General features: G+C 41.8%; 2 protein-coding genes and 3 long non-coding RNA genes across 23 annotated transcripts; 2 read left to right on the top strand and 3 right to left on the bottom strand.

The window, feature by feature from the left end:
• Positions 1–32,495: 32,495 nt before the first annotated feature.
• Positions 32,496–37,711, top strand: LOC137466397 (uncharacterized). Its single transcript, XR_010995153.1, has 3 exons — positions 32,496–32,815; positions 35,348–35,434; positions 36,937–37,711. It is a non-coding gene; the product is annotated as an uncharacterized lncRNA (long non-coding RNA).
• Positions 37,712–81,952: 44,241 nt separating this feature from the next.
• On the top strand, positions 81,953–220,349 carry BBX (BBX high mobility group box domain containing). 14 transcript variants are annotated; one of them, XM_068180842.1, is made up of 17 exons: positions 81,953–81,983; positions 85,643–85,715; positions 164,790–164,960; positions 166,477–166,719; positions 173,141–173,339; positions 178,759–178,826; positions 184,759–184,839; positions 186,999–187,079; positions 192,432–192,512; positions 195,801–195,881; positions 198,019–198,934; positions 199,819–199,957; positions 203,080–203,228; positions 209,228–209,314; positions 216,380–216,577; positions 217,263–217,455; positions 220,141–220,349. In XM_068180842.1, the coding sequence occupies exons 3-17, from the start codon at positions 164,799–164,801 to the stop codon at positions 220,226–220,228; spliced, it is 2,766 nt and encodes a 921-aa protein (XP_068036943.1). In that variant the 5' UTR covers positions 81,953–81,983; positions 85,643–85,715; positions 164,790–164,798; the 3' UTR covers positions 220,229–220,349. The 14 variants fall into 14 exon arrangements, with proteins under 14 accessions (XP_068036943.1, XP_068036952.1, XP_068036944.1 ...); XM_068180851.1 differs by lacking the exon at positions 81,953–81,983 and adding an exon at positions 82,393–82,511; XM_068180843.1 differs by lacking the exon at positions 81,953–81,983 and adding an exon at positions 83,042–83,059.
• A 14,835-nt stretch (positions 220,350–235,184) lies between these two features.
• On the bottom strand, positions 235,185–236,169 carry LOC137468804 (uncharacterized). Its single transcript, XR_010996187.1, has 2 exons — positions 235,410–236,169; positions 235,185–235,373 (listed from the first exon to the last, which is right to left on the bottom strand). It is a non-coding gene; the product is annotated as an uncharacterized lncRNA (long non-coding RNA).
• Positions 236,170–254,726: 18,557 nt separating this feature from the next.
• Positions 254,727–274,839, bottom strand: CD47 (CD47 molecule). Of its 6 annotated transcripts, none has more exons than XR_010996185.1 (12): positions 274,719–274,839; positions 271,602–271,952; positions 270,226–270,264; positions 267,951–268,040; positions 266,449–266,550; positions 265,992–266,084; positions 265,374–265,469; positions 263,775–263,867; positions 262,016–262,047; positions 259,700–259,831; positions 259,054–259,081; positions 254,727–257,106 (listed from the first exon to the last, which is right to left on the bottom strand). XR_010996185.1 is itself a non-coding variant. In XM_068180834.1 (12 exons), the coding sequence occupies exons 1-11, from the start codon at positions 274,762–274,764 to the stop codon at positions 259,056–259,058; spliced, it is 993 nt and encodes a 330-aa protein (XP_068036935.1). In that variant the 5' UTR covers positions 274,765–274,839; the 3' UTR covers positions 254,727–257,106; positions 259,054–259,055. The 6 variants fall into 6 exon arrangements, 5 of the variants coding, with proteins under 5 accessions (XP_068036935.1, XP_068036938.1, XP_068036940.1 ...); XM_068180834.1 differs by having other exon boundaries at positions 259,700–259,724; XM_068180837.1 differs by lacking the exon at positions 259,700–259,831.
• A 4,596-nt stretch (positions 274,840–279,435) lies between these two features.
• LOC137468802 (uncharacterized) lies at positions 279,436–286,315 on the bottom strand. The gene is made up of 3 exons (XR_010996186.1): positions 284,329–286,315; positions 280,968–281,130; positions 279,436–279,568 (listed from the first exon to the last, which is right to left on the bottom strand). It is a non-coding gene; the product is annotated as an uncharacterized lncRNA (long non-coding RNA).
• Between the last annotated feature and the right edge of the window lie 2,043 nt (positions 286,316–288,358).

The raw sequence follows: 288,358 nt of genomic DNA, 5'->3' as shown, positions 1-288,358 counted from the left end.
TATTTTCCAAAAGACTGTGAAGATTAACTTTATATCTGGGAAAAATCATTCTTTTTTAGGTTAACCTAATGGCTTTTGGAGGGTCATGTTGTTCCAATCAAGCTCCATGGCACACCAAGATCAGGTCCTAACAACTTTCAGTAAGCCAGAGGGGAATGGGGAGCTCTGGTGGGCTAATTTAGTGGTTTTAAGTGGCAAGTTAGAGGCAGGAAGAGTGGTGCATGGTGCTGGGTATGTTTGCCAGGGGGCCATGTCTTTGTGAGATTTCCCCTGCAAAATTTACAAAGACCTGTCTGCAACAGGAGCGTGGCTGCAGCTTTCAGTCAGTGCAGCCTACAGTCATGTCTCTCCACAGACAGAATGACACTGGGACAATCACTCTCACAGTATTAGGTTTCTGATCAGGATGTTGTCTGGTGGTTCCTGCATACAATTGTTTGCCAGGACTCCTGGCCCCCAGGCTTGTCCTTCACTCACTAGCCTGGCATACCCCTGTCTCACCTCTCTGCTTTCTTTCTACAAGGAAAAGTTCTCAAAAAGTGGTGGTAGTTGTTCTTTGTAAGATAGTTGAGATCCATAGGCAAAGACCCTTCCCAGGGGCAAGGATTTTGTTGTTCAATACCTTAAAGATATTGTGCAGGGTACTTTTTTTTTGGTGAAGCCATCAAAACTTACACTGTAAGCACTAAACTATTCCTTGTAATACCTTAGTCAGATAGTGTAAAACTGGGTCTGTGTTTAATTTGTTTGGAGTAGGACCTTTCAGCAGAAGGAATCTGCTGGGAGTCTTTGCAAATCTGTGCAAGGACAATGCAAAGATAGTAGCTGGCAAATTAGGCTGGTAAATTAGGAAGCAGCTATATTTTCTTCACATAGTTGCCAACTAAAGTATGTCTTGTCTGTCCCAGATGCAACAGGATTTGTCTTTGCAATTGTATTCCAACAGCAGAATTGTGGCACAAATATTTTTTGGATTGGAGAGCTGGCAACAAACAAAGGTATTGAGATGGCGATATGTATCTTCACACAAAGAACTAGGGAACATGTCAGGAGAGAGGAAGAAGGCATCATCAGGGATACTCTCAGAGTTTCCCATGCTGGGGCAGTAGAGATGCTATTGGCCAGCCTAAGCCAAGCCATGGCTGGGCTGGAAGGCCTCCAGAGTTCAGGAACAGACCCTGGATCTCCCAGAAGGATCCTGGACTCCCCCAAAATAACTAAACTTCAGCATGAACACTGCTTCAAGGTGCTGGGAAAACTGAGGCAGAAATACAACTTTGTGCTTTATTGCTCTTATAATTTCTATGTTTTATTACTTGCACTGCTAAATAAAGAACAGCTGTGATTTTAAAAACTTAATCCTTTCCTAATAAGAATAAACCAAAAGTTATCTAGAATAATTTGAAAACAAGTTTAAAATGTGCTAATGTCTTTTTATGTCCCAAGTCCCAGGTACTGAATTTGACACACTTTCCAGCTGCCTTAAATGAAGCACTTGCAAACAGAAGAATTTCTTGAAAAAATTAACTTCGTATTCTTGCTGTTTAACTCCTTGGAAAGAACACTTCATTATAGCGCTGGTCCTTTGCTGTGAGAACACTGATTGTGCTTGCACAAGATCTTTAACTGGTTTTATTTGCAATGTTAAATCACTGAAGAGAAAGTTAAATACAGAAAGAAAAATTTCTGTCCACAGCTTTCTAAGGCATGTCTGCAATAGACAACCTCTGCTTTTTTTCATCTGCCTGTAAATTTCTGAAGGTGGAATATTACTCTTGGGCCTCTGAAAAACTATGTCTCACAGATGCAAAAAAATTGTCTCTAGAAAATTCACCATCATGTACACATTAACTCGTCACCTTGGATAGTAAACTTCACAAACATATTTTCATCTTTTTCATGCTAAGTTTCCTGAATAAAATAAGAGTACATCACATTCCTATGATTTGTAGCTTGTATATTTTGTAAACAGCTTCACCACAAAAAATCTGACAACACTAAGGTAACAGGATGTTCTTTTCAAAGTCCCTAGGCTTACAGTCTTTGCTATTATTTACACATACCAGCTCTGAAATACTGCAATTAGTAGGATGAATTTTGGAGGAATGCATCCAGAGGAACAATCAAGGCTGATTGTCTTGAAAGATGCAAAAGCTATTAGTGATCCCGTGAAGTATTAGGAATGTTGATCCTGCTTCACTAAACAGCTTGGCATTTCCAGCTCTTGCCTTTTACTGACAAAACTATCAGAAATGGCACATTTGTCCCATTTAATTGAAAAATAGCTATCTGCCTACTCAGAACTTCCTTTCATTTAGGTTTGGTGTAAGATATGCAAAGCATATTTATGCCTGGCATACTGGATTGTTAAATTCAATTTTCCAATGTCTGCCACTCGCTTGAGGGAAAATAACACACAGGTTTTTTCATGTACCCTGGGGACCATTAAGGAAAAACAACAGCCCCAGAAATCACTTGTGTTGCTCTGTTTTCAGGGCATTGAGGTTAAGAAGTATCTGTGTCCTGAAAAAACCAATTACAAACACATTTTGAGACAGTCAGCTCCTGTAAATTCTTCAAAAGACACTTGCATGAATTTCCAAAGGTAAATTTATGCAGATATTTTACATGCCTATCCTGTTTTCACCTCAGGTGTGAGTCATGGCCACACTGTTCAGCTTTTCATCTAAGCTGCATCAGATCAGTACATGCAAATACAGACATCTGCAAAGGATTAAAATTGTAAGGCTCTGACTCCCTATAACCAGCATGGCCCCAAACCCCCACCTCAAGCTGGCACAAGACACTTGAAGGAACAGTTTTATTTCTATCACTCACCACTCTACCACATCAGTGGGACTGGTTGCAAATGCAGGAGGGAAAGAAAAGAGGACCAGAGCACCATGGAAATAACCACATCTGTGATCCAAGTGCCAAGCTGATTCATCAGCTCAAACAGATGCTCAATTTGGGGTTATATTTTACAGCATTTTGAAGGCAACTGACTTGTTTGTGACATAGATCTATGGCACTGATCCATAGATCACAGGCACTGCTCATCATCATCCCTTCAGAAGGGCTTTTGCACTTCTCCAGGTGGAGAAGAGCTTTCTGTCTCCAAGTACAGCATCTTCCCTAAACAATCAGGCAGAGGAGTCAGCATCCGTTGTTGTGTTTGAGAGATGGTGATTCACTGCAGGTGGAAGGCAGGAGATGTTGCCAGTTCAGCGCTGCAGGCTTGTGGCAGGACAGGGGGAGAAAGAGAAAACTGGGATGAGAAAGGGAAAAATAAAACAAATTCCCTGTATGTGGAGATGAATTCTCCCCCTCTGTCCAAATCTACAATTACAGTGTAAACCCATCTGAGACTCATTGCCACCCATTCTACCACACCAGCAGCATGAGGCAGGACACAAAGACCTCAGAGCAGTTTCAGCAGTGTCTGTGAGGAGGCAGCTTCAACTGTTCCTGTGTTCTGAGGGGCCTTGGGGACACACAACTGCCCTTGCCTTTGGCCCTCACCTTCTTATCTCTCCCCTCCTGGCCCATGCCTTGGTGGCCTTGGTGGCACTTAGCAGCTACAAAATAGTACTGGAGGTTGATGGAAGTTGGTCACTGTGACAGACCCCTTTAAAATGAGGATATTTAAAAGAAAACATTCTGTTTCTTTTTGGAAACCTTTTTCCAGCTGCCAGGACATTTTTTTCAATGTACTTGACAGTGTTTGAGGATGAGAAATTTATGAAATTTATGCTTTCTACTGGTATAGATGACAGCAAATCTCTATAGAGGGAAACAGCACACTATTTAGGCTCACTAGTGGGGCAAACTCATCAAGCACTAAGTTTTTGGGGACATTTTTCCTCTGAGCTCTTCTGCTTTAATGAATGCCATGATATCACCTCAGACATGCCCTGTCTCCTTTCCTCCCATTTTACCTCATATCTTGCTGTGCACCCTCACTGCTGCATGCAAAGTCATTCATGTACATGGGTCCAAAGAGATCCGTAGGAGCTGTGCACCCGGCCCATGAGACACTCAGGTGGCCTGAAAATCCAACCCAGCTGTGCAACAGCTCTATGGAGGATGTGTCTTCAAGGTCAGGCCCATCACCTGCGGCCCCAAACACAGCCATGTCACTGGTTCCTATGGGCAGGGCACCACTGTGCACACACAGGCAGTATGATTCTGGGGCATAAGGTTGTGAGGCCTCTCAAATGCAGCCTGAACCACATCCTTAGCTTTTCCACCGCACCATTTTTTCCCATATTGCACAGTACCTACTTCAGGAGGAGCAATCAAGGTGTGAAAATGTAGCTAAGTGGAGTGCAGATCTCATGATCTCCATCATCAGATGCTGAGATACAATTTTTTTTAAATCATGCTTTTAAGGTTCTTTAGAACTCGCAGGAATCTTTTTCTGGTTATTATGTTAATGCAATATTATGTGAAATAGGCTGTTGTTTCACAGCGATGTTAAATAGGATCCTGCCTGTACCCCAGAGAATCCTGAGTGGAGACAGAAAAAAAGCAGCACAAAGGGAAATGTGACTTTCCAACCTATCAGTTAGGATATTCAGATAAGAAAGGAGAGGACTGCCTGCTTGGTTTTGCTCCCTACACTATGTCTGTAGTTTACACAAGTATTGAATAAATGAAAAAGCTGCTTCTGGAGCCTGGATCACACAATTTGTCAAGAGGGTTGGACCCACACATGTCCTTCCAACACTGTCTTCACACTGCCACTTGAAAGGAAGTGAGTAAATCCTATCCCTGCTGCCTTTGACTTGATGTCTCCAAACTCACATACTGACCTTTTACTTTACTTTAACTGTCTGATCTTTCAAGGAAGAGGTTCAAAGGCAGGATCTGCTCTACCAAGCTTGGTTAACACTGCAGTCACACCACCCAATCAAGGCAGAAACCAAACTGGGTTGCTCCAGGCAACAGTGATAAAAGGGAATATAGTATAAAAGAAGTGATGATGGTCAGGAGTGCTGCCTAGGATGGGATAAAATCTACCTAAGGATACATTAAAATATAGCCAAAAAGAATATAAGTTTCTCCTTTCCCTTCTTGAATGCTCCCTTCCCTTCTTGAAACTTGAGAACAGAAGTAATGAAGTGAGGAAAGGGATCCTTAAACAGAAAAGGTTTGAGGTTTTTTAGCAAACAGCATAGTGACATACAGAACTAGCTGGGAGTGGGAAGGAGCTATCTGACTGCTGTCATTATTATGTACTTGAGGTCATATCTGTTGCTTCAAAAATGGCCCACACAGGAACACTACCACTGGGTTCCAAAGTCTAGAGAGCTCTACCTGTCAAACTGAAATCTCCAGCTCACACAGCTCATTGCACACCACCACCATCTTCTTTCTGTGAAATACAAAACTGATTACAAATGGTGATTTTCACATGAAAAGCAATTAAGACTTTCTTTCTTCACCTTATTTATTGCTAACTACTGAGCTAGCCTAATTCTACAATAATGTAACCCTGATGATTGTCTACATCATTAAAAATATCTGCTTGGTCCCTTCTGATTGTGAACAGTGGCATCTTAAAGAAGAATGAAAGATCTTGATTAATTTTTCCCCTTGTGCTGTCAGGTGCTGTTTATAAGTCTATCTTCTATATTCCTGCATGCTGTCTTCAAATTCAGAAATGAAGAACAGCACGTGCTTCCCTTATTTCAGCACTCCGATCTGCTTGCCAGGCCTAATGGTACACAAGGGATGGGCGCTGGATCTCCTCCCCTCAAGACATTCAGCCTCCCATTTACTGAAGGAAAGCTCACCCTTTTGCAGGGAAGAAGGGGGAAAGTGTCTTTTAACTACATGGGAGGAAAACATAGCCTCAGCAGCCCACAGTAACATTCTGTAATTGTATCAGCCACCTGACACCGACTTCTCACACTACTACAGGAAAGTTGTTGCAGGATATAAAGAAAATTGCTTGCCTATACCAATGGCTATTGCTGTACCAAGATAACCCACTGGGCCTCTGCAAACCTTGATGCCATCACAAAAGTCTCGTATGTGTGCAGAACTGACTTAATGGCTTCAGCTGGTTTAATGAAAAGGAAGGCTTTTAGCTAATAAAGGGAGGGGGGAAGGACTTTGAAGGCATTGAAGAGGAGGAAAGTAGAGGGGGTTGTTCTTTACTGGTCCTATCTCCAGTGAGAGAAATATGTTCTTTACCAAAAATAGTCAGTAAAGGATTTCTTCCAGAAATTATGGGAACACACAAGTTCCTACTTGATATTTTACACCTAGAAATGTAAGTATTTGCATGAACATAGATGTGTCATATGATCTATCCCAATAAAGGAAAAGTATTGTTCAGCTTAATGAAAAGACATAAAAGCATAAAAGACAACATAAAAGAATAAACCACTGCTCACTTACAGTTCCCTGCCCTGGAGAGGCCATGGTTGCAGCCTCTTTCCCTGCTGTCCATTGCATATTTTAGAAGGGGCAATTTGCAACCTAGAAACGATGTTCTGAGTGAAAAGACAAGACACTGAAAAACTGAGGCTGGAGTTCTGTTTCTGTGAGGCTTATGAAAGGGAGTCTTTCTGCTTTGGAGAATCTTGCCCATTTTTCAGACGAAAAGTTGAAGAGATTTTGCACCAGGCTATGAAACAGTAAAAGGTTTCCTACTGAAAAGCAAGGAAGAATATAAGGGACTTTGTATGAACCGTACAAATGAAAATGTTGCAGAATTAGCAATCCCACTACCAAACCAAGGCCACAGAAACAACACCGGTCACAGCTATTTACCTATGCCACAGGACCTGCCCCTAAATCCATGCTGGCTGGTCTGAGCCCTGTAGGTGTCATGTGATCGTATTAAAGATGACCTGTCCCATAATCTTACCAGGCACCAGGGTCAGGCTAACAGGCCTGTAGTTTCCCAGATGCTCCTTCTGGCCCTTCTTGTGGATGCGCCACCTTCCAGTCATCCAGTGAACTTCCACTCACTGGGACCTCCCCAGTGAGCCAGGACTGATGGTAAATTATGGAGAACAGCTTTGCAAGCTCATCTGCCAGCTCCCTCTTCACCCTAGGATGGATTGCACCTGGTCCATAGATCTGAGAGCATCCAAGAGGCTCAGTAGGTCTCTGACTGCCTCCTCCTGGAGAACAGGAGGACTATTCTGCTCCCTGACACCATCTACCAGCCCAGGATGACAGCTGTCCTAAGAATAACCTGTCTTTTTGTTGAAAACTGAGGGAAAGAAGGTATTAAGTATCTCTGCCTTTTCCTCATTTCTAGTAATTATATTTCCCCACATGTCCAGTAAAGAATAGAGTTTTTATTTACCCCTTCTTTTGCCTTTAATGTATTTATAAAGACGTTTTTTATTCTCCTTTACAGAAGCTGCTCGGTTAAGTTCTAATTAAGCTTTCACCTTTCTAAATTCTTTCTTCATGACCTAATGACATCCTTAAACTCTTCCTGAATTGCCTGCCCCATTTTCCAAAGGTGATACACCCTCTTTTTACCCTTAGTTCCTACAGCCTGGTCATCTTCCCCACCAGCTCATCCTTCAGCACACAGGGACAGTCTATTCCTGCACCTTCAAGATTTCTGTTTCGAAGCACATCCATCCTTCCTGGACCCCTTTGTTTTTAAAGGCTGCTTCCCAAGGAACTCTCTGAATAAGTCTCTTGAATAGGCCAAAGTCTGCTCTCCGGAAGTCCAGTGTGGAATTTTATTGATGCCCCTCCTGATTTCACCAAATATTGAGAACTCTATATTTTCATGATCACTGTGCCCCAGAGGGCCTCCAACCACCACATCTCCCACCAGCCCCTCTCTGTTTGCAAACAGCAGGTCTAGCATAGTCCCTCCCCTGGCAGGCTCGCTCACCAGCTGTCACACAAAGTTGTCCTCTACACACTCTAAAAACCTCCTGGACTGCTTCTTCTCTGCTGTGTTGTGTTCCCAGGAGATGTCTGGCAGGTTAAAGTCACCTACAAGAACAAGGCTGGTGATCCTGAAACATTCTCTAGCTGCCTATAGAATAAGTTGTCCACCTCTTCTTCCTGGCTGGGTGGTGTGTAACACACTCCCAATAGGATGTCAGCCTTGTTGGCCTTCCCCCTGATTCTTACCCATAGGCACCAACTTTATTGTCATTCATCTCAATTTCTATAGTGTTGAGAGCTTCCCTAACACAAAGAGCCACCCCTCCACCTCTTCTCCCTCTCCTGTCTTTTCTAAAGAGCTTGTACCCATCCAGTGCAGCGCTCCAGCCATGTGAGTCATCCCACTACTTTTCCATGACAGTGATGGTGTCATGGCTTTCCTTCTGTACAATACCTTCCAGCTCCTCTTGTTAGTTACCCATGCTGCGTGCATCAGTGTACATGAACATCAGCTGGGCTGCTGGCTTCACCCCTGATTTATCACCCTTGGGCTCATCTCTGGAAGGCCTGGTTTCATCCCTTTCCCCCTTCAAACCTAGTTTAAAGCCCTCTCAACCAGCCCTGCCACCTCAGGGGTGAGAATCCTTTTGCCCTTGGTAGAGAGATGAAGCCCATCAGACTCTAGCAGGTCTGGTGCTGTAAAAATTGCCCCATGTTCAAAAAAACCAAAATTGTGCTGGTGGCACCAGTCCTTAAGGCACTTATTGGTTACATGGGTTTTCCTGTTCCATTCATCATTCATCCCTGCTACTGAAGAAAGTTAACAGAATACTACCTGTTTAGGGGACAGGGAAGTTGAAAAATAAACTGTTTTTTCATATGACAAGTTTTACATACAGCCCATCAATCTTCTAAAAAAGCTTTTTGATTTTGGACTGAAGTTTTACTTGTCACTTATTTCAGTCTGTCTTTGCTAAAAGTGGTTTGATGTGATCAGTCTCTCATGTTTCTGGATGGGCTGACTCAGCTTCCTCAGAAGAAATAAGCAATTTAAAGAAGGAGGGAAAGAAGACCACCCTCTCTGTCATCGTCATGCATCTGAAGATCCAGAACAGACTCTGTCATTACCTGCTGATGTCAGTTTCTGATGCTGCAGTGCATTTTTCCAATAGGCTGATTATAAACTCTGTAGCGAGGTTTCCTTTCTTAGAACCAGAAGTCATACCCCATTTCTCAGAACTAGAAGTCATATCCTCTTACCAGAAGATGATCTGACTCTCAGGCTTTACTCTCACTTTTACTTTTTGACCACCATCAAAAACAGGATGCAAGATGAAAAGGATTATCATTTAAATCAAGAGACCATTTGTTGCAGTGAAGCAGGAAAAATAAATCAAGAACAGATAATGCCTATGCCTAAACAGCATTGTTTTCCATGCAGAGTTTTTATTTATTCAGCAATGCTTGCAATTACCAAAGAGAAATTTGCAATTCACTTTATAACCCTGCCAGTAATTTCCAGTCCTATGCAGCAATTGCTTTCCACTCCCCTGGCTTCCAATGCACGCTGACTGCTGAGCCTGTGGGGAGGCTGAGCTGGTGTGTTCTGCTCTCTGCTTTCTTCCCAGGTTTGGTGATCTTACTTTTGAGATGAAAGCATCTGATGCATCTGAGAAGCAGCCTTTGCTCATCCATTCATCTTTGGCAGCTGCGGTATCATTTGGCCCCTGGGTCCCTGTTTCCAATTTATCCTAGTTTCCAGTGGAAACTAGTCTCATTCTTAGTGCTTCTTGTCAGATGATTTGGTAATGCCTCTGCTTTTTGCATATTCTGTGCCTGAGTTATTTTTATTTTTTGCTCTTTTTTGATAGATATTACCTTTTGGCTTTTCTTCAATGTTTGCCACAGTTAATGGTATGTTCAATAGCTAGAGTCTCATTTTTTTCCCATTAGATCTCCCCTTACATAGGGTCCCTCTGATCTTACTGCACTCTCCAGTGGAATAACCTCTTTACTGTTATTTGGGGACCATACTGATAAAAAGATACCATTATCAGATGTGTCATTGTACATCTCTTTTCATTTCCTGACACCTGCATTTCTGTTGTTGCCATTTTCCTTCCTTGTGCATGTAAAAACCCCATAGGATTTTTTTCAAATGTAAATTTTATGGCTCTCCAGTCCTCCCATGCCTCTCCCAGTGAAGCCAATCGCAAGGGATAGGTAACTGCTCCCCTGCTCCATGTACACACTTGTCCTTTCCTTCCTTGGATTGTCTTTGCAGTAGTTTCTTTTGCATCAAAGCCAAAGCTATCAGACACCCAAAATTATCCATAGATCATGAGGATCCCAAGAGTGATAAGCTGCTTATTCAGGCAGCATGGTATGCAATGCATCTAGTATTAGGGAATCAGTTTCAGGGAAACACAAGATCAGCTTGCTCAAAGGTAATTCAGCACAATTTTGTCTCACCCTCTTCATGCTTGTACACTCATTTTCTGAAAGCTCAGACCATGGACTCTAAACCAGACTTGAACTGTAAACTCTTTTTAATGCTTAAAATGTTCACCTTTCAGTGCCTATACAGATCTGTTGTAAAATGGCCAAAGTGTCTGTAAAACATCTGCAGTTGTATAAAATAAGCATAAAGCCAGAGTGCTTCAGAATAATGTTTTTTCAGCCTTACAGTAAAGCTGCAGTGAAATCTGTCAACAACAACAAATGTCCATTTTATTTGTTTTCACACTGAATTCATTCTTTGTAAACTGCTAAAGTTCTTAACAATGTTTCACTGGAGTTTAAAGCTTTCCCCTCTCCTCTCCTCCCCATGTCCTTTAAAAAATACCTGCACTTTTAAAATCAGATGGCAAATGTAGGGAGAAGCAGGGAGAGCATTTTCCCGCTTTGCTGCCGTCCCCCTTTCAGCTCCCACTGAGGCAGGCAGCCCTCCCTCATATTTCTCTAAGGTTACTTTCTCCCACATTTGCTCTATTCCAGGCAACAGATGTCTGCATATCTTCTCTTTCATTTTTTTTTTCAATGTAGTCGTTCCATACAATATCACCCTTATTTTATAGGAAGGGGGAAATTAACACAGGGTAATTAGATGAGCTGCACAGAGTTGTGTGATTTAGGTGGCAAAGCACTGTCACCCTAAATTTGGGACTGCTGCCACACCAGCACCTCACATATCCCACATACCATCCTGACCATGGGTGAATCATCTCATTGCTGTTCAACACCTTCAGCCCATGAGGCAACAGCTTCCCATTGCCTTTCTGGATCACTCCATTCTTCCTGACTTTGACATTTATTTATTTTTCAACAGCTCCAACTCTTCCCCCACACCCCCCAAATTGTTCCAGGCACCCACTGTGACCCTGAGGAGCCAAACCTCTTTCTGCCTGCTGGGGGGAATTGTGGGTTTATTTCATTTTGGGTCAGGACTCCCAGAAGGCAAGAGGGGTGACAGGTTCAGCCTCCAGCCTGGAATGCTGCACCCCATGGCCATTCCTCCTTCTTGTTCCCAAGGGGGTCTCAGGAAGCCGCTTGCCTGGAAAGAGCTGGTTTGATGTCAGGTGAATAGTGGGTAAATTCTGTGTTGCTTTGGGAGGGAAGTGGTGAATTCCCTGTGAATCAATGGCCTGTCCCAGGCCACTGAGGGGATGTTTGTAGCAATGGGGCAAACATGACCAAGGGATGCCCATTTAGCAAGACAAGGCTGTCCAAAGCACTAAGGTTTTCTGCAACAGAGGCAAAGTCTGCAGGGATGAGCTGATTTAATAGAGCAGCCCAAACCATCTGAGTAGGATGAAACACCTTTAAAATTCGTGTAATTAGTTAACAACTTGATGATGGCTAGAAATATGTGCAGAAAAGAGACAGGAAACTTAAATCTCTTAGAGATCTAATTATTTTTTTCTAGAAGTGTGGCACAAAATTTTCCTGTCAAGGTCATGCAGAAATACAAGGCTTGAAAGAGGGTGAGCAATCTGGTGAGCAATCTGGAGAAAATAAAGTTTGGCTTCTGGAGAACTTCATAAGGAAAAACATGTCAACCAGGCACACAACTTAAAAAAAAAAAATTCAAATTCAGCTAGAAAATCAAAGCTGTCTCACAGTTTGTCCCCTGATAGATTTCAATAAAATCCCTGGCACAACTGGGGCTTGATATTGTGTCTTGCAACAGCAACAGTGCTGGTCCCAGTGTGAGCTTGCTGTGCCACCTAAGGTGGCAGGCAGAATTTGGGCAAACACAGTCTAAGCCACCTGTATTAGCAAAGGCAAAGATGAATGAAGCAGAGAATTAAGTTCTGGACATCTGTTATTAAATGTATAAATATGTTTCCATGTATAATAAGAATTAAATGAAGATGTCAGCTGATTTTTAGTTTACTTTTCCTGAATTTGATTATTTTTTTTAAAGGAGAGAAGCATAACTGTCCCCTTTGTAAGGTGTTTGCAAAGTTACACAACTTCCTCCTAATAATAAGTCATAATACCGCTGCCACTTATTCCCAACAAGCCATTAAATCTGGAAAACTTTTCTTTTAAATATGGTATATTTCTGCTATAGAAACCTCAGCTTGCTAAGGACATCACATTAGACTTTGTAGCGGGCTAGATGCATCACCTCTAGAGGGAAGCAGCACCCCGTACCCATTTCTGCTACGCTCGTTGTCAGCTAATCCCATCCTCAGAGGTTTGTGCCCGGCTGCCCCGGTTGGGGACACCCAGCCCCGGCTCTGTCGCTGCTGCTGGTGGCGGTGCTTTTCGGGCGAGGCGCTGGGCAGTTTTCCTCAGCCGGGGAGGATCGGCGGGGCCAGTAGAGCCTCCCCCTGCCGCTGCCGGACCCCGGCCATGGAGTGAGGAGAGGGGAGCCCGAGCCTGCCGGGGACGGGAGGGCGGGACGGCCGGTGGAACAGCGGCCGGTAGGATGCGGATGTTCCCGCCATAATCTGTACCTACTTCTCGGCGTGCAACTCGCCTCTCAGCCTCCTGGCTCTCTCTGTTACCGTGCTGTCATTCATTCAGGCTTTCTGGAGATGTGCTTGACAAAGCAAGGAGCTGTTGGAAGTGTTTGTCATTCCGGGTGGCTTGAGCTGTTGCGCCCCCACGCCGTGTGGGAAAGCCCTTCTGCACGTGCGTGATTTTAAAACTGTAGATAATCCCATTCCCTTCCGAGGGCAGAAAAATCAACCCTTAACTGAAGTATCCATCCTCAGGTTGTTTGCTTGTAGAATTAGCTGGGCAGCAGAGATCACATTAATAAGTCTTCCCATGTTCCTTATGGAGCATATTTTTTAATACAGTTACTGCAATACGCCCTCCAAAAGAGCATAGCCCATCTCTCTAATAGTGAGACTTTTTTCCTCATTGTGTAAATTGCTGGAATGTTGCCTTTGCTTTTTCTTAGGTACCTATTTGTGGTTCAGTTTGAAATGCCTCTAACATCTTTTCCCAGCCGGACTTTTCAGCAGCAAATTCTCCTTAATTTTTCTTTTTTTTTTCTTTTTTTTTTTTTCTTTTTTTTTTCTTTTTTTTTCTTTTTTTTTTTTAATCATTGAAATACTCCTTAAGTGGAGGAAATCTGGGAAGGGAAACAGAATGAAAAATTTTGGTTTGCCTGAGGCAAGGCAGAATCTTACTCTTTTAGGGGTTTGTAAACTGGAATTTACACAAACATCCCATTTTCTCATACATCTTCCTTTAGGAAGTTAATATGCACAGAATTTTAGGAAAAGGTTAAGGAAATAAGAGCAAGAGGGAGGACATTACCCTGGCCCTGTCCAGGCTTCAGTATTGATGGAGAGAATAATCCCCCATTAATTAGATGTTTACAATTTGTTTAGTTTAAGCACACAGAAATTATCATATACATCACTTGTTATTGTACTTACTCCCTGACTGGATAACCAAAAAAGGCAATTCAGCTGTGCTGAATGGCATGTGTTACTAGTAGCACAGAAAAAGAAAAAACTTCACTGGAAGACCCCAAACCATTATATGCCTATGCTCCTTAAAGGTAATCTGTTATTATTGGTAGACATGTTGTGTTAGCAGTGATAAAAGGATATAAAAAAAGCAAGGTTGGTAGGTATGCTTATATGCTCTATAACTCATAAAACACGTCAGCTTTTGGAGTTCACAGGTACTTTGACCCCACACAAAGAATCTATAAGCATATCCTTGCTTGTACTATGGGGGCTGTCACATATGGGCCACATGCTTTTTGAGGGAGCTTGCTTTCCATGCCATAAATGCTGCAAAGTCACAGCTGCTGGCAGTGCAATTTGTGTGGAGTACAACTGCAGTGGAAAGCGGGAGCTCTCCAGTTGCTGCAGCTTACTAGGGGCATTTCTGCAGCTGGGTTTAGCCAGCTGCATGCTTTGCCCACCTTGGCCTGGACATGCACATCTCCTAATCCTGACAACCCAGCTCTTCCCCTTCAGCCAATGTTGCTCCTAGCAAGGCCTGAAGGCAATTCACAATCCAACGCCTGCATTCAGCTTGGCTTCCTCGGTGAAACACTGAGAGCAGAAATTATGCCCTCCTGTTATGACACTTTTATAAATTCTGTTAAATTTTTACAGCCACAACTTTGTCATCCCTTTGGATTTAGATTTATGTTACTGAGAAGTTTGCCTTTTGCACACCAATGCACAAACCTATTTTTGGTAGATTCATTAAAATGACTGAGGAGAGAAAAAGGAGGGAAAACTCTTAGATAGCATCCAATACTCAAAGAGAACAACTTTATATTTTTGTTTGAAGAACTACTATAATTCTATCTTTATGGTCCCTGTTCAATGGTCTTCGAAGTCAGCAGTGTTCTTTGAATCAAACTCTGTGGCTTGATAGGCTCTTAAAAAGCAATTCCACACATTACAGTAGTCTGGGATAGTGACTCCTCTTTTCCAGCCTAACTTGCTGAATGCACCTCCTCTTTGCATTAATAAAGATGTATGGGAAGACAGGAAAGCAATCTCCCTGTTTCATGATAGGAGTTATAACATTTGCAGGTTGCACATGCTTCTCTAGGAAGCCTGCCACTGATTTTCCTAGATGTGGGAAAAAATTGGAGGCCATAAATTAATTCTATTTCTGTTTAAACACTCTGTGGAAAGCAAAATAGAGTTTCCTGTGAAAACACAGTGCTTCCAAAGCCTTCTGAGCCTGCCAGTGACTATGGTACAGTGTCACACAGCCAGCCTCCCTCGCTTTTGCCTGTGAGAATTTACATAGGTGAAGGCAATGCTGCTCCTTAGGGACCCGTTTCTCATACAGACTGATAAGGACAACTCCACAGGGGTGACATTTATAGCTCTGTGTTCCAGCAGCGGGGGAGAAGGTTGTGGTCATGCTGTTGCGTGATTTCTGCTGCTGGCCAGTCAGCAAGTGTTCCCTGAACAAAATTGTTCAGACCTGTCTCATTAAAATGCTTTCCTCTAAAATGGACAGGGGCTGTTGCCAGGATGTTTTTGTAGCCTCATTATAGCCTGGAATCCCCCATAGATTGCAGACACTTTCAGACCAGGAAACAAGAGCTTAAATAACACCTCATTTTCAGTCAAAGTTGCAGACCAGAAGCAATTTTATTCACATTTCGCAAGCTTAAATTCATGGGCTGCCCTTTACCTGTCAAAAGTGAGATTTTGAGCTACTGCTTGTCCTTGCTCAAAACACATATTAGAGGAAGACCCAGCAACTGCAGCCAGACAGAGACATTTGTCCAACTATCCTGAGAGGTTATGCAAACTAATATGCTGAACATCATTTACAGGTGTAATTACTAAATTTCACTTTCTTTAATCACTGTCCTGATCCTCTAAGTGCAGATAATAATTTTGCTTCTGCCCTGGAACTAAGGTAAGGTAATACCTCAACAGTACATTGTCAAAATAAAAATGATTTCATAAGTCAAATACATGCAGTGCAGTGCTCCAAACTAGCACTTCTCTCCTTTGCTCACCAGCTTGCTTCTAGGTGTTACAAGACACGGGCATACCCCAGAAAGTCACAGATTTCTTGTAGGAACTCAGAAGTCTGCATTTTTTTTTTCAATCACCATCTTTTTCAAATGTAGATGCTGTAGTATTTTGACACACCAGATAGGATTAGTAGCAAAGGGCAGAGCAGACCCCTGCAGTTATGGCAAAAACCCCTGTAATGCCCTCCCCAGAGTGTCAGATTATAATTTCATAGTAACTAGCAGCAGAGAGCAAACAAAGTTAGGTATCTTCCAGTTCCTGGTCTAGGCACAGCTACATCACAGGTATCTATTTGTCCTCATCCCAGCATTGCTCTTCAGCTTAAACAGCTCTTTCCCTTTTTTCTTCTCTACAGCAATCAAGCTCTTCTCCATCACTTTGCTAAAGTGGCCAAATCCTCCCATCCCTCTTCATACTTGCAGGACAAAGCATTGCTCTTCTCTGAGGCAGTGGCTGCAAACAATATTTTGCAGCCATCTTTCCTAAGATTTGGGGTTTCAGACCCATAAAGACTTACCAAAGGTACACCAGCAGCTGACTCCATGATAACGCTTCCTGACCAGAGAGGGTTAATCATCAACAGTATCCAGATGGTTTGTGACTGGGCCTGGTGATGATACATATACTCAGGGAATTTCCAGGTTTTGTTCATTATTCATTCAGCTTTGACTTCCCTGGGTGAAAAGGGAAGATCTCACAAAACACAGCAATTGTTTGCACTGTGAGCTTTTCACACACAGCTTTGCATGAACCGAACTGGAGATTTTGAGATGACTATTTCATGGCAAAGTTGTGGTATTGCATCATGAGACTGGATATGTACAGTTTTCTTTTTCTGTTGTATACAAGCACAGGGACAGGGACCTCTTTTAAAGCCTTTTTATCTGTCTCCAAAGCCATTTACTGCTGCAGTGGGAGAGGTCTTAACTACCCTTCCAGTCTGCTGTTTTACTTGTATCCCTGCTTTAATAATGACAGTAATGCAAACTGTCACTCTCCTTTTATTCTGAAGGCAGCTGACTTTTTACAACCTGACATGGGGATGGTGTCTTAGAATATAACTACAGTCATTCAAATCAGTGATAAGAAATGTAGGAGGGCATCCTTTTAGCACCAGGAATACAGGCATTTACTTTTGGCACTTCATTATAATGAGATGCACCTTGTCAGTGTGTTGTGTGAGCATCTGCATCATCCTTAAGGTGTTGATCCCACTTCATCTGACTTCAGGTCCCACTGCAGCTAAATGCCAGGGGCATGCTTTAGTTAGATGATGTGGTAGCAGTTTCAAAGTCAAATTGCGCATATTGTTCACAATCTCTGTGCCTCATATATTATGAAGAAATTTATGTAATAGGTTGGGCTTTGTTCTCCTCCTCATAGAGCAGAAACTTGCAGAACCTTACAACAGGTTGCTTACCATGAATGTGCTCAGCAACTAGAGCATTGCAGCACTCCTGGCAGCCATGTATATTTAGCACAGGCCAGTAGCCACCTGTGCTTTCTTCTCCTTTGCCCTCACTACACTCACACTCCCTGCCTTCCACTGTGGGCTGATGGCTGCTTTAAACTCCCAGAAACTTCTGCCCCTCCAGACAGCCCCTGCTTTCACCCCTGGATTGCTGGGCACAGGGTCATGCTCTCTAGTGGTCCCAGTGCAGTACGTCCCTCCCAGCACTCACCAACATCCCGGCTGCAAACTGCATCCCTGGCTCTCCAACTGTGCCTGCAGGAATGCTTAGCTTGTAGAGGGCAGCAGCAAAGCCTCCTGAGAGCTGTAGCACAGCCTGCGTTCTTCCCAATGATAGTACCCTGTTGCATGTCCATTCTGTGGAAAGCCCCTTAACCAGTGAAGGCTCTTACCCATCATTTAGTCTAGCCTGCAATACTCTGCTGGAAAGGCAGACCCATTTCTCCACTGTGCCATTCCCTCCTTTTGCCAATGACTCATCTGTGATGTGACTCCTTTGAGATGCAAGCTAATACCATCAATTAAAAAGAGAAAAAAAAGAAATTTAAAAGAAAACAAAACAGTCAGTCCTTCCAGCTTCTCAGCTACCTCCTTTGTATTTCGAACTGCCGGCTTTTTGAGGCATCTCATTTTGTGTACTGAACTGCATCAAGCACTGGTATCTCTTTCACAATGATCTATAGACAAATTAATTTGGATCAGTATGGTATTCTGTGGATGACTACAAATTAAATTTCAAATAAATGTGTGGCAGTAAGGATGGAGTTGTGTTTACACAGTCTAGAGATGCGGATTTATTTCTTTACTGCATCCTCAGTATCTGAGGGTGTGCTGCTGAGCAATGCAACTTTCTGGTTCCTAAGGTAAAGATACATTTTCACAGATATGATGTTTAAATATTGTGGTAATTTAACATTCTGGGCGTTAGGAAAATGTGCCCCTTGGATTTAATTCCATATTGACATCAAGCCACAGACCTAAGTAAGAAAGAGATTTGAAGTAAGAAAAATAAGATAGAGCATATCAAAAGTTGAGGCCAATTCACATAAACCTTACAGGACTTAGAGGGAGAAAGCAAAAATACCAGTCCCATATTTCCTAGAATTTTCTGATGAATCTATAAAGATTTTTAAGCCATAAAGGACTCACTGTCAAACTTCTGACACTTTGAAGATTTCTTTTCATGAAATGGCAAACTTTTTGTACAGTCTGCTTATAGTATCACAGTGAGGACACATTCAAGTAAAGGGAAATAGAAAAGTTGGTACTTCAACTTCGGAGACTTTCTAAAGTTTCTAGGGCTTCAAAGCAGACAATCAAGTAGTTCCTTCTGCTGAAGTAACCTTGGCCACCTGGAATTTATCCCATAACTGTGTGACATTGCTCTGAATTACTCTGATTATCCAGTAAATGTGAATTCAACCCTGGGGAAATAGAGCTGTGCAAAAATGTAATTATAGGCTTATAAAAATCCTACTTTTCTAATATTGCATTGCTTTCTCAAGAGAAATATATTACCCTGGGGATTGAAATGGGTGTGTATTTGCTTCATCCATCGTTACAATACATGTAATCAAATGCCACTTCTACCTACAAGTACAAGATGTGAGACTGAGGTCTTCTTATTGCAACAACTCCAGTGAAATTAGAGTACTTATGTCAAAAAATCTGCATGCCTTTAGATGAGTATCAGAGCCATTAAAACAATTTTATTTTAGCATTATTTCCACTCTTTACTTTACCCACAGTTCATCTTTTCATAGAGATATGCTGGCTGCAGTGGACCTACACCAGTGTAGGGCCAGAATATGTGTGTTTAAAACTGTCAAAAAGCCCTTGTGAGGAGTATGCAATCAGGAATATGCTTTCATGGGGTAAGGACTGTTCTTCACTATTCCAATAAAGCAATGCAAATCAAAATCCTTCAATCACCCTGAAAAACCTTAACAAAGTTCAGCCATCATCCCTCCTGCTTGTAGGCAAACCTTGAGACTGAAGTGGCACTCTTGTTTCATTATTCACTTGCCCTATCCTTCAGCAGTGGAGATAGATCAGCAACTTTGTCCTGTGGGAATTGCTATGTTGATTCCTTCTAAAACATGCTTAGAAAATGGACCAGAATTTTTCAACAAAGATGTTTTCCTTTGGAAAATGCTGATATATTAGCAGTGATGACCTGTGATCAAGAGATAAAAATCACTCCTGTCTCCACCACCTTTTTCCACCCCAACAGCCCAAGTGTATGTAGCTTGCAGGTTAAGGTGTTTGAGAATTGGAGCACTCAAGTGGACATCTCTGCTCTGTGACAGCAGCCAAATGGTTCTTGGCAGTTTCAGTATGAGTGAGTCTCAGTTTCTGCTGTTCTGTGCACCAAAACATTGAAGTCTACTTCATTCAGTCATGGAGTGGGAAATGTTTGAACTCATCTCCCTTGGGTGTGCTTTGCAAGCTGTTGGCAGCTTGAGGGTCAGCCCCCGTGAGGAGCAGCAAGGTCTGATTATCGTACCACTGCAGGGCTCGAGGGCGGCTCCTCTGAACTGACTAAGGGCACTTCTGTGAAAACATATTAATGAAGGCTGGTAAAAGCTGAGAAAGAGGGAAGAACAAGGCAGAGGAGTCTCAGGCACTGCATGACAGAGCTGGTAACACCCCCAAAAGTGACTGTGGCCTATGGATAATCCATGCCAGAGCAGGTATTGTAGCCCATGAAGCACCCTGTTGGAGGATAAAAAAAAGCATAATAAGGAAGGAGTAGGAGAAGAAAAGAGTGAGAAACAATGAATGGCAGAAAGAAACTATTGGGCCCAGACCCCAAGCTCCTGTATTGCCTCATGAAAGGGAGTGAGTGCAACCTGCAGCAATAGCAAGGAGAATGAAGACAAGAAATGAAAGAGGTGTCTGGAGTGAAGCTGAGACTGGGAAAACAAAGGAAAAGCCTTTCCCCTAAGTATTGAAATGTCTGGCTGCTTTGTTTCATGGCACCTGGATAAGTAATTAAATGTTCATGTTAATTTGCAATAAATTAATTTCCCAAGTCCTGCTTCTTTTGCCTGTAACAGTAACTGCAGGCAACAATGAGTGATCTACCCGTCTTTGCCTCAACCCACACATTTTATCACTCTCATTCTTCCTTGTTCTCTCCCCTTCCCACTGGGGAGGGTGAGCAAGTGGCTGCTGATTTGTTTGGATGAGGTCAAACCACCACATCTCCCAAATATTTGTGGCATGAGAGAAACATTTCTTGTCCTCTTTGACGGATGGAGTAATTGGTGGGGATTATGAAAGATGTGAAGAGGCTGCTTGAAACAGCTTTAAAGTCTCAAAATCAAGTTTTTACGGGTTTGTAGGTGAACTATCTGCTAGGAATGACATTCTAACCTGGGTGAGTAGGGAATAGATGAATTTCCTATGATCATATGACCTGTGGTGCCTTAATGCTCCGACTACCACAGATCTTATCACTGAAAAACGGCAAATGAAAGTGATCTACCTTCAGGTTTACAAACACACGCAAATTGATAATTTTGTTTTTATAATGCATAATCTCCTTCAAAAATTAGTTTATTTCATTATGCCTCACATAAGAAGAATTCAAGGGTTATTAAGTAGCAATGGAGCAAAGTTATTTCTAATCTCTTGGGAATATTGCTGCATATCATATCTCACCACCCTATCAGCAGCAATTCAGACGCACCACGTGGGCAAATGCTTCCTGGAGTGCCAGCAGGAGTTATCCAGACTGGGAGGATTCAGGCAGAAGTCCAAGAATGGTACTGAGGGAAGGGAACCACAAGTTTGTTTGTTTGTCTGTTTGTGTCATTCCTAAAGGTAGCAAATTGGCCATCCAAGAGAAGACAATTGTTAGTTATTTTTCTTCCCATGTTGTCTAGCCAGAACATTACATACTTTTACTCCAAGTTAGTGTGGATGAGAAAATTCAGTTCCTACAAAACTCATACCACATGTGGCCTCCCACCAAAGTCTGTTGCTCTTTGTAGCCTGGACCACATAATTGGAATGAGGTCACCCCAGACCTAATGTGCTGCGGTCCTGATGTACAAGTGTAACTGTCTGGTCCTAAAAAGCACTACTAGTGATCTTTAAAGAAAAAAAACTGGTTGTCTTTTTCTAAATAAGCAGCGCAAAGAAAATTAGTACAAAATGAGAATTACTTTCTATGTATTTTTCTACAGTCAGCAAGAAATTCTCAAAAATACTCACTGAGAAAGTAGGAGGATAAGAAGTGTTCAGTAATTTATCTTGTCTACAGTGCTTTTTATCACAATACTTCACTCCTATTCTTATTCACAGAGAGCATCAGCTAGGCATTGGTAACTCATGCTGCTCCTCAGAATCCTGCATACATGGGTTTGTAGCTGGGGAAGAATAGCTCTGTCACAGATGAACCTCTCTGTCAGCTTATTATTTAGAACATTTCTCCATACTGTGCATGGTCTTAGGCCACAAAAAGATCTTTTTGCTTAGGTTTTTCATCCTACAGAAATAATTATTAAAATGTTCCTACCTCATTTAACAGCAATTACTGCTGGTATAATTCCATGGCAAAATATTATAATGTAAATTTTGCTTGATTGCATGAGGACGCAGGGATTTGCAAGTGTTATTGAAAGTGTTGCTGTGGGAATCCACATTGAGCTGTGTTGGGGAAGATGAAATAGGAAAACCTTATAAATATGATTGCCTGGCAAAAGATTTGGAAAATACAGACATTGTGATGAGAACTAGATTTGAAATAACAAACCTTGACTACTGAATAACTAGAAAACAATAGTATAGCCAGGTTGAAAGCAATCCCCCCTTCTGATTAAACAATGCCCTTTACCTGCAGATAGGTCCAAAGGTCAAATGGAATGCTCTGTCTCACCCCCAATGTATGGTTCATCTCACACCTGTAACCCTCCCCTGAAGTATCAGGTATCTGTGACCCCATTGGCCCAAGTCCTGTTCCAGCCCACCTTGAAGCCCCCTGATAAGGTGTGCCCGAGGGACCGGACGCTCTCTTGGATCTTCCCCTGGGACCCTCACCTGGAACCCTCTCTCCCTCACTCTCCCTCTCCCTCTCTCCCTGGGCCTGCCACGACTTGCGCCTGGCAACTCCAAGCAGGGCCTTTCACTCCTTTTAATAAACCACATCTTCTAAGACCTGACTTCAGAGATCTCTCATCCATCCAAACTGTCCTGGAGTCCCGTGCTCCCTACAGAGCTGTGAAAGTAAGACCCTACACTTTGTCTGTAATAAAGTAAAAGGGCTCCTGAGACCTTCCACCTTATCCTCCATCCATGCCCTGCCTTGTGAAACCTGGGTAAAACACACCATGTAACTCAATCAGTCAAAAATAGAATTTGTGCTGGAAAGCAAGACTGCTGGGGTTAGCACCAGCATTTGTGTCAAAAAGATCCCATGTGTAAAGCAGAGAAGGAAGTACTAGAGTCCCTCAACTGCCATGCTAAGCTCCTGTTGCTATAAATTATTTACAGACTAACAAAACCCAGCAACAGCTCTGAAAAAACAATGTATCTTTGGTGCTATTACAGCTCACAACTCAACATTTTCTTTTCCCATCCACATGGATTCCCTGTGTCCTGTCCTGGGACTGCAGGAGCCCAAGCCATACGGGATGTGAACAAGCGCACTTTGGCCAGGTCTGTGGCCCCGCGGTGCCGTGTGTGACTGCTGTGAATGTGACTGGTGACAGGCACAAGGAATATCCAAGTTCCATGGCCCAGCAGAGGTACCAGGCTGCCACCATGTGCCCCTGTCTTGTGCTGGAATGCTGCTGGCCAAGCTCCACGTGTTCCAAACAAAGTGGTACCCTGGCTTTGCCTTTGGCTTCAAACACACTGTCAAGGAGGAGAATCCTCTTCATACTTTTTTTTCAAAGGAGATTTTGCTGCAAAAAGAATGAGAGATGAAGGCAGCAGGGAGAGGAGAGAGTGTTGTATCACTATTTTCATTCATGAAATAAAGGAATTGCTGTTTTGCCTTTTTTCTCCCAGAGGAACATTTTTCCATTGCCCAGGTGAACTTTGAAGAAAAGGGACAAAGCAGCAGCAAGAAAAGGTAGGAGCTCCAGACACACTGCAAGGTATGGTAAACCCTGTTTATGTCAAGGGAGGCTTCTTGCCATGTCACTGAGATCTATAATGCCCAGACACTAGGTCATCCTGGCCTCTCTTAAGAAAAAGCATATGTTCAAAGAAAGCAGATTGTCTTGGCTGTCAGTTCCTGAATTAGTCCCTATTAAGTATTTCCTATCTGAATTTGGCTGTCCCAGCCAAACCCTGCTTGGATGACTGACATTTTTATAAGAGACTAGCAAATAGCAGATGACAAATTACTTACATCTCCTGTAGACTTATGAAGCTTTGGATTTATAAACATTTTCATTACTATGCCACAGCTATTTAAATGTTTCCAAACTAAGAGAAACAGAAGATCCCAAGCAGAAAAGACTTAAGTATTAGCTCATTATTTCAGAAACTGGACTTTTTTTATGGAACCAGCTCCAACACTTGACCTGTCTTTTACGCTTTGTTCCATCCTGTCACTCTTTTGCTTTCATTGCCCACTTCTCATTGTTTATCTTCTTCCTTGCCCACATGCTTTCACCTTTGTGATTTTTAATCAAAGCACGCAGAGATTTTTTTATCTTGTGATGATTTCTCAGATATTCAGAAACCTTAAGGATACTGTTTTTTAACACTTTGAATATAAAAGCAACCAATGCATTCACTTTCCATGGAAGAGTTTGCATTCCCTCCTCCCCATGCTTTACTGATAACCATGTGCTCATACAGGAAAAAAAAATTAAATCAATATATTTACTCAGACACTGAGCTGCAACCAGCAGGAAGTATTGCTCAGTATCCCTAGTCCAAAAAATACCTTCCCACTGCCACTTCTTCTTGAACACTGTTAGAGTTACCAAAGCCACCACTTCCACCCTTTCACACAGCTCAGTATTTCCCCTTGCCATCTCCATGGCATGTCCATCCTGAAGTGCCCTTCACTGGTCAGTTTTAAGTTTTGGACAAATGAGTAGGCTTGGTGTGGTGGCACAAAAGGTGCTGGCTGAGGTTGACTCTCCTGAATGTAAAGCTTTAAGTGTGGTGCTGCAGCAGCAGTCATGGCCTACTTCCACTCAAACCTCCCATAACCTTCCTTTTTTAAGTTCCTTGTTCACTTAAATTACAGTTGTAAGCCTCTCTTTACCTTGTCCCTCTGCTAATCTAATTCACTGTATCCTCTTCGAAATGAGGTGGTTGGGTTCATCACTGAAATTCATGAGTGAACTTTTAATCTCATTTGGTTGTCAAAATGGGAGGGCAGAGGTGCCAGCATGGAAATTCTCAAGTCCTGGTAAAACATTATTGCAGCTCATTTCTCAGTTGTAGGGTATTTTATGAGGTGTCCCTAAGGAATAGCAGCCTCTTCTGCCCCAGGCCTGTGTCCTCACTAAGCAGAGAGACTGTCCTCCCAGTACAGACTGAGTCTTTGTATGGGCTTTATTGTACCCCCTATTGGTTATAGTCACTAATACCTGAGTAACATCTCAGATTAACATCTGGCAGGAACATCTTTAGCCACATGACTTCTTGGGGAGTACATTTTAACCCAAAGCAAACACGTTTCCCCCTTCAGACAGCCTCAAGACTGTTTGAACGCCCTGTGGGATGAAGAAGGGGTTGAAATAATTGGACACAGGTTTATTCTGGGTGTGCAGTTCTGTAGTGCTTTCTCTCACACTGTGCTGGCTGCTGCTGGGAATCACCTTCTCACTCAGATATGTGAGACAGAGCCTGAAGGGGGTTGCTGCAGAAAGGTAAAGTGTTCATTGTACTACAAGTGGAAGAAATCAGGAGGGGCCTTGCTTCTGGAGCCTGATCTGCTCAATGCTGTATTTTAGAGTTGCCCTGTTCAGCTGCCAACAAGAACCATGACGCTGAGGAATCTACATTCTGGCAACTCAGTGACTGCCACATTAGCAGCACTTTCTGCTCAGAGTTCCCCATCACCTCCAGAATTAAAAAACTGAGATCACTACCATCTAAAACAAGCTTTCAGGAAGTCTTTTCTGAAGAGAGGAATGCCTGTCTTTTGGAACTGTTCCATATATACGCACTAGAAGCAGGCACTGTGTCACTGAAGTGCATGCATGTTTGTGCACATACACACTGTAAAGAGATTTTTGTTTTGAAGCTGCAGTAAGACACATTTGCCAGCACATAAATTAAAGGCAAGGAACTATATTAGGCAGGAGAGCCAGAACACAGACCTGCAGGGAAACATCACTCTCTCATCTGAGTAACAAAGAGAGTCTGCTGATTCCTGAAAGCAGCTTTCTTGCTCCTTTAACACAAAATTTTCTGTCTTTAAAGGCAATCCACAAGGATTTGATGGGAAAAAATATGAGGGAAGCATTCCTCCTGCAGCAATGCGGCTGGACCCTAATAACCTTAACCAACCTTAGGTGTCTCCATGCTCCAGCTCTGTATCTGCTCTTAACTCTTTCTGCAAGAGCTACTTAACCTAATTACACAGGAGAAGACACCTCAAGACTGGCGTGAGAGGAAGTGGGGGAGGGTGGACAACGAACGGCTTTGCCATGTGTCCTCAGGCATGATTTGTACAGGACGAAAAACATTCTCTCCTGCTTTAAAAAAGGATAATCTCCACCTATGCGAGCACAGGAGAGCCAAGCCGGGAAAGCCGCGTCCCGCCGAGCAGCTGGGCTGCGCTTCCCGGCAGGCTGCGCTCCCACATGGCCCGGCGCTCTGGCCCTGCCACGTCCTACTCTGGGGACAAACCCTGTGCCACGTGCAGGTCTGCCTCTGCGAGCGCTACACCGGCCCCTGCTCTTCCTGCGGGTGAAGGAAGTCTGAAGGCAAACCTTGAGAAAGAGTAGAGGATCGCTGTGAATTTCCTACATGGAGCTCTTGGCAGTAGGACCGCTGAGCTGGAGGCAGTGTGACAGCGGCGGAAAACAGTAAATGATTAAGGGAAGAGTGAGCAGTTTTGCCTTTAATTCTTGCAACCGAAAAATGGGAGAGCATCTGTGAAATGAGCCAGGCAAAGCTTTTTCTTGATTTGCCTATGGGATATGGTGAGAGCTGGAGATAGGATGAAATAAAGAATTTCAGTAGTGCTTCAGGAAACTTTTACTACATAAGAAAAGAAAAAATATACATAAAAAGAGGCAAATCCCTTCTGAAGCCGTATGTATTCCTGTAAGTTTCAGTCATTGTAAAGAAAGTTCTTCAAATGGCAAATTAAGCAAAAGGAATAATTCTCCACAATAGACCTTTTTACACCTTTTTCTGGAATGCTTATTTTAATCATTCAGGGGAAAAGATAATAAATAGAGGAGCAGTAAGAGTCAGTATGATAATAGCAATATTCCAGACATTTCTGAAAGCACATCATCAGTAAATGGTACAAAAATGATCACTGAGGTTTAAGGCAGGTTGTCCGGCTGTTTTCTGACCAGACATGTACATGTAATTTCCATTCCTGCCTTTTGTAGGACGATAGTGGTGAACTACTTGGGCCGTTGCTGCCTGCAGTTTTGAGCATTACAGGAAGGCAGAAGAATGCTTATTCTGTTGGAAGATGAATGGAGTGTAAGGAGAACTGCAAATAGTTTTTCATGGTGACACACAGAGCAAATCATCAGCAGAAATCCTGCCACTTTGCCAGGTAGAGAGGAGCTGTGCAGTGCTGCTCTCCCACCCTTTTGTTGTGCCACCTCAGGTCCTTAGCAGGCAGAGAAGGCAGGCTTGCACTTTCTCTGCACCAGGCCTGGTGTCACAGGCTCCAGAAAGCCATGGGGACAGAGTAAGGACATGACAACTCTCCAGATTTGCACACATTCTCATTGTAGCTGAACCAAATCTCCCAAGTATTCCTTTGTGAAATGGACATTTTTCAGTAGGTTGTTTTCAGAGCATCTCTGGTTTTCAGCTGAAGTGCTGGATGCCATCTCTCATGCATCATCCTCCTGCCCCAGGCAGTCCTGCCTGGAGAGTCCCACATGTGATAAACCCCTTCCTGCTGAAACCTGGAAGACACTGCAGCATGCTGCACTGACAACAAACTTCGGCATCACTAAGCCTTCACTAAACTGTGACACTTTTGCATTTCAACAAGAGTTGTACCTAGATGTAACCCCAAACAGAGGTGTGAATTCCAGGCCCAGTACGGTACAAATTACAACAACAGCATGTCTGATTGCTATATAGCAGAGTGGAAAGGACAGCAGGAGTAAAGTTGATAATAATATGAATCCTGACCACATCACAGAGTGGTGAACAAGGACACCTGACTGCATTCCTAAAAAATTACAAAGCAATGCCTATAGGAAGCTTTATAGTAATTCCCCTGGGATAGCGCCTCTTCCACAACACCTGTCTTTCAGATCTGGCTCATCCCCACCTCTGGATGATGTGTGTAAACCACCAAAATATGCAGAATTGGATATTTGAAAAAAGCAGTAAGCAACAGTTTGTGCAGGGGTGACTTTCATTCTGACTTCACTCTTCTCAATTTATTTGATCTGCAAAACCTCACAGGCAGGAAAGCAGGTCTGGGAAAACCCCCAGGTCTTGGCACAGCACTTTAGTCACTGCTGTCAGCAGCCCCAAGGAGTCAAGGACATCTCTGCGGGATGGGAGGTCAAGACTCTGAAAATACATATAACTATAAGAAAGAATCAAATAAATGGGAAAATCTATCTCCTCTATAGTTTGGCAGTTTAAATGGTACAGAATCACTCCAGCCACAAAAGGAAAATAGCACCAATCACGTCAGATTTGCTACTGGTAAGTGTATGTCACCATCTGCAATCCTCCTCTCTCAGAGAGACAGCAACTGGGGAGATCCATTCTCACATCCAAATTTCAAACTCTGACTTCTTGCAGGTGTGGCAGTGTCCCACACGTAACCCCCTCAGTCCCACCGGCGCTTTTCCTCTGAGGGTTTTACTGGAATTCCGCCGAGTACGGGCTGTTGCCTAGGCCTGCCCGCTTCCGAGCGGGATGCGAGCAGCCTCGGCGGGCTCAGGGCCCGGAGCCGCACCACGTTCCCCACAGCTGGAGTTCGGCCAGCAGCGCGCAGGGCAGGCCCGGCGCCGCGCCCGCTCTGCCCTCTGGCGGCCGCCGCGGCATCTGCAGCGCTGGGCTGCCGCTGCGCGTTCACGGCAGCGCCGTCACCGGGAGCGCGCGCGGGACAAACTTCGGACCCGGGAGTGAATGTAGAGCTGCCTGAGTAACTAGGGTTTGTTGGGTTTTTTTCATAGCAAAGAAAAAAATAATAATCAGGAAAAGATTTTTTTTTCTGTGCCTTCAAAACAAATTGAGATAACAAATTTATTTTAAAAAAATCTGGCAAAAAAAACCACAATTTCACTTTTTAAAAGCCTCTTTTAGTTTTTGGTTGGTTTGGGTTTTTTTCGCTTTTTATTTTTGTGGTTGAGTTTGGGGTTTTTCTACGTGGTGCAACTTGAAAGTGAAATTTGAGCTTTTTCTAGTTTGGTTGCGGAAATATTGTCCCATCTTGCCTGGAAATGGCCCAAATGATTCTGTTACACACAATTTAAAAAGTTCACATTTGTCCAAAAACTTTTCACAGAATCACAGAATTTTTAGTGTTGGAAGGGATTTCTGCAAATAATCCAGTCCGCTCCCCTCCCCCTAGAGCAGGTTACAGAGGAACTTGTCTAGGTGAGTTTTGAATGTCTCCAGAGAGGGAGACTCAATGACCTCCCTGAGCAGCCAGTTCCGGTGTTCTGCCACTCTCAACACAACAAAGTTCTTTCTCATGCTGAGGCGAAACTTCTTGTGTTTTACTTTATGGCCACTGCTCCTTGTCCTGTCACTGGGCACCACTCAAACGAGTCTGGCACCATCCTCCTGACACCCACTTTTGAGATATTTACAAGTGTTACTGAGATCCCCTCTCAGCCTTCTCTTCTCTGGATTGAAGACGCCCAGCTCCTGCTGTCTGTCTTCTTAAGAGATACTCCCAAATCATCTTTGTGGCCTCTGCTGGACTCTTTCCAGGAGCTCCTTGTCACTCTTGTCCTGAGGAGTTCAGAACTGAGCACAGCACTCCAGCTGTGGCCACACTAGGGCTGAGTGGAGGGGGAGGATCACCTCCCTCGACCTGCTGGCTTTCACCAACTTTCAGAAAGCAGCAAATGAACAAAGTGCTGGTTGGGTAGGCAGAGTTTCACAGGGAGGTTTCTTAAGATTGTTCTATAGTGTCCCTAGAGGACATCTCTGCCTGGCCATCATAATGCCTCTGACTGCATTCAGAATTATATTCGGGGTGAAATTACCAACCATGGGAGACTAGAGATTAATTATGTCAAAAAATGGTGATAAAAAAAATATTTTAAAAATAAAAAAGAGAGGTATAAGACCTAAGGATAAGGGAAGTATACTTGAAATTTCTCAAGAAACTTCACTGCTTCAGGAACACGACACAGGAAAGAGAGAGAAGCTCTGTGGGGCAAAGTGCACATGTCCTTCCTAAAGGAAAAGAGCTTTTTCCATGATCTAGAGAAACACATAGAACATGGAAATGATCTATGTGTTTATGCTGTTAAAATATCCTGAGCTCTACACTCAACAGTGGCCACATGCCAGGCTGATCAACAAGTTGTTGATGTAAATACATATGATTCCATCTGACTTAATGAGTTGACTCTTAATTTGATGGAGCAGACCAAATTTGTTGCACTGAAACCCACATGCATAGCAGACTGATTAGATACAGCTGAAATTTCAATAATGTGTCTAATGGACCTCAGTGTAGGTTTCTGTGAGAGTTTCCAGGGAGCTTCAAGCAATTTAATTAATTACACTTTCTTTATGTTATTAGCTAACATTTTCTGCTTCTAAAAACTGCAAGGTAAAATGTTTGAGATGCTATCTCAATTTTGGAATCAAGCTAGAAGAATAAGGATTTTTGTGGCACTGTTACAAAATACTGGAAAAGGGAAGTGCAGTAACTCCTTTTTCTACAAATATAAAGTAAGGTCATTTTTCACTGAAAAGCATCAATTTATTCTAAATAAATAAATGTAAGTAACAACAATAGATACCCGGCACCAACCAAAGCCTCTCTGTCACTCCCCTCTGCAACTGGACAGGGAAGAGCAAATATAACACAGAGTTTGTGGCTTGAGATAAGGACAGAGAGAGATCACTCATCAAATCAATCTGGGCAAAACAAACTCAGCTTGGGGATATTAATTGAATTTGTTACTAACAAAATCAGAGTAGGGTAATGAGAAGTGAAATAAATCTTAAAAACACTTTCCCTCCTTCCCAGCTCTAGCTCCTGCCCCCAGCAGCACAGGGAGACAGGGAATGGGGGTTATGGTCAGTCATCACATGTTTCTGCTGATGTTCAGGGAGAGGAGTCCTTCCCCTCCTCCAGGGGGTCCCTCTCACAGGCAACAGCTCTCCATGAACTGCTGCCAAGTGGGTCACTCTTCCATCGGGTGCAATCCTTCAGGCACAGCCTGCTCCAGCTAGGGCACAGGTACTACTAGGAAACCTGCTCTGGTGTGGGTTCCTCTCTTCCGAAGCCTGCAGGTCCCTGCCAGGACCCTGCTCCAGCCTGGGTCTCCCATGGGCCCACAGCCCTCTCTCAGGCATCCACCTGCTCTGGCCTGGGTCTCCTTCCTGGGCTGCAGGTGGGTCTCTGCATCCCCGTGGATCCCCACGGGCTGCAGGGCACAGCTGCCTCACCTTGGGCTGCACATGGGGCTCCAGGGGAATCCCAGCTCCAGTGCCTGGAGCACCTCCTGCCCCTCCTTCTGCACTGACTTCGGGGTCTGTTGTTCCTCTCACATATCCTCACTCTGGTCTTCCCTGGTCACAATTTCTTCTGTGCAATAACTTTTTCTTTGTCCTCTCAAATCTGTTCTCACAGAGGCGTTACCACAATTTCTAATTGGCCCAGGGGGCCAGTGGCACCTCTGTCTCAGAGCCATCAGGGATTGGCTCTGTTGTACAGGGAGGAAGCTTCTGGCAGCTTCTCACAGGAGCCACCCTTGTAACCCCCCCTGCTACCAAAACCTGTCCATGCAAACTCACTAGAAACATAAATACAGAAATGGCTGGAGTGCTTTGGACCAAAACTATTGCTTACTTGTGGAATTGTCCTCTGTCATTTCTGAACCACTTGAAATTCTGGCAGGTCTGTTCCAGGCCAAATGACCATAGAAACTTTTAATAAATAAACAAACACCCCTGCCTTTTGTGAGATTCAGGGGTGCAGGAGTATAGCATTGACTTTCTTACAGCCAATGGCCTGTTGGATCATGCTTGGCTGTGAAAAGGAAACTGAGCAGTGAGTGTGTCTATTATGTACAGTTTCCTTTGAATCCTGAGCTTGAATAAAGGAATTATTATTTTTCTTCCGAAGGAGGAATAAAAACCTGGTAAGAGGCAAGTGGAGGTGCTTCCTGGATAATCAAGTCCTCCTTTTGTCCTTTCCAGAAGCATTTTATTTGCAAATGCCCATTCTGCGCAAGCTGTAAAAGGTCTAGCCTTCTAACAATGCCATGCCTCATTGAGGCTGACCTGGAGCAAACCTCTATTTACCAAACATAAAGATGCTAATTATTTTGTGTAGAGGCCTTAACATGATTACAGAGAGCATGGACACTGGTTGTTGTTATAGCAATCTGAATTAAATTATGCTCATGCCAGCATAATTAGGATTCCCCCCACCAGTTTATTGGGCTGTTGTTTTAATGTGGCATGGTAAAAACAATGACAATTTCACTTTTGCACCAACTAAAGCATGCAGGCAGAGAGATTGAAAAAATCAATGAGGTATCTTGATCAAACCCTGACAAGGGAGGTCGTCAGGGTTTTATGCAAAGCCCAGAGATGGCTTTCCTGCCCCTCTGAGCATTTCAATAAAATCTTAATTAAAAAAAAAAAAAAAATTGAACTGGAGTTATAAAAACTAAACTTGGGCCATGCCTTCCCTGATAAATTCCTTGTTTTCGGCCCTGCCTTTTTAAAAGGGGAACAATTGTAGCATTCAAGCCCTGCAGCACAGGTACACGGGCCGCCCAGGCTCCAACGAGGTGGGGGCAGCTGAGGTGGTTGGTGGCTGTGGGTGGCATGGCCTTTTGGGTAGCCAGGAGGAGAGATGAATGCAGCAGTAGGCCACGCTGTTGCCCTTGGCCAGCTCTGGTCCCCACCATGGCCAGAGGGCCTCAGGACCTTCACCTAAGGCAGGACATCCGTGGAAGCCAAACAAGGCCCCGAGCCCCTGCCCACACCCCTCAGCAGCGTGCGTTCTGCAGCTGCCAGCAGGACAGGTCTCATCTGCTGCTGTCACCGTCTCCGTGGCCACAGCTCCCTCTGCCTCCATCCTGGGAAACTGTGCTGCTCTGGCTGCAGCTGTTTCACACAGTTTTGGGAACAGCTGAAGGTGAAAGAACATCTCCTGCCTCTTTTCTGCTGTCCTGGAGGACACTTTGTTGAAACATCCTGAGGGCCAGGCCATTGATGCCAATGCAGTCAGGAAGGAGAAAATGTTATTTTCTCACAGGAGCTACAACTCCAGCATGAGTAACTTGAATATGCAGTTTGGCTCCTAAAAAAGATGTTAGTCCATCACAGTGTGAGTCTTGTGGTGGCACTGGAGATGTGAGTGATACATTTAAAGTCTGTGTGGTCATTTCTACAGCAGAAAATCACTGTGTCAGACACTTGGTGAGAGGCTCCACTTACAGAAACATAAATGCATCAAAGTCTAGGCAAACGTATTGTAGCGTATGGGATGACACACACATATTTTTTATTACACAAGTTCTTAAGGAATTTATGAATTTTTGAAACCAGGGATTGTAGTTCATTCAAATTTGCTTTCATTTCTAGCACTTTGCATAATTTGATTTACTGAATATATTCAGAAAAACTTCTGAAGTCAGAAACCAGCAATAAGGTCAAGCTAATATACAGACAAGAATAACACATCTACTAGATACTTTCCAGGAATCCACCTGGAAAGTTTCTGAATATATGACCCTGTTAGACAGGGCTTATGTTTGCTAGGATCACAGTGAGCCACAAATGTGAGAGAGGCCATGAGAGAACCAGGGGACTTCCCATGCAGCAGAGCTCAATGATCTAAATGGTCTGACACTGTCTCTGAAATGGTGAAAGACTGTGATAACAGCAGAGCATCAAATACCAGCTTCCTTGGTTTTCACTACTTTCCATCCCCACCTCGTGAACAGTAAAATGAATAAGGAAATATTACCTCAAAGGCCGGTACTTTGGAGCATACATTTACATCATACAATTGCCATACAAGCAGCAGCATTAATTGCCATAAGAATCAAGTATTGTGGGAGAAAAAATCTGCTATCAATAAGTAATTCCTTTTGGGGGGATTTGGTAGGCTCAATCAAGTGTTATCAAAACTGCCCACCTGATGGCTCATGTTGGATTTTGCTCCTACTTCAGAGCACTGCTGGGACAATGCCAGTGGGGAAATGCTCAAGGGCTTTATTCAAATCCTGCATGGCTTCAATGTTCAGTGGAAAGCAAGAACTGGGGAAGACTTTTCTTAGAAATGGGATCATCAACGAATACATTCATGTTGTCAGGAAACATCCTCATCTGTCCAGCTCTGTTATTTTCTCCAAGGTGACCTTGATGCTACAGATTGCATTCATTGCAGTCTGGAGTGTCAAACCAGCTCACAGGAGGCTGCCCCAATGTGTGGGAAGCCCACACACACTACCAGAGTCTCAGCAGCACTATCAAAAATTACTTTTTGTAAACCCTTCCAGGGATAACACTAACTCTGGTGTCTCCCACCACCCTATGTGAATAGCTTTGCTCTCCTAGCAATCCAAGGAAAGTTTCTCTACAACCCAAGCAGGCCTAAGATCCAGACAGCCAGGGCTTTGCCTCCTCTGGATGATGAGTTCTCTCCAGCTCCAGGAAACAGGATATTTTGGCCCCTGGCTCCTGTACTTGAAGGAGCCAGTCCAGAGGTGCTTCTCAGCCTCTCCCCTAGGAGCAGGGAGGAAGAAGGATGATGGAGGTGGAGGAATACACATTGTGGGACTGGCTTTACACTGGCAGCAAAGCTACAATTGCCCCCTTCTAAGGCAACAACCTCAGGTTGTGGCCAATGTCAGCCCTGTACTCCAGCAGCGGGACCCAGTCATGAAAGCTGATGATGCCCCCTAATCATCATAGCACCTGGAGGAGAGACAATAGCTATTTGTGCAAATAAATTGCGGTAGATTTTTTTTACTGTGTGGCACCTGAAACAGAAGTTTCAGAAGTGCCACACAGTAAAATAGAAACAGAAGTGCCTTCCTTCCCTGCCTCCCAGCAGCACTAGTTCTTCCATACAACTGTATTCAAGGCAAAACACCTGGGACATGGATTCACCTGCAATGGGTGTCTCATCACAGCAAGGCAGGGGAGATCTTGCTGTCAGCAGTTACAGTGACTGCATTTTATCTAGATTCAGTCTATGGATATTAATATAGATCTTTGTTACATGAGACTGAGTACTGTTCCTATGAAAGCACTGCCTTTTGGAACAAGTTTCAGTGAGTTTATTATAGGAGCACTCATCAAATGGAGGGGTAGAGGGTGCTGGGTGGGGACAAGCTATTTTAGAAATTGAAAATGAACTCATATTTAGCATAAAGCAGCCTTCTAGGCACCTTCAGACTTAAAAACAAAAAGAAATAGAAGTAAAGACTCAGGTTTTGATAAAAAACAAATGCATATCTTTATGTGATGTATGTTAGTTCCCTGTGCCTCTTAAGGACAACTCAGCATAAACCCACCATGTGAACTTAGGAAACAGCTTTTATAAACTAAGCTGACACTTTAGGTCCTGGACTAAATGTAAGTAGTTCACTGAAATTATGTGACACAGAAATATTGAGGGGGCACACATAATAATCTGGCTTTATTTTTACATCAGCAGGGCACTCCATCTGAAGCAAAGAAACAAAACCAGTTCATGATATCTGCGAAGGTGTCAGGATACTAGTGCAATCTGAACGCCATTAGTGTAAGTATCGCTGGTTATTTTGCCCTGACTTGACTTTTACTGTTCATTCTTGAAAGAGAGAAGAATTATTTACCTCTAACTATTGTGCCGGCATGCAGAGGCCAGGGAGGCAGCGAGACCGGGAACTGAAATGGGAGACGTTCTCAGCTGTGAATTTCTCTCCCCACTAGATGGGCTCTATCCCTATCCATGAGTCAGGGAAAGGAAGATTTCTTCCTCACATGTAACGCTAGCTACACAGCGATCCCACGCCGGCAGACAGGCTCTGCAGGCTGACAAACCTTCTGCCCTTCCCCAGCATCGCTGAGAGCGCCGTTTTGGAAATCTCATTCTCTGTATCTAGGCAGAGAGGAATGGCTCCGGAGCCCTACTGTACCTTCTATTTCACATCCAGCTCTCTACTGGAGAACCAGTGCCAAATCTGATGGTGTTTTTCCAGCAAAATGTATTTGGAAACTCGGATCCTGAATTTAAAGGCAACTCCCCTGTTTTTACTGCACACAGATATTTACCTACACGTTGATATTTCTCTAGCCATTACACATGTTTACACCCAGTGTTAAGCAGGTCTGACTGACACTGGCAACAGAAAGTAGTTTTATATCTATGTGCACACACTCTTTGATACCTAACACCCTCCATGAATTGAAGAGAAAAAACTACCTCCTCTCAAAAAATGTCCAGCTACATTTTTCTCAGAAGATAAAAATAATGTCTGTAAGTTCCTCTTTGTGTTCCAATCAGGCCATGAAAAAAAAAAATCCCATTGCAAACATATTTACTTAGAGTTACAGAGCAGGAAGGACTGGCATATTTCAGTATGTATAATCTGTTCAGAAGTGAGGACCTTTGATATAAAAAATGGGAACAAACTAGCATGGCAGCAAAATCAACATTAATTTAAGCTCAAGGAATTCAGATCCAGGTAAATAAGAACATCCCCACCCCAAATCCAGGTACTAGATGCTAAGAAAGGAATCAGATGCACAGTAAGGGAAAAAGACTTCTGTTACAAATTTTCTGACATGACCATCTCATTGCATTACATCTACACCACTTTCAAATATATGTCAAAATCATATAGCCTAAGGAACCCATGTCCTTATGGTGAAGGCATAAAATATACATACACATTATTAAAGTTGCATTAGCTTTGTTCATTCTGCAACACAAAGCATTGGAGGCGTTGTTGCCTTGATGAGCAAAACACTGGGTTTGGTAGTTAGGAGCATAAATACTAATCCCTCCTCTGATATACACCTAGCTTGAAACTTCAGCTATGTCACTTGTGCTGTAATTTTCTTCCTTGTGACGTATGGAGGAAAGAGTGTTGTGTTTATCTTGCAGGGCTATCTTGGAATGGTTAGAAGTTGAACTCTGCTTTAAATGGGTAGGGTACTGCTACTTAATATCTCAGTATTTTTAAAAGTGACTTCTTTTTCAAGAACTCAAAGGTCTCTTTAGTGATTCATCTGGTTTTCCCTTGGTCACCCTTGCGACAGGCTGCAAAGATGTTCCCAGAGGAAAGAAGGAGGGGACACTGAATGGCAGAGTGCCATGTTGCCTTTCAGAGGGACACCACAGCTGCCCATGTAGAACAGCCTGGTGATGCAGCCAGCTCAGCACATATCTCCCACAGTGGGCCCTGCCATGTGCTCTGGAGGAAAGAGTAGACATTCCCCCACATTTCAACCTGTCAGGAAGTCAACATGGTACTACAGAACAACCTCTGCATTCCTGACTGCCTCTGTCACTCATGCCGAGGAAGAGGACTTTTGAGCCCTGTAATGACCAGAATATAAATGGTACGAACAAATATGATTCATTCTCCTCTCTGTACTATCCAGATTTCTACATTATCACAGACCAAGCCTGCCTCTGAAACTTCCCAGAATTCCTAACCAAAAGTACCAAAATCCTCATGCGAAGACTGCACTGTCCATGTAATGTGCTCACATCTCCCCTTGGTGCTCTGGAAAGACGTCTGCCCCTCTTGTTGGGGTGGTTAATATGCCATTGTCTTGCCTTCCTAAACCATCCTGTCAGACCCAGCACCACTGTACTCATGACTCCCAAGGAAGAAGTACAGACGTCTCCAGACACCACACGTCCAGAGTGTTTTACCCTGACCATTGTTGCAGAATCTCTGTATTTCAAGATACTGATGATGTGAACATCTCAGGTCCATTCAAGACAGGGAGCCATAGAGTGGATGTGTCCAACCATGGCTAGTCTGTGGAACACCTTGCAATTCTTGAGTCTTAGGAATAAATTGTTGCACTAATCTGATAGACAAGAAAAATACAGCATATAATGTGTAAGCAATCTGCTGCTGACCAGAGCACAGGGAGCCTGAACAACAGGTAAAACCTTATCAGAGCTGATATAGGGCTACAGCCTTTCTTCCTTTCCAACATACATGAGAGAGATCTCATTTTTTTCAGTAATTAGAAGGGAGGCCTTAAAATATAAAGCATTCAGTGTAATACAGCTGCAGTACTGATATCAGATATGCATAACCCAGAGCAAGGAGAAAGAAAGCAAGAGCACATTGCACATGAATTATAACCAATCTCTGTGAAATCATATGACCAGTCCAGTTGGTGGATTAATAATTTTTGCAGCTGTTCCAACCAAACTGGCTCTCCTTAGGAAAAGCATGAAAGGAAAGCTTCCCTCCCCACCACCCCAAGAAAGAGAGACCCTCTGCAACAGAGTCCTTAGTATCAAATAATGCATTGAACTAGAACTGCAATATTGAATTTTTTGATGTCTCTCACACAGCAAGCAATCATTTGAGCCACCAAAGTTTGGTCACTTAGAAAGTCCAGTGTAAGGTAATACAGATGTATTCATCAGGATGAATGAGTGACACAACTGATTTCCACTTTCCCATCATGCTAGGCTGTTGAAATTTGATAGAATCATACATTAAGAATGGAGCTGCATATAAGACCTTTGAGGAAGAATAAATTTCTTTTTTGATTTTTCTTTCTAAAATAACCAGAAGATTTAAATCTGGTCTCAAACACAGATATACCTTTAACATAAGATTTTGAAATTCATTCTGGTCCTCTGATTATAGAAAAAGAGCAACTTCAAACTTTAGTATTTCTGTCATGAAAAGGTCATCACTCTAATGTTTTATCATTCTATTTCATTTTCCATCCATGGGACATGTAGGACATGAAACTTCTGACTTGGAGAAAGTAGGGTCAGTTGAGGTCACTTGTTCAGTTTTTTAAGCTTTAGGCAAGACACCTCTCAAAGGGGAGCAAGTGCATTGTAGACATTGATGCTGATTGTCTCTGTGAGCTAACAGGTCAGCTGCAGTCCATCAATAAAGCCTTGAGGTCTGTACAAAGAGGATCCAGATTTTGGATGAATCTGAGCGCACAGATACAGGAGCTTCTACAGTAAATAAGTGTTTGGCAGGTATGTTCAGGTTTCATATTGTGTTTCTTCTTAGTAACACTACTTAATGTGCTAGGATACAGAGCCTGAAATTTATTTAGCTGTCTAATGAAGGGTAAAATCATTGGAAGAAAACGTCTTGAAACACCATGGAATATGTTTTAGGTGTCACATTTCCACAGAAATTATAACTTGCCAAATATCAGATTACAGATACTTCTTTCTCTCTGAAAAGCGCACCATGACCTTTTCCAGTCTTTCTTAAAAAGAAGAGTTTCCACGTTCAGAAGCAAGAATCTCAGGGAGTTTGTGAGAAAGGTTGCAATTGCTGATAACTTTCTAGGACAGGTGCTCAGAGCAACGGTGGGCAGTTATGGGTCTGCACTTGGGCCTGAGTGCTTAAGTCTTTATTGTAGTTAAGTCTCTTCCTAAGCAAACTTGTGGTGTGCCAATCAGAGGACAAGTCAGAGCTCATGAAATGTCTCTGCAGTGCTGAGGAATAGCATAGCGACTTTGAAGGCAGTTTAGTCAATGGTCATTAAATTCTGCATGCAAAAGGACATACAGATAATCTATATAAATCTTTAAAGCCCTCACAGGACTAAATTTAAAATTATCAACCATGAGACTAATGCTTTGATCTCAAAGAAGAGAACACACTGCTTCTGAGCAGGAGCTGTAGGTAAGCCTAAGCCATCTTTTTCCAACCAGTCACAATGAAGTGGGTTATTAATAGAAGTTTTCTTTCCCCTTCCTCAAGTGTCCACATAGCAAAACTCTGTTTCCAGGACAGAGAAACTGAAATGCCAGAGGAATACAGGCATCTAACATCATCCATGTTCTACATGTCCTTGGACAGAATAAAAAAAAACAAAACAGAGATGTGTCTAAACACCTTTAAGGAACCAGTACTTCATTCAAAAGTTTGAGACGCTTTGAAATATAACTGAGGTGAACTTCCTCAGCACACTTGACAGAAAGTTGTTGTTTCTCTCCTACCTACCACATTAATTCTGAGCAGGAGCTAGATTGGCATAGGTTGGAAAAACAACAGGTGTTGAAGAAAAAGCTGGGAGGATGAACATCCTCTTCAGCAGAAACTATGAAACACTTTCCTAATCTTGGTGGACATTCTTTGTAGGTTTCCAAAAATATGCCCCCTGAAAAGATCAATATATTATTTGCTCTTGCAACAGCTCCTCCAAAAGTGTAACATAATGCCTGGCTTTCTTCCAAATTCTCTCTATGTGTCTGTCCTTTGACTGGGTGCTTCTCTGATCAGAGCATTCTTGGCACAATTCTAACATGTACTTGTGATTAATTAGTTGTAGTCAAAGAGAGACCTGTAGGCATAGACAGATTGCTTTCATCGTGGGGGAAAACATTGCCTTTCTCATGTCCCATATCTGCAAAGGAAACAAGAGCCCCAAACACCACCCATTGTCATCAGTCTGTTGGAAAATTTACATTCTGGGCACAATGATGGGAAAAACAACATGTCCTACCCAAGAGTTCCAAGTAACTTCCATGCCCATGAATACACGTGATTCAATGTCAAGAAGACCATGTCTCAGCTACTAGAGATAAGTACTGGTGAGTTCACCGCTGCCCATAGACAGCACTAACCTAGAGGTCCCATGGGGTAACCAAGAGCCCTAAAACAGCAATTTCTGCCTCCTAAGCAATCAAAACACTCTCTTCACTAAGAACCTCTCAACATGAAAAGCAGAAGCCAAACTCTAGAGGAAAGGAACAGAAGGAAAGAGTCTGAGGTGATGAGCCTAGAGGAGATTCCTTTGTTTGTCCATTTCCACACCTACATTAGCACAGCCTGCATCACACCAGAAACTTAGTCTGGGTATGAAACTGACCAAATACTGCTTCTCTTGGAAGGTTTCTGGTGCAATGGTACACTCGGACCAAATCACAGAATCACAGAATTACAGAAGAGCCCAAGTTGGAAAGGATCTTGAAAAGTCATCTGGTCCAGTCTTTTGAGGGAAAGGGAGCACAAACAGGATTATCTAGCACTCTAAGCTATCACATCATGAAAAACTCCAATGATGGGGGCTCTACCACATTCTTGAAGAGACACACACACAGAACACAGAATGGCAAGGTTGGAAGAGACCTACAAGATCATCAAGTGCAACCGATGCCCTAACACCTCAACTAAACCATGGCACTGAGTGCCACATCCAGTCTTTTTTTAAACACATCCAGGGATGGTGACTCCATCACCTCCCCAGGCAGGCCATTCCAGAACTTTATCACTCTTTCCATGAAAAACTTTTTCCTAATCTCCAACCTATATCTCCCTTGATGTAGCTTGAGACTGTGTCCTTTGGTTCTGTCAGTTGCTGCCTGGAGAAAGAGACCACTCCCCACCTGACTACAATCAGCTTTCAGGAAGTTGCAGAGAGTGATAAGGTCACCCCTGAGTCTCCTTTTCTCCAGGCTAAACAACCCCAGCTCCCTCAGTCATTCCTCACAGGGCTTGTGTTCCAAGCTCCTCACCAGCCTTGTTGACCTCCTCTGGACGCGCTCAAGCGTCTCAACGTCCTTCCCAAACTGAGGGGTCAGAACTGGACACAGCACACAAGGTGTGGCCTCACCAGTGCCAAGTACAGGGCAAGAATGACCTCCCTGCTCCTGCTGGCCCCACTATTCCTGATATAGGCCAGGATGCCGTTGGCCTTCGTGGCCACCAGGGCACACTGCTGGCTCATGTTCAGTCAGCTGTCAACCAGTACCCCCAGGTCCCTTTCTGTTTGTGCACTGTCCAACCACACCGTCTCCAGCCTATAACATTGCAAGGGGTTATTGTGGTCAAAATGCAGGACTCGGCACTTGGACTTGCTAAACTTCATCTTATTGGACTCTGCCCATCCATCCAACCCTTCCAGGTCTCTCTGCAGAGTCCTCCAACCTGCAGATTGCAACCTTCCAACAGATTAACACATGTTCCCAGCTTAGTGTCATCTACAGATTTACTAATGAAAGATTCAATACCCTCATCCATGTTGTCAATAAAAATATTGAACAGAACTGGCCCCAGCACAGACCCCTGAGGAACACCACTAGTGACTGGCCACCAGCTGGATGCAGCACCATTCACCACCACTCTCTGGGCCCAGCCATCCAGCCAGTTCCTAACCCGGCAAAGAGTGCTCCTGTCCAAGCCATGGGCTGCCAGCTTTTCCAGGTGTATGCTGTGGGAGACAGTGTCAAAGGCCTTGCTGAAGTCCAAATAGACAACATCCACAGCCTTTCCTGTACCCACCAGGTGGGTCACTTGGTCATAAAAGGAGACCACGTTGGTCAAACACAACCTACTCCTCCTAAATCCATGCTGACTGGGTCTGATACCCTGGCCATCCTGTAAGTGCTGCATGATGACACTCAGTATAAACTGTTCCATAACCTTACCAGGTACTGAGGTCAGGCTGACTGGTCTGTAATTACCAGGATACTCATTCCCACCTTTTTTGTGAATGGACATCAGATTGACCAGCTTCCAGTCATCTGGAACCTCACCAGTGAGCCAGGACTGTTGGTAAATGATGGAGAGCGGCTTCACAAGCTCATCTGCCAGCTCCCTCATCACCCTGGGATAGATCCCATCTGGTCCCATAGATTTATGAATATCCAAGTGGCTCAGCAATTCTCTGACTGTCTCCTCCTGGATAAGAGGAGGACCATTCTGCTCTCTGATACCATCGACGAACCCAAGAGGACAGTTGTCCTGAAGGATAATCGTCTTCCCACTAAAAACTGAGGCAAAGAAGGCCTTAAGCACCTCTGCCTTCTCCTCATCTGCAGTTACTAAGTTCTATTCTGCATCTAACGAAGAACAAAGGTTGGTCTTACCCTTCCTTTTTACCATTAATGTATTTGTAAAATCATTTATTATTATCCTTTACAAAAGTCACCATAAGTTCAAACTGAGCTTTGGCCTCCCTATTTTTTTTCCTATATGCTCTAGCAGCCCCCTTAAATACTTCCTGAGAGACCTGACCCTCCTTCCAAAGATGATACATCTTCTTTTTATTCCTAAGTTCCTCCAAATCCTCCTTGCCCATCCAAGCTGGACATTTGCCTCGACGACTTGTATTTTGGCACACAGGGACAGTCTTTTCCTGTGGCCTCAAGATCTCTGTTTTGAAGCACACCCACCTTTCCTGAACTCCTTTGTTTTTAAGGGCTGCTTCCCAAGGAATTCTCTGAATAAGTCTCCTAAATAGGCCAAAGTTTGCCCTCCAAAAGTCCAATGTAAAAGTCTTATTGATGTTCCTCCTGATTTCACCAAATATTGAGAATTCTATAATTTCATTATCACTGTGCCCCAAGCAGTCTCCAACCACCACTTTTCCCACCAGCCCATCTCCATTTGCAAACAACAGATCCAACATAATCCCTCCCCGGTAGGCTCACCCACCAGCGGTGACAAAAAGTTGTCCTTCGCACACTAAAAATTTCATGGACTACTGTCGTGGTTTGACATGGAAGTGATTTTTTCAGGAAGTTGGGTCAAACCAATCAGTGGTCAAGTTTGGATATTGGCACCTGAAGTGACCACTGAAGATAGGGATACGCCTCTGAGAACACAGCGGGTTAAAAGCAAGAACTCCCAAGAGCTCGCTCTTTTTGGTTCCAGTCAAGGTGCTGTGCAGACCTCCCCTGCCCAGCCATGGGGCTGGGTGGGGGAGGGGGAGCCATGAGGCCTGGTCAAGGTGAGCCGAAGGGTAGAAGGACTGGAACCGAGCCAGCTCCTGTGGACGGAAGGGTGGAGAGAAGCGGAGATGTCTTTGTCATTCCCCCCCCCAAGAGGGAAGAGATAGAGAGTCTGGACAGCACCTGTAACTTTACCGGCGCGGAGAAGGAGGGGGGGGGGAAGGTGCCCAGCCTTGGCCTTGGGAATCGGCTGCTGGGCAGAGATATCAGCCGTCCAGGGAGTCTGAGCTTTTAACCCTTTCCTGAGAAATGAAGGCTTTGTAAAATATTACTCCTCCTTGATTTGAAGTAGAAGAGAGACAGTCTGGGATCCGAGATGATGGAAGAAGAAATTCTCGAGTTGGAAGGAGATGATGGAGTGGCTTGTGGCTGGACTTCTCTTGTTAGCCATAGACTGAACCAAATTCTCCTAACAGAAGCTGCACTTAGGGTGGTGTGTTGGTGTGCCAGAAGACCTGTTTCAGTGATTACCAGCAGAGGAGTAGAGAGAACAGAGGAGAGTTGGAGAAGGTGTGGAGAAGCCCTCTATCTTCAAGGAAGAAGAAGAGGAGAAGAGGACCTCTGTTCTTGGACCCTCAGGCCCAGGGAAAAATGGGGGGGCTGTAGTCCCAAAATGAGAAACTGAACTGTTGTCTCTTTTGGTCCATGGCAAAGCATCCTTAAAGGAGCCCTATGAGCAGTCTGTCCATGCACGGTGGTGAGAGCACTGTGACATGGAAAGGAGAGTGTCACACTGGCAGATTTTCTCCGGGCGGTTGCCATGTGTGACATGGAAACACAAGGGTAGCAATTGTGTTTCCTGAGGGGGTCTGTGGCACAGGAGAGACTCCTGTCTCCCTTGAAGGACTGAGTATTTGTATATATGAAGGGTAGCAACTTGATCAAGATCCTGGGTGGTGTCTCACTGTTGAGTTTGTTTAGAAATTAGGTGGGAGGAGGAGGGGTGTTTTGGAAAGTCTTCATCCAGGATTTAGTGTTCATAGTTTTTATAGTAGTAGTAGTTTAATAAAATTCTTTTCTTTGTTATTAAGTTTGGGCCTGCTGTGCTCTGTTCCTGATCACATCTCACAGCAATTATTTAGAAAAGTATATTTTCATGGGGACGCTGGCATCGTGCCAGTGTCAAACCATGACAACTGCCTTTTTTCAGCTGTATTAAGTTCCCAGCAAATGTCCAGCAGGATAAAATCGCCTACAAGAACAAAGGCTGATGATTCTGAAACATTCTCTAGCTGCCTATATAATGAGTTGTTCACCTTTTATTCCTGGTTGGGTGGACGATAACAGATTCCCAGTAGGATGTCAGCCTTGTTGGCCTTCCCCTTAATTCGTACCCATAGGCACCAACTTCATTGTCATTAGTTTCAATACCTATGGCTTCCAAAGCCTCCCTAATATAAAGGGCCACCCCTCCATCTCTTCTCCCTCTCCTGTCTCTCCTGAATAGCTTGTAGCATCCAGTGCAGTGCTCCAGCCATGTGAGTCATTCCACTATGCTTCTGTGATGGCAACTACAACACAGCTCTGCTGTTGCACCATGGCCTCCAGCTCCTGTTGTTTGTTACCCACACTGCATGCATTAGTGTAAATGTACCTCAGCTGGGCTGCTGATTTCACCCCCTATCTCAGGCTTACCACCCTCAGGCCTGCTTCTAGACAGCACAACTGCATCCCCTTCCCCCTTCAAACCTATTTTAAAGCCCTTTCAGTGAGTTCCACCAGTTCATGAGCTAAAAACTTTCTGCCCTTAACAGAGAGATGGAGCCCATCCAGTTTCAGCAGGCCAGGTGCCATAAGAGTTGCCCCATTATTGAAGAATCCAAAATTCTGCCAATGACACCAACCCTTGAGCCACTTTTGATAATGTGAGCTCTCCTATTCCTTTCACCATTTTTCTCAGCCACCAAAGGGACTGAGAAAAAGCTAGCTTTGCCCCTGTCCTATCAACTACTTGACCCATTTCCCTGAAGTCCTTTTTAATTGCCCTGACACTCCTCTTTTCAATCTCATCACCGCCAGCCTGGAGTATCAGCAGTGGGTAATACTCAGAGGGCTGAATTAGCCCAGGGAGTCTCTCAGTGATATCCCATACCCAGGGAGGCAGCAGACCTCTCTGTGGGATGGGTCCAATCGACATGTTCCCTTCAGAAGGGAGTCACCTGCTACGATTGCCATTCTTAGATATTTATGATCCTTAGAAGCTGCCTGGCTCTGGGGCAGATCAACACAAAAAAGAGCCATCCTCCTGCCCATTGCAGCAAAGATTCTGACAAGACAGTAGGTGTAAGTAGCTACTCATGGGAAAATAATAACAACTGATCTATGACCAGAACAGGCCTGCATGACTTGGAGATGCAGGACAGTGAAGCATGTTAATATGACGCATTCAGAAATGTGCCTTTTCTGCCCTTTGTGGGTGCTGAGTGTAACAGAGGCTATTTTCAACCCCTCAAAAATCCGGTTTCTTCCAGAAGAAACAGTATTAACATGCTGAAAGGGTGATGACTAATGCTGGAGAAATTAATTTTGTTGCAACATTTGTTTTATGAAAAGCCTTAAATGAACCTATTTATTTTATTTCCAGAAAGCATTGCTCCTTACTGATGATTGACTTTTACTGATGGCATCCTTAGAAACCCACAAATGGTTGGTTTGGGGGTTGTCAATGTGGCTATTTGCAGGTGATGAAGAAAGGAAGTAAATAAAAATATGATTTGACATTTCATTAGTAATGCTAGAGATGGCTGTGCACAGAACAGAGACAATGAATATTGCATCTGCTGGAGTGCAAGCAATAAAGGCAAATGCATAGCCTGCTCTGACCTCTAGCCTTCATTACCCAGAACAATATGCCATTCCCTGTATCCAAAATCATACTATGCTTGTGATAGCAGCAACCAGTGGCTGGATTTACATCTATCCAGCCAGAGCTAAATTGCTATGATACAGCTACCTCCTTCCTTACTCTCTTGAACATAACCTGTCTTCTAGCTAGACTGATGCCTTTCCAGTTGGGAATAAGCCACTGTTTTAAAGAAAAAGAACTGTGTGGGTGGAATGAAATGCTTGCAGGATACAGTGCTCTGCCATTTAGATTTTTTTTCCCAAATAAAGAGAGGGTGCAAAAAAGTGCCAGCATCCAAAGCATAAACCCAAGTGTGCAGCTGCATCTTTGAGCTTCTTTCTTGACCATTTAGCTAACTATATTTAAAAAATTTTGAAATTTCCAGACTAACTATAAGAAATCTGTGGTGATGAGTCCAAATATTTTAATGATAACAAAGATTAACAGTAAAGTGAAATTCCTCAATAATGATTGTGGCAATTCATGCAATTTACAGTGCTGTAAAGAAGATGAGACTTTGACCCTGTATGGATACATAATCAATCAGTGAGCTACCCTATGAACAAAAAGCCATTTCCTTGTACTTGATACTTGAGTAGATTATAAGAAAATGACATGTTTTGTATAAAATAGAGTGCAAAGGCTTGTGCCTGGAAGGAAAGGCTAGATGCACAACCCATTATTAAGAAGAACCTTATTTTTCTGCTGGTCATCTAGTTCTTAACTTCTTAAAAATAAGAGCACCTATTAAACATTGTTAGTTTTCTTTAAAGTGGAGGTGATAAAAATTCTTTCCTACCTCCATTCTTGTCTGAGGCATCCACATATGGCTCTAACAGGACCAGTGGGCAATCTCAGTGAGAAGTGCACTGGGAAAAGCTGGCATGTGGAGTTCACCAATAGCCCACTTTCCTCATTTCTCCTGGCAGAGAGAGCTGAGCTTAACCAAGTAACACAATCTCCCTGTCCCACAAACCATCACACCTGGGTATATCCTCATGGAAAGTATAAAGCTGTTAATGAAATGGCTGAGGCTTTGTAATAGATCTGGGCTTATATTGACTAAGGAAATAAGCTTTATGTTGTGCCAATCTAGAGAGAGAGAGATACATAGTGAATATTCTTACACACTTACCTATGTATACATAAGAATATATATAAAGATATAAAATACATAAACATGATATATCCTTCTTTACCAGTGGGCTACAGAATATTTATTTTGGGTCCAGCAACTCCCATCTCTTTGGAGAGCTGACCAGTCTCTGAGAACATCTGCTTTCCGGCTTAACTCTCTCTCTTCTCTTTTGGCCACTTGCCACCAAAGAACAAATTACTTACACTGTTTTATGCCTGGATTAATTAAGGCCTCATTCCAGTGTGGATGGAAGTCAGTTCTCTCATTGACTTGGTTGTTCACATGCACACAAACACCTTTACAGGACACAATTCAGTGGCATTTGGGAAATTTGTTTTAAGGCATGACCTGATGGTGAAGATGAGAAAACTAAACAGTCCTTCACTGGAAGCTAGTGAGGAGTAACTATGCTGGTGGTAGCACTGCCTAGGTGCTGCATCAAGGGCACAGCCCTTCCTAGAGGCTCAGGCAATGCTCAAAGCATTCAGCACAGGTTTTACTACCTGGTCATGAATTCACATCCAAAGTTATTCTATTGGTATTTCACTTTCAGCTTAACCTTGCTCTCAGCTTGACCTTGCTCTCCAATTTGAAGAATTATTTCAGACAGTGAGGAACAGCAGTGATCACTAAGGCTGCACTTAGGGTATTTGGTAGTACAACATTTATGGCACTCATCAGATGGGTGAGAGACACAAGTAAATTCACTCAGGTAGAAAGCAGAGTTGAACCACTGTCCCTGTAGGTAGCTACAAGCTGTGACCACAGAGCTCTAAGATGTACCAGCAATAGTCTCATCTCCCTTGCAGACTATCTGCTGCATGATAAACGGTGAGACATGTACAGTTGATATAAACGCTGGGTTTGACAGTAAATAAAACTTACCTATGGAAAAATAGTGCTTTGCTGTACTCCAGTGTCATTTGGCTGTTTATGAAAATACTGGCCCAAACCAAAAGAAGTCCTTATCAGGTTTCAGTATAAAACAGAAACAGAAAGATAAATAAAGAAAATGAAACCTTTCTGAAATGATTTACCATTACTAAAGCATTAAGCAGGCAAAGGTCAGGTGGGGTGTCTGAAAAGAAAGGAAAAAGTGCGACAATCACCTGGAAAAGTGAACTGAACAGTCCATCTTACTCAGATCTGTGAAGAAATCAGTGTGAGAAGGATGGTTTCTGATCCTTTCTGAATCACGCCTTCACTCTACAAAGCAGTAATAGAAGCAGTATCTAGTCTTACATAGCACTTAAAATCTGCAGCAGTTGAAGTACAGGACTGATGCTTTGAATGACCTACTCAAATATGGAGTCAGGAGTGTGCAATTTTTCTCTAAAGAGGGAAAGAGAAAGTAGCAACTATGTTCCTATTTTGTCCAGGTAAAATCAAAATTTTCTGTGGCACTCAATAAGCTGAGAAGCACAGGTTTAGGCTGCAATGAGAATCAAAACATGGTCAAGATGGCAAGCACAGAGTCTGGGGACTGCACATAAGCATGTGTTCAAAACCAAAAATGCACCTTTGCTGCTGCATTCACCCAGGCTAATGTCCTTTGAAGTGCTTCTTTGAACTGTAGTCACTGGATTGGGGCCCAGAGAGAAACAAATTCCTGGCTCCAGTGAGCTTTGCAACCTGCTCACAGGTGTATAAATCTTAAGGCACCTCATCTAATTACAGTTTCAAGCAAAATATCAGAGGAAGTAGTTCCAAAAAAATGTTACCGTCACTCCTGCCACATAGATATGTATGCTCTCATCTCTGTCCGCAGGGTCAACACTTCCACCTAGAGGTGGTTTTCCATAAGAATGTCAAATTTATGTTGACACTTTTGTAGAGCCGTTCTGCAGAAATGAACGAGCTGGAGACTGGGGAAAGCTCATGCCTGCAGCCAATTATTCCTGTGTGGCAGGACTCCTTCCTTCTGTTTTCAAGTTGTGGCTTATGATTTCCCAGTGATTCACTCACATTTCAGTGCTAACCCAATGTACAGATCCAGTGCAAAGCTCAGAGTACTCCGGTGGGTGAAGCCAGCTGACAGTTCAGAGGAGCTAAAACCTGACCTGTTTACTCTTAAACCATTTCTTCCCTGGCTTGCTGTAGGGCTAGATACGACATAAAGCGAGTTTTCTCTCTTTTGTTGGTGATCACTCCTAAAGTCTCTTCTGAGAGAGGATGAAATCTTCCTTCCTGCTCAGTTGGAGACCTCTGCAAGACTTCAACCCTAAAACACACTTCAGAAGTGTTGCATGGAGCCCTCAACACAGAGGTTAATTTTACAGAATTTAACACATGCATATTGACTCTGAAAATCCAATATGTTCTCAACTGCAGAAATGATCAGTTAACATAACATTTTGCATTCCTTGTTTTCATGAGCATATCTTGTACCTTGATATAACTTTAAGCATATTCAGATACAGTTTCTCTAACTGTTGACAGCAGAAGAATGGTTCACATTTATTTCGTCTTTGTGACTTAATACAAAGACAAGTGGTCAGAGTATTTGTTTTAAAAATAGCAAATCATTTTCAGCTTTGAGCTTTTTAAAAACAATTGGCATTATATTATTCTGAATTGTGAAAAACTCAACAACAACACTGTTCTTGGAATACCAGGAAAGCTATGTCTGACAAAACCAGTACTGTGCAGACCAAGAGTCCAAATCTCGGTCTCACTGAAATCACTTGTACAATTTAACTTATTTTCAGAGAAGTTGAAAATTTATTACCAACCATAATTACTCAGAAACTGGAAGAAGCCCCATCTTCACAGGGGCTTTCTACAGAATGGGTTTTGCAGAATTTAACGGAATGTAAGTTTTCTGAACAGTCTAATGGGGAAACAGCCTGCTTTGACATCTCCATGTTTACACTGACATTCATTTTTATCTGAATGTATTTTATAAGAAAATTGGGGTACCTAAAATTTCTGAATTTTAGAAACTTATAAATCAACAGCTTGTTGGGTCTTTGGGTGTGGCTTGTTTTGTTTTGGGGCTTTTTTTCAGGAATGCTGTTCAGCCAGCAGCTATGTGCTGAGGTGTTTGGAGAGCTGTAGTCTGCCAAACAGTACCTACCAAGCTCCCTGCTTGTGCTGGGCACAGCACAGATGCCTTTCCCCCGCCAGGACATGGAGCCATGGCACCAGGCAGGTCACACTCCACAGAGATGCTCCCCACAGACAGCATCCTGCTGCTGACCATGGGGCACTGGCCCTGGGGCTCACAGAAGCTCCCCCTCAGTCTTCCAGTGCCATGTTTCAAAGATGGTCCTGCTTTTTCTTCTGGTTTTCTGAAAGAAGAGGCACAAAGAGCATACTAGGAGTAAAACAGGGATAACTGTTGCTTCTACCTTTCAGAAATCCCATGAAGACACACCAGGGCTGTTAATGTCTGACTGAGGTCTGAAACTTGCTGACATGCAACATCCAGAAAGCACCATACAGAAACAAATGAGATCCGTATCACAGAAATTAGGCTTTTGTGTTGCTGCCTGAGTCCACAAGGCCTGTACTCTGACAGCTGTGCAGAGATGGAACTACCACCCAGAACACAGACTTCTACAGCAGTGGAGGGGGGGAACTCTCTTACTCTAACTGGGTAACCCATCTCAGGAAGAAAAGCATAATCACATGGGGAAAAAAGTTGCTACTATGTTTGGGATTTTGAATATTCTGTCATGCACAAAGTTAATAGTTACTGCCTAGGTTCACATGGTATGTTTGAGAGTAGGGGGGGTGTGAATGAGGAAGATTAAGAGTTGTAGAAACACAGTTGTGCAATTATTCAGCTGATTTATATGAATGTCCTGGTGGTTTTACCCATGCATCTTCCTTTTTGTCTTTTTTTTTGAGAAAATATGTTGGATGCAATCCTGGTCTCTCTGAGATGAATGGGAAGGAACATTGACTCACTTTGTGTGGGCACTGTGGAAGAAAGTGGTGGGAATTTTTCAAGGATAACTTAAATAACAGGCTGGATGGACCAGCGTAGTGAAAGATGACTGAGACTGCTGTGCAAAAGTGGTTGGCACTTTTGTGATTTTTTTTTAAATAAACTAGGGCAGAAAAAATATCGTAGGTGGCTTGTTACTTCATTGGGGGTTGGGGACGGCAGGGTGAGCACAGCCATTTTGGAAAGCTGATCAAATAGGACAGTGTCATTGAGTAATGTGCTGAGCTAGGAATATGAGGAGCGATTTCATTCCCACTTCTAGAGGTAAATGAAGGTTCGTGCCCAGCGAAACAATTTACCTGTGTTGCCTTCTCCAAGTCCCTTTTTCATGGCTGTCTCTCAGGATTGCCCTGCAGGGCAAAGCAGCATTTCTGACTCTGTATTTCTCAAAGTATGGGTTAGAAAGAAAGCCCTAAATTGTTTTAGAGTCCCTCTTTCTCCACCTTTCTGGCAGCCACCCTGTTGCTGGTGCTTTCACCTCCCTGCTCAACAATGTGGTTCTATCCATGGCAGCTTGTACCGTGCACTCAGGGATCTTGACGTCGCTCCTAGCAGCGATGACTTGGAGAAGTCCTCAACAATGGGCTGGAGCAAAGCTTTTTACTCACACTTCTGGCAAATCCATCTGATGTATTAGCTGTCTGGTTCTCACACTCTCCTGTTGTAACGTACACAGTAAATAACAAACAGAAATGGCAGACACTCACTACAGCTAAATGCTATCCAGACCATAAAACTCAGACAGAAACAACAAAGAAATGTTCCACTTTGTAATTACAGCTGGAAATATTTCAGGCATTAGAAGTGTGAAGTAATATCAATAAAAAGAGAAAGTGCACTCAGGAGCCTAAAAATAAATAAATATTTATTTGAAAAGTGATAATTTCATAAATTATGTTCAGTCTCTTCAAAAGAGGCTGAATATTTACTGGTTAAGCCAGAGACCAGTGACTTGGACATGGGTAAAACTGCTGAGTAAGTGATATGCCACAGGCAATTTATACTTTGCTCTTAGTCCCAGTTTTAAGGCACAATGATGCCTGCAAGCCACTGCCAGAGAACGACTTTTTTACACCAACATTCTTCAGCCTTTTGATCTCAACAGATGATACCTCACTCTTCCATCAAATAAGGAAATTTCTGTCCAGTGTTCTTGATCCCATGCTTTCCCAACACTTGAGGAGCATGTCATACAGCCCTCAACAAGCAAATTGGCATAGCTCCACAGTCAACCACATGAATAAGGCAACACTTCTGTTTTGGTCACTTAGCATATCTGTGTCTTATTAATACAGTTTGAGGTCCCTGAGAAAGAGGGTAGAAGGAAGAAGACTGAGAGATACCAAACCTCTGAGCTGGGAACATTATTTGTTCCCTCTCCATGTTTGATAGGCTTCAGGAAAAATCATAAGCAAACAGTAGACTGGGTTAAATCTTGTGACAGGGCTGAACTCTGCCTACTGGAAATTATTAAATTTTTTTACAATACATATTGTGGCAATTTATTGGTACTCCATACTTGACCCACACATTTTTCATGGCCACAATAACAATAACTAACTTGTAATTTTTTTTTTTTTCCATTAGAGCATTGTATTGGGTGTGGGTGGCAATGTTTTGGTAGAGGGGGAGCTACAGGTATAGAAAATCAAGAGTGAAGTTGAGGCTGGGAAGAAGGGAGGGCTAGGGGGAATGTATCTTAAGGTTTGACTTTCCCCAAGTCCAGTCTGTTTTGCCTGTCATGATAAGAGGTGAGAGTTCTCCCCCTGTCCCTATCTTGACCCCTGAGCTTTTCCATTTATTTTCTCTCCCCTATCCAGGAGGGGAGTGTTAGTGCTTTGGTGGGCATATGGCCTCCAGCCAGGGTCAATCCCCTGCACACATATTAAACCAACACTATCCACCTGTGAGTGGCACCAGAAGAGTCTTGCTATCTTAACTGCAATAACACCAGAGATCTCTTTTGCTGTTTAGGTCAGCAGTCACATCACTTCAGTTCCTACCATAGAGTAGGGTATGATCAATGAATTTAGGTTCCAGCAAGTGATCTTCCTGGGAACAGTAGATTTTTATCATCACAACAGAAGAAATGTAATTCTTTTATCACAGAAGATAGGCAGGGCTGTGTCTTAGAGATTAGTGCTAGGATGAACTCTACACTTTAATATGAACTAAAATATTATGTCCATCCTGAAAATATATTAAAAAGATGTAGGAAAAGGTCAATAGTAGCTTAGAGCATTGCAGGTCTGTTGATTTCAGTGAGCTATATTAATTTGCATGAAATGTAGGTCCAGGCTGCATTCCCAGTGCATCCTTCTGAGATGGAGAACAAGAAAAAAATATAGAAAACACAAGAGGAATCACAGTAGCTCTAGTCCCTCAAAATGGGTACTAATCAAAATAACAGAGACATAAAACAGACAGTAAAATATTGATCTTATTTCTCATTGTGTATATTCTTTCCTTGGGATTTTTTTTTATTTTCTCCATTTGGGTGAGGCATGGGTGCACAGGATGTAGATCATATCTTTAAGGCTTCCTCTGATTCTGCATCTAATAATGCTTATCAGTTGCTGATTTAAAAGGAGCAAAAGTCATCAAGTAATTGATGCCTTATCTGCAAGAAACAATTCTCTTGATAGTAAGTATCTGAGCAATACAAAACCAATTATTATTTTCAGTAACTTTTAACCAAAGAAAAATGCATTCTAATTTCTAGTGATAAAACCTCAAAACTCAACTGTTTTCTTCATTTTTAATAATTTACAGCTTTTCCCCAGTAGAAAGCTATGTGCGGTGATCATAGAAAATGCATAGAAAAATGCATAGAGAATGCATAGAAAAATGCATTCTAATTTCTAGTGATAAAACCTCAAAACTCAACTGTTTTCTTCATTTTTAATAATTTACAGCTTTTCCCCAGTAGAAAGCTATGTGCGGTGATCTCAACTTTCTGAGACTCTTAATTAATTGTCCCATGTCCACTGGTGTGTGCCTAATAAGAGCTTGTGCTGGCCTCATGAACAAGGATGTTGAAAAATAAAAGAAAAAAAATCACTGTTATCCACAGCTGATAAATCTAGCCTGTTTTCTAAAGCTGTTCTTCTTCTTTCCATAAAGAGCCAGACCAAATTTTCTGGATTCCAGCTAGAGGTTTGAGTCTGAGAAAGAGGGAACCATTGTGGACACCAAATCCCATCCACTGAAATCACAGGCAATCTGTTGTCACTGGCTGCTTATCCCACGTCCTCAATATGCCTTGCTTTTCCTCAGGATTTTCTTGCTTGGAAAACCTTGAATCACAAATTCTTTAGAAGATGCCCAAAGCTTAACAGTATTCTGCTGTAGATCAGTGGTGAATCGTGGAAAAGACTGGTAAAAAATAATTTTTATTAAAAGTTACATCATTATTTTTCTGTAAGAAGCCTTGGGACAATAACATGGAGGGTTGCCCTTGCCCATCTTCCCTGAATCCTCAGTAGTGACAGCTGTAAGTCAGAAAGAGCAATTCCAATGATGTGGAGCTACCATTGTCCCTCTTTTCCTCCTTGAGAGCAACAAATGCCAGATTTTACTTGCCTTTTCCTAGAGAGGTGAATGGGATGATTTCATGATGATATGAGGAAACTTTGACAGTTTAAACAACATATATAGCAGCTAATGTTTGAAAAAGTTAAACAAATGGAGTAGTCTCACTGTCAATAAAAATAAATTATCTAGAACTGTAGCCAAATCATGAAGAAAAGAGTATTCTGGGAAAATGGGTGTCAATAAAAAAAGCCATTCTGGAATTATGAAATTCCTTGAGAGATTTTATAGAAAAGAACACGCAGTAAACAGCCATCAGTCCAAACGGAAACACAAGACTGAGTTAATTATTTTCTGGAAGAAAATCTTGACTAAATCTTGACTAAAATTGTGACTACTTCTAATTTTTGGGCAAAAACAAGTTAAATCTCTTAAGATAAATTCAAGCTTCCCTGTACTTGTATATCACATGACATCTGTGCAGATGATTTGAAGACATTTAAAAACAATCTGGTAGTTTGCATTAATATTTCCAGAATCCTGCTAAGATTATCATCTATGAAATTGTAAATTGCAAGACAGTTCCCTTATTAATAACCCATTTATTTTTTCAGACTCAGGACTAAATTCAGTGATTAACTTTATGACCATGTGACACATACCTCAACAGCTTCTTGCTGGTCTCCCTTCTGAAGGGACCTCTCTGGTGCCACCACCTTAAGAGAAGCAGGACCACTTTTGGAGAATAAATGAGAAAATAACATATGTCAAGGCAAAAATTGACCATGGGGGATTTACACAGATCAAAAACTATGCCTTCACTAACATCAGAACATTTTAAATCCATCTAGATATGAGGTGGTTTAACTTGCATTGGATCAGCTGAAGATGCACTGTGGATTCAGTGGAGATGCAAAATTTTGTCCTAAAGGATCAAATTCAAACTTTAGTTAATTCTTGTCAAACACACTAACAACGAGGTAAAAGTATGGCTGCAGGTATGAAGGAATGTATGGATATGGAGTAAATTAGGGAGACGCTTGTTTTGTAGTTTTATACTAACACTGTTCTTCAGTCTCTTTGGTACGTCCATCATACTCATTTTATAAGATCAGATGGTCCAAGCTGCAATGCCTTGCAACTTATGTGTTTTTTCTGACTAATCTGTGATCAATCTGATAATGTCTTCAGCTACCTGTTCTAACATTTCTTGCCTGTATTTGATTGCTTTTCTTGTCCCCCGATTTTCTGTTTGAATCTCCTTGTACTTAAACACACTGTGAGTCTGGTCTGACACCCACTCCGTGTATCTTCAAAGACCTACAAGGTATAGATCCCTACATCTAGACTAGTTTTTCTTTAGAGTCAGTGGATTACATACATGATTTATATCACCCATTTTAGACCTACAGTAGATGCAATGCATCACAGCCTCAATGTCCTTGTTTTGCCTTCTGTGGACTCAGAGAATGACTTGTTAAGCTGTGGATACCTGCAGCTGAGATACCTACACCACAGATATCTATATAATATTAGATAGGTCCTACCTCAGACTGATAACCTTGTCATTACAGCAGTGTGGCTTTCTAGAAACTTTTTTATTCATCCCCACCCAAATATTCTTTACTGTTAAGAGGAACATGTACCTTTTGATGGTTTGAGGTATTTTTGAAATTGCTTCTTACATGTGTTTTTCTCTTTTTTCCTTTTTCATTCTTCCTCTTAGTAATGCTGCTAGACAATAAATTGAAAAGAAAGAGCAAAAGCAAATCTCCATCTTCTACCAAGGATTTGATGATGGGTTAGTCAGACAATTGATGGCTTGGATTTTTATATTAGGTGCAAGGAATTTATGTTGGAAAGCATAAAAAATTCTAAAACACATTTGCTCTTTAATAATTCCCAGCCTCTTTAGAACAAGATGGCAGGCCTATATATGTTCTCCTGTGATTCACCATTTTGTGAATCCTGAATTTCACTTTAGGCAAATCCTAATTTAGCAAAATTTTCTGTTTATCTGTAGCTTCTTAACAAATTGCTGGGGCAGAGCTCGTATAGTCATGGACTCTATGGTTCAATACTTGTGTTTTGCAGTATCCAAACTGAATTGATGTTGGAGTCCAAAAAGTCAACAAAGAAGATGGAAGGAGAGCTCAGCAAAACCATGAGGTGAATAGCCAGTTGTTTCAAAGAGCCGACTGGAGACTCCTTCACTTGGGACTCAGACGTGCTTTTAGAAGGCAGAAGGAATACAAGAAGTAAAGCAAATCATCATCATTGCAATGTCAAGGAAATGTCCAGTGGAATAAGAAATAAGGGAGATATAGGAGGTATAGGAAGGACACTGATTCAGCCTGGAAAAAATCCTAATCAGAGAGTAGGATGGCAATCATGGTAATCACAAACTCCTGCAAGATCTGCCTTTTGCCATCTGCCATGGAGATCTAAGCAGTCCATGCACAGCACAACACAGAGCCACCACTACATAGTGTATATCTTGCTTAAGCCATCTAAATAGTATTTAGCTAGAGATAAAGGGAGCAGAAGGAAATTGGGGTTTTGCCCTTCATTCATTAGACTAACGCATTATATATCTTCTCTTGCCCAGTATAGCAAATTTAGGCTTGTGGGGAGCATACACTCAGAGATACATAAAACTTAGGAGCATGTTTAACCCAAAGGGCAATGCTGGCATGGAAACACAATATCTAGTTTTGGATTTTGTCAGCTATGAGTAAGCTGACAACAGACAGTTTGTACCTCCTGCATCAGAAAGGCTCTGGAGGAACCTTCCAGGAGGAAGATGAGGGAAGGAAAACTATCTGTTAAAGTGATACATTTATAAAAGAAATGGTATGGCCTGTTTGCCCATGATAGAAGAGAGCTGAACACAAGATTTTTATACAAAGCAAGGTGATAAATACATCAGTTGAACCCAAATGATGACTTTCGTTTATTACAATCTTTGGAATACTTTCCCATTATCAATCATTGCTTCCAGCAAATCCTTGTAAAAAAAAAATTATCACAGACACAGTAAGTGTGGGAGAAGAGGAAAAAAGACGGCACGGGTGGGGAGGATGTGCATGCACTCTGACTGAATGCTGCACTCTTAGTTCCAAACTACCTGAAGCAAAAAATATATATATCAACTCATGAAAGCAGCAGAACAGCAGCACCCATGGGATCAAGTGCTGGCCTAGCTCCAAGCAGAGCAGGGTGCAGTTCAGGTCTTGGCGTGCTGGATGACCTTCACTGAATCCCTTTATCTCCTGAGGTTCCCCATCAGCAGTGATCACCACTGTTGATGATTACAGCCCCTTTCTTCAAGGGCTTTGAGATCTACAAATTTAAATTACTGCATGAAAAAGATCTTGTCACTTTGCCACAGATTTAGTGACAGGAGATTTAAACTTTAAATCCAGTAAACTTTTTCTAGTACAATACTGAAAACTCTTATTTCTACATGAAAAAAAAACAGGATCCTAGATATGTTTTAAAAGCTGTTTAAGAAGTAAACACTCCAAATGCCTTTTTAAATATCAGCCTTGGCTATTAAAAAAAAAAGTAAATTGTAATCAAAATTAGGAGCAAAATTACACAGGAATTCTGAAGCATAAATAGATGCTCACAAAAAATGGCAAAATAGTTTACCTTAGATTTTTCTGTCTATACAAATACATTACCAATACTTTTGAGAATGTACTGACTAGCACTGGGGTTAAGACTCCCACAATCTCCTTTTAATAAAAGAAGTTTTGGTTTCAGCTGACTCTGGTCTGATTTAGCACCCAAGAGAAAGCTAATGATGGTGGTTCACCTTTCTTCATTCTTCTTTTAATGGGCTACCAAGAGCCCATACACAAAGCCAAATATTAAGATTTCTAGACTGACATTAACTGTCACACTATATAGACAAGGTATTGCAATTTCTGTCTCTGGGCATTTCCTTTGTATATTTTCTCTCTTTATCTTGTCCAAATATCCTTACCCCCAAGAGAGAGCAAGATGCAGCTACCTGCAACCGTTAGAAGGTACACAAGGAACAGCTGGGCTACTCACACTTTCCAGGGAAAGTGCACCCATTCAAACTGCGTAACTTACTAAAGGCTGAGCCAGTGGTTGGGATTAGAGCTCTGTAGGTGGCTTCCCTCTCCATTTACCTTACCTTTTGTCCCAGGTGTTTAGGGCTGAGCTTGCACTTTCTGCAACAGGCTTTGTTTTGTAGGAAATTAAGGGCTATGTTACTTGCTAAAAATAAAGCTGACCTGGCACTACTGGTGAGCATATTAATCACCTAAATTTGTTTTGGAACATACTTTGTGTTTGGGATGAGGAAAACGTGGTGTGAATTTGACTTAGTTTCACTGCATTACTGAATGACTGCATTTCTTCTTGGCAGGTTTTATTCCAACTGATTTCTTTTCTCTAACTTCTTTTGTTATAAAACTGTTTTCTTCTTGTTGAAGAAACAATAAAATTATTAAAATATGCTAACCCAGAATAAAATGTTTTGAGTGAAGTCATATGAAATATATTTTTAATATAGTTCTCTTTGAGATCTTATTTTTTTTAATGAAAAATTAATGGAGCACCAGTCAGTTGTAATGATCTCTTCCCACTCCCTACATGGGACTGCAGACCAATGCAATCAGACCTGTGGTATTTTATACTCACTTCTCTTTGAACAAATACAATTAGAGGGCAGGGTAAGACACGAGGCAATGGCCTATCAGGCCTTTTGTCTTTATGGGTGATATCTGTGCACAGCCTATACAATTTGGGCAGGACTCCAGCAGCTAGAATTGACACAGCTGGCCTCTAGAGGTAGCCTTGCTTTTCCACAGTGTAAACTATGATAAGGGCTATATTGTAAACCTATGTGGAGACTGAAACCGATTATCACAATGTATTTGGGAGTTATAACTGACGTCAGTGTAATTCCTGCTATTTGCTGCACTGAGTAGATTTAGATACAGTTGAGAACATGGCCTGGCATTATTTCCTGCCTGGGAATTTCCTATTTGTTCATCTTTTCATGCCTTCAGAGAGAGCCTAGAGCATATTAAGAGGTTTGATAGATACCAACCATAAGAGGTGTAATTTATAATAGTTTACAGATTCTAAACAAGCTTCTGCCAATAAATTCCATCAATTGATCCTAACTTCCTAAAGCAAAATTCACTGCCTAAACCAAAAAGTTTATTTTTTTTCTTGCACTCTTGGTTGACTTTTTTCAACTTCTGGCCCTTGCTTTTAAGTAACAAGAACATGTGTATGGTGGAAAATGCACCAGAAGACTTTGGTTGACATGAAAGAGCTGCATCATCTTGAGCTGCAGCCACACAGTTTCATTTGTAAAATGCACAAGTAATTATGTAGCATAATTACATGGTCTATCCAGGTAATTGCAGGTGAAATTAGGCATGGTGTCATGTGCTAATGAGGATTACAGCTACACTGAAATTTTGTGTCTATGATTGCATTGATTAGGAATTTTTAAATCTACTCTTAATAGTAAGAGTTATTCAATTGTCTGGTCTAAAGTATTCCCAGCAGGGTGGAAATCTACCATCACAGAAGTTTAGCACAAGGCCTTTTCATCACTGATATTTTTCAAGCAGAAATTAAATGTGAGCTCTTTCTTCTTCCACTGCTGGTCCAGTCACTCTGTAAAAAGTTGCCTAGCAATGATCCATTTCTCTTGTGCCAGTGGAAACCAGGAATAAACAGGAGAAATCAGGAAAATCGCTGAGGTCCTGCTGCCGCTGTCATGTGTCAATAGGCTGTGTACAGAATGGCAGATAAAGCGTGTCATGTACAAACTGGGTGTTTAGTGCTGACATACCAGAGTGATACACAGATGGTTATCCCATTGCCTCAGGGAGAAAGCAGGAGGAAGGCCTGGTAGACCTGTTCCAGTATGATTTTTCTCCTTGGGCTGATAGAGGGTTGTCGCTGTAGAGCAGGACCGTAACGAGAATGACTCCAAATCAAAGGCTAGAGAATGAACTCAAATTTATTTCAAATGCACCACTCTATTTATAGGGAACATAGTGCGGACTAGTTTCATTGGTCCTAGAGTAAAAACATCTCACACCATTGGTGTGCAGTGAATGACACACAGTGGCAGAACATATCTATCAACAATGTGAACAACAAGATAAATTAGATAATTATTTACATTCTTTCCCAACTGTCTCCCAGGCTCTCACCTGGTTAGAAAACCTTCTCTTTTCTCTCTGACTGAACGGAGAATATCCACAGAGGGTATGTTCAGCATCTCTCAGAAAGCTGTTGCCAGTGTTATTTCATTCCATTGTGCAGCCCCAAGGGCTGGTTTGAGGCTAGGCACTCTGCATAAATCCTGCAGAGGCCACTGTCCCTGAAGAACCTGCAGCATACCCTGCTTGCTGCTGGCTGGGGTCACTTGCAACAACCACCAGATCTCCGGGGCCTTCCCCCCTCCATCAGTCCCCAGGCAGGAGCTGCATCACCACCCATGCGTGACAGCAGCTCTCCTCCATGACCCGCCTGGCTTCCCTTCCCTGTCACCAAGCACTGGAAAGCAGGGGAGGAACCGCAGCAACAGCAAGTAAGGGCGGAGTGACCCTTTTTGCATCCAGTATTACCCATCCTTCCCTGTCTGTTATGTCCGTGGATATGGCAGGGCTGGGCAGTCCAGAGAGCGGGCGGATGGAGCTGTGCCCGACCATGGAAATCAGAGCGGTGTAAAAGACTCGTTTACAAGGAAGGTGAGATCAGACAGGAAGAAAGCACCAGCCTTTCTTGCAAGTTTATAATACTAACACCTGCTAACATTTTAAAAATACCCCATTAGGAAAATTATTTCACCCACACTGTCTCACAGTAGTCTTCCCTTTCAATGAAAAGGATACATTAGCGCCAAAATCTGCTGCTGCTGTTTTCCCACTGGCTACAGCAATACTGGAATGAAGCCTAAATGTGAATATAATTGAGAACTCTTTTGAATAAAATTACCTCATTCAGACATACTGGTTCTAGGAAGTCAGGCTAATGTAATCATTACAGTGGGAGTCTAGAAGTCCAGGGCTGCTTACCTCTCCTCCTGATTTGCCTACTGACTTGTTTTATGACTTTAGAAGCAACTTAACTTTTCTGTGATTCATCTCCTTCTGATGGAAGAGAGATATGATAATGTTTGTTTATTTCAATTAAGTCTTGAGTGGTTTAAAAGGGATTAATTAATCTCCATCAGGCAACTTTGAAAGGTACTAATTCATAGTGTTAATAATACCATAAAGTACCTAAAAATTAGGAAGGGGAGGACATTTTAGAAGTTGCAGAGCTTTAAGCTTAGAGGCGCTGTGAATAGGAAGGACAGACAATATTTTGGTGAGTGGGAATATAGAAACTACTGCCATCTAGTTAATTCTTTAGCAAGACATGTTAGATTTTGTGTATTTACTTTTCAGTGAACCACATGTCTTCTGATTACCCCTTGGCTACTAATTAATTCCATTGAGTAGGAGAGTGTTTACATCTGTTCTCATAAAATCCCATTCATACCTTTTATTCTTTCAAATTAATTATCCTGGCTCAAACTTGGGTATACCATCTAGAGATAATCCTTTCAAGAGTATCTTACTCTGATAATACATCCAATACACATTGCTTGGGATGACACCACTTTGAAACAACATTAGATTTGCAGTATACACCCAGCCAGAGTGGTTTTTTTTCCAGCACAAATTTGCATTTTAGGGGCTGAAAGTCTGAGCTGATAGTCTGAGTGACCTGAAGCAAACCACTAAAATTTCTCTGGAGACAAGTGAAATACCTCCATTCAGAATAGCCAAGGCTCTAGTCATGCCATAATAATTAAGACACGTGTCCATGTCAAAAAAATGTACAATCCGAGTCTGTATTTATTTGTGCATTTTTAACCAAATAATTTAGTGCTAAACTCAGACCTTACATACAACTGTGAATATGCACGTGAGGGCAGAGTTGATTCTTGTTATCATAAATGTCATCAGTCTTTCTCTGCAGCTTCCAGTGGAAAGCATAAATCTGAGGAGCCTAAGGCTCTAAGATCCATCTCTTTCCATGAGCAGGTGGGGAGCAAATGTAGAGTTTGTGAGTGCCAGTGTGTGTCACCAAGTTATCATGTAAGTTCACCAGTGTTTTCAGAGGATATTTAGGCAAGTAAGTCATTTCATTTACAGGCTATTTTCATAATTAGTGCCTTGATTCAGTTCTATTTGGAATAGAAGCAAATACACAGCTACACTAAAAATAATCACCATTATCCATGCAGCTGACCACTTTCACCCCTTGTCATCAATAAGTTGAACTGAGAGGCAGCTCACTTATCAGTTCTTATCCATGGAAAGATTGTTTGTCTCTGTCATAGTGTCGAACACCTTCTATATAATAGCTCCTTCCTCTGTTGAGCAGCTATTCCTCTCCAAATATTAGTTTATTAAAATTAGATTATATCGATCCCCAAGTATACCACTTGGTCTCATATGTATGCACCTTCCACACTTCTCCTTGGTGGATTTATTACAAATGCAGTATTGGTGGTATTTCAGTCTTCACAGCAAGTAGCTGTTCCTAAGTATTGTTCCTAGGAAACTTGTGGTAATGTTTTCAAAATCACTTAAGAGGCCAAGTTCCACTTTTAATGGTGAGCAAGGTGACCACATCTCTGGCTGAAGGAGCACATTGACAGCCAGATGGCTCTTTCAGCCCAGTATTATGGAAGTGCAAAAATCTCCCATCTTTTGGTCACACTGGGCTGCTGAAGGAAAACTCATGCTCACAGAGCCTTCTGGATATCTCCTACCTCATCTACATTCATTCAGTATCCCTATGGCAACTACAGCAGCAATTGCTCACTTGAAATAGTGATCTTAGGACAGTGTTATATCATTCCTTCATTTAACTGATTTAGCAACTGAAAATAAAAGAACACAGTCAAAGAGCATCCATGACCTAGCATGTCTGTGGAGACAACATTTAACTATTCAACAGGACCAGAAGATGTCCAAGCTGCTTAGAACAACTGCACTCAGCAAAAAGCTACAGCCTTCCTCTTGAGCAGCACAGCACTTTTCCTCGGCACTAGTTAGAATGATGGCAGGGGAAATAGCCCTTAGATAAGGAAGAAACCTCAAAAGTTACATCTAGGGAGGGAGTACCTTTTTTTAGGTCAGTGCTTCTGAGGTGTCTAATTTGTAGCATCACTCTCTTGAAAGGTTTTTGCATCTGTGAACTGAAATTCTTTATCATGGACTCTAAATGGCAACCAAAATTATACAGTGAAGGGCTCAGTCAGTATTGGGATAAATTTCTCTGCTCCATCTTATTATTGATTAGAATCCTTATCAATGTGGTGGGTCTGGTTTCATCCAGTTACTGCAGCAGCATTAGACTGTCTGTGCACCAATACCTACAGGATATTTTTTGTCTCCATCTGCAGACATTTCATGGAAAATCTGCTAAAATTTTCAGGTCTTCATGCTTTGCAGAGGTTTATGGTGCTTCATTTTGAAAATCCATAGCTCAGTGTCAGTATCAGTGTCAGCAAAGGTGAAGACAATCAGACTGTTTCAAGGTCTTTACACCACTTTAAATCCAATTAACAATGTCAAGATATTTTAGTGATGGAGAATACCTGTGCTGGGCCTTCTTTTGTTCTTTAAGAGCAAAACATGCCTACATTTTTGAGGTCACTCCCAAACTGGGTTATTCTATGATTTTGGTTTTTCTAGGTACAGTTTTCCAAATTGGTCTTACTTGCATTGGCGCATTTGAATTACACTCACCTCTACTCTGCCCAGCTTTCAAACTGAATACTACAACATGTGAACATACAGCAGGTCACCAAATTGTAAGCTCAGCTTAATGGCTAGAAAATCTTAAAATAGCAATATAGAAATTGTGGCTTTATGCAACAATGGCTTTTGTAACACTTAAGAGTAAATTTGACCATAAGTTTCTAAAATACTGACTGATGTAAGACTAAATAATTAAGTTTCTATGTTTAGCTCCTATCAAGCTTCATGGGAAGATATAACATCACACATGAGTGAGAGAGTGGTCCTGACATGAGAGACAACAGAGAAAAGCTCGGGAGTCTTTTTCTTTATGATTTTTTTTATCTGAGTGACAACAGAAAAAAGGTGAAAATTTCATTGCAAGTTATATCTGTATTTAGAAATACAAAACCAACCAAAGAACACCCTCTTCATGCACTCTTACTTTGGCCGTAACATGAGTTCTTCCATACTAAACATGATTGAGAGGAACCTCTTGTGTGTGCATGTCTGCATACATCTAATCACACAAATACTTTAAAACATTACTGAAATTAATAAACATTTGAGGAAGAAATGTGTCCCCACTGAAGCCAATGGTGTAATACCAACCTCAACATAGCCATCCTTACCTGCAATTATGTCTTGAGGCTGAAACCTCTAACTTCAGGGAACTAACTGGAAAAGCTTAATTTGCTGCCAGTGGAACCAGTCTCTTCCCTCCTAGTTTATTATAGATGGTTCCTCCCATGGAGAGCAAGAGAAATTGTAAAAGGCAGGAATAGAAATCAAATTTTACATTGGTACATGGGAAATCTGGCCGGCAAAACCATTCAGGTATACTGAGATGAAAATCTGAATATAAAACTTGGACTAAGATTATTGGAAATATAAAGTTTGAATGATTCAGAAGTGAGAAATGTTGACAATTATAACTATTTCACACATTAACTTTCATTATTTCTTTAGTTATAAGTAAACAGTAAAGTTACAATACAGAAATATATGCTTTTACAACTTTATTCTTCAAAATACATTCTTTCCAATGAATTTCCGTTTCCATATTATGTTAAACATTGTATTTCCATAGAAGCCACCAAAAAAAAAGAAAAAATAAACATATATAGAAGTGTACATACTTCTAAAATAAACATATGTTTAATTAAATTGTTATTTTGCAATGAAATCAGTTTTCTGCTTCAGAAGCTTTCCTGAAAAATATATTTGTGTGGATGAATCATTTTAAGATTCAACAGTCAGTGGAAGTTGACAGAGTCTTTTCATATGAAATATGACACAACCTTATGAACATCAAAATTATATGGCAGGACTGTTCTGTTGAGCACTACATTCACTTTCCCAGGATCAGATCAATACATTTTCTGTCAAAGAAAAAGAATCTGCTAAAACAACAGGAACTTTTTTGCAAGGAAATGTTATTTTTTTATACAGTTAACAGTATAATTCTACAGCAATAGACTTTTTAACATTGTTTCTGATTGAAGTAAACTGAGGCGGTACTAAACAGATTTCCTGCACATATTCACAGCATCAGACCCTTCTTACAAAAGCTTATGAACCTGCTTAACTTGAGGTTACACCTTACAGAGGTGTATTTATTTCAATATTAGGTCTCTGCCTGCAAAGTGTGCACATATGTTAAATCTTTTCAAAATCAACCACACAGGGACTTTGGTTCTGATCCTACAGGCAACTGCATAAAATCATCCCTGAAACTGGCTAAATCCCACTTACAACACATGAAAGGCTTGTCTTCACAAACAGCTCTCAAGATCCAGCCAAACTCTGGAAACATTCTGCCTATCCATAGCTTTTCAGGGGTGCTATAATTAAAGACTGCCTTATTCAATCCCAGTAGATCTAGCCACAGTTGCAGAATTGTTTTTAAAGATTTCTTATATGTCAGCTGCAGCTCTTTTTGCATAACGCATGTGGAAACTTCTGAACAGCTTTCAAAAAATGTCAAGACCTCTTTCTGTATTATATGATACACAAAGATAAAAGAAAGGGTTGATATTTCTTTGCTTTTTCAGAAATTAGAATTATAATTTGAAGGACCAGTCGTTATTTGCTCTCTTTAGTTTGATAAACCTTCACTCCCATTTTCTGGCAGTCAATATCCCACTGTATCAGTAAAAATAATTAGTGCCCTGTGTTGGATTAAGCATAATTGGATTATATTGATGATTGCAATGATTTTAACAGGGTGAGGAAATAAAATAGTTGCTGAATTGGATCTTGGGTTGAAGAATGTGTTTGAACTGCATAAACTAGATTATTTGAGGCAGTCATCCCTGTATGCTTAATTTAAATCCAGTAGATAGGAAATTTAAATATGGTAGGCAGGAAATTAGCATTTTATAGGTTCTCTGTTCTTCTAAATCTTCATACAGGAAAGCTAAATGGAACTGTGACACCACTCACTTCAGACACGTACATGACTCTAACAAAAGACACTCTCGTCAGATTCTGTATGTAGACAGTAAGGGGAGCTGAGCAACCACCCAAAGAAATCCAGAGTGAGTCCAGGTCCAAGGGGAGCCTGTAGGTCTCTTCACCACTCACAGTAGTAGCTGAAGGACATCTAGCCTAAACTGAATCACAACCTAATTTTACTTGTTCTAGGCCTTATAATCTATTGCTTACATATTAATCTCCCCATTCACAAACCCTTTGGTTATGAGTCTGTACACAGGTCCGGTTAGTAAGTCATAGATTCTCCTTTAAAAACTGTGCCCAAAGTTCTACATTTTTAATCTGAATTACAGCACATAACTGGATAACAATGCCTTTGTTTGTCCTTCACCTCTTTTAACAGGTACTCAGGGAAAGCCATGGAATGAGGACTGAGGGAACCTTGTGAAGCAACCTCAGAAGATGGCAACAGCTGCAGTGCCAGGCATCTCAAGGGGGAGTTGCACATGAAGCCAAGGTCTGAGTTTCCAATGCCCACGTCCACTCTGGTGGTGCTTACTTAGACATTGAGGGTCTGGGAGGGTGCCTTGCCTGTTTTCTGATGAGCTGTCATCAACTTACCACTTTCTATGAGATAAACCCAGTATGAGTATCTGCTGCTGTCCACATCTGCAGACCAGCTTGCTTCTTGCCTCAGAGTAAATTTCTCTGACAGGAAGAACCAGTTGTGGGGACTGAAGGCTGATTTATTGAACTTCTGCCAATGCCTGAATTTTCTTCAATTTCTTAGCTACCATGCAGACTTCCAGGAAGCTGGGGAAAGGTACATTCCCTTTTCTTCTCAGAGGCCATAGGGGTCCATACCCTCAGTAATGTCACAGTCATCTACAGAGCCATTCTCGTGTCTGGGGGATGCAGGCCATCCATCCTCCACTGTCTCACACTCTTCTCCTTGGGTTATTGCAAGAAAGAGAGAAGCAAAGAAACCAATCCCTGGGCTTTGCCTCCTCTGGGGACATCAGGAAAGCCATAGTTCGCCTTGGGCATCCTTGGACAAAGTTGCACCCATCAGTCTGCAGTACTGTTTCATATCATCCCACACACACATGAGGGCTGGGTCTGGTAGAGACAACTATCCACACCTTGAGGATTTAAGTAGTTTTGTGCTTGTTCCTGGAGTGCCAGCAACAGTGAGTGCTTGTGCTCAATTTCAGTTCAAGTTCTCTTCAATGATTTCTTTTTGCAGAACTGTGAGGATTCAAATTTTCATTGTCTCCAGCCAAGAGAGAATGTAAAATGGCCTCAACAAGTGCAACAAAGAAGCACTTCAGAGTCCTCTCATAACTCAACAGACACAAAGTAAATGTATTCAATAAATATTTTATTTTGACACATAGTACATATATGCACTTTAAGAAAATATTATGGCTAAAGGGATGCTTACAAATATACTGACAAAAAAAAAAAAAAAAAAAAAAAACCAGAAAAGCATAAAATTGTAATTTTCCTGAAGAGAATTATTTTTGTACATAGAAGAATTTTTTATGCTATTCATTGAGTACCATTTATGTGTTTTGTACTGCTGAGAATGTACAGCCAGCCCTGCGATAAATATTTTCAGAATCATCTAAGTGATTTGGAGATTAAGACCTACTGACTGTCAAGTAGTTATTAGGTGCTTTTGATGGTGTTACCTGTCTTGTGCAGTCCACTGGGCTCCCTATCTAAACCCTTGAGGTCACTGGAAGACTGTTTACTTCAAGGGCTCTGGGTCAGATCTGCAAAGTGCTATAAGCTCTCTGTTAAGGAGATGGGAACCTTTTCTGGAACAACAGATTGCTTTGGACTACAAGAGGTCATTTACTCAGGACAATATTAGGTATTTTTAAGTAGGTGACACTGACTGCTAAAATTCAAACAGCTGAGGGAGTGGTATTACGGTAGTGCTGCTTTCCAGTGAATTAAGAAGAAAAACCTACAAAACCAACACACCACTTTGCTTCACACCACTTCAAACTGCTGCAGTCTTCACTCACACCTTATCCATGGAAACCTCAAGTAATCTTTGGAAAACCTTCAGCATCCTAACAAGATTAGCAAGGAAAAAAATATTCCTCACCTTGCTCTCTTCTGTCTACTCAGATTTAAAAGAATGAGGGATGCCTTTTGTTATGAAACCCAGCCTTGTGGGGATTCTAAGCTGGAAAGCACGAGTGCCTGAAAATACCAGAAAACTTTGGCATAGCAAGAAAAATAGGGAGTGAGCGAAGGAGCCATTCTGTTGATTTTGGAAGGAGTTGCAAAAGTTCCCCTGACTTCAGCTGGGCACCAGCCAGGCCCAATGGACACAAAACTCCACTCAGCATCTCTTCTATCTTCCACACACAATACTGACAGGGGTCCCACAGACAAAATTTAATTGACTGTGGCACTCAGACACCACCAAAAATTGTTTCTTTGTGGTAGAGTTTACCCGTGTGTAAAAAGTCAGCACAAACAGGACTACGAGGGACTTGGATGGTACATAAACCTTGTTTTGTTCCTCTGCATAACTGAAATCCACCCTTGGAGAATAAGCTAGGAAGTCTGCTTCTTGTTGGTTAGTTTTCTGTTACAACACATGATGGACGACTGTTTTTAAAATATTTGCGAAGGCTTGTATGTATTATAATAAAGAAAGGTGTTATTTTGATAGCATTGGGGAATGAAACCTTAGATTTAGCCAGAGATAAGAAATAATCCTTTAATACTTCCATAAAATCTCTGATTGAAACAAAGACATAGCAGCATCCTATGCCTTCATCAGTCCCCAGCACTAAAACTGTTTCCTAACAGCTTTTTACAGAGCCTAATACAGAGGACAAAGATCAACAGGATGCTATTATTATATGCTGTGAAAGGCTAAATGCTGAAACAATCTGTGCTAGTATCCTTGTTTGTATTATCTCTGAATCCATGGATAGTGAGAAAATGAGGGCTTCTAAAAGAACACCTAAAGAAATTGACCTTTTGTCTTATTATGATGGTAAAATACTACATCATATATAAAGAAGTCCAAAAGTGGTCTAGGACAGTTACTATACTGAAACTTTTGAATACTGTAGGATATTATTCCCCACTTTTTTCATACATATATACAGTCCTGTTCAGCATAAAATTGATTAGCAAGTGATACACAAAATTTCTCAAAGCACACAAGTTTTGAAAAAGAAAGAAATTAGTTCAATTGTGAACACATGTATTTGGTTACTGCCACAAGGAAAGTAGGCTACCCCTACAGATCTCTTTGCAGGGATAACAATCTGAAGAAATCACACTCTGGACTTTCTTCAGTGTTATTGTAAAAGCTCTGAATAAAGCTGGAGAACAAGAGGTCAAAGCAATATTTTAAATGAGAGGTTGTATTCCAAGAAAAACAACAAGATTTTACCAGCTAGGCCTTTTCTTGGGAAAGTGATGGGCAGTAACAGGGAAGGTAGCAACCACGCAACTTTCTAGCCAAAATCTAATACTACCCTTACAGAAAGTGCATCACTTTTCATGTTAACAGGAAAATGCCTAAAAAGTTTTTGCTCCTTTTCATTAAACCATCACAATTGATTATATAAAAACTACTTTTGAGGAAGGATTCTCTATCTGATACTGGCCCTAAATCATAAAGGAATATAAATGTGAATAAACTCATTTTTCCTTGATTGAAAGTGTGGCAGAGGCTGTGTTCAGCATAAAGAGAGATTCTGAAGTAAGACAAGCAATAAAATAAATAAGCAGGAACAACAATGGACAATTTCCACCCAAGTGTGAGCATGGTAAAAAACCAATGCAGAGAAAAGATAGGGAAGTGAAGGTGGTGAAAATACATAAAATATAGTGTGCCCCATATTCCCACTCGAATGTGTCTTGGAGGAAAAGGGGCATTCCAGCCTCTCCTACCGTGATGGAACAACTCAGCAGAAAACACAACATATCAACAATCAGCAAGACTTTTTCCCTTGGGGGGCAGTGCTTAGGATCAGAAATCAAACCAAGTTAATACAGTGTCAACACTTGCAGAAGAAGAACTACAAAAAAGACCCTAGCATAGAACTACATACTTCAATAACAGAGTTTTAACATATGGTGGCCCTTGGACTCTCATTTTCCTAAAATATACTTCCTTATAGGACTACAGACAGACTTGGCCTAAACTGAGTGTTGAAGGAGAGGGCTTATTCTCTAGCCATTCTGCTAGCAAGGGCCATGCAAGCCCACAGCCTCCCAGGTACGTGCTCTATCCAGGTGCTGAACCATTTAGAGGCACTGACATTCAAAGCAGATCAGTGAGGCACCTGTGGAAGGAGGCTCTGCCACCTAGCACTGATTTGAGGCCATTGCAGCCAGTTCATTTGGATTGGCAATATTCCATTCGAGAATTCATTACTGTAAAACATCTCAAATTATTAAACTAGCAGATAGCTGAAGTTATTCTTGTCCTAGCTCCCAGTACATTTTTTCCAATCATAACTGATGTCCAATAGTTTCAGTCCACATTTTCTGTTTGTGTACACCATATCTTAAGAGTGTCTTTGTTTTCACTGCCCCATTTCAGAAACATGATAAAATACTCTGGAAATGGGTTGCCAATAAAATGTTTGAATCCTTAGGGACATACTTGGTTTTAATCATGCACTTTCCTATTTTGAAAGGCAGAAAATGAGGGAAAACTGCTCTATTTTGGTCATATTCGGCACTGTGTGCATGGGATGAATCCCACAAACATGCTGAATGAATGTATGTTTTGTGTAACTGAATTTACCCCTGGCATTAATCTGTATTCAGGCCTGCATGCTTGCCCCATTTCCATGTATTTAGCTCTTTCTGCTTGTTAACTTGTGTGTACAATGAAGTTCAGTCCAGTATTCACTCTGGAAGTATATCAACAGGCAGGTAGAACTGTGAGAACCTTTTCTGTCAGAACCCAGAATGCCCCTTGGACACTCTTGGATGTTCCGGGCCCAGGTCAGAAGCATTTGAGACCCTGGAATGCAGCCACAGACCCCTGTGGCTTTGAACCTGATCCATGGAACAATTTACCAACCTTGCAGGAAGAACAAGAAATCACAAAAGTTTAGATATTATAGTAGAAGTAGTCACAAAGTGAAAGGAAGAATTTTTCAGTGCTGTACAGGGGGGGTTTAGGCCTTGTACAGAGGGGTCTGAATTTTGTACATGGGGGTCAGAAGTTCTAAGATGGAGGGACTTGGGTGTGCCCTATCCTTTTTTCCTTCTTCTTCCTAACCTCCATGTTCTTGGTGATGTTGGCATTCACAGATTGGTTTAGAGTAGAAAGTCACGGTTCAATATAGGTGATGGGCATTGGGGAAAAAACTGTAAACATCTAATACAAAATATATGATATAAAAGAGGGCACCAGCCCCCTGGGCGTCGGAGTGTGCCCTTGCCTGACTGCTGAACAGACCGCAGCAGCTCAGGGAGAAATCTTTTAGATAACATACACTAAACTACCTTGAGGCCAGACGACTGAAGACTACTGAGTCTTTCTTTGGAGACACGGGTTGGAGGAGAGGGCTCACCCCAACCTTTATGGGCTCACCCCAACCAGGGGTGAGTTCCGACACTTTTCTGTGTTGGTGGGCATTTACTTAGGTCATTGTACCTGCTGAGAAAGTGCTTGTCAACACATATTACCGCTCCACAATCCAGTCTCACGTAATCAGGTTCTGCCTGTATGAGGTTAGAGGCCTCCACAATGAAGCATTTCCATTCCCTGAAAAACAGCTGCATGTGGAATCAAGCAAGCAGATATTTTTACCCATACAATTTTCCTCTTGCCAGACAGCTGCTTGGGTTTTATTTGCTTTTGGTTTGTTTGCACATTTGTTTGTTTGTTTGTTTTATGAGTATGTCCATAGGGAAATGTCATTTACACTTAATGTTTTTATTTACTTATTTTGATAGCAAATTCAAACAATTCAAAGATAAACGTTCTGCTTGGCACATGTTGCATAAGAAATATGAACAATTTCTAATGAAATGTATTAATTTGAAATTGTAAGGTGCAGGGGTTCCTGTCAAGTATGATGTAAAATACGAGGAGGATTTTTCCTTAAGGAAATAACACTTCCCACAGCAGTTAACACTCTGTGTGGTAAGGAAAGGAAACGGAAGAGGGTGCATGGCCACAGCTTCTGCTCCACTCATCTACACATGCCTGTTAGACCTGCGTTTGTGGATACAAAGATGCTGAGATTTAAATTACACCAATGGCGGCAGAATGGCAGAGCTCGAGGACCGCCCTGCATTGATTGACATGAATGTGATCCTTTCCAAGAACTCTGCCAGGGTTTAGTACAGAACCCTTCTTAGAATGGGTTCACACAGCATTGCTACTTTGTGTTTGAGTTTGTGGGAGCAGCCAGGGAGAGGCTTCACCTTTTGGACAATTCAGCATTTTATTTCAGGCTTATTTGTGAAATAAGTGAAAGATAAGAGAGCATTGCATACATGCACTCAGAAGCACAATGAGAAAAATATAAACAAAAATAATCATAAACTTAAAGCTACATAAGCAAGTGTCACAGAAACTAAATCCCTCAATTCTTTCCATTAACAAAAATTTGGTATGTAACACTGTCTGAATGAGAAATCTCAGACCAGGTCTTCTGTCTAGCTATTGCCATCTATAGTGCAAAATAAGAGATCCTGGCAAGTATTTACAAACTCATGATAGCAGGAGAAAATTCTGTGGTAGTGAATGAGCTCTATCACTGCTTTTCACACCATCAGGATTTTGCTCACCACCTGTAAAGTTTTGAAGCAAGAAATGTGTCGCAACACAAAGCTCCAGCTTCACAAGAAACACGAAGAAGTGACAGACCTTTGAAGCCAAAGTCACTTGTTTCTGGAGAGGTCTTTTTGGAAGGATCAAGATCATGTACAGGTTAAGCGTATATGCATGAACAGTTCCCTCAAAGTCAACAGAAGGTATATAAACCTCCCTTTACCTAGTACCTTGGTTTTAATGTAAGGAGCTACAGTACTTTTCAAAATAAGGTTTTAATATATGCAGAACAAGTGGAGTGGAAGCAACAGTCATATGGAAATTTAGGAATGAAGGGGAAAGAATTATTAATCTGAGCACTGCTGAGCATGCATGACTTGAGTTTTTCTCAGTAGGACTTCAACAGAGTCACAGATATAAGGTTTCTTTATGAACACCCAGTTCAGCACAGACCATAAATCTCACCATAGATCTCTGCATGCCTTCCACTAGGCAAATTTTCAAATTTTCAGTCTGAAAAAAAATGCAGTCATGGCTGTGCAAACCACTGATTTTTCAAATTGCTGGAAGTTACAAAAAAAAAAAACAAAAACAAAAACAAAAAAAAAAAAAAAAAAACAAAAAAAAAACAAAAAAAAAAACAGATCACTTGTTGTGACCTGGACTGATTAGTTTTCAAATTTTTTTTGTTAAAAATTAACATTGAAGGCCAGGAAAATGCTATCTTTCAGGCTGGAGCATTTTTAAGGATTTTAAAAAATCTGAAACATGAAAATGCTTAATTTCAAAAGCACTTGAAAATGTAAACTACTTCTGCATGCAGATATAGGTACTTCTACCTCCCCTTCCCTTCACAGACATAAATATAACCCCCCAAACCAGCAATTGACAAAACTCATAATTTGAAAAGAAATGGTCTAGTACTGTCAAACTGGTTTTTTGCTGATGCAGTTAAAACTTAAAATATGGATCAGCTCCACCACTTACCTTTACAAAATTATAAGGAGACACAGCATTACCACCAGTGAAGGATGTAACTTCTAGTGATACAGAGATTTCAACACAAACAAGCCCTTAAGCTAGAGCTGCAGACAATCAGAACAGGGGAAATACACACCCATCACAGGTGTTTGAGGGCTAAACCAAGTTGGGCTGGCAGACAGACAGTGTGGAATTTGCCTGTTTAAAGTATCTTCCTTGCTGCAGCACTTGGCACTTGGGAAAGCCATGAGAACCTGCTGAACTTCAGGGAAAAGCCCCACTAAGAAGGCAAGCAGGAAGGCACATCATATATTTCCAAAAAAGCTAGCTATTACTGGCTGGTCTGCCAACGATTGTCGTGCTGGAACAGGGAGGAGCAGGAGAAAGTGCCCTTCTAAAGTTTCACCTTCTTCTCTGTTTGAACCTAGTGGGACAGAAACAATGCAATGTTCTGATTTAATTTCCTCCACAAGGCCTCTCACCTGGATGCACTGAAGCGGGGCACAGCCTTGGTCCTGTAAGAATATTTGTAGTAGGTGTCACTAGTCCAAGACATGAATTTTTATTCATTTCTTTTCTTTTTTTTTTCTCTAAAAGGCCTCAAGATCCACCCAGTTTTGCTCCCCACCCTACATCTTTCTTTAAAGCTGAAAATTTTAATTCCAAAAGCAATGCTTCTAAAAGGAAACACTAGATGTGGTTCCCTGTCTTTGTGTTCCACTGGACTGGGTGTTTTTTCCTCTGACAGGAGCTGAGCCAGCACTTCTTCATGGTGTCCACTGTCTTCACTGTGTGACATAGCCACCACCTGAAGAAATAAAATTCTGATCTCTGCCTCTTTGAAGCCTCTCCATTGCAGAGATGAACACGATCCCTAATGCTACATCTGCAGTGCTCTGTATTTCCCTAGATATAACAAGAGTCAAATACCTTGTCTTTGAGTAGTACAATTACTAATGCATGCTCTTATTATTCAGGGTCAAATGGTCACTTGCTTTGTTTACTTTACCAATGGTAGCAACACTGTGTGGCCAAAAAAACGTGCTGCGGTCTCAGAATGGACATAACTCCAGGCATGGCAGTGGGGCAGTGAGACGTGCATCTGGGAAGCTCACCAAGCTGCAAGGATTCATGCTCAGACCTAGTGGGTGCTGCTCTTTCACTTGAGTCACTGCAGCCACTGGCCACTTGTCAAACACAGACTCAACAACATCCTCTTCAGCTAAGCAGTGGCACTACCAGGCTGAGAACTTTTTGCTCCTTGATTGTCCTCATTCTTCTAGACAGAAGTAAATACTTATTTGTGAGGTAGCTTTGAAGTCTCTGGTGGTACTCTGGAGGTTGAAGAAAGACACTAGAACAGAGCTGTAGTTTCTTTAAAGCACCATGAAAAGGAATAACAAGCAAAAAATAAATGTTTGAATAATAACAGAAATAGGAAAAAGAGACCTTTGGGTGGAAGAGGAAGAAAGCCACTCGATAGCACTAAAATGTAGTAAGGGGCAAACAATCTAAAATTGAAATATGAGTTCCAATTACATTTTATGCTCAAAGCAGTTAAATATTATTGCCGTTTACATGAGAATTAAAGCAGAATTGTAAAAATTGGAAGTGTAGCACTGAGGAAAAACTGCTATGCTTTGGCCCTGCTTTTAACAGGGACTTTGCCAGTAAGTGAAGGAATCCCAAGTTACTGGATGTGAATGACAGAACCACTGCTTTCGTGTGTCATTGGCTATGGAAACTGATTTGCTTGCACTAGACTAACTCAAAGGGCTACACAACATCAAGCAAGCAGGTCTGACCTGATTTACATATTTTGTATACTGCAGTATACTTGCATAATGACAAGGAAAATCTGAGTTTAGAGATTAGCAGACAATTGCTTCACTATTCTCAACATTGTATACTTCATATACACTAGTATGGTTAGTTAATATATATTAGTTTAACATATACCTAAATGTCTTCCAGGGTCAGATGGAGTTTTTTACAGAGATGATAGACTCAAATTGATGTGGATGTTCTGAAACAGGAAAAATGGTAAGTAGTTCCTCAAGGTGTAGTTATATTTTTCTGAAAAGGGGAGGCACTATGAAAGAAATCTCAGTGCAGCAGAGAAAGAAACTGATGGAATAATGCACTAGAAGTTAGAAGCTCAGATTTGATTTTTGACTTTGCTGCTTCCAAACTGTGAGACTCCTGGAAGGTCATTTCACCTGTCTGTTCACCTTCCTATTCTCATGTCCAACTTGTCAAATGAAAGTGGTAGCAGCTTAGGCCAGAGGTTGCTTGTAGGATCTAATGCTCTTAATGTCTGGTTCTGTTAAAGGGTTGCAGTTACTAATGCTCCTCTAGTAAAAAGAGGCATTAAAAAAAAACACTCGATAGGAGACAGTAGGAATTATATAACTAGATTAACTAGTATAGAAAAACAACACACAGAAGCAGAATCTCAAAATTATGAAGAAAATACCCTGATTATTTTAATGCTGTGAAAGAACAGGAGTAAGGAATAGGAACAAAGAAGTATAGTAAGAGTATAACTGTCCTCCTACAGAGAAAACAACAGAACATGTTGTCCTTTTCTTTGACTTCTACAAACTTCTGCTGAGTTCTCAAGAAACTGAAAGTGGAGCTGAGGTGGGAACAATAACTTCCTAGATGTGTGCTTCTTGAAGAATGGCTGTCCTACAGTGATCCTGTGGCTCTGTTCCTACTCTGCAGTGAATATTCTGCAGTTTTATTTCAGCTAAAATGCCTCCTCCCTTCAATGCTTGCACATAAATTGCTATTAATGTTACCATGTTATACAAGTGCATTGGGGATGAAAATAGGCCCACTAATGCATTGTCCTACTCCAGTGTTTTTTAACCTGGAGGATGCCACACTATTCCATGGACTGTGGGTGGGCATAGGCCACAGGAAAAAAGCAGCAGAGGTGGGACATGCTCCATAAGGCTGCATGTGCCTCACCCTTCCCCATGCTTCTCCCCAGGCTGTGTGCAAAGCTTAACACAGATAAAGCATATGCTCCCAGAGTTGCCTTATGGCCTTCCTTCCCTGCTCACATGACAACCGTCACTTGTAGTCAGCCATGGTAGCAGCTCAAAGGGATCAAGGGCCTGCAGGCTCAGGCTGCAGCTGGCTAGTGTAGCGAGATCGGGTCTCCAGGATGGTTTGGATGGATGAGAGATCTCTGAAGTCAGGTCTTAGAAAATGTGGTTTATTAAAAGGGGGAAAGGCCCTGCTTGGAGTTGCCAGGCGCAACTCGTGGCAGGCCCAGGGGGAGAGGGAGAGGGAGAGAGAGAGAGGGAGAGAGCGAGGGTTCCAGGTGAGGGTCCCAGGGGAAGATCCAAGAAAGCGTCAGGTCCCTCGGGCACACCTTATCAGGGGGCTTCAAGGTGGGCTGGAACAGGACTTGGGCCAATGGGGTCACAGATACCTGATACTTCAGGGGAGGGTTACAGGTGTGGGATGAACCATACATTGGGGGTGAGACAGAGCATTCCATTTGACCTTTGGACCTATCTGCAGGTAAAGGGCATTGTTTAATCAGAAGGGGGGATTGCTTTCAGCCTGGCTATACTATTGTTTTCTAGTTATTCAGTAGTCAAGGTTTGTTATTTCAAATCTAGTTCTCATCTCAATGTCTGTATTTTCCAAATCTTTTGCCAGGCAGTCATATTTATAAGGTTTTCCTATTTCATCTTCCCCAACAGCTAGTCCAAGCTTCCTTTTTATTATCTGAATAAATTTAAAATGGCCATGGAACACGCTTCTACCTCAGCCTGGAAGAGATACCAGTGGACAGGTCAGTTCCACAGGCAGGAGGTAGAGTCTGCCCTGGGCAGGAGAAGAAGATGGTAATTAAAGATCCAACTCAGTCCCCTCCTTAACACTACTGAGATCCATGGCAGGCCCCCAAAAGAGGGAGTTTAAAAAAAAAAAAAACCCAAAAAGTATAAATTGCTATTATTTATACCAATGCTACTATTTTTTTTTCTGTTATTCTTAAATAAGAACAATGTGAATGGAAATATTTTTCTCTTTTGACAGAGCACAGACACATGGCTGCTTAATGTCTTTTATGTTGTGCCATGGATTAATTAGGAGGGGACATGCAACTCTGCCGCCAGCTGAGCGCAAAGCAGGCAAACCCAGATGAACTCACACAAATTCCATGGACATGCAACTTGGAAGCCCCAAATCCCGCTGTGCACACAACAGAGCAAATGCTTTATCTGAGCTGAACTGCACCAACTTTAGTGCAGGCTGGCTGTACACAGCAGCCCATGTGAGCCTGCCACAAGGTAAGGCCAGGACATCACTCTCAAAAAATAATACCAGTTACACACAAGTGACAGAAAGGTCCCACCTGATGACACAAGTTTTTGCAGAAAAATCTAGAAATGCACCTTGTGTGGAGTTCTAAAATACTAATGAGCAAGCAATTTAAAACATTTCAGCACTTGCTGTCTTGCTGTCCCTTGAAAAATTCCTCACAGACACTTGCTAACACCTTAAAACTCTTGATAACAGTGGCTGATGAAAGCCAGAAATATCTCCAAGTGGGCATAAAAAGAGATTAATTTCCTTGAAATCATATACAGAAAAACAGAAACCCAGAAATATTTACTATCCTCTCCCTCTTCCCTTCATGACATCAGTGTTTGCAAAAGGTCCTGTATTGACAACCCAAGAAAATATAGTTCTCTCTCTATTCTCTCAGAATAAATCAAAGGCAGTGGAAAGGCAAACATTCTGTTTTCTGAACATACCAGCATACCTCAGCTTACTCATCTCTCTTAAAGGATAAAAAAATCCTTGTGCTTCTACAGACCTAATAGGTGGCCTGCCTTGCAACTGACTCACAAGCCATTTGTAACTGTATGAACCTGGCACAAAACACAATTGTTCTACTTAGGAGCACTGTATATCCATTTTGTACAGTTTTTGTACAGTTTTGTAAAAAACTACATTTCATGCAAGATGTCCTTATCTTGGCCTCTTTCCCGAAAGGGCCAGCAAAGGTATCAAGTGTAATAGAGAGATCTGTTAACAACAAAATGAAACGATCTTTAAAATGAGGTTCATGTATACTGTCAAGTGCCTACATCACTTATATTGCTCAGTAATTACCTGCTTTGACAGGATTTTAGCAATGAAGAGGTAGGAGAGGCTCCACAGTGTGGTGTTATTAAAATGGGTAAAGAATCCAGGACACAAGGCACTAATAGCACTAATACTGACATGTAAGAAACTATACCATGTAAGTTTTAACTGTCTGGATTAGGCCTCTTACTCTTAACCAGCAACTGTTTATGCATACTGAAAAGATGCTGCTTACCCACTACTGCAAAGCACTTCACAATCTGGAAATGATAGGAGGAAGCTCTGCCTAAAAATTAGACCAACCTTTTTATATGTGACTAATGAAATGTGTGTGCCTTCACTTGCCAGTGTCCCAGCCTCTGACACCTGACATGCACCTGAGTTCCAGTGGATAGATGGTCAGCTGTGCCTTCTTAGCAATGAAAATGAAATACTGAAGTAGAATGCATTAATTACAAAAATATGTTTATGCTGTTATTTTTATATTATTCAGGAACTGACAAACCCACCCCTGCTTACAACAAACAAATGTGTGGGGCATTTACAATACTTTTGTCACATCTTAAGAAAAAATGTGCAGGCTAATTTTTAAATGCTTTCTGAGAAACACGGATACAAATTAGTTTTCTAATATGAGCTTGTACTTTACTGCACTGCATTATTCAGACATAAGAAATATTATTTCACAGTTTTTTAACATAATTCTGCCACACTGATTAAAAGGGGTTGGGGAATGACAGAAGAGTAGACAAGACACGGGAAGATGCTGAAATTAACTATATTACATTGGAAAAAAGCTCAGGACTGAGAACATATGGAATAAACTCTGCAACATCCTTGGATGTGTAAAGCCATCATGAAACACAAACATTGCTCTCCTACTGGGAAAAAAAAATCAAATTTCCATTATTATTATAACTATTATTTCTTAGTTTATTATTAAATAAACTATTATTATAAACTATTAGTTAATTTATTATTTAATAAATGTCACTATTATTTTCTTATTAGAACTATTATTAATTTTTTTTAGTATGACAATTGCTGACTGGAAGTCAGCACCCCACCTAGAGACAGAGCCACACAAAAAATTAGTTCTTCCTAATTCTAAGAATCAATGCCACGTGTCTTCTGCTTAAAAACCATGAGGGCCTCATGTTGCATATATTCAAGTCCTCGTGAACATTAATACACAGGGGCAGTGCATGCAGTATGTTTCCACACTGATTGATTTCTGTAGTGGAAGGGAGCTTCCCCCAAAAAGTTAGATTACATTTCCAACACCCGTCAGCACAATCGCCATGCAGCCACGCAAAAGCTGCTGGCCTCACACTGTCGCTTTGTGCATATCAGCTCGTCAGCTACAGAAATTCTCAAATGAATTTCACATCCATGTGTTTGGTACGGTCCACGAGGTGCAGGGCAGAGGACCGGGCAGGAGACGGAGCGTGGCGCGGACCTCAGCGTTATACTCGGCTAGTTCTGCCAACAGAGCGATCTCTATGGGAAGCCGATGTGAACCCGGCCGTGAGGTCGATGCTGGCCCGGTGAGGGCCTCTCCGCCACGCCTGGGCGAGGATTCCTACGGCAGGGGGCACCGCCTGGAGCTCCGCCGCATCCCCGCGCGGCGCCACTGCCTGAATGCCCACTCGCCGGGTCAGGGGCCAGCGCCGGCCCGGCCCGGCCGCCCTCGGTCCGTGGGGGTGGCTCCCCGTGTTTACTGCCCCAGCAAGGGCTGCGCGGATGCGCTGCTGCCTCTCGCAACTTCTGCTCGCCGTGCTGTGGCCTCTGAATGAAACTCGCCCAACTCGGCCGAGTAAGTTACCGGGAGGCTGCTAGGGGTGCGCTGGGCCGGGCCGGGCCGGGCCGGGCCGGGCCGGGCCGAACCCGCACCCGGCTACCCCGCGGCGCTGCCCAGGGCAGACGTAGTTTACTCTCGCGGCGCTGCCCGGGCGGCCAGTGGACAGTGGCTGCCGGCGCCGTGGCCGGCACGGCTCCGCGCTGCCCCGGGCGGCCCCCGCTCCCTGCCCCGCTCCGGCACCGCCGCCGAGGGCTCCACGAACCCTGCGAAGGGCAGCGCGGCGATCTTTGTGTGAGTGGGTGCGGAGAGTGCGTGCGCCGGCGGCTCCCTCGCCGGCCGCGGGTGTAACAGCAGCACTGAGTGGCCGGCGGGCCCGTCGCTCAGCGCGCCAGCCAATGGCGGGGAGCCTTATATCGCAGGGAGTGTTGTGTCGCTGCCCGGGTTGCATGGCTCTGTGTGGAGCCGCGTTCCGCGGGCTCCGAGACGGAGGGTCTGTGCTGCGAGCCGCGTCCGGTCCAGCGGCGCGGTGCGCACCCCGCCGAGGTGAGTGTCCCCGCCCGCAGACCCGCACCGGGCGGGCGGAGATGGGCAGCAGCAGGGAGGGAGAGATAGGGAGAGGGGTGCCCTCGCCCCACGCTTTACGCTCCGCGCTCAGCTGTGGAGCAGCCCCCCGCGCCCCTCCTGCGGCGCTGGCGGACGGGAGGGAGGCGCGGAGCTCCCCCTGCCCGGCGCGGCGGCTGCCGCGGCTCCCAGTCACTTTTCCTCCCTCTTGCCAGCCTTGCCTTCGTTTTGAAAGTTTGGGCAGCGGAGGACGGGTTGGGTTGGTGCCGCCAGCCCTCCGCCCGGCCGGCAGGGTAGGGGTAACCGGGGGTATGTAACGGGGAGGGGGCCAAGTGGATTGCGGTACAGCGCAGGGCATTTAAAACACCAGCAAGCCGAGCCTGAGAGGAGGCGGGGGTAGGCCAGCCAGTGCCAGGCTGCGTTTGAAACCAGGCACTTCTCGCCGCCACAGAGAGAGGCAAGAGCAGCGGCGGAGAGAGGAAGGGGAAGGAGGGCGAGGAGGAGGAGGGATGGCCACCGGCCGCCGCTCGGTGCGTGCCTCCGGGGGGACTTGACAGGGAAATCGCGGCAGACAGAAACGAAACTTCATCCCGAGGGGCGGCGAGGCGCGGGGGAGAGTGCGCGGATCGGTATCGGGAGAAAGGTCTCGGGGGGGGGAATATAAAAGCGGAGAGGGGGAAGCAGCAGGTCCAAAGGCCGCAGGGGGAGCGGGAGGAAAAACCCCGGCGCCCACCCCGACAACAACAGCGGCGGCCGGGCTCGGCCGGAGAGTTGGGCTGTGCGTTTTCCGGTAGTCATCGGCGATACACCCGGGGCGGCAGCGGCCCAGGTGGGCATCTGGGGAGCGGGCGGGCGGCCCTGCTGGAGTTTCGCGTGGATGCGGGATTATGTTGTGGCAATAAGTTCAAGGTGGAGAGGAAGGGAGGGAGGGAGGAAGGCGGGCGGGGGCCGGAGGGAGGTGGCGGCAGGCCTCGGCCGCGCGAAGTCCTATTTCTGAAGGTAAGTTGTGACATTAGGTGGTCGCGATGACAGAAAACTTGGCGAGTGGCGCCTTGGGGAGGGGCCGGCTGCCTCGGGGGGGGGGGTCTCTCCTGGCCGCCGGGAGCCGGATGGGTGCTCGGCTGTTATTTGCTGCTTCGAGATCGGGTCGCTGGTAAATTACAGACAGCAGCCCTCCTCCTCCTCCCCCTCCTCCCCGCCAGGCGCTTCGCTCTTCCTCCTCTCGGGTTTATTTGCAATGTATGAAACTTACATGGCTGTGAGGACAGCCGATCCAGTGTGGGTTTGCGAGGTGGAGGAGGACGGGGAAGGAAGGGTTGGAGGCAGGGGAGAAGGAGGCAGTCGCGTTAATCCCGGGCGCCGCACGGCAGCAGGTTTGCGTTAGGAATATCGGTGGCAGCCCGCTGCCGAATGAGGAAGGTAAAACGAAGTGATGCGAGAGCCGCCGAGGCGACATGCACGGCGGCGGGGCGAGAGGCACCGGCAGGCGGCTGCCCGTCCCCTCCCTCCCTGCCTGCTGCCTCCTCCCTCCCTCCCCGCCGGGGCGGGGAAGGACCGTGCCGGGGTCTCCCCCGCTCGCCGCCAGCCGAGCCGGGGGGCCGCCGGGCTTTAATCGTGTGCGGGGCGGATTCGCCACTTTTTCCGGGGGAGGCCCGCGGTTAAAAGTTTTCTGCGGAGGTGAGTGTGTGCGGGGAGGCCGGGGCGCCGCCAGGCCGGCGGTGGTCACTCGGGCCTGGGGCGCTGAAACCATTGCCCGTCCTGCTGGTGGCACGTCCAAGTCCCGCAGCCCGGCGGGGCGGCGGAGGGGCCCGGCTCAGCCGCCGGGGCAGGGACGGGGTGCCGGTCTCCATGTGGGCTCTCCCGGCGGCGGCACCTCCTCCCCGGTGGCAGCGGCAGCAGCAGGATCATCGCCCGGGCCCGCGGGGAGGAGGAGGGGAGCAGCAGGGAGGTGTTTGCTGCCAGCCTGCCTCGCCGGAGCCCGCCGAGGAGGGCAGCTGGGAGGGCCGGGGAGCCCCCCGCGCCGCCGCCCCTTCCTTGCGCGCCCGTTCGCCCCCAAAGGTCTTGTGCAGACTTTTCCCCCGGGAGGGTGAGATTTATGCGCTCCATTATTGCTCCTCTCCTCCCCCCTCAAAGCAAGATGGACTCTCTCGTCTCTCTCTCGCTCTCTCCCTCTCTCTCGTTCTCTCCCCCTCCCTGTGTCTTGTCAGCCTTCAAGATCGACATTTTGTAACTAGGATGCAAACTTGATGGTGACCGGGGGCGGGGGGCGAGGAGGGGAGACGGGAAAACCCTGGGTCACGGCGGTCTTTCTCCATATTTAATACCTTTTCTTTCCACCCCACCCCGGAGCCCGGATTCCGGTGGCCCTACACTTGCATGGGCGGGGGTGGGTGGAGGGCGGGCGGCGGCTGCGAGCGCCGCTCCCCCCGCGGCGGCCGGGGATCACTCCCCGCGGCTGGGTGGCCGCAGCACTCCGGGCGGCTCTGCCTAGGGGCAGCGGGCATTACCTGAAACTGTGCTCCAGCCTTGCAGCCTTCGTCCGTTTCTCTGTCTGTCTCTCTCCCCGGGTGGATATCGTACTTGCGGTCTGGCGGCTTATTCTTATTGCTAATTTTTGCGTTGTTTGGCTTATCCACGCGCGGGGATTGATCGCTCACTTGTGTAAGTTCCCGGGGGTTATTGTTATGTATGCCTCCTTGCAGATGGTGGTCAACTTTCTGTCTTTTATTTTGATAATACATATGAATATTACTGTATGTGCGTGTAAATAATTATGTGATGCATCTCTGTGTGTACGTATGTCTGTGCGTACTCATAAACATGTATCCGTATGAGAGAGACAGAGGAAGAGCAACCCACCCTGCTGATAGATACTCAGGTGATTTGCTCCATTTGCCTACTCCTAATGCCCTCTAAAGACACGGTGCATCTTTTGTTTGCTCCTTACGGTTTCCTGCGACTGTCATTTTTGTTTTAATGACGACTTAGCTGGGATGGGGGTGAGGAGGAAGCAAGTTTCAAGTTTTGGGATCTCTCCTCTTGTTGGTGATGTGGTGAGTTGCAATATTGTAAAATCATGGTGTGCTGATGTGTGCCTTTTTGATACTTTTTAGGTCACTATCACATGACAAAGGCTTTGAGACAGCTTCATCTTCATCTGTCTGTAATTTCTGTTCGCCTTCCTGGGTAAGTATGTAAATTGTACACGTGAAAAAAGAACTTGGTTGTTGTTGATAGGATAGAGGTCCTTGTGCTGCCACTTTTTATGAGGAAGATGCTTGTTCTGGTTTTAGCACCTCAGAAAACATGTCTTCTCCAGGTGCTAATAGCTACTGCTAGCATACAAAGTTTGTATGTAGGGGTGCCTCCAAGTAATCTGGGGATTAAAAGGCTCTGCATATTCAGAGCTCTCTTTCCTTATTTTTAGTGGTGTTTTTTCCCTTAAACTTTTTAAAGACAATCAGCTGATTGACTTAGGGTGAAAGTTTTAGACCAACATTAGAATATGCAAAGTGCAACACATAAGTCAAAAATGTAATGAGCGTATAAAGTCCTTTTAAAATTCAGTGGTAGAAAAGTATGAAAATGTAAACTGAATAGGTAATTAGAAAACTCTGAAGGTCAAGAATTGGTGACAAGTTTAGCAGAACTGTAATGCTGCTGCAACAGGCGTTCTTTCAATTTTAACATGTAAACTGAGAGCTAATTAGAATTCCATCCATGCTCATTCTGTTTTTACTTTTGGCATTGATGAACGCCGATACCAATCAATTTGAAATATGTATCTCAGTGATTAATTTACTAGTATTCCTAAGTTTTCAGGTACACGACGATGGTTTTTTTTCATTTACATGCTGGGAAAAGTTATGATAACTTTTGAAGGGTTTGACACCTTTTAAGCTGAAGTGGAAGTGGTAGTTTAAAGAAGAGGCCCTAAATTTTTGGGTCACATTTATAAAGGATATAAAATGAGTGGCATTTGGAGTACTTCTCATACAATTGCCCGTGGTGTCACTGACCTGCGTTTGGCCCAAAATGGGAAGTGGGAGGTAGCACATCTTCTTGGCACTATTCTGCACATAATTAAAAACAAGACAGGACATGTATTTGGGGTAAGCTTAGTACTCATAAATGCAAATGATTAATAACATACTCCTGACCTTTTGCAGGTAGCGTATAGCAGACATAGGGTAAGTGATGGTCCCAAACATGCTGACTTGAATGAGGCTGTTGGGAGCAGCTGTTATGGTGTGATATTATGACCACAAAGCTAGTGTTAAAGCTGGGAGTAACTACTGTGGGCAGTTGATTTGAAGGGAGAATTCTGCTGTTCTCCAGTTCCTGCAGATTTACACCCAAATTTCAGGTTTTCAGATTTTGTACGCGGTGTGGTTGGTGTGTGCAGGTCTCAGAGTATAAACACCAAATTCAATTACTGAATTTTTTTATGACAGACTAGTTGCATAGGAGAATATTGCTTTTGGTTTTATAGCATTACTGACAAGGATCGTGTTCTATGAAGAGTAATTGTTGCAACAATCTTTTCCAAATAAAAATGCACGTGGAAATTCAAAACTGGCAGATAGGCTTCAAAATGTTGATCAGGACTGAATACAAATGTACTGATTTCTGAACTTAATTTTCTCTGTTTTCAGTTGAGTCACATGAGAGTGCTATAAGTGCTAAGGACATTTTCTTTATCTCAAGTAATAGTAAAGGATGCTGAACAAGAATAGCTCAGAGACCTTGACTCAGGTCTTGAGTCATTATCTGGTTTTAGTTCTCTAATGAAGTCTTTTGGATGTATGGAATGTTGATCTGGCAGTGAAGTGGTGATCGTAATCTTCCCGCACTTGGAGAGGAGGGGACTTTGGTTTTGTGCATCGTGCTAAATGTCTCACCTGGTGTTGAACTGGCTTGAAGAAAGAAAAGGATAGGGTACCATTTTTATTAAAAAAGCATATTGGGAGCTGTAGAGGAAAAGAAGAAATAAGTTTCCTTGTAGCTTAAGAAAAAGGCAATGAAAATAATGTGCCTAGTTAAGGTGAGAATAGAGATGTTGTTAGATTTGTCCATGACTAGAAATCTCTGTTTACTTTAGGGACCTTTTATTTTGGTAAAAGGGATGATTTCTTTTATTACACAGTTCTCACTAAAGTAACTGTTTGTGACTGGATTTTAGTCATTCAGTCTTGGCATACAGGAGTTCTGGTTTGCTTGGTGAGTGCCAGTGCAGGGCTGGTGTGTCACAAGATAGACGGTGATGAGCTGCTTTGCAAGGGGCCTTGTGGATGTTTCAAAAATTGGCCCAAGATGTCCAAAGTTTATTGCAAACTACTGACCCTCTTGGCACAGCAAGCTGATAGACCATGTCAAGCAGGCATGTAATTTAGCAGAAACATAGCTGATTTCTGTGTGGAGGTAAACTCAGAGTATATAAGAATCTTGCTCTTGACCCTTTGGAGTTTTTTGGGGTTTGCTTGCTGTAAGCTCATTGCCTGCAGAAGTTCCACTGGCTTCAGCAGGAGGTTTATTTATGAAAGGAGTGTAGGAGTGATGGTGAGAGGAATTTGTCCATGTTTATTTTTCCCTTCAAGGAAGAAAACCTTTCTCTTCTGTAGCTGTTGTGTGAATAATTAAAGATATTAAATGTCAGTTTTCCACATAAAATATCAGAGGTAATCATGCCATTATTTTATAACTAATGTTTTTCTTGTTCAAACAGAATGCTCTTAATACACTTTGTTTGTAAATTAATGGTTCTGTAATTGGCAAGCCTGTAAGCATGTGTATATCTTGAAGCAGATGACAACTCTTGTTAAATTGACTGGTATGATTGCTCGCATTCAGAGCTTAAAGTTCTTCCAGGTTGCTGCCACTTGTGGTCTGGGGGCTGAGGATGCACAGTGTCTCTGGAGCTCATGAACATGGTATTAGGCAGGGCTGTCTTCTGGCACAGAGCTGGGGAAGGAATGGTGTGAAGAGAGGAGAACTTGATTGAGCGAGCTGGGACAAGGTGCTCTTCCACCACATGTGGTGGTGGAAAAGGTGCAGGTAAGGTTGATGAGGCCTGTGGTGTGCAAGGTTCTGTTGTGATGTGAAGTTTGTAAATACACCTGCAGTGAAATTTGGATGCCTGGGAGGTAAGGCACTGCTTCTCTTTCAACTACACCATGGCTGGTGTAGTGTTCAGATCCCCCTCTCTTTCTGAAGGAGGTTCTTTGGTGGAGGAAGGTACTAAAAATTAAAATTGGAACTGAAGTGAAACTCTCATTTTAATTTTTGAGTGTGTTGTAGGCTGTCTCTCTGAGCTCTGGCAAGTGATGTAGTCAAAACCAGAAGCTGCTTTCCAAATTTTGGACCCAAGCTGGACTTCCTGTGCCCTGTCATGATGATGGCCTGCTGTGGCCAGTAGTGGAATCAGCAGCACAGCTTTAGCCTGCTGATGGCTTCCAAGGTCTTTACTTTTACAATCATAACCATATGTCCCTTGGTCACTTCTAAATGGAGAGTGACAGTACTTCCCTGTATCATTAAATCATATGGTGCCTGTATATTGGGACAGTTTTCATGAGTGATTTAAGTTTTTCAAAGCAGTATAGATACTGTTGTAGCTTACTGTAAAATTAATAATTTATGTTTTCATTATTGCTTAGGGGTCTATAAAGCTGGATTGAATTTACTATCATATGTATTTCAAAATATTCTTGAGAAGAAATAGGTTAAAGTCATCCTTCTAACTCCTATAGTATTATTTCATTTCCTTCTACCATGTTTTTCCCTTTCCTGGGGTATTATTGCCAGAAGCTTTTTTGTTCAGTTTTGTGTCAAAAGATTATTAGGACTTACTTCCTTTTTATTTTTTTGTTTTGTTTTGTTTTTAAGATCAGTAATGATACAGTGTTTCTGTGTGAGAGTAATGGGGTGAGTGTGGTCCTGGTGGACATGGGAATTTCACAAAAGATTCCTACAGCTGTCGCCCTTCTTGCTAGTTTTGGAAGGGGTAATCTCTGAACTAGCCTAAGGATTAGTCTGAATTTAAAAATGGCTTGATGGGCTGCTGTTTTGCATTGCTTGAAAAAGAAAAAAGGACATACTATTTTCTCAATAATAGTGATATTATTAAGTATTGGTGTTTGTAGGCATTGCCTTATTTATGTACTTCTGTCATGTTTGGTGAAGTACACAAGCCATACTGTAATCACACACCTCAAGATCAAGAACAATAAATTTTTTCCCAGTTTTAGGCATGTGAGATGAAAAGCTGCGAAGGAGCGTAGGCTTTCCTGCAGTCACTTAGCAGGATAGCAGTAGCAGGGAATGGAATAAAATCTGCATCTGACTCCTTAGTTTTGTGTCCTTTCCTTTGCTCTGAAGCTTTCCTAGTTAGTGCTTGTCTTGAGATGTGAGTAGACTCACTGAATTCTGTGACACTTGGACATCTTCTGCCAATACTCCACTTTCATTCATAATGCTGCTTAAAAAAAAAAAATCCCACCTTCAGAATGTTGTGAAGTTACTGACTTACAATTTGGTTATATTTATTGACAAGACAGTGTAAAGTAGGAGGAGAGCTTACTTAAGAGCTTTTGCCAGTAAACATGGTATTTAAACTGCTGTTTATTGCAGTATTTATTAGCCCAATTTATTTAATACTAACTTTGTAAAGTTAATGCAAGGAAGAAAATGATTCTTCATAGTGATATTTTTAAAATGTGATTCATGTGAAATAGTTCTTCACAATTAAATTATTTTTTTAATATTCATAATCTAATGCAAAATGACAACTGCTGTTCTTCTAAAACATGGTATTGACAGAAGCAACTACTTTGGCACTCTGACAGTACTGTGATAGGGTAACTTGCCTACTGAACTTTTATTTCTAGAGATGGTAAATATACGTAAGATTTTCAGGTTTTCTGTTTACTGGTGTTTTGTTACTTAAAATAAAAATTTGATGTAAAAATTGGAGGTGAATTTGAGGAGTAAAGCACACTTTACTTAAAGCCTGGGTGTAGACCTATTTGTAAAATTCTCACAAAGATAGCAGCATTTTATTATTTCTAACATTTATAAATTTAATTACCTAAAAAATGAATCAACAAAGAGGAAAAGCGTGGTTTTGACACTCTCCGGTGTTCATGCTTTTTCCTTTATAGCACACAAATGCATAATGTAATAGCAAGTCCTTATGAGCATGGACAATTCAGCATGTGAAAATAAACTAGCTTCAGGCATATCTGAGTAGAAAGAAACCTGGTACAACAACATTTCAATTTTTAGCAAGGGGAAGGAAAGTTAACAGGATTTTATGAGGCTACACTAAGAAAATCAGTTGCTTAGGAAGCATGGAATTTTTATTGTCAGAAATCTTCCATGTGGGTATCTCTATATAAGACATTTTATAAAATGTAGTGAATGCTGAAGGTAAGAAGCAGTATTTTATTGACCCTTAATGTCACAGAGCCTCATTCAGCAAAGATAAAAATAATTCCGTGGACTTGCACAACATGGGATCTATGTAACTTAATGCAAGTGGAAGCTCTCTTGACAAGAAGCTTATCAAGTCCTGTCTACACCTTCCCGTTCTGCGGGAAAGTGGGAAGGTGTTTTCCCTCTGGCTGTGTGGTGTTTTGTTTGGGGGTTTATGATGCTTTCTTTCTGAAAGGCGTTATGTGTATAGGAAATGGTCTGCTTTGAGACATTGTGGAATGCCCCTAACTGCCTTCCTGGCTGTGGGATCACTCTTCTCTTACACAGGTGTAGCAACAGGAAGATTTCTGCCACCCTCAGTCCTGACAGGGGCTTTGTCCTGTGCTTCTGAAGCCCCAAGGTCCCCTTGGCAGGGTTAGGCATTAAAGGCCTGCTCCTCGGTTCTCTTCATGAGAACTGAACTGGCCTGTTGCAGGATTCAAGTGAGAAAGTCTTAAGCCTGGTCCTGTGCCACTGGTGAGATGGGTAAAGGATTGGTGACTGTACGGTGCTGCTGAGTGTCAGGCAATGTTTCAGTGCTTGATAGCTTTCAACCAATACCTTTCAGTTCATTCCCCAATATGTTTTTTTCTGCTGGCTACATAAGGACTTTTAAACTTAAACCTTGTTAGAAGTTGTCTGTCTTTTTGTTTTGAATATTTTGTTTTTCATTTGTACTCATGCTTTGCAAGTCAAGAGGTACCCAGCTTGGCAGTGGGCAGAGCACATCATAGTTAGGATTACATCTCTTACAGTAGAGTAGTACATCTTCCCCCTGCAGCCTGTGTGTTCTTCTGTGAAACAATTAATTCTAAGTTTTTGTTTGTGTATGTGAGAGAATGCATTGTTTTGTGGTTGGCAAAGCAATATTTAGAAGAGACTTCAAGAGAAAATTGAACGTGAAGCTGAATAAAGAAAACATTAGGTGAGAATGGAAGGACTGAGGGAGGACTTGTTTCTTACCTCATTTCATTTTTGTGGTTGGCCGTGTTTGGGTTTGCTTTCCCGAAGTGGTGGTCTTTGAGCCACATCCTGCTTACAGTGAACTACAGTCAGCAGCATCATGCTGACTTATGGGATGATCTACAGGAACAGCAGTTTCTCTTAACCTCATGGTTGAAGAGCCTGATCCTGCAGTTACAACTGCACAGGTGAATTCCTGAACAAAAAGCCAGAACCAGACCTGCATCAGCAATGTGCACCCCTTTGCAGGTTTGCTGGCTGAAGTTCCTGGTGGCCTAAAATTCCTCAAGAAAGCTGCAGATCTCACATTATTCTTAGTTAGTGATGTGCAGGTAGTCCTCTCAGGGACTGGCACCTGTTGCGCTTACAGGCCATCCCTGACCTGATGGTGAGCTGGGGATAGAGAGGCATTGCTGAAACATGCTGAGTTCCGGTAAATGAGAAGAGGGTGGAAGAGCATGAAGTGTGAGAATACCATTTGGTAAATGATAAGTCTTCCGGCACATAAGCCATTTTGTTCAAGTATGTTTGCTTCACAAGTTGGCTGTCTGTTTAGGGAAAGAAAGCATTCTGATGTACTTGAAATCAATGGGCAGAGATGATAGATTTGGAAAGAAGTACCATTTTCACCTCCACTTCCTTGGTAAAGCTGTCCTCAGCTGTTCTTTCTCTTTCCAAAAGGTTTTTTTATATCCAAATTTCATGTGGGTAGTGTAAACTTTTTGACTAGCTCAGTTCAAATCAGTGTTCCATGCCACAAACTTGTGAGTTGCAGGGTTTAGCTCTTGTTTGAATATACGTGCAATTACTTTTCGTATTTAAGTTTCTTTTTTTGTATTCCCTCTAATTTGTTTGAGATGCTCTTTCCTACATTGTGTTAAACATCAATCATCAAGTGCTCATAATATATTTTGAAACAAGCATGCAAAATTGCAGCATGATCCTGCACTGATTACAGAACTATAGCATATGAATTAATAAGAAAATAAAAACAGCATAATTAATTTCCAGCTGCTTTTGGAGAAACAGAGGTGTTTATAAGGGGAAATTTGGTGTGTGCAAATTAAAGAATGACAAAGCTGGTATCAAATACATTTCTGCAGGCAGTTATTCACAATTTGCTTCCTCTGTTGTATTGATTAAAAATATGTTTTAGTGCTGAAAGAGTAAGCAGAAGCTCCAGTGCCATTCTTCTAAAATGGTTGGACTAAATGAAAAGCACAAGTGTCAGAAGTAGTGCAAGGGAAGGAAGTTTTTAAATTTATTTCTTTGTATGGAAGACCTTAAATAAGGGAAGTAAATGACAGATAACTAAGTGTAATGGTGGATTTTGTCCATGTCTCATTGCTATGAGATTTCGATTAATAGGAGAAAACTGCCTGTTTGTGTGTGTGTGTAAAACAATTTTTGAGAGTTAAGTATTTTCCTTGTGTCTCTTGTATGTGCTTGTGCTCATCTGTCTCACCTCAGCACGGTATACCAAAGCAGCAGAGGGTAAATAAAGTCCAATGTTAAAAGTGATCCAGGCAGAATCTCACACTGTGAGCACCCTTGCCATAGTTTAGTCCTACAGAGTCCTTTGGAGGAAGCTGTTGAACGGATCTAGATACTCAGTTGCTGGTTTTGAAATCATGTCATTTGCTGCTACTCAGTGCTGGCCTGTTGTTGAGGTGGGAGCTCCAAGACAAAGCTTTTGGGTCTGTGTGCCTGCGACATCTTCCTGGTTTTTAATCAGCAAAGGAAGATCCTGCCCTCCTGAGATATGTCTAGAGGAAATGGATTATTTGTTTATATAGTGAAGTGGACTCTCGAGGATGTCCCTGTTGAGCTTTCTGTTTAGCTGCACCATGTGCTGATGGGGCTGAAGTGAGTGAGAGGTTGCTGGAGTGCATGGAGGGAAACACCTGAGAAAACTGACCAGATACTGTGTTTTATCTAAAGTGTTCTGCTGGTTTCTCTGCCACAGCTGATCTGGTTTCTGTGTGCAGTCTTGCTTTCCTGGATGGACCCACAGCAGTTACGCTTCGCAGAAAGAAGGAAATAAAAATGAGAGGTGAGGTTGTCATCACAGACATCCCCATGAAATGGGTTACATGATGGAAGGGCACAGTTCAGATCTACAGTGGGAACAGTATGTGTTCTCTTATTCAAGGATCCTGAAGGAGGAAGAAAAAAAATCTTTTGAGTGGGGGGTGGTGTTTTGTGGAGCTGTAACAGGGTTTGCAGAGATTGAGTAGGGCTAAAAGAAAGTGGGGGCAGGCACACTGAAAGCAGGGAGGGTTTTGTGCCTCCTGTTCCTGGCCCTTGTGAGCCCCTCTGTACGTACGCTCACATGTCTGCTGCCTTGACATTCCAGTTATACCTATTGAACTGATTTAAGTCGGGATTTCGCTCAATGAACCCTTGGGTTAAATTGGTGCTTATAAACTCATTTTGCTTTGGTATTTTTGTTTTTTCGGGAGCAGTCTGTATTGGTAGACAACCATTAAAATATGTTGCCAAATTTAGCCTTTACACTAAATTAGGTACTACTTTTTTATTTCAGAGCATGCACTGTATGCCTGCACACTTTCTAAGTGATTTCATGGCCTGTCTGCATTTATCTAGATTGCAGCTGTTAAGAAAGTTTTTATTTAGGACATGAAAAAATATGCTTTTTTTTTTTGATTGTGGCCCTTAAAAATGTCCTACTTAATAAAATTACACTCATGCACAAACACACAAATAAATGCAAATAGATTTTGCACTTAAACTAAAGTAACTGATTCTGCTGAACTGAATGCAAGCTTTGAGAACTAACAAACTCAAACTTCTTTGTTTTCTCAGAAGAGAAGGAAAACAAATAATCTTACTCAATTCCCAGTTAGTTTCCCAGCTTTACAGGAAGTGCCATTAAGTGACTTAGGGAGCAAAGACGCTGCAGATGCAATGGAAGGTATTAGTTTCAGGTAATTCAGTTCTAAACCTAATACTGGTTCTTGGTACTTCAAGGAAGACTTACCTGTTTGGTGTTTGAGTTCTTTTTACAATTTTGACATCAAACATTTGCATTTTTTTAATATAAATCGATTTACATAATATTACAGTGGAATTAACATTGGTTTGTAATTTAAAGGCAAATTGCAATTTAGTATTTTTTTGTTAAAATATATCTAGCAACAATAACATCTGAAATGTCGATATGATTTCTTTGTTCAGAAGGAGTTGATTTGTAACAGTGTCTGTTTCTGTTAAGCAGAATATATTTTTTTAGATGACTATAGCATCTATTATCTAGTTGCTGTTTGTAATAGCAGATGCCTTGGGCTGTATCTTCTGCCATTAAGGAATGCAGAGTAGCTCACTAGGTAACACTGGGGCCATATTAATTTTTTTTTTAATAGGTGCTAGATGCCTCTGTAGCTTCTAAAAGATAGAGATCAACAGATCTCTGTTTACACATATATGTACTTAACATTAAAAAATGCATTATTTTAAAATTGCTGTTACAAGCTTTCCATTTGACTAGGTGGTATGTGATTGACTATGTGGTATGTGATTAATGGTTGAGGGGGTACTTTACAACATCCAGGAAGGAATCTAGCACTGCTGGTGAGAGAAAGCAAAACATGGAACTGAGTTGTTACTGGATGCTGCATGTATTGCTAATTTATTAGAGTGAAAAGAAATAAGGAAAAAGAAATTGGTATATATGCCATAGCAACTCTTTGGCTGACATGGATTCTAACCCCCACCTTACCAAAATATTAATAGCATCTGTGCAGTCAAAGAGCTTGATAACATGTATTGGCTCTGCAGCTCCATGCGTTTTTTCTGCAGCAGGGGAACTGTGTAGCAGTATTTGTGACCATTAAGGAATGCAGAGTTAGACCTCAGTAGGAGAAGAGTTGTGCTCAGAAATGCAGAGTGTGCCTGGGGCCTGGTAGTACAGTTACCCAAACTGTGTACAAATGCAGTTTTGCCCCTGCCTCCCAAAAAGGAGGAGTTACACACTTCAATAAGTGGTTTTATAGCCTTCACTCCCTGGTGCAAACATGGCTTTCACGATCCTGTCTTGTCCTGGTTTTCTCTTTTCTTTTGTATCAATGTATAGGGTATTCAAAGTCTCAGCAGTTGTTGTGGTCTAATAGAACTAAATATGGTAAGATTAGGAAGCGGAATAGAAATTAGAGGAAAATTGAAGCAAAGGTCCAAATGCTATTGCAGATGCAAATGTTTAAAATGGTCAATTTTTATAAAGAAATAATTTTAAAATTGAAATAGGAAAATAACTGAGTATTTATTACTCTTAAGCAAGCAAGCCAAAGTAAGACGAATCACTCATCCTGAAAGGGTCATCATTTTCATTTTCACATACATTTGATTCGAGATCAATAAGAAAATAGCATAGTCATATATTTAGGTAACTTTTTTGGTAGGAGCTGTTTATTGCTGAAGCATTCATGTTTTTAACTGCTCTAAAACAATTAGCTTTTTTTTAACATAAGCATTCCAGCAGAATGCTTTTTTACTTCTCACCCACTCTACTGTTCTTGTGGCACTCCACCTGGAGAACTGCATTCAGCTCTGGGATCCCTAGTATAATAAAGGCATGGACCTGTTGGAACAAGTCCAGAGGAGGGATATGCAGTTGATCAGAGGGCTGCAGCACCTTTCCTATGAGAACAGGCAGGAAGAATTGGGATTTTTTGACTTGAAGAAGACATGGCTCCAGGAAGACCTTGTAGCAGCTTTCCAGAACCTTGTGTGGCCTATGAGAGAGATGGAGAGGGACTTTTCATGAGAGCAGGTAGTGACAGGACAAGGGGGAATGGCTTCAAACTGAAAGAGAGTAGATTTAGATTACATAATAGGAAGAAATTCTTTAACTGTGATGGGATGACTGCACTGGCAGCCCCATCCCTGGAAGTGTTCAAGGCCATGTTGGATGGGGCTTGAGCAACGTGATCTAGTTGAAGGTGTCCCTGCTCATGGCTGGGGAGTTTGAATCAGATGACCTTTAAGGTCTCTTCCAACTCAGACTATTCTGTGATTCTACAATGTGGCTGATTTTATAATTACTGTATTTTCATAGAATTGAATTATTCTTGTCCTAACTTGCTTCCTCCTCCCCTCCCTTTATAGATATGTGAAATGCTGAGGCTTTCCTTCCTTTCAGAGAATAAGTATTGGAGCTAAGGTTTTATCAGGAGAATTTGTATTTTTGACAGTGTTCTGTCTGAAATGTCTCAGAGAAACCTGTTAATCCGCATGTGCTGAGCAGTGTTCTCCTGCTAGGTTACATTGAAATGGGCTACTGGTCAGGCTAAAAAATCTGGGTGTAAAATTCACTTTGGCCTGAAATCAGAGTTGATATGAGCTTGTGCAATTCCGTTGAGGCTGCTGAACAGAATTTGGTTGTGTTAGTCTGGGGGATTGTGGCAAAACCAGTGAAGAGAAGTGTGTGTTTAAAACATTGCTGAAACTATCAGTAGCACATGATCAGAAGAATGAGACACCCTCACTACTTTTTATTTTTTACTGGGGAGCAGGGGAAGAGGTGGCAGTGGGTAATGGTGGTGGTGGTGTCCCATCACTGCAATTAAAACTCACTTCTTTTCTTTTTCTTTGGAGAGTTATTCAGATGGATGAACTTAGTGAAGTAATCAACTGGCAGTACATATTTAGATGATAGGCCAGTCTTTTTTTTGGAACAATTTTAAACTGAGGAACCAGAAGCATTTCTGCGAGTGTTGAACCAAAGTAGTGTCTCTGCCAAGCAGTCTGCTTTCGTTGCAGTTCTAGCCAAGCATAGAGGGAGTGGAAAAGCAGGTGCACTGTCTTAGCCTGAGCACTTCAAGCTTGTGTAAGGTAAACTGCAGAGGAATGTCCTTTGCAAAGTATCATATATGTTGTGCACTGTCTGCAAAACAGATTCTGTTGCTTCCCCAAGTAATTCTCCCACACACCAAAAGTGATGGGGGCAGCTTACCATATGTTTGATTTTGCCCATCTCCTGTCCAAAAAAGAGCTGTGCTGTTGCCCATGAGCTGCACCCCATTAGATGTAATCACTGCCATGCTGAGTTCAGTAAGAGCTTTGTTACGGACTTCAGTGGAATTAAAGATTTTCTTACAAGTCAGAATTTATGGATCTCCAAGGTTTCTGAAAGGATCATCTGTATTTCAGCAGTATAATGACACTGTTGATTGGCATGAGTTTCCCAGTTTTACAAGTGTGATTGAAAGTATACAGTAGCCTTACAATAAAGGAAGAGTATGCCACTACAGCCTTTTCAGCTATGGAGACCAAATAAAGCAGTTTCACCATTTACAAATGTGGAGTGGTAATAGGTTCTTCCCATATCAAGTGTTGTGCAGTTTCTGAAGGAAAAACTAGTGTGTAGCAGGGCAGAAAGTTGAGAAGAGTTGTCCACATTTGTTGTTTGTATTTTTTTTTTTGTTAGCCCTCTCAGGGTAAAATGGGAGTTGCATTAATTGTAGTTATGTGATAATACTTGGGGAAAATTTTACACTGAGGCTCAGTTTTGTTGATTGTGAAGATCTAGAAAAAGATATTTCTTTTCTTCTTTCTCTGGGGAAACGGACTTCAGGTCCATCCTACCAGAGAATCAAAACAATTCACTTTCTAAACAGGTATATAACAAATCCTTTAAGAGTGTGTGCCATAGAACATAGGTAGTGTTGTCATTTATGTATTATGTATTTTGTTAAACAGCGTGTTTTTAGGGTGTAATAACATTTTATTCTTCTATTGTGTGCTTTTACAGACATCAACTAACTACATTTTACAAACATTTCAGAACCAGTGCTACCCACCCCCATTTTGCAGTTTGCAGAGTAGACTCAGGGATATTCAGGTAAGACCAAGATGACTGGTGGTAGAATGAAGTACAGAATTCCTGAACTTCCTGAAAGTTCTTATGTGACTGTTAAACTTACTACACCAACTACCTCTTTGTTACTAAAATATCTGCCCTGTGCACATTATTTTCCTCTATTGGTTGGTGAAAAAATGGTGATGAAGTATAACCTGTTGATTTCCAGCTTACTGGTTGAGTACTTATGAACTTAGACTTGAGAAATCTGTTTGCATCCAAATTCAATTCAGGGTTCTTCCTCTACATCTTAGAGCTTGTGCTGCCTGATAGGAAAGTACCCTTGCAGGTCAAAGCTTTTGGGACTGGTCTTCTGTTCTTCCAAGCCAAGGTCTCTTCTTAATGTAGTGCTGTGTGAATATTGCCCTCTGTTCTTCCTATTTCTCTGAAAATTACTTCTGCAGGGATGCATAGGCATGTTTTGTTTGCTGTACAAGATGTGTGAAGGTAATAGAAACATATTTGTGTTGGTTCTAAGAATGAGTTAAATATCCTATTGCTCACAAGGACTTCGTTAAAGTCAGGCTTTATCTCTACCTACATATTTCAATGTGTTCAGTTCAGCTCTTCAGCCAGAGCTTCTTGCTGTAAGGATTGGTACAAGTGCCCTGAAGGAAACCAGCATTGTGACAGTGTGGGGTTTTGCAGGGTACTTTGTAATTCAGGTGCCAGATTTGAACTTGTAGTTTAGTTTTAGGTCAGAAACAAGCATGTGTACTGACTGTCTTTCAAAGCAGGTAAGACTGAGAATCCATGGATCTTGGGCATTCATTTCTTAGGCTAGTACAATTCTGAACTGTTTACTTGTGTGCACATAGGGCTTTTAATAACTTCTGTTTTCTCACTTGGTACACAGTCTTGAGCATACCAGAATCTGATTTACAGAAAACTCTTAATATCTTGTTCACCTTCTGATTTCAAATCCATCTATCTGTATGCTGTACTATAGATCCCAAGGGAGTTATCTCTCATCCTTGCTCTACAGTTCTAGACAGTGCTATCAGATTTTCTAACTGCCTTTTTTTTTTTTTTTAATGCGAACAGATTTGCATCTTTTGACTGAATCTTTTCATCTGTTGGGCTTAGGACAGGAGCCTTGCAGTGTTATTCTAGTAATTCTGTCTGCAAGAAAAAGCCCCAAAACAACTGGAAAACAAATTCTAAAAAAAACCCCTAACAAAACAAAAATTGAGAAAACAGCCTATAGATTTTAAGGAGCTTGTCCTGAAGAATGCTGGTCCTGCTTGTTGTCCAAATAAATGATTTTTATTTCACAAATACAAAAGTTTTTTGTTCCATTCATTTTTAAGAATTGTGCTTCAGTTGTGGAGAGCACAAAGATCTTTATATAGTTGATTATTTTAGGGCCCAGTCCTGCAATGCCTCTGTCATAGCAGTCTCCTTGAGCTATTGCAGTTGCAGGATTGAAGCTGTATATGCAGCTAATCTTACAGGGGCCTGATCCTGCTCTGAGACCTTTTGGCACAAGTCCTTCGGCACGTGCACAGTTCTGGGTAAGCTCTTGTGGCTTGGCATCAATGAAACAATGGTGAAGATGGATCTGAATGTGTATTCCAGTTTATGAAGCAGTGAGGTTCCTCTTGGAAATCTCATAAAGCAGGCTATGTACAGAAGTTTGTGAAGTCTGTAACCTGGGCGATTTTTAGAGGTGTTTCTCAAGAAATAAGACAATTAGATTCAGAACTTTCCTTTTTTCTCCTTGAAATGTAAGGCTAAACAGTCGACAGCAAAAGCAGATCAGTAAGAATATAGATAAAATAAAAAACAGAAGGAACAAGTGGCCCAGTGGTGTTTGGTTTGTTTTGTGGGTTTTTGTTTGGTTTTAAATACTTCTTTCTCCAGTAAGTACATGAATAAAGTAATTAATTTAGGAAACTTCTTGGAAAGTTCCCTCAACAAAAGTTTGCAAAAGTCAAATAATGTTTTTGTAGAAAAATAAATATTCTGAGAAAATGTAAAACAAATCTTATCCTGACAGTTAGGCAGTAGTGTTTCAGATGGGATCCAGGCTCAAGCCATGTCGTGACTCTTCCTTGACCTGGACCAGATGTTTCTGTCTCCTTGGAGAACTCACAACTTTAAGTGAAGTTAAAGCAGGCCAGTTTTTGCTGCTGGTGTTCAGAATACTGTGCAATACTTTCAGGAAGAGTTGAAAAATCATCAGGTACTTTTCAGTCTGCTGCTGCTTGGGAATCCTGTATTGTCAGGTCAGTGAGTTACACTTACCACAGAGAGCATGTCTAGTCAGGGTATGAGAAGCGTGTTTATGCTTCCACTGGTTTCAAAGCATCCTGAAGAATAAGATGCTAGCTCTGGTACTGCAGTTAGACTGCCATGGGCATGCAGACATGCAGAAAGTTAGCTCAAGGATCTTCCTGCTGGATTAGTAACACTGCAGAATATAGGACTCGTGGAGAAATAAAACGAAAATAAAAGGATATGTCAGGATATGATTCACTTGCATCAAAATGAAATTTCTTACAAGGTCCTAGTATTTACTTCTTTTGTGTTACGGTGCTACTGAGACCTGCAGTGGGTGTTGGATCCGACCCACTCTCTTGCTAGAGCATGCTATTTCTTTTTCTGTGTAGCCAGGGATGGTAGATGGCTCTTAGATACCTGTCTGCAGTTACAGTGAGACTGACATAACATCAGGGTGCTCCAGAGCAGGGAAAAATCTGAAGCAAATAAGCTCTGGGTAAGGAGGTGTCTGTATTCCTAATACTCACAGTGAGGTAGAGAATAGTGCTGCCTGGCCTGTCCTTGCAAGGTGCTGGCTGTGTTGGGGTCATGTAGAATGCTCTGTGGTTCCGATTCCCTCATCATCCAGACTGATTACTCTTCTAGAGCTCCCTACCAGTTTGTCTGCTGGATTTCCTGTAGTGGAGATTGGGATGGGTAAGGACAGCTGTGAGAAGAGTGTTCTGGTGCCTTCCAGACAGTCAGGACACTGACATACCTCAGTCTGGGAGAGATTCTCAGTGTTGGAGCAGAGGTGTGGTCAGAGATTCTTGTGAACACCTATGAACTTTGCCTTGTAAGTTAATACTGTGGCTACTTGGACCTTAAAAATACATACAAAGAGATAAGGGGTTGTGTGTGAGGGAATATGATGGCTGTCAGAAACAACCTCACTTCTGAAGTTACCAGGGAAGCTAGTGAGATTCTAAAACTTTCTGTTTAAGATCTTACAATTTATGTTCCTTAGGTATGCTGTGCCAATTGATTCATAGCCTGACATTTTGTTATTGTTTCAGTCTTGAGCAAAAATTCATTCTGTTTATGGATTAAAAAAAAATGCTGCATTTCCTTTGGCTGTGGATCTGTAATTATTGTTCTTGAGTCCATTTATGAACTACTAAAGGCCTTTAGTAGAGATGATTTGCTTTTGACATCAGGAAGAATTGTTCCTGTTTCAAATCTGTTGACAGTTTTTTCTCTAGCAGAAGGAAGTTCCAAGGATTTAAGTTTGCTACAGTTAGCATCAGGTATGTAGCATGATAGATCTCCCAAGTTCACTGAAGCAGCTGTGGGATGGTGGGGGGGAAGAAGTGCTCCCTAACTGTTCTTGCATTTTTGTGCATCTATAACAAATCACTCAACTCCAAGAACAGACAGGAGCAGGTTTGTTGAGGTTGTTGATTAAGTTCATGGAGTCGCATCATCAGCAATCCTCTGTGCTCTTGCAGTTTTGATATTTGGAACAGCAGAGGTTTGGCTTAAATAAAAAGAGAACCTCATCCCTTCCCAGTGATTGCAGCTGCTGTTGTCTTTTGCATCTCTACAAAGTAGGTGTGACAAATTGCCTGTCAGAGGGGCAGCAGACAACATGTAGGACATGAGGATGAGGATCCATGCATTCTTCATCTTCTTGTTACTCTGGTGGAAAAGTCTTTCTATTCCAACTGTCTTATTCTTCTTTGGAGAACTTGACGCATTCATTAAGTTGGCTGTGTATGATAGAAGTGGTTGGATGAGGAGAGGAAAAACAAAACAGGAAGTCAAATTGCAGTTAAAAGGTAAATACATGGAATAGGGTCTTTTGGGAGAACTAGACCTGTTATCACCATATAAAAAGTTAAACATATACATAATTCTTTGAGACTGAGGTTATTATTTGGTTTTAAAATTGCACCTGAATGCAAGGATTTTCAGTCTAAATTTGTATTATTTCTGTGTGGAATCTATTTTGAATATATGAAATTTTCTAGTGGTGACAAGTATTTGATCATAATGTTATTTTAAACTTGGATGCATCAGCTTCCAAAACTTAGGACTCTTGACAGATATTTAAATATTTAAAACAACCTTTATAAGATTACTAAATCCAGCACTTCAACTATATAAACAATGCTAGGATTAATGAACCAGAAAATATTCAAAATGGCATACCCTCTCCCTAAATATTTCTCTCTTATTTCAACATTCATCAGAATGAATCACAAGAAAAGTAACTCCCAAATGTTTATTTGTTTTAAGTCACTAGTTTACTGATGATCTGAGCTTTCAGGGAAACCCATGAAGTCCCACAAGGTGGCAGAAGCTAACTGTTCTATACTAGACCATTATGTGATATAGAGGAAAATAAAGATAATAAACTCATTTTGCTAGTGGCATGCATTCAGATCAAAAGTCAGGCCAAAATTTCAAAACCCTCCTTTGTGTTTCTTAGACTTGTGAATAATTCTGGTAAATGAACAAGATTCTCTCCTCAAGAATCTTATTCCAGACAGAAAATTCAAGCATTCTTACTTTGTCAACAGAACAGGACTTTTATTTTCAGTAATCGGTGGTAATTTGCTTGTAATGTGCATTGTCGCTGTAAATGGAGATCAGGGGTGAATCCATTCAGGAGCTTGGTGATAATTGACATTCACAGTTTAACAAATTGGCAGTGAGCATCTCCAGCTTGCACATTCACACTGATACTGTGGGAATGCTGATCATGAGGTAGGACACAGGGCTGAGGAACTGCAGAAGCAAAGGAATTCTCTGCTGCTGCAGTGAGACTGCAGAGATATTTTACTTTGGGAACTGAAGAATCAAAACATAATTAAAAGTGTCAGAGTTGGGGGATTATTGGCAATAATTGAAATAGCTTATCCTAATTAGTGAGAATGTTAGCTAGTATATAGAACATAAGGCTGACATTTTGTTTTTCTTTTCCCAGTGCTCCAATCTTTATTTAGCCTGCTGGATTTCTTATTCCACTTTTCTTGCTTTTGTGTTCATGTACCTGCTGATGGGCCAGCACTTTACTGAAACATTCTGTGATCAGGATGTAAAGCAGAGCAGAAGAGCAAGCAATCAAGTATGTCTCCTCAAAAGCATGATTTGAGACCTGTGGTTATATCCCCATGCTTGTTTAACCTTTCACTTTGAGTTCCAAGTCTCGTTTTTAAAAAACCTCCCTGGCCTGCCATAGAAATACATGGACCTGAAGGGTTTTAGTTGGCAGAAGTAACAGTAATAAGATGAAGTGATTGTCTCTGATTCAGTGGACCACAAAGTGTTGGTTTGAGACTTGTGACTCTCTTGATTTGTGTTTAGAGATTTTATTTTAAATCAGCTAATGTCCATTTTTGGTTTTTTAAGTGAGGGGACAAATATGTATATTAACCAGGTATCTTCGGGAATGTGAACAGTACTGCTTATGTGGACAGACATTGAAATTCATTAGGACAAGGTGAAACAGCTACGTAAGATTAGGTAGCTTTCTTAATCAGTAGACAGATACTAGGAATAAAAATAATTAAACTCTCATAAGAAATTTAAAATTCCATGTCACTTGGTGTCAATTGCTTGTCATTATGGTGTAGAGAAAGTTTCTAATACTGTATTATCTGTAATAGCCATATAAGGTGAATGAAGTGAAAATCCTTTCATGCCTGATATGAAATAGTATTGATGAAAGGAACTTGCTACACAATTGATTTTAAATGTTCTTGATTTACAGACCTATTGCACTAGTGTGTTGTCCAGTAAAATACCTGCACCTCACTACTACAGGGATGATGGGACGAGATAGGGATGAGCATTCTCAGCAGCTGCCACAAAGAAGTAGCATAAACCATTGTTCTGCCAAAATATGTGAGCTTCAGGACATTTATTTTTATACCCCTATTTGCAGAAATGTTTGAAATTTAGAAAAACCCTTGGGTTTAGAGCTAACCTGAGTAATTTTAGTGGCTGCAGTCAGATGATACTTACAGTTTCAAGTGAAAATTCTGTGATTTTCAATAGTTACACCTTTCATTTGCCTCTAATTTGAAAGAAATTCTAGTTTTTACATAAACATCTTAAAATAATGATTAGAAAGTAAATAATTATCAAGGATTCAACAGTTGATGAATGTACTAGTGAAAGTTGTTCAATGCAGTTGAAAAGGTGCGCTATTTACAGAGTAATGTACTAGTAGGATCAGGACTGTCAGCTGTGGATTATTAAGTAATTATTGCTCATTGAAACAAGCCTGGCTATATCTGTTATTTCTTCTGTTTGAAATTTTCAGTCATACAAGTGAGGTAGATGCCTCACTTCCATTGCAACTCAGAAGCAGTGGGTCACTTATACTGATGTGAGATACTTAAAAAAAAACCCTTCATACCTGTATGTAAATACAATGAAAAAAATCAATTTCAAACTTTAAGATGGAAGATCATGTATTACTTGGTGTCTCTGTTCAGCAGTGTCAAGTGTAGTCCCAATATGCTGTACAAAAATGGATGTTAATGTGGCTTGCAGAGAATTTGCTGCTACTGCCTCTTCAGACCACTATGTCAGGGTAAAGTTTGAACCTTACGTTTCTTTATGCACAAAAAAGTCAGCGATCATGATAATACCAGGGTTAGAAAGAGTAGTGCAAACAATTAATTTTAATTTCACCACACAGTCAATACAGAAAAAGGCACTGGAGTGTATATTGGCATATGTGCTTTTGGGCAGAGGAGTAGCTTTCCAGAGAATGGGAGATGCTGGGGGATGCTGTTTCTCAGCAGTGGCAAATGATTATAAGAGATACCTGCTTTGTGGTGTACTTAAAATTGTTGTAATGAAATGGGAGGCTTAGTAAAGATTATTGAATAGTTTGGCAATTGATGGCAATTGCTGTGTAACTCCAAATTAATCACAGTATTACTAGAGGAAACAGGTGGGAGGTGAAGAGGACTGCACAGGGCATGTGCCCCTCCAACATAGGTATCTTCTTCCAGGAAACCCAGAGTCTTCCCTCCCTATCTGCCAAACCCTGTCTTAAATGCCTAAACTGTTTGCTGACTTTGGTTAATTCAGGGACAATTGGAGTTGACCCATCCACCAGATTACCTGCTGAAGTGCTGAATGCCCTCTCTTCTCCATGACCAGCTTGGGAATGCAGGGCATCACTGGCCTCTGGTAAATGCCCAGCTCAAGAAAGAGTCCTGCCAGACAAATGGATGAATAGATACTGCCTGTTTAGTAACTAAGCCAAGAGTTCTATACATCCCTCTCAAGTCTGATTTGAGGGATTTCGAGGTCTAGAGAGTTGGCTGTGCAGCATGCAGGGTCTTACAAAGAAAAAGTGCAGAGATTCGTTATTATCAACTTCTTGAAAACACCTTGCTAAAATTTAGCATTTAAAAATACATATTAACAGAACCTGGCATCATCTCAGATCTTAGTAGTATGTCTCTATATGGTTTTGTGGTCACCCGAGGATTCTTCCAATAAGGCAGAACAAGTATCAGAAGGAGGATAGGATAACATGGAGCTCTGTGTGTGCTAGTTCAACTTGCATTGAGTAAGGGGAGGTTAGATCATGCAGAATGGGGCTAGGCAGGTGCACTTAGAGTTCCTGGTACTTGATTTGTTGGTTTAAATCAAGTTGCTTTGTCTAAGAGCTTCCAAAACTCCTGAGTCTCTGGGGCCAGTCACTGACAATTGGTGTTGATGAGACAAGGACGTGTCCTGGACATTCCTTCTAGAGGCAAGATCTGGTTAGGCTGCAGTAACAACTATCCCTGTGCTAGGAGGTTGCAAATCCTGTCTGTGGATTTGTTTTAGAGCACTGGATGTTGAAAACAGTACTTTCTCTAGGAACATGATTATTCAATTAACTGGGTATTTATTTTGATAATAAGTTTTGTTGTTGAAAGTGAAAACTAGTTGGGGATAAGATCTGCTTATTAGAGTGCTTTGTTCTTGGGTTTTGTAGGAGTGAGGGAGGCAGGGGAGGATGAGCTTACTGCCTTTGGTGCTCAGGGTAGCATTTTTGCCCTGTTTTTCTGCCTTTCCTTAAAGAAGCTGTCATTGAAAACTGGAGTCCTTGGGAATGTGTGAGAAATACAGGAGTAAGCAGAGCACTGAGAAATAGGGTCACAGTACAGAAGTAAGTCCTCAGCACTGAGACCAAGTTACCCGTGTTTCTCTAAAGTATCTAGTGTTTACCAGCCCATTTAGTATCCAGACTGTGTTTAACATTCTCCCCAACCCTCCCTCCACTCTCTAGTAGAAAAAGTAACGTTAAAAAAAACTAACAGAACAATTAGTGTGCTGAAGATTTGCATAGGTATCTATTGACAGGGAGTTTGTGTCTTTGTGGTTTATATATTGCATTGGTTTATAAGTGAAGCTGTTAAATTCACAGGCCACATGTTCACCCAAGCAGAAGATCAAATTGTAATACTGGAATCACTTTAATATAAATGTAAATGTTGAAGAAGATGTTGAACTACACCAAATCACTTGTTACTACAGTCTCTTGCTTCTAGAGGAGCGCACTTAGCCTTGCTTAGGTATTTTCAGCACCAAAGCTAAAAGTTGCTTTTGTTCTCCTGCCTTTTTCTGGGCTGTACTAGGCAGGGTCCCAAAGAGCAGCAATGGTGGTCAGCTATTTGAGAGATGAAGGGATGCAGCTGATAACTTCTCTAGAGTTAAACAACAGCATCTGGGAGTTTTTTGGTCTCATATGGGCCATTGTACTGCTCTGTTGCAGTTCAAAATGCAGTGGTGGAAAAGTTATCAATGGGTCAGCTCTGCAGCAACTGCACTTCACAGCATGATGTTTTTGTGTAAATAGCTCTTACTGCTAACCTGTGATTAACTTTAAGAGTGCTGGACTAGTGCAGGAATACGACAGTTTGTATGACTGGCAAGCCAGTGTTGCACCCTGACAAGTATAGTGGCTGTGCACATAGAGCAAGGATGCAGTTGGGATCCATAAAGCTCCTTTGGTAAAGAATACCCTATCTTTAAACCTTTTCTTTCCGTCAGCTAAAAACAAGCCAAAAAAACCCCCGAAGTGCTTGTATATATTAATGTTGTTACTGTGTTGTATTTATATAGGCAGCTATCTAACACGGAGATTGGAATCTGTGTTCCTTGCATTCATGCTGGAGTGGCAGGAAGAGACCCACCCTCTTCTATGGTGTCCCACAGATGTATTTTATACTCGAATGCAAGGATCCTGTATGATTTTTCTTGATGAAGAGATCTGCTGCATTTCTGTGTGCAGTATCGCTTTGCATACTTCATTAACTTCTGGTGAGTGAAGCTAGAATGTAGAAAAATAAATTTTTGGGGAACTTTTTGATGAGGGGAGTTGCATTTTTTAAGTAAAATACGAATTTTGACTTTGGTAATCTGTTTTGTATTCTCTTACAGTGAAGTGTTGTATAGTTGTATAGTAAAAACTACTTCTTTTAACCCTGAGTCCCACACAAACACTGTGGAGAAAACCACGTACCAGAGGATAAAATAACACCTTTTTTTTAATTGAATGACAAGGATTTCTCATTTAGTTTTAGATAGTATGTGCACAAAATGTAGAGAAGCTTTTAGAGGAGACCATGTAATAGTCATTGATTCATATCTGGCTTTGGTGTCACGTCATTAGACAAGAGCAGACATTATCACAAGGGATGTTACAGCAGATATTTTGCTCTGGTATAAGAAACAGTAAGCAGCACTTACTGCTGGAGATGAAATGATGCTTTTTTTAAGTAGGTTTGCAATTTGCAAATGTTGCTTTTGCAGAAGCAACTTGAGTTCAATTTAGTTGCAGTTATTCAGAGGAATTAGTACTTGGTAAAACAAAAGAAGAGCTTAAGATTGGGTGATATCTCCGAAATTCATAGGGTTAGTTGAAAATTTTTCTTTTTTTGCTGGATTTTCATGTTTGCTACTTCATGTATTTATATGGTGCATTCATGCTGGCATAACCCCCCCTTCCTCATGTTTCTAGGGAGGAGTCCTCTGTCATTGCTCACAGCTGTGGTGGCCTTGGCTAGGGCCAGCCATCCTCCTGCAGCTCTGCTTCCCAGGGATGGCTGTGCCAGGCCAGCTGTTCCAAAACCATGATGTGTGCTGATGTACCCCTGCAGGCACCCTGGGGCAGGGTGGGCCCCCTCTGCCAGAGAGCAGGGGTGGCAGGGGAGGCTGTGGAGATGGGAGAGCAGCCATATAAAGCAGCATAAGGACAGCTAAAGGTCAGGCAGGGTTTGACCTTAAGTAAAACTGAATGAAAATTCTTTCCCTGCTGCTTTTGCTGGCCTGCTCACTTTTCCAGCAAGCATGTTTATGGAGGAAAATATAACCTGAATATGCCAAGAACGGGATGGCAACCCACCTGCAGGGACCTGACCTCTCCTCTATGCTTGCTCCCTCTCACTCAGTGCTACCACAGAGACTGATCTCATCTCCTGCTGTGGCTGGCACAGCTGCCAGCTGTCCACAGGTGCAGACAAATATATTTCTTTAAGTCACTTCCCTGTTTTCTGAATCTTGCCCACTTTGTTCTCCAACTTTTTCCAGGGCCTATAGAGGTCTGTTGGATTTTTGGGCCTTAAATATAAAAGGAAATCTAAAGGTCACAGATTACATCCCCAAACAAAGCCAAATTTCAGAATTCTGGCAAAAGTGACATCAGTGGGATCAAGCTCCAAAAACCTGAGCTCTAGTTCAGGTGCTCAAGCTTCAATGGCATTTGATCACTGTCTTAATATACAAATAGGTGCCCAACTTGGGCTTTCTGATGTGCAAGCTAATACTGAAACCTGAAGAAAATTGCAAATGTATCCTGAAAGCAGACCTCAAGCTGCTGTAATGCTTTTTAGCATTTCATTAAAATAAGTTAAATTTGAAAGATTTATTTTTATATAGATTAGGATTTTAATTCAGTGAAGTAGTTAGTGAATGAGATGTGAAACTGGAGGGAGCGTGGGGTTTTTTCTCCTTGCAGAAAAGATGACAAGATTTGGCCCAAATACTGGAGGATTCTGTAAAAACAATTATACATACTCAAAAGGAAAATTCAAATAAATAGTTGTGTGTAGTGACTGTTTCTAATTGGGCTTGATGTTTTATCACAATTAGTTTTCCATTTAGGAGGGAGGATAGGAACTATAAAACTTGATGCAAATTAGCAGAGTGAAATAGTTTTCTTTTCAACTGCTCTTTGAGTCTTTGCACCTTTTTTAAGTATATGTTTAGAAAATATTGCAGCAGTACATCTAGGAAGAAAACTGGGTTGTTCTGGAAATCTTGTTTCTCATATAACTAGAAAATAGAGAAGACTATAGTAATGGAAGTTCGTTTTTAAAACTTTGGATTGCATTTTAACCCCATGGAGAGCAGCTGTCATCATTCTTAAAGTAAAAACTAGACAAAACCCTCCTAATTTTAAGAAACTTTGATACTGGAAATGTGTTGAATTTTTTTTTTTTTTTTTTTTTTTTTGCTACAAGTAATATGTGAATTTATATTGTGAGAAGTAAACTTCTACATCTGTAAATTTGCGGGTAACTTGTTCTCATAATTTTAAAAAGGGGGCAAAAGTAATAGGATTTTATTCTTCCATATTGTATGTAGTATCTGAGTACCTTCCACCTATAGCAGAGAAGAATTGGGATTTAACTTCTCAGGGTAACAGTGTGGGGGAGGGATAAGAAGAGACAGCATGCTGCTTGTTGGTAGGATTTTTGGCTTGGGTATTTCAAGCATTATTTAGGTATTATGCTTGTACCTGAAGTTTTTCTGACGTTTGAGGTGTGTGGGTGTGTGCAGTAGGTAACAGGGCAGTGGCTTTCTATGATGGAAGTGTGCTGTTAATGTACTGCATAGCTCAGAAAGCACTGCTGTGTACATGTGCATATATGAAAGTATTGGATACAAGGTCTAAGAAGTGCTGAGATCCAGGAATCATAAAAATGGTGATTCTGCTATTTCTGAATACACAGATTGTCAATGTTTTCTGGAGTGTTTTATCAGTTAATGTGTCTGTTTAGTGTTGTATTAATTGTGTGGTATTGCAGTGTTATATAAGCATTGGATTGAGAGATTGCTTCTGTTTTGAGGTGAATAGTGACTTTGTCTAGATTTAGTAATTAAAATTGTATTTCTTCATGGAGTTGGAATAAAATGTGGAGCTTCAATAAAGATGCTACTTTATTAGTATTGCTGCAATACTCTCTATGTATATGTGAGCACAGTTCAGGTCTGAATTTTACTGGAGGCGGGCTTACAGTAGTAGACTGAAATTGCAGATTTGATTGGAGAATTGTTTGGATGCCTTCACTGTTAGTCACTTTCAGGTTAAGTTTTGGAGTGTTTTAAGCATACTCTCAAGATATATGTTTGTTTCATTAATTTAATTGTTTGCTGGCTCACAACACAGCTGTGAGCTGCTGTATTTTCTTGCTGTATAGCAGGGGGAAAACCTTCACCTGGGCAAGATTAATCAGTGTTACTTTTTCTATCTTCTTTGACCAGATCTTCTCCATCCTAGTCACTTACTAAGTGGTGTTAATGCTCATAAAGTACCCGAGCAACAAACCAGGAGAAGTCATCATGTCAGTTCAGGACAAGATAGATAAACTGATGGAGTGAGTAAATGAGTGATCAAACTACCTCTGTCTTGTCTTGTTTTAAATAAATACGGAGACAGTTTGGTGCCTAATCTTCACCTGCCATTAATGTAGGGAATGAGAGGTGAGAAATTGTCACATGGAAATTTATTTTGACAACGGTAGTTTAAGCAATACAAAACATCAAGTTAGTTTTATAGCAGTAACTGCATGACTGAAAGTGCTTGGACTTCTAAGTGTGTTCATATCCACACTTTTACTGCTTCCTACTTCTTCCTTATGCCTTCTTGTGAGGTAGTTTTTTATCTAGTAGCTAGTGGATGATCCCTTTTGACCATGTTCAAGCTTTAAAAAACTGTGTATCTCCCTGCAAGAAAAAAGCTGACACAATTTAAAGTAGTGTGTTTTCATCTTTTCCAAAATTACTTTAAAGACATTAAAACATTGTCCTGTAGATTATGTGAATGCCTGAAAGAATGAATGTAAGCCTACCAACAGACTCATCTTCTTAGTTCCTTCTGCAGACCTGTAGGAAGTAATGAGTGCAGAGTTAAAAGCTGCTCATGTACTGCTGTATCTGTACTGCAGTGTGAGACCTCTGGACAGGGTAATAACACTAGTCAGCAAAGACAATGACAGAAGTCTAACTGTTTGGTAGTGTTAATCACAAACTGTTTTGCTTTGAAAAGAATGGTGGCATAACATGACGTTAACAGTCCTGGCTGCGAAATCCTACTGAAATGGTAAACTTGGATTTTAAAATGTACTTGTTTTTTTCTTGACCTCAGTCAAGGAGACTTAGGAGAGACAAATGAGCAGAGAGTAATTATTTGAAGTACAAGCAGATGCTACTCTTGTTTCTCAAGGAAGTTTCTTGCATAGAAAGGGTTAAAGAAATTGAGCTTTTTGTACTGAAAACAATGCAATACTTTAGCCTGTTTTTCCAGCTTTTTCTTTGTATGGCCTGTCATCTTAAGGTTGAAGTGCCTTTAATAAAAGACTGAAGTGGGCTGGTAGAGGAGGGTCTTTCAGAATAGTTCAAAGTCATTTGCAAAATATATAATAGGTTACTTAAAAAGATGTGAGAAAGTTTTATTTTGTTACCAAGTCAAGATAGATTGAATATGTACCTTAGTTGTTAAAGATGTGCTTTAAGTGATTTGTTAGTTAACCTCATAACAATGGTCCATTTTATTTATTTCCTGCTAGAAGTATTTCTTTTAGGGAAAAAAAAAAAAAGATGCTGCTGTTTCTGCTTTCTGTTCCTGCTTTTGAGGTTGCTGAAGTAAATGGTCCTTGTTGTATCTAGTGAAATACTCTCAGGTGTACCTGAAGTAAAGAAGTAGAGGGGAGGAAGGAGGGTTTTCTATGCACTGTAGCAACACATACCTGTCCAGTACTGATGAGGACTAAGAAGTGCCCTTTCAAAACTGAGTATCAATTTGAGAAGCAGGGGGGAAACAGCGCTCATTTCTGTAGAATTTTTCTATACAGCAGGTAGGAAACAGCTTCTCTGAAATACACAGAATAACCCTGAGATTGGTGGTGGGCTTATGAGCTCATTTATCTCAGGGGTTGTGGACTCCAAGAGCTGTGAGTAATGCAGTACAATTGTTGGTTTTGATTTGAAGAGAAGCCCAGGTATTTATGTAACAATAATTGTATCAGAAAAGCTTTGGGAGCATCTTTGCTGTTTCTCTTAAGTTCTTTACTATTAAGAGCTCTTACCTGTATTTTTACCTTGTCTGCTGTTGGTCCACATACCACCACAGCACAATATTCCATGCAGGTTTTGTGGTTTCTTGGTTTAAATGCTCATTAAATCTGTTCAGCTGAGTGTGTAAATCACATTTGCAGTTTTGATATAGTTCTGGCTTTAAGATGTTTGTTTCCTTAGTAAGAAAGCAGCTGTATATCTCTCCAGTGCTAATAGTATCCCCCAAATAGAATCATTAAGTACTCGTGGGAGTAAAACTAGTATCTCAGTTTATGATTGAAAAGGGTTAAAGCTGCCAAACTACAGGGACACTAGTGCAGAAATGGCATTGATATTAAGGGGGATAGGATGTAGTGTGTTGCTGCTCAAACTCTGGCTAGCCTAGCCTGCATGCTGAGATTCAGGCTGCCTTTAGTCTCCTTGTGGCTTTTGTGATGTTGCTGCAGCACCTGAAGGTCCTGCTGCAGTGAGGCTTTGCATCTGCTCGGTGGGAGCTGACTGCTCAGTCAGAAGAGCTGTAGATGGGGATGTGTGTCTGCATCAGTGACCTTCAGCTTACAGCCTGAGGAATCAGTGTAACTGCAGTCACCACAGGCAGGCTGTGAACTGGGAAGCCTTGGGACCCAAAGGCATGGGTCCTGTCTGCCCACTCCTGGAAATAAAGGCCACAGGTTTTGGAGTGAGGCTAGGAGAGAGGTGTGATTGTGTTTCTTGCTCTGGATTTGTCTGCAGACCGAGTATAGGACATACTTTGAAACAGTGTCAAAAAGTGAACAAGCCACAGTGAATTTAAAAGGAAATTAATTGCTTTCTTAGAAGTTGCTGAGTTTCATAATCTGGAACAGAATCTTCCAAATTGGAGTTAGACATGCTACAGGTTCCTATACTGAGCAGACAAGAGAAAATACACGAAAGAAGTGGTAAAAATAAAATTGGTTGGCCACCTTGCCTTGGAGTTTTCCAAGCTCACGTTTATTTAGAATGCTGTATATCAGTGTTTTCTGTGGGATTTTTGTAACGCTGTCCTAATGACACAAACCAGCCTTGCTGCTGAGGAATGTGGGGGACAGGCAAGCAGCAGAAGCAGCCTGACTCTGGCACAGGCCAGGACGGCAGCACCAGCCTTTCCGGGGTTTCCAGCTCCTGCAGGGAGCTTCCATGGCCTGCCTTCCCTTGTGAACGGGAGCCCCGTGGAGATAGAGAAAGCCCTTATAGGGTGAGAGATGCTGTTGTCAAGGTTAAGCCCTGCTTGAGTCGGTTTGAGTTTTAGAATGAAAAGCCTCTCAGTTCTTGAAGCTGTTTTCCTAAAGAATCCCCCTTTTTTCTTTTAAACTTCATCAGAAGTTGTTATTTACGCGCTAGATGCAGCAGTTCAGTCTTTCAGAAGATGCCATGATCTGTTGCTGTTAGCACGCCGGAGGAGTTCTGCAGCTGCAGAGCAGGAGCGTTGGGTCCGTCCCGCAGGACGTGCCCTTTAAAACCGGCTCACGTGTGATAGCGGGCTCGGCGCCCACGGCAGCCCTCACCCCGGACCGGGACGAGCAGGAAGCATCCAGGGCCACTGCGAGGCTGGGGTCTGTGGCGGCAGCAGGGCGGGTGGCGTGTGAGGCCGCTTGCGCAGGGCCGGTACCTGTGCGGCGAGTGCGCTGCGTGGGGCTGCCGCGGGCCTGTGCCCCTGGGCCAGGGGGTGCTGGCGTCCGTATCAACCCCGGCGCTGGTATTTCAGTAATGCGGTGCTGGTTGGTCATACTGCCAAAGCCAAGCTATAAGCAGCGAGTCTTTGCTCCACTTTTCCTCGCTCCGTGCCTCTGCTCCGCCCCATCCGTGCTCCCCGCTCTGCTGAGATCTGCTTCCTGCTTTTCGTTTCCCTCGGAATAGCGCCGTTACTCCTCCCCCGAAAGAGTTATTTTCATCGGTCTGGAGCTAATTTCTGTGTGTGGCTGCGGGCTCTGTTTGTGACAGGCGAACGCCGGGCTGGAGGAGCGGTGTCACGGTGGTCGTGGTGTGTTGCAGAGCGCCTGGGCTGTAGGCAGGATGGCAGAGCGCTGCGCCGAAAACACTTGTGTGCCAGCTCTGTGAGTGGGAAGGCAGAGGAGGTGAGTGCTGCTCGTACCTTGCGTGGGTCCAGGCAGTTATTGGAGGAGAAACCAGGCGTCACAACCTAGCCCGGCTCAATAACAAGAGACGAGCAATTATGTTGTATTGGGGTTCCCAATATTCCGACAGAGACCTGCCCGGGCTTGCCTTGCTGCTGAGTCCAATGGCGGCAGCTGGGATGTTTCCTCCCCAGTGACACCCTTGGGTTACTCAGAGGCTGCGAGCGATATTCCTCAGTGGAGAGGCTTCAGGCGATGGTGAAGAAAGGAGGCACTTCTGCTAGAGCTTGATCCAGAGTCTTTATTTCAGCTACAGAGCTGTGGACCTGGCGGCAGCTCCAACAGAAGGAGCGGCCACATGGCTGGATTGTCCTTTTAACCCGGGGGTAAGGGGAGGGGCAGGGACAGGTAGCCACCAACCAGGTGAGGGGGAGGGGTGCCAGGGGAGAAGGGGCACTTAGGTCTACCAATAGCCACAGGGGGCAGGGGGTATCTTTCAAATCTGCCAATCACTCGACCCCCTGGACCCCCTGTCTCACAGCCAGGGCTCATGGGGGGTTGGGGCGGGGGGGAGAGGGTTACCTTTGGGAGGGAGGAGACATACCGCAACATCTCCCCCTTTGTTTTGTTTTAAAATGAAGAGGACTGGGTTTGGGGGGCAGAAGGCTCGCCGAACCATGGCTGGTAAGTAGGGTCCTCTTCCTCAGGATCGTCAGTGTTAACTGAGCCTTCTGGGTTCTCCATTGGGGCTCTGGGGGCTTCTAGGTGGTAGGCTTCAGGAGGGGAAGATGAGCTTGGAATCAACTTATAAAACATGCGCTTGATTAACCCAAAAGCTATGCTAACAACTACAATAACAATAACTAGAACAGATAGTGCAGAAAACACAGTTTTCAGTATAGATCCCAACCAGCCCGACAGTCCCCAGCCCTTGAACAGTCCACTCAGCCAGTCGTCTGTTTCTCTCTTGATGTCATTCACCATGGTTTTCATCTTGTCGATTGTGGTATGGACATTCTCTGCTTTCGATGACAAGTTGAGGCAGCAAAGTCCTTCAAACTCTTCACAGCGATGGTTGTGCAGGAGGAGCAGATAGTCTATGGCTGCCGTGTTTTGAAGGGTGGCTTTCCTGGTAACTTCCTCGTCTGATAGGAGGTCACTCAGGGCAGTAGAAGTGAGGTTTGCCTGTTTTGCAACCCAACATTCCAATCGGCCTAATTCTCCCATGCTTTTTGCTGCCGAGATCCACAGCAGAAGGACTGTAATTGCGGTGGCCTTAAACCTGGACCAGTGAACAATTTCTGAATTACAGTCTGGGTCTAATTGTCTTAGGTCTCTTTTTTGGGTAGCCAATTTATGGGTATTGTTTTTTTATTTGCCAATGCATTAGATTGGTTCGGTTTGGGGTGAACAGGCTCAGCTTGCCAAAGGTGCATGGACCTCCGAGCAGACGAGGGGGGAGACCTGCCCATGCTCTGTCTCCACATATTAAAAACACACCTTTTGGGAGTTCACGGGGCTTATAATCGTCACTTGATGTGTGCATGACTAGGACTGAGTTTTCGCACCAATTTTTGTCTGTGTAGTGTGGGTTGCTAGGGTGGGGGTAGGTGTTTAGTTCAGCTTCATAGTATGGTACCCGGGGATTAAATTTAAAGTGAATGCAAAATGTTGCATTCATGGAGCCCAAGAGATGGAATTCTTGTGGCTCCTTCTTCGGCACTGGTAACTGTCTTGCCCACCCCTGCCAGAACAGTAGAGGATTGTCAGCAGGGTAGCGACCAGGAGGAGGTGCGATTGAGTTAACTTCATTTAAAGTGTGCCACATTTCATTTGGGAACTCCGTGGATTTAAAGGGAACTCCCACCAGGCAAGTTGACAGGGGGTCAGAGGCTGTTGCTGTGGAGAGACAGATGTGATCTTGTCCAAGGGCTTTGGTCAAGGTGGTCCATACGTTTGCTTTGGGCTGAGGGACTATCCAAGAGATCGCTGGTGGGGTGATCACGAGCAAGACAAGGAGCAGACTCGGTCTCATGGTGCCTCGACACTGCACACCAACAGCGGGATCTAAAGGTGGTCCATACGTCCATACGTTTGCTTTGGGCTGAGGGACTATCCAAGAGATCGCTGGTGGGGTGATCACGAGCAAGACGAGGAGCAGACTCGGTCTCATGGTGCCTCGACACTGCACACCAACAGTGGGATCTAAACTGGTAAAAGGCAACTTAAGACAGAAAAATTATTACAAAGTGTTCCTGATAGGAAGTGTAGATGGAATTTCTTCCAGGGACCACGCGCGGCGTTTCCTTCTCCAGGCAGCGTTAGCCACCTGGGGCACTTCTGCAGAATCCCCTGAGACTTTGGGGACATAGGGCCTTACCCATTTAGATGGAACCCACTTTAAACCAGAGGGGGTGGACACGCAGGCATATCCACGTCCCCATGTCACTAATTTGTAAGGTCCCACTGTCTGCCAAGTCTCAGGGTCCTTTACTAGAACTGGAGGCTTTTCTTTCACTGACATCTGACTGTTTCCCCCAAAGTGGCGTAAAATTGGTGGATTCAGGTTGTCAAAGGAACAGTTCAGAAAATTAATGGTGAAAAGCGCTCTGGACAACCGGATGTGGGGTGGTTCGATTTTTAGCACCTGATTTTGCTGGTCCAGGACTCTTTTGATATCACGGTGAGTCCTTTCTACCACAGCTTGACCTGTAGGGGAGTAGGGGATGCCTTTTTTGTGCTCTACTCCCCATTGTTGCTGGAAACTCCCGAATTCCTTGGATTTGTAAGTGGGCCCGTTATCAGTTTTCAGCTCTTTGGGGATGCCCATGAAGGAGAAAGCCTGTAGGAGGTGCTTTATTGCATCAGAGGATGATTCTCCTGTGTGGGCAGAGGCATAGACTGCTCCAGAAAAGGCATCTACACTGACATGAACATATTTCTGCCGTCTAAAGGATGGTATGTGTGTTACATCGGTTTGCCACAGCTCACAACTGTTCAATCCCCTCGGGTTTGCTCCCGCACTTATCGTAGGGAGTGCATGTTGCTGGCAATGGGGGCAGGTGGCTACAATTGCTCTGGCCTGTTCTCGAGTGATGTGAAACTGACGAACCAGGCCAGGTGCATTTTGGTGGAAGAGCTGGTGGCTGAGTTTTGCCTGCTCAAAAACATTTGGGAGAGGGGCCATCTCTGCAGGCGCAGCAAGGGCATCTGCCCTCCTGTTGCCTTCAGCGAGAAAACCTGGCAAATTGGTGTGTGACCTGATGTGCATTACATAAAATGGTTGCTCTCAGTGGGAGACTAACTTTACAAGTTTTGAGAGCAACTCGAAAAGTGCGATGTTAGGCACTTCTCGCAGTACTGCTTGATCTGCCCTGCATACTACTCCTGCCACGTAGGCAGAGTCTGTAATCAAATTGAATGGTTCTGAGAACCTTTCAAAGGCCCTGACAACTGCAGCCAATTCAGCAACTTGAGGTGAACCTTCCACCTCAGCAATGTCTGACTCCCACTCTTGAGTTTTGGGATTCATCCAAGTCACAACAGACTTATGGGACTTTCCAGACGCGTCTGTAAAGACGGTTAGAGCCTTCTCTAAAGGTCTCCTACTTTGAACACTCCCCAGTTTTAGACTGAATTGTGCCTGCTCCTCAAAAAGTTTGTGGGCAGAGCGATGGATAGAGATTTGTCCTGAGTAGGAATCCAGGGCAAACTGCAGCACTTCATTTTCCCGAAGGAAACCTTCGAACATCAGTTTAGTAATGGGGCCTGATTTTATCTCAATTGGAATGTGAATGCACCCAAAGTCACATCCTGCCAGCTCCCTGATCCGGGTCCTAGCTTTCCGGATCAGTTCCGCTACCAGCTCCGGGGGCTGTGTCATTCTTTTGGACCTTTGGTGACTGAGGAAAATCCACTCTATGATTAAGAGAGGGTCCCTCCGGTCTTGGCCCTTTTTAGGTGTTTCTCCTGCCTTTGCTGTTTGTTTCTGCTCCCACTGGAAAATGATCCCATGGAGATGTGGCAACTTACCTAGGATGATAAATTGGAATGGCAGCTCAGGCTGACATCGGTGGGCCTTTCTTGTGGACATTATTATCTGAACCTTTTCTAGAGCTTTCTGTGCCTCTGGGGTAAGAGCCCGAGGAGACCCTGAGTCCTTTTCCCCTTCTAATAAATCGAAAATGGGGCCGAGGTCATTGTTAGTCAGACCTAGCCAGGGCCTTACCCAATTCAAAGACCCACACAATTTTTGGACATCTGCATATGTCTCGATCTTTGTTTTGATTTCTAATTTTTGAGGAACAATGGTCCTCTTTCCAATTTCCAAGCCCAAATACTTCCAAGGTGGCATCCTTTGAATTTTCTTTTCCTGGAGCTCGAACCCTGCAACAACCAATGCATTGATCGTTAGGTCAAGCGCGTGGGTGAGTAGATCATCATTGGGGGCACACACAAGGATATCATCCATGTAATGATAGATGATGGCCTTTTCTGCGGCTGCACGCACTGGGGACAGAAAGGAAGCAACATACCACTGACAGATCGTTGGCGAGACCTTTAGTCCTTGAGGAAGAACTTTCCAATGGTAACTTTTCTGTGGGTCTCCTTTGTTGGTGGAGGGGACAGTGAATGCAAAACGCGGGGCATCATCAGGGTGCAGGGGAATTTGGAAAAAACAGTCTTTTATATCAATGACAGCCAAATTCCAATTTTGGGGGAGCATCACCGGGGATGGCATACCAGATTGGAGAGAGCCCATATCTTCAATGACATTATTAATTTCTCGGAGGTCATGGAGGAGCCGCCACCTCCTTTTGTCAGCCTTTTGGATGACAAACACTGGAGAGTTCCACGGAGACTCGGTCTCCACAATGTGGCCCTTTTTCAGCTGCTCTTCCACTAGTTCATTCATCGCCTTAAGTTTTTGTTTACTGAGCGGCCACTGTCCTACCCAGACTGGTGTATCTGTCTTCCATTTAATTTTTCGGATAGGGCGCTCCTCAGTGACCGCTGCCCAAAAATCCTGTGGAGAATCTGGAATGTCAATTGTGACTCCCCACTGGGCCATCAGGTCTCTCCCCAATAAGGGTTCTGGATAGTCTAAAACAAACGGACGTATATTTGCCAATTGTCCGTTTGGCCCCTCAATTTGGACGATGCTCTTGGATTGTCTCGCCAATTGCAAGCCCCCTATACCTTGAACGTGACCAGCCACGTTTTGCAAAGCCCACTGTGACGGCCAATCCTGTGCTGGGATCACCGTGCAGTCTGCACCCGTGTCTAAGAGCATTTCAATGCGTTTAGACTCCCCACCCCCTCTGACATTACACCAGATTTTGGGTTTGTCCCTCCCGACAGCCTGGACCCGAGCGACTGTGGGTCCTTGTTTTCCAGTGCTTTCAGGTAGACTTGGCACTGGGATAGCTTGTGCTATGATTTGTCCTTTGGGGAGAAACAGGGGTGGGTGGAAACAGTGCAGCCAGAGAACGTATTGCCCAGGATCTGATGTTATCATCCCTGGAGGAATTTCGATGTCTTGTGGTGTGTGTTTGGTGTCCCCAACGATGATGTACTTACAGCGAATTTCGTGCCAGGTACCCTGCTGTTGTGGGTTCACGGAGACAAAATGCCAGTCAGTGTCTTTCAGGTGGAGCGGTTCCGTCAGCTGCAACCTGAAAGGCTCATTTACCGAAGTTGTGGTTAGAATGGGTTTGCCTAAGTCATAGCAAAGGTTGTTTGCTGTCACGTTTGGTGGTGGACCAGCAGAAGTGGTCTTTGAAGCACCTGCTTCGCTTAGAGAAATTGAGACGTCACCGCGCGCTTGGTGTTTCCCACCTCCCTCATTCCCTTGGCCTGCTCTTTTTGTGTCTGCACGCCTGGCAGGCCGGCGCTCCCCCCTCAGTTTTTTTGTTGTTGTTGACCCTCTGGGAGAGCTTGTAGTTCTCTTTCCCTGCTATTTACAAATTCATCAAACTGTCTTTTCAGGGGACACTGGTGAGCCCAGTGCCCAAGGTTCCTACAAAGCATGCATGGCTTTGTAGGGTCCACCGTCGCTGGCCTTCGCTGCTGCCCAGTGTGTCGCTGTGCTGATGGAATGGGTGCAGGGCTGGCAACAGCGACTCTCTGTGGTGGTCTTGGCAGCGGCTTTGGTCTGGTGTCCTCAGCAACACTCATCAGAGGCACTTTCCTGCTACAGACTAGAAGCATATCGTTTAGAGTAGGAGGCGGGTCTAGAGATAATCTTAAAATTGCAGTTCGACATTGTTCATTAGCATTTGCCAATGCCATTTCCTCCAAAACTTCTTCCCTCGCATTCTTTTTCCTAACTTGGACTTCAGTCGCTCTGGTCAATCTTTCTACAAATTTTGAGAAAGGCTCTGATGGTAGCTGTTTGATCTTACTATAAGGCTCTAGAGGCCCATCAAGTTGAAGAGTAAAGAAGGCCTTTTCAGCTGCTTCTTTGACTCTCTCAAGGACTTCTACAGGGATTGTTGCAGCTTGGACTGGGGCCAAAGACCATTGACCCTCACCAGAGAGATGCTCAATGGTAATTGGGAGACCATTGACATCTTTTGCCGTTTTAGGATCAGCATGCAAGGCTGGGAGAGCCTCTTTCAGCAATTGTTTCCATGTAATTTCCCATAATTTGAATTCTGTAGTGGTCATGAGACATGCAAAAAGCTGTTTTAAATCATACGGGACCACTACAGTTCTGCTTGATTCAGCATTTAAAAGACCACGGAAGTATGGGCTGTGTGAGCCGTATTGGTTATGAATTTTGCAAATTTCTTTTATTATTTGTTGGGCAAAATTTCTCCAATTAGCAGTTGTGGCTCCTCCCCTTGCCCTGCTTGCTGATATGTAACAGGAGCAAGTGAGAAAAGGGGACCCTGTATTGGGTCTGCGGTTCCCTGTTCCCTATGGTTTGAATTGCAAGCATTGGGATCACCTGTAGGGGTACAGGGACAAGCAGTGGGCGTGTTCCCACCGTGGGAACCCAGGGAGGGGGCGGGGAGACCGTGGGAACGGGGGGCGGGGACACTGTGGGAGCAGTGGGCGGGGACGCCTGGTGACATCACGTCAGTAGACGCCCCCTGGGGAGGGTATGGGGGCGGCGCTGAGGGAGTGACAGAAAGGGTGGGGGGAGGGAAGGTATCACGAGGATTAGCAGGGGTGATGGGTAAGAAAGGATTTTTGGGATGCCAAGGGGGATCATGGGAAGGAGAAGACCAGGTGGGAGATATTGCCATGTGGCATCCGCCATTTTGTGGGCTCTGTGGTGACTGGGAGCCATCTTTGAAATCACTGCTCTCTGAAAAACCAACACGTGCTTGGGGTTTCTGAGCTGGGGAGACAAGGGTTGGGGGAGAATTCCACTCGGTCTGGCCAGAACCTCGTGGACAGGGGGTCTCGGACATTTTAAAGTGCTCAGGGAGACCAGCTTCCTGGGCGTGAGCAGATTCTGTTCCCTTTAAAATACGAAGTTTTGGGGTACAGGGTTGGGAATTGAGGTGAGGGGGAATAGGGAGAGCAGAGGCACAATCGTTGCTGTTTGGCTTTTCCTTCACTTCCCTTTGTTTGGGCAAAGCAGATCGAATTTGCAAACTCCAAAACACAAATTTAGCAGTAGAAGTATTTCCAGATTTTCCAATTTTTACCAATTCGCGTCCAACAGTGTCCCAGAACTGGGTGCTGCGGACATCCTCGGGTGAGACTTGTGGGAAGTGGAGAAAAAGCCATCTTATAAACTGCTTCAATTTTCCCTTAGAAAACGACACATTTCCACCAGCTAAAATTCCTAAAATCTCATAATAAACTCCTTTTTGTGTAGTACTAAGTTTGGACCCCATCTTAGATGTTACAAGCACTACACAAACCCCACTGACCTAAAGCAAAGCCAAAATCGCAACCGAATTCCAAAAACCGCAGTCAGGAAGCGAACACCCACGTGGCTTTCAGCCCTGCACAAAGCAGCAGCTTCTGCGAGCTTTAAAGTGCCGCCGGCAGCTCCTGCTGACTCCCGCGCGCCACGTGGCTGAGCCGCGCCGCCCGCGCGCACCGAGGAAGCGAAAGCCGCGGTCCCCCCCGCCGCCCGCGCCCCCACGCCGCCCCCGGGAGCCGCCGACGCCCGCGCCGACGCCCGCGCCGACACTGCCGCGGTCGCGCTGCCGGGTGCCGCTGCCGCGCGGACCCCCCGCGCTCCCCCCCCGCCGAAACTCGCGCCGAGAGAGGCACGGGCGGAGCCCGCCGCTCCTCCCGGCCGCGTCAGCAAAGCTTCCCGCGGCTGTTAAAAACGGCAAAGCCGCGCCGTACAAAGCTGAGCCACACGTGCTGCTGTTCCCGATTCTGCGGGGCTCCGTAGCCTAAACCTGCCCTAATAAGGGCGAAAAAGACGGGATCCCTTCGCAGGGATTTCCCTTTGAGCTTCCCACCCCCCCGTGGAGTGGAAATACTCACCCAGATCGGTGCGAAGGCTCCTTGGTCTGTCGGGGTTTTCTCTTCACCTGAACAGGACCTCCCCGGGGCTGGAGAAGCTACCCTGTTCTCCTCTGAGAAGTTGGCTCACCAGAAAGGAGCTTTTCTTCTCCGAGGTGCAAAACGTTCAGGAGACTTTTTTAATCCAAGTCTGTGCTGGAGAGCTACGTCCAAAGCCCTGCCAGTGAACGCCAAGCTGCCAGAAACTCTCTCGGTGGTCTTGCGAAGCTCAGATGGGTCTCCGTCTGGTCGCAGGGCCGAGTTTTTGCCCCACGAGTGGGCGCCAAATATTGGGGTTCCCAATATTCCGACAGAGACCTGCCCGGGCTTGCCTTGCTGCTGAGTCCAATGGTGGCAGCTGGGATGTTTCCTCCCCAGTGACACCCTTGGGTTACTCAGAGGCTGCGAGCGATATTCCTCAGTGGAGAGGCTTCAGGCGATGGTGAAGAAAGGAGGCACTTCTGCTAGAGCTTGATCCAGAGTCTTTATTTCAGCTACAGAGCTGTGGACCTGGCGGCAGCTCCAACAGAAGGAGCGGCCACATGGCTGGATTGTCCTTTTAACCCGGGGGTAAGGGGAGGGGCAGGGACAGGTAGCCACCAACCAGGTGAGGGGGAGGGGTGCCAGGGGAGAAGGGGCACTTAGGTCTACCAATAGCCACAGGGGGCAGGGGGTATCTTTCAAATCTGCCAATCACTCGACCCCCTGGACCCCCTGTCTCACAAGCCAGGGCTCATGGGGGTTGGGGCGGGGGGGAGAGGGTTACCTTTGGGAGGGAGGAGACATACCGCAACAATGTTGTTACCATCTCCGATTCGATGGTTTTGCTCTTGCTAATACTGTAATGGAGTATACTCAGGAAATGATGTATTTTGCTGTAGCAAAGATCTGTAGTCAATAAAAGTTTATCGTTTGTAAAGATCTGGTTTTTTCTCATTGAAAAGTATAAATAGGTATGACACAAACACAGCCATAAAGGACAGATGATAAAGGTAAATTTTACTCTAGACAAATTTAAAAACCCACTCACGGTATTTCAGAACTTCTGGATGGATTGTGTAATGCAAGAGAAGAGACTTTACAGTGGTTTAGTAATAACTGTGAACAGTGTGATGTATTTGAGGGAGTGATGTGATGTTATAACATGGTAATAAAATTATACACATGAAAAGCAAAAAAGAAAAATTACTTTTTACAGTTGCCAAGCATCCCTCAGGTTCATTAATCAATTTTCAGCTTTTCAAACAGATGAGCACCATTCTCTGTATTCCTTCAAATAAAGTTCTGAAGTTGCTAATCTGTAACTGGTTGTAGGTTACACAAATACTTTGTTTTGCCATATTCTGCTTTTGCTGTGTTTTTATTACTGCCTGTTAACAATCAGATTAATGGAATGACTTTGTTTGCTCTGGCTGTGATGCTCTGAGTGATTTTGCAGAGGACTCTTCATGAGAAGCCACTCAAACACGCAGCTGTGGTGGGCCAACCTCCTGGTGCTGGATGTGCCACCAGAGCTACAGGGCACTGTCACAGGTCTGAGCTGCTCCCCAGGTGACGGGGGACGTTAGTAACAAATCAAAGATCTTTATCGGGATCATCTGAGGCCTAACTTGCTTGTGCTCTTGATCCAGACAAGGGTGTGTGATTTGAGTAGCTGTTTTCTGTTCTGACAAGTTTAATTTATTGATTGTTCTATAAAATGAAAGATGTGGAACCCTTTATTAGATTTTACAGTGAAGTTCTCCAGTAGCTTTGCTGAAAGCCGTTTTGGAGAAGCACATGTTTTAAAGTTTGATGCATTGTGGTAAAAAATGAGAGAGGTGCAGTAAATTAGAAATTGGGGTTGATTTCTGGTAATTTTTTTTGATGAATACTGACTTGCCATTTTGCCTTTGTGGAAGTTAGCTCTGCTTCTTACCAGCAGCCTTACACTTCAAGGGGTCTTTCAAGAAGGCTGGAGAGAGACTTTTTATAAGGGCATGTAGTGATAGAACGAGGGAGCATCACCTTAAGCTAAAGAAGGGTAGGTTTAGATTAGATATTAGGAAGAAATTCTTCACTGTGAGGATGATGAAGCACTGGAACAGGTTGCCCTGAGGTGTTGACCCATCCCTGGAGGTGTTCAAGAGCAGCTGGAATGGAACTCTTAGGAGCATGGTCTAGCTGAAGGCGTCCCTGCCTGTGGCAGAGGGGTTGGAGCCAGATGATCTTCAAGGTCCCTTCCAACCCCAGCCGTTTTGTGATTTTATGCTTCTGTGATTCTTCAAGTTTCAGGGTAAGTAGAAGTCAAGGGTGTTGTATTATTGGCTCACACTTACTGCTTGCAGTTGAACAGCTTTGTAGGTAAAGGTGTAAGGGCAAAATGAAAACAAACCACTTTTATAGCCTAATCTGTGGCCTCCACTTGAGTATTGGTGAAGGAGCATTGTATAGGAGGTAATAATAAAATTTCCAGTCATGTGTGGCCTTGCATCTTTTATATTTGTTTTTATGTGCTGGGTATACTGCACTGCATGGTTTTTCCTCTATGCAATCTCTAAATTCATTGCTGCTAAATCTACTACTTGTTATAGACTTGTGCTCATGAAATTAACCCTGTGTTATGTTATTACTCTGAGCGATAAAAGAGTAGCTAAAGACATTTTATGTGCTGTGCACATTTTATCAGCGTGTTGAACAGACAACACAAGCCCGTTTGTTTCAGTGTGTTGAATCTAAAGATAATTCTACATGCTAATGTCTTCACAAGGCATGTGTGGTAAATGTGCTTATGCTGTAGATTCCCATTTCCATTGGGGGCCCAAGTATCAAGCCTTGTTTGCCATAGTTACTACCTTTTTACTTGCCTTCTGCCAGTAAAGAAACTCTGTAGCACTGAGTACTTCAGCAGAATGTGAAGTGTCAAGTGCAACAGGTATTGGACCTTTGTGCTGTTTTATTCAGTTTTGTGCCTATTTTCAACATCTCAGTTACAATTGATAGGAGGCTGCTGTAAAAAATCCAACCTGTATCAATAAAGGGCTCCTACCAGTGGCTCTATATTTGGTTCTTATAACTGGTTTTCCTGAATCACTGACAGCTAGAGTCAAAGCATTTGCTGCTTCTGTCATACTTCAGCCACCTATTTTTCTCTTAGCTTGTAGAAATTGGTTTATGAATTTTGGAATCCACCAAAGGGGGATAAGAAGTTGTGTCTTAAAGCTGGGTACTTCCTCACTGGAGATATCACAAGGGTACTAAGAAGTGCTCTGTATTTGTAGGCATGAAGAGAAGAATGAAGGGAATGGCTCCCAGAGTATTTTTTTTTCACCTTCAACATGTGTAATGTTGACCACTATCTTCATCATAGATAGAAGATACAGACATTATTTGAATTACAGCTCCCTGACAAAGAAGTGGAATGAGACATATTTAACAGAAGTAATAGTGAATCACCGTATTTAAATGGCAGCACTATTACTTAAAGAAACAGTCCTTGCATCTTGGGGCCATGCTAATGTTTTTATTGTATCATGAACTAGACTGGAGGAGTGATCATAGCTAAAATTAATGTTGTTTATTAGCTAAACTCTTTCTGCCTAAAGATAGAACTGACCACTACTTGGTGGACCAGCTAATGCATTGTGAATCAGACTGAAGAACTGAACAGCTCTGTTCCTCCCTAAAAAGGGGTCCAGGAGCGCATAGTAGAAAAGCAGCACAGGGGACACAACTCATTTTGGTTTCAGAGCTGGCCTATGCTTGCTTCTTGTCAAGCTACAGCCTTAAGGGCAAGCTAAGTAAAGTGCAAGAGGAGGAGGATGTATCTCCAGAATTAGAGCACTACTGTCTATTTCTTCTGCTAGGGACTTACATGTATCTTTTAAACATGATTTTGCAGTCTGGATAGTTTCCAGAGTAGATAGCATCAGTTAGTTACTGATGCTGAAGATAACATGTCTTGTGATGTTGTTTTTATCATTCTCCTGTGATCCTTTCTGAAGTTGATGCTGTAAAGCTTTAATTTCATCACTTACTCTTGAGATTTTCAGTAGTGGTGAACTACCTGAAAAAGAGCAGATAGCTTCTCCTTGAGTGGCGTGTAAAATGAGTACATTTCTCTGGCCAATATTCTAATATGTCTTTGTTTTTTAAATGGCGGGGTGATATTAGTTGTTTGAGTGTGATTTGTGGAGTTCAGGAAGGTTTTGTTAATAGTTTTCAAGCTTTTGTCATGTGTCAGGTGCTGGCAAAACCAACAACAGGTATTCAGCAGGCATTCACTGGGTCAGTGTTTTGGCTAAGGAAGTCAAATGTTACATCCCAAGGTAAAGTTCCTGTTCTGAGATTTGCTAATGAGACATGCATTTTGTCTGGGGCCTTGTTACTTTCTTAGAGATGTCATGCAAGTACAGAAATCCACGGTAGTGAATTTTGACAAGGCATAAAAAGATCAATGTTTACTTTGCTTGGAAATTGCTCAGATGGTAGAGTTTAGAGTTGAAAATGTTGTCTCTGCTCCTTCCCTTCCCCTATGAAAGTAAACTGAAAACCTTAGAAAAATGTGGCATATGGTGTCTTCAGATTTTGAGTAATATTTTAGGATACCTTAAGCTGCAAAATTTTACTGTTAATTGAAAACTTTTTACAAACCAAAAATTATAACTGTGGCAAAGTAAGAAGAGGAATGATAGTTTCAGGATGAGAAAAAAAAAACTTATTTTAATATCCCTGTCAAGTTTGCACAGCTTTTATAAAACCAGAAGGACTGAAACAATGACCTAGAAATGCAAATACGACAAAAAAAATTTAAAATTGGCTACTTGGTTTGATTGTATCTTTCTTTCACAGGGAAAAGTAAGATTCTCGCTTTTTGCTGTAAGTGGAGAAGGTACTTATTAAGAGTAAACTACAAAAACAATGCTTTCTTTGGCAACCAAGTTATGGCACAATACAAGGGACCTTAAATACTCTAGAATTGTCTCATCAAGGCTGCAAAATATTGGTATTATTTTTTGTTGATAGTGCAAATTAAGTCTTTTTAAGAAGTAGCGAAATAGAGCTGAGTAGTTCCTGTACAAACCTCTGAGTCCTGTAGAACTCTTTTCTCACTTCCAGAGACCTCTGTGACTGGACCGCTGAGCAGTGAGTGGCAAGAAATAGCTCTTGGTGATTTATGGACCTAAAAGGATAAGGTGTCCCACATCTTGGAGAAATAAATATGATTTAGAGTCAGTCTTTCTGCAGGTCCTCCACATAGGGCAAATTTGACCAACCCTTAATTTGTTAAGACATGTGAAGCAAGATGGAGGTGTTGCCTGCTGGGATCAGAGCTTTAAACATCACTTAGCTACTGCTCATGCCCTCACTACTTTGAAGGAATCTTCTCTCTTTAATTCTGACATTAGGTCTTGCAAGGATAATTTTTTTTCTTTCATGTCTTTGTGTAGTTGTAGTACCACTGTTTTCCACCTACAGCTGCAGATTGAAATAGGTTGGAGCTCCTTAACCATACCAGAATGAAAATTTGCATTTTATAGCATTTTTCACTTGCTGTACCTGAATGATGTATAAGATTGATGGAAAAAGCTAGGTGACACTTTTGTGACTGAGGTGACTGAGGCAGGTGGAAGCTCAGGAAGGTTAAGTATGAATTTAAAGAAGCCTTTTGCCTTCCTTGAAAGGTTTGGAGAATCTATGGTTCCTTATTTTGGGGGTGGGGATTCAGTTATAGGATGTTAAACCGCATGGCAGGGTGTAAGAGGGCATATTATAAAATGGTGTGAAAGTTGTGTGTGATGATTAGCACCTTATGCTCACTGTATTAGATTCACCTCTGATCAACAGTGCAAACATCCCAAGAGAAAATATGCAAATAGGAACTCCTAATCTGTGAAGGAGGAGTAGCAACATGTTCTTCCAGAGTCTGGCGTTAGTGTGGCAGCAAAGTGATTTCCAGGAACAAAAAAAAGCCTAAAACAATCTTGCCTAAGACATACTTAGGTGTCTGCAATTCAGTCATTCAAAAGGTAACACAGATTAACACAAAGAAAAAAAATGAATCTGAGTTTGTTTTGAAACCAAGGAGTTGATATGAAAAATCAGTACCAGTTTTTCACTTTATTACATAGTTGAAATGGCCATTCATTTGAAGAATGAATATTTGATGTTTTCATAAAAAATTCTGTGCTTAAATTTTTGTAGTGTACCTGGCTGGAGGGGTTGTACAGAGAACATTTATGAAGCTTAGTAGGTGTCATGGTTTGACACTGGCGCAATGCCAGCGCTCCCATGAAAATACACTTTTCTAAATAATTGCTGTGAGATGTGATCAGGAACAGAGCAGAGCAGGCCCATCTTAGTAACAAAGGAAAGAACTTTATTAAACTACTACTACTAGAAAAACTACAAACACTAAATCCTGGATGAAGACTTTCTAAAACACCCCTCCTCCTCCCACCTAATTTCTAAACAAACTTAACAGTGAGACACCACCCAGGATCTTGATCAAGTTGCTACCCTTCAAATATTCAAATACTCAATTTTTCAAGGGAGACAGGAGTCTCTCCTGTGCCACAGACTCCCCAGGAAACACAATTGCCACCCTTGTGTTTCCATGTCACACATGGCAACCGCCCGGAGAAAAATCTGCCAGTGTGACACTCTCCTTTCCATGTCACAGTGCTCTCACCACCGTGCATGGACAGACTGCTCATAGGGCTCCTTTAAGGATGCTTTGCCATGGACCAAAAGAGACAACAGTTCAGTTTCTCATTTTGGGACTACAGTCCCCCCCATTTTCCCCTGGAGCTGAGGGTCCAAGAACAGAGGTATTCTTCTCCTCTTCTTCTTCTTTGAAGATAGAGGGCTTCTCCACACCTTCTCCAGCTCTCCTCTGTTCTCTCTACTCCTCTGCTGGTAATCACTGAAACAGGTCTCCTGGCACACCAACGCACCACCCTAAGTGCAACTTCTGTTAGGAGAATTTGGTTCAGTCTATGGCTAACAAGAAAAGTCCAGCCACAAGCCACTCCATCATCTCCTTCCAACTCGAGAATTTCTTCTTCCATCATCTCGGATCCCAGACTGTCTCTTTTCTACTTCAAATCAAGGAGGAGTAATGTTTTACAAAGCCTTCATTTCTCAGGAAAGGGTTAAAAGCTCAGACTCCCTGGACGGCTGATATCTCTGCCCAGCAGCCGATTCCCAAGGCCAAGGCTGGGCACCTTCCCCCCCCCTCCTTCTCCTCCGCGCAGGCAAAGTTACAGGTGCCGTCCGGACTCTCTATCTCTTCCCTCGGGGTGGGGGGGGGGGGGGAATGACAAAGACATCTCCGCTTCTCTCTACCCTTCCGTCCACAGGAGCTGGCTCGGTTCCAGTCCTTCTACCCCTCGGCTCACCTCGACCAGGCCTCATGGCTCCCCCTCCCCCACCCAGCCCCATGGCTGGGCAGGGGAGGTCTGCACAGCACCTTGACCAGAACCAAAGAGAGCGAGCTCTTGGGAGTTCTTGCTTTTAACCCGCTGTGTTCTCAGAGGCGTATCCCTATCTTCAGTGGTCACTTCAGGTGCCAATATCCAAACTTGACCACTGATTGGTTTGACCCAACTTCCTGGAAAAAAAATCACTTCCATGTCAAACCACAACAGTAGGATTTTTATAGATGTTAATATTGTTTATCAAAGCATTATTTTAACTCATACTTCAGACACCTGTTTAATCTATTATGGTTCTTTCTTTTGCATGTTACTAGGTAGCTGGTTCTTCCATGGCTGAGAGACCTTACCTAAGTACCCACGTGCTATGTCCAAGCCTACACAGTGGGTTTGTGGCAGAGGAGGGATGTGGACCAGGGAGGATGCCTTGGCTTGTCCTGTTGCTGCTGCTTCTTAGCAGTTTAATCTGTGTCACCTGAACTGGTGCTTTCCAGGGGTAGTGATGTTTCTCAAAAAAGGTTTGCCCACCCCTGAAGAGGGACAGGCAGCTGCACAAGGGTTAGAATAACACAGCCATGTTTCCTCCCAAGCATAAGGAGAGAGCTTGGTTTTGGCCTTGACATGGGCCAGAAGTGGGGAACTAGCATCTAGGGCACACTGAGGAACATCAACAAGGAACATCATGAGCAAGGCTGCAAGGACTGTGTCATGCTTCAGATACTGGACCTGCAGTGGACTCTTGTCAGTGCTCGTGTGCTTTAAGCAGTGAAAAACTTGTCTTGCCCTGGCAGCTGGACTACAGAAGCTGGTGAGGCTGCAGGAATTGTTTGTGGCCACTAGATGACTCCTTCAGCCTGCTGGTGGATAAACTCAGAGCTGAAAAGAAGTCTGAAGAGCTGGTGCAGGAAGGAGGGGCTGTTCTGGGTCTGTGCTGAGAGAGGTGCACCAGAATAAACAGGTTATGTATCTCCCAACTGATGGAAGTGTAATATGGTTTTTAGTTTGAGTTGAAGTAGTTCAGGGTAATAAAACTCTACAGATGACTAATTTGGGATGTTTGTTAATAAGTTTGCATTTTCAAAACGAGAGTCCTAACCTCCATAAGGTCAGGCTGGATTCACTGAGGCAGTAAACATGTGAAGAAGCTAATTTTACAAGTCGTACTACTTGTTGACTAGACTGCAAGTGATACTTGCGCTTGTGATTGGCTCTGGTTCTTATTTTGCAGGCTTTCATGAAAAGAAAACTCACTGAACACTCCACCCAAACCAGCAGCAACATAATGTTATCTTTGACTCTTCTTTGCATCTTGTAGATGGGCAAGACAAATCCTGTTAGGCTGGGAAAAATGTAAACAGACTTACTGAAGTCAAGGCCTAGAAAAATTCCCACAAACTCGCTATAAATTTTGTTGCATATGTAGAGGGTCCACTCACTGTGTGATGCTCAGGATTAAATAATCTTCCTGTCATTTAGAGAGAGTGCAGACAATGCTTTAGTTTCATAAACATCTATTTGCCAGTGTCTGTACTAAATGTGTAATCCCTTTATCAAGGTAATTAGGTGATGAGGTGGTTCTGCTGTTGCTCCATGTGTTTCCTCACATCTGTTTCTGTTTCTGAGATGTAATAATGAATCATTAGTTGCCATTTAATGTGACCAGTTCCTGATGCAAAGTATGTACTGGATAAAACAATAGTTCCCATGGCTGATTTTTTAAAATTCAAAACTTTTTTTAAGCCAAGAATGTCATAGCAAGTACTTGCTATGAGCCTCATCTATGGCTTGATCTGTGAAGGCATTATATGATTCTTTGAAGCTGTGAAGTCTGAGTGCTTCAGTGTTTGTGGTAAGCTAATCTTGTTTTTAAACTTAATGCACAGTAAGAGTGTCGTATTTGGAAGTTTTCTTCAGCTAAAGTTTTTTCTCTGTTAAATAGAAGAGACCTGTTGAAAAATCTAAAACTTCTTCTGAATTAGCTTCCAAAAATGCAATTCTGGATTGAGTCTTTGCAAGCCAGGACTAGAATTTTCTTGACCCAAACTGTCTCTTTAGGGTTATGTTTACCCAGTGACATATTGGGGTTTAGTTCTTTGGATGTGTTACAAAGACATGATATAAAAGGAGCTGTTGTATGAGATTTTCAGTTAGTTTCTATTTATGCATGTAGGATATGTATGTAATACATTTTTTGTATGAATATATGCAAACATCCCTTGTCTCTTGTTTTCCAAATATGCATACCTTGACACATACACACAGGCAACCTTCCCTTCCTCTCTACCTCATTTTCTACGCCAAGACCCTGTTTTTGAGATTGGGTCTAAAAACTGTGATACAGAAATTTTGATACTGATCTAAAGGGAAACTGCATAACCTGTAATATACATTAATCATTTGTAAATAAACTGTGACAGAATTGATGAGGAGAAATACTGAAAAAAGAAACTGGGTTTTGGCATTTGCTTAAATCATTTCTGTCTGTCTTGTTGCTGTGTCATTATTTTGTTACTCTAAGTGTTCTGTTTAACTTGCTTCCTGAGATTTCCATGTTTTTATCTGTTTACTTAAAAGCTGTAGTTCTAAGGAGATGCCTTGCGCGGTTTAATTGAATGGTCAAGAAGGAAGATTTAGGGACAAGGCCAGGAGCAAAACTAATGGCCACTTATTTAAGCTTACTTGGTCTGGGTGTGTTCAGTGTATTGATCTCTTATGTGCTGCAAGAGAAATTGTGCTGCACCATGTTTAGATCTAGCTAATAAAATGTAAAGAAAAAAGTAAAAAGTTACCTAATCCTATAGTTCCCATTAGATTCTTGCTTTGAGAAGGGTTTTATTGTTGGATTTATGCTTTTTCTGCTGCTGTCAGTGATGGTTGTAGATATGAATAGAAGCCAGCATGTGTAGCATGGATCAAAGTGAGGTGAATGAGCTGAATTGGAAATTTACCATGCTTGAGCTAAGCTGGCAATGGAAATGACATGAGCAGCCTAATTTTATTTAGAGCTGTGTAAAGGGAGAAGCATTTATGTGTGTGCGTGTGTGCAAGTCCTATCTCCCCCAGTCTCTGCCTTGTCTCTCCTCTTGTTCTCCTGGGCCCCTAGTGACGTGCTGGATGTACAGGTTATCAGTTCTGAGCACATCTGGTATTTCAGGAATTAGCTGGGCTGCTGCTGGAAGCACATGGAATGGTGGCATATTTTATGTTGAGCTTCCTCTCTGAAGGGGTTCAGCTGAGTCAGGCAGCAGGGAAAAGGCTGAGCAAGGCACTGATGTTTCCCTGAAGACTGCTGGTGTGCTTGCCTGCCTGCCCTGTTCACTGACTGTGATCTGGTGATGGAATAGCCAGTCCCTTTGGTATTTCTTTGTCCCAGCCCTCAGCATAGTCAATGTTCAGAATGGTTAACAGGCATACTTCCTAATGTTATGAGTTGTAGAAAGACCCCGGGAAGGGAGTACTGAGAATGATCAGGCGGAGACAGATAATGAGCATTGCACTGTGTTTATTTAGGGAAGAAAAAAAAAATAACCTAAACTCAAAACAAACTCCCTCAGAGTCTGAGAAACTTCTGAAAGAAGAGAATTTTGTTTGAAGCAAAGTCATATGGCAGTTCTAATTAAGCAACTTACTGCACTTAGGGTTAAGAAGGAAAGCTTCAGATATTTCTTACCCATTCCTGTTTTCACCTCAAATACAAGCATTTGATTATGAAGTAAGATTTAACTGGGAACTTGAAATGTTGTTGAGGACTGTTTGCAGAAAGTTTGTCTTTTTCATTCGTGCATTGAATTACATAAGTGTAAACTGAATGTGTCTTAAAACAAGAGCTCCTAAAACTTTTAATTTGTCATGCAAAACCTCAGGATATCTTCATACCCTAACACTGTATTTTGCAAAAGTTTATACCTGTATTACCATCACAGGGAACATTGCACTAACGCTCTCATGAAGTTTCTGTCACCTGGAGTCTTTCCCAGAATCAGTTTTAGAAGTCAGTTTCATTTCCTAGTGCTAATATTGACATAGTTGTGATTTGGGTGTATTTAGTGTTCATTCTGAAGAGGGTATATTCTTTGATGTGCATCCAGAAAACTGTTTTGTTGTGGATGGGATTTCTATTGTACATGGGCACCAGGGTTCCCTCTAGGATTAGATTTCCTCATCCTCCCAAAGCTGCTTTGAGGAGAATGCTTTTTGTACTGCTGAGAATTGGATTTGGCGTCAAAGCCTGTTCCAGTGCATTGTGTACCAACTGTGCAGGGTGCCCGACAGTGCACAAATGTCGTCCCTAGCCATGGGGACCAAACTTCTGCCATCTTCTTTACCCTTCCTAGCTCTCAGAACAGGAAACCTGTGGAAAAAGACTGATGAAATGCTTAAATTGCAGCAGTTAGTACTAATACCTCATTTTGGGATGATACTAGTGCTAATTTCACTGGTTTATTTGGACTCCTGTGAAGTCAGTCACAATCTCAGTCTGTCTCCTTTCCAGCCTTTTATTTCCAGGTAATGTGCAACTACACAATCTGTTTATGGCTTGTGCCAATGCCTCATGCTGGATAAGATGACACATAATTTTTTTGCATGCGAATTAAGGAGGGGATAAAGAATCTGTGTTTATTTAATAAGACTTGGTTCCCTAACAGAGTTGTGGCAGAAACTCTACATGAGGTGGTACTAGAGACATAAAAGTATTACCTCCCACTGGTTAAGCCCTTCTAGCACAGCTGAAAGTTGTAAATCAAGTCTCCAAAGAGATGGACTATCTGTGGCAGAGCTTTTACAGCCTGAGATGGGCAGATCCCATGTGAAAGTGGGATGCTGATGGTAACTAGTTGAAACTTATTCTGAATTTTGGAAGTGTTACTGGTTTTCCCTCTCAGTTGTAAAGAAGCAGCAAACCAGACTTTTAATACATGCTAGATATTTGTTCATTTATAATAGGTATCCCATCCAGGTGATTGATGGGCTATGTCTGTTTATCTTGTGGTATATTTCTGCATCAAGCACTTACTTTAATTTGGTAGAGATCTGTAGCACTTCAGTTTAGATAGATAGATAGACTACAGAGCAACATCCATAGATACGATTGCAGAAACCTCAATTTAGGTGCTATTAATTACAATTTTTTTAAAAAACCCTAACCTAAACCTAAAAATCCTAGCACTACAAAACCAACCCCTCTCCCAAAAAAATCCCCCCAAACAGCCAACAATTGAATATGCATAATGTTGTATATACAACGGTTTTACAATCATCCTTGATGTTCTGCTGTTGACTATCTCTACTGCTAGAATAGGCAAAAAAATACTGAACAGTGTTCTTTATATTGTTGTTGTGGTATTTTTTTTTCACAACTGAATATTATTGCAAATGCTTTAAAATATGTTAACAATATATTTTTATTATGTAAGAACCAACTAAATTACATTTAGGCTAAGTTGGACACTCAAAATGTGCTCTTATTTTGTTTAATAGGCATGTACATAGACAGATCAGGCATAGTAAGGAAATCCAGGTGGACACTTGAAGACTTGTCTTGATGCCACTTTTTCCTATGCACATGTAGGCACAAGGACTGAAACTGGGGTTTGGAGTAAATGAGTAGTCCCTCATTCAATTATTTAATTTCCTGATAAAATTTTATTAAGAATTGTCATTTTTATTTTAAAAAGTTTAAATAATAACAAGGTATTTGTGGCTTTTCTTCCCACCTCCACAAAAACTGTTTTAGTTGAGCATTCTGATAAGGTTTGTAACTCCATGATTACATAGCTTTGAGGAATGAAGGAAAATACCATGCTGTTCAGCAAATACAGTGTATAAATACAAGTTAATGGTTAACTACACTTAAGTCTGGAAATTATTGTATTTTAATTACAGTTAATTATGAGATGATACAAGCACATTGCTGTGCAATGTGCTTGGAACACACTGTAACTTCAAAGTGTGTTTTAGGACAAGAATTTGGGTATTACCACCTCATTATAGGACAGAAATACCGTTCTTCACCACAAAAATCACAAAAAAACCTTCATGGCTGTGCCTGGTCTTAAAGTGCAGGCTTGTATTCTTCAGTGAGCACCTCTAAAGAAAACTTAATCAATTTCCATTTGAGCAGCAGCGATAACAGCTTGCTCAGCTGTGTGGTTTGCTACCTGTGATTGGGCCCATAGAGCAAAGGTAGTTTCTCCTGTTGGAGTTTTGGAACCACTTTGAAACCCTGTTAGAGTTGCCTTTAGGCAACTTCTAGCGTGCTGTGTTTTGGCTTCTGCATATCTCTTTCCTGGCTGCACACCAAGATGTGATATTTAAGAATATCATGTGCTGTGCTCCCCTCTGACTGCATCTCTGGAGCAGCCTCTGTGAAATCAGGATTTTTGCAACCAGTTTTCCCTTACTTTCTACCCTTAATCAGAGGCTTTGTCAAGGAAAAATAAGTTTGCTTTCCAGATTTTTTTTTTTCCCAAGACAAAATCAATCTGTTCTTCATCCCACGGTCTTTATCCTTTTTAAAATATTGCTACTAATAATACTTACTATTTTTGGCTAGCACCTTTTGCTGAAAGTCAGATTCTAAAAAATCAGCTTGCATGGCAAAGGACTCCTGTGTGCAACCCACCTCATGAAAGTTTCACAAGGTCTGTAGGAGTGCTCAGCAAGTGGGAGCTCAAAGGCCACAGCTCTTAAGTTTTGATCTTCAGAATATTTACATGTAGGCCTAGCTTCCACCAAAGCTCCCTTCTGTTGACCTCAGGGCTGACTTGTGTATTTGAAATGGAGCCCAAATATTAACGCTTGTGAGTTGGTGACAACAGGAAGTGGGGAGGCAGGGTGTAAGTGCACTGCTGGGAAGGGTGGCATTCACTTTCCTTTCCCCTGCTATCAACTGCCCATCCCGGTGGTCTGACTACTGTCCAGATACTGCTCCAGAAGGATGGGCATCTTCTGGGGCTCCACTGGCATATTTCCCAGCCCATGAAGACATCATAGGTACTCCAGTCCTTCTTACACACTCACAGGTACTAAAGGACACATTTTAGGAAGCAGCATCCATTCCTAAGTAGCTTGACTCTATTTTCGAGTAAAAGCAACTTTTCTGAAACTCTTAATGAAAAAGCAGTAATTACTGAAATCATTGTCAGGGTCATGACAAGCTGCTGCATCAATCTCTCAATGCAATCATGATCATCCTGTTTGCTTCAGTGCTCTGGAGATACTCATGGTGTTGGAACTCATGCTGAGGAATAGAGGCAGGGCTGATGGATGATAATGGTTGAGTTGGTCTGTGTGTGATATTGATGGAGGGGGAAACAATGCGGTGCTTCAGCTGTCTCAGCTGGCTTCAGTCATGGCTTTGGTTTTCTGTCAGCATTCCAGTTAATAGTATTGTTTAAAAAACAGCTCTGTGGTATCGGTAAATGTCTTTTATGAGGTGGGGAGAAAGTTCTTACATACTCTTACAGACGCTTTCAGTTACCACATATTAATATAAATATTTGCCCCTCTGAGTGATTGCACAAAGCAAGTAGGCACCTAAGATATCAGCACTTCCTAAAAAAAAATGGGGATGTTTTTCACCCTTTGGAAGTTTGATTTGTTTTCAGGTGGTTTGTAACTGGCTGCTCGCTAATACGGTGCAACTAATTTTGATTACCTAAGCAATGAATTTTTTACATCATAAACAGCTACTTGTGCAGTGAACTTAAGGCTGATTTCTGCTGTATAGTACAGAAACAAATGTTTGACTTGGCACTGGGGAATAATAATCCCTACCTGATGCCTAATGCTCCTTATGTGCTGCATTACTGTGACTCTTCACAGGGTAGTTAACAGGTTTTTCAGAAAGCTGGAATAGGATGTGTGTCCTGGGTTGCCAACTAGATAGATGATGGAGTAGAACCCTTTCAACACCTCCAGTGCTATGTTCAATCTTCCATGGCCTCTCAGTTTTTACAGGAAAAGTCAATGTGACCTGCAGCACCAAACATAACAAACTTGCATAATAAGATCCAGAATTTGGGAAAGACTCTAAAGTGGTGCCTGTTGACAGGCACACTTACTTAAAGATTCCTGTGTTAGAAAGATTTTCCTCATACAGCTGTTTTTTAAGAGTTGGCATTGTCACTAAGCAGCATCCAAACAGATCTGTTTTCATAAATCTAAATGGGAAAAGGTTTTGGGAAAGCCAGGAGGCCTTATGTAGGCATATGGGCTACCTGTCTTCTTGCCAGCAAACTGCTACCTGATCCACAGGAAGATGAAGCTCCCATCCCAGCACGCTTCCTGGTTGTTGCACCCAAATGTATGTGAGGGCTTCAGAGTTGATCTTTTACCTCTTTCCATGAACCTGAAGAAGGAGGATAGGAATGTAAATGTACTGAAGGCACACTCTGATCAAAATTATCAAATAACCCAAAAGCATTACAAATCTACACATTTATTGCAAGTTTATGTAATCTGTTTGTAAAACTCAGTATCATAGTATAGTTTTAATGATGTATTCCTGAGATAAAACAACAAAACCAACTAGGATTATTTTTACCTGAAACCAGCTCTTTTAAGTCTAGTTTTGAATGCATCTTTGTGGACTTGCAATCATATCTAGTATATCTTTAATTTCTTTAATTTAAATGCAGTGCTTCACATTTTGAAACAAAATTGGACTGGAGAAGGGGTTGTGAAGAATGCAGCTTTACTTTGAGAGTCCCTATGTTCCTTCCAATTAGTTTGAAAAAGAAATCTTGCTCAGGTGGTGTTTTTCAGGGAGACTATTGACTCTGCCAGAGCTGATACATTGAAAATGTGTATGGATACAAATGCACCAGGTACATTTGGAGAAGGATTGTTTTCTTTTCTGGTCATTTACGTTGATTCTAATCTTTCTACATATGGGTTAATCCTGCTGCTCTCACTGTGGATGGCTTTAATGGAAAGCCTGATAGAGGGTATCCATAAAGTCTTCTAAAATGTTCACAACAATGGGGGTAAATGTAGACCTTCTGAAATACAAGTCTTATCTGCACTAACTAGTAGAATATTTTTTCTTCCTTTTATTTTTACACATTTCTGTGCTTTTCCAGATTCTCAAACTGCCCAGGGTGCAAGTTTTTCACATTTTTTTCGGCTTTAGGACTTCTGTTGGGAATCAGTCCAATAAAAGTTGAAGATAGTTTTGAGATTTTATTTTTGTATGCCAGTAAAGAAGAGACTGCAAAGCTGTTGACTGATACTGGAACAGCATGTTTAGGGGTAAAATAATTATTTAATGTTAAATTGAAGATGTCTGTACATAGATATTTTTTAATATCCAGTGCCCATTATTTAGATTACCTTTTATAATTTGGTTAATCACAAGGTGTGAAAATAGATGCAGTCACTCTAGTTGATTTTAGAAGCTGACAGGTGCAATGTAGAAAAAACTATTTTAATGTTGAGTGTTTTGATGTGCTATGGCTTTTGGGGTGGAAGTTTTCTGGTTTAGTGTTCTGGATGTTGTTTGCTTTTTGCTTCAATATTTTGTTCAGAGAGATTTAAACTTTTTTTTACGTTTCTTTCCTTCTTCCCCTCATGCATTGTCATTCAGTATCTACTAGTGTTCTGTAGGATTAAGAAGAATTAATAGTCATCATTTTTCATTGTACTGTTTTCCAGTCTCTTGTAAAATAGCTTTAATTTTTTAATACTGAAATCTGTCAAATGATTTAAAAACAAAACGATGGGGAAGATTTATAATTTTATTTCTTTCTTTCTGATATAAGAATGTATTCATTTCCAATTTATTTTTGGCATTAAAAGAAAATCACATCAAGATAAGGATCCCATTGAGCTGAATATAGCAGACCTCAAAAGATATATTGTACTCCCAAGCACTAACCACCTGGAATCACAGTTACTTTTGGCTAATAAATGCCATGGTTATAGAGCCACACATAGGAATGCTGCAGTGGTTTTGGACACCTGTCTGTCCATTCCACCAAAATGCATCTGCAAAACTAGAAATGTGTCTTGAAGGTAGCTGGTGTGTGGAGTAACTACAGAAGCACATTGGTGGGAGGTGGAAGAGAATGTTAAGGAATTCTTGGCAAAAATCAGGTTAAAAAAAAAAAAGACAGGTTTGGCTGTAGGCTGGTGATAGGGTTTCTGTGACAAATCTGCTGAATGCAAAAGCTGGAAGAATGAAAGGAACGTGCATTGTTTGTCCTGAACAATTCAGCTTGGGGGAGCAGAGTTAATTGGGTTCTTCGTACGGTTTTACTGTGATTGATAAAGTTAATTTTAAGCCTGATTCTGCCTTGTCTGGCAGCTCTGCTAGCCTGTTGTGCTCAGTGTGGAAGAAAGGGAAACGGGTCACATGCCAAGAAACTGGTCTTGCAGACAAAACCTGGTGGGCAGCTTTGGTGACGCAGAGCTGGAGCTGTGATCTGTTTATCTTCTTGTTGTTCTGTTGGCTGGGGCCGAGAGTAGGACTGGGAACTAACAGGACTCTGTGTTGTTAAACAGTGCGCTGACAGGGAGCCTGTCTGCTGAGTCAGCAAATGGCAGCTTTGCATCGCTGCTTCTAGGCGTGCCTACTGAGGGAAAGGATGGCAGTGCAGAATTTTATGTTGGAAGATTCCACTGAATGTATGTAGTTAAATAAATCCAGATGAGATTTTGAAACAGTTCAGAATAATAAGAGGGTATATGTGTGTCCATGCTGAAGTCAAAATGCTTCACATTATTAGTGTGACATCACACTAATTATTATTAGTTAGACATCAGTGTATTGATTTATTTATATATATATATATGTATATATATGTATATATATATACTTTGATAACATGTAGGTTGCTGTTGCAAATAAAAAAATTTAACAAGAAAATGCGTCTTGTGAACTATGAAGTAGTGTGGTGTTATATTTTAGTTAAATGGTATGCTCTGTCTCACCCCTGGAAAATGTATGGTTATTCCAAGCCTGTGATCCTCCCCTGCAGTATCCTGTGTCTGTAATCCCATTGGCCCACTCTGTTCCGCGCCCACTTTGAATCTCCCTGTTAAGTGTGCTGGGAGACATTTTGCTCGCTCTCTTTGCCAGCTCTCCTGGCTGGTGCCCGCTCAGCCCCTCTCTCCCCCTCCTCTTTCCCCCCCTCTCCCTCAGAAACCATGCTGCCTCCCGGGGGTAGGACCCCCAATAAACCCTCATCTAATTAGCACCCTCAGAAGCCATGTGGAGTCTCCTTGCCTGCCTGCTGCTACCAGCGAACTCACAGCCTTGGGGGGCCCCCCGGGGACACCCCCGGGGGGTCGCCCCCCCACCCCAAATGTGCCTCTACAAAGTAGCAGTATGAAAGATTTCACAGAAAGCTTCCACATTTCCTTCTGTTGTGGTCTCTTGTTTGTTCAGGTTATATGTTTGTATATATTTATAAAAGATAACATACATATGAAGGTTTTTACTGTATACATTTTTTTTTCATCTTGCATTCAGATGCAAGGTCAGTGCTCTCTGGAATGTGGACACCTGGTGGGTGTTACGGTGTGAGCACCAGTCTGGTGCTCCTGTGGGATGGACCTTGCAGCAGATCATGGGATAAGGATGTTTTGTTGATTGGGTATCTGCAGCTTCTGCTGGGAGTGCTGTTGTCCCATTGGTGAGGTGAAGTGAGTAGACGTCATAAATCCCCTTTCTTGGAATTTTCTCCATTCAAATCTCCTATCATTTGGATTTTCTTCATTTCATAAGGGAAAAATGTACTTGACCTGGCTTTTGCTGTAGGCCAAAGTTCACATGTATAGTCAGCTACACAGCTCAGCTGCTCAAATTACAGTAACTTAGTCCTGTTTCTAAGCTCATAAATCCATTTAACCTAAATCAAAGTAGTGAACTCTCTAAATTATTTGTCTTACAAGGCTTCAGCTTTGTGAATTCTTTGATCAGAAATCAGCCCAGTTTTTGTGACACGCTGACAGTCACATGCCAAGGATTTAAATTCCAACGTTTGGTACAGCTGTATTTCTCTGGCATCCTCTGAGCTTTGTGGTGTTGAGGAACCAGCCTAAGCTATCTGAGAGTAAACAAGTTCACCTGAAATAAGAACTGAAAACATCTGAGTTAATTTTAGTTAACTGTTCCTGTGTAAATAAGGGCTTGTTTTTGTATATGTAAGATAACTTCTGTAGCCTAAAAAGTAGGAAATTCTCTTTGCTGATGTGAATTTCTGTAATGGCCTGTGAAAAGTTATGTGACACAGGTAGTCCAGAGAAAGCAAAATGTCAAATACCAAACACTCACTGAGTGATGTAATTGCTTTCTAATCTGATACAGAGCTTGCATATAGTGCATCTTAAGACTGAGCTCTAGCAGGTTCCAGCATAAATGCTCTTCTGAGATGCATCTTGTTAGGATTTAATGTCATAAAGCAATTCATAATTCAGAAGAGTCTCTCTCTCCAAGTGTAAAATTCCCCTCTCCTGGCTCTTGTAAATATGTGTATACAGTAAAATAAGTTTGATAGAGGTACAAAATGCAGAAGTTGTCCATGTTAAAGTGTATCCCAGCTGTTCTGATTTAGTAATTTCAATGTATATATAACATAGCAGAGTAGACAGTGTGATTTCTGGCAAATTACTCACTTTATACTTTCTCCAATGAGACCATTTTAAAACACTGCATTTCAGTATGCTTTTATTGTGCAAAGCAATAAGAACTGCATTAGAACTTTTTCAGGTAGCACTTAAAAAAACAGCAAAATCAGTCTTTCTTCACTGAACACCCATTCAAAGCGATAAGAATGCATACAAGATGCTCAATTAGAGTTTACAAAATGTGAAATTACAAACCTGAATGTATTTATTTTATTTATCCTGACTTACCTATTTTATTTATCTTCGGCTTTGCTGGGGACTCTTTGTGGTGAAGAGCTGCTCCACTATGAAGTCATAGAGTGATTCAGTAGAGGTGTTCAAGCATTATGTAATGTGTCAGTTTGCTTTTCCTCTTTCTGGATCTTTCTCCTTCTATAAGATTTTATTTCCATAACCTGGTATAGGTATTGTAGGTCATTATCTGCATTGTGAAGGGTGCTTTTCCGTGAAGCAGGGAAGACACAATCTCAAATTGTCTGAGGATGAATAAGAAAACCCTTTAAATACAAAGGTGTCAGTAGTTCAGTAATGGTCTGTATTCCTACCTCTCACGTATGCTGATTTAAATTAGCTTTGAGTCTAAGCTTGGTGTAGCCATATATATTTATATATGGTTTCTCTGGTATCATAATAGAGACTTTTGGGCTTCCTTAGCAAAACAAGATAGGGAGGTGGAAATGAAAGTAACCTGGGATTTTTGTTTGGTTTGATTGCTTCTCTTCTCCAGAGAGGTGGTTTTGTGGGTCTGGGTTTTTGTATGTGATGATTACCTGTCATGGTTTGACACTGGCACAATGCCAGCACCCTCATGAAAAATACACCTTCCTAAATAATTGCTGTGAGATGTGATCAGCAACAGAGCAGAGCAGGCCCAAGCTTAATAACAAAGAAAAGAACTTTATTAATCTACTACTACTAAAAAACTACAAACACTAAATCCTGGATGAAGACTTTCCAAAACACCTCTCCTCCTCCCACCTAATTTCCAAACAAATCCAACAGTGAGACACCACCCAGGATCCTGATCAAGTTGCACCCTTCGGATATTCAAATACTCAGTCCTTCAAGGGAGACAGGAGTCTCTCCTGTGCCACAGACCCCCCCCAGGAAACACAGTTGCCACCCTTGTGTTTCCATGTCACACATGGCAACCGCCCGGAGAAAAATCTGCCAGTGTGACACTCTCCTTTCCATGTCACAGTGCTCTCACCACCGTGCATGGACAGACTGCTCATAGGGCTCCTTTAAGGATGCTTTGCCATGGACCAAAAGAGACAACAGTTCAGTTTCTCATCTCGGGACTACAGTCCCCCCCATTTTCCCCTGGGACCGAGGGTCCAAGAACAGAGGTCTTCTTCTCCTCTTCTTCTTCCTCAAAGATAGAGGGCCTCTCCACACCTTCTTCAACTCTCCTCTGTTCTCTCCACTCTTCTGTTGGTAATCACTGAAACAAGTCTCTTGGCTCACCAACGCACCCCCCTAAGTGCAGCTTCTGTCAGGAGAATTGGGTTCAGTCTATGGCTAACAAGAAAAGTCCAGCCACAAGCCACTCCATCATCTCCTTCCAACTCAAAAATTTCCTCTTCCATCATCTCAGATCCCAGACTGTCTCTCTTCTATTTCAAATCAAGGAGGAGTAATATTTTACAAAGTCTTCATTTCCCAGGAAAGGGTTAAAAGTTCAGACTCCCTGGATGGCTGAAATCTCTGCCCAGCAGCCGATTCTCAAGGCCAAGGCTGGGCGCCTTCCCCCTTCTCCTTCTCCTCCGCCAGCAAAGTTACAGGTGCCGTCCAGACTCTCTATCTCATCCCTCTGCGGGGGGACGACAAAGACATCTCCGCTTCTCTCCACCCTTCCGTCCACAGGAGCTGGCTCGGTTCCAGTCCTTCCACCCCTCAGCTCACCTCGACCAGGCCTCATGGCTCCCCCTCCCCCACCCAGCCCCATGGCTGGGCAGGGGAGATCTGCACAGCACCCTGACCGGAACCAAAAAGAGCGAGCTCTTAGGAGTTTTTGCTTTTAACCCCCTGTGTTCTCAGAGGCGTATCCACACCCTCAGTGGTCACTTTAGGTGCCAATATCCAAACTTGACCACTGATTGGTTTGACCCAACTTCCTGAAAGAATTCACTTCCATGTCAAACCACAACACTACCACACTCAGCTTGTTTATAATATTGTCTATGAGGGTACTGTCATCTTTTAATTAATGTCTAGGAAAAAGCCTAATTACTTAAAAGCACAGCCATTTTAATAAGGAGATATTTTCTCCTGCATCACATTGATTTCTAAAGATGTCTCCGAAGTTGAACACATTAAATTCAAGTCTACAATGCTCTGTAGCACAAAGACCTAACAAGATTTTAGGACTTCAGGACACAGCCTCTGGAGTTGTTCTGAGTACTTGCAGATACGAGCATACGCAGTGTGCTGTTACTTGCATAGCAGTAACTGATGGCGGCTTTTGTTACAAAAAAGGTGATCTCCAAGCTGTGCTGTCCAATACATCTGCTGTCACATCCCCCCTCTCCACAGACACTCTTGTATCAATCTCGGAGCAAACATCTAAATAATACCTGGAAGGAGTTAGTCTTTAGGGCCTTTTTTGTTTTGGGGTGGGGCATTTTTGTTTAGTTTTTGTTGGATTTTTTTTTTTTCTTATTTATTATGCATCTTCTTTTGCATAATAAAACCTGATCTTACGCAAAATAAATCCTGATGATTTTAGACTGCTTTGGAGTCAGTTCACTATTGTTGCAGGTGTGAGCCTTGCAGATGGAAAGGTGTGCCGAAGCCCTAGCTTTAAGCCCTTGGAGAGAAGGCTGGCAGTGCACTGAGAGTGGGCTTTGTGGAGCAAATGGGGACATATATGGCCCCAAGCTTGGCATTGCTCTGAAGGCAGCTGAAGCTGTTTCAAGTGAAATCTCTGCTGACTTTGCTGACATAGGAAGAGCACTGAGTTATGTAGTGAGGAAAGGAATCTGCAGCTTAAAAACCCCCAGTGCCTCGAGGTTGATGCTGTAGCTGGAAGCACTTGTCAGCCCTGCTGAACAGATGTCCCTCTTGGACATTGGAGGTTTGCCCACACTCGGCTTCCTGCAGTCCCTTGTGCAGGGAAGGAAAGGGCTCGAGATGCTGTTCAGCTGTCCTGCTGTCTCTAGCAGTGTGTTTTGCCCCGTGGTAACTGCAGGCAGAGATGTGGGTGACAAAGCCACTCACCTGCCATGGAGTAGTGGGAATGAAGGAATGCTGAGATGGCAGCTGCTGTATTGATCAGAGTGTTTTCAAAGAAAGCTGCATTCATAAGGACACAGCAGGGGTAAGGAGACTTGGCAGTTACTGTTTGGGTGCATTGTGGGCTGCTCATTCTTTATTCATCAGCACTGGGTGGTCAGTGTTGTGTCCATCTGGCTTCTGCTCCCCTCTGTTCCAGGTGATGGGTGAATGTTCTGAGCAAGGCAAAGTTTGAGGGAGGGTTGATGGGCAAATAGTTTTCCTTCTGCAACAAGTGAATTCACTGCAGGAAAGTGAAAAGGTGGAAGGTGGCTGTTACTGTTCTGCTCTGTAGTTTAAATCTCTCTCCTGTGGTTCCTAATGCAAACAGAAAAGGGAGTCTGATCAGGTTTCAAGAAAAACTGAAAGCAGATTTGCTACATTTGAGCAAACCAAATTTACAGCAAAGAGGAACTATACTGTGATCTTTGACTTCATTGTATCATTTACCATTACTTGGACATGATCAATTCCTTAATTAAAAACTGACTGTACAACAAATTGTTACTAAAAAGATAAACCTCAATGACATTGCTGTACCACTCAACAGAAAAAAATGGAAAATTCTCCTCTATTCAAAGAGATTCATTCCTTAAATGCAGAGGAAGGGATTTCATCAGCAATTATTCTCTTTACATGAATAGTTTTGTATTGATAGGTTCATTTCAGTAAACTATATTTTGACTTGTCTGTGGGCGCAGCTGCCACTTCTCCTGTAGCAGAGCAGCTGGATGTAAAACCTTGGGTTTATGACCTGACCTGTATACATAGTTAGATGTAGATATATCTTGTCTAAACCTATATCTGTATTTCCATCTAGGAATGTCTGCATAAGCATAATCATACAGTTTGTAAAGCTCATTAAAAGTTTGGAGGCATTCACAAATACTCCATTCTATATGTGTTAAACAATCAGCAAAGATTCCCAGTAGTGATCAAAAGACCTGAGAAAAACAATATTTCCATCTTTGTTTCTCTGTGGTTATAAAGATAGAACGATAAAACCCATAAAGCCTACCTGTAATCTTAACTATCCACTCTTGTTTGAGGTGTAGCTTACTTGTGAAGTGACTTTTTTATGTTGGCTGGAGGTTTATTGTTTTGGTTTTTCTTTGCTGGAGAACTACAGGAGCAGTTTTCACCACCCAGATGGAGCCAGACTGTTGGAATTTTTTTTCATGAAGCAACTTCTTCTTTGACCATTGGTTGAGAAATATGAGTTTTGGTATTTTTGAGGTGTACAAGGCATTATTAAAAAAGAATACCTGACAGCAACAAACCTCCAAATTAAAAGGCAACTGTTTTCCACGCTTCTCATGTTCACTCACACATCTTCATATGCACTCAGAGAGCTGAATCACAGACCATGGGACTTGGCAGCAGAGGGAACCTGTGTTTTATGTGTTAGTGCTCTCTTTCCAGAACTCAGTGTTTCCTAGGAATGCCTATGTCAAATGTTTTCCTACAGTTCTTTTTCTTTTGCTTTTTTTCCTTAAATCATCCTTCTGACTGGTTTTTGCTGTTCTTGCCATGGGTGGTCCTGAAGCATCCTTCTTTTCAAGAAAATATTCAGCGTGTAAATGTTTTATATTGAATACTTTGCCTTTACATTTTGGGAATCTGCCTTTGCTGTCTTATGTCTCTGGATTTCTCCTGCAGGGACAGGCCTGTGCACCGGAAGTGTGAATTAAAGATAATTGACTGTGGAAGTGGTGTATTTTTTCCTGTGAGCTGGCTTTGCCCTTGTACTGAAAATGTTTACAATGATGAGAACTCATTTGCACTTCCTAAGCTTTAGTCAAATGTTTGACTTGTCATAATTTAACTCTGATATAAAGCAAATTGAGGTATTTAATGCCAACATCAGAAAGAGTTACCAAGAGCCAGTTTTCACAAATCCAGTTTTAGTCGTGGATTGGGATGAGTCATTTAATCTGATGCAATAAAAACAGAAAAGTTGTTGAAGCACAGGTGTGTGAATTCATCTTCCACTTTTCATGTTCCAGAGGAAAAATTTTCCTATCTGGAGGAAATTTTTAAGCTGTCTGCAGTGTTAACTTGTAACTTCGTGAACATCCCAAACAATAAGAGTTCAGGACAGTGTTAATATTGATCATGGAAAAATAGGTCCTTAGAAGTCACTGAACTAAAGGAGTCTTTCTTCTGAGTTCATATAGTAGTGTGAAGAAGGTAGGATTGATCAAATAACCTGGCACAACCACAGTTAAGTCTGCTTCTTTCCTTTGCCACAGCATTGCAGTTTACGTCAGCCGAAGAATTTGGGTCATACATAATGACCATAGGTGGTAGGATGTACTCATTCCAGGAGCACAAGGAATAGTAAGCTGCAGAACAAGTATGTGCTTGTGTACAGAAGCCGGCCATCATTGATACCCAGAGTACTCAGGAGAAACGCATCTGTTTCCCCAGTCTTTTCAAAATGTTGGATACACATGGAGATAATTTTTTTAAGAGTGATGAGAGCCTAAATGAGTTGTGGTTTGTTGGTTCATATTTTAAAACCTTTTTATTAATGGAATTTGTTTTCTTTTTAATTTGTTTATTAAATGACAAAAAGGGTCCAGCATTGAGAGTAGTATTGCATTGTGAATGGCATCAGAAGATGAAGACAAAGGGTCACTCAGTGTTTCTGAGTTGCTGCTTAATGATGGGTATGTGTTCGAGTTCACATACGCATGAAATCCACCCATTCTGAGAGGGCTTCATTAAGGGCCCAGCCTTTAATAAGCAAGGATCCACAGCCATGTTTGAGAGCTTTTTGTGTTCCAAAGTGCCACTCCAGTTAAAATCTCTTCAAAAAGAAAAGAAAAATCCCTTCTTCCTGCAGAGGTTCCAGTGCAAATCTAGACTACTCATGGAAGGAACTGTCTCAGATGATTTCAAGTGTTTGATTCTTGAGTGGGCTGACGAGTCTCTTGCAGTGAGATTTTTTGTGTCACCATTCAAGGTGTGTGAAAGACCCATGCGCCCCAGAGATTGCTGCCAAATTAATGTATCCTATGGCAATTCTAGAGTGTTGCAAAGACCTTCCACCTGCTTTCTCCCAAACTGCAAACTGTAGCAAACAGAGCAAGTTATTTTAAAGATTAGATTGGAAAGAAAGTGCTGTCCAAGCTTATTTACATCCTTTGGAATCTTCACTGTTTCTGGTAAGTTTTTGTGAGCAAATTATGTGTGGTTGTTTGTCCAGTTGCTTACCAGCTTGTCAGGGACCTAGACTTTCAGGGAAAACTTGTTTGTGTTTAAACCCTTGAGCCTAGAACAACAGACTTGTGAATAACCTGTCCACTGCAGACCTCCCCAGATGGCAAGCATCTGGATTTTAGATTTTGTTCATTGGGTGCCCCACATTATTTGATAAGGAAGGTCACTTGCTTCCTCTTGTTCTCTTGCTTGCTGAGGTTTTTTTAGAGCTTGCCTCAGAATCCCAGTAACTTCTTGTTCTTCCCCCTATTGAAAACAAAGCTTTTTAAAAATTGTAAATGTAAAGAAAATCTTGGACTAAATTTGACTCATATTTTCAAACACAATTAAAATACCTTGCCATGTTTAAATTTCATGGATTTTTTCTTTTTTTAAGTGGGGCAGAGGTGTTTGCAAACTTTGGTTTGTAGTATTGGATAGCTTCTTGAAAGAAACAGGAAGGGTTGAGGCAAACTAGTTGTGCTGCTTTTTCTCCAGATACCAGTATTTCCAGCTCTTCTGCATTTGGAATTGCTGGCAAACAGGTAGCATGGTTGTAATCTCAGGTCACCACAGGTCAAATGAAACAGGGTTATCATTCTTGTGGATTATACACGCAGAAGAAATCAGACTCTGAGGTGTTCCATTGTGCTCTAAGGTACTAATAAAACATCTGGGAAACAGCAGGCTGACTGACCTCAGCTTGGTCACTGAGCAGACTGCAGCAGTGGTCTTCCTGGAAGCCACTTCTAGGTACTTGAAGAGCAAGAGGACAGGAAACAGCCAAACATGAATTAACAATGAATTCTTCCTCAGTGTGAAGAAGTGATGGAGAGAGAAACATGTTGGCAAAAGGAGAGCAGAGGACTTTGTTTTTTTGATACTTTCATTAGCATCCCTGGAGCCAAACTGAATTCCCTCTAGATGGATTGTTGGATAGACTTGCAGTGTGTGAAAAGTTGGCTGAGCCAACATTGAACTGGCAGAGAGTTATTGGCAGTGTTCCTTGGGGGCTGATACTGGTGCCAGTGTTTAATATTTTCATTGGTGGTACAAATGACAAGTTGGAGTGCACTCTCAGCAAATCAAAGGTGACACGGAATTGGTGGAAGTAGTGGATTACAGGAGCTGCCATTCAGAGGAACTTGAGAAAGCTGACATGGGCTAGCACGAACCCAAGAAGTTTAACAAAAAGAAAGGCAGAAAACAGCTTTGGAGAGAAGACCTGCGCTGTAAGTTGACTAGAATTCAGCAGCAAGACCTTGTAGCCACAAAAGCAAACTGTAGGCTGGGCTGGGTGAGCAGGAGTGTAGACAGCTGGTTGAGAGAAAGGTTTTCCTGCTCTGAGCTTGGGAGACTGAATACCCGTACAGAGGGACTGTAGGGAGCACTGTCGAAGACCACTCCAGGGGTTGGGTCAGAGCACATGACATACCAGGAAAGGCTGTGAGAGCTCCTTGTGTTTCACCTGAGAAGGCTGAGGGGATGCACCAGTTGACTCCCAACTATCTGTAGGATCATTATGAAGAAGAGGGACCTAGACTCCTTTTAGAGGAGTCTAGTGAAAGGACAGGCATAAGGTGATTGTCAGAAGTTTGAGGTGAGGAAATTTGGATTGAGCATAAGGAAAAATACCCTCCATTGTGAGAGTGGTGAAAGAGGTGGTGGATTCTGTATCCCTGAGTAGGGTCCCGAGCAGTGTGGTTCAGCTTTGAAGCTAGGTCTGCCTTGAGCAGGACTAGAGACCCCCAGCTGCTCAATTTAATATTTAATATTGCCTTTTTCTTGAAATAATGGTTTGTTAGTGCATGAAAATGAATAACTATATCATGCCTTTTTAAGAGGAACAATGCAAAAGTTTTTTTTTTTCCCTAAATCTTTCACATGCAGCTCATGTCACATTTCTAGCTTTAGATCTTTAGAAGTGGACGTTGCTGAATCCTGTGATTGTCTTTCTATGAATTAAAAATAAGCCAAGTCTCTTTCTCCTTAAAAGAGACTGTTATGTTCAGCAGAACTCGAGGTGGTGATGCATTTTTGCATATGAGCATGCATATGGCTTGAGAATGGGAGCATTGTCTACAGCCCTGCTTACTTTTGATGGTTTAGTTCAAAGCTTATTTGAGAGATTGTTAGGGAGAAATTCTGAAATGTCTTCTAGCATCAAGCTACCTCCTTGGCAAAAAAACACATTTTCTTGGTAGCTTGTTTTCTTCAGGAATTTGAAATCATTCATACTCAGCATCCACAGAGCATCAGGAGAATAATGCTACAGTGAATTGCTATCAAAGAAATATGGGCATTCTCACTTACACATAATTTGCCATTATATAGGGATTTCTAGCTCATACTGGTATATATGTAGCTCTCAATTAAAGCAATTTTTTAAATTGTGGTATGAAAGTAAAATTACTTTTTTTAAATTTTAAAAGCTGTGTGGGTTTGATCTTTAGACTTTTTCCATCAAGTGAAGTACTGTAAATCTCCGTGCAGAATTTTAGCTCACATTTCACTGGCAAAAAGAGCAGTAGACTTACTGGTGTTGTGCAGCATCCTAGGGGAACTGCTTTGCTAACTTGGCTCGTATCATTTTAATACACGGGCTCTTAGAGGGGATACACCTGAGGGAGTACACAAAATACTCTCATCCTAGAAAGAACTTGAAGCAGTATAGGCCAAAATTTCCATGCCCTTTTAATGGATTAACTGAACTAGCCGAGTACAGTGATTTAGACAACGGGATAATGGAACTATGGAACTTCAAATTATTTTGATTATTTTGATAGGTGTTTAAAGAGGAGTTTAATATGCTAAATAGCTGAGGCTGCTTTATTGAGGTTATACATGGAATAAAATAGCATTCTACCTTCTGAGGGCTTTTTAAGTAACATTGTTTATTCCTTTCATCTGTGTGTTACTTAATATTTTTTTACCCTTTCAAACATTGCATATGTATGCCCTGTTCTTGTATTCAGGAGCAGTTTTGTGATTTCCTGCATCTCCAGATCTTTGTGTTGCTTACGATCCAGTTGCCTAGGGGTAGTTGCCCAATCCTGTAAATTTTCCAGGACCAGTAGGTGGGTTACTACACTGAGGCTGTCGGATGAGCCCTGGATCAGAGAGGCTCAGTGGTGTGTGTAAGGGGTTGTGTGCACAAGGAGTGGGAGACAGGGCTGGGATCTCGAGTGAGGAATGTGCCAGGGCTGTCCATTGGAGTGCTGGCTGGCACGAGCAGGTGGGGTTGCCCAGCGAGCTCCTTGCTGTTGGTGCCATGGTAGGATGACACCGCTGGCTTGGCGAGGCTGTGCTGTTCCCCAAGGGCGGGGCAGAAGCTGTGGGGTGCAGGGACAGCAGTGTGGCCCTGCCAGGGAGACGAGCTGCCTGTTGCTCCACTGCATCCTCTGAGCTCAATGGCTCTGGGGATGCCCACCTGGAGCTGCATCCAAATTGTGCCTTGCTGGACATGTGTAATGTCTCTGATTATTTGTGGAACAAGCACACAAAAAGGTTGCTGAATGTGAAAGTTTTCTTTCCAGTTTCTTTGTTTTCTGGAAGGGAGAGACAGTAGAAGGGAGCACAGACTGGGATCAGAGTTAAAAGCTCTCTTTCCAGTTTGACTATGAATTTGTTTCTGACCTTTTGCCTAAGATTTTTTTGTCTCTGTTAAGGCTCTTTCCAAACTGCAAAAGTCAGAAAGATAGCAATGTTCACACATTTTATTAAAGTGCTTTGAATTCAAGACAGAATTAATAAGATCAAAGTGTTTTTACTTTTTTCCCCAAAGAATTTGTTTCTGCCACAGCTAACAAGTCTTTCAGTAGAATAATAACAAAGATGATGTTTGGTTATGGTATGTTTTTAACTTTGGCTCTGTCACAGACTCCGAGTTCTAATACTTTCTCTATAGCCATAGGTGGACACAAAATTATTTGTATGTTACTGTGGCTCTGTGGAAGTATATTACAGAAATAGAAACATCTTACTTTTAGGCTCTCTGAGGTTCATTGTGTAGAAGCCCAGATGCTTTCCTCAATTGGTTGGCTGCCTGACAAATTTCCAGGTGGAATGGAAGCACATATACATGTCTTTCCAAACATATTAAGTTCAGGATTTTATATGCTCCGCATGTATCACACAGGCTGTCTGCATGGTATGCACAGCTGGTTTGATGCTATCTTGGGCACACTACTGCATGTGCATATATAGCCATTTTTTGGGATACCTGCTGAGCCCAATTCCTTATACTCGGGGAATAAGAGGATATTTGAGATGGGACACAGAAGACATGAAATAATTGTTCCCATTATGAGACTACTATGTTAAGTGGTCAGATTTTGCTGAGTATTTTAACTTTTGGGCTTGTGTAGTATCACAGGTTGGGTTGAGTGTAAAACCGAAACTTTTTGATACGGCACTGGGGATTTTTTGCTTTATCCAGTGTGAGGAATGCTTAGAACATGCTTTTTTCTGCAGGATTTTCTTGTGAGTTTAGTTGACACCCTAGTTCTTTACAGACTTCTAACAAGTCAGAATTTTCTCATGGTAAGAAGTCATTGAGTTGTACTGAAAAAGCTCTATATAATGAACTGACATTTGTGCCTTGTTTCCATGGATAAGATGGATAAGGTTGGGGGAAATTTTCCCCTTTTACTTTCAGTTCTTTAGTTCTGAAATTAGCTGTTATCTGGCCCAAATTCATTTCATCAGAATGCTCAAACTTAGGCTTAATTCAAGCATCTATTTACCATTGCACAGTCAAGAGTCACATCATAAAATAACAGGAAGTGATAGAAATAATAATCTTTAAAAAAATTTAAAGATTAGGAAGAGGGAAGGGTTTTTTTTTTTTAATTCCAAAGTGAAATAGAAAATAACCACTAGATGGCACTTGAAAATTGTGTATTAAGATAATACATCTGCTTTTGAAATCATTACAACTGTTCATAGACCCAGAAGGTTTTTATGTGGATCCACATAGTTCTGAGACAGTGATACTTCCAAAACCAGAATTAAAGTTCTTCAGCTTAGTATCTCTTTCTGTGATCAGACTAAACAACTGCATTAAGGAATCTAGTCTGAATTAAAAGCTCATTTCTGAGTCTTAAAATGCTGCCTTTAGCAAGATGATAAATACAAATATAACTGATAAATGTATGCGAATTAGTTTGGTTTCCACTTACTTTTAATGGAATCACAGAATTGTTTATGTAGGAAAAAACCTTGAAGATCATTGAAGTCCACCATTAAGCCATGTCCCTAAATGCCACATCTACATGTCTTTCAAAAGACCTCCTGGGATGGTGACTCAACCAGATCTCTGAGCAGCCTGTTCCAATGCTTGACAACCCTTTTGATAGGGAAGTTTTTCCTTATATCCAGTCTAAACTTGAGGCCATTTCCTCTTGTTGTTTGGGAGAAGAGATTTGTAGCCATTTATTTTAGCAAAATTCTGCTCTTCCTTGGCATTCTGTTTACCTACTTAGGTTATGCCTAATGTTAGATACAATGTATTTTGACAAAGTGTTGCTACTTTAAATATGGTCAATAGCTTGGAAATTAACCCAGAGTTTGGTAGGGAGGGGTTTATACACGAAACAGACTCACAAGGGTTCATTTCTCAATTTTGGCTTTGTACACTTGCCCCTCTTGGTAAGGGAAGAGGATGGAAGGTGATTATGATAATTTGATTATGAAGAAAATATTTTAGTAGCCCAGAGGAATTTATTATCAAGTCAGTCTTACAGTATTTCTGTTAGTGAACATGGCACAAGCCCCTTTTATTTGAAATTCTTGTATAGCCTCTTTATGGTTGTTTCTGAGAGTTGCATTGCATAACAGTTACATTACCATGATTTACGGGCTTTATACTGAAGATACACTGAGCTGAGTAAATAATTTCTGTAGCCATTAATTTGATTCTTCTTCCATAGGACTAGTGGATAGTAGCTGTACAAGGGAACGTTTAGACAACTGCCTTAACCTATTGCACTTGAATTGAAGAGAGCAGAAGTAGACAAAGTATAATACGGGGTTGTGCAGGGATATTTTGTGGCCTATTAAATATGTATTAAGGGAGTAATTCTTTCATTTGCTCATACAGCTGTATATGGTTCCCCTGACATTGGTGGTAATTGAGTGAATTTTATTATGAAAGTTCTGTTACGCACATGGTAAACCTTAGAATGGGTTACAGAAGCGATGGCCACAGCTGCACTGTCCTGGTTTTGCAAAAGACACTGGGACACAATCAACAAGAGGTAAAAAGGAGAGTTGAACGATTTTATCATTCAGCTGTGCTCCCCCTGCGATGTTTGCTGCAGGAACGTCTCCTCTTTGTGCTGCTCTGTGCTGCACAAAAGCATTTAGCTGTGTTTCTGCCATGACTGCACCCTACAGCAATTTGCATGCATGCTAATCACAGATAAAAACAGAGCTTTGGAAGTGGCAAGTGTAGAACATGTACTTGTTTTATTTTTTTCTCTTTCATTCATAGGGTCTCATCCATCCTGTTCTGTGAGCAGAACTCCAGGCCATCATTCTTTTCACATAAAATTCCAATTTGACTTTGATTTCTTACCTGATAGGCCCTTCAGTGAGGAAGCTTTGCTGAACTGCAGATGCCCTCCTGGGAATGATCTGATGAGAATGTCTATGCACTGAAATTCATTAAGTTTTTCGAGTGGCCATCTTACCTGTGAGCTCACTAGCCCTAAAAACTCTTTATGCTGAGATTAAGCATTTAGTGGCTTGCAAAAGCTAGAGAGCTAGCTGATGATTGAGTTGACAAATCACAAAGACTTTCATTTTGCAACATTGAAATAATGGGAAATGCAGGAATGACAGCTGTCTTTCTAGAACAGCTGCTCCCCATGCAGGCTCAGGTAGTCTTGTATACACAGGAACACAAAGCAAATTTTTCATGGTGTGCTCCCTCAGATCTAACTTGCTGAAAGTCAGTGGTTTTTTGGATTGTGCTGTTGCTATGGTTTGTGATGCTCTGCAGAGAAGCTCTCATCTCCTGTCTGAGAGGTGGTTGCACTTTACAGTCTATTCTGTGAAAAGTGCTCTGCTGGCAAATGACTCTGGTGTCAGTAGTGGGCTTTGAAGCGGTTGTTGTTATTATCTCCCCTCTGTGGGAGGAAGTATTGCAAAGTAGGTTGGGCTCTGCTGCCTCTGTGTTTAGAATTTCAGGCATTTATTCTGCTCACCTTCCCAGGTTTCTTGGTGCACTCTCCTGTTGCGGCAGCAAATGTAGAAACAAAAATAAATGCTGCTTTGGAGCAAAAGAATTGCCAGAATTTCCAGGTTCTGTGGTTTACATCTCCTTCATCTAGGAGCAGAGCCTGGTTTGATAGTGCAAGTGTCCCAGTGTGTCCCTCCCCTGGGTGAGTGACTTCACCTACATCTGCAGGAGCCCTTGCCCTGCTCCCCAGTTTGTGGTTCCTTTGGATTAGCACTGCACAGAGCATGCAAAGATAGAACCCCCTGCCTGCTCTCCGGGAGCTCCAGGCAAAGGAAGTTTCTAGGCTAATAATCCAGGTGTCTTGATCCAGCAGATGCCCAGGGTTATAGGCAGACCTGCTGGTGATCCTTTGGCACATGGGGTGGTTAGCACCCGGTGTCCAGAAGGGTGGATGTCACCCTAACAAATGCTTGTCTTCTGTACTTTATGACCTGAACATTTTGGCTAGCAGAATGTTTTCACTGGAGCCTTGCTTGGTGAAGTAAGGATAGCTGGAGCCTGTGATTTAATGGGTTTCTGGTTTTTGTGTTTCTGCATCTGCAGCTGCTGAAGTCTAAAATGAGCCCTACAATAGCAAATGTCCTACTGTAACTTAAATTGAAGACAGCAAAAGTTATGGTTATATGGTTAAGACCTGAGTCTTCAGACAGCTGCTTTTACCTAAGTGACGCTAGGCTCCTATTAATATGCTTCTGTTTGAGTAAAGATGTTAGTGATTTGCCGCCCCAAACCTTTTTCTGCAAGGCAAACTCTTCCATCAATTCTTCCCCTTCACTGGCACCAGCAAGCTACTTCACAGAGGCAAAATGTGCTATAGTGGATGCAGTTGTTAAACATAAAATGTTTTTCATACTAGACAAAGCTTGCTTGATTTCTTTGCATTAAAAAATGCCAAAGAAAATATTTCTTATTTTGCATGTCTGAAGGAAAAGAGAAGGAGTATGGTTGAAGTTTAAATTCTATTGACTTGTGTTATATGTTGCTTTTCTTCTCTTTGGCAGGTATGAAATGGATACTTAAAAAAAAAAAAAAACCAAAATATAAAAAAAGTGCTGTTGACATTTTTCTATGAACTTGGGGTTTAATTTTATGTGTTAGAGAACAAAGTAAGCAAGCAACTGATATCTGAGTTTGAGAATAAGGAACAGTTTAAAATAATTTCTGAAGATGGAAGAGTATGTCACTAAAAATTAACTAACACTTGCAGCTGTGTTGCTAAGTGTTTCATGACAGTCTCCCAAACCTCCACTAGTAAACGGGACCCCATTGAGTCTCAGCATGTACCCCATTAAACCATCACATCTCTGAAAATTAGAAAGCTCATTATTGGCTTTCTGCTGTGAAGCAATAAAGAGTATATTCACTGACTGGTCAGCAATTAGTGCCAACTAGTTTTTGTCTTACGTTATAGGAATATTCTGGTTCATTTATTCCGCAGCTAAAATAAACTTACTAAAAAAAAAAAAACCCACTTTGTATTTGTGCAGGTGTATTTTCCAGCCAGCAGTCTTCTTTTGCTTTCATGTGAAAATTCAAATACCTCTTCAGCCCACTGGACTGCTGAGAATAAGAACTCATTTCCCAGTCTCCTGCTTCTTCATTGAAACAGCTTGTCACTGAATCAGTAGTCCCCAAAACAACAAGCTATTAGTGTCACAGTTTCATAGTTCAGTCCTCTCTTATTAGCACTTTTTTTATCATGTAGTAGAGAACTTAGATATGAAAAACAGAGCAGAAAGTGTGGAAAATCCACTTGAAACTCAGCCTTTGCTCCTTTGTACCAGTAGTCTTCATTGAGTCAACCAAGAGCCCCGCTGGCCTCTAGGAAATGTGGGGTTTCTTTCAAGGTAACAGGAAATCTGAAATTCATTTCCACTGTCTTCATGGAAATGAGAGTTGCTGAAGCTCAGATGTTGTTCTATGGAGAATCTTCCAACAGGGAGTTGGAAGATAGTCACAATCCATGTCTATGGGGGGTTCTGCTTTTGCAGGTCTTGCATTTCTTTCTAACCTGTATTACAGTATTACAGCGTGTGCCTTAGAGCACTTGGCTGGTTTTGAAGACCTTTATAAGGATTTTGGTGTTTGTGGATGTAGTTTATCAAGTGTAGCTTATTTAGCACAAGCAGCATTGTCAGTGGCAACAGTGGGCTGAGATAGTCCCAAAACTAGTATTGCTGAATTAATGCTCGGTCACCTGTGTGTATAAGGTTTTATAAATAACAGAGGAAGATAGCAGAAAAACAGAACTTAGCATTGTCAAATATAATCAAATGCTTGTTGTTAACGAACACTTTAAAAAACAAAGACATGTAAACAGTTTTGTATTTGAAATATAAACAGAGGCAGTAAAAAGCTAAATGTTTTCTCCCCTACTTTCCCTCCATCCACCTCTTTTCTTAAGGAATTTTTTGTCCTCTGAAGCTCTATTAGCTATACATATTTATAAGACATCCAAGAAAAGTGTGATTCTTTGATTAGTGTTTCTTGAACCAGAAGGACAGCCAGCACACACACACAAGAAAATTCCTATTTTTTTTGTACTGATGTAATATTTCTGTAATGTTTGATCTGTATATGCACTAAAAGTAATGTAGAATGTCACCCTAAAGGTATCTTGCTTTGTCAAGGTCAATGGATCATGAATGTCAGCCTTGACAGGTATCCTCTAGTGACATTATAAAGCATATGTGGCTTATTTTAAGGAAAGCTGTCCATACCTTTGTCTTGTTGAAATATTCCTACTTTCTCCCTAGTGGCTGTCATTTCATTTTTGTCATCCTTAAGCTGAGAAGTAACTTGCAAAATCTTGTTGCCTGGTTTTAATAATTTTTACTCTTGCAAACTTCTAAAAGCTATTACATCTGCCTTAAAAGATACATGATATTTCTACTGATATCTGTAGAATAAATTACTCTTTTTTTAATGTTCTGGTTTATAAATTCCAGTTATTGCAAACTTTGCAGTTCAGGTGTTGTGTATCCTCTCTACTTTTAAGCCCAAATCTCTCAAAGATTTGGCTTGTTCTGTGACTGCACGTTGCTTGTTCTGTGACTTTCTATGGACCTTCTTAATTGCCAAGCTTAAATGTGAGCTTCAGTTCTTGTAGGGTCCAAGTCCAGCTCTTTCTTTAAAAGCATGCTGGTAGAGATGCTTGCCAGCACTTGGGGATCCCTGAAAGAGAAACAGGTGGTATTTTTGCTTGCTTCTGTCTGCCAACTTCCAGTCTCTCATGTAAAACAAGCAGCTAACGTGCTATTGACGATGTGTCAACGGAAAAAAAATCTGATAAATAAATAGAATCCTAAGAGTCAGGTAACTGGATTCCATTGATGTTTTGCCATTCAAGAAGTAAATAATGGCAGTAAAACTTTCACTGTCGTTTCATCATAATCATACATGCATTCTGCTATGTCTTGCCAAAAGGAAAATGTCCATGTCCATGTTAGCTGTAATTTGCATTTGTCTGGATTTTTAAAATGGATTTCTCTCATAATTATGTATGTGAATGTATCAACAATTAGGAGACAAATGACCATAAAGCATGGGCATTGTAAAACAAAAGATGAAGCAATCCAGAGGAAAACAGGTTTACCACACTATGTTGGCATTCATTTTTACCAGGAAAGGTCACATGTGATGCAATAAAGAATTAGAACATTTTTCATTATGCCAATCCTATATTTGACTGAGGGGCATCAGCAAAAAGCACACCAAAAAAAAGTTTCTGAAAAGTCTTTGAAATCTCTCTCTCTGAAATGTAGGTCAGAACTTACAGGGACCTGAATAAATAAATATGGGGAAAGAGGATTAGGAAACACAAGAGTATGTAAAAATAGGATATGACCCACCCTTAAGGGGAAGGAAATAATTTTATGTGCTCCGTGTGAATTACTTCCTATTTTAGAGGAAAGGAGAGCAGGCATAGAGGGTAGAGTACATAGCTTGACGTACTTAAGAATTGAGGGACTTCTATGATGTAAACATAAAGTTTGAAGTCTGTCTGTTGCCTCAGTCCCTTCCATCAGTGGGGTCAAAATCAGGAGGGGTTTTGTTGTTGACCATTGCAGAGAATCTTTATGAAGCAGAAAGAGTGACTGTGTTTTTCTGTGGTAAATGGTGCTCGTATGACAGCCAGGATCTGACTGATTCTGTGTTGTAAAATGGTTCACAATTTATTAAAACAACCTAATGAACATCCCTTGAATTCTTGAAGCTGAGTGTGCATTTTTATTTTAGCACTAAGGAGCTTTGATTAATTTATTTTAGTGATGAGTGTTTAATACTTAGCCTTCATGCAAGGAAAACAAAAATTATTTGTAAGCTCAGCTGTGGTGAAGAGGTATAAGGTACTGAGAGCCCCTTAGGGATTTGCAAGGTGACTGGTGCCTGGCTCTGTGCTGCCTTGCCAAACTCAGCACAGAGCATTGCCAGGGTCTCGGGGGTGATGGAGAACACATGTAAAGTACACCTAAGTCCTGTGAAGTCTTCCCTTACTGATCCTTTTAAAGGGCAGCAGGCAGAGAGGTGCCAGCTCTAAAGGCAGCGCTGTTGTTGAAATAGCCCTGAGAATTCAGCTGAGCTTTGTAAAGAAGGATGATGGAGAACTTCTCAAATGTTAATTTAGTTTCACACTAACAAGGTAGAAGGCTACTAGTAGTACTCATCATACTTAGGACTGATTGAAGACAGAAGCCGTATCATTAGCTCATGTGCACGAGTGAGTGGTGAGGGCTGGAATAGCTCTCCCCATTGTACTGTAGTGTATTTATCCTGCTCAGAAATAGACCACATGCTTTATTGACTGCAGTAATAGGCAGATCTGTATCACTTAGCAATCTCTGAACAAATCTCTGCTGCCCACAGGAGCTGAAGTTCCTGCTTGAACATTAACTCAGCTTTGTTGATTTGTGTCTGAGAATGCCCCTAACGAAAGCAAATGGTGGTTCAGCCGTTTAGGAAGAGAGATAGATGGAGAGCACAGTGCAGTGTGGTACATGGCAGAGTCACAGTGGGATAAAACCAATTTCAAACATACATTTCGTGATACTGGATTGTGGCTTAATTTCCCACACTTGAATGGGGGTTTTTTTAAGACAAAGTGGTTCATGTATTTGGATCTGTTTTGCAAGTCATGGATGAAAATTTAGGTGAAATGTTGCATGGTTATGTGCTGCATAAAACTCCCTGTAACCTACAGGAGTTCGTTACAGAAAATTAACAGAGGACTGCATGATATGAAATCAAGGTTTAAACTTCCAGGCAGAAGTGGCATCATGTGGATAGCAAAGTATGTCACTTAATGGGACGAAGTTACTACAAAGTTACAGGGTTTCTGTAATGAGTTGGGGGGCAAGTACTGCTGACAAATGGGGAAGATCTAACAAACTTCAATATACATCCAGGAAAATGCTATTTTAAAATGTAGGTTAGGATTTGTGAACTTCCTTCCTTCCTTCCAGGCTTGAGTTGTTCCTCCAGCAAGCAGTGTTTGAAGGTCCTTCAGCTTCCTGCACTCTTGAAGTCTGCAGTGGAAGCAGCTGCTTATGCACGTTTCGGGTGCCAGCAAGGGCACATTGCCAAAATGCCAGTGAACTAGCCAACAAGAAATACCTGGAAGAGATCATCCAAAACCAGAAGTAGTGCTCACTAAATGTAGGAGTGTGGCTGGAGCTGTGCAAGATGGTTCTTGTGGGGCATTTGCCCTGGAGGTGGCACAGTGGCTCAGGCAGTTGGTCTAAGTGCAAGTGTGTCAGCTTTCTCGTGTGCCCCTACAAGCTGAAACATTAGCATTGCACCAGGCATCTCACAGAAAGCAGCATCCTAAAATGTACTGTGACCTTGCAGTTACAAGGTTTTATTCTTTCCGTGCCCTTTTCCTGAGAGTCAGCAACACTGTTTCTTCTGACTTTGCCTATGGGAAAGGGCTTAGTGCAGCTGCTTTATCCTGCTGGTGAGAAAATCCTGTGAGACTACATCACATTTATTAGCTTTATAAAGATGTAGCTGGCTAACCACTCTTTAAGTTCAGTTTGTTTTGAGGTTTGTGTTGTTTGCTTGGAAAGCTAGCCATGCTCCTGTCAGGTTTGCCACTGATATTACACTACGCTAACGCTAGAAGGCTACGAGGGACCAGACTGTGTGCCAGCAGCACTTGCTGTGCACTTCGGTACTTTGATGTGATGTGCTGGTTTTATTTGTTTTTATATATATGTATATATAAAAATTTGTCCCTTAGTTGAGTAGCACATCTCTCAAGTCAACCCTTAAACTGATACTTTGGATGTATTAAGCATGTATTTTTACTAAGAGGTAGTTCTGAGGTATTTTTCAGGTAAGGACACATGCACAACTAAATATGATTTGTCTTCTGCAGACACTTGACTCAGCACATAGTTTTTTATTTCCTGTGCAGTACTTTGAAAATGTCAGCATAACTATCTCTGGTTGTTTGCTTCAAATCTGTGTATTCAAATTTATTTCTCTTAGGGACTCAGATTTCCCTATCACACCTTTTAATGGCACTGGACAAATCCTAGCTTGTAGTATCATGGGGCTCTCTATCAACACTGGTGTATATAAGTGCATGATTAACACGTGAGCGTGAGTGGCTGGTGATATGTTCCATTGTGAGAAAGAGGGATGTCCTGACAATGACATTTGCAGTGGCAAAACATGAAACTCTGCAATGGATGTATGTATGAGAGAGCTGTGGAGTCTCTTGCTCACTTGGCTAGTGAAGGACTTCTCTGCCATCCTTCAGACAAGGGCATTTGAGAGCTGGATTAGCTGGCATCCTTACTTCATGCTCTTAAATTATGTATTGCTAGTTACTCTAGGCGTTATGTGAAAGTGTTAAGATTGCAAAAAGTACATCCATGCTTATGTTGATAATTGGAATAAATCTCTAGGTAATACCTTGCCAGAAAATTCTGAGAGTCTTGCATTGGTACCTCATATATTTGCCACTGGTTTGATGGTCATTTATGCCTAAGGGCTTGTTGTGAATTTATCAATATTTTTGCATGACAGGTCACAGTAATGAAAGGCAGTAGTAGGAATAAGGATCACTCAACAGAAGGTGAAGGAACTGGGAAGCGACCAAAAAGGAAGTGTCTTCAGTGGCATCCCCTGCTTGCCAAGAAACTCCTTGACTTCTCTGAAGAGGAAGAAGAGGAAGAAGAAGAGGAGGATATTGATAAGGTAGATTTAATTGGATGTTTTGACCCAAGATGGTTAATGGTGGATTGGATTCTCCTTAGCTGTGTTTTTTATTTTGTGTTGTCTTGTTCTCTTCTGTGAAGAAACACAGCCAATAAAAAGTGATCCGATGCGGTGCCCATAAGGCTGTAAAGGCAGGTAGTGACACAAGAAAGAGAGTTGTTAATCATGCCTTTAAAACAGTGGACAAATTTTTGAAGACTGGAATATTTTTATCTGCTTTGTTTTAATAATGTGTTGCGAATCCTAATCTTGATTGCTCAAAGTGGGTTTTTGATGTTCTTTTGTTTTAATTGCTTATTTTAGACGTGACATTGGCTTGTGCTTGGTATCTGCTTCTAGTGGCTCTGAAGAGCATACCAAACTAAAAGTTTTCATTCTTCTTTGTTAAAGGTGAAAACTACAAAGATTAAAAGGGAGAAAGAAGGAAAAAGCTGTCTGCAGTTTTTATTGTCTTTGCTTGTGAAATTCAACTTATCCTCCAGAGTAGTGAGTGCACAGCGGAAGTAATCTGTCTCTGGTTTGACTCCTGGTATTTTGGTGTTGTTCAATAATGCTGACCTTACCCTTTTTTAATGCCATGTGGCACCTCACACTTTTCCAGTTAGACTCATTCTCTGTAACAAGAAGTGGGAACTGTTTATGTAGATGTGATGATTCCATCATGTGGATGGCATTCATATCTGTATCTCCTTGGTGGCTTTCTGAGGCTGGAATGGAAAGGTCAGTGCTGAGGAGACTGCCTTGAGCCATACACTGATAAGAGAGGGTGACCTTGACAAGGATGAACAAGAGCCCGATTCTCTGATGGTGCTTTCTGTTGATCTTACAGGTCCTTTTACAACATGGTATAAAATAGCAGTGTCGCAGTTAGGTAGGAGGTGATTTTCTGTCTCATGCAGTAAGTTCTGTGGCTCGTCCCTTGTAGGAATGATGCGCCGGCCTGTAAATGGAGAGAGCACATTTTGGCAGTGTATTCTATTGAGATTTGCCCTCTGCCTCTGCTGGGCAGTTTTGTGGTGGCTGCTCTGCTGTGCTGCTCACAGGCTGAGCAGTGACTAGCAGGAGATGGGAAAAAACTGACAAACTAGCAAACTATTACCTGTTCCTCCTTGTGTGCTCTGTGGTTGCAAACATGAATAATCAAGGTCCAAGGTAGCTCTGCTTGCCTCAGCCCACTAAGATGATTTCTAGGTTGTCAGAAGGAGAGTAGATCTTGTCCCTCTAGCCCTTTTAGGACTGTTAGTAGAGAATGGTCCTCAGCTTAGAAATTTTTCCACTTTGGAAGTCAGCGTTAAGTCTTGCAGACCATGAATGAACCTGGGACCATCAGGTTTGATGTAGAACTCTGCATTGTCTGGATGGAACAGTTGGCCTTTGGAGACAGCTGTGTGTGTCAGTGTGCCTCTCCCTCATTCCCATGCAGCACACACCATCTCAGTCTTTGTGCGCAATGCGGATAACTGAGCTTACACCCCTTCCCTTTCGGTTCTGCCAGGTGCCGCTCCTTGGCCCTGATGGTTTAGAGCAGGATGCTGATGAGACTGAAGATGATGAGTCCTCAGAGCAACGAGCTCGCCGACCAATGAACGCGTTTCTCTTGTTCTGCAAACGCCACCGCTCTCTTGTGCGGAAAGAACACCCTCGCCTCGATAATCGTGGCGCAACCAAGATCTTGGCAGATTGGTGGTCAGTTCTAGATCCAAAAGAAAAACAGAAATACACTGACATGGCCAAGGAGGTATGTTCTGTCTGAATGGTGGATGTAAAGGGACTTCATTTCATATTTGTCTTCTTTTTCTCTGTGTATTAAATGTTTTCTGTGAGATCTTTCTCTTCCCTCTGTTCCTCAGCTTCACCATGGGATTATGATGCCCAGAGCAGCTGCTGTTCTTGCTTTAATTCACTTGATCCTTTGGACCACAATGGAAAGCAATTGGTCTGTGTACACAAACTAACCTGGTTCCAGTAGTCATTGCTATAATTATATGCACTTTGTGATTGTATGGCCTGATAATTTCTGCTGTACAAGCATTAACACAAGGATAGTGGCCATTGTAAACACTAACATACTGTTCCATGCCAGCTGACTAGTGATACTTAGCTGTGCATTCTCTATCGGTGGTGCTAGCTACTGGTGGACCGAACCAATGGCACAGTCAAGAAATGTAGTCCCTTTTTACCATTGATGCTAATGAATTAAAAAATTACTAGTGTTTCTTGAAGTACATTTCCCATTTACTAGTTTCTGATGAAGCAAGATTTGGTGAGCCCAATACCAAGTCAGAGAGCAGTGCCTAATCAGAGTCTATTAACCAGGGGCAAGGAAAGGAGACTTATCCCTGTATTTCACAACGTATCTTTATGTCAACTTAAAATTCAAATGAGCCTTTTTAAGAAATAGCTTTCTTGAGAAGCTGTTTTCAAGTAGGCCATGGTTATTGATAACAGAGTGAGAAAAACACAGCAAATTACTTAGGCTGATAACCTTACCCCAAAACAGATCCCTTTGATTACCTGTATGATACAGATTGTGGGTAACCTTTGAATTTAATCTTAATAAAAATAAAGGAACACCAGTGAGAAGGAAAAACATCTCTCTCCTTTGTTGAGTCTGCTAGTACACTGTGGGAAGTGCAGATAGCTGTGAAATTATTGGGAAAACTATTACCCTGCCTGCCCTGGGATCTGAAGGTGTCTGCTACTGTTAACAAGCTGTAAGGTCTGTCTGTTAAGTAAACTCATGTGAGCATGGAAAGGTCCACAAGAAAAACAAAGTGTTTAATATGGCTGGTCCTTTTTTAAGCTGTGTCTGTAGAACCTCTGTAGTTCCTCATCTGTGGCACAGTATTGAAACATTTGAGTCTCAGCTTCGTCCAACCCTTCCAGTTTCATTCTGCATTCCTGCTTATGAATTAGTGATATTTCGCTAAATGTCTTGAGAAAGGGCAATTAGAAGATTCAGTACAGGTGCAGACAAAGGAAAAATGAGAATAAAGAAATAATTTTTGGAAGAAACAAACCCAATGTGAGTGTTTTTCTTAGCCTTTTGTCTTGCTGAAGGAAACTTGTTCATTAAGAAGGAAAATAATTGCAGAACTTTTGTATGAAGTGAGAGATCTGAAACTGAAATCATATTGTTATAGAAATCATTGTTCTTGTAGTGATTTTTTTTGGCATGAAGAAGAAATTGAATATTCAGCATCAAAGCAGAACAATAAATCTAAGTTGTTTACATCATTATAAGTAGTTCTTAGAATGAGAACTAGAGGAGAGATAGCATATAATTTTTATTCTTTAAACAGTGTATGTTACAGCAATAATTAGCAGCTAAACTGTGCTGTTGAATCCATTTGGGCCTTCTTCACCAACAAGCCTATTCTGTCTGCGTGGATCGGTCATTTTATTGTAACACTTGCTTTTCACAGAACCACAGAATGGTTGGGGGTGGAAGGGGCCTCTGGAGATCGTCTTGTCCAACCCACTGCTTAAGCAGTTTCACATCGAGCAGGTTGAACAGGTTCACCTGTAGGTAGGCTTACTGCTGAGACTGTCAAAAAGAGGTCATTGTCAACTGTAGTGAGAACCACCTGTTGGTACTTTCCTTTTTCCTAAAGAGAATTTATTTAAAAATCAAGAAGGTGAGTGTCTTTGAAAGAAGATAAAAATACCATTGTACCAATGGTCTTCGGTTTGAGTGCCTATATAAGCTCACTGAGATTTAAGGTAACAGTGAGTAATCTTCTGTTGCTTAAACATAGCTTTTGAGTGTTCTTTGACTTCTGTATTTCACTGCACAGCCTGTAGCCACTGTCCTGGCAAGACACCCATCTCCCAGGGAACCCTCTATCATATCTGCTCTCCCTACAAAGTGTCTTGTATACCCTGAGCATCCAAACCACTCCTGAAGAGATACATGTGGGCCTTACAGAAGTGGTCCCTCCTGCAGTGGCTACAGTCCCTGCTCTTCTACAGTCTCTAGAATGTTTCTTTACTACTCGTTGCTATCGTTCCCAAAATCATTTTGGTTAGATCATGTGCCATGCAGGAAGCTTTCAGTTTCTTGCCTGCTTACTACTGGCAGTGATACTTCCTCAACAGCATGCATGTAAAAGCACTTACATATGTCTAGCTGTGTGCGAGATGTATCATTTTGGAAGATAGTGAGGCACCCAGACTTTTTGCTGGCTGGAATTATGAGAAGTTTCCTAGTAGATGGACATCTGTCCCTGACTCCCTGAGAGGCTCATCAGGTCTTTAGTTCTTTCAGGCACTGTGGAAAATCCCACAGTCTGCATCTTGGGGTACCTTAATTATCTGGAAAAACTGGCCCCACACTCCCTCTATTTTCCATCTTGTGGTTTATGGTCTCTTGTAGCAACAACTGCCCTGAAGACCTGGTGCTGCACCTGCAGAGCTTGGTGTCTGCTTTTGCTGGTGTTACTTTATGAGTAGGCTTTTTATTTCTACCCTGCAGACTTCCTAGACCAGCTTAAATTTGAAAGTCTCACTGTCTAGGATATAAGCCCAGTAGTTGATACATACTCAGAAAGGAACCAGAAGTGTTGCTGTATGTTTCAGCATTTTCCTTCACTGAGGGAAATTCATCTGGCCACTCATAAATATGCATCAGCATTTTTATTCACTTCAGTAATAAGGGTAGTGGTCTTCTGTTAACTCTTACAGGACTTCCTGGGGGTGTTCAGCTGCCTTAGAAAGTATCTGGTGAGATTGTTACTGTTTAAGCCCTGTTCCCTTGCTAGAAGACACTTCATTTTTAAATATGTCTTTGCATCAGCAAGATCCAGGCAGTCAGGATTGTTTCCTATAAAGAGCAGCCCGATAAATGTGATTAGACATTGGAGTGGACTGCCCCAGAAGGTGGTGGAGGCACCAACCCTAAAGGTGTTTAAGGAAAGACTGGACATGGCTCTGAGTGCCATGGTGTAGTTGGCAAGGCGTGTTGGTCCATGGGCTGGACTCAGTGATCTCACAGGTCTTTTCCAACCTCACTGATGGTGTGATTCTGCTGCCATTCAGTGGCCAAGCTGAACACTTCTCCCTGGTGGTCCTCGGCCAGTGGTGTCTCAGGTCCAGTCAGCCAGACTGGGAGCTTGCCGGCCTTGTGGTGCCACTGCTTTGGCAGCTCCTCAGGGTAGGAGGGGACAAATGTCCTGGCTTGCTGGCTAGAGTTTGGCAATTCCACTGGCTGATGCATGGACTGTGTAATGTGAAAGTGTGTAATGCGATCCCTGCATCCTTCAGGAGTGAAAAATGTAGTGCTGTTATTTTCTGGGGAATGTTTTTTTAATGTAGGTCTCTGAGATCCATGTGACATTTAATAGCATACATTTAAAATTAAACACGTGCTAACAGCTAGCCTGAGGTGTAGCTGAAATCCACTTGTGAGCTCCTGTTCCTACCACAAATAGAAGAAGCAAATCTTTTTTTATTTGGTGATGAAAGCAACTTGGGGAGTTTTAACCTCAGTTCTGAAGTGGCACCAGTCCTGCTACATAACACAACATTCTCCAGGCTTTCACAAAGCAGAAATAAGGCATCAAACCAATCCCACAAACACATCTTGTTCTATTTCTTACCTGAAACTTCAGAACATGACTCGGCTGAGCAGTCCCTGCCATTTGTTGTGGAAAGCAAGGTTGTGTCTTTGCATTCCAGGTTATGTACTTATGTTTGGGTTGGGTTTTTGTGGTTTTCTTTGGTTGGTTTGGTTTGCTTGTGTTTTGGTTTTTTTTTAATCAGTTTTAGACATGTGCTTAGACTGTCTGTGTTAAGTTGCTTCACTGCATAATTGGTGAAAGAGAGGAAAGCAGTAGATTACGTTATTGTCTTAGACCTTTTCTTGTTACTGTGTAGCTCATTTAAGTTATCTTCTCATGACCCAGTAAGCAAAATCAATCTGTCTGTTTTAGGCCTTGGTCTAGTTAATCACAAAAGTCAGTACTGAAAAGGTTTTAAGATTTGGATCAGGCCCCTGTATGCATTTATATAAAGTCCTTCTTGGACATTGTTTAACCTCTTAAATTATCTCTTTTTTTAATCTTATGTATTGAAACTGAGCTGTTCCAATGAGTTGTTCTCCCTCAGTTTGCTCCACTGCCTTCAGAAACTGCAATTAATGTTCACTTTTTGGCTTCACAGAGAAAAAAAAAGACATTACTAGACCAGCTCACTTGAACTGCTTTTGTTGAAATCTGATTAAAAGCTTATTGCAGCTTCGTCTCACAAATGGCATGCGTCCTAGTTCTTATTTGATGGGCAGCCTGTTGGCTTGTCAAATTACTCAATAGAATAATTCAATTACTCAAAGCAGCATTGCTGATATGAAGAGCTTAGGTAGCTCATTGCTAGCGACTCTGCACTTTTCACTCTGCAGGCTGAAAACATGATTTGTGAGTGAGCTGTGGCTTTAACAATGGAAGGCAAAGCTGCTTCGTCATGTATTTCCTTTCCTTCTCTTCCCTTACCCTCCCCTTCCTATCCCTTCCCTCCACTAGGCTATTTTTGTGGTGTACTGAGCTCCCAAAGCAAACTGAGGGAAAGGGAAAAGGAGTGAGGTGAGCAGTGTTGCAGTCCATATTTTGCAGATTTAATACATACACCCTATTCAGAAAATACAGCATGTATGTGGGTCAGTGATCCCTGCAGACTTTTATTACTTATAGCCATTTCTATAAATACAGGGCATCCCACAGCAGGGTTTGCGCAGTGCTGTGTTTCTTGTAAACCCAAACATTTTTATCTGTGTTATGGTCTGGAGGTAGCAAGTGCCAGCTCAAAGGTGAAGACAAATCAAAGAGAGCACTGCACGTGTAGTGGTGACCCTGCCACAAGGCAGACTGCTGAGCTGGGAAAACACTGTAGTGGCTCTAGCCTTTCAGGCTTTCAGTGCTATTTGTGTATTTGATGCCCAAGGGATGTTTTTTTCCTCTCTATGTTTCTGTGCATGCATGTGCGTGAAATATAGGTGCTTCTCTGTGCCATGAGTGGGACTGATGACAGCTGTGTGGGTGGGAATATGTAATCACAGAACAAACTTCCTGCATCTGCCCTGCCATGTGCTTCCAAGCACAAAGCTGCTCTTTTGGTCTTGTGCTGCCCCTGAGAGCTACCCAGTCGTGAAGGGTTGTTGGGTTCCTTCTCTCTGCGGTGAGCACTGGTACTGGCTGGGCAGGCTCCCACAGCAGCAAGTGCTGTACACCCCTATCAGTTGTTAGGCAAACATCTGCAGCTAGAATGCGTGGCATGTTCCTCTGATTTGCCAGTTCTCAACCTTGCATAGCAACACATGTAAAATACTGAAATGTGGTCTTTCTGTTACTGTTAACATTCAAAAATCTTGGTTTAATGTGGGCAGTAAAATTATTGGAAGATGTTGGTGTTTTGTTTTGTGAATAAAATAGATCCTGGTCCTTTCCCCCACCCCGCAAACTGTGGGATCCAGGCCCTTTCCCCCACTGCCCATGTGTAGTTTGGCTTTGTTTTGCTGCCTCATACCAAAAACACAGCAAACGAGTGAGATGTGTGCTGGGTACTCAAGGCCAAAGAATGTTTTAAATGGTCACAGTTTGTTTTATGCAGCCATACAGCATGGTACATTTTGGAAGGAACCCTGGGATGATGTCATCACAAGATACTGAATATGACATTGTACTGGTTGCAATTTGTTTTCGGTGCCTGGTTTAGGAAAGCATAGACTCAAATAGTCTAATATACAGAACTATTAGAGAAGAATGAGGGCAAGTTAAGGCATCATGCTACATTTATTGCTAAATTAGTGTTTGTATTTAATTCAAACTAGAAAGTAAATGTGCAAAGAATTCAAGTATCTGTTTCTCAGAGCATGAGCATACAAGCACTGGGGAGCATTTTGCAGGATCAGAACTTCAGCCTGCTCTGGGTAATAGACCCTCAGGAGAGGAAAGAGAAAACTCACTTTTTTAGATACACCTCTCCTTATCTTTATACTTCTTCTTAGCATATTTTGTTGCTGGTTGGACTCTAAGCATGTGATTAAACCATTAAAAAATCAAGATATCTAAGGATTGGTTACTGTATTAAATCCTCTTACATGCAGTGTGTTCTGGTTGCCCTGTGTAGAGAACAGTGTCATGATTGATAATTTCTGTTTTCTTTTCTAGTACAAGGATGCATTTATGAAAGCAAACCCAGGGTACAAGTGGTGCCCCACAACCAACAAACCTCTGAAAACCCTGGCATCTAGTGTTACAAACAGGAAAAAGCTATGGGCTATTGCATCAGACTCTGCAAAAGACTTACCAAGCCCAAGGAAAGTAACCAAAAGTGAAGAAATGCCACAACTGAACTTTGGGATGGCAGGTGAGATATCCATCCATGGTACTCAGCTGTAGCTCTGGGGATATGGTATTGAAACTGAATTGGGATACCTGTTTTCTTTACTGCACATGGTACTGTAGTGTCCCAGATTAAGTTGCCAAAACTGTAGTTAAACCTCTGTGTAACAGTTTTCTAAAATTTTCCAAAGTGCATTATTTATTTTCAAGAGTCAATTCCAGATATGAGGCATCCTAATTGTTACCCTGGGCCTGTAGGGCCCAGATTTGATTGATTTTTCGATTCCAGCTTATCTGCTGTTAGAGACTTCCATTCTCTGGTTAAAAAGGAAAGTGCTGATTGTATGCATTCTATTTCTCTGACATAGAATGCTGTACTCTTTTAAGTAATTTACTATTTGCAAAAATAATTTATGGGTGTCTCAAGTTGGATATGCTAATCTTGTAGATTAATGTGCCAGTGGGGCTAATACTTTTGTATTTTCATCAAGAGAAGCATAATTTAATTTCACTTAAATGTGTTCTTTTGCCCATTGTATCTTGGAGGAACAAATTCTAAACTTCCAAACATTTGGGGGAAAAAAAAAAGTGAAGAAGTATAGGTGGAGTGCCTGAACTGGTGAGAAGTAGATAATCTCTTGCTGATACCCATAAATAGCAGAACTGTTGTAATCATGACCTTGAAATACAGGGACATTAATATTAAATACTGGCAGCTTGAGAACCTAGCAGTCAAGGGAAAAAAAAATCCCTGCCATTGTTTTTCCCTTTTGTTTTCCTTGGGTTTTTTTTTTTTTTTTTTGGTGTGTTTTGGAGGTTTTTTGGTTTGGTTTTTTGTTTGTTTGTTTTGTTTTTTGCTTGTTTAAAGTTTCAGATGCATCAGTAGTTATAAAATTAGAAACTTTGTCATATCCTACATGGTTTATGACAGGTGTGTAGCAGATAGGACTTCTCTGCTTAGAGAGATTGTGAGCTGGAGAGTAGAAAATGGTTTTATGGAACAAGGGTAAAAGAATGAAAAGGGTTAAAGCAGCATGTATACCTTAGTATAGTGGCATGAAGTTTCCTATAATGAAATTTCTTCTGGCTCTTAGGAACTGTGAAATGTGATAAAAATAAAAGTGTTTCATGTTTCATACTTCATGTATATGGGACAGCATTTCCAAAAATCACAAGCCCCTTCAGACCATTGTGCTTTTGCTTTTAGAGGAGTCATATGTATGCTTCTTAAATATTTATTGACTTAACACAAAGATCAAGTAACAAGCCTTAATCTACCTCTCATCCATCCCCCAGTGCTCCTGCTAGGCTATTCTAATGTCAAGTTTTTGAGCACAGAGGTCTTGAATCAACACCTATCAGAGCAGAGGACAGAGAAATTAAGAATTAATTAGAAAATAATCCATTGTTCTATCTCTAGAGCCATTCATATCTGAAGAAAGTCGTTTAGTCCTACCTGTGATTGTTTTTTTTTTCCTGCAGGCTGAGTCAGTGAGTGTAGTAATTCATAAGGATCTTGCTCCAGTCCTCATGCCAGTGAAGACTGGCAATAACTTGGGTATAAGAATACCTTATAAAATAAAGACCGCTTCTGACAGAGATGTTAGCAGCATCCACTTGATGACAAGTGTGCCATGCCAAATGGATTACTGCTTTGTTAACTGTATACCAGTTCTTGCTAAATATGTTTATTGTGCTCCTCTGTGCTTGACTTCACATGATAGTTCAATTCAACTCTCACTCTTCTAGCCAGTACAATCTCTTAAAAATCCAGTCTGTGTACTAGCTGATGAACTGAAATGTAGCTGAAGCACCTCAAAAACCTTTTACCTTTGAAATGCCACTGATTCACTTGTATCTTCAAGGCAGGAAACTTCCTCAGGATAGGGTTTATATGAGTCAAGAATCATGCCAGGAAATTTGTTGGTCATTGCTAATCATGTCTTGATTGCTTTTTGTGTATTACATTTTACTTTGGAAAATCGAATATGTAGAGAGTAAGATCTTGCTTTGTTTCTCAAAGTCCGACACAGGCTGTTTCTGTCCTTTTTTGGCTTTACAAGAATAACCATGCCACATTTAAGTCTGTTATGTTGACCTACCATTATGTCAAGAAGCTGAAGTGTGGCACCAGCATTGGGCTTCTGACCTGCAGACCCACTAGCGGTGTCCTTAATCATCCAGCCTGTAAGCTGTAATTGAGCACGTTTTTCTCATGATACGGCTCACCTTTGTAGGGTGTAGGGCAAAGAACACTGCTGTTTGCAAAAGCTTTGCCATACAAATATGTGAGATTCCCAGTACTTGCATATTTTTGCTTCAGAAGAAAACCATCCATGCCAAAATGCTTTTTAGTGAGGCAAAGGCTGGAAGAAAGACACTTTTGGAGCAGGCTATATCCCTATAGAAACACAGTTTCTTTTCTTTATAAAGAAGCTCAATTATGCACCCAGGTAAAAGTTGGTTGAAGCTGGTTCCTGCTGGCCTTCTTCCTGCTTAGTACTTCCTCAGTTTGTTGTTTCCTCTGATAGAGAAACGGCTGTGATGAACAAGCCAGCCTGCTGAGCCTGTAACCAGCCCAGTATTAACAAAGTATGTCATTCCCAAACAGAGATGGTTTTAAGTTTCATTAATATTAAAAGCTGTTGAGAAAGTCATGAATCGCCTGCCGTTCTTCAAGTCAAATGTGTGTGCTATTTTCCCACTACTGTTGATTTAAGAATAAATTCTGTAAAATACCCCGTAAAATTCTTCTTCATACCAGTAAGCTCCTAGTGCCAGAAGAGAAACATTATTGTGCTGAGAAGGCACTATAAGCATATGGCAGTGTTTGGATATGTACATTTTGTGTTCCCTTAGGTGAAGTTATTTTGTAACTGGAAACCTTAGTAGAAGGATTTTTGTTTTTCTCGTGAGCAGACGTCTAAGCACCAACCTTCTGCTACGGCGGCAGCATAAGTGTTGAAGTTGTTGAAGCATCACATTAAACTTTTATTTCCAATCCATCTGTCATTTTTTCCTTCCTCCTAATTTTTATATTTAAATAAGCAGTTTAAGTATTTGTTTACTTAGGGAGAAAAACACTAAACCACACTTCTATCTTTGTTCTCTTATGATAAGCTACTTAATTGAAAGGCAGCCAAAACTACAAAGAAGATATTTAGAATACAGGCAAGAATTTTACAGTCTTAAACTGGGTGTTCTTGAGATGGCCAAAACTGGGGAGGGGGAAAAGGACCAACAGGTAATGAAAATAAAGCACAAAAGAGCAGCTGGGAGTCATCAGGGTGATGCAGGCATGAGAAAGTGCTATACTGCAGTTTGTCAGGCAAAGTGTTTTCAGAAACCCCTCCCCCCACCCCCCAAAATCTGATGTGGTTGCATTGCTGGTCATCCATATAGAAGAAGGATGAACTGCACCTGGGAAAACTGCAGAAGAGAGCTATAGGAATTGCTGAAATGATGGGAGATGATATGCTCGGTGACACTGGGAGATCTTTAATTGTTTAGACCAAGAAAACAAGTGGGAGAAGAGTAGGAAAAGTCGTGTAAATGCTGAAAAGGGAGATACCATTTAGGGAAACACTTACTAATTTTAGGAATGCGAGTACCAATAAAACACGTACTACCTGGCCCTGAGTATATTTAAGCTAAAACCTGGAAGAAAGCCCTTAATGTTTAGAAGATTTGAATACTTCAAAAATCTTCCAAAGGGAGTAAAGAAAGTAGAAAGCAACCAGCCAAGGTCTTACTGTTTAATATGGGGCTCAGTAAGTTTATGGAGGGCCTGGAGATCTCTTCCAGTCTCTCCTTCCTTCAAATGAGCTGCCTGCTCAGGCATTGTCTTTCAAGATATGTGTTCACTTTTCACTTCCTAATTGCTTTGATGTCCTCTGGTTTGAAGGACTGAATGGTTTCTGATCAACTGCTTGGATGGCAAAACGTGCTGTTGCTGACAGGATCACTTCACTTACGAATTGTGTTTAGATACTTACTGGCCCTTCACATTTTCTGTGTCTCTTCCTGTTACTAGATCCTACACTTCTGATAGTGTCTTGTCTCTTCATAGAAATGTGATTTTTTTTTCCTTTTTTATTTAAAAAGGCATACTTCTTCAAAAAATGAAAACATCCAAAACACTTGCATTCTATGTGTTTATTAAGGTGAAGGAAAAGGTTAATTCCAGTTGAATATTGGGTTTGAAGCTAGGTGCTATTTAGGATGCCTGTTTAGTACTATTTAATAATATGCCACTCTTCTATCCATGGGGTAGTGAATGAGCCTGGTTTATTTACATTGTTTTCCTCTGTTTCTATTTAATGCCCTTCTAAAAGAGTATTGGAAAAATTTATCTTAAGAATGTCAGAGATGCTGTGTGCAGGAAAACTTTGGGCAGCATCTGTGGTACTAAATTAAACTGCATTGATGAGTATTCCCATGAATTGGACCGTGATCATCTGTAGTCCTAAACTGTTTGGAGGTTTACAATTACAGGCTTGGCCCATGTCAGATGAAAGCATAAAAAAATTTCACTCATATTGTGGCTGTTGTATGAGACATTTGGCTGCTGTCTGTCTCCCTGTCTCTACATGACAGTGTTAAATCAGGTGCCTGCATTGCTCCCAAGGCATTCTCCTAAAATCAGACAATTAGTCTTCATAGTGATGAAGAGCAACCACTGTTCTGAGTGGAAAAGTTACTCCATGAGTAATGCATTGTCAGAGTTTATTGCTTTCACTTCTTGTCATTTTCTGAGCTCCTGAGGTGCTGGAAGGCTAGAGGGAAAAAGCAGTCAGTGTCAAATACTTGGAGAAAGAACATTTTTATCTCCATTTCACATTCCTCAATTATGTATTGTATTGGCAGGCCAACAAGTAGGCAGGCAGCTTGCTTGGCCAGTGCTTGTGCTGTTCTGGCTTTGTGCTTCAGAGCTCAGGCTGACACTTTTCACCACCAAATACAGCTCTAAATTACAGACAAATGAAAATAGAAATTTTGCTTCAGAGCTTGATCATGTTGTTTTGTTCCATCCTTTTATTTGATCAGTCGCCAAGGAAGGAACTGCTCCCTTGGTAGGAGCATCCACCGACTTATAAACCTGTGCATTATTAGAGCATCTTTGTGTATATTTATATGTGAAATCATTACAGTTGCTGTTTTAAAGATATTCATCTCTGTAATACATAAAACCTTTGGCAGTAGAATTGTAAATCCATGCAATGGGGTGTTAAGCACACAAATCCAATTAAATCCTTCAAACAGCTTTGAAAGCCTTCCCAGAGGGTATAGAAATGGTTATTTGTGATTCTCTTGAACTGCCCTTTATGGCAGCTTGCTGAGAGTGTCTGTGACAAATAGTTTTCTGAGGCTTTAGTGGTGCAAGTGGTAGTTTTTTTAAACAAGCAAATCAATCAACTTAAGACTTCATTTTACTCTTTTAACAGATCCTACACAAATGGGAGGCCTGAGTATGCTGCTTCTAGCAGGGGAACATGCACTTACTGCACACGAGGTAAGGAACTCTCTTCTCTCCCTTACCATGAGCTCTCAGTTTAAAGAGCTTGTAAGAGGAATATTTGACCAGTGAGGAGTGAAAGTTAGGACACATCTCAGGTACCCTCAGCGGGCAATGAAATGTGTGTCTTGTATCCCAGCTGTGAACGTAGGTTGAGCACAGTTCAGTATTAACTCTGCTGATACACAGCACAAGTCAAGCCTGCCCTATGAAGAGACATTGTCACAGGTAAAAGGGTTGTGTTAACAAACAGATGGTTTGCAAGCTTTTCTGGGCAAGGATTCTATATGCTTGTGCAATGCCTGACACAACTGTGGCCTTGACACTAACAGATAAATAAACAAATAATTTCCTACAAAGTCAGCATCATTGTATATACATTCTGAAATCCTGAAAGTGCTAACAGGTAATTGAAGTATTGCAGTCTGCTCCTATTCACTAAATCCTTATGTCTAAAAAGAAGTTTGTAGTTCAGTTGCCATCACAAATGTGTTTTTACATTTTTACAAAGGAGTCTAGTAAGTGTTTTTGCATGTCTCCAGTAGAGCAGAGATCTCTGGTCTTTCTTTAGACTGATTATTAATATCATCTGGTTTTTAGGCCAACTTTGAAAATTGTTCAAAAGGTGGCTTATTTGTTGGGTATAGTAAGTAGTCGCTGCCACAAATCTCTAGCTCTAGGAAAGAGCTTTCTTTTGTTGTTATTTTATTGGGAGGAAAAGTAATAATTAACTCAATCTATATGTGTAGTGCATTTGCCATTTATTGCTCCTGTTCTGCCAGGACTCCTCAATGCTTTGCACACCAGTTTTAGCCATGGAAGTTTTGTGCTGTGTGGGTACTGGCTTTCTGTCCTGCAGCATGAAAAATAAGAAACATTCAAGCCAAGTTGACAAAGAAGTGAAAAGAAATACATTATTTTGTGCTAAAATTATACTGTCTTTCTCAAACTTCTAATCTCTCAGCTTGGAGCATAGAAGCTGCTTTTACTATGCTGTTAGGTTTAAATATGAAGGAAGGTATATTGTAGTCACAGATACTGTATTCCTTTAAAAAAGGTCTTTGTTATGACCGTGAGAGCTGAGGTGTCTTAATTCTACAAGAGCCTCAGTAGTATAATTTCAGATGGCAGTGTAAGAATAAAATCCACATGAAGATTTAGAGTCAAATTAAGAAGCATGTTGTGTGATTATTTTAATGCATGAAAGTTCTTTTAATCATAACTTTCTTATTTTGAGCAAAAGCCACTCTTCCCATGTGCCTCAATAAATCCTGGTTTTCCTGATAGAAGCATGCAGTACTGCTTGTGATGAAATATTCACTTTATGTATAAACTGCACTTTACTCTTCTGGGCCTGTAGTCTTCTTTTGAAACCTGGCCCTCTACATCAAAGAAGCAAGCTGTGTAATCTGCTTTCCCCAAAAAATTAGAGCAAAATAATTGTCATAGATACAGGCTAGACAAAACTAGGTGGGGGATTGTTAGAATTGGGATGGGCCATAGTTTAGCCCATACTTACTAATGAGTTACCATATTTTAATTGTCCGACCCTATCTGACAAGTGTTTAAGGGGCAGAGCACCCTCCCAGGAAACTGCACATCTCTGATTCTTTTTGAGGGTCCCCTTTATAAAATACCTCCTCTAGATCAATTGGGGTGATTGGTATACTTAAAGAAACCAAAATGAACAACGTCCTCCTCATTGCATGTTTGCAGGAGTTAAGTCTCCAGCTGTGTGTCCAGGTGCTGAGAGACTTTCTCAGTTTCTTTGGTGTGGCAACCCTGGTGTGTCTTCCATTTTTCCTTTATTTTCTTATGTTTCAGTGGTGAATAGATACAGAGCAAATATTTCTTAGGCATGTGTTTCTCAAATGAAGTAATGATCCTAAATCTGTTTAGACTTGAATAAATGAACAGCTCTTCTGTCTTCCCACCCTCAAGCATGTAGACAGAGGAGATGTAAGATGGTCATCTTCGTGTGCCTTTGGGAGAATCTGTGGTTGGATTTCCATGCTTATGGTCTTGAACTTAAACCAGCATTTGTGAGGTTAGCAGAACATGCTCTAGGAGGTAGTGTGACAGACTCAGAAAGCAGCTTGAGAATTCATTGTAGACCTGGAAAGCTGCTTTGCTCTTCAGTGGAGAGGAGGTGTCAGAGTTGTGTTGTATTAGAGTTGGTATCCTCATGGGAGAGAATATGGTGTGCTAATGTGACTACAGAGGTATGGTTAGTGAGAGGTTCAGAAGTTGCTTTATGATGGAGTATGTATGTATTGTTTTTATATGCTCATGAGTATATAAATACACATTTGTACATCTAAAACATTGGCATTTCTAATTTAAAAAAAAGGACAGACAGATTTTAAAGAATGCTCTAAATTATAACATGTAGTCTAAATTATCATGGAATTGTGTGTATACATTTAAGATACATGTACACAGATATGGTTCTTAAAATGGGGATCTGCCAGACACAGGATTAGCTGTCAACATGTTTATTGTCTGCTGTGCATATGTATGATTATGCAACCTTCAATGACCTTGTAAGCACAGGTCTTACATACTCCTACAATTTTATAGTTGTTAACGGAGGGAAGGCAGTACTGACACAGTTTTGCTCAGCACCTGAGAGAGGATGAAGGACATTGTACTTAGTGGTCTGCTAATCCAATGAAAGGTATTTGACACCTGCTGATGTTCTGCCAAGTGTATGCTAAATGAATGGATAGGGGTTTTTCAAGTTAGGTGTTTAATCTTCAAGTTGTCAGAAGCCCAGATGTCAGGTAAACAAGTGACCAGCCAGCAGGAGGATGGGAAGAGGTACAACAGTGATATTTACAAAATTGTTTTGTAATTGTCAGTTGCAGTCTCTGTGTGTTTGCCATTTTGTTCCCAGTTTTGCAAATTTTTGTGACAGACTAGAGAGATAACAGAATACAGAATTCAGTGTTGGTAGGCAATTGATTACTAGGCAGCAGCTGGAGTAACTAAGCAGATAGGCAAGAGAAGCTGCAGACCTTACAGGTAGTCGGCAAAGGACATGGATATGCAGTGAGTTTCCCCCTGCATTTTGGATGCTTTCATCAGTTACACAAGACAGTGGTGTATGAGCATATTTTACGGAGCATCTGAGTGGAGACGCGGGACGGATCATCTCCAGCTGCTGTGGTTGCGCCAGGCAAAGCCCGGTCCTCTCCGCAGGTTATTGTCAGCAAGGCTGAAGCCGGGTGAGCGGCGCTCCTTGCTTGCCCGTCCGCCTCCCTGCACATCTGCCGTACTCGTCCGTCAGGCCCTTTCCTTGCCTTACAGCAGCACCTAGTGGAGTCTCTGTAGGTTACTGCCCAGAAATGCCGAAATCCGGAGCGGCCTCCAAAGACGGCCTGTCTAGCGGCGCTAACGCCTCGCAGCGGTGAGGGTGCGGCCGGCCCAGGGATTTCCTCCACCCTTGTTGGGTGTGGTGGTTTTAGAGAAGGTTATGGTAACCTGCAGGGAAAGGAAGGCTTGTGATTTCCTTCTTTTTGAGAGCAGAAAGCTATCTTGCATGTGATGCAGGGTCTGTGCAAAGTGTGAATGAGAAGTGAAAAATCTCTCAGTGCAACTCAAGGGAAGGCTTGGAGGAAGAAACAGGAGAAGAAATGGGATGTTGAGGACATTTTGTTAGAGCAGGAAATGAGACATACAAAATGGCACTATCTGTGCATCTGTTCCTTCTGGTAATTATTTTAATGCTTTGATCAGGTTCAGTCTGGCAAATGGTAGAAGTCCTGGAGATAATGTTTCCCACAGGTCAAGAATATTTGGGGAGCAGCAGAGTAGAAGAAACAAGCTCTAAGTGTTCTGCCAAGTTAAAGGCAACTTTAAAAGCATTAACTTTTTAAAGAGTAGCAGAAATTGATAGGAAAAGCATACTGGTTCCAACCACAAAACCTCCATTGAGTTACTGAGCACCAGCAATCTGTCCTCCACACACAAAACTATAGAAAACTGGGCTTCACATCTCCCACAGCAAGTGGTTCTGGTACCACCAGGTGTGCAAGCTGTGCCCAGCCCCCAGCACGTGGCCTCCGAGGCAGAGAGAAGGCTCATCCTGAGTGTCTGACAGCACCTGTGTTGTGGGGGCTGAGCCAGGATAGCCCCTCTTGGATGGGTACTGTCGCTCCAGCACAGTGCTCCTGGGGTCCATGGCTCAATGGCTCCAAACTCAGAGCTAACCAGTATAAGGCAGCTGGTTGAGCTGCAGAAAATATGGGAAAGAAGTCCAAAATGTGGTTATTCCTTTAAAAATTCCACCAAGGTAGTGGCCTAAAATAACCAAATGAGTGCTCAGATGTGCAAGCAGCAACCTTACATATCTGCACCTCTGCAGTGTCTCAGACCTTCAGAGATGGGTCTTTCAAAAGCAGCCACTTTTTTGGTGGTGATCCAGACTACTGTTGAGGCACAGGCATCTTAAACAGACTACAGAAACATGATAAAAGTCAGTAATAAACATTACATCAGTGAAATCAGTAGCACAACCTACTAAAAAGGCAGAAGATAGACATTAAAAATACATTATTTGTGGCCCTTTGGGTTGCTGTACTGCCATTGTACACTGATAAAACATCCTGCTCAATGTTTAATAAATACAGTGGAAATGTAGATCACAGGAGTCACTGTTGCTGCTCAGTTTTATGGCAGGGAAGAAACAAGTTTGTTTGTATATGTAAGCAAATTGTCACGTTGGTGAATTTCCCCTTGTCCTCTGGGTTGCTACACTTGGATTTAGTTTTTCCAGGGGAGCGTGGGTAGCAGATTCCTGAAAGCAAATGCTGTGGTTGCTATTGCAGTGCTTCAGGATGTCAGACAAACAGCAGCAGGGCAAGCTGCACGTGCTGTGGGGCTTTGTGCTTACTAACAACAGGTGCAGTCAGTAGCTAAATCTCATGTGCTTTCACCAATGAAAGCTGTTGATTTACTTGTTTAGCTAATGAATAAGAAAAAGCCCCACATTTATATTTGAAGTTAAGTAAACTGAAATTTTGAGGGGGAAAAAGGGAAAAAAAGTTAGGGAAAAAATTTCCATCCTGTTACTTTTTAGAAAATCTTACAAAGCCTCCTTCCTTTTTTTTCTGTTTCTTACAAGCCATATAACATACCTTATTTTGTACTAACTGTACTTACTTCATTATCCTAGGAGTTACACATGTACATCTTTTACACTCAAATGTAATACTTAATGATTGTATCATATTTGATAGAATTCCTTTAGAGAATAATGCTTGATTAACACATTTCTAGCTAATAAGAACACCATGGCTGAGATCTGTGTTAATTCAAATAAGGCTTTTGGTTTTGAGCAGTCATTTCTTTGTATTTTGTTTTCAGTTATAATGACTTTCCTGCACTGTTTCTCAAAAGCATCCCTAAAATGTATGTTTAGGTACATGATTTGAGAAACTTTAGGCTTGTGCTACCCTTACCTACTTATTTCCATGCTGTTATGATAGGAGATTATTTTTCTAATTAGTATTCCTGTCATCAACTGTGTCTTCAAAATATTCTTTTACCTTCGATGTAATCTTACTCAGAATTATAGGACAAATTACAGATATAGCAGTGTTGATAGCATCACCAATACAAGATAGTTATGTGTGTAGTCTAGTATAATCCATTGAGTATTCTGTTGTATAAAATTATTCTGACAAGTTCAGAATCATAAAAAGAGAAGAAAAGCCTGGTATTTTTCTGGTCTTTTTTCTAAGACAGTTTTCAAGTACATTAAAATGGGCGCTAAACAATGTTTTCATCTGTAAATATGATTTAATTTTTCCACGATTGTGAAACATTAGCTTGTCCTTCTTCTCTTAAATGGTTTATTTTGCTCACTGTTGTTTTTAGCTTGAGGGAAGCATCTTTGAGGTCTTACCCTGCACTCTCCTTTTTTCAGGTTTCCTCCAGTACTTGCCAGCCTGATACATCTAATTCTACAGAAGCCTGTCAGAAGTCATCATTGTTTCAGTTTGCAGAAGTGAGTTTCTTTAAAAAGGGTTTTTTTTTCTAAGTGTATCCTTTTAAGAAGCATCTGATACCCAGCTGAAAGAAAAATCAAATGTCTTTAACTAAAATTGATGCTTTTATTTGTTCCCTCATTTTTGGGTTTATACTGTTGAATCATTTATCAAGTTGGTAAGACTTGAAGTGCAAGAGAGTGTGTTCAGGACCCTGGTGGAAAGCCAAGTGCAATAATGGAACTGTGGTTTAAGCTGTAATTTGGAGATATGTCATTCCTGCACTTAGTTTTAAACTAGAGCCTTATTTACTAAGGTTTTAACATGTATTTGGATGTTTCTAATCTAGTGTGGCTACTTTAGTCACTGGCTCCATCAAAAATCATTCTAGTTCTTAAATTTCCAAAATTTTCTTCTAGAACCACCAAACAGCTCTATGCAAGTGCGCTTTAATTTTGCAACATACAATATTTTTGTCAACATATTTCAGTTATTGCTAGAAGTGGTGTGTGTGTGTTGTTGCTCTTTTTCTTTGAAGAAAGAGTTTCATCCAAATCTTAATGCGTTTCATAGATATAAATAACATGACAAAAATGAGATTGCAAGGAACTCTAGCCCTCTGCAAGCATCACTTGTTTCTTGAAATAGTCATAATAGATGACACAGGGATACTTAGTTGTATATGTACTGATTTTAGAAGACACTGGGTAGTTTTTAATTAAGTGTATATGGAAAGAAATTTTAGTACTTGTATTCACACCAGCTGTGAATCTGACTTACGTGTCTTTATTACCCATTTCCTTGTGCACCTTCATACTCCTCCCTAAAAAATCATCACTTCAGGAACAGATAACACTGCAATCCTAGCACACAAGAAATGGGACTTCTTTTTCAGATGGATATTTTAACATCAGTGCACAAGCCCTTGAATTCCAGCTTAAGATCAGAGTCTCAAATGTATTAGAAATAAATTGGAGCACTGATCCTTTATTTCTGATTAAAGATAATGACCAGAGTGAAGTAGATAACCTGTAATTAGGCTCTTAAACAGCCTGCTGGCTTTTCTTGTTAGGAGTAGGAAATGCCTGGTGTGCCAGCAATGAAAAGCAATACTTAGATGCTTCTTAGAATTGGTTAATTCCAGTATCACTTATGACACTTCTGTGGTAAAGATTCAACATCCATCTTCCAGTATTTCTGAGATGCTTCTGTGTGCTTATACTGTCAGTAGAGCAATGTCATATATTGAATTTCACTGCTGAATCTTTGAAAGAGTAAGACAAATGCCAATTCACCTAATTGTTTCAGTTCATTTTACAATGCTGAAGGAGGGAAGTGCCAGAGGCATGTGGTAGTAGGCAGGAATTGTGTGCTGCCAGATATGCCCTTGCTACGGGTTTCTGACCTCTGGCTTTTCCTTACCCATTGAAGAAAATTTTTAGTAGCTGCCAGGAAACAAGCTCGCCTGCACTGCTAAAACTTGTGGTTTAGAAGTAGCCTACTGATGGTCAGTAATTAGAAATGCAAATTAGCTAGCCTTATTTTTCAAGGATGTTAAACATCCTGTAGAGAGGGTGCACCTAACCAGTGCATGGTAGGTATGTGTGTCAGTGGCAAAATAAGTGATACTTGTAGTGAAGTCTAACATTAATCAGAGGTGTGTCATTTGCAACAAAACTAATTGACGCAAGTTAAACAGTATGAAATGCAGTTACCTTAGTGTGTGGGATAGATCTGGTATCTCAAAATACCTGCACACATTGTGTTTCTGTCCATGCTTACCTCCTGTGCTAAGTAGCAATTTGTGCTCTGTCATCACCACCATTCTGCAGTCTCAGGTTTTCCACTGAACTGTGAAATACAATACAGTATTAAGTATTTGTTGCTAACCCTTCTTTGACATATCAGCAGGCAAATGAAAGCCCTTCAGAACTTATTTTTTAGGTCCTAGGAAGGATTTCCCTTCTGAAAAAGAATTCAAGATTACCATTTCAGAGATCATCTGTTTATGTGTTTCCTGGAAAGCAAGATACTGTTTGTTCTGAGGGTGTGTTGGGACTCATTTGCATACTCTGGAGTACTAGGAATCTTTTTATGACAGATTATAAATTTAGCATGTTGAAGTCTGATACTGCAACTAAAGAGTTAGGTAATACAAGCATAATTGTTTTCCTGACAGATCTCTTCCAACATGTCACAGCCTGGAGTGCTGGGGGCAGTAAAACAAACGGAGGAGTCTGCATTGTTTCAGTTTGCTGAGGTACAATGGCTGAATGTGGTGGGGGAGGATGGGAGGAAGCAAGGAACCAGTAAGAGTTGCCGCTGAATGGCTGAGCACTCTGTCTTATCAGAGATTCCCATCAGATGTATATCTTTCTGACAGTATTGTGTTAAGAAAACCATGGGGTGAATAACCAGTGACTGGATGAGATATTGGCCAGTTCTACCAGCTGAGAGATACTAGGCTTGTGGGCATTACCTACCCTTCCCATATCCAAAGGATCACTGCAGACTTACTATCCAGATGACCTTTTAATTTACATCTAGGAAACAGCAGTTAAAAGACATTCTGAAATGACACTGCACGGCCTGTGGAAGAAGCTGCAGCAGGGCAGAATGGTGATTGCCCTAGAGGCAGGAATCATTTGGAGAATCCTTGCAGGTCAAAGGAAGCTTATCACAAAAGCCACGTGGATATTTAACAGCATCGTTAGGTGGTGACTTATCAAGTCTATCAGTTTCCCATAAGTGTGTAGCCTTTCCGCCTTCCTCCACATATTGAAGATTTGGAGTTTGTGAAATGCTGCTTTTAGGAATTTCTTCTTCCATGTGTTGAATGTGCCTCTGTAAACTGACTTTCCACACATATACTATTCTTGCCCATTTGGGGGGGTCTGATACTGCTTGCAGAATCATTTAAGCCACAGGTGCATTTTGTGTGTGTCTGAAAAGGCTGGGATTGGAGCTGGTGCTATTGCAGAGGAGCATAAAGGGATTAAAAGATACCCTGGTTGTTATTCTGTGTGTCACACACTTCCTTCTGTGAAATGTTGAGCTAATTGTCTACTATTTGTTTCCAGCTTGGCTGGGATGGGCCTTGGTGTTTTTCTTAGGAGGGCCAAGGAAGACAAATCAATTTACTGATTCAGGTGCTAGAAAATACCTGGCTGCAAACACCACTGTAAAAGACACAATAGAGTTAATATCTCTAATCATGAAGCTGTTTTCATATGTATCACAGCTTTGAAAGTTAGAAGTCAATTTGCAAAGCCCATTTTGAGAAAACTAGTAGAATTGAGCAGTATGAAACTATGTGCTGAAGCCAGACTTTTAAACCAAGTTAAAAGATAAAAACTAGAGAACATTTCTTGTTAATTTTATTGCATAATACTGGAATAATACTGCAAGTGAATCTCCTAACTTAGTTGCAAAAATCTCAGTCGTTCTGGATATCTGCAGAGTTGAACAGAGTATGTATTGTGTTTAGTACAACATTCTGAAATTGTCACATAAAACCTGGCTTAGCCATACTGTCAGAATTTCACAGAACCTAAAATCCTTTTCTCTCCTAACTGAACAAACAAAATGACTAACCTGAAAATTGTCATACGGATGTGACAGTGCATTGAGTTGCATTCCACAATGCTGAGTGAGCTCTTTTGACTCACTGGAGTGCAAATATGAATCATCAAATGCCAGGTAGAAGAGGTGCTTAGAAAGTTAATTAGGATTTACTGAGGACAGTTTGAGAGTCAAGGTTAATCTGTTTTTCTTGTAAAAATATTTAAATGTGTGTGCAGTCTGAAGGGGTTGGTTTTGTTCTGTGGCTGGAAATCAGAGACAGAAATCTGGAGAAGAGGAAAAAAAATTCAAAACCTACCTTGTTAGCCATGGTTATTCTTCCTGTGAAACCTTAATGACAGTGATTAACATAATTTTTTTATATATAGTAGTAGAGAAATGGTCTTTTTCTAAGCTTGTAGCCTGATGATTTAATTTGGGTTGCTCCTAGGGAAAGTATTGAGCATGTTACAGAAGCTCTTTAAGCTTTCTCCCTTGCTATTAAAGCTGCTTGTGCTCTTTCAGCTATAAGGGCTTTCATTTGCACAGGCTGTCTTTGTGAAATTTGGCAAAAATCCTATTCCTTACTGTGCCACTTCTTACTGTATCTCGTCTATATGAACGCATTACTGCATTTAGTGAACTAAACTATGGCAAGCAATTTGCAGTGGGCTGCTGTCAGCAATGTACAGTGCTACAAAAGAAAAAAGAGAAGTAGAGAAAGTAGTTATTTAACCAGTAACCAAGTAGACCTGTGAAGAAGTGTGAAGTGTGCTCTGGTCTGATGTGCCTGGAGACTTCTGGCTGCCATCCCAGCTCAGTTTTGGTTCTGGTTGGGTGTTCCTCATATGTAGCCTTTCTCTTCACCGCAGCAGGGTGAGTAAGAGTGCTTCTTTGTGAATACAGCGATCCCATTGAGTAGGTTTATCATTTTAAACAGATACCTTTACCCCAGGAGTACAAGTGCCCTGTCACTCAGAAACAGCTCATTATTAGTAGAGTAGCATGGGATTCTTTTTGTCTTTACAGCCTCAATTAGTCTTTTATCTGGTTGTCTAGCCCAAGTGCTGTAGTTGTCAATTAAAGCTGTTCAGGATATGCCTAATGAGACCTGCCCAGTGACTTGACACAACAGAAGATTAAAATCCTGGGAGCAAGACTTCATTCAGTCCTGTGGGTGCACAGGCAAATGCCTTGGAGGTCTTCAAAGATGATGTGACATCCTCATAAGAGCTTTTTGAAGTTTGGATTGTTGTCAAGTTACGCTTTTGGCTTTCTCATGCTTATGACCTTGCAAGTAGTTGGCTCTACTTTTGTCCTTCTCATTTGAACCTTTATGGAAAGGCTGTGATTTCTGAGCAGTGGACCCTGTTCCTTAGGGCAGTGGCTGTTTGCAGGCTGTCTGCTCACAGAGGGTGGTCGCTGTCCCCTTCCTTGCCATGAGATGGAAGCAAAGCAGATGGGACCCCTTGCTCTCTTGGTCTTACTGCATCTGTGTTTGGAAAATGTGAACAGATGGTGGTGAATGTATCCTTGAGAGGAAAGATGAGTACCTCTTGGATTTACTGTCCTAAACTTACTTATTCATTCATTATTAAAGAAAAGGCTTCTGGGGTATGAAAGCAAAACAATTGCTAGTTCATCCATCTTAAAAATAAAACAAATCAACAACCACAAAACTCTTTGCTTTCAGCAGCTTTTCTAAATTTTTTTCTCTATTTTTTTTTCTGATTAAAAAAAAAACAAAACAACAAAAACAACAAAACAGTCACATGCAGTATGCAACAAGGTGGATTTTTTTTTTTTGTTGCTATACCAGCATGCTAATTTCATTTAAGGAAAAAAACATGACTCAGGATGATTTTGTCCATGCTGCATTCTCACATACTCGCTTTGAGAAGGTTTATTTCTGTGCAGAACTGGAAGTTTGTATCCAAAACTTTTGGTCAAAATACCTTGAAATTTGGAGTGTAAAAACGAGTGAGTGTTTTCTCTTCCAGCTTTGCCATATATAAAGCTGTAATCTTCCCAGGTAAAGACAAATGTATTTGCTCTTTGCCCACATACTGAAATTATTAAATGTTTGTGTTGGAATGAAATGCTTGTTCTAGGATGAAAATGAAAAAGTAGTTCCATGCTTCTTTTGCAAACTAAAATGTAATATAATAGCTAAAATCCCACCTGTACTGTAATAAAAGATAGTAACTTGATCCTAATGATCTTCCACTTAAACCTCTACATAAGTAAAGAGCTTTTTGTGGTTGTAGTGCTTGAGGTTCTGATAATTCTTAAGTCTGGGTGATGTTCTTAAGACAGGGAATGGGATCTGTAACCTCAGTGAGAGCTGATTGATCAGCCATTCTTTTCCTTCTGATGTTTGGCCGGTAACTTCATCAGAATGAGTTACATGCTTGTGTCACTTGCTGTTTGTTTTCTTAGCTCTTTAAAGGTTAGGGGTTTTTTTCTGATACAAAGCGTCTGCTTCCTCTCTTTCTTTTAGTACTATAAAGATCTCACATTTTATTAGGAAGACCTATTGTCTTGTCAAAATTACTTTATTCTTTCTTCACTTTCTGCATCAGGAGGCAAGATATGCCTGTATGTTCTCAAGTTATAATTCAGTGTGTGTGGGTGTTGTTCTGTCCTTTTTCTGCCATTCATGTTATGCAGAAAAAAATCATTGAGATGAGCATTTGTTAAAATAGAAAGATAAAAAGTTGAAGTGCAGTGTACAAGATCACTTAAGTGGGGTCCTGAGCAGGTTCACTGAACTGTCTCGTAGCAAAACTAGGATGTTGAAATATTTCAGTCTTAATATTAAAAATTACTGTTAGTGCAATTTGAGTATTATTCACTGTCTTTAAATAGCTTCAAGTGAAATGGATGTGCTGGATTTTGTTGGAGGAGGATACATTGGGGAATATTATAATAAATTCTTTGACAGGTAATGGAAAGATAAATTCTTCAAATACCCTAGTTCAAAATAAAGAATTAATTACAAGGAGAAAGGCAAACATGATAATTTTTGCATCTGGAAGATCATAGAACCATAGAATGGTTTGAATTGGAAGGGACCTTAAAGCTCATCTTGCTCCAACCCCCCTGCTGCACGCAGGGACATGTTCCACTCAATGAGGTTTCTCAAAGCCCCACCCAGCCTGGCCCTGAGCACCAGCCTCTCTCCTCCTGTTCCAGTACCTCACCACCCTCTGAGTTAAGAATTTTTTGTAATATCTGCCATAAACCATTGCCCTTGTCCTGTCTACTTGTGTGATCATGGTCCTAAGTGTGCTTTTTGTGTTGAGGGAGATACACAGAAACACTGATGATTTTGACCCAGGGCTTTTAAAGGCTTCTAAGTCAAATACTACCATGCAATGCCATGCCAGAAAAGGTCGCATATGAGAAAATTCTTGCATTTCTGAATTCATAATGCTGTACTGGAAAGTGGGTCTGAAAATTTTGTCTGTAAAAGGAACTCCCTAAAGTAGTAATGGGAGTTGTTTATTATCAGAGGTGCTGGCACACCAACAGCTCTTTGGAAGGCTAGATTTGATCTTTAGACATAGGTCTTACTTCCTTTTTCATAACTAAAGAAAGTGAAACAAGAACTGCCTGTGAGGACAGATGGTCCTCTTCTATGTCTAAGTAATGGGAAATACTGCCCAGACCTTCTGGGAGAGTTTTATTTAACCTTAACAACTAATAGTGCATATTTTTAAGCAACAGGTATGATTTGTTCACTTGGTCACATAAAACAGACATAAAACACACAGCATGGCAGAATATTAGTTGTGGACAGTACAAACATAGATTATCATGAGCGTAATCTAAGGAAGGAATGTGGTATTTGCTTGTATTCTCCTGTTTTCTACGTATCTCTTAAGTGTTTATTGGGTGGGGTTGCCTGTCTGAAATAGGGCCTTTTGCCAGAAAGAACGAAAATTTACTGATTTAACTAATCTCTTATTTTCCATTCTCTTTCCCCCTCCCTTTCTGTCTTTTCTATGTGCCACTGAAATATTTTCTCCTCTGTTCATTTGTAACCTAGATCTCATCAAATACTTCCCAGCTGCCAAGTCCCGAGCCAGCAAAGCACTGTGGGAAGTCGGCACTCTTCCAGTTGGCAGAGGTAAAGTTATACCCAGTAGTGTCAGAAGGGGTTTGTGTGTATAACTTTTCTACAAAAAAAGTATGGATTGTTTAAGGTTTGCTCTAGTATCAAGTTTGATGTTTCCAGAAACATAGATTAGTAAATAATGACATACCAAGAGAAGTAGGCAGTGGCTATGGTCCCAGGGACCTAGTCTTTTAGACACTTGTGAATGTGCTTATTTTCTTAGAGACAGCACAGAAAGTTACACTTCTTTTTAGGAAAGTTAGCTTTATAAAAACAGTTCTCAGGAGAGCAGCAAAGATAGGAGATAACAGTATTCTTAATGAGGAGCTGGATACCAGGATTAAAAAAATAAAGCTTTAGTTATAATGATTGCATTGCTTAATCAGGGACTGAGAATAGGAAAAGAAAAGTAGACTTTGAGGTCATCAGGAATCTGTATGAAGAGTTGGAAGTTGATGAAGTGTATTAAATTCTGAAATTGGCAGCTGTCAGCAGTAATCAAGAATGCTGGGTCAGGTTTCCTCAAAGTCCTAGAAATTCTCTGTGAGTCTTAAATACAACCTTGTAGAGGTCTTCTCTTTCATATGGATGTCACTGAAAAATCTCTGAGGTTTGATGTGCAGATGCTATTCTTTGTGATGATTGAAAGATGAAGATACATGCTGTATTCAAAGACAAATAAAGGAGTATGCTAGCACATTACTTGTACCCTTTTTTTGTTGTGGTGTTGTAGTTTTTTATTTCAAATTCACATCCTATTTTAGTAAGGAAGATGGTTCTCTGGATCCTGTCCAGTTGCAACCAGCCCTATATTCTTGCTGGTAAGATCAGTCCCTCTCAGGAAAAAGGCAGAGGTTGGAAGCATTGAAATTAAAGTATTTCATGTCTTGCTCTATGGATAGTGTTGCAAGATTGCAGCTTTATAGGAACTTAAATGAGTGGAAGAAAATCTGCCTTATTGTACAGGCAGTCTCTGGCAGTAGCAGAGTTTGTGGTTATGTGCTCTACTGCCAGCAGTGCCTGTGCAAGGGTGATTACACCTAACTGTGATCAGTGATCCATAAGGGTATTTGGCTGTTGCAGCTCTGGGACAGCAGAATGGCTGGTAGTATTTACTTAGGGACATCAGAAGTTTCTAACATGGCCTCTAACAGGACAGCAGAAAGCTGAGTAGTGCTGTTCTGAAGTAAGGCTTATTGCCATGAGCAGCCTGATTTTTAGAAGTCGGCATTAGAAGTTGTGATGTGACTATGAAACTTGTGAAGCCCTAATTTATTAGAAGGACAGACACTTTTCCACAGGAGTGCACAGTTTGTACTGCAGGTGGCAGAAAAAGTGAAGCTAAGTCTGGCAGCGTGGCGTTGTGTGTTGGACAGGTTTCTGTGAGCTCTCAGTGATTGCTCAGATGGATTCCTGCAAGCCTAATTTAATACACAAAATGGATGTTAAAGACTGTGATTCAGACAGGGAAAAACACAGCAGATGTGCTAGGCATATTCTCCATGTCTCTAGCTCTTGTAGAACATCAGTGCTATTGATTTTTTTCTTCTTTTTTTTCTCCAGTTTTGGAGATCTCCAATGTTGGATCATAGTTGAATAAATGATATGTGAGAGATTCAGCTTAAGTTTTCAGATAGCAGTTCAGTCCCTGGTGTGGAGCATCCCAAATAAACCATGTTCATAATCACCTTGAGGGTGTCTTAGTTTCCAAGTGGATTTGGCAGACAGCTGTGCTATGCTGCTGTAACTCCACACTGCAAATGCTGTGCACTGGAGGGGACTGAACTACTGTTTCCATGCTGTTGGCATGGCAACTGTCTGGTGCGTAGGGGCCTGTTTTCCACAGCATACCACACTGCTCTGCTCTTCCTTCATCTCTTTGCTATGTAGATTATACAATTTTATCTTCTTTTTTTTTCCCTCTTCCCTATCCCTTCCTTTTTGATATTTCACAATATTTCACAGATGGTGATTAAAATAAAATGGAGAAAGGGGGTTTAATTATTTTCTAAAACTTCTGAGGATTTCTAAGTTTCTAAAAATGGTTGGAGCCACTCTGTATTCTAAAGCCTGGGAGGCTGTTGCTGTTCAGCTCTGCAGAGTCCCTTGCTCTGTCTTTAGCCTTCAGTGTGGAGGCAGGAGAGTGAAGGGAGGTGGTGCAGGAATGGAGCATCACCTCACCAAGGCAAGGAGGCCACATCACAGCACTAACAGCACCTGGCTATCAGCAGCATGGGGAGGCTTGAGCTCTGATGGTCAGAGCTTGGGAGGCACTGTGAAGAGCTGCACCTTCCTGGAGATGTAGAGACAGTGTTGTTTTTTGTTTATTTCCTTTATGGCAATGACAGGCCAAATTCTGCGATCGACTATGTTGGTTGAGAGCAATGAAAACTGAGTTTCTGGGGACAGGGAGAGACAAAAGAGTGTAAAATACTTTGGTTCCCCAGTCTCTTATAACTTCACTTTCTTATGCAGCCTAAAGAAGGAGGTATAAGAAACCCAAAAGCCTGGTCAGAGATGACAGGATATGTTGTTAAAAAAAATAACATTTTTTTCATACTAATGACCAATCCTGATACTGATACTTTAAATTTGTTTAGAAAAAGATCATTTCCTTGCACCTAGCTCAAAACTGGTACAAAACACTCTAAAGTACTGAAGAGGATCATCGCCTGATACAGGAAAAAGATTCTGGAGGATAATCAGCTACATGCTTGCATTGACAGCCTCCTTTTATTCTGAGGAGTATTCTTTAGGAATACTAAAGATTACCAAAGGCTTGAGGGCTTCTGCTTAACTTTGGGTTCAGAGCATCTCTTTTATATGAGTCCTACAGGACACCAAAAGGCAATACCATAACGGGAAAGAAGTAGCCTCCTTAACCTATGATACTGAAATGAAAGAATTAAAAATTTTGGAATCCAGTGTCCTATTAAGCCTTTAAAAACACCACCAGCTGGGTTGCATGCTAGTGTAGATTGTTGCTTAAAGCTGGAGTCTGTTCTTGTGTGAGAGAGCACGTGTTTCAGATCATCCTGTTCCTCAAAGGGAGTCCTGTCAAGAAAAACCCCAAATCTGCAAGTATTATTTAGCATACAGTGGCATTATCCACCATAGTAGTGTTGGAGTGGGCTTTTATTCATGCCAGCATGCACAGGTCTACACTTCCTTTTTAGTATATAATCTTCAGAATTAATTTTGGGAAGGGGGAAACAGTCCATTGAAAAGCTGTGTCATAAACATAAAAGAATTAGTAGTGATCAAAGAATGTTTTCTTTGTGTTGATTTTTCTCTCCATAGATTTCTTCAACTACATCCCATTCAGGGCCTTCTGATTTAACAAAACAGTGTGGAACATCAGCATTATTTCAGCTGGCAGAGGTAATACTAAACCACTGGTGACTAATTGCCCCAGGTGCAATAGGGTGGAGAAGTTAAAGCTATTGATTGCCAAAGTCTGCAAGGCAGAACAGTGATACAGTTATAATTGCTCTGCTGCTTATAGAACCATAAATTATCATGGCTCAGATGCCACAAGTCAAGATTTCCCCAGATTAGCCATCACCATAGAGGTTTCTAAGATTCTGATGCAGCTGAGAATAGGAAAGGGACTTGGTTGCAGTTAACTTGATTCAGTTTCTTAGTTTAGGCTTTGAGGTTTTAGGGTTTAGCTGAGGGACACAAATAGTTGAGAGGATGACAGGATGACTGTGTTATCAAATTCGGGCATTGCCATTACAAATTCATGTTAATGGTTATGAGCTGCTTTCAGTTATTTTTGCTTTTCATGCCCATTTTATTTTTCAGGTGAACTAACAGGTCAATAACTTCTATAGAAGTTCTGCTGTGATACTCTCAGCAGATCTTCCTTCTGGGAGCAGAAATTTTGCCTTTTTTGTTTCTAAACACTTTTTTTAAGCTTTCCCAATCTTGAAGATTGTTTAATTCCAAGTTTATTTTCTGACAAGACAGAAGTCACTTTTTTTTTTGTAGCCACATCTATAGCTCTGTACTACTGACTATTGCAGAAGCAGCAAATGTATAAAAAGAAAAAATTAATTGCCTATGGGGTGTATGTTGAATTGACAAAATATTCTTAGTCCAGTGAGCTCCATCTTAAATATTGAGCTTTAGCTTTTGAAAAATCACAGGCTGTGCTTAACATTGCAGTGTAGTAAAAAAGTCACAGAAGTACCTTTGTACCAAGAATCCAGGTCAGCACAGTTGTGAAGTTCTCCTTTGCCTAGTCTAACCTGCTTCCCAGTAGATACTGTGTGTTGCCCAAGCTCTGGTGCTTTACAGTGCTCAGCCTGGCTTGTCCTGAGCCAGATCAGTAATTTCTACCTTGTGCAGCAAGAATTTTGGAAACCTGCGACAAAAACATCCCAATTGTTGGTGTTATGTTCTTAGATAAATTGGTATGAGAGACTTTTTTAGTTTGCAAGGAAAAAAAGCCTTGCCAATTTGAGAAATCTAAAATGGACCTAAAGAGAACCCAGGTGTCTTGAGGAGGTACATCCATACTGACCACATGGCCTGTGGGCTGAGCTGCGGGAACCTTCTGATGTCTGGTTCTAATCAAGCCTCTTCCATCTGGTTTTGCTCCAGGTGACTGATTGACATTTGTTCTAAAAAAAAAAAAAAAAACTGCACTGGGAATTCAGCTTGGGGGCTGTGAGAGAGAACAGTAAGAACAAAGCATGTCTTCCCAAGGGCAGTTGGTTGGTGCCATGAAAGACTACCTTCTGTAGATGTGTCCACATAGCTTACAGGTGATCCAAAACAGAGAGGATCTCCTAAGTCATTGCTTCAGGAACATGGCAGTTTGAGGACCTTCTGACAGCTCTTTTTCTGAATATCGATGTTCCCCAGATAGTAAAAGGATTTTGGTTTCCATTAGTGTTATCTCCAGGAGGAGATAACCATGGCAACCACTGCTGTTTTGCAATTCTTTGCAAAATAAGCGTGTGACATGAGAAGAAAGATTTGGGAGGCTTTTTTACTACCTTTCAAATTATTTCTTACATTCAAGTAAAAAAATAATCTCAGGGAGATTCATTAAACATTTTTTTCCTCCCTCCTTCAAGGCCATTTGGAAAACAAAGAATTGTATTAGGGACATTTGAAAGTTAAAGTGGGAATGGATGTGAGATTCCAAGTAGATTGTCTGTGGTATAGTCAGAGATAATCTGTTCTGTTGCATTTCAGATATTCTGAAAATCTGTCTAGCAGTGGGTTTCCAGAGGATATAAAGAGCCTTAAAGGAAACACCACTGAGATCAGATGGAGTCTTTTTCTGTTAGAGCCATGAACCTACCAGCCTTATTCTAGCACTTAGCCTTCATCCCATTGCATCAGTTTCAGCATGTCTTCAGCCTGTTTCTCAGTACTGTAGCACAGTTTGCTTTCCTAAACTAAAATGCCAGAGAGATTCCCTATTAAATGCTCCTATTAGTATAAGTAAGTGATGTTAACAGTTGATGTTTGTTTCATGGGACTGTTTTTAAACTTATTTTAGATGTGCCTTGCTTCAGAAGGAGTAAAAGTGAAAGAACCTGGGAAAACAAAAGTCGAAGCACTGGAAGATGAGGAAGGGGAAGTTTCAGAGGACATGGAAGTAGAACTGGAGAATACAATAGTAAAAGACTCCAGTAATGGAAAAGTAGAACAATCCGAGATAGAAAAAATGCAAAACCCAGATGAAACAAAAGATGAGGAATCAGAAACTGCAAAATGCAGGGATTTTACTAGTCTTGCAATGGAAAGCAGTCCTTTTGAGAGAAAGGATAACACAAAGGATCACACGTGCCGTTCTCCAGAGCTTTTCATGAGTGAAATTACTATCCTTGGGCTAAAGCCAGAAAAGATAAAGAAGAAAAAGAAAAAAAATAAGCTGGACCGGCACACAAATGAAAAATCCACCCCCAAAAAATCTTGTAAAAAGAGGCAGTCCTCCGAGTCGGACATTGAAAGTGTAATGTACACAATTGAAGCTGTGGCCAAGGGGGACTGGGGTGCTGAGAGACTCGCGGATACTCCCCGTAAAAAAACCCGCCCTGTCTCAAATGTGAAGGGAAGCATGTTGGATACAAAATCACCAAAGAAAAAAGTGAAATCGAAAGAAAAGAAAACATCAAAGGAGAAACCAATGGAGACCACCAAAGAATCCAAGCCTCCCGATTTCCTTAGTATTGAAGCAGGCAAGGAAGTACCGTGTGAGGCTTCTGATAACATTAAAGTGGAACCACTGACCCCAACAGAGGAGGTGGTACCCCAAAGCTTACCAGAACAGGTCAAAACTGAGGACAGTGACTGTGTTAAAAAGATAGAAACCTGTGGCTCCAGGAAATCAGAGAGATCTTGCAAAGGTGCTCTTTATAAAACTCTGGTGTCAGAGGGCATGCTCACATCTCTGCGCGCTAATGTGGACAGAGGTGGGTGGCTTTGAGTGTTTTGTTTACAGCATGAGCTGCAAAAGCCTGCCTGGAGCGGGAGGAAAAGCAAAAATCCATGTTTAAGCTGGAGTTTGAGCAGTGTGCAGTGGGAATGTTGTGTCTGGCCACCTGAGATGATAGGGACAGGTAGAGTGACTGGACTCCATGTTCCAGGGCAAGTCTTTTGAAGTCTTGCGATCTGTGTTCCTGCTTACCTCACAAACCCCTAACTGCTCTATTTTCGTCTTTCGTGATCTGAGTTTTAACTTCTTGACTGAAGGCTTTGTTGTTTAATTTGTCAGCCTGCTGATAGATGTGTGTGGGACTTGTGATGTACATAACCCCAAACAATTACCTTGTGTCTATATAAACAACTCATGTGGTTGTGAGCATAGTTCTCAATCCTGCAAGAAGCAAATGTGTTCTGGTTTTGGTTTGGTTGTTAGTTTTGCTGTAGGCAGTAAGTGAGAACCCTTTATCTTGTGGAAGGACAAATTTGAGATAATATCTGGAAGCTTTCAGATATTTCAGGAAGTGTATTTTTCCAACTGGTAGATTTATATGTGTAATTAGAACACTTAGAAAAGAAAAAATATGTTTGTAATTTAGGGAAGCTTATTACTGCATATCTCTTCATCTTTTTCTTCTTTATACCTTAAGAGATCCCAACTATTAAGATAGTCCAGGAAAAGACAGGACAGGGGATGCAGAATAGTTGTCAATATCATCATTGCCCAGTTTAAAATGAAAAATGTTTTGTAACTGCCTTAAAGGTCAGGCTTCATAAGTTGTCATACTCACTGGGTACACAAGTTTCTTCTGAGACCTCTTTGTTTTGGAATATTTTTCTAAAGTTGAGAAACAATTTTCTGCCTTCATCACAGGAAAAAGAAGCTCAGGAAAAGGTAACTCCTCAGATCATGAAGGATGCTGGAATGAAGAAATCTGGGCCTTTTCCCCAAGTGGGACAAGTGGGAGCAAAAAACTGAAAAAGACTAAGCCAAAGGAAGAGTTTGTTTTTGGGTAAGTTGTGGCTTAACACTGTTTGATGTTTTAGTTAGGTTAGCCTAATAATTTAAGAGTGAGTCCTCCTCACTGCAGCTAAGTGACCTGCATCTAACACACAAATAATCCCGATTCCAAAAATGGAAAACTCTGTTGGACTGAGTCATGCTCTAAATACCCGTTGTTTACATAGCAAAGTAACTCCTTTGAGATCTTTCCTGCTTTACACCACTATAAGTGAATTTGAATTTGCTCAGTTCTAAACAAACCACACAGTATTTACCTGCTCAAAAAGTAGTGAAGAGGGTTACTTATATTTTCAGAGTATTTTGCAAGCACTATTTAAAGTTCTGTGTAGGTGTTGAATCATCATAAACCAGATTAGACTAAAAAGAATAGATATCCTTCTCCACTTGGAGAGATTGCTTACAGAGGAATAGTAAACAAAGTTCTTATGTTGGCAAATAATTATGATAGATATGTGATTTTTCTATTGTAAAGATATTTAAACTGTTTATGTCCACCATGATGAAATTAAATATATCTTAAAAACAATTAATGAGTATAGATGCATTAAAATTTAGCAAGGCGCCACAGAATTACTTTTCTAGTATATAAGCAGTGTTTTTTGTCAGAGTATTACAGATGTATTTAGCTGTAGGTGCAGTATTTAAATCTGGGTAGCCATTTATAATTGCAAATTCTTGCAGATGGGAAAATGTATGTAAAAGGGGGAGTTTTTCCATATTTCATGCTTAAAATTATGTTTGGTTTTACAGGTTTGCAGTACCCTTTTCACAACGTAGTTTATGTAACATCTAATTGCAGCTCAGTTTCAGCAAACATATTAAATCAGTGGGAATCCCCAAGTCTTGTTTATTGGAATAGTCAAGAAAAAATAGTTAAGAAAAAATGGAACACTGCATTTTTCGAGCTTTGTATAAGTTTTGGAAATATTTTAAGTTGAAAGATTGAAGCTTTTCCCACATAATGGTGGGAAAACTGATCGCATCTCATAGCATAAAAGAAAGTAGTTGTACATTATTTATTCAACGAGTACCTAGGAAGATTGCCTAAATCATTCATTCAACCCTACCCTCATTAGCTGGCTGGATGAGAAAATACATATTTTCCAATCTTTCATCTTTATTCAGTTGCATCATTAAACAAGATTATTTACTGAACTCTGTAAAGACAGAATTAAGAATGTGTGAAGCATAAGTGCTGGAGAAGGTATCCCGTATCCCATTTCATGACCTGGTCTTCTGGCTACTTGAAGAGCTGGTTTTACCTCTACCTGCTCCACTTAACTCGCTCTGCTCCCCTCAGCATCATATTTCAGCCTCATTTTGTACATGTGTTGGTGAAAGGGTGCTCACCCCTTCAAAATGACATAATTTTCTTAATTTTCCCTGTGTGCTCTTACCTTCCCCATTAGTAGCTTCACGCATTTCCCTGATATTCCGGGTCAGATGTGCTTTCCCCATGTAGAGCCCGCTCCTTTGCCAAGCAGGGCTCTACCTGCATGTATCTCCTGGCAGGACTAGGCTGTGCAGCATGAACACCTCAGCTCAGATACATGTGTCTAACCAAGCTTCTGAGAGGCTCTTAAAATTCATGACAGTTTGAATGATTTTTTATTTTTTTAAATAATTAATCGCTGACACAGAGATAGCAGCACACCCCATTGCCTGCACATCACACAAGTTATAAATTCCTAGCCAGGAAGGCAGCTCATCCTCTGTCAAATGAGGTTTGGCCTTCCCAATTAGAGCTGCAGCCCCTCACATGCCCTCGGGGCAGGAGCTGAGGCAGGTAGGAACAGACAGGGGGAGAGGAGCTGAGTCAGCGCAGAATATCGGATGGTTTTGTGGTTGTCGGGGAACATCTGTGTGAAAGAGAAAAAGGTAGCAGTACCAAGCACTACTGATGTCAGAGACCTTTGTGATTCAGAACCAAAATCAAACATGTGTATGCAAACAAACAAATCTCACCATGCACCTGGTCTGCAAAGGCTGTATTTTAAGATGGAAAATTGCTTCCTGAGAGAAGTAATAATTAAGGAGAAAAAAATGAGGTATCTTTCTGTGTACTAAAGCTTTTAAAATGTAATTTGTTTGAAGTGCTGCTTCAGGAAGTATAGAGAAGTACCATGTGTCATGTGATACTTCCAAGTGTATTAGAGCCATCCTTCCAACAGTCATGCCAACTTCTGTCAAATTGAGGTTTTTCATAGCAAGGAGAATTAAAAACAAGTGAAAGATGTCATTGTTCCCCTAGCATTGACAGTGCTATTTATAACCTGCCTAACTGTGTGCTTGCCTTTTACTAAAACACAATTTCTGCTTCTGCCTGGATGCAAAAATTTGCAGGAACAGAGTGCTAATGCAAGCCAGTGTAGTTATTACAGCTGGAAATGGTGTGCCATCCTCTTTTGAGTGCTTTGCTTTCTTCTGACTATTAGGAACAGTCATAGCTTGTCTGTGGATTTCTTGAGTTGTTGTTAATCTGCTGACAGTCATTCAGGTTAAGCTGCAGTATGAGGCATGTTGGCTTTCATGAAAGCATAAACTAGTTGCATTTTTCATCTCACAGCAAATGAAATACGAGGGGAGAAAATCTAATCACCCAGAACAAATACAAAACTAATTCCCACCCCAAAGCTTCATGTTTCAAAATATCCACAGAAGATTTATTAGTTTGACATTCTTCTTCTGGTTTGAAATGCTGTTTTCATTCTGGTGTAAGAACTTTTATGTGAAGTTATTTTATTGGTTTATTTATTGTTTTTACTGTCTTTGTTTATTCCCCTCACAGAACAGACAAATCTCTTTTACAAATCTGTGCAGCAAACGGAGCTAAATGTCACCAGTATGACACTATTTTTTTTTCTAATTTTAACATATGCTACTACGGTAATCAATTTGCACTGTTACAAATGCAGAAGCAGAAATGTACATTGTCATTCCAAAGTTGGATTAATATATACTGGTTTGGTGTTTACAGTGTGTGTACTTACCTGATTTTCCCCTCTCTCTGTGTAGAAGGGTGTGTGTGTATACACAGACATGCTCTTAAACAATATATTTTTTCTCCAGAAAGAGTTACATTTAATGTGAATGGTTTTGTTTCCCATTTAGCTTAGCAAAATTGGAAGAAGAATTTGCAAAGAAATTCAACAGCCTCCCTCAATACAGTCCTATTACCTTTGACAGGAAAAATTCGGCTGTCTCGAAGAAAAAGCGAAAGATTGGAAGCGGCTCATGTGAACTACCAAAATCCAACAAAGGTGAGTTGCCAAGTGCAGGAAGTTTTTAAACAATGGCAGTGCTGTGACAAGGTCAGGAATTTATATATTCTTACTTTACTGTTACTGGTGAAAAGTCTGACGTCAAAGAATTACCTAGCACTGAAGTTAGTGGATTCTCATCTGGTTTAGTTTGCAGGCTGATTGTTTTCACTCTTGATTTTTTTTCATAAAAAGTACAACTGGGTAGATTTTGTACACAAAATGTATTTCTCATAGCAAGAAAGTTTTTCAAAAACTTCAGTATTTGTGAGGTAAGTGAATTTGACAAGTTTTCCCAGGAGAAAATGGGAGAAAAAGGACATATGATCAAAGGTTACATTTTCTAAGCTCGGTTTTATGGCAGTTCTAATTTCACTGTAATTTTAGTGTCTGTAAATTAAAATATAAGATACCAGAGATGTCTAAATGAAACATCTGATATTATTCTTCTATCAAGATTATAGTTCTGTCACAAGTTTTGAGTAAAAATGTCCTGATGTGATTAAAACAAAGAGGACATGAAAACCAATTCCATACCCAGCTCCGTTGCTGAGGCTCATGGAGGGAGAAACTCATGACACACTTGGCTATTTTTTTGTACAGACAGCCTGTGATACAGTGGTGGTAGAGAAGTGACAATATGGTAGGGTAAAACTACTTTTATACTGTGGCAGAAATACTGGTGCAAATATATAGTATAGAAGCATCACAAAATGAAGGAATTATATACCAGTAATTCCACAAGACAAAAGGATCCTCATCAGGCACAGTTTGCAATGTGAAGTTGGTTTCCTCTTCTGCAACCATGGTAGTTCCACTGACTGACAGGTTTTAAGATCTAATATGGCTGATTTAGCCAGGTGACCCTGGATTAGATCTATGCCTTTTGAATGCTTCACAAATAATCTCATTACAGGGTGCAGGATTGAGCAGCTATTCTCTTCTAGTGCATGTCAGTTTTCCTACTGATTTTTGTAATTAGATGCGGAACAGCCGCTTTGCAAAATTAGACTTGTGCTAATACCAAGCTGGTTCTGACTTCAGCTGCCTTTAATTTTATTTTATGGTATGTATTTGACAGAACTTCTTATGAGCATGAATGAATTGCTTTACAGCATGATAACACACTGGTAATTAAGCAACATCTGTTGAGAAGAAAATCTCCTCAACTACAGTGATCTAGCAATTGAAGTTGTAGTAGCAGCTCATTGGATTTCTCACTACAGTATTTACCTGTTCAGGTGTCTGGATATTTAAAAATTCTGCAGGCCCTGTGTTGTTTGAGAATGGTGGGCTATAATTCTGCCTCAAGGCAGGTAGCTCAGAACTGCATTCTGCTTTTGGATAGGCTCATACAGGAGAGTTTAGTTTTTATCTTGGTTAGCATCACTTAAAGAACTTTGGAATATATTCGGCCTTGTCTCAAGGGGAGGTCAAAAATATAACTGCAGGCTGGTTACAAATCTGATAAGAGTAGCTTTGGCACAGCCCTGCAGAGACAGTCATGGAGCATTTGCCTCTGGCTGACAATAAGGGCTCTTCAAATTAAGCCAGCTGATTTTGCATTGAGCAGATGGTAAACAGTCACATGAACTTTTCCACCGACTGAGCTGTGGGGTTGCAACAAGCAGCCCCAGGGCAGGAATATCGGATAGTAACACTGCTCCTTCTGTAGTGAGCATCTAACCACAGCCCCAAACTAAATCCAGACAGAGCTAGTGATACCTGCTCCTCTTTCCAGCAAATGTTGAATTCACACACTTAAACTGGGCAAGCTGACAATTCTGTGGCAATCATTCCAACTCCCTGAAGAGCAAGGTACAGTCAGCTCTCAAGTGGTAGCTGAAAAACTTTCCAACAGACCATTTTTCTTCTGGAAAAGAAGGATTGCTAAAAAGTAAATTTTTGATGGCAATAGGTCAATTTTAAATGTGTTTTATTTTCTTAGGATGTGTAAAACTAGGATGTGAGCTGTGGATTTGAAATTATCTGACCTAAAGTGCATACAGGCAAGCTTACTAGATTAGTAAGGTTTGTTCCAGTTGAGTCAAACATTTATTAAGCTCAATCCTCAATTTAATTTGTGATGTACTGACAATCTGTTGAGCCTCATCGTGCTGTTGTCTCGTGAAGTGTGATGGATATAAAGACTCTTAGAGAACCCTGGCCTCCAAAAGTGCGGCACAAGCAGGTCTGTGTGCTAGGCTACTGCAGGAAATGAAACTGGCATTTTGCAAATATAATAGATATATATTATGCAAAATAATAGAGCTTGGTTTGATGTGGTTATGGGTCTTTTGAATTGTCCTGGTTTTTTACACTATTAGAATTAAACAAAAGTAGCATTTTTGTGCAATGAGCATGAGTCATGAAGGGTCAGTATAGTCTTATGGGTGTGACTGTGTGGGGATGTAGGAGACCTTAAGTTCCCACTGCTCTGACTTACTGTGTTGTGTGGAGTTGTTTCTGCTGTGTGGCTTTTCCTTGGGTGTGTCTCTGCCAGCTAATTAGAAGAGTTGTTCAGCACAAATACTGTCTACAAGTGTTAGCAGCCTGTGGACGTTTCCAAATAACAGATGAAAAATCAGTAGGGGTATGTTTAAGTAAACACTCCTTGAAGTGATGTGCTGCTTTTTTTTGGAAGAGTATGTGCAGGATCATAAACTATCTACTCATTTTCACTCATCACAGATAACTAGTTAATTTTTCAAGTCTACAGTGTCTACTAAACATGTAAAATTTAGAAAATATGTTGGAGGGCCGCACTCTAAACCTTCCCTAGGATGTTAGATGAATAAAAACGGAGAAATGTTTTTGTTTGTTGGGTTTGGAGTGTTTCTCTGCACCCCATCTCCAATTGTAACTATATGCTTTAATAAGTTTTATTTTGAGTAAATGGTGCTGGATTGATTCTCTATAAAAATGTCATTAGCCTATACCTACAGCAGGCTTGATCTGCTACCTAACCACACAGCCAGATTTGTCAGGATGTTTTCCTGTTCTAGAAAATCAGTAGGGCAGTGCCCACTGACTACTTCTGTTGTGCTTGTCATATCCAGTCCACACTTCAGCCAGTTCTTTCACATAAGAACACCTGAAGAACCCTGTAATGTGAAAGCTGTTTCACATTCACATATATGAAAGAAAATTTGAACCATTTCTTAAATGAGAAGCACTTTTCCCCCCCCACAGTTTCCAAATTGTCTAAATTCTGCTCCCACTGAAATGACTGGGGGTCTTCTTCAATGGGAGCAGGACTGAACCAGCCATAAAGCTTTGTCAAAATCCACATCAAACATTCTGAACTGGAAGTGTGCACATACAATAAAAATGTCCCAAAATGGCTGAAGAATACAGCTATACTGAATCTGTGCAGATGGCCTGCTCCGACATTTACTGGAGCTGTGATTGTTTCCTTTTATTTTTTTCTTCTTTCCAATGGCATATGTGCCAAAACATCCCACCACACAGAAGTCAGCTGTCTGCAGTGAGTCACTAATCTGCTTGTATGCAAAAGTAAGCAACAGGCAGAATCATTATTTCTGCTTTGTACTTTGAAGAAATGCTCACTTGTACACCAAGCACTGCACTAAAGCTTTCATTTTGGGAAGGCACAGGGGGGAATGCGCAGTGTGCTTTTATTTGGGGAAGAGATTGTCTACCTTTTTTTTTTGGCTTTTTTGTCTGTGGCCTCTAGCACAAGAAAAAAGGCATTAGCTTAAAATGGATGCTGCTTTGTGGCATTCCTCTTGGTCTTAGCTCTGGGGTTTTTTTGGCTCAAAGCATTCAGATGCTTGGAGATTTCATGCTGTAATGTTCCAAGGATCATGACCTAAAAATACAGTGCCTTCCTCTGAGAGATGCCGAAATGCACAAACTGTTTGTCCTGATTTTATTAGGATCTTATTGAAATGTCCTCGATTTGATCAGATCCTTGAAAACAAGGAACTTTTTGAGAGCAAAGGGGGCCTGTGCCCAGAAAGTGGTGGGAAGGCTTGTTTCTGTTGATGTGGATGAAGTATTTGAGCTTGGTATCAAGAAAAGCTTAGTTCTTTCACTTAGGCTTTTGCTCAAGCTCTCCGAGCTTTTTCATTCTTTGTTTTACATTTTTGTTGCACTGACACTGGACTAGTCCTCTGTGATACTCAGGAAGCTGTTGTAAAATTTGCAGAACAACACTTCAGTTAGTTTGAGTGAATATGGCCTCTTCTGTTGTACTTTCTGGTGTTTCCTATACAGGTTCTAGTAAAGCTGTTCAGATTCAAGCTGATGTTGCATAAGATCTCTTGCTTGGACTTTATTTGGTGTGTTGTTTGACTTCCAGATTTTTGGAAGTTTGTTAATCTTTCTCCAAAGTTTTGATTTCTTCCATATTAAAAAAGAAGTAGCAGTGAGCCACAAAGCCAACATGGACAAGATGTTAAAGTTTCTATGCCTGCCTCTGGCTGGATTTTAGCTTTCTCTCAGTAATTCTCCGTATTGATCAAACAGCCTAGTGTCTGTGAATGGCTTTCACTTCATAAGACTAAATACTTCTTCCATGTGCTACACACTTTACTGTTTCTTCCCTTGCATATGGAGTCTGAGATAGCAAATTGCAGATGTTTAAGTAGATTTACCCTGATTGCACATTCGTATATGGTTGCAGTTGTCTCAGTAGCTAATGTGTGTGTCTGGTTCCTTTTAAGGATAAGGAGGAGTGAAAAAGGCCAGTATTTGTGGTGGGTAGAATCCTCTTCCAGGTGAGCTAGAGATGGCAAGGACACCTGCTTGTTAGGCTATAAATCATCTTGTCAACGTGCACAGCATCTCATTTCTGTTTAGGCTGGTCTGTTCTGAACTAGCCTGAAGACTTACTTGTCCACTGTATCTTTGGAAATAAGATTTTGAAGTTGAGTTTCTGTAAACTCCCTAAAATTTGCTTTGCATTGTGGATATTATGCATCTCTTATGTGTTGCTATTATATCACTGACTGCTCCCCTAATGAGGCAAAGGCTAACTTCTTGATGACATCTGATAGTGACATATTTTGTGGTCCAGTGTCACACAAGATGTCTTCTGACTGCTCCCAGTAAAGACTCTACAGGCAAAGTAGGAATGATACCATGAGCTGGACATAACCTCACCTTCCTGTTCTGGGGGCCTTAACTTTTGCACTTAGTATATCTAATTTCTGGTCACTAGAAAGGCAGTTGTAGCTCTTGCATCCTGTGGTGGATTGGCCCTGGCTGGTAAGTATGTTCCCACGCTGTTGCTCACTCCTACAGTGGGATGTGGAAGAGAAATAGGAAGGGTGAAAACAAGGAAAAATACTTCCTGGGTGTAGTAGTTTTGCAAAATTATTACACTGGGTCAAGAAGAAGACAGCTTCATAAGTCAGAGGGAGGAAACAAGTAATGCAAAAGCCAGCACTCACCACTAACAAACTGATGCCCAGCCAGTACATGAGCAATGGACAACTTAAAAAACACTTTCTCAAACACAGTTTTGTGCTGAGTATGGTGTGAAATGCCTCTTGGCCAGTGTGGGTCAGCTGTCCCACCTATGTCCCCTCCCAGCCTCTTGAACACCCTCAGCCTACTTGCTGGAGTGCCAGAATGAGATGCTGTGTAAACACTGCTCAGCAGTAACTAAACCATGGTTGTGTTTCCGGCACAGCTAAGTTTACTCTCTCCCAGCCAAGCCCAGTATACATGCAAAAGAGACTATGTCTTTAAACAATCAAGAAAACCCCCTGTTTTATTGTATGGCTAGGCTTTCCTAAAGGTTTCATTCCCCAAAGTGCATTGTATGCATTTAAACACTGGGAGGTGGTAGATTGAACTACAGCTTGCTGAAAGCCTCCAGAGTCCCTTTAGGCAGAAGGTCAGGTTTTGTGCTTCCTCATCAAGTGGCAACTTGTATTATAGGAAGGGGAGGTTGTACAGTACATAGTGTGACTGTTGTACTCTTTTTCAAGCTTCTCATTAAAAGTGTGTATTATTAATGTTGTCTGTAGGTTCATTCCAGTCTCAGAAAAAGAACTTATTCCACAAAATTATCAGCAAATTTAAGCACAGAAAGAAGCTTAATGTTCCGGACACAGGTACTGGTGCATTGCTTAATTAAGGTTTTCGGCTGCCTTCTTTCTTAATTCATTTTGTGGAAATGCTTCTAGACAGAGACACCTCAGCTCTCTACTCTTTGATTGTTTTGGTTCCTTATTTTCCCTGTCTGCTATGATTCCATTGCCTTCTGGCTCCAGTTGATATTAATTTACTCCAGTATGATGCTGTTTAGTTTTTACTTGGCATCTCCCTTTAATTACAGTTTCCCTGCTCCAGATGCCATGCAGCAGAGCTGACAAAGCAAGGGCAATTCTGCAGTTGGCCCTGAAAACTTTTATCTTCTACAGCTCACAGCTCTGTAGTCCTTAGGTTGCTCTTATCTGCATCCTTCTGTATGAGTGACCATATTATTTTGCCAGAGCATTTTTGCATGTCCCTATCTCCTATTCCTGTGATTTCTTGCTGTCTGGAACTTTGCAGACCACAGCTGGTCGAGGTGTAAGAGCCTGGTCAGGATGTAAGTGCTTGTTTCTGCACCAGATCTCAGAAATACCCACATCCAACCCTGCTGCTGTAGAAATCTTAAATCAGCTTTCTGTTTGCTTCATACTGAAAATACCTTCTGCCGTTTTTTAAGTTATGTTCTGGACCTTGTATGCCCGCTATCCACTGTTAGCTGTCTAAAGTCTTTTTCTACTTACAGTATCATAATCCTGCACAGTAGGAACTCACAACTCTGAGGGGCATTTTCAAGTGTACAGTATGTACAGGATTATAGCTTAGCCTGCTTCCCTGGGCCCTTTTTCTTTTCTTATCATGTTGCCCACACTATTCAAGTTATGCCGAGGCTGTTCCTCTGTTCCACAGTGGTGTTCTCTCCTGCATTGTTCCTGTAATGTAGAAAAACCTATCTGGTTCTGCTTACTTAACTCCATTAATTTTGTCCGGTTTCTTCCCCACCCATGTTCATCTCTAAGATAATCAAAATTGCTTTTCCCATCTCCAGTTTCCCCAGCTACCTTTATGGTTAATATCTTTTCCTAAGACTTGGCCATGTAATTTCCTCTCCTTTCCTGGTGCTGTATTTTCTGTCATCTGTGTTGCCTATGCACTATTTTCCCACATGGGCTCTGCCTGCTTTTCCGCATTCCATAGTGCAAATAATTCAAAATTACTTGCTCTGTCTTCTTGTATTTGTACAACGAATATGTTGTGACAGTTTCTTATGAAAAGTAACTATCTTGCTTCCATGTTGGTGTAAAAAAGGCATCATACATTAGCATAGTTTTTATTTGACATCGTTCAGATTTTGTTTCTGAATTATTAATAGACCATGTAGACAAATTTTTAAGAAAAATGGATGTTTAAATTTTCCTGGGGGAAAATAAAGTATTTAATGGATGATTACATAAAGAGTAAAAAATACAAATACCTTAAAATCTGCAGATAAAAATGTGGGTAAACAAAATGTCAAACGCTGCATTTGTTTAAAAGAAGCCAGCCTGTTTTGATACAAAGTGAAGTGGGCACTATGATCAAAGATTCAACCCTGGCAAGTGTTGAATAACCTGGCCTCGTTCCAGCACAGCACAGAGGCATGTCCTTGGAAGTTAAGCATGTGAATAATGTCATAGTGTCTAAACATTAAAGATGTGTCTGTGCATTTGCTGAGGCAGAGCCAGCTTGCTAAGTTCCTCCCAAGACTAAAGCAAAGACACGAACTTAGGAGCCTTACACTGCCCACATGTGATCATCAGAGGAAAGGCAATGGATGTCTGTATATTGATGGGGAACTGCATTTTCCCCTGAATTACCAAGGGGAGAAAATTTGGAGTCTTGCCTACTATGAAGTATACCATTAGTGACTGAAACCAAAATGTTGATCAGCAAAGTGCAGTGTAGGCATGGCCTCAGCAGATGCTGGACAGCCTCTCTCATGTGCTTACTACAGATCTTCATCCTCCATCCAGGAGTTCCTAGGCAACCGGCCTTAAACCGTGTGGCTGAGCTGTCTCATATTCTGCAACATTCAAGATGGGAATCCCAGAATCTTCATTTCAATTCAGATAATATTTATTTGAGCATTTTGTGAATCAAACAATAAATGAAAATTTCTGCTCCCTTTTGTGGGTAGTCTATGCTTGTGATGAGTCACAAGTTTGCCTAATGTGCGGTTTTGGTTTTTATGAAGTTAATTTTGGAGAAAGAAGGAGCTCGAATGTTTGTATAGCTGCAGAGGAGACACTTGGAAGGATTGCTGTCAGCAGAGGTCATGCTGGCTTCATGTTTTTTCATCTTGAAAAATGTGTGTGCCTGTGTGCATCTGATAGGAGTGAAGGAAAATAAGTGCAGTAGAGGCAAATTTAATGTGATTGTGTTGTGTTGTCCATGTGTCTCTGGTATGAAAATCTGAGTAAATTTTGACCACATTTTACACGGCAGCACCAGTGCATGTCACCATGTTAAGAGTTTGCAGCTGCTCATAGAGCAGGGTACAACCCAGCTAAACACCAGTGAAATGCTACAGAGCACACACAGTAATGCAGTTGAATATGTCAAGAGATACATCTCCTCTTTAGGAAGGCTGAGAGAAGCACAGCTAGACCCATGCCTGTTTGGGAAAGGTAACACTCATCTGGGAGTTTTATTTTTCTGCCACACCAGAAAGGCTTTCCGATGGGAAGCAGTACTCAAAATAACAAGTCACAGTGATTGCATCTTTGCAGGTACACTTAGTGAGCTGTGCTGAGGCTCTTGCATGGTCTGGGTAGCAGCCAGCCTTGGCATGGGATGTCTGTGTAACATTGGCCTTGGCACAGGATGGGGAGAAGAGAGGATGAACACATACACTGGTCTCAGCACCAGCTCACATGTGAAGCAGCCTGGTCACTGTGCCTGCTCCTACAGCAGCTCTTCCACACACATCAGAGCCCTGTTTTGTGGGGCTTGCAGCCCAGAGGGAACCAGTAGCTCTGTGCGTTTGGCAGCCATTCTGGCTGGGGGAGGGCTGGATCAGGACAGGCTCCTGCAGCAGAGCTTCCCGCCCAGGTGGCTGTCTCCTACGCCTGGTTTGACCATCTGCTGCTTTGTATCTCTGCTTGTTAGTCCCCAGTCCTTGCTGCATCTCTGTGTGCTGCCTGGCCCCAAAGCAGTATTGTAGCAGTGTCCTATTGTCAGAAGAGCTGCAATTTCTGCCAGTTCTGTCTGTTTGGCATCACTTCCTTGGTGAAGTGGTTCCGTAGACACTGATGACTTGAAGCGATGCCCTGTCTGGCTAGATTTTCACTGTTTATCTTCATAAAGACAATTAAATCATTACAGCCCACCTTTCTTCCTTGATACCTGCATGCTTAGACCCACAGAGCATTTGCTCTCCACTAAGTGTGGTTAAACTTCTGCAGCTCACTCTCATAACAGGCATCACTAAAGAAATTCTTTAAAGTCTGTGGTTTTTTTTGGGTTTGAACTGAAAAGCTTTGGTGTGGTGAGTCAGTTCAATTGACTTTGTTTTTCTTCTTCACAAAGGTAGGGGGGACATAAGACTACATATACTCTGCATGTCTGCAGAATAGGATAAACTGTTTATGCAAACATTTAACAAACCTAGCTGAGAAAACCATCTGGCATAGACCTCTGGATATGTCCCTCTAAGAGTAATTTCTGCCACTGTGGCGTAGGCATGCCTGAAGGCCCACACCTTCATGGGATATTCTCAACTCTGCTTGCAAAGATAGCCCAGTAGTTCTGCCCATGCCACTGTCATGGAGAGCTGAGCATCCAACTACCTGTTAGCAGGACTGCACAGTAACTGCAGAGCCTCATTTCATGTCTAGACAATGTTCCCCTGAAAATTAGCTGAGTTCCTCTTGGGACAGCTCTTGAATGCAGGACAGTGTGGAAGCAGAATGGATATCAAATGGATTAAAGAAGACTACAGGGAATTAAATGTGGCTAGCCCTATCCTTCCTGCAGAACAAAACCAGGTCCTGATTTGGAACATCTGTTTGGATATACTTTTGTCACTTGAAGCAGTGGGATGCTGCTCCTCTTGAAGAAGGTGCAGGAGTACATAGTTTAGATGTAGAGTTTTTGAAACATGGGCTCCTTTCTCCTCTAGGGGTCAGCACAAAGGATCATGTGAGTGAATCACTTTGTGTGATTTCTAAGTTTTATGTCTGCTTGAATAATACTCTGTAAAGAAGTCAGTAGAAATTATTTCTAAACACAGTGTCCACTAAAACTGATAGAGAAAAAGATGCTCTTCCCTTCAACATTCACCCTGCACCCACACACACACAAAATACTCATTGTTCACCTTCAATCCTTCCTTCTTCAAGAATGTATGTCAGCAATGTTGTGTTGAAGTGATAAAGAGCTTCTTTTAAAGCTAGAGGAGAAAAGGAAAGTAGATGACTTATAAGTCTCATTTCAAGGATTACATTAAAAACGTGGGAGAGGGAATATAAAACAATATAAAAACATGGAGAGGGAATATGCTTACTGCATCTGAGCTTTTACAGCCACCTTCTGCTGTTTCTTAGTCAAACTTGCCAACATCATATACTCCTTATGGCTTTCACTATTGCCTATTTTACAATTCAAGGTTTTTTTCTCTTTATTTTTTGACACATACAGTATGAGAAAGAAAAATACAAAAGGGAACCCTCAGCTGTAGTGATCAATCAAGTTAATTTCTAGTGACCTGACATGCAACACATCTAATTAAACGCATACCAAATCAAGTCTCTTTTAATTGTATGTTGTTCATTGTTTGAAATCATGTCTTATATTTTTATTAAATGTAAAAAAAAAAGTGAGTTGTAGTACTGTGATTAAAAGCATTATAAACTCAATCAAGCTAGAAGTGTCAAAATGCTAATTAGAGCAAGTCAGAATTAACAGATAGTATTGGACTACAACCAGACCATTACATTAAAATATAATCAACATTTATGAATTCCCAAATAAGAAATCATACATTCCAATTAAGATCCTGGTCTCAATGCACAAAGCTTATCTGAACATCTCACTGTTGGCCCAGTTGAGTTACTTGAAAGTCACATTTGCAGTCATTGGTGCTTCTACTTAATTGGACTGTTACAGGGTGGATCTTTTCCTATGCTTTCTCTTGAGCGCTCTTTACAAAAAAATCACTTTTACAGCAAAGCTCTGGAAAGGTTGGCAGCTGGAAGCTAATGCTAATTCAAAATGCTAATTAAAGTGGTGTGCTTTTTTTCCAAATAAAGAACATGCACAGGTTCAAAAGTGTTATACAAGAGAACATAGGTGAATTAAAATCATAAACAAATTAAAGTTTGGAATGTTTCAAATGTTTGTGCCTGTATGTACTAGATCTGATTGTATTCTTGGACAATAAAACATTAAAAGGTCCTTCCCATTCAAACAGAAGAGCAAAGGACAACTGCTAACAAGATTAAATGTGTCACAGGTATTCTCTTCATCTAGTCCACATCCTCACACAATAAACAGTTTAAAAAGCCAGCAAAATACAAAGGTGTTATTAGCAACATCTTTGAATAGAACATTCATTAAATCTACAAACTAACAATAAACAGAAATACACACTAACATGAAAGGCAAAGGCCATGAAGACTGTTAAGCTGCTGTGCACAGCACAGTGAGGCTGGATGCTCCTGTGTGACACCACTAGTCTCAGTGCAGGAGACAGGAATTGTTAGTTCTTAGCCCTTCTTAAAGAGCAGTTGTTTGCACTCTGGCTTCAGTTCTGTGTGTGTAATTTCTGCTGGTCAAACCACCCAAAAAGTGACAATGTGTCTTAAAGTCTTTAAAACGGGGAGAAAGATTAAAAGAAACTGGAGGGAAGAGTAAGATAACTGTAGACATAGTAACAGCTGTGGAAATATATCAAGGACATATTTTCAACATATATATATCAATATATGTTGCAAGGAGATGGGATCTAACCTGACAGGGAGTAAGGAAAATAATACAATGAAAATGCAGCAGGGGAGATGAGGTGCAGGAGAAAATATTTGGGAAAAAATACATAGTCATTCAGGATGGCAATGTACTGGGAAAAAATACTTCAATAACTTGGTGCAGGTATCTATCATAAGTGTTCCCAATTTCAAAACAGGTTAGACAGGCACCTGTAAAAAATTACTTGAGCATTCCATTTGCTATCTGTAGCCTCTTTCTAACCCTAGATGACAGTGATCACAGATGGGGCAGGCTTCATAGCACTTTATCACAGGAGGGAAAAAGATGTCACAGATTGCCTTTATGTACTAGTGATACTCTGTGGGATCAGCGGAATGGCTTATTGAATCAATGCAAATTGCAAACAGTAGACTACTAAGCACTTAGCTCAGACTTTGGAAGCTTAAATATGTTTTGTGATTGCTGTCTGACCAATTTCTTTGTGAACAAGATTAAAATAAACTCTTCAATCGAGTGAAAATTTGGGATCATGTTCCAGTTCAGGGTAAAAGGCTGCTTCAGAACACCAACACTGGAGCTGCTGAGAAAGATTTAAACTGTTCCTTTCTCATTCTCTGAATTTTTATGGGCAGTATTTCTGTCATGGTATTCTATCCCATGCTTACTTCCTTTTTTTAGCATGCTTGTCTTCAGCTGTGGTCCAGTTATGCTTTTTTATTTGCAGCCTTTGGAGTGTTTTTTAAGGTTTGTTATTTTGTAAAAGGCAGTATTTCCCTTTCTTAGAGGAGTTGATGTAGAGTGACTAAAGAGGTAAGACTTGGTTTTAGTCCGGAATTGCTGTATTCTGCTTGTCAGTCCTTAAATACATTATGTCTCTTAGCCACTGGATGACATCTTCTGTTGCAGAATGTTTTATACAGAGTAATACCCTGCTCCTACTCATGTGCCACTGCCAATCTCACAGTTTTCTAGGCAAATATTAGAAACTTGAACCTTCAGTATATCTTTAAGGTGGATTCTGTTACTTCACTGCAAACATCTGTGGCATTCAGATCATATCTTGGCATGGGTTATGCTCTTGAGTACCTGTGAGGAAGAGTTTTATGCAGATAGATGCAAAATGAGCATAGCTAGTGGCTGAATTATTCTACATCTAAAGTTGTGTTTTTATCCTCTTCCAGCCATACTATTAGAAGACAGAAATTCCAGTGAGTCTGCCTGGAAGAATAAAAATTCTATATCTACCCTAAACACTCCAGAGCCAGCAATGATGCATGAGCCTTTAGTTGGCAGCCAGAAAAGGAAAGCAAGGAAAACTAAGATCACGCATCTTGTCCGAACAGCAGATGGGCGAGTGTCTCCAGCAGCAGGGACACTGGGTAAGGAAATTGGAGTTAAAATTTCACTAAAACTGAATGGTTGGAGAAGGTTTGAGGGTACAAGCAACCTATCAGGGCAGTGTTTTTTAATTAGCTTGTTTTCTTACCTGCTTAGAATGGTTATTATTTAAAATACAGGTATTCACCAGCTGGGAAATCACTGAGTCCATAATGGCTAACTTTTTTTTGAATGACCAAATTTGTCTCTTCTCCCTGGGTATTTCACTCTTAAGAACTGTGAACTCATGCAAAGAGAAATGGAAGATGGTTACCTTTCACAATTTGTTTCCAGTCCAGCAAAGAAATTGCACTGCACCTGGTTATAGGTTGTAAAACTGAATTTCATAGTATGACAGTTAATGCCAGAGTCCTTGTTGGATCTCTCCAGTAAGATAATCTTTCAGGACTACTATATCTAAAACATACACAAAAGCTCTCTTGCCTGACCAAAGAGATCAAATTCAGTTGAATGCAAAATCAGTAAACTGCTTCATAAACCTTAGAACTTGCTACTGCTTCTGACCCAGTAGCTTAAGTCAGAAGAGGTTACAGCATGAATCAGATGCCACTGGCAGAATCAAAGTCCTAAAGGTACAGGTTCTGTTACACCAGACTAGTCAGCATATCTATGGCCTGCAGTGAATTTATGGACTATGTCTGCATGCTTAACTTACTTTCTTTGCAGAGGAGAAGCCAAAAGAGCTGCCACAAAGTTCTCTTCAAAAATCATCAAGTGCAGAAACAGATTGCAACAGTGAATGCTCCAGAAACACAGAGACAGAAGAAAATCATAGTATTACGTCAGATATGCCAGCGGTGTCTGCATTTTTTAGCTTAGCTGCTCTGGCAGAAGTAGCAGCCATGGAAAATGTACACAGGTATGGTTTTATTTACTTCTTGTTGTCTTAAGTAAATAATATGTGGCTGACAGCTTGTTCAGAAAGCATGTGAATAGCAGTGTTTAATTTGGCCTGCGTTTCCTCTTCCACAGCTTTATGTCTGCTTTACTCCACTTGCTTAGTAGTGTTAAGTCTTGACCTAAATGATAGTGTAATCAGTTTAGCAGTTAGTAAAATGATCCTTCCCAGTAAGCTTATGTACCAGTTTTTTTATGTAAACAGGTTCATATGCTCCTTGAGATCCTAATGAGAGAGAATTATCAGATGCTATTTGTCAGATAATAGGAGATTTAAATAGCTACTGCACGCTGATTTGCATTTTCTAGTGGCCTAAAAACCTAAAATGATGGAGAGAATTTCATACATTTTGAGATTAATTTTTTTATGCTGAATATGGCTGAGGGAAGCTAACTATTTATTCTTACTCTTGTGCTTTGCTGAGTAGAAGGCAATGCATCTGCAGAATAGCATGGGGCAGAACAACTTCGGGTGATGGAAAGCCAGGGTAGTCTGGGTTGGTTATTGAGTAGGCCATCCATATAGGTAAGGTGGAGAATGTGCAGGTTACTTAGGGCTTATGAATCAGTTCAGCATGGTCAGACCTTTGATGAGAGTAAACCGATGACAGCAGGTCCTCCTTGGCTCTTGATTATCCAGTGTTGTTCTTTCATGGAACTTACTGCATATGAAACCCCATCCTCTCCTGCAGTGGAAACTCATTGAGGAAGCATTGGGCCAGTTTGAAACCATCTCAGCCTCTGCAGATGCCATTTGACAGATTACTGGCTGCCTAAGCAACTCCTCAGGGCAGCAGTTCATGAAACCATTCACAACCTCAATTAACTGTTCCTCTCATGGGCCCCATTGATGAACCCAGTCCTTGTGTTCAGGCTGCACATCAAGTGCTCAAAGACTTTAGAAGCTCAGGAACCCTAAAAGAAACAGATCTGCTGGTTCCTCTCTGCAGAAGCTGTTGTCTTGCTTAAGCAGTGTTGTTTTGGGTGAGAAATGATTTCACACTGCAGTTGGGCTGTCCGTCTCATAAGCCACAAAATGGGACTTTGTGGAAGTGCTGTGCTAAGCTCTGCTCTCACTCACACCATTATGGTTTCACTGACTGCCATTTACACTGACCAGAAATGTACAAAAACAACAGGATTTGCTCTGCTGTGGTTTTTCTTCTTTGTGCCTCTTAAGAGTTCTTGTCCTCCTCTTGTCCTTGTTGAAGCCACCTAATGTTTTGCAGAGCTTTGTGCTTAGGTCTTTCTCTTTGAATCCTATCTTATGTCATTATGCAGCTCGGGCAATGCAGCACCTTTCATAAGGCCTGAAAACACCAAATGGGCAAATATCCCACAACTTTTGGAAATGCCACTTTGTAACTGGGACGTGAAATGGGACGTGAAATGACAACAGGGGAGGAGTCCTCCAGTAGAAAGTTAGGCACATCTCTCACTGACTTGGCAAATGGAAGTCAAACCAGAAACCTCAATCTATTACAAGCTAGATGCTTCTCTGTTTTCTACTCTGTCAACTGTTGTTACCTTTTGTAACTAACTTTTGCAAATAGCCAGAAATGTGAAGAAAAGACTTGGAGGTTTCCTTGATGTGTTTCTTCAGTATCTGAATGTAATTTATTAAATAGCTTCATAGAGCCTTGGGACACAGAATCCTTCTGGCAGCGTGGTTTTCATTTAAAGACTTCTGCTTATCTTTTTTTACCTTATGCATGCCCTCATTAAGCACTGTGAGTCTGAGGTACATTTTGTGCCAAGGCCACTTCATTGCACTCCCTCTGTGTGAAGCGCATGGGTACCTCTGCTGGGGGTTTCTGTGGGGGGGTCTTAGCTGGGCCAGAGTGAGGTAAAGTGTCCCTGGTATGAATAAGAAGCAGGCCTCATATTTTCATTGCTACCAATGGCAAATACTGTAACAAAAATAGAACCTCACCTGTGAGAGTAAGTAACAGGCAGTGATGTGCTCGGTGTATGTATTTTAAAAGGCAAGCTGCAAAGGAGTTCTCCCAAGTCCATTTGGTACCATGACTGATGTTGATTTCCAGCATATAACTTTGGCACCATCTATTTTTATGATACCCTCTGCCAAGGGATCATTTGTAAATTAACACTGCTGTAGTAATGAAAGAGATGTGCTAAGTCTGATGTAGTCTGGTAACGTGGAGGAATGCCAGTGCAACTCTGCTGATGAGTATATTTCCATATTGCTTAAAAGCTGTCTGTTGACTCACACTAACATGATCTGTGTCTCTGTGCAGTTACCTTTTGCCACACATGCTAGATGCTCTGCTTCTGAGGGCTGCAGCAGCTCCCTTGCAAAATGAGTCATAGCGCTTGTGCACTCTTAACTTGCTCTTATGCTGTGGATTTTGCTTTGTGTAGTCAAATACCATCACGTCTGGTTTTTCCTGCCTTTGCATTGTGATGTAGCTTGTCCTCAGGATATTGTTACTGTTGCAGGAACGCCTCTGAAAGCAGGTGTAACCAGAGTATGTGAGCACCTGCAGCAGTGAGGAGTTAACCGTGCTGCCATGTCCATGTTGGGTGCTAAACCCTACCGCTGCTGCTTCCTCTGCTTTCTGGTCTGATTACAGCACCTCCTGTGCTCCAAGTATTGATGGGTGGCTTTTCTTTTCTTCTTTTGCAGAAGTCAGAGGGCCACACCTCTCCCACATGATGGACAGCCAAATGAAATGTCTCAGGCTCCAGTGCTCATTTCCTGCGCTGACCAGTGAAGCTCTACTTTATTGTAAAACATTGTGCTTTACCTAATATCCTAGCCTTGTCTTTACCAAGGGAAGCAAGTCAGTCCATATGATGGAACTAGAGACTGCAATAAAGTGCTTATTGCTCTGAGTGGCCCAGAAATCACTGGAAGCCAGATGTTAGCAAGTTGGGCCAGGTCCTCAAATTGGAACCCAGTATGTAGGAGGGTGATATTGTCTATTAATGAACTGAAATGGAGTGGAATGATCCCAGAGCTTGCTTTCTATTGAAGGCTTTTAAACAGTAAACAGGTGGTTGGTGTGAAAAAGGCTGCCTTTACTGTTAGCTCACACAGCATCTCTTTTACCAACCAGAGAGTACAACTAGTTTCATATAATATGTAGTTATTCTAAATGAAAAAGAAAAAAAAAAAAAAAAAACAAAAACACTGACGCACTGCACTAGTTACTATTAGATATTCTTAGTCATTTTTGTACATGAAGATTTAAGTTCTAAGATGGTTTATATTAATAGGTTATGCCTACATTTATATTGTAGAATGACTTTAAAACCTGTTCCAGAGAACTCAAGGCAGCCTGGACAGATGTACCATTGTTAGCGGTGTTTGGGCAGCCACATGGTCCAGATGTTCTGCACTTTTATATTTGCCACCAGAGTGGTAGAGTTTACTGGGAAAAGTTCTGACAGGCTACGTTTGGGTTTGTTTCTTCTTAGTTTAGCTTTGAATAACCAGGATGATGTTCATTAGAAAAAGGTGTGGTGTATGGAAAATACTGCAGATAATTGACTTGTCTTTCATGCCTTGGAGGGTTCCTTTATTTTTGCATAGATATTTGAGTGACTTGGTGAAACTTTCCAGTAAACAAAAAGTACTGCAAATGTGTTTTTCAAAAGTGACCTTAATATTATTTCACAGTTCTGAATAACTTAAAACCATGACTTTTCGATATAGTGTACACCAGTACACATACCTTTTACATTTTACAGGCACTGGCATTGTTGTAGTTACTATGCACAGTCCAAATCAGCTTCAGAGTTTGCATAAAGGGCCAATTACAGTTTGTGTTGGTAAAGTGGAAAGCTGTATACAGTTAAACTACAACTGAAGAGTAGTGTTTGACTGAATTCAGACTACCAAACAGATCCATCTGCCAGTTTCTGTCTCTGCTTGTGTTGAATTTTTGTGTTTTGCTCTCATAAATACATCCCAAAAGCAGGCCAAGTGTATCACTTGGCCTGTTACCTTCACTATTCTGACTTACACTATTATATAACCAAGCATTGATTCCTACCAATAGATGCAAAATGATCACTAGTAATTGATCTAAAGCTACAAATTCAACAGGGTACTTCTTCTATAGCACAAGATGTTTCCCTACTTTTTGCATTGTGGCACAACAGTTTACCAAATTGGACTCCAGCAATAATTTTCTATTAGTCTTCGTCATACTGGCTGAACTTTTGATAGTATTAGATTGAGTTTGAAGTTCTTTGAATTAAGTCTTTAAATGATGCAAGTTTACATCATTCTATCAGGCATTCTTATTTATACTTGACTGAATTGATAATGTGTTTTGAGGTTATTTTGTAACTAATTTGATGTAATAGCCATATGGACAGTAACTATTAATGCTTGCTAGGTTTAGCCTTTCATTGTTGTAGTTAAGTGAAAGTCTCTGGTTCAGTGTCAGGAAACAATATACAATGTACCACAAGAGTTTTAAGAAAAGATTAAAGGTCTGACAAAAGGCACGTAGCTGGGGAAGTGTCACTGAAACAGCAACATTGAGGATGCATGTAGTGAAAGAAGGGAACAACAGAAGAACAATAAAATTTACAAAGCAGTGAGTCAGTGAAAAGGCTTTTTTAAAAATTCAGGTGACTAAATGTCTGAGAGCCCCTAGAATGCCATTACAGCCTATGGTGGTATTTTAAATAAGATTTTATTAAAGTTTTATAAGTTATTTTAACAAGACAGGAAAAATTGAAATTACTTAAAACTTGTGGGTCACAGCAGGGTGGCTTTTGGAGTTTTGGACCACTTTACAATTAGCTGAAATCCAAATATGTTACAGGTCAGGCTGTTCACGTTGACAATGGTACTAACTTATTTCTCTAGAAACCTTTAGAGTAGATATATTTTTGTCAAAGCACCCCATCCTTCCTCGATTTAAATTTCAATATTGTTCCTGGAGATATTTCTGTATATTAATGGTACCTTTTTTAAAATAAATAGAAAATTACTTTTTTCTATATTAATTAATATCTTACTTGATCTGCTTTTCCTTGACTTTCCCTTAGAGAGGGGGTAGGGTTGGGTCAGTTTACTGGATATGACTGTTTTCAGATACTTACAAACCTTTTTGTAGATATGCTTAATTTTTAAGCGATTAGGCACTGAGAGTAGCAGAAATCCTGCAAAGCTTTATAGTTCACTAGGCATTTGCCTTTGTTGGTTCTCTGAGTGATGTCTTGATTTCAGTAGCTAGAATTTTCCCTGAATCTACTAGAAGGGGTATCAGTATTTTCAGGTAACAAAGTCTGTTAGCACAACAAAAACTTCAGATAAATATTTTACTGTATTGGGGTTGGGTTTTTTTCCTTGTTTGTTTTGTTTTAATTTTTGTTAATTTCAGCTGCTTTCATTTTGGAAAATCTTACTGCTATTTGTGTACTTCAGTGTACCAGCAAACACTGTTACCTGTTAACACGTTGTCCACAAATGCCTCTAGAGAAGAAATTGTTGCACCTTATGTATATCTCAAGCAAACCAAAATATGATGCTTTTCTGCTTTGTTTATTCTGAATATGTTGTATCATACTTTACTGAACCCATTTTAACTTAGCTAAAGCTATCAATATTTATGCATTTCACATTATTTCTGGATCTGAACCTGTGTATAAATCTTTCTTTGAAAAAAAAAAAAAGACAAGCATTTGCTGTAGTTGTCCTCTGTGACTTATCCATGGGAAGGGGGAATCTTGTCTCAAGTGTAAAATGCAGTACTGTCCCAGTTATCCTTGGCTTTTATTTATTCAGTCATCTTCGATATTTCATAGTTCTGATGCATACAGAATACATTGTCATAGCTGAAGCTACAGATCTAAGAAGCTGGGAGAAAATTACTGTAATGTCTTCTTAATTGTTCTAGTTCTGTATACAAATATGGGAAATATGTTCTGCAGAACATTTGAGATGCAGATTCTTATCCCCACAGTAGACTATTTTACAGGTATTAGACCAAATCAATCAAAACTTCATGTATTACAGGTCTTTTCTGACTAAATCATTCTGAAAACATCTATGGAGATTACTTAATGCTCTGCTTTTGGCAGTAACTACCCCTTGAATGTGCTGTGATTTCAGAAAAGAATATATTTATTTAAGCTCTCTGAATGCTCTTTTACACTAATACGGTGTCCCAAAGTCAGGAGCAAGAGATTTCTTGGTAGTTTGGGTTTCTATTTTATAGCATTGTTGCATGACTTTTGAAATTAAAGTGATAACCGTTGTTGGAAAGAGGCACAAGAACAAGGGACTGGTAGAAGTGTGTGGATTTGTGGGGTTTAAATTCCAGCTTTGGTCTTTATTATTTGGGTGAAAGCTGCCTTTGTAGCACAAGGCTGAAGAGCATTCTGTAGTTTGTATCAAGTAGAGTTGTAAGTCACGTCAGTACAAGGGAATGCCTTATAGTTTGGATGCTGTCTTTTGCAACAGAATATTAATTGAAGCAGTTTTAATTTCCACTGACTGTTTATCTACTGTACAGATACTGAACCAACTGAAAGCAAGTTATAGACATGGGGGCAGCTAAGAGCATGTAAGGAAAGCTGTCCTTTATTCTCATTATGGCAACAAAGGGGAATTAGAAAATAATTTAAATGTGTGTATATGGGGGGGGAGCGTATATGTGAGTGTGTGTGTGTGTGCACGTGTGTGTGCCTGGGTGTGTACATTCTGCAAAAAAATTATGTAGGAAACCAGAAACATGATGGGTCTACAAGACACTATACTGTATGTTGACCCTTTTGAGTGCACTCCCTTTTTTTTGAATGCTGAGTCTAATATGGCTACCTCTCCTAAAAGACTACTTTTGTTAACTTCCATTTGTTTTCAGGCTTGATCATGTAATCTTTTTGGCCATTGATATCATTTGTATATCGCTGTGTGCTTTATTTTCCAAGACCAACATTTATATAGTGCAGACACCATAAAGGCTGAATATACAGTGGTAGGCAAACTATGTTGCTGGAGCATTTTTGTTTAATCTCTGCCACCGTCATATGGGTTGCAGGACGGGGCCCACTAGCTCTGCTTGGTTCAGTGAGATCAGTTTATGCAAGAGCAGAAGATGCAGTGCTCGAGGGGTGGTGGACTTGGGATGTTTCCAGAGGTGTCAAGTAAGCCACGTGCTGTTCTTGAAACAACTTCTGGAGTTTACATTCGCAGTCCTGATTTTGCAAGGAAACAAAACTCTGCAACTTGGGTGTTGTATACCCTATGTTATCCATTAGATGCTGTTTGTTTGCTGTGCTTGTTTGATAGGTTGTAGAGCTCCTTTGCCATGTTTTGCAATACTCATGGCATTCTCCTTAACCTTGTACATATTTTTGAACTGTCAACTGTAGCTGCCAGGATGCTGAGGCCCTTCAGGACACTGAGTGCCATGAACAAGTACATATTTAGGCTGTGAAAGGGTTAGTTGCCTCCTCCCCTGGATTCCCCAAGAAAAAGGCACAATGAGGTTTATGCTCTCACTGAAGTACTACCATAGTCATTTATATACTCAGTATTCTGTACTGAATTGGCAACTTTGAAGAAGCTTGTAAGACGGATGTCTATTTCATGTTCCCCCACTAATGCTTTGATGGCAGAAATCTAGGAAGACTTGACATGAGATCTCCACTCAGCAACACACCCAGGCTTAGGCTGGAAACCCTTCTTCCTTAAGGGGCAGCATTGTTGTTGGCACTGTGACAGTGTGGGAGCCCCGATCACGGACCATTATGCACTTGGATTTAAGCTTGGGTTTGCATGATGTTCCTGGGGGAGCAGCACGTCATCATGACCTAGGGCCTTCATTAAGGTGGAATTTTAAATATTACTGCAAATAGCTTAACATTTCTGGAGTTCTTCCAAAGAATTATATTGTGGTTTCTGGATCTTGGCTGTTTAGCATATACCAGCAGACCTGCACTGTACTCCACTGGAAAAACTACATCTGTTCAGGAAAACTGACTGGGCTCCCGAATGTAATGCTCGTCTGCTCTTTTCAGCTGCATGCTGAAACCTTGTTTTCCCCTCAGTACTGCTATACTCCAGTCAGGGGATGAGTCTTTGAGGGCAACAAAAGCAGAAGAGGCATGTACATGCATGTGTCTGCACGTGTGTATACATACACACACACACACATCAGAGTGCTGTGACTTCCAGCATGTACTCTGTACTAAAGTGTTCCATGTTTGTGCATAAAACAACTTCGAAGTTTTTCAGACTATAGTTTTCCAAGTTCCTTGCTAGATTTCGGTATCTTTTCTTCACATTACACAACATAAGGTGTGAGTTTCAAAAATCACACCTGAAAAAAAGCAGATCCTGCTGACCTGGATGCTACAAAAACCTTCTTTCTCAGCAGTGCTTGCTTTTAATAACCAGTATCTGTTGACAGTGTCAATACAACTGATTTACTATGATCTTTTTTCTTGGAGCCCAATCCTTCAACTTCTGTTCTCACATGTATTTCCACTGAATTTTGACCTAGTATATAGTTCTATCCCCTCCAAAGTTCGGTGTAAACATGCATTACAATAGCTCATCTCCATCAATGGTATAACAGAGCTACTGCCTTCTTAGTTGTGTGTAGTTAAGTCAGTAAGCACATTTATAGAATGTCATACTTTACTCAAAAATGTCTAATTTGATACTTTTAAGTGCACATGTTAAGTCATGTGTATAACATGCTAAACTGCATCAAACTGCGATAATGAAGCTGAATAAAATATTTAATAAAATATTTGAAATATTTGATAAGGACCTTTAAATAGATTTCTTTATGTTCATTCTATTTTGGTTATCTAGCGTGTGCCTGTAAACCGTTTCTGTTTAAAGCTAATGATAGCAAATAAATACAATTCAAATGGAGCTTCTTTGATACTTCACCTGCTTTACCATCAAATGATTGTTTACTTTAACATATGGCTGAGGTAGCAGTATATGCAGAATTTTTTTTAGCTACAGTATGAACTTGTTGGGTTATTTATATTTAAACAAGCTCACTTTCACTGGAAGATGGAAGATGCCAAAACCCAGAGATGGATCCTCAGAACTGTATGCTGCAGTTTTCTGTCAGATCACCCACTCAGCTTCTACACAATGACTGTGAAGATGTTATTTATTTTGCAAAGCGTTTCTGCCCAATTGTTCTTCCTTGCATGTGTCTATACTGGGAGCTTCCATTTTGTTTTTTAAAACTTCTGAGCCCGGCTCAGCACTGTTGACATTGCTTAGAAAATCCACAGATCCATTCAGGTGTCCCAGAATTCTATGGACTTACATTGCATGAAGCTGAGATTGTGGGACAGAGAGAGCCAGGACTCGGTGCAGTTAGGCTTTGGAAGAAAAGTTTTCCTTCTCTTCTGAGCTTTCTAGGTATCTACTTCATTTTTGTGGATTTTGTCTTCTTTGCACATTTGGGAAGCTTGTTGTTAGTCAACAAAGATAAAAGAGAAGTCATCTCACAGAAGAAGCCCTTGCTGATTTCAGTCTTTGGACATAAGATAACTTACTCAGGAATGGTTTCTCTTTTAGAAATAAGTAGCAAGTGATATCAATGCCTAAACATAAAGGTAGTAGGTTCCCACTGTTTTGGAAACTTGTTTAAACCAGGAATATGCTCTGCCCATATATTTTACCCACTTGGGGCTTGAAAATTAGACTGTTGGGGATCTTCTCTTTTCCTGTCCCTGGATGCCTGAAACCTCTTTGATTGCCATGTATTTTTTGATCACAGAAGATCCCAGAACAGACTTCATTAAGCCAGTAGACACTGGCTGTTCACATGGCAGCAGATCTGTCTCTGAGTCAAAAGCAGCAGAAGGGAAACCTTTAGGTTTTTTTTTAATCTATGTGCTGTTTACTCAGGAAAGAGGAAATGAATGCAATCTTGCACTGCCTTTAATGGGTGTGCGTCAGTATCTCTGCAAAGAAACACCAGGAATGGAAAAGTTTCAGCCTTAAAGGCCATGTAAAGGTCATGAGAAAGGAGAAGGAAAGTTCTGATTCAGTGAGCAAAAAAAGTGGAAGAAATTTTAAGAAATGCATGTTCTATCAGTATTGGATGCCCTGTCAGGGGCCTTGAAGTCACTATTCACTTTTTTTATTACTAAATTACCTTAAAACAGTTGAATTCATTCATCGAAGTCCCATCTTTTCTCATCTGCTCTCATTTCGTTCTTCCAACTAAAAACCTGCTGAATTCAGCTAATTCTCAGTGCGTCTAGATCTGGTCTGTTACCCAGCTCTCACTCAGGTTGCTTTTTGCAACTGCATGGCATTACACTGACTCTTAACTGTCAGGTAAGGTAAATTTCCACTAATCCTTCTGGAAAAACACAGGGTGGAAAGGCATCATCCAACTCAAGCACCGTGCTTTGCTAGACACTGCTGTTCCCTGCTCGATACCTATGTTGGGTCCCTTTCATTGTTCATCCTGGAGTTTTTTAATGTACAGCTAACCCTGCTTTCAGAGAGACTTTTTTTTTCTACAATGTGACAACATGGAGTGAGACACACAGTATACCTGGGCATACAGTAGCCATGGTATACACCAGCTCGTGGGGCTGTCCATTCTCCAGTAGGACACTAGCACTTTGTAACAAAATATGAGATGCATTCCTATCTCTGCTGCAAAGTTCTGGTTTGTTTTGTTTTCTGAAATAAAACCTATAAGATACGACATCTACCTTCTGTCCAGTGTCAAATTGGTTTTTGTGGACTGTTCTTGGCATAGCAACAGTAAGAAATTGAGCTCTAATACAGTTGTATTTAAAATATACTTGAAATTTCATCAAGGCTTTATTGGTTGTTTTCTGATTGGAGAATCATTAGATGTTCAGCAGAAGTGCACTGGCCCACAGTGTCACTGCTGCAAGCCCAGCTGAAATTCCAGTTGAAAACCCAGCCTGTATGAAGTACAAAATACAAAACATGTATTCCATATAGAGCAGCACTTTAGCTTATTTGTCAGCCTGTGAAACGAGGAATTAATTGAAATAGACTCAAAAATCAAGCCAGTTGAATCAGAATGACATTGCAAAACACTAAGAGAAGGCAGGTGTTGACATCAAACAACATCCAATTAAGGAAAATAAAAAAGGGTGGGATAAAGAAAACATAAGGTCCTGGGAGGTGTCCTTCCAGTCCAAAAGAAGTTTTTGGAATACGTCTTTGGAGTACAAATTTCATATATGGCCCACCAAAAGCTTCCCAGTTAGAGCAGACCATCAGGCTTCAGTCAGACCAATCTGAGTATCAATTCCCTTCCTTCCAAGGGTGGGTTCCCTTAATACCTTGTCAGCACCACTGGGTTAATAAAACACTCTGCTGTTTTTAGGAGTTAAGGAGAATTTCAAAATCAGATAGTCCCAATCTGTCAATAGTTTAGGATACTTAGTTTTGGTTTTGGTGTCCAATAATAATGGCTTTTGTAATGGCTTTGGAGTTCATGTGTTTTCAGTCTTGCAAAACCAATGTCATTGATTCAGGCAGCCTGCAGCACGCCATTGCCATCAGTCAGAGTGATGTCATTTGAAGCAAATTCACTGCACACCTCTCTCTTGACAGACAGACAATTCCCTGTTACATTCTGAGATGATTCATCTGGTGTGGGACTCCCAGCTGTAGTGTTTGTCATGAAGCTGGGCTCTGGCAGGGAGAAGTTCTTTCACTACAACCCCTCCACTTCAGGATGGCAAAAAGTTTGTCAATGACTCAACAGCTTCGTGTGGGATCTATGCTTGCCTGTAGGTGCTTAGATAGACTTTTGTAATACAAAGTGAAACAAACCCAGCTGGGAACTGGATGGTAAAGTTGGACCTTCATGAGCTTCCAGGTTTCAGTAGGGGGTACAGAGATTGACAGGTTGTGACAACAAGGCTGTGCTTGCTTTTGTTTTGAAGAGCAGTGTTTTCTAACAGAAGTAAGGTGGCAGGGAAATTACCATCACAGCAGATGGACAATTCATTGTCTTCAAGAGGTTCCAATTTCAAGAGCAAGGTTTGCCAAGTGGTCTGAAAAAAAAGCAGAAATTGCAATTTCAAGTCTGTGGCTTGGAATGGATGCTGTGTTTTGCTTCAGTGACTGTAGCAATAACTTTTCAGTTAGAAGTGATGGGTGAGCTGCTTAAGGGGTGATGCAGTTCTAAACTGTCCCATTCACTCCCAGATGACAGATCATTTTGGCACATGTGTAAGTGTTGCTAATGAGTGCTTCCTTGCAAGTACATCATAAATAATATCAAGTGCTCGTCATTATTTGAATCAGTAATTAAGAAAATTCTTCTTGCTGTCATAAGAAAATATACCATGCTTGGCTGCCGCAAGGCATAGTTGTACACTGGAAAGTAATGGAGGGAAGCATTTGCTGTGTGACTGTTTAATCTTGGTACATAATTTTTTTCCAAACATCTTTGCTAGTAATTGTCTGTAGTGCGCCACATTTAGGACATAGTTAATTGAGCTCTGGGATCTTTCAAAGTGAAGGTAACTACTTATTTCTCATGCAGAAATCCATGCCAGCAAGGAAATCACTTAGGGAAGAAGGGTTGCATTTTTGAATTAACTAATTTATGAGGATATTACTCATGATATGTTTCATGGGTGAGAACACTGAAAACACTATAATACACAAGAGTCAATATAAAAACAGTAGCTTCATATTCATGGATTCTGTTAATCTACAACTAATTTAAAGAACCTAGACAAAAACCCAGCTATTTCCTGTTCCACCTTGACATGGTGGTTCTCTAGTTAAAGGCCAAGTGTTGCCAGCAGGGATTTAAAAGCATCTTTAATGATGAGATAAAAATGTATTCTTAAATAGAAATTTCTGGGCTTTTAGACCACTCAGAAAATACTCAGTATGCTTTGCAAGATGAGCAATTTTTTAATACTTTTGATAAATAAAACCACAAATACAGCTATTTCAACAGTCTTAAGATAAATAGAAAGTGGCAAATGGAAGTTTTTAGATTCTGTGAGTTAGAGGCTGTGAGTTGCCTTGGACAGAGATGGGAGTCCCTTAGCAGTGCTGGCTTGTCACACCTGACAGTGCTTGTGGGAGGATGTGGTGGCATGCCTGGAATGTGCATTTGTATTCAGCATTAAACCACCATTCCACAAATCTCAGCCTCTGGAAGTCCATTTCCATCAAGATACCATCAAGATACGAGGGACATAAACAGCATAAGAGCTATTTAAAAAGAACTGCTTGGGTTTTTCATCCCACTTAAAATGCTTTATATTTGGTAGAGACAGATCTCTTCCTTGGATGGTTTTCTTTATGTTGTTGCAGGAAGTTGGGAACACCAAGCTTCACTTGCAAATTTTTCACCTTGCTTTTCAATTATCTTGCCTTTCTCTCTCTTTTATTGAGAGGCGGAACACTTGGTTGACATCGGTAGCAAAACACAGCACAGATTTTCAGTGGGATAGACAGTATCCCACACTTTCCCAAGCTACTGATAACTCTGAAAAACCTGCAGTTGTTTTTTAATTAGTATTTTAACAACAGTTTTCCTGAGCTATGGCTGTGCGCCAAACACAGCTTCTGCAAAAAGACAGGCATAGGGGGTGGGAGCCTGCTGTGAAGTGGATAGAGCAGCAAAGCTGGGCTCCCCAGGCCTTTCTTGTGCCCCAGCTCTCTGTAGGAAAGTCCACCAGTGCCAGAGCCAGGTACCCAGCAAGTTTTTGAAACCTGATAAATTATTTCCTCCTCCTAACAGTTTATTGTGTGAATAGATTCACAGTTTATGGGAATTTGGCCTGGTTAATTTTTTAGTGCATGGCTTAAATTCACTTTTTTTTTTTTTTAAGCCAAACCAAACCCTCTTCATGCATATTAGACCTAAAACATTCACAAGAACTCATGCTAAGCCTTAACTTGCAAAATAAAACTCAACACATTTCTAATTTTTTTATTAAAGGAGGAAAAGACAATCCCCAGACAATTACACTTAATTTCTCCATAATTACAGAAGAAATCTTCAAATAAACCTAATACTGGCTTTTCCAGTTACCTTGCTCATACAGCCTTGCCTAAGGCAGCGGGCACACATGAGGGCAGCCTGTGGGATCAGACATGCAGCATTATGGCTTTCCCTCCAGAGGAGGCACCCTGGCCATCAGGAAGCTGTGCAGCAGCCCCACTGCATCCAAAGGGATGGGATAAGGGATGCCAGCTGCCAGGTGCTGCAGACAGCTGCAGTTCGAGTTGCACCTGCGGGATTCACATAGCCAAGGGCTCTTGCCCTGCATGTCTCGTCAGTTTGTAAAATACCGCTTTTAATTTCTATCTCTTTCACCTGCTTGTGTTTGAAAGCTGTTCTAGGCACTTTGCATGGTAGAGATTGTGTTGGAAGAGCAGATCCCTACAGGTTTGTTACAGTCAGAGATTGGCAGTGGAAGCACTGGACACTTGCTGTTGTAAACTTCATCCACCTCCTTGAAATACTGTTATGATGCTGGTTGTCTCAAGGCTCTGTGCACATGGAGTAATTGCTGATGTAAAGACATTTTTTATCCTCTTGTTACTGAGCACTGCTTTCATCAAGAAACATGAACTGTGGAAGGATGCCACAGACTTTGACAATTAAATCTGTCCCTAGATGGTCTCTTTTCACCCATGGGAAATTTATAAACAGGGGTGGGGAGTGTAGACAAGCCTGTGAAGGAAGACCAGCACCTCCATAAATCCTGCATTTTCTGCTTGCATTTCTAAGTTGCTAAAGTAATTGTTTACTGCAGAAATGGTGAACAGATGGATTCCCACTGCCATCCATAGATGAGCGTGGCAGACCAGTGTGGCTGCTGCTGTTTGTTCACTTCCTTTCACTCCTTTTAGGTTGACTGCTGTTATGTTGCTGCATTAATTGTGCACCATAAGCCAGCTGAGAGGAGCTGGGGGTGGAGGTCAGCTTTGGGCAATCATGTTACGTGAAATGCAGTGTTGCACATCATCATCACAGTAGTGTTGGTATTTCCTAAAGGTCTTTCATCTTGATGTTTGTGAGTGCCTGTTTAATGGCCCAGGCACCTAGCTTGACTTTCTTATTTTCTTTTTTTTTTTCAAGACAGAGTTACGTTTCATGTAAACCACATAATTATTTGGGCTACTTGTAGCAGATTTTAGAAACCAGATGCTCCTTGAATGCCCAATGCATGAAATCCATGGGCAAGAGCCAATGAAGGGTATTTAAAAGAGGCAGTGGTTCTTGTCAGTGTGGGGTTTACTTGTTCATTATCAACTTGTCAGAAGATAGGTCAGCATTTTTCAAGATGGAAAAAGGCTGAAGGAGGGCTTTCTGTGGCAGCTTTTGAATGTCAGGATGGACATTTCTGTATGATCCTCTTGGTTTGCTGCTCCCCACTTTCATCTTTTTTCAGGGTGACTATAGAAGTAGACAGGGTTTTGGTGGTGTGTGAGGAAGGTGCAAGCTGACTCTTAATAGGATGTCTGAAGTGCTTGTGTGTGTTCATGGACAAACAGCAAGGTAAGGCAGAAAACCAAACAGCCAGACAGGATATTAAATACATCCTGGGCTGTGGCAGGATGAGATCTTGGCAGTATTTACTTGGTGCAGAGTCACAGGGCCAAAAGGGACTTGGAGACATCAGCTAGACATTTTCCAAGTAAGATTAAGCTGTACTTAGCACAGACCTGATAGGTGGATGGGTGAGTGTTGAACTTGTCTGTAAAAGCCTCTAATAGTGGAGAATCAACCATTTCCCATACTGTTTTTTCCAGTGTTTGACTGTCTTTTTGAGGGTGGTTTATTCCCCTAGTGCCTAAGTAAAAAATTTTAGGGTGTAGGAGAAAAAGACAATGCCCTCAAATGACATTAGATAGAGGGGCATTTTAGCTGTTTTTATAAATGCAACCTAAGAAATAATGGTCAGATAAAATCTGAGATAAGATTTTCAAGGACCCCCAGCCCAAATTTGCTCACCACAGGACTCCTCCATGCCTTTAAAAACTTCTTTCTTCGAGTGGTGTGTCAGGTTGATGGTTAATAGCCATATCAGAAAGGTTCAAAGAGACCTTTCTCCTCATGCTGTGTTTTCTATCCCGTAGTTGCCTTCAATTTTTTTTTACAGAGTGAAAAAGCAGTGAAAAAACAGAAAGCCAAACCAAAAAATCCCTAGCCCCATACCAACCCAGCTTGCCAGCCTTTTTCCTTGGTACCCTTTTCAGATACTACAAGGCCATCAGTAAAGCCATATTACGAGGAGGAAACCAAAGGAGGACATCATCCATTTATTTAGGCAGTGCTTGGGCCAGCCACAGCAAGAGGCTGGAGAGGCAGCAGGGGCCAGACCCTGCCCTTGGCCTACAGATGTCTTCTCCCTGCTTCCTCCTGCCTTGGAAACAGCCTTTTTCCTAACTATCCTCTGGTGGGATGCTGCTGGCAAGGCATCACCTGTGCTTGCAGCAAGGTCCCTGCCTGGGATCTGATGCAACCTCTCCCTGGAAGACAAGGGAAAAGCTGCGTGCAGTGGTGTTGGCAGTACAGGGACCAGGACATGCCCAGGTCTCTGCTTTGAGAAAGGGACCCATGGCTGTGCCTGCAATACTCTCTCCAGCTCCAAACTCAGACTAGTGGAATAATTTTGAAACAGTTAGGACACTAATGGAGCAGGGCCAGTGTGTTACAAGGGCTGTGCACACCCCAGTTACCTGTGCACCAGTTTAGCTGGGGCAGTGACACAGTTCATTGAGGAGTCTCTGGGTGGCACACCATGCTGAGAACCCATTGCTAGGAATAGGCATCCAATGGGGAAGCAAAGTGGAGAGCACATCCCTCAAGCTGGGCAGTTGCCTTCCTTTTCTGCCTGTTGTGGTTCATTGGGAAGCTCTCAGCCTGGACTCCTGGTCGCTGTGCCTGGTGCCCTGTGCCTGGTGCCAGGGCTTTGCCACACTCACCAGAAGCAGCAAGCTTGCAGGGAATGGGTCAGCAAATCTCTTACACTCTACTGGTCCAGGCACCAGGCAGAGATCACCCCAGCCATGCTGGCATGTGCTGGGACCCTGCGCCAGACTCCACAGCCCTGCTCTTCTGCATGGCCACACGAAGCTCAAGGGGGGAAGGCAAGTCCCCTGGCCCCCGTGGCAGCCGGCACTGGTGCCTCCTGCAGTGCACAGCAGCCCTTTGTAGCCCCACACTGCCGTGGTCAGGGCCAGCAACACTCCCCAGGGCTGCTAAGGCTGCGAGCACCAGCCCTGCACAGCCATGGTTCTGTGGCCTCGACAGGGAACAGCGCAGGAAGTGCAGAGGTGGCCTTGCTGCCAGAGGCATTCAGTGCCTCTTGCCTGCTGTGGTGCCCCAAGGCCCCATTGAGCTGCTCCATGTGGTGGCACAGAGCTGGGCACTGACACCCAGGGAGTCACACCAAAGCAGCACAGAGACTGTGTGCTGTGTTGAAGAGCTGAAACAAGTGGTACCACTGGCAGGACACAAAGCAGAGGCTTCCTATAGATGCTTGCTCCAGGTGTCATCTGGCCCCAGTTATGGACATGGATATGGCAAGGAGCTTGGATGGATGGTGCACCCAGGTCTGTTCAGTTCCAGTATGAGCCTTTGATGAAATCCCTGTACTGACCAAAGACTGACTTTGAAGGGCAGTATCTCCACAGACAACCTCCTGCAGAAGTTGGTATTCTCCAAGCATTGAGAGAGAAAATATTTAATGGCTTAAAAAGGAAAAGGGGGCAATGGAGCAGTTTAGAAAATGCAATTTCCTCAACAACTTTGTGATTGGAAGAACTGGCACTAGAAAAGGGGAAACCAAACTTGTGGGAGAGATGAAATTATTTTCCCCAAGCCCAATAATCACTCTGGCTTAGAGCTAGGAGGTTTTGCTCCTGTTGTCACACACAAACTGCTTCTGTTTTTGCTTCTGTTGTCACACACAAACTGTGAAACTATGGTGCATGCCTATCAGGCTGCACTTCAGTTGCAAATTAACCAGTATGTTCAGTAGTCCTCACTTTCACCATCAATGTAGTCTTTAGTGATGCCTGGGGAAGGAAAAGTGTTTTCCTCCATGTTTCACAGTTTTTCTCCTACTCTCATAGACTCTTAATCCTTCATGATTTTCTCAGTGCTGCTCAGCCCTGGGAACCTGACCTGGAATAAGCAAAAAGAAGTTACAGTGGAGACAAAAGTGACAAGAAAAAAGTTGCACTTTACAGCAGATCTACCAGAGTAAACCAGGGTATGACTTCCAAATTATACCCTGTTACTCAGTAGTCAAAAAACACAAGAGCAGCCAGTACCGATGAATATTCACCTGATTTTACAGTGTAATTGCTTCACACTTAAAATTTGCCCTTTTTTTCCCCTTTTCTCCCAGCATAACAACATGCTGCCTGCATTTTCCCTGCTCTTGAGTATCAGCACGTTCTTGAGTCCTGTAGAGCTGGAGAGGAATTACTAACAGAACTGAAAAATAACTCTGTTCCTCTTACCCTTGCATGCACAAAATTCTTAGCAAAATAAAAAAAAAAAAAAAAAAAAAAAAAAAAGGCATTTCTCTTGTGTTGTGCTTGCACAGTGTCAATGGCAAAGCAAAGTCTAGGGGCATAAATAAGGTGAAATTATGCTCTGTGGTGATGCAGAGAATGAAGTGACTGGGTTTTAAGCAGTGTCCCTACACATTGGCTTTCCTGATATAGGCAGAAGAATTTATATCATGCGCCAAAAAGCTCAGCTTCCAGCTTTTGTGTGCACCCCTCTTCTTGTGGTATTTTCCTGTCTGCTCCCTGTGGGTACCTGGATGAGCCAAAGAAGGATACCTGCTGCTTGGATAGCTAATATTGCTTCTGATTTCGCTTGAAATCCCAGTCAGAAACTTTCTGTCTTTACTGTTTTGTAATCAAAGATGCAGAGGGTGTAATTCAGCCAGGATGTGTTTGCTGGGCTGAGTGCTCATGATATGTGTGCTCTTGGGTACAGACCATCCTTCCTTCCCTTACACTGCAAATACATCCTGTCCCATCAGAGCATCCTTCTTTCAAATACCTATTTTTAAGCTTCCCTATCAAAATGTCAGAATTATTAGGGAAAACTGTTTGTTTATTGCCACACTTGTCTTGATACATGTCTTCTGCTGTATCAAAGATGGCTTCTGTTGAGTGTGTGCTGTGTGCTTTTTGGCCAGATGTTGGAGGTTGTTTCTGCCTGGCTGGGGGGTGCAGGGGAACAGAGTGGTCACTTGTGCAGGTGGGACCATGCTGAGTCACACAGGCAGGACCCTGGTTTGGCAGGAAATGTGGCAGGCTGTGGGGGATACCCTCAACACTGGTGTGGTACCTGAGGCAGAGCAACTGCTATCAGGGTGCGATCACTGACTTGGGAAGAGGCTTCTAGAAACCCTCAGGCAGGGAATGTGTTAGGTGATATCTGTGTTGTGAACAAAAGTGGTGTGGCATCTCATGTGAGCAGCGAGGGTTGGGCTGAGAGAAAGTGATACTACTTAGAAAAGGGGCCTCACGCCTCCATCCCTGTTTTTAGGTGGAAATCCATTGGAAGGGGTGTTGCCTGTCTGCATGTGAATGCTCCCACTTTGCCTTTGTGAGTGGACCCCAAGACTCCAACAGGGAGCAGACTGGAAAAGGGTGGCACAAAAGGCGCCCCAGGCTTTGCTGGGCCTTTGTGGTGCTCCTTGCAAATGTCTCTCCCTTTCTCATCCCCTGCTGGCAATTTGGGCTTGGCTCTTGGCCAGCAGCAACAGGTAGCACTCTGCTCCCTGCCTGCTGTGGGGAGCACAAGGCTCACATGGCCCAGTTGGAGATTTGACCAAAATGTGTTAAAAACATTTCCTCAAATAGTCAGTTTTAATTCTAATAAGTCGTATTTAGTAGCCTTAAGGACACTGGCTGTGTGAGAGGAAAGGGTTATGTCCTGAAAACAAATTTGGATGAGTGGGTGCTGTGTGAAGGGCTGCTGAGAGCTGGTGTGGGGTGAGAGGCATCACATCTTCCTTAAGAAAGAGGAGCCCTTGCCATGTGGTTGAAAAGCATGGTGGGATGTACAGGGGAAGCACTTTGACTGAGAAATGTTCTTTTTGATTAAGCAACAAAATTCTGCATGCACATACAGACTAGATCTTCGTAACGCGGCAGGCTTTGACAGTGTACTGCAGCATTATTGCTATTTATAATCGACAATTACTAACACTATAATCCAGTAAATTTAGTGGTAGCAATTACAGCAACATAAATAGCAATCCAGATGACTAAAGGCATTGCTGTCAATGCAGGTGGCAGCTATAGCATTAGACAAAGAAGTTGGAGGGAAGATACCAGAACTCAATATGTGAGCTTGGGTCTGCTAGTCTTTTATATATCATTTTTAATATACTTCCTGAAATGAAGCTTCAGAAAGGTACACTGCCTCTTTAAAATTAGTCTAGGAACTGCAGGTAGTTCACATTATTTTTAAAATAATAAATCTCTATATATCTATATTAAAATATATATGTATACATAAGTTGGCTAGCCTACCTTGAGGAAAGGCTGCAGCTAAACTAAGTCTGAGCTAATACTGTATTACCATGGTCTTCTGGTTTGTAGATAACCCTTCCTTATTAGATGAGGTTCTGTTCTTGCTCCACAGAAGGTGCCTGTGTATATAACTCCTTTGTATTGCTTTCTGCAGAGTCCCTTATATATTTCTTACTACTAATGCTGTGTAGAAAAGGAAATCCAGAGATTTTACTACTGATAATTAACCATATAATGGCCATTAGCAAAATAAAAATTTAGTTGTTTGGGAAACAGATTATTTATATTGTGTATGGTTTATTGCCTGACAACTTGTTTGGTGACTGGATATTCTTTTCCTTCTCCTAGTCCTTTTCTGCTTTTTCCGGCTATGGTGTTTACTCCTCACTTTGATTATCTAGCAGGCAATAAAGTATATTGTATGTTTTGAAGCCAAGTGGTGTGCTCCTTACTCGTGCACCGAGGGGAGCCGGGGCTGCTGAGGGGCAGGAGGTAGCTCTGCAGCCACAGCTGGCACCTCTCCTGCTGAAGAAGCCAAGGCCCAGGTGGGCACCAGGACAGAAACCTGGCAGTTCCTGCTCCAAAGAAGGGAGTGCAGCCAGGAGCTGTCAGAGCCTTGCTTCCTCAGCCATCCCCACAGACATGAGGAGACCACGTGGACACAAAAGAGTCACAGCATGTCTTCTAAACTCATAACCACCCTTTTTACTTCTCTGGCATGGACAGCAGTGGCAGTGGCAAGTACTGTCACTGTCATTGGCAGCTTCTGACTATCTCAACAGCCTCATGATGCTGGGTTTTCACCTCTGGGAAAGGCCATCGGCAGAGCTCACTGCTCATGCCAGGTTCAGGTCCTGTTACAGCAGGGGCACTCTGTGCTTTCCTACACACAAGGCAGTGCAGCCTCCATGCCCAGCAGCTACACAGCCAGGCAGTGTGTGCTGAAACACTGCTCCAGGCAACACACTCGCACCCCAGACAGACCTATCTGCTTGTTTGGGGCTGCATTGCTTTGGTTTCCTTTGCTTTGAATGGGGAGCCAACTTCTGCATGGCAGTTCCTCCCTCCCGACATCTGGCAGATTTTCTTCTGTGGTTCAAAAATTTCACTGCCAGATGCAGCTGGTGGGGGTGCACCCTTGGCTGTGTTTGCAGGAGGAGCACATCCTTCTTTGCTGCGTACCCTTCCTCAGCTGTGGCTGCTCAGAGGCCACCGCAGTGCTCAGTGTCACCCCCCAAGGGGACACAGCATTGCCCCGTGCTTTGCCCTCCCCTCAACAGCCCTAGAGCAGCATGAGGGGCTGCAGTCAGACCAAGCCAGCTCTCCTCCAGGAGCTGGGATGTGGGTGCATGGCCCCACTCCTCTGGCTCAGGGGATGGGGGGGATCAAGAGTAAACCCACTTTCCAATAAAGATCCTAAGAAACAAACAGCTTTGGCATCTGGGGAAATGAAGCTGCTAAAAAACTCAGCCTTTATCAGTCAGCATCATTTTCTCGTGTTTGTATTGCCCCATTCCACCCTGAAGCAAAAGTCGAAATGGTGGCACTGCCTGTGCAGAAAAGCTTCCCAACAACAAGTAAAAACCTCTCATTTGTAAGTCAAAACAGATTTTTTTTTGTTTCTGTATCTGACCTTTACATATTTTGCTGCTTTTTGTGTAGCTGTATGTGTGCATGCTATATATAAGTACACCTTAGTGCATCCTTACTAGTAATTTAAAATAATTGAATTGTTCCCTGATGGTGGCAGCTGTGAACATGACAGTATTTTTGCAGTTTTGCAAAACTGCAGCCCTGCTCAAGCTCCTGTCTGTGCCTCTCTGGTTCCTGCACCATGAGCTGGCTTTCTTGGAGAGAGGGAACAGGTACAGGCTGCTGCACATGACCCCTTGAAAAGTACAAACCTCCAGTTTGGTCCCTTACCATCTGCACCTCTCCTGCTTGGGGAAAAAAAAAAAAGTGCTTTTTATAAGTATCTACGGTGTTTTTTAGTTTGGTTTTTTGATTTGTGGGTTTTGGTTTTTTTTTTTGCATCAACAGAGAAGATGAACCAGAGACTTGCATCCAGGAAATGCCTGACTTCATCTTGCTGTGCTTGCTGCATGATGGAGGAAAAAATCACTTCCACTTCTAAGCAGTGAGGCTTCTCCCTTGGACCTTGACCCCCTCACATAATCTTATTATGTCCTCAGATGCCTGTGCCAGGAACTGGCATCATTTGCACATCCCACCTGGAGAAATCAGTTGGTGAAGTAGGCAGCAGCAAAGCTGGTGGCTCTGAGTGGGTACAGCAGCCCACAACATCTATATTCAGCAACTAATGAGCACTGCAGAAGTCTCAATTATGAAGCATATTTTATATGCAAGTGTCTATATTGTATATTTTTTTCCTTTTTAAAATTGCTAATTAGGGCATATTTATGACTGACAGTTTGGGTGTTGGTTTTTTTGTTTTCCATAGGGCAAATTGGATCCTCAGAGGCTTTTTTGCCAGCACAAATGAGATGAGCAAAAAGAAGGGCTGCTGCAGGTACTTGGGGAAGGTAAATGCCTTCCTCTCCACATTAGGCCAGCTGCTAATCACAGGGACTGTTTGTACAAACAAAATGAACCTTGTGTTTGTGCTGGGCCTGGTGTCCTCAGAGGAAGCCCAGGGCAGCAGGTGCTCCCAGGTTTGTGGAGGGAAGGCTTGGGTGTGCTCCAGGCTCCCCCAGAGCTGTGGTTTGGTAAGCCCCACATCTTCAGCCACAGACTGGAGCTCTTCTGTCTTTTGTTGCACCATTTGGTGAACAGTTTGGGCCAGCTTGCCAAAGCCAAGCCAAGGTCTTGCGCCCCAGAGAACGAAGAAATGCTTTTGAGCTGATGGAAGTCTGACAAATGGCACTGAGGAGGTTCTTGGTTTGGGTGGAAGCAGAGTAAGGCAGGGGATGACCCACCAGGCTGTCCCAACCCAGTGGATTCAGGAAATAGCATTGGTTACCAGCTCAGCAGTCTCAGGACATGTGACTGGCAGGGTTAAGGAGAGGTCCTTCAACTAAACCAACTGGTTTAAGGCAAAAAAATGGGCACTGTTTCAGCCTGCAGGTCCTGGGGCTCAGCTGTGTGAGCATCCTCACAGCTCATGGGTTTCCATTTGCTGCACAGGGGCTGGGTTGAACAAGACCCTTTGAGATAGGGGCTCATTCCTGACCAGCCAGGCCCACTTCAAGCAGCCAGATCCTCCAGGGTGGTTGGTGTTGAAATGCTTACGCTGAAGGGAAGCTTCAAATCCGTGTCATTTCAAAAAAATAATTAAATCAATAAAGCTGGGCACCATGAGCCATTTGGGGCTGGAATCTTCATCCTCCTCCCCTTACTGTATATCACCAGCTTCCTCTTCATTTAGATAGATTGGAGGACACACTTGGGCTGGCACTTAATTGCCTATCATAAGGACAATTGAATTAATTAGAAGCCTGATACTGCAAGGCACAGAGAGGAACCCTCTGTGTCAGTGGTGCTCATAGATGTAAAATCTTAACCAAAGTGCTCCACCTTTTGTGGTCCTAATTTCTCCCTAGCTAACTAGTAGGGGTTTTGTCACTAATACGTCTCACTCATTGTACTCTCCTGAGCTTTCTATACTATAAATGGTAAATACATAGATTTACCTGTTCAGATGGCACACCATGAGATTTAAAATACCATGTGAGAGGAAATTTGCCTGCAATTTTTCAGCAGTTCTTTTTTATTCAGGTAGAGTTGGGGAAAGGAAAACCAAATGCAAATATTCTCAGTGCTAGCCTTCCCTTGTAAGGGAAATCTAGAAGAAGCCTGGGAAGAAGGTTTTTCTCCCAGGATCTCTAGCAGTTGTGCACAGCAGGAGGGATGGGGAGTTCTGCAGTGTCTTACTGTGCTTATACTGCTTTTAGCTAGTGAGATTTTACTGTGCCAACCTCCCAGGACATGTAAGCAAGTCATGGTGGCGTGACAGGGTGGCAACAGCACGCTGGTGCTCATCTCTCCTGGTGTCCCTCTTGCTTAGAGGTCAGTTTTGGCCCACACCACATCTCCAGCATCCACCCAGAGATCTGTGACTTGCAGAGCTGCCTTCAGCCCAGAGCCATGAATCACTTTGCTGGGGGTCTGAAGCACCCCTCTGTGAAAGTGACAAAATCCAGCCCTCCGTTGGGAGCCCTGGATTTATGGCCTGCACATGTCATTGTCCAACAGTGAGCTGCTGGTCCTTTAATAGCTGTAGGGTCTTTGCAACAGGCACCATAAAGGAGACGGCAGGATTGATGGAAAAGCCCCAGCCACATGGCAAGAAGGCAGCATGCCAGGCAGCCCTCAGAGGAACTTAATTCTACCAGGAATTTCTTACTCCTGTTCTTCCTGGGAGGGATGCTTTCACTGCCCTACTCTAAATGCACTTGTACTCAGTGGAGTTTCACCACATGAGAAATTGGCCTGGCCTGGCCCCTGCTTTCTTAATCTCCAGGTCCTTGGTATAAGTAAATGACAGTCAGAAAAGGTATTTTTACAGGCAGGTCCTTTAAAGTCCAACAGAATGCATTTGTGTGTAATAGAATGATTCCCTTGCTTTGCATGTTACTGAAAAAAACCCCAGTGTATTCATAACTCGTGGACTTTTAAGGCAAGTTTTAGTTGTCTGAAAAGTGTGGATTAGTGATATACTTGATTCATCCTTTGGGGGCTGCAGTTGATTCATCACTACAGCTTTAGCTGGGTGTTTAATGTCCTTTTCCTTATCTTCTTCCTCCAGCTGGCTGGATGTCTAGTTCCTGTTGATTTTAATAGGAGTTGGACCTGCTAATCCCTCTGAAATGTTTAAAAATCTCAGTGTTTTCCTTAGAGAAGCATGCAGAGCACAGGGATGCAAAGGCTGAAGCCAGCAGCCGCCCCACTGCCCCTCAGGGCTGACAGCCTAGGCTGCCACCCATTTCCAATGTGCTTTGCTTTCTTCTTCCAAAAGCACCAGGGCTGGGTCCAGCAGCTCTGGGAAAACACCAGTGATGAAGAATATTAAACTTGGAGGGAGGGGAAGATCCCCAGATGCCCTGCAGCACAAGTGGAGGTGTCTACCTGAGTGGAAAAAAAAGGAATAGGGAAAGGGGAAAGGGGAAATATCCCTGGTGGGAGTTCAGTGATCCTGATGGAAGGTATATGCCTTCAAAGGCTGGGACTGCAGAGCTGCAATGGGTGTGAATCCCCACCATTGCAGGGTGCTGCCACCCTCCCCTCCTGCCAGCCCCTGCTCCAAGCCTTATCCCTATTTTCCAGGTGTCTGGAACCCCTGGCAAGGTTTGGCATCTTGTAGAGCAGGACTGATCTCCTGACTGAGCCACTTAGGATGAAGGACAATGCTGCTTGCTTTTCCCTGCTCCCTGGCTCATGCTCTTGGCCCCACTATTTTCTCCCAAGTCAGGTCAAACAGGGGTCTGTGAGTACTTTTCTGGAAAGCTCTCCTGCTTTTCTGTGCTGTGCAAGTTCAATCCAATTTATATTGGCTGGGGAACCACATCCACTACCTGGAGCAGGGACTATATTCATGGTCTAACAAAATAAAACCCAACAGGTTCTATACATTCAGTAACTGTTACTGAAAGGCATAATCCCAATTAACTAATTATTGCTAATTTTTTATTATTTTACCCTTTCCATGCTTTGCTACTGCCTGCCTGGAGGTGTATCTTCTTGCTGAGGTTTAACCCAGTTCCTGGCTCTGTCCCTGCAGAGGACTCTCACTCCCCAAAATATTTTACTTTAGGAGCATCTCCAATGGCTTCCCTCTGCCAAGCAAAGCATTTCCCAAAATATATCTGATTTTGAGGCAGATTTTTCTTTTATTTTTCCTTTTTATAACTAGCCACCAAAGGTAAACCACCTCCCATTTCTCAGCACTGGAGGGAGCGGGACAATGACACACCCTTCCCACCTGGCTCATCAAACTTTTATCAGTCAGTTTAAATTGCCATAAGCCTGGGGAGATGCTGGATATTGCTCAGGTCTCACCGATGCTGCTCCAGCTCTCAAGAGCTGTGAAGCTGGCACCATTTATATTCATGTAAACCAGTTTATTTCATCCTCATCCCTATTCCCCAGACTTATTTCAGCCAGTGAGGTGATCCAGGCTGAAGCCCTGCCTGAACATGAAAAGGCTTTGGCTGAGTTCAGCTACAGCATTTGGTGGCAATGCAAATATTCACAGCAGCCCTGTGGAGGAAGGGTGGTGCAAGTGGAGTTTCTCCCGAGTGAAACACTTGAAGTGTATGTGCAGCATAAAGAACTCAAGCTCTTAGGCTAAGCTGTAGTTTCATCACTTTTTGACACTGCAGTCAAGATTTAGGGGTTATGCTTCTGATAGCAGCATCAAACACCAGGTGTGGCACTCCTGGAGGCACCCTGCTGTTGCTGGGAGAGGGAAATGCTATTGAGCAACTTTCAGAAAACTAAAATCAGTGGAGAATCATGAAAAATAATGCAGCCCAATCCAAAGCTTTCTCTTATTTTTTAATTATTTAGGAATTGAGTGGTTGTCAAACTGTGTGCCCATAGGTTATCAGTCTTCTGCAGACCCAGGCAAGCCACTGATACTTTTCATGTAGCACAGTACATACTTGTGTGAGTACACTCCCATCGTGGTGTGAGAGCTGTCTGTATCCACAGTTCACACTGACTGGGTGCTGTTGCAAGCTAAGCCACAACAAGCTCTATCCTGATGTCCACACCAGATATTATTCAGGTTATATCATAAGCAAGCACAGTGGACCTGCCCCAAAGCACCCAGTAAGGGGGGGGGGGGGGGGGGGGGGCAAATCCCATTCAAGTCCAAGGGACCCCTTGAAACCACCCAATTGTGCCAGATTTGCTGCAAAACTGGTGCACTCAGCAATGTATTGGCCCATGCGGGATCCTCTGGCAGGGGAATGGTGGTGCATGGGCATTCATTTTTTTCTGGCATGTAATGAGCTGGCAGCTCCGGGCCAGACATGCACCAAACACGAGCCAGTTCTAAGAAGGACATAGAGGATCCTCCTGTGAGCATCTTCCAGCCTTGCACCAAGGACCTTCTATGCATGTGCCTGGGGACAGACAGACTACACCCAGTGTTGTGTAAAACCCCTGAAACCTCGATACAGAGGCAGTGATGCAGCTGTCTTGTTTTAGTCCATTGCAGGAAATTATTTGCTAATGAGTAATTTGAAAAATCACTCATATGTGACCTTGTCATGCTGCTTTGCCTTGCTGGCTGAGGAGGAGGGAGAGGGACCTTAGGGAGAGCCAGCCTGGGCTCAGGAGTTGTCCAGGAGGGCCACCGGGGCACCAGAGCAGTGTCAGTCATCCATAGGTGCAAAGGAGCACAAGCACAGGTGGAAGTCCAACCTTGCCACCCCACAGCAGGTGCACACATGCACATATCTCAGTTTTTAAGTGCAGGCTGTGCTGCAGAAAGGGGAAGCCAAAGCCCTGTGTGCAGAGCAGACTTTGAGCAGTGATAAAACTGAGGGCAGACACCAGCCCATGAAAATAAAAGCAGCATTTTCTTTGTCCCCTTCCCAGAGCCCTCCCATCTCCATGTGCTGGAGTCTGGTGGCTGTTGTGCAAGCAGGGAGAGAGACCCCTGGCAGGGTCTGTGTGCTCGGGTCACAAGGGCTGAGCAAAACCAGCAGCAGTGGTGTCTCCACTTGGACCATGTCACTGTGTGGTCTTCAGCTGCAAATTTGGCATCCAGGTGCTGCATCTACACAGCATTAGCACATGTAGGGTCTCCAGCACTGCTAACTCAATAAATGCAGCAGTCTCTGGAACAGCTGCTTTTCCAGCAGCCGGTCTATTGCTATTCAGAAGAAATGTTACTTCTAACTGCTCTATGATTTCTTATGCTGTCTCCGTGGAAGGTTTTTATCAGATCAGATATTTATATCACATCAAGTATTTGTTGTGTGAGAATGGCAGGGCTTTGGTGAAGACCCGGTGTCTAACACCACCATGAACCAGCACTGGCAAATGTCATTTGAGAGCTAAGGGAAGGAGATAAAGCTGAAGCCACCCAAACCCCCTTGCAATGAGGCGAGGAACTTGCTGTTTCAAGGAAACACTGTTTGTGAACCTGGAGTGATATCCAAGTGCTGCAGGAAGCACACACTGGTCAACATTTTGAGGAATCCCCCACCCCCACATGATGTACTTACACCCTGAGAAATCTGCAGAGAACTGAAACTAATTGTTTGCAAATTCTCAGGAAGCAAAAAAACATTTCTTTTAAAACTTTAATTCATAGTTCAAACACAGCTTGAAAATCTGCCCACAGACATTGTAATGTTTGGTGGTGTTGAAGCTGGGTGAGGCCGTAATTTAATGCCAGCTCGTGGAAGGAGAGTGAGCGAGTCAGTGAGAGACCACCCTGCCTTTGTCTTCACATAAAGAGAAGAATAAAAGCAGTCTAAGTAAGAAAGAGAGATCATCCACTAAAATATCTGCCCAGACCAGATGGTTCTGGTGACTCAGACAAAATACTCCCCCTGCTACTGTAAAAGAACTGTGGTTTGCCATTTAGGAAAAATTACATAGCGTGGTGCAGAGCCTATCTAGGAATATGGAGGGGGAAAAAAAGCACTCACATGTCCCATTTAAAAATTAAAAAGGTTTATCTGGATCACTTCTCCAATCTAGCACCAGCTTGGTAGTGCCTAAGTGCAAGGATGGGGTGTGGGACAGATCAGGGATTGATTTGTTACTCAGCATTTTTTGCTTTTATAAGTTAAAATAAATGAGAACCTTGAAGCAAGTGTCTTTAAACTGTTTATTTTAATCATCTGAATTTAAATTTTGGCTCTATTTTTCTGCTTCCATAAAGAAATGACAGCATTTCAAAAGCTCAGGGCTTCTGTTCAAATGACTCACTCTGATGCAGATACCATCTGAATCAAAACAAAGCACCGACCCAACAATCACACTCACTAAGGGAGAATTAAACCACTAAAGAGAGTTTCTAATGGGTCTTTATGAATAATCATGACATTTTTCCCCAATTGCTCTCTTCTGGCTTTATTTTAGTAGATACAATCCTCTGCATTAAGAGAATTCATGCTAGTTTGAAGAGCATTCAAGACAGTCTCTGGAGGCAAGATGGGCTCTGCTCTCCCAAATGCATGGACTGGTCATTAAAATGCAATCCTGACTGTCCTTCTCCTCACAGGATGGCTGTCAGCCTTTTTGGCACAGGACATACACAGAATTTCAGAGCTTCCCAGGAAACAACAGTGTTTCTGTGAACTGCAGGCTGTACCCAAGAAAAGGAGCCACAAACCACTGTCACCATGATTTCTCATGACCCAGAACCCTATCTGGCCTCATGCATGGGTCCTCAAGTCCCCAGTCTTCTTCCAGCCAAAAGCACACCTTGCCCAGCCCAGGAATCACAAGGGGTTTGGGGTTTTTTCCCTTTCCATGAAACTTTGTTTCAGACCGGCACTGTATCCTTTCTCACAGGCGTCCCCACCTGTAGTCATGTCCATCCCATCTTGACAGGAGGTTTTTCCTGCAGTCTAGCTCCCAGAGCAGCAACATCCATCCTGGCAGTCTGATTACCATTTTTGCAGATGTCTCTAACCTGCTGCGGGCCGAGATAAAGCCATAGGGTTGCAGCGTGGCATTGCAACCTGGAAAGGTGCATCAGTGCAGCCCCAAGTCCTGCGTCACCAGAGGCATGCATTTGTGGGAGCCCCTTCTGCTGTGCTGCTCTGTTGTGTGAGGAGTTCAGTCCATCCCAGCCTTCTGCTTTGGTCCCTCGCTGTGTGCTCCCAGCCCTGCTTGTGGCAGCAGCTCCCTGTGCAGACGGATGTGAAGAAACCACCATGGTGGAAAATTTTTCCTTGGTTGCTCTTCTTGAGCTGTTAAAACATTACCATGATCATCAGCAAAAGGAGCTTTAAAAGTGTCTGGTCTGTCTCTCCATCCCTGTGCAGAGTCAGCTTTTTGTCTGTTCAGCTGCAGGTCAGGGAAAGTGATTCTTGCACCTTTCATTCCTCATGTTGTCATGCCCCCAAGGGCATGTTTTCCTGGACTTAGGGTCATTTTTATCCTGGGCTCCCCTGGATGCCCTGAAATAAAGTCATAGTTCCAAAAACCCAGCTGTGGCCTGGAGCCTCCACTGGCACATCCCTTTTTTCTCCTTTTCCTCCATGCCACTTGTGACTGTCTCTCTCTGTGTCTCCACAATTCACTTCAGACTCAAAAGCACTTACTGGTCCCAAAATCACAGAATGTCTGGGACTATACCACTGAAAGGGACTACAGATTCTACATTTTTTACCTACATTTCTTGTCATAGCTGTCAAACATCTTGCATTAAAAGCAGTTATGTTTTTTTTTTTCTTTATTTGCCTTTACAACAAAGCACAAATAACCCTTTTCTTCTATTGGTACAGGCTGTGTCTTTCTCAGCAGTTTCAGTTCACTCCTGTGGTGCTAAAAAAGGCTGGCCTGCTATTAAATCAAACCCAAATGAAACCTTGCATTTGTGCTATCTTGAGGGAGTCTGGGGTGCCTGAACTGGCATTTCAGACGCTGCACCTCACAGAATCCAGCCAGTTTGGCCGAGCTGCTCTGGGTGAGGATTAGAAGTGATGGGACAAAATCTAAGCCAGGAACTTGATCCACCAGCCACCCTTCGGAGGCTCATGATTGTGTGCAGGGGCACCCAAGGGAAGTGGGGAAAGCACTCCCCCAGCCTAGCTATTTTAGGTTAGCATGCAGAGAAATCTAGTAATGATTAACTCTGCAGAATCAGGAAGAAGGACTGCCTCTTTTTGTCAGGTGTTCTCTTGGACTGAGAAGCCTGGAATGAGCACTGGCCTTGAACCACCCACATGACCCAGTGGCAGTACCTTCAAAGCAGTTGCCTTCCCCACCCCTTCCCCTGGTCTTGTTTATTTATTTGGGGTGACCTGATTACACACCAGAATTAAAAGAAGGCCACTTTGGTATAATCAGACAAGGGAAGCATAATCCAGTACTATAAGGGAGAGGTCCTTAGTGCTGTAGCAAAAAGTCACTTTTTACTGCATCAGGTAGACCATTGTTATACTTTGTTAAGACTCCTGTTGTGGCAGGTGTGTGGAGCTATGAATAAGATGAGGAATGTGGATCTCTGCTCCCTGCTAACCTCCATCTCCCTTGTGTCACTGCAATGACAACACTCAGCCCTCCTCTCATCTTTAGTCCTTTGCTGGCAAAATTGGGTTTTGCTTCCTTTGGGGTCACCAGAACACCTTCAGGAATCCAGACAATAAGAGGTGGCCTCAGAGAGTCAATGCTCTCTCTCTCCAAGACATCCAGACAGTCGACAATGCAGACTTCAAGGACTTTCAAATGTCATCAGTTCCTCCTGGGCACTGAGGGAACTTTGGCACCTATGGATGTTTGGAGTCCAGTGAGGTATGACTGTCACTTACATGCATGGATTTGAAAGTCTTCCCATTGGCAAAGCTACTCTTTCACTGGGTTTCTTTTCAGACCTGTGAGATCACCATGTTGAGGAATGTCATGCTAAAGACATGCTTACAACAGCAGATGCACATACATTTGCTTTACTAAAAAATAAAATTTAGCCAGAGATTGACTGGCAAAGCTACCTATAAATCCAGACAGTACCTCCCTTTAGGAACTATTCCAGCAAAATGTTCGCAGGTCTTCAACTTCTACGACCATCCTAGGGCAATGCTTTCAGAGCTTGTAGTTTGGACAATTCCCTTTTGTCCTGGGGGTTTAGCATCTCTCCAGCTCCATGGGATTCAAGTGAAACACAAGGCTTGCAATGGGCCCTGCCTCACCTGTGCTGTCACTCCCTGGTAGGAGGGGGACACTTTCCAAATTAAGGTATTTATACTAAGAAGCAACTCAACAAAAAACCTGGCCTCACTTCTCTTCAGGAAGGCTGAAACCTACCTGAGCTGAACTGGTGATGGCAAACAGGATCCTCCTGGCAGGGGAATGGTGGTGCATGGGCATTCATTTTTTTCTGGCATGTAATGAGCTGGCAGCTCGGGACTGGACATGCACCAAACATGAGCCAGCTCTAAGAAGGACATAGAGGATCCTCCTGTGAGCATCTTCCAGCCTTGCACCAAGGACCTTCTATGCATGTGCCTGGGGACAGACAGACTACACCCAGTGTTGTGTAAAACCCCTGAAACCTCGATACAGAGGCAGTGATGCAGCTGTCTTGTTTTAGTCCATTGCAGGAAAGTATTTGCTAATGATTAATTTGAAAAATCACCCATGTGTGGTGATAGCAAACAACAGGTGTTCATCAAAGTAAGACAGAAGTTTCCCTCACCTGCCAAAGGTGTCTGCTGGAACAGTGCCAGGGAAGTTAAAGGTGTTGGAGCAGCATGAAGGCAAGCAAAGGCCTTGCCTATAGTTTGGTGAACTGTACCAACTATAGCTGCTGCTGTGACACCCCCACAAATAAGCTCAGCATGGAGAAAATACTGCTGCAGCCTTTCCCTCCTCCTCCCTTTTGCCAGTCCCTGCTCTTCTCTACAAAGCCTTAGGAGCTCCCAGCACTTTCTCTTTGCTGCTCCCCAGCCCTTGGCCTGGAAGTCCTGCTATGCACTGAGGTTGTTTCGTTCACGTTTTAGAGCCCAAGGCTGTAATCTGGATTAAGAGCAGGCTCAGGGCATGGACCAGCCCCTCACCAAGTGCACATGGTAAATGGGCTGCTTTCTATGGTGGGTAAGTAAAGAAGTAGTGACTTGTACCTTTCAGCACAGGGCTTTCTCTTGTGCCAATTGTTTTGTTTTAGCATCTTCTCCCTCCCTCCCTTCCTTTTACATGCACTGTGCTATTCATTCACCTGCTGAGCATGTCAAGAGCTCACACTGTCATCAATGAAATAGAGGTAGCTCCTTTAGCTGGCCATGGGAGACAGGAACCACCTCTCCTCTGTCACCTTCCCTGTTCCCAGTCATGATATATTTTATCCCATGTTAATTGTAGTTCCTCGTTGATGCTGTAACCAGCTTCATTTCCTTTTCAGTAAGATATTAAAGGTGTTTATGATTTGGTGTTCTGGTGTACTGCCACTGCAAACACCAACATCTACCTCGTGGTGCAGGATATGGTGATTTTATTCCCCAATTGCCCATTACTATTTGGTTTATATCATTCCCAGAGAAGTGGTATGAGGAAAAATATGCAGCATGAAGGGCAACCTAACAGAGCTAGGGTAGTATTGAGGCATCACCTTTGTTAAATAAACAGAACAGTAAGGGTGGTAGAATGCCACATCTAATAAATACCCTGCTCCAGGGCTCTGCTGAGCATCCATCCCCACTCATCCTCTTTGTGGAAGCCTCTTTCCCCCCTGCTGCAGGCGGGAGAGGAGCTGCACGTCCCCCTCTCCCCACATCCTAGAAGGAGCTGCCACTGTGGGAGCAGTGGAGGAGGCACCCAGGGTCAAACAGGAGGCAAAAGCAGCAGGGCCCCAGTACTCCCTACCCAATCTTCTGCTGGGATGAAGTTCTCCAGTAGCCACAGCATCAGAGAACAGGGCAGGTAAGGGGTACTGTAAAGACAAAACAATTGCCCTCCTCCCCGTAACCACCTTTTAACCCACATTTCTTTACACTGTCACATTAAATAACATCACAGTAGTTTTCAGCTTGCTCACTCTATCACAAAAACCTTTATCGCTACCTATAGACTAGGTAAGGGAGGACATTTTAGGTTTCTACAGTGGTACCTTTTTATCTGTGCCAGCCAAAACCTCACAAACTTCCTAGAACAGTAAGTGCCTGGCTCCATTTTCATTCTTAACTCCAGCTACAGAGGGACTGTTTCTAAAAACCTGTTTTGTAATTAAAGTGCAGGATACAAAGGATTCTATTTCCATGCTGGGCTCCTTTAATTACAATTTTTACCATTTTATTATGATCCTTAAATTCTCAGTGTTTCTTGATGTGGGACAAATCAAAGCTTCCAAGCTTTACCTAGGCTAACTCCCATACCCGCAGAGCTCTGCACACAACAGAGTGCCATTACTTCATCTTCAATAGGTGAATTTTCTTTTTCACTGAGCAGAACTAGTACAAAATGCCAGAGAACCCTGATCACCTTTTTCTTCAGTGAAACTAATTTTGCCTGTGCTCAAACTTAAGTTAATTGCAATGAATAGATCTTAAAAGTCCCTTTTCTCCTTACTGCTGTCTGAACTTCTGTTTGTCCTTGGATGAACCTTCTGGTTAACAGCAGAGTGGATTTCCACTGATTTGCTGGGTTGGGTTTTTTCCCTCTTTTCTATGTATCTAGTTTATTAAAGAATACTGCTTTTTTACACAGAAAAAAAACCCCAAAACCTCAACAAACTGAAAACCCAAAAAACCCCCAAAAACCTCAACTACCTAAAATACAACCAAATGGTCTTGCTCTAAAAGCAATTCCCGCAGCATTTCTGGAAAACAAAAAGGAAAGTTAAATGAATGCAACCAAATACAAGTACCCTCAAGACAAGTTCTGAAAAATGTTGTCTCCTTTGTTTTTCCCCAGGTCTGGTAACCATTCCAAGTTTAACCTGCACCCATCTATTGTGAAGCTTTAAAAGAAAGGCAGAGGGGGTGTGAGATGGTGTAGGTAAGGGAGAAGACTAATTACTAGAGCAGTTTCACAGTCTTTCAGTATTTACAGCTACATAAATTGTGAAAGACAGTAAAATCCAGTACTTTAATTCAAGTTAAAGGTGTGCCAGACCTTACGCTGCACCAAGCAGTTGCTGTGCCCAGGGGACATCACTGAGGTGTGGAAGTAGAGTCTGACTTCATGTGACAACTGCACATCCCCAAGGACCTCCATGTGCTCAGCTGCTTGGTCACAAGCAGACAGCAGCACTATACAGAATCATGGAATTATTAAGGTCAGAAAAGACCTCCAAGATCATCAAGGCCAACTTTTAACTGAACATCACCCTGTCACCAAAACTGTATCACTGAGTGCCACATCCAATGACTCTACCACTTCCCTGGGGAGCCTGTTTCAATGCTTGACAACCCTTTCAGTGAAGAACAGAATTAGTCTCCTAACTCTGGATCATCCAAAAGTATCAATTTCAGCAATGTTAGGAGAAACTGTTCATACTCTTCTGGCAAACTGGAAGTTCCTATACTCTTTAATTCTCCCACCGAACTTGTAATCATGGCAGACTCTCTCTTCCCTTCACAGCACCCACTCTTCAGCTCAATAATTTCAAAAGCCTTCTGTCTGCAGTCTTTAAAAAAAGCAAGCAAAAGAACAGAAGAAACCAAAACTCGTTTCAACACTGCAGCTTTCCTCCCCCAGAGCAGATGATCCTTGTCTCTGTGCTATTTACATTTGTGTATTAAGTTTTCTTGCCAATTCATCATTTCATTGAATAATAGTCTGGTTCTACCCTTTTCTTGTACTTTTTGAGTACTCCTTGCCCTTTTCCTGCAGCCCAGCTGCAGTGTGAAGGGTTTGGAGTGTACCTCCAAGGCCATGCCCTACCCCTGCTGCACTTCTGCTGCAGGCACTGTAGGGAACCAATACAGAAAGAAGAGGGAAGTCCAGCTCACACTTTTTCATCCTGAAAGCTTTGCAAGGGTCCTCTAGGATACAGGAAGCAAGAGGTACTGAAGTCCAAGACAGTACTGGCTGCATCTATGACAAAGGCATAGAGCACAGAAGAATTATTTTCCATAGGAAAGAAAAATAAATTCTTCTGCAAAGTGGAAATGAACCAGAGGCTGTCCACTTCTACTCTTAGGCAGGTAACTCAGTAGCAACTGCTGAATTATCGAGCTCTGATCAAGTGCTTCTGGACTGGAAGTTCAGGTTTGGGTTGGTTTTCCTGGCTGAACTGACTGGAGCAGTCCAGACCACAGGTACTTGGGCATCACTGACGGTACCATGCTGAGATATTCTCCAGTCACATACATTTAGATTAGCACCATTCCATTCACCCCAAAGTTCAAACATGCAGTTTTCCTGAGCTTGCAGTTCAGAACTGTTAAAATTCTGTTTAAATAGCTCAAATTGTGGTTCATAGCTCCTTTAGAGAGGAAAGTGCATCTAGGAGAGTTACAAAACATTTCTGAAGAGACACTGAAGTTCAACAGCCACAGTTAAAAGTCACCTTGAACAAACAAGGGAATTGCCAATAATTTCCACTGTTCCCAGCAGCTCAGCTGCACTGAAGAGGATGTGTGAGTTGAAAGCCTATCAGGCAGTACTTGCAGCTCCTCTCTCCGCAGTCAAACGAACATTAAAGACAACTTCAGGAAATCCAGAACTCATCCAGCAGTGCTTTAGCAGTAACACAGGGGATCCACTTCCCACAGAAGTACCACTGTAGGGCTGAAAAGACAGACTGGACAGAGGTGCTGCTCTGCTGTTTCTGAAGTTACAGTGGCAGCAGCAGCTTGTTATTCCTCGTTTCCTCCCACAGCACACCCGGGTGACAACACTTGATGGCTGATGTTGGAGAGTGTAACTGAAGTTATGACAAGGCAGCCTACACACTTGCTTCACCATCTGGATGACCCTTCTAAGGAGAAACACACCCAAAATCATCTACAGCAGCCTATGTAACCCTGAGAATGTTCCTGAAGATCCAGTAAGTAATACATAAAGACAGGGAGAAGAGCAGCTATGACTATGAATTTATGGAAGCAGCTACAGAAGCTCAGTGTGCTAGCAACAAGAAAATCTCCTGCAAAAACAACTTAAAATGACTTTATTTTTAAGTATATTAGCACAATATTTACAAAATCATTTCATGTTTCATAAATAAAAACAGTTTCTTGGGTAAAGACTATAGATCTATAGATATTTAAAATGTCTATATATTTATATATACACACGTATGTACACACACAAATGAAAGCATACCGTTATGAACAACTTTGGTTTAAATTACTGGTGGGAAAGGGCTGGCTGGGTATACCAATGACTTTCTGAACTCTCACTTTTAAATTCCCACCTACCAGAAATCCAGCCCCTAATGCAACAGGATGGTGGGTTTCTCCCATTTCTGGGGCCACGATTCTGCAGCCCATAGCCAGCCATTGAGCTCCTCAGATTTTGACAATTCCTAGGACCAGCTCAGCCTGATCCCACGGTGACACAGCGGGGTTCTGCTGCAGTTTGCTTTAGAGAAATTAACATAAAGCTATTATATATAGTTGATTTTATAAGGCAGAATACCTCAACAGAATTCCAGTTGATTTGGTTTTTTATTCCTCTGCTGCTAAGACTTTCAACTTGCCAGAGGGAATCACTAGTTATAAACAGGGAGCACTGCACAATACTAAATAAGAAAAACTTTTATTCTGAATTGTAATGGAGAACCATCTCCCATCTTTAGTTAGGTATCACTGAGATTATGGAAAAACCTGCACCAAAAAATTCATCTGTAAGAGCTCAAACCTTACATGAATATTCCCACTGGCAACATAGGACAGTAAATATGAGCCATACACAATTCTCCCATATTTTATCACATGGGTGACCCTCTTCCCTGTGTCCAGTTCCACTGATCCCAGTGAGGGCTGGCCCATAGCCTGCTTTAAATGGTTCAATCCTGCAGCCTTGACAAGACGGACAATTATGACAGCACCTACTGTAAAATCAGACATCCCAATTTTGCTTTGTTGAATTCTTAATGCGACTCAGAGCTCAACATGCAGAGACCCGAACCCCTGCAACATGCACCCACAACATGGATATGAACCTTGGTTTGTAACATTCAATTCTGAGAAGTGCCAAATTACTCAGGATCTTTAAAAACATGGATTTTATTACGTGACTGTTTGGCAACAGCTTTCCAAACCAAGTTTTAAAGTGTTAGAAGGAGAAAACCGTGTGTGCCTTTGAAATACAGTACCTTAGTACAAACAGGAAACAGTGTCAAGATTTCTACAAAGCATACACAAAGTCTAAGAGCAGCCAACTATATTGGAACAACTCTCAAAATACCTGTAAAACATAGCAGAATCTCATGGAATGTACAAGTCCTAGTAAACTGATTTTTAACCATACCATTAGATATATACAGAAACTGAGCTTCCTCACTCCTCATCAACTCCTCCTACTTTTTATTTTATGTATTTGTGATGTAATGGCAGCAACACAAACCTGGGCCAGAAATTATGTAGCTCTTTTCCATTCAAGAAAACAAGGTGTTAAACTCTGTCAAAAATACACTAAATAGGAAGCTCATATTTTTATGAAGCATCCACAACCTTCACAAATTCACTGAGTTAAGAAAGCCTGAAATTGCTTCCAATTCCACACACTGCACAACATGAACACACACAAGAACCACATTCAGCATTAAGATTACCAGCTCCTGTGCTCTGTAATTCCAGTGCTGAATTAGGCTCCAACAGCTGAGCAGTTTCTCATCAAAGGATACAGAGAAGGCATGGAGAGCCCTCTCACTGGACAAAAATATCAGCCACCAGAGCACACATGACTACTGTCCACAGAGAGGAATACTAATGTCTCATGGAATTAGAACTCTGTTAATAATTTCAGGAGAGCTGGGAGTAAACTTTGTACTTATGCAACTTTGTGTGTAACTTTGTATTTCTTTAATAAAAATCTGCTGAATGTCAGAAAATATGTATTTGTACAATCTCTACTTCCTGCCTGTATCATACACATAAACCATACTTTGTCCATGCATAAAAATAAAGAAAAAAATAGTCTAAATGGTATTGCAATCTCTGGGCTCAGTGGGCCCATTATCAAAGCAGTGACTAATGATAGTTTTTGAAAATAATACCACTAAGGATTACTGCAGGGAGACTCTGTACTGGGCAAATAGTGCTTTTTATATTCTCACCCTCAACCATCCCATATACATCACAACAAAAGAAAATAAAGATTACATGTGGGCAAACACACATGTTCCTTGCTACAGCTGCTGTGGCTATAAAATTATGTCATTTATATCAAAAGCACTTTTGCCACACATGCAAAACAACTAGATTCCTGAATTTCTTCTCGTTGAGTAGTGCATCTTCAAGGCCACGGTGTGTCAACAACGGTGTACTTTTCATATATGCATCACATAACTCTGCAGTTCTGGGAATTTAAAAAGAAAGAAAAAGAAATATTGTTTGGGAAGAACAGCAATGTTTTGTGCTGCCTATGCAAGTCAGAGCTGACAGGTTTTTCTTTTTTTTTTTCATTTCAAAATTGAAAGCCCATTTAGCATTCAAATAGTAGAAAAAGGTGTTAGTAACAGCAAGTGATGTTTCAGCATCTCCACAAAAGAAGGTGAACACTGTGTCTTGGAGCTTTCACTCGTGAATGGGAATAAGCTGAAGTGGCTCACAGGCTCAGCTGTCTGACCCACCCTGTCCATATATTCTAATGCTAGTTTACTTTCACATGCTATTTTGTAAGCTGGTCAGCTTCAGTATCTGATTAATCCCTGCTTTGGTCTGTGTGTGAATTTTCTAGGGAAGGTTAACACAGAAGCAGGTAAAGCTCAAAAGGTTACTGCCTCCAGCGTGTGAATCAGAGCATTTGCCTTTCATCTCAAAACCTTCTGTCACTGCTTAGGAGCCATCTTTCAGAGCAGAAAAAACAGACTTCTAGTTCTACCCTAAAATCAAGCAGATAGTTGACAATTTCTATGCTTCTGGAAGCTCCACCTCAGCACTAGAGGGTAGGTTTTCATAACCTAAATGAGACCCAAGAGAAAACAGACAACTTATTTAAAATTGGATCTCCAAGCAAAATTCTACCTTGTTCTTCAGCAGGATGAGGTAACTGCAGAGAGCCCATCCTGATTTCCCTTCTGGTCTGCTCTGAATGCAATGGACTGGCAAATATCTATTTGTTTCCTTCTCTCAACTCTGTCAAGAATAAGCAGTAGCCAATTCTGGAACAGGCCATGCCTTCTCCCCTCCATCCAGCACAGATTACACTAACTGGTATGCATTTATCAATGTGTTTACGAGACACCAATGCACTTGTCCTTTGTACTGCAGAAGTGCTTATATTCATATTGGTTTAGAAAATAATTATGTGAGATATTTGGATGAACCAAATGTAGTCATCACAAGTAGCACAAATCGAACAGCAGATGGTATTTGTAAGAAAACCTGTTTTTAAAACTCATACACCTTTTTCCAACTAGAGCTAACTAGTACCTCATTTATTTTCTCATTTTCAATTCATGCCTCCTAGAAATGGCATGATATAAAAGTAGTTCAAGTGAGCTAACAGCTTTGGAGTGAGTTTATTCTTCCTCCCAAGTAGCAAAATGTAACTGAATGCAGGAATACTAGGCTAAGGGTCTAGTGATACCTCATGACAAGCTTGCTCAGTATTCAGGGAGAAACCTAAGTTACAATAGCATCAACAAATGCTTTTTTATCTTATTCTCATGAAAAGTACAGCTGCTGAATAGAAAAGACTCAATAGTACTGTTTTCATTTTCAAAGCTTATCATCTAGCCTAAAATTTAAACTCTTCAATTAGAGCAATCTGAAAAATAATAAATTGAGTGAAATCTGATTGGAATGCAATCTAACAAAATCCAGAGAATTCAAGTAACACCTAAAGAGAAGGAGAGGAAGTTAATTTTAAACCACTTTCCTGTGAATTTCCATTGGAGATCACCAATTAAATCCAGAGAGAAAGCTTAGTTATATCAACAATAAAACAAAACACAAACCCAAACAGAACAACCCACCACCAAGGAAACATTCCATGCATCTTAAATACTACATGAGCAACAAGGAAACATAAACCTATTTGACTTTCCACATTTGATGAGAAACACAATATTGCACAGTTCTTTCACTGACTCATCCTCTTCACTGTTTAGGAATACATATTCTTCCCCTATGTTTGATATAGGATACAGGTATTTTTTCTTTTCAATCAAATATAATTTGAATAAGAACAGCACCTGCTCTGAAACCTGTTCTCCAAGTTTCAGTGAATTAGCACTAGGTAACTCTAAACATCAAAACCCTCAAATGCTTAGCCATTAAAACAAGCATCTGTTAGACTTACCATCATTCTAACATCACTCCTTTTGCATCTTTAAAAGTTAAGAAGATGGATTAGTAATGAGTGAAACAGAAATAAATGCTTCACAGTTAATATTCAGGTTAATTCTAAAATTCAGGTTAGAACTTGCTACTACTCAGCAGAAAAAAATTCAAAGTCATCCCTTTTTCACTGTAAATTTCCCTCACCTTAAGTGCTATCAGTCTCCCAACACCATGAGAGAGGCTCCCCATCCCAGAGAAATATGAGAAGAATAGAGCGGCAAGGATATATTTTGCAGTGATCATTAAGTATTTCACCCAAATAAATCTTTATGAAGAATTAACATCAATTATCAATACAAATCCCTCTTCTTCCCTTAAAAGCTGGACATTTTGCAAAGCAAAGAGGGTGGACATAATATTGTGAGATACTACATTTGTCCTAAAATAGTCAAACAGTGCCTCTGGCTAGCAAGCAAAGTGGCATAAAACAGGGAGTATGGAGCTGCAAGCAACATTTCATTGAGATATCACACTCTTACTGACTCACAGAGCCACATAAGTTGCCACACTGATCTGCCATCTTAGTGTTGTGGTACTGGGAACTAGATCCATCTTTATCCATAATTAATCCCTTAATGAGAAGACAAACCTTGAATATCACCTACCATTTAGTGGTTCTTCTACAGCTTTCTGCAAAACATTTAAAAATATATATATATGTATAAAAAGCCTTCATGTTTACTTCTGGCTGGCCACAGTTAAATTACTCTAATTGACATATACAGTAAGTAGTGATTCTACAAAAACGAAGAAAGCTCAGTGTTAATCAAATTAATGACTAACAGTCTGAAAAAAAATTGTATCAGTTAATAGCTGCATTCTCCAAGTTGTTTTCCCTTACTGTAATGTTTACCCAAATGAAATACCCCTAGGTGGCAGTGGAAGCCATGCAGATACTACTTTTAAGCTCTAAAACCTAACTGATAATTTCTGTCATTTGATCAATGGTTAGTATCAAAGCAGCAGGACTAAAAAAAGAAAAGAAAATCAGTAGCCAAGCAAATCAAGTGGAATCTCCTCAGAAAGAAATACATGACAGTTATGCATTTAGTCTGGAAGACAATCATCAGAAACAACACATGCAACCTACAGAAATATAAAAAAAAAAAAAAAAAAAAAAAAATCAGTACTTGGTTAAGATGGCAGATTTCAAAAACACACCTTTTCTCCCTTCAACTCAGGAAAATCTCAATAATCATTTTTTAAATGTGCCCCGGTGTCAAAATGATGCCCTTCACCAATACTAGGTTTTCCATAGTCATTAGATGACACAGAATCAAAGTGTATTCTTAAAATTACTTCACACCTATTTACTGTCTCAAAGCACAGCAATATAGGCTGAAGAGCTCTTGATGGAAACAAGCAGCATGTTAACACACTCCAGTTTCCACCAGGTCTTTCCCTAGCAGCCCTAAGTTCATGAACACAAATTATATCACCTGAATTCCTCTGTATCTAGCCCTCAGCTATCTGCAGCTGCAAAAAACTTATGTGTACTTGCTGAGGCTTCCAATGACCTCTAAGTTTTAAAATTTCTTTTGATTTCATTCCTGTCCCCAGTTCAGAGAGTAACATGATGTTCATGCTTGTGTTGCTGTGGCTATTTATTTCTCAATTCCTTGTTGCCATGGAAGACCACCTTGTGAGAAGAGCAGCTCATAAAGAGAACAGAGCTCTCATCAAAGGATGCTATTTTGCATGCTGGTTTCTAGTTCAAAGTTTATTTGCAACCAAAACTAAGTTAAGGAAAATAAAAAACATCCTCCTTTTGCCCTGTTTATTTCCACTCTACAAGTAAGCACAAGGATGTTAGATAACGGCAAGATTTCATTTTGAATGAAGCATACCTTCAATTCACTTCTCAGCTCATTTTTATAACATCTCTTAACCTCTTTTTCTTCTATTTTTTAAACTCTGTGCACTTATATTCCTTCCATAAAGGAAAATGGATGAGCAAAAGCAAAGGAAATTAAAAAAAAAAAAAAAAAAAATTGAAATCTCTTGTCCTAACTGCAGTCAGCTCTCACTATTAGAAACCATCTTTCTTCAACAGCTGGGTCTCAGGCTCTAGACTGGAGACCTGAAAATGTGCCTCAAATGATGGTTGGCATCCAGGAGGTGGGATGAGTTAGTATTTGCCAGATCCCCCTGCTGCAAAGAAGTTTTACCGGTATTCTACAGCTGCGCCTCTTTCCTTGCTTCTGGAAAACACCAGAAATCAGGTAGTTCACATTCATGGATCACTCAAAAGCACTGTGGAAGTCTGTGAAAATTAATGTTTTGGAAATTAATATTCTACAATTCCAAAACTACCAACTGAAAAACCTTCTTTTAAAAAAACAAGGTATTCTCAAATTTGTTCTGTGTTACCTAAAGACAGGCACTTTCTTTTCAAAATGTCTCACCAATTAGGGGGCATTACAGGAAAATCAGAAAAAGGTCCAAATTATGCCATCTGTATAGCCAGGAACTGAAGAGAATACCAAAGGGTTCTGGTGTACAAGACCACAGGAAAAAACCTTTTAAGTCTTTCTTAAAAGCTGCCTGAATGTTTTGCACTCAAGTTAATGAAAAAGCTTTTTAGTAAGGTGAGCAAAATGGCTTTTAAATATTCAGTTGGAAGACTGTATTGTAAAAGAATGCCAAACTTCCACCACCTTTCAGTGACAGCAATGGAAACTCCATTTGGGCTCAACAGTCAGAGTAGCCCTATGTCAGGGTGGCAATTACAGTACTACAGACACACTCAATAGGGACAATGGAGACCACCAACTCACTCAACATCAGACATCTGTTACACAGCCAGAACTGTTGCTTGCTACCAACCTGGTCTGAATTCGAACTAGTGAAGAAAGGTTCAGTATCTCACTACAATCCCCTGAGCCATCTAGTCACCCCAAATTTATTAATTTTAAGCTTACCCCTGGACGAGGATGATCTTTCATTCTGGAACCTAAAATAATTACAAAAAAAGTGACCAAGCAGATGAATAAATGTCACAATCAACCAAATAAAAACATAGAACCACAGAATTGTTAAGGTTGGAGAAAACCTCCGAGAACATCAAGCCCAAGGAACCAGCAAGCCCAATCCAAGCAGCATCACCACCTTCACTACTAACCCATGTTCTCAGAGCCCACACCTAAATATCATTTCCAATGATCATTATTTCACCATGTCCTGGACAGCCTGTTTCAATCCTTGACCATCCTTTCAGAGAAGAAATTTTTCCTAATATCCAATCTAAACCTTCCCCAGCACAACTTGAGGCCATTTCCTCTCATCTTGTTAGCATGGAAAAGGTATTGTCTACTGATAAAACTTGAAACAGAGTTGTAACACACAGAATTGGATGTTAGAAAAGGTACTTAATTCTATGATCTGGAAATTCTTAGAGCCTCTAAGCACTCTTCTATGTCTTATCACGTACAGTGTGTGAATTGCCCCACTAGTGCACTCAGCTCTAAAGGTGAATTAGACTACACACTATTCATTGTGCTTATTTTGGCATGCTAGAATCTACACCAACAGTAGTATTTGACTTCTTCAGCCAGCACAATGAAACCAGAAATGCAACATTTATGCAGACCATGAGCACACAGCATTGCAGGTAATACTATACAAGTATATAGAAGTAAATCAAAGTCAATAAAATATAAATTTATTTTTGTTATTAAAAAGCTTGATTCATGTCTGCCATATTTTTGACTCATCTTCATTTATCTTAGATATGAATATTAGGCATTCTACCTTAATTTCTTCTCTACTGGAAATTCTCCCTGTCTCAAGGTCTGTTTCTGGCCATGCCCACACATGGTGTGCACACATTAACCTGGGAGACTGCATGGCTCAGTGCAGACTTGTGACTGCACTCACTGTAAACACTTTAGCAGCTTGAGTCTGGAAGCAACATATCCTCAGTTGTAGAGTTCTATGTCCAGAGAAGGTGGACAACAACGAGGTGTTTGAAGAGCCTGCGCACAGCTTGAAACAAAGGTCACTCTGACCCAAGCTGTAGAGTCCACGCAATGTTATGCCGTGGTGTGCCAGTATTCCAATCACACGGCATTGCTGGATTTTGCTTATTTAGCACATCTTTAAATCTCTCATTTTTTTGAGATCTGATGAACAGATCAGTTTCTGAAACAATGCCTTGCTATTCTTTTCTCCTGGATTTTAAAATTAAGCAGGAGTAAAACCAGGGCTTACTAAAATAAAAGGTGTGCATTCAAATTGCTCTTCTTTTAACCTACCTCTAACTAGTGCAAATCAGTAGGCAGATCATTGCTTCTTTAAATCCATGTTTTGATAGGCTTTTGTCAACACCATCCCACAACCCACTCTACAGAATACTTTACACCCTTTAGCTCTCTTCATTCTAAGATCCAGCTGGCCAACTGTGTAAATGCAGAACTTAAATAGCAACATCCCTCCTACAACTGAAACACTCTTACTTAAGAAACCTGGCTGTGTTGGTCTTGAAAGAGTTTATGATGACAAACCACATGTGGGTTTCTCAACTCAAGATTCCCACACGCTCTATGAAACAAAGCCAACACATACAGATAACTTTTCAGGAATTTTTAAAACTATGTAACTGTGAAATCACACCTTGTGCCTGAGCACATAAATTATGTCTACTTGAAAGGAAAATAATGCAGAATATTAGGTGCTACTTACCCATAAAAAACACGTAAGGCAGACTACACAAACTTGCAAAAGCCATAATAGCTATGCCAGCAATCAGAACAGACACATGTAACGGAGGGCAGGCTGGGAAAAACACAATAAAAGAACTGTATCAACTCACACAAAAAACCACAAACTCTTGTTTTCAGATATAACTGCTTAGTAAAATAAATAAACCTGATAAAGACAGGCATGTTCAATTTCACTATCAAAGCTATTCCAGAACTACTCCTGCATCTTTCTTTTTTTTTTTATAATTCTTTAGTGAAAGAGAGGCATTTACTGATTTATCCTGCTTAGCTGAACTATTCTACAAGTTTAGGTACTCCATTGTCATTCACTGCAATTGGTAATGTTCTTTCATTAAATGTATTAAGTTTACATTTACATCTTCAATTCCAACTGTTTTGGCCTGTAATTGTATTACATGACAGAATACAATACTGTTGTTGTTACAACTATCTGTCAGCTCAACCCAGGATGAGCTGCTTCTTCTGACAGTTCAGGGTCACTGAGCTGAACCCCCAGAGATACAGGTGACACTACCATGTGTGATATGGAGAACACCCTGAAAAACCTAAGGACACTTTCCATTTACAAGCATTATAAAACATCCTCCAAAAAAATCCTTGTAATTAATGCTTTACCAGAAATCTCTCATCAGTTTATTTTATTATTATAACTTACAAATACATCTATAAATACTAAACAATAAGCATAAAATTCAAGTCACAGCTCCACTGAAAGGGCTATCATTTCACCCAGATTAGACAAATCTTTAAAAACCACTTCAAGGAGAAAGAGGTCTTAAATCCCCAAACAAATCAATTACTAAAATGAAGAGTATCTGTGCAAAATAATAAATCAGGAATATAAAGTGCCTACAAGGAACATGAATATGCATTATTCTCCTACTAAATATATTGCCAAGGACAATTAGTCCTAAATTGACCCTTTTATCTGCTGTGGGGTTCTCTGATGGCACGGGGGAAGGCAGGGAGGGGATAAAGGGAGGCCAGGGGCAGGGACAAGGACATCACTGTGTGTGGTGGTTAGCTGGTGTTCGTTCACCACTGTGACAGCTTTTCAGTGATGAAACAGAGCATCAACCACAACCACACTTACAACAGCCCGAGAACAATTCCATGTTTACTGTTTCTACATTTACCTTCTTAATGTGTTTTAATGGTATTCATTGAAATATTAATGGACTCAGTTTAGCAAGGAATTTCTGATTTCATCACTGAACGTGCGAAAATTATTATTATTTAATTTCTAAATACCCTAGGCCTCAGTAAGAATAACAAGTCACCCAAAATCAACGGTAACATGCAAAATTGAAACAAGTAACTTCTTTTTTAAAAGCAGATGCTCACAGAATGCAGTCATGAAACTGATGTATATAATACTTCCTTTACCAGATAAAAAAGCACTAGCACAGTGCTAGTCCTAAACTACATTTTCAGAAGTTACTAGATAACATTCCATGTAGTGAAGCCATTTTCATGAAGTTTTAGTGTTAGAAATAAATAAACATCAAGTGTAGACAAGAGTAAAAGGCACACTTTCACAGAAGACTTAACTGCTTACCTGGGACACACAGTGCAAAACCAACCACAGCAATTATAAACCCAAGAAGTTTCAAACCTATCAGAGCCAATGTTGCCTGCAGTAGACTGTCAAAAACTGGGGAAAAAAAAAAAATTATAGAATTTAACTAGAGACATAAAAGACAGGTAATTGCATAAAGCTAGAAATCAGATTCTCCTAAATTCTAAGCTCAGCCCATTAGCATGATAACAAACACACAAGTCACTGCAAATCAAGGCTCCTGTATGTACACACACACACATTCAATTATATATATATATAAGTAACATTATAAACAAACCACAATTGGAAAAAAATAGAACCCACATTCTCAGAGCTAATTATCCAACCCAGTCCCCAAACCCAAGGAAAGGTGAGCAGAAATCACTGAGATGTGCTACCCTAAATCTCACTATTCCAGCAGGTAACTCCTACTTCTTCTGTGAAGCAACTCAGCCCAACAAATAAAGGTTAAACATTTTCTTTCAAGGTACTATAAATGTGATAAACGCAGGATGCTATTGTAGCACCTGCTTATAAAAATCAGAGTATTTTATAGATTATGGGAGGAGCTCAGTTTTTTTCTATCCATATGTTAGTGAGTAAAGAAAAACTCACCAATTCCAAACATGACGTACTGAAGAGGCACCAAAATCACAGCAGGGATTACAATTAGGCCAAGACCAGCCTGATTCTGTACAGTATAGCCATCTGCAAACATTTATGTGGGAATCAGTAAAATCAAAATTGTTAACTAGATTAAAGCACAAAGCAACAAACAAAAACCACTGGCATCATCAAATTTCCCACTGAAGAACCAGAAGTCACTCTCTAGTCCCTAATATTCACCCAAGGCAGTAGGACAGAAAATATATATAAATTTTGAGTCAGTATCTTCCTATGATCACTTGAGGGCCTGACAACTCCAATGCTGATTCTGCTGTAGTCTGTATGTTTTTTTAATTTAAAAATTAGTAGATTGCAGTTGGTCGCACTAAATTCCATACTACAGAATTGAAGAGATTCTTTTCCGCTCTTACTCCTTTAAATTAAGAGAGCAATTTTAATCACTTACCTGGGATAAAAAGAGCAGCGCCTACACCAGCTACAACTGCAAAGATGACAAGTGCTACAATAGAGCATACTTTCCTCTGAGATTCAATTTCATATTTTAATCCTTAAAGAGAGAGGAAAACAATCAGACACATAGATTCTCTCACTGAAATACACAGATTTATGACTTGGACTGTTTCTAAAAAAGAAACTCAAACTCGTAAAATCTAAAACTATTTTAAACTCCCAAGATTTAATTTGTTTTTATTGTTTGATATGGTTAATATGGCTTACTCAGAAAAATGACAGCTGGCATTAGGGTCCCAGTCAAATTCTTGCTTTCTCCTTCCAAACACTTCAGCTGATATGTTATCAGAATAACTTTGGGACATGCTACAGGTTAATTCAGGTAGATGCACTGCTGATATTTAAATATTACAGTAAATTTGTTCCTCAGGTGAGTGTCAAGAGAGGGATTTAGAAATTCCAGGCTTTATTCTCTTCCTCATGACACTGACATCACATCACCTCTGTCCCCAAAGGAACTTAAATCCTAAAAGCCAAATCTGTGAACAGAAGTTCAAAAAATCCACCTCAAACAAACCAACACAACACCCCCAAAACACAAAACCAAGAGAACAAACATTCCCAAGTAATACACAGAAGAACCATGCCCAATTTAGCAACCTATTTAAAGGCATACGGTATCATTGGTGGATTCCCAGGTTATCTAAAAGAGTACAAATTAAAGGAAAAAAATACACCAACACAAAAAAATCCAACAGTAAGTACACCCATATTTATTAATTTAATAATTTTCAACCTTGGACCATGGATGGACATTTGAAGAGTCACATAAAACTGCCAGAGATTCAGGAAAAAGTAATAAAGGAAGTTATACATATATATGGCCGAATAGGTATGTGATTATTACAAATCACTCTGAGTGCAATTACTTTCCATTTCTTACAGACTTGACTCTTAGCTGAAATGTTTCTTTTTGTTTATTTTTTAGAAGTCTACAAATTTAAAAAGGCTGAAAAATCAACAAGACTAAGGTAACAAATTGCACCATCTGAAAGACCAAGACATAAAGGACACTCTGCATTGCACAGATGTTGGTCTACAGTGTATAATGAACATCTAAGGATGCCTGTCACTGCTGAATTGATGTATTGCCTCTAAAAACATTTAACAAAAGCATCGATGTCAGCATTAAATTATAACTAAGCCAGTACTAAAAGATTAATGAAAATATTTACATTAAGAAGAGATCACACCATCCTTCTATCATATTGATTTTATGGCCATATAATCAAACATTTTTGAATTATTGAATAATGTCATGGTGAATCAACTGTGAAGAAAAGCTTCACACACACCACGCCTCTGTATTCTCTGGATCAACTCCCACACATCTTTCTGATGTGAGTACCACCTTTCATTTTACATGGATGCCTTTACGCATGGAAGTGATTTCAGGACAAATCAGTAACTGCCAAGAATTAAAGAGTAAATACTTACCAATAATACATAACTGAACTATACATAAACCAACAAGTAAGCACATCAGTAATACGATGCCAACCCTTTCTGCTAGAAGGAACCAGGATCCTAGAGAATAAAAAAAAGAAAAACAGCAGGAAGAGAACAACATGTAAGGCTATTTGCTTTGTAGTTATCATTCCTCTTAGGGTATGCCGTAGTTGCCCAATACTATATGTAATTCAGCATTAAGAATTATAATAGGCTAAGAAACCTACGTCTTCTACCTTTGTGTTTTTCTGTGTGACGACCTACTTTTTCAGTACTTCCAGCTATCCCAGTATTTTCCAAACTGGAACTATTAACTTCCACTGGAGCAGAGAATATGCTTCTGCTAAGTTTTGGCACTACAAGCTACTGAAGTGGTGGAACTACAAAAATCTCTGTAAATCAGAAAAACAGTATTTAGGCTAAGCAGAGAAGGTATGAAAGGTCCAATCTGATGCCTCCTCGGTCACTCCATTTTACTTTCAATGGTGGTAACTCCAGAAGAAATCCAGATGTGTGGTAAGGAATACAAGAGCTAGCCTAAGTGAGAGGGAAACAATTTTAAGTCTTCCAACATTATCCATCTAGATTTTTTTTCCCCTGCATTTTGGATGCCGTAGGCTGTTTAGTCAGTCATGCTTTAAGACCCTGTAAGCCACCTTCCAACAAAAAATTCTGAAAATATCTCCACGGAACTAGAAAATATAGTTAATTCTTGCATCTCTGCTTATATATTCATTCAGGCTCACTCAGTGGAATCCAAAGTCTCCACTTCTTACATTATACTTTCCACAATTCCTCTGCCTGCACATTTGCTTCCAAAGAAATTTCTAATCTTTAATAAAGATGCATTATTTGTTGCATTTTTCTCTATACATAAAACTTGTATTTGTTGCTCCAGAAACATGTAATTAAGCAGCAATACCTCACAATTTTAAATGCCAATTAAATACCCTGAGGGCAGCTTTTAAGTTCACAAATTTCCCTTTTGCCCCTCCCCTCCTCACACAAGAGATCACAGAAGTAGATACAGTGCATACAACAGAAATACAAGGCAAACAGTAAGCTGAAGGCAAGAAAATGGAGAAATAGCTTCTAACTTCTAACTCATCAAAACAAGGCTAATTTATTGAATTGTATAAAGCAAGACTTTTTGCTTCATTCACAATATTGAAAAAGCAGCTAATATTGAACAGTAACGTCAATGCACAGTGGCCACTCCTTAGGTAAGCCAAATCCCAGTGATGCTGTTCGATGCAACCAAGAATAATTAAATAAAGTAACTGTAAGCAAAGACTCTGAGAGCCACTTCCCTTCCTCTGCAGCATTTCCAGCTGACACTATCCAGTATAAAAAGAAAGCAGCCAAGAAGCCTGGTATCTGCTGGGGCTTCAGCGTGCAACAGAGGCATGTGTGGTCTGGTACTGGAGTCTGAAAGAACTTCCTGTACAGAAGTGCTTGCAATATAACAGACACATGCAACATGCAAGAAAGAGGAACTGCTGAAACCATTTTCCTGGAAATATACTTTCCTTACTCTGGTGCTTCAGAGTAATCAACTGAACTGGTATAAAGTAGTGTTTTGAGAACCAATATAGGGCAGTCAGTTCCAAGCTAAGAAGAGAGACTTCCAGACTGGGGGAAAGAAGAGTGAATAGAAAAGTAAAGGGAAAGGAAACAGAGGGGAAAGGCAAGGAAGAAAAGAAGAAACGAGAAGGACAAGGAAAGAAGAGAAGAGAAAAAGCAGCAAGAAAAGAGATGATGAAGAGAGGAAAAAGGAAGTGGGAAAACTTGACAGTCACTCTCCTGATCACGAAAGTGTGTCTGTACACAAAGATGAGGGCACTTGAACAGAAATCTTGCTCACACTCTTATCCTCTGCCTAGGTGAATCCAGGAGTTCTTTAAGAGAGATGAAGGATAACTGGCTCTTGTATGACTATCTTCGTTAAAGCATCAATTGGAACATGCTAGTAGTGACAGCATGAATTCATTGCTCAGAAATGACCCAGTGAAGACTGGTACGGGATTTCCATTATCCACTAACCCTTTCCAAAACTCACTCACTACACTTTCTTCTATTAGCTTATTGTCTCAAGAGTTTCTCTAGAACACTGAGGAGGAGCAGGCAACAAAAAGCTGTGCAGAAGAACTGAGAGAGAGAGAGCAAGCGACTGTAATTTCCTTCACCCTCAAACCTATGTTTTACATTTTCTAGCATATACTCTAACCTAATGCAACCTCAAAACTATGAGTTTTTCACTAACCACATTTTTCCTCTGGTGTTTCGTCGCCGCAACTGACAACTAGAAAATGAAATTAGAAAAATTATATCAGTTTCCTGCTCTGTTGTCTTTATACCAATTTCATAATTATAAACACAGAGAAAATAAAACTTGCAAATGGGACTTGATTCTCCTACATTCTCAAGCCTTGCTTCCTGTTCTGGAGGGTAACACTGAATTGCAGTAACAGTCAAAAAAGCCCAAGTAAGCTGTAAGAGAATGAAGGAAACGGAAACCGCGTATACATCTTCCCTGTTTCTGCAGCATTCTAATAAAAGAATGATATTCTAGCAGCTTCACTTTCAGTGGCTGTGCCCTTCTCAATTTCAGGATCACGTTTGCTATGCAGGGTATATGGTTAACTCAATAACTAGACCCATCTGAGAATTAACAAATGTCTGCAGCAGGACACAAGCAACATCTCTTTGAGCTTCACAAATATTTTATTGTGAAATGCGAAAACTAGTAGCAAAACAAAAAAAAATTCTAGAGTGCATGGGTAAGGCTCCATGTGCTACACATATGCAACACATTCAGTGCTTCCAAGCAGGTCTCCAGAGGCAAGTCTCCCATGCAGATGGACCAGGCACACCTATGTCCAGTGAAACTGTCACACCTGCACAGCATGGACAGATAACACAGGTACAGCAGAATCCAACAGCTGAGGTACTGGAGAATGTGGGCTGGGACTGACAAGATAAAGTAAAATAGCTCCCTAGGTGAGAAATTAATTTAGTGACTCTCATTCATTTTAACCTCACTTTAAACACCATCTTTTGAAGATGACATTTAATGCTAGAAAACCACAACAAGCTGCCATCTAGCAGTAGCATTTTCAACCTCACTAGAAAACAACCTACTTTTAGACTGAGTTTTAGACCTCTTAAAACAGAATTTCTATTAGTTCTACCTGTAGTTTTCCAACAGAGTTAAATGTTGCAAGAAGCAATTCTTCCAAGAAAAGCTTTCTGCAGACACTGTGATGTATGTATACATTTCAGGATTATGAAGATGATCAGAAATATGTCACGCAATAACATGGGACTGCTGAATATATCAGCATCTACATAATCAAAAAGATGTGGGAAAGCATAGATTTTCCTATATGGGACCTAAATCATGCTCAGACATTATTACAGAATGAGAAAATGTGTTCCGATCTTTCCCACAGAAGCACTTCTCTCTAACTTAAACCAAAACAAGCCATACTAGCTTACAAGTTAGAAGGCCTGGGTGCTACATTTTTTGTTTTCCACCTTAAAGGAATACATTGCCATGTTCATTATTTTTCTCTTTCCCTTAAGATTTTGCTTGCTTTCACCTCCCAACAGGTTCTGAAACAATAGCGGGCAACTCACCTGAGCTGTTTTTAAGTTCCATTTTTATTTCTCCTTCACTGTTTGACTCTGTTACTTTACAGCTGTAATTTCCCACAGTTGCTTGTGCACTGTCGAGCACCAGCGAGGCCACACCCTTGATTAATTCCACCTGGGATAAAAATCTTGCAGACGAAAATGAGGGATCAATGTTAAACTTCTTGTTTCCTCCATGGTAAAAAAAAATTGTAACTCCTTGCTTTTTCCATGTAACAGACATGGCATTTTCATTGCTCTGCTTTAGGTCAGTCACGTAACAAGGTAAAACTACAGTTTTATTACAGTCATTTTTTTCTACAATACTTGTCCCAGAAAGTGACAACTGGGCAGAACCTAGAAGGGAAAATTAAAATTGACACATTCAGAATTATTTCTTAATACTCAAAAAATGAAGAAGAAATAATTACAACAAGTGAATTGGGAAAACAAAACAAACTCTCCAGTGAAATCACAAAAAGAGAATCATGCTTTAAGGGATCAAAAGAAGATGAAAAAAAAGGAATTATTATAATTATACTTACTTCACAATTCTAATTCTACACAAACTCAAGCCATTCTCACATTAATTTAACGTATAGATACCATAACCTATCACACATTTGAAAAAAAAAATAGTTGCCATTTATTTACTTGGACACTTCTATTTTGCAAGGGGAAATACTGTCTGGTTTCTGCAGAGCATACAGATAACATTAACCACAGACTCCCACCGATGTTCAGCATTTTGCTGCTGATCACATTAGTATCTATAAACTGAGGTCCAGGCATCAGTTCCACACAAGCTTCCTTTACAGCTCATTAAGGACATAGAGAAGAAAGTCTCACTATTACACTTCTGAGAAAAGGCAGGGCAGCTTAGTCAAGAAAGCTTTGTCACTTGTTCCCTCTTATCTCTGAAGGTGGAGCCAAATGTCCATAGGTTTAGATCATCTCTTGCAAATTCTCTTTTCCCTTCCAGTGGAGAAGGTGCACACACAATACCATATATTAAATAAGATTACTACTTATTATTTGGCTGATTACTACTTAGAATTTGACTTCATACACAACAGAACTGAAAATGGAGAATTTGTAAAAATCACCAACCTGTATTACAAATCACTGTGACTAATGTCTCTAACAATCACATTCAATGAATGTAAGGAAAAATAAACACCTCAAAGGATTACAGGAAAGGATATGACAATCCCCTAATACTGTAAGCACTGAGACTTACAAACTGGAATAGCTCCAGGGACTTCAGAGGAACTACTGATACTCACATGTATAAAACCAGCTCAGAATGATGATAGGTGTTTAATGACTAAACTTAATTAGGGCACGGGGAGAAAGAAGAAAAAAGGAAAAGGGGGAAAAAAAAGTTATGTCACTATTTGCAGTAGTTATTTTTTTTTCTCAAATCAAGAGTCCCAGATCACATTTAAAAAAAAGACTCCTGTTTTAAGTATCACTTTAATATTCTAACACTATTTCCTGGATTACTATTGAATATCAAAAGCTTAAAACAAACTGGCTCTGTATATATTAAGCATGACAGCACTTCACAATGAAGGAAGAAGTATTCTCTGGTTTACTCATTGTGTTGCATTTTTTAAATAATCAAAGCAACAAAAGCAGAACAAAGGGAAACTATACACAAACCTCAACCTATACCCTAATAAAAATCAAACGAACACAATTTAAACCTTCAACGGTTCTTTGTGAAATAAATTCCACACCTGTTTCACACTAAATCATGATAATAACTGTTGGGGTTTTTCTTCTTTTTCAGAGCCAGCACATTTACATTTTTGCGGGCTCTGTCATCTGCGACGTGGCCGCTTTCACGGAAGAGGTTGTGCGGCTGCTCTCCTACTAAAGGGAGCCCCACGGCTTCCTGCAGATGGTACTTCCGCTTCCAACCTCCCAGCAATTCTGGTGGTAAGAGGAAGCCAAGAGAACTCTCTCCCAACAAATCCTGGAGGCAATGGATTACTGTGTGGGCTCTTCGCCTCCAACTTTCTCGTAGATTATCATCTTAGAAGTGTCACATGAAGGTGGCAATTTTAGAGCCTTACACTATGCAGCGTGGGGGCTCCTGAAGAACTTGCAGTTGCAAAGCTGACACAGAAAGGTTCTGCACATGCAGAGCAAATTCAGATCTGCCACACACGGCAAAACTGATTAAGTTTGGTCAGTGCACTTGATGGGAGCCGGCCCTTCTCACCTCCTCATGCAAACCATGCTGGGGCACTTGACATTTAAGCCAGCCTACTGCTAACCCCGGAACCCAGACTGGGATTTCGACATGAGGTTTAAACACGCAAGTTTCGATGTGCTGCTTCCGGAAAAAACAATACTACAGCACCTGCACCTCGGTGAATTTTTTGTAGCTCTGTCCCCCCACCGAGTTTCTTCTCAAGGCAGAGAAATAAGAATTTAAGATTGTGCGATGTCAACTGCACTTCGATGGCACACAAACCTAGTATTACCGATCAAGAAAAGCCGTCAACCGTAGACCCTGCGCAGCGGGGGACCAGCGTGACTGATTCAGGAAAGCACACGGAGCTGAGCTGCCCTAATGCACAGGAGCTGAGAAACAAAGTTCTGGGCACGCTGTGTCTCCTCTCCCCCGCAACTTTTGCGTGAGCAGCCCACCGCCGGCCCCGGGCACAACGCGGGGAACGGCGGCGGCGGGGGCTGGATGACAGCGGGTGTTGTGTGCGTGTGTGTGTCCCCGCTCCTTCCCAAAGGATGGCGATCTACCACTACGGACCCGCGGTCCCAATCGCGCCAGCTGCCAGCAGGAACAGCCGGGAGCTCCAGGCAGGAGCGCCGCGAGTCCCCTCGCCGAGCGGCGGGAGGACGGCCGGCGGCCGCTCCGCCCCGCTGGCCCCGGGACCGGCCCTCGCCACCCTTCCCGCGGCTCGGGGGGGTGAATCAACCCTTCCCTCGCACCCGCCTCGCATCCCGGGGGCCCACCAGAGACTCCGCGGCGGTATTCGCGCCGGGACCGCACGGGATGCGCCTCGGGGCGATCGCTGCGGCCGCAGCCGGAGCAGTCGGGACGACGAGGGAAGGGGAGAGGAAGGCAGGAGGGCGGGCGCGGCGGGCACTCACCTGCGCGCAGGGCGCCGAGCAGCACGGAGGCGGCCAGCAGCCACATGGCGGAACGGCGGCGCGACCCGGCGCAACGACGGCTCAAGCAGCGCCGCAGCGCCGCAGCGGCTGAGGTGGGGGGGGGGGGGGGGTGCTCGCGCCGCTGATTGGCTGCTGCCCCGGCGCGGGGGTGGGCCCACCTTCACGGACAGCCCCCCCTTCCCCCCCCTCACCCCGGATACTCCGCGGTAATCCGCGGGAGTTGTGCTGCGATAAGCCTTGGTTTTGGTGATGTTTCGTGTCTTTTTAAAGTGAATAGCAGGACGTATATCCCACGCCCGGGGCCGCGGTGTTGTGGCTCGCGTTTCCCCGCACGCACAGCGTCGCGTTCGGGGCCGGGTAAAATGGCTGCCAGGGGAAGATGCCGGCTCCAGTAAAAGGGGAAGAGTTGACATGGTGACTCCTCAACCGCATTGTTGATTACGAAACATCTTGATTTTTTGAAGGGTAAAAAACCCGTTGGGGTGGGCAGGGCCGCGGCCCGGCGGGGGTGGGAGAGGACGGAGTTAGCTCTTTCGTTTTCCCTGTCTCTTCCCCTCAATCAGCTGACGCCGGGGGCTGAGGGCATACTCCTTGTTGCTAAAAGCCTGTGGAAGACCGGCCTTGCCAGCGGTACGTTTGCTCCTGGCTGCAGTCATATGCTCTAAGTGCAAAAGAAGCACAAGGTGTTCAAAAACACTGAAGAACTTGTAAGTGATCAGTTGTTGCACTTAATTTAAAAGCGAGGATAAATGCTCCCTTTTCCTATGTTTGCATTAATAGATACCTTTGAATATTTCAGCAAATATTTCAACGAGGGTTTTTTTTTTCCTCTTCTTAGAACTTTTAATGTAGAGTTGTCTTAACATTTTGAATCTTTCTTTTCAAGCATATGTGTTGGTGAGGCATTTAAAAAAGGACTGTTAAATATATTTGGGAACACACCTTTATGTACATTTATAGATATGTTTATATTTACAATATTGTTAAAAGTTCCGAAGTTCAACAGAGGATGAAAGGGCAGAATCAAAATTCTGTGAGAAACTGAATTTCCATAGCTTTTAAGTCTCACACAGATGTACTGCATTTATGGGGTTTTGCAACATTTATATTGGCTTTCTATTGGGTGGGTCTACCCCACAAACACCCCCCTGCTTCCTGAATCTCTATTCTCTTAAATTTTCCCCCGGCCCTCCCTAAGTGATTAATGGGTACCAATGCCTTGACTGCTGCGTTTGTTTCCTCCAGATACTCATAAAGCACTCAGACATCCTCCAGCATTCAAGTTTAGTAAAAAGCCTTGAGCTGTGGGAGTCATCTGACTCGAGAAATGATGGAGGGGGCTGGCACAAAGCTGCTGATCCTGCTCCTGCCAGACTGACTCAGATGATGTTCTCTGGAGGCCAGAAGAGACGAGCTGGAATAGGGGGTAGCGGGGAAGACATGTCTGCATCAACCATAGCTCTTATCTGTGTCTGTGCCCTGCGTGCCAGCACGTTGATGGCCACAGGCACTGTGGTCCCCTTTGCAGGGAGCTGTGCAGCATTTTCTGGAAGAAAACCAGGAATGCTCTCCTGCTGCAAAGAGAAGGCTACAGCTGCAGCACACACTTGTCCCTGTTGCTAAGGTAATACATATCACACCCACGCTGGCCAAGAAGCAAAACAGCGTGCATGGGAAATTTCAGAGGGCCAGAAGCCTCACGTGGGAGAGCACTGCTCTCTCAGGTGCTGCTGCCTCCTGTACTACTGAGCCAGGTCTCACAAATCCCTCAAAGATAACTCTTCCCATGCAGTTTCCCTGACTGTGTTGGAGGTTGCTGTGCCATCTACCTAGATGTGCACCTGAAATGCTTTGTCTTGTAATGCTCTGCCTTCTGCTGCCGAGAAATGTCTGCAATGCCTCTGCTTGCTGATGGTTTTGGGCAGCAGGACTGTGCAGCACAAGGCAGTTCAGATGCCCACTGAAACATAGGTTGGGCAGCTCTGCTTTCTGTTCTGAACCAGGAACACAGAGCAACCTCTGCTGTAATACAAGAGCTCCATGCTTTTAACCACCTTCTAACATCACTCTTGTTTTGTCCAGCAGTACATGGTGTAGAAGCTCAGAGAGAAACACATCTCAGCAGCTGTGAAAAGCATATCCCCAGCACTGACTTATGTATAAGTCCAAGTGCTCCAAAAGTGAGAGGTCATATATTTTGAAAACTGCCTGAGTCTCTCATTTATGACTTTCAAGGCGCACTTCCGATCTTTAAATTAGGCAACTTATTTTATTACCACTACTAGGCACAGATCTGCCATTTTGTACTGTTTTACAGCTCTTTGGAATGCCATTGATCACTCTCTGGAGTCAGCAAGCTGTCACAGGCATGAGTCACATACAAAAGCCACTGTACAGGAGGCAGCGACTGCTGTGGCTGGCAGGAAACTGCTGAAGAGTGACATAAAAGCCCAAGTGCCTAAAGCAAAGGGTGTCAGTAGCTGTGATTTGTCAAACCGATGGTGAGGGCTGTCTCCCTTGGCAAGAAATGCAGTGGCCAGGACTCCATCTGTGCTCCCGGACTCACTCACCATAGGTACCCTACCCTAACAGAGAAACCACCCACATCCAGAGCTCACAAGGCAGCAACGTGATGGGTAATACCTTGTTCACCCTCAGGCTCCACAAAGGATTCGCAAAGCAGCCTTTTATCCTTTCACTTCTGATCTGGAAACCAAAGCGTGCCTAGGTTAAATGAACTGACTAAGATTGCATAATTAGCCAGTGGCAGATCTAAGAATAGACACCATCTCCATTTTTTCAGGCCTAACATCTAACTCTCAGGTCCTTCTTCAGGGCATAGGCAGCCTAGCAAAACTATGTATCACAGCTGTATAGATTATGACATTTTTAGAACAGGCTCAACCCTGAGCTTACTATGGTTCTGAATAAAACAACCAAACAAAAAAACCAAACACACAAAAAAAAAAATTCTTTTTATGAGTGCTCCTGCCGGGATAAGAAGGTAAAAATGGAATTCAAGTGACATTTATAAATATTAATGGACTTCTAAGCACTAGCACATTAAATAAGTTCCCAAGGGCCAAAGCCTGAATTAACTTTGAGTAATAATTGCTGAAGACTTAGGCAAAAGTAAAACAAATCTGTGAAGAAATGTTAACCTTTCACAGATGTTTGGTAGGGCTAAAATGCAGTCATTTGTCCTCCATTTCAAAACAAACTGTTTTAGGGAAACAGTGCTTCTTTAATACTCCCAACCCTCCCCTTCTTCGCTTACTCTCTTTCTACTCTTGTTGTGTATTTGAATGCATTTTTTTGCAATTTCCTTTCTTCAGCTGCTGCTGTAGCTGCTGGGATTCATCAGGCAACTTAGTGACATTAGTGACTTAGTGGGGGGATGTGGGAGATAAGAAATCCTGTTCATTCTTGCTGAACAGAAAGCACTCTGGGAAACGTTCGGCTGACAGGGAGATAAGGGGGGTAAAACTCCAGCCTGTGAAACTCTCCTGCCATGAGGGCTTCTGAAAGCAGATTTGTGTTCCAGGTCACTGAACCCCCACTGCAGGCCACAGCTGAGACAGCTGGGTAGACAACCTGGGGGTTACCTGCAGCTGCCCTCCACCTACATAAGACCTGGAGAAGTGGATCAGGTTATTGGCAAGCTAAGAGGAATTACATGTCATGGTAGCTAGGCAATGAAGATGGTGATCTGCTTTCATCTTAGGCATTTTGTTCCAAGAACGTCCTGTAATGGTGAAGCAGTATGTATCACTTCAGGGAAAGGTTCAGCTAGGTTACTTGGTTCTCAAGGGTTCTAGAAACCTCTCATTTCACACCAGATTCAATCAGAGAGAGGGTCAATTCTTCTAAAATATTCAAGGAGAAATGTTCATAGCTTTGAAGCTGTTTAAAGGCATGACTTACCATGTAGTGCAAGTCAGAGTCCCTTTTGATGTCAGAGAGAATTAGGTTCTACCTGTGCTCAAATATCTGGCTCAGTCACCTAAATGCATTCACAAAGCTGGCCTCAGCAGCTTTCATTAGTGGCTGGCAGGTCTCTGAGCACAGAGAACACACTGTCCTCCACACTACGAGTCTTTGTTAGCAGTGCACCCATTATGTTGAATTAGTCACAGCATGGAGCATATGCTGACCGTGCCTTGCACTTTTCCTGTCTGTCCTGCCTGGGGGTACCTACCAGCCCAGCCCAGCCCGGCCCAGCCCAGCCACCACCCAGGTTCTGCAGCCTGCAAGTGCAGGCCCAGGGCAACACAGTGTCACTGCCTGCATCAACACGAGATCCCTGCATCACAGCCAGCAGAAAGAAGGGCTGTGCCTGTTCTTGCTTTGCGCAGCAGCAGCCACAGCCACCGTGATGTCCCCTACGCAATCACACCCATGGACAAGAATGGTACGCTTTGTGAGATGTCTGCAGAGACAGCCATGCCTACTGACACTCCAGTGCTGCAGACTGGCTGGCTGCCTTCAGCCAGAATGGGCTGAAGATCAGCTGAGGCCTCCCAGACTTCCTTGACATGGCACACTCTCAGTGTGGTGTTGTGCTTTGTCCTCTCCCTCCTCCTCCTCCTTAGCCTCAACCCAGTCTGCTGCTGTCTTTCACAAAATCCATAGAAATATAATTATCATGGCGATGTCTGCCTCTGGCAGTTTCTCTGGAAATAATTATAATTGGCTGTGGCAGTTAAAAACTTATCGGTGTAGACAGATGACAGACAGTACAATCACATAAGCTTCCCTCTGAGAAAATAAAGCTAAAACCCATTTATCATCCTCGATGGAAACAAAAGGTCTTCCTTTGAAGAGCCGGGCTGTGAAAACACAAAGAGAAGACTGTTATGCCCATGGATTAAATCTGTGGTAGGTAACCAAGCACAAGCAGTCCATTTACAGCACTATGATACTGTAGTAATAATAACATCACTGCTTTCATCTGAGGAATACCTAGATGGGGACATATCAGCCCCCACAGAGGCAGTAACTGAGGTCACAAGAGGATAATTAAGCCACAAGGACCTGAAGAGTGACTCCACTACAAACACAGATAAATGTAAGCATATTCACATAGTGTCTATAAGGGCTACTTGCATGGGGATCCACTGCTGGACATGGATCACTTATTTGCTCATATGCTATCCCCAGGAGGGGTCCGTGCTGTCGTCACTCAGCTTCCTAGAGGAGCCAAGGCAAGGACTGTGCAGCCCTTAGAATCACAGAATGCTTTGGGTTGGAAGGGACCTTAAAGATCATCTAGTTCCAATTCCCATCACACCCCTGCCACGTGCAGGGACAGCTTCCACTAGACCATGTTGTTCAAAATTCCATCCAACCTGCCCTTCAACACTTCCAGGAATGGCACATCCACCGCTTCTCTGGGCAGCCTGTTCCAGTGTCTCAGCACCCTCACAGCTAATAATTTCTTCCTAACATCTAATGTAAATCTCTCAGTTTAAAGCCATTCCTTCTTGTCCTATCACTACTTGCCCTTGTCAGTAGTCCCCCTCCAGCTCTCTTGCAGGTCCCTTTAGGTACTGGGAGGTTGTTCTAACAACTCCCTGGAGCCTTCTTTTCTCTAAGCTGGACAACTCCAACACTCTCAGCCTTGTTCTCCCTCTATCTTGGTTCAGGAGCTCTCAGTCTCCAACTGGGCAGGATAATCCAGCCACCCTACACAGTCTTTTTTTTCAGTAGTCATTTTTTGCAAATTACTTTAACATGTGGCCCCTCTTTGGCCTGGATGGTTTCTAATGGCATGCAGGTTGGCATTAATTGATTTTATTCTTAATGCATCCAAATTCAGGTTGGGTGCAATTGCGGAGGCAAGTGGGAGGGCTTCTTCTGGTGCTAATTTAAAACAGTCCATAAGAATTCCTGAGATGTTTTTAAGGAAATGAAATCTGGGTGAGGAGAATGGTTGTCTTGTGGAAGTTGCTGACTACCCAGTACATATGAACAGATGATAGCCTCAAATTCCATGAGACATGCTTGCATCTAATGGTATTTGTAGAGATTATTTTTATAATAATTTGTATATTGTTAGCATGCAACCAGTTGTTGTATGGGAGAGGGATGAGAAAGGAATATAGAGGAGGGAGGATGGGAGAGATAAGGATAGAGAAATACCAGAAACAGAACTGCACAAAATGTTTTCTCTAGGTTTAGTGCTCAGGATTATACACAGTCCACCAATAAATTCACTAATTGACTTACCTCACATGCAGCCACATTAATGTCAAAACTGTGTCACTTGGCCAAGTGTTTGATTTCACAGACAAACTCTTCTGCCTTTGCATGGAATTGTGGATAGTTTCTATTTTTTTTAATAGTCTTCTTGGCTTCCAACAGCTTTGCCTGGTTAAATTTCCCCTTCTAGCTAAAAAAAAGAAATTAGACAGATCTCTTTTGGCAGCTGTGAAATGGTTACATATTGTGTATGTTTTCTTGATAAGCTTGCATGAAATGGAATTGGGTTTTTTTTTGATGGATACACCCCTTTCAGCACAATGTCCTCACAAGATTAGCAAGTGTGTAATTTTTTAGAGACTTTTTATGTGCATGTAATGTCATGTATGCTACTTTTATAGAACATTATGAGTAGCACATGAAGCTGTTAGAACAGGGAAACTGAACTGACTGAGGAATGTTTCCCCAGTGACTGTGCAACATGATTTGTGATGATGTGTAATTTGCTAGCCACAAAGCTTCAGTCAGTGGCAAGAACTCTTTGAGATTGGAGCCAAATTCAGGTGCTGTAGAATATATGAACTGGCTGTGCTGGGTCTGCCCTAAAAGCAGTTTTGCCCCATGTTCTGTAATGATGGCACCCAGATGTGGGTGCCTGGGGACAAGGGCAAACATGCAATAGTCCTTACTTTCTTGGGTCCTGAACCTCCAGTCTACTTTAGCTCAGACTCCCTGAGCTCCTGTTTTCTGCATGTATTAGAGCCCACAATGCAGAGAGAGAGGATATGCAACTTGCACTGAAGACAACAGATACTACACTGAAAAGCATCATGGATTAATGTGATTGCTCTGACTTCTTGTATGGTTATGTGCATGAGCCTCAGCCTACCCTGTGCTTCAGTACAATGCTATTATTAAGAATAAAATCAATGAATGACAAAGGAGATGTTCCAAGACAATAGGGAAAAGGCCAAAATTAGTATAAAAGGGTAATAAAATGATACATGATCTTTATTATTATAATACTATGAGATTAAGTGGCTGGTATTATTATTATAATAGTATGAGATAAAGTGGCTGGCATTCTGCCATTCTTTTCCCCAATATTTAATTTAGCCATGAAGGTCTTTCAAAATTATATTCATGAGAGTCCAGAGAGGAGTGACCAGCAAGGAATCTATTCTGTTTTGAAAGTAAAAGCTTTTGTAAGGTGGAGGTAGGATAATTTAATCATTTCTCTGATAAAACCTCTCAAGAATAAATTCAAATGTAAGAAAAATGAATTACTGGAATAATTAGCAGAGTATTTTAGTTTTAGTTATTTAGTACTGTTTGCCTGCCTGCATGGTGAAACTTTTCAGTAGTGGTAGGACCCAATAATGGCTAATGAAGAATCACAGACTGGCATTGCAGGTGGCAGCAAGACCACCAGTGCAAGCTGGTTGTGAAGCTGGTAGTGCATTGCCAACAGAAAATTCTCCACTGCCTTCCTTGCCTCTGTTTCCCATTCTTTGTCTTCTCCAGGGGCTGCTGAGCTGACTGCATGGGGTGGGTGGGCAGAGGGGACTCCTACCAGATTAGTTCTCAGCCTGATCTATGAGCTGTTCCTGCTCATCACACTGCTGTGCATTGGCAGCTCGTGTAGAGAAGTGATAGAAACGTGCAGATGAGGAAACAAAATGGGCAGCTGAACACACCCACAGCAGCTTTTTGTTAGCTCAGCTTATCCCAGCAGGAAGGCTAGAGTCCTAGGGCCATGTTTGCCTTTCCCCACTGTAACTGTCCAGCAGAGTGCTCTATCTCTGGACAGGCTTCATCCCAATGCCTGCCTGTACAGCCCAGTGTCTCTAAAGAGCTGGGGCTGCTGAGGCTTTCAGAGCCAGTGTAGGCAGACCACAAGGCACTGCCATCTCCATGATCCCTGTGGGGCCAGGAGTCTTCCCAGGCAGACTGGCCCAGGCCCAGGGCACACAGACATATGGTTGGTCTGTGGCTCTGGGGCAGGATGCCAGGGACAGGCAGCGCTCCAGCTGAACCCTAGCTGGAACTCTGCTACTGGTTTGTACAGTATTTTGGCCTCCTCATGTGGACATTTTCCCACCTGAATTTAGTTATACATGAGTATTTTCAACCAACTTGTTGTCACAAGTCTTCAGTTTGGAGTAGGGACAAAGAAGAAACAAGGATGAAATTGATTTTCTGAATTACAGGAAGCAATTTTAAATTTAGCTTATGGCTCTCCTCAAGAGCAGGTCTCCAACAGATGCTTTTTTCAACTAAGTTTGGTTTAACTGTCTTTAAACATGCCTGAAGTGATAATTGTGGGTTCTCCCTTTGACACCAAATTTGAACTTGCAAACAAGAAAAAAAAAAGGAAGTGTTCCAACAGGAACTCCACTGGAGGTACCACAGGTCAACTAAAAAAATCCGTATAACAGCTTTAGTTTTGTTTGAAATTTCTCTATTACTTGTGAAAATTATACTAAACATGCAACATTAAATAATTAAATCCTGTTTATCTACCAATTAGCAGGAGTTCAATGCAGCTCATCTCCATAGAGAAAGAAAAAAAAAACCAAGAGGGAAAACAGTGCCCTTGAAAGGGTTACTTAAAGAATTTTTTCCCCTTCTCAAGGCTGTAGCCAAACAAGGCTTGTAGCTGTTATGGGTAGGGCCTTACTTGTACTACTGCAAGAGTTTACACAGTATTTAACTGCTTCATTGTGGCTGCAGCAAATAATGCAGTATCTCCCTGCAGAACAGTGGGAACTGCTCCAGCTATTCAGAGACCAGAACTGGAAGAGCTGCTAACAAAGGAGGTTTATGTGGGAACCAGCACTATTCCCGCATACTCAGCTCACTGGTTTCTGTCTTCCTCCTCCTCCTCCCTTCCTCTTCTTCCATTTAGAATTTCCTTTGCTTGTATATCTGTTTCTGAAGTGGCTTAGACTCTTGTCCTCACCTAACCTTTTAATTCCCCCATTTTTTCTCCTCTCCTTATTTAATTTCTTCTTGTGGCTTTTGGACACCAAAGGTAGCTGTGGTAAACAGGTTTTTTTGTTTGGGGTGTTTGTGTGTGTGCACAGGCTGGTGGGAATGTCCCATGACTTGTGTTAGCTTACTTTAAGGCTGTAGAGAACTTCCATTTCTTATCAGTCTGTCACCCTTACCTGCAATACCTCTTTTTTTACCTCCTTCAGTGAGCTGCACCTTTTTCTTATTGTGTGCTTTTCTCTCACTTTTCACTCTCAGAGCAGATATGTTCATTCCAGTGCTATCTCCTTCCTTGCTGGCTTTTCTCTGCAAATCAGAAATCCCTTCTGCCCCTCTGCATGACAGAGACATGCTCCTCCACCTATTGATGACTCTTCCCCTGTTGCAGCCTTACCATTTTTTTTTCTGTCCAGCTGTTTCTTTGTGTTCCCCAGCTTTTGTCTTCCAAGTCTGTAATCCATGGGACTGGTCGCTTCTACCATGTCCTTAATTCTGCCTTTCTTCCCTTCGCATGCTGGTACTGTTGGGTCTCAGTTCCATTTTCAGCTGTCTCCAAGGCAGAGGGTGTCAAGCTGGCCACTGAAAGCAGCCCCCTTCTTTGCCTGAAACAACTTTTTGTCGAAGTTCAGAGTCACTTCCTTCTGACAAAGTGATATGTATGCCTGGGAATATGATTTCTGGGTAAGAGCAAGGTGTGGCTCAGTGATATAACTGCCCTGGCTGGTCACATGCTAGGAACCACAAGCAGCAGGAAAGCTTAAACACTGTTGTTTCCTGCATGTCCTGGTGAGTGTAATGCAAAACACTCACTCAAAATAGCAATTGTCACTTGAAAAATATGACTCATTTTGACACTCTTGGATGTTTTAACTGTATACCATTTGTAGGGCTCTAATGACTCAGTGTGAAGATTTGCCTGAACAACTTGTGAAAGGCAGGTCAGTGCTAGAATTAGTCTGAGTCCACAGCAGCTCTTTTAGGGAGGTGGCCCTCAGTGAAAGGGGCCCCTGAGCACTGACAGCTGTATTCCAACATAGGGTGAAAAGCACCAAGAAGAGACTTTCAGTACTAACCTGACCAGCCACTGAAAACAAATGTCTTTCTGTCTGGCTTTTGTTTTGAAATTGCTAATAAGAACAGATCAGCACTGGCACCATTGTCTGTAACAAATGTGTCTTCACATGCAGTGGAAGACTGTGGTGTGTTGTAAACAATCACAGCACTGAGTAAAGCATAATCGATCACACAAGTGCCACAAAGGATACATTTGGCAAAGCATGGTTTAAAGACTGGAATGTGTATAACAGAGCTGGCACACTTAAGACATGGTGAAGAGGAGCTATCAGCATTTTCTGAGATGAAATATCAGATGGATTGTCATAAAAAGACTTAATAACCCTTTACTGTTATTGCATTTTCTGCATCACAGTAAAGCTTTATCTGCTGCTTGTCAGAAAGTCCCTCACACTGATAAACTGGTATTTTGTATTCTGAGTCTCTAAAAAGCAAATGACATGCTTCATCTCAAATGCAGACTTACTGTTGAGCACTGAAAGTTCGTGCTGTATGCCATGGGTCTTGCTCATTGCTATATTCTTCAAGCTTTATGTTGGGGTCCATCTGCTAAAATCACGAATGGCAAATTCGGGTGTTTAGAGACACAATATATTGGCATAGCATAAAAATCTGGGTGCTGCAGAAAATATTACAGCTTTCTAGAAGATACTTTGTCTGGCCATATCTTCTTCCATTTCTCCTTTTCTTCCACCACTGAACAGAACAACTTTTTTTCACAAATGAAAGCTTTGCTCCTCCAAGCCAAACCTTATGCTGGTAAAGGTCAAGTTAAACTGCTTTGAAACTCTGGGTATCAATACAACTCTTTGTGGTACAGATAAAAAGGAAGTTTTTTTTCCAGACGCAGGTGGTTTTGAAAGGTGCAACACAAAAATGTCTGTCCACCAGACAGAGAGAAATGATCCAGCCTAAATTCTGAGGCTTCAGGCATAAAGATTATTGCATATATAAAAGAGAGAGGTGGTGAAGATCTGAAAAAACACACGTGAGGTAGGAAAGCCCACCCTTACTCAGAATGTTTAGCCTGACCCCAAAAACTAGACGAGAGATCAATTCAAGAAGAATACTTGTATTTGTGAGCAGGTTCTGTGTTTTATTTTCTGCTGTTTGTTTGATTCATTCTAGGCACAAAAACCACTTGGCTTCCTCACCATATCCTCCTCCCCCTGATTAGAGCAATCAGTGGGACACTGAGTTTTGATTAACTGTTTTTAGCAGAAGGGTGACAAGCACCATGGTGTTCACCTTCCCTCTCTATGTAGCTGTACTAGCAAATTCTGTCTGTCCAGGCTTCTGCATCTCCTACAGGAGACAAGCACTGTAGAAGCTGTAGTTTCTCTGACAGGAAGTGGGACCAGCTTCCTGCTTCTCACCTCCTGACACCCACACTGGATCAGTGTCAGCAGTAACTGCTCACAGGTGGCACTCTACAGAGACACACCAAGTCACTTACACCCAGCTTAGCAGATGCTCAGATGGACTGACCACATCTGTTATGTTCAGGTCATGTTGTCAAACTTCCAATTATTTGGAGGGAAACACTATCACAGAGGAATATACTGTGCACTTCAGAGAGATGAAGATTAATGAGTAGCAACAAATGGAATTTAACTAAGCAAAGGCATATTTTGTCATTTAAGCCAAGAAAGGAAGCTTTTTTTTTTTCCTTTTTAAAGGAAGCTCTTTCATTCTATCCACATGAATTTGTTTACCTGTTTATCAATCCTGTTCACAACTGAGAGAAAACTGAACTGGCTTTCAGTTGTTTATCTTCTCTAAGACAGTTACCTGCAATTCCTTTTTTTGTAAGAGTTCTCACAAACCCAAACATACTAACAGGTATGTCCTTATTCAAACAGAAGTCAGCAGACTGGACTACATATAGAAAAAGCCCTCCAAACCTGCCACACCTTGCTATACCTAGAGTATACTCTTCTGTCCCAGGAAAAGTCTTCTCAGAACAGTATTTTTATTTGTTGTCAATATTATATAGCTGAAGATTATTAAAATCTTCAAGAATTATTTACTTAAGTTTACAGGCACTCTACAGAAGGCTGTAGTGAAATGGCTGCTGGACAAATTAGTACAAAATTAATGAGTGACAATTTTAAGATCACCGTTTTCATTGTTTTTACTATTGTTAGACAGCCTTTGATAAACTCAGCAGAAATCCTTCCTGCCATCATACCAGGAAACTTGAGCACCTCCTGTAACAAAGGAAACAATGTTCAACAGATGCTGTCAAACCTTTTGAAACCTTCTGCGCCATTTTTTTGGCACTAGTTTCCAGGAAAATTTCACAAACAGTCTGTCCCTTTTGGTCTGACTACTGGCTTGTATTCTTTCCCAATTGGATTCTTTGAATGGAGGCAAAATCCTCATGGACAAGCCATGCTGAAGAAGGACGGGGAGAACTCTCTAAAACCTTAAGAGCCCCCCTACCAAGATACAACAAGAAACTTCTGCCCTAAAACTAGAGGAGGGATGGGAAATTTTTTGTCCAGGGGATGCCTACACTTCATAGTTTTAATTCTTTGTGTTACTACTGAGTAACACTAAGGTGTCATTTGAAGTATCGTCATCCTTTGAAAACCACAGAAACAGGAAAATATTTTTGAATTAAGAATTGCAATTAGTGCATTATCAAGAGGAATATTATTAGAAATAATTATTCTGCTCTTCTGACCTTGAAATATTCACCTCTGTGGATTTTTACAAGAGGATGCATGTGAGCATCTCAGCTACTTCTGGGATGGAGTACTGAAATACAGCCAATACTAACTACTAAGACCAGGGACGAAAAAGAACAGAGTAAAACTAGGCAGTTAGTGAAATACTAGCATTATTCAAATCGCTACTTACTCTCAACCCTGCTCATTCCAGTGTTGCATGGGAATAATTGTGAAATGGTAGGGCTGTTACTAGGAGGCTGAAAGACAGACATTTCCAGCAACACCAAGCCCTGGAGCAATAGCTATGTATTAGCTAACACATGAGAAAGCCCTGGTAGTGGCATTTGCTCAATGAAAAAATACATCAAAAGGAGGAAATGGCAGATGAAAATAACCTTTGCTATCTCCAAGCCTTCTGTGGAAAATCCCCACCTATGAGCAGTATTTACGCAGAAAAGCCAGTGCTCATATCTTCTGTTTACTTTAACCCCATGGGTACTGAGGTACTAACTTTTGCTGAGTTTTATTTCACGCCTTTGTCAGATATCACCCAACCATTTCCTAAAACACTAATCCATCCACAAGCAAAGGGAAAGCGGTGAGGCTGCAGCAAGTAGGCCAGGGTTTTCACAGGCATGTTGTTCTGCTGCTGGTTCCAGCCCCAGGAGAGGCCAG

Source organism: Anomalospiza imberbis, chromosome 2 (genome assembly GCF_031753505.1).
Source record: "Anomalospiza imberbis isolate Cuckoo-Finch-1a 21T00152 chromosome 2, ASM3175350v1, whole genome shotgun sequence".
Classification (NCBI taxonomy): Eukaryota; Metazoa; Chordata; class Aves; order Passeriformes; family Viduidae; genus Anomalospiza; species Anomalospiza imberbis.
Note: the sequence above shows the minus strand (reverse complement) of the source record. Positions and strands in the feature narration are given on the sequence as shown.

Bases quoted from the DNA above. Each gene is read 5' to 3' on its own strand.
- BBX (XM_068180842.1), top strand. From the start codon at position 164,799: ATGAAAGGCAGTAGTAGGAATAAGGATCACTCAACAGAAGGTGAAGGA. The intron at 178,827-184,758 runs GTAAGGAACTCT...TCCTTTTTTCAG, and splicing joins ATGCACTTACTGCACACGAG to GTTTCCTCCAGTACTTGCCA. The intron at 216,578-217,262 runs GTAAGGAAATTG...CTTTCTTTGCAG, and splicing joins TCCAGCAGCAGGGACACTGG to AGGAGAAGCCAAAAGAGCTG.
- CD47 (XM_068180834.1), bottom strand. From the start codon at position 274,764: ATGTGGCTGCTGGCCGCCTCCGTGCTGCTCGGCGCCCTGCGCGCAG. The intron at 271,953-274,718 runs GTGAGTGCCCGC...TTTCCCTTCTAG, and splicing joins GCTCGGCGCCCTGCGCGCAG to GTTCTGCCCAGTTGTCACTT. The intron at 259,725-262,015 runs GTAAGCTTAAAA...AATGTTTTGCAG, and splicing joins AAGATCATCCTCGTCCAGGG to AAAGCTGTAGAAGAACCACT.